Source organism: Mesoplodon bidens (assembly GCF_964165515.1).
Source record: "Mesoplodon bidens genome assembly, chromosome: 15".
NCBI lineage: Eukaryota > Metazoa > Chordata > Mammalia > Artiodactyla > Ziphiidae > Mesoplodon > Mesoplodon bidens.
This window is the reverse complement of record NC_138171.1, coordinates 12,433,560-12,721,917: the sequence shown is the minus strand read 5'-3', so window position 1 is coordinate 12,721,917 and position 288,358 is coordinate 12,433,560. Positions and strand designations below refer to the sequence as shown.

Genomic DNA, 288,358 nt, shown 5'->3' with positions numbered 1-288,358 from the left:
ACGCTGGATCCATTTAGATTGAATCCCTTTTTCATTGCCTTTCAGTTGCAGGAGGCCAGAGAATTGGAAAAACCAATCCATTCGAAACCCCAGTCCCCTGTGATCCAAGCTGCAGCAGTGTCCCCAAAGTTAAATCGTTTGAAGCAGAGCCAGGCACACAGCAAACCAACAACTCCTGAGAAGACCGATTTAACCAATGGTGAACATGGCAGGAGTGGTTCTGGAAAAGTGAGCACAGAGAATGGAGATGTGCCCAGAGAGAGAGACCCTTCGCTATCAGGTACGGCCCATGCGCTTCCCTGCCCATCCTGTATCCGAGGGGCAGGTGAAAAAGTTGTCTGGTGTCATCGCAGGAAACCTCTGATAGCAGCTCTTCTATTTCTGGGCCTCCCCCTTGACTTCCCTTTCGCTTTTCTCTTACGAAACACAGCCAGTGAGGCATGGTGTCTCAGATCACGTTGTCAGTTGTGCAGTTTTCTTTGGATAGTTCCTGGAATGTATTGATATCTAGCCACTGCTACTTGATGTCAACTTCAATGCCGTGGGTTCACTTTGGAGCATTTGTCTCCCAGGAGTTAATCGTTTGGGTAGTTGATCGTTCAGTGTCTGTTTTATCTCCCAGAGGAAGACAAGGACCTCCTCTGTCACGTATCCACAGGATCTCCGTGCTTTGCCCACTGCCGGACAGTTAGTTGCTATTTATGGACATCTGTGAAGGGAGCCAGAAGGTGGGTGGGTGGGTGGATTCATAGAGAAACAGATAAACAGATAGCTTTGTTTTCTTCTTCTGAGACCAAGTACACTATTTGGTTGTGTTTGCTTTTTTAATTGAAAGAGATATTCCACACCTGGTGATAGTCTTAAAGTAAGTAAAACATTAGGCATGAAATTTTGGACTGGGTTGTCATATATTTCTGAATGTTTGCATCTCTCTCTGGGCAATTTGTACAAACCAGATCCTAAGTTCATATATTTTTCAAGAATGTACCTTCTTCCCAAGTGATTCTGCCAAATAATTCTTCGCTCTAGCTGACGGCTCTACAGTGAAGTATCTGACCCGCCTTTTTTTTTTTTTTAATGTTTTTTTATTGTGGTAGAAGTCACATAATATAAAACATACTGTTTCAACCATATTTAACTGTACAATTCAGTGACACTAAGTACGTTTCACATCGTTTTGCCACTCTCACCATCATCCGTCTCCTGAAGTTTTCACCTTCCTGAACTAAAACTCTGTCCCCATTAAACACTGACTCCCCATTCCCCCTCCACACCCCCTGGCCCCTGGCATCCAGCAGTGTACTTTCTGACTATGAATTTGACTATTCTAGGTATTCCGTATAAGTGGAATCAAACAGTATTTTTCTGCACCTACTGTATATTGGAACGCATTTTTAAGGTTAACTTATTATATGTCTACAAACAGATTGTGTTTTTTTTCTCGCCTGTGCTATGCAGTAGGTTCTCATTAGTTATCTGTTTTATACATAGTAGCGTATATATGTCTGACCTGCCTTTATAATTGGTCTCATATCTTCTTCTGCCCCATTATTGGTAATGACGTCTGTTGGTGGTATGTTCACTACCAGAGAGACCATACTTGAGCAGTTTTTGTTCATCTGTAACTTACCAGTGCTTGGCACAGGTAGGAACAGACCAAGTGTTGTTGCTGGAATGTTGTTCTGTATCAGTTTACCCAAGGCAAGGATCAAAGAAAAAGTTGCCACAAAGAACTACATGTGTGTCTCGTGTGAACACTGTTGCAGGCTACTCAGTCCCACTGTCCTGTGTCTTGGAAGGTGTTCAGGAAGTCCTGGCCCAACCTCTGTATGTGTCATCGTCTTTGCCTTATTAACTCTCAAGGCAAGCACCAGGCAGGTTTTTACTGTAACCTTTATCAGACTGTGGTCAATCAATCAGTATTAATAATGAAACAGACTGTAGTAAGCATAGCTGTGCAGATGTAAAAGCAAGTCTCTCTGAGCTGTAAGAACGTCCTTCCACTACAGCCCGTTTTCCACAGGGCAGCCAAAGTGATCTCTTAAAAGCATGAATTAGATCACCACCCCCCCTCTGCTTAAACCCCTCTGATAATTTCCCATTCTGTCCCATTCAGAGTGAAGTCTAGGCCTGCCCCATCCCCACAGCTTCCAAGGCCCTGTGTGACCTGGCCCCGCCCACCTCCCTATACCCTTCTTTTACTTCCTTTCCCCTCGTTTGCGATAGTGGTTCTGGTTCTTGAAAGTGTGGTGCTTGCTCTTGGTGCCTATGCACTTACTGTCCCTTCCTTGTCCCCCCTCTTTGTCTTCAGGTCTCTCAGTTCTAACTGATCCCTCTCTCTGAAGCGTCCCATCATCCTCTTTTATTTTCCTCGTAGCATTTTTTTTTCATCCTTTGTAAGGTTGCTTTATTTTGCTTTTAGTCTAGCGGCAGATTTTTAAAATATATATAATTTTTTTTTTTTTTTTTTTTTTTTATCTCCACTGATGGCCATCATCATCTCTCACCTGGATTGTTGCAAAAGCCTTTAAACTGATCTTGGTGCTTCAGTTTATTTTTCAACACTAAGAGTTATTTCAACAATGAGACTTATTCTTTTAACATATATATCAGATCATGTCCCTTCTTGGCTCAAAACCGTCTCAATAAGAGTAAATGGCCAAGCCCTTACTTGGACCTCCAAGACCCTACATGACCTGTTGCCACCACTTCCATGTACACAATCACACTAACTCTCCAAGTTTATCTCCTACTTCTTTTCTCTGACTCTCAGTACTCCAACCAAGAAGGACCTCTTTTATGTCAAACACATAAAGCATACTCCTACCTCAGGGCCTTTGCATCTTTTTTTCCCTCTGACTAGTATGCTTTTCTTCCGGTTATTTGTGTGTCTCAAACCATTACTTCATTTTCAATCCTCTACTCAAATGTCATCTCACATTAGATGGCTTTCCTTACCATCCTAAATAAAAATATAAGCCCCTACCAAGACATAATACTCCCCTCACCTTTCTTCACTGTTCTCTATAGCATATATCATTATATAATGTTTTTATTGCTTTGTTGAATGAATTGTTTATTGTTGTGCCTCTGCTGGAATGTACGTTCCATGACGGCAGGGACTTTGTTTTATTTACTGCTGTATCCAGTGACTAGAATAGTGCCTGGCATGCACTGGTGCTTAAAAACAATGAATTATTAAATGAAAAAAATCAATGTATATCCCAGAATTCTTTCAAACTCCTTGAAAGGGCATTATCTGATTCTGTTTTTCAACATCTTTGGTAAAAAGGTATAAAACCTTCTAGGTTTTCTTCACCATCTATTTAGGAAGCATTAGCTGAGTGCTTCAAAAGAGAAGAAATAAAAATTTTCAGACTCATCAGGTTAATATCCATTAAATATGTACAGCATTTTGGTTTTTTTTTTTTTCTTGTTTTATTTTTTATTTTTTCTGAGATGACTTAGACATATGCCACTCTTTCCCTCTGCTTTGGGACTTTTGTGAGGCTGGACTAAGAATTCCATTGACTTTTTTTTTTTTTTTTTTTTTTTTTTCTTTTTGCGGTATGCGGGCCTCTCACTGTTGTGGCCTCTCCCGTTGCGGAGCACAGGCTCCGGACGCGCAGGCCCAGCGGCCATGGCTCACGGGCCCAGCCGCTCCGCGGCATATGGGATCCTCCCAGACCGGGGCACGAACCCGTATCCCCTGCATCGGCAGGCGGACTCTCAACCACTGCGCCACCAGGGAGGCCCTCCATTGACTTTTCTATCAGACAACTCTTGCTTCACTTCCTTTCACATCCTCTTGTCCTCACCTCTTTTTCTTTTTTTTTTTAAACATCTTTATGGGAGTATAATTGCTTTACAATGGTGTCTTAGTTTCTGCTTTATAACAAAGTGAATCAGTTATACATATACATATGTCTCCATATCTCTTCCCTCTTGCATCTCCCTCCCTCCCACCCTCTCTACCCCACCCCTCTAGGTGGTCACAAAGCACCGAGCTGATCTCCCTGTGCTCTGTGGCTGCTTCCCACTATCTATCTACCTTACGTTTGGTAGTGTATATATGTCCATGCCTCTCTTTCGCTTTGTCACAGCTTACCCTTCCCCCTCCCCATATCCTCAAGTCCATTCTCAAGTAGGTCTGTGTCTTTATTCCCGTTTTGCCCCTAGGTCCTTCATGACTTTTTTTTTTTTTAAATTCCGTATATATGTGTTAGCATACTGTATTTGTCTTTCTCTTTCTGACTTACTTCACTCTGTATGACAGACTCTAGGTCTATCCACCTCATTACAAATAGCTCAGTTTCGTTTCTTTTTATGGCTGAGTAATATTCCATTGTATATATGTGCCACATCTTCTTTATCCATTCATCCGATGATGGACACTTAGGTTGTTTCCAGCTCCGGGCTATTGTGAATAGAGCTGCAATGAACATTTTGGTACATGTCTCTTTTGGAATTATGGTTTTCTCAGGGTATATGCCTAGTAAAATATATATAATTTTATTTATTTATTGACTTCATTGGGTCTTTTTTTTTAACATCTTTATTGGAGAATAATTGCTTTACAATGGTGTGTCAGTTTCCGCTTTATAACAGTGAATCCGTTATACATGTACATATGTCCCCATATCTCTTCCCTCTTGCGTCTCCCTCCCTCCCACCCTCCCTATCCCACCCCTCTAGATGGTCACAAAGCACTTTATAACAAAGTGAATCCGTTATACATGTACATATGTCCCCATATCTCTTCCCTCTTGTGTCTCCCTCCCTCCCACCCTCCCTATCCCACCCCTCTAGATGGTCACAAAGCACCAAGCTGATCTTCCTGTGCTATGCGGCTGCTTCCCACTAGCTATCTGTTTTACATTTGGTAGTGTATATATGCCCATGCCACTCTCTTACTTTGTCCCAGCTTACCCTTCCCCCTCCCCATATCCTCAAGTCCATTCTCTAGTAGGTCTGTGTCTTTATTCCCGTCTTGCCCCTAGGTTCTTCATGACCTTTTTTTTTTTTTTTTTTAGATTCCATATATATGTGTTAGCATACGGTATTTGTTTTTCTCTTTCTGACTTAACTTCACTCTGCATGACAGACTAGGTCCATCCACCTCACTACAAATAACTCAGTTTTGTTTCTTTTTATGGCTGAGTAATATTCCATTGTATATATGTGCCACATCTTTATCCATTCATCTGTTGATGGACACTTCGGTTGCTTCCATGTCCTGGCTATTGTAAATAGAGCTGCAGTGAACATTTTGGTACATGACTCTTTTTGAATTAATATTTTTCTCAGGGTATATGCCCAGTAGTGGGATTGCTGGGTCGTATGGTAGTTCTATTTGTAGTTTTTTAAGGAACCTCCATACTGTTCTCCATAGTGGCTGTTATCAATTTACATTCCCACCAACAGTGCAAGAGGGTTCCCTTTTCTCCACACCCTCTCCAGCATTTATTTATTTATTTATTATTATTATTTTTTTTGTGATACGCGGGCCTCTCACTGTTGTGGCCTCCCCCGTTGCAGAGCACAGGCTCCGGACGCGCAGGCCCAGCAGCCATGGCTCACGGGCCCAGCCGCTCCGCGGCATGTGGGATCTTCCCGGACCGGGGCACGAATCCGTGTCCCCTGCATCAGCAGGCGGACTCTCAACCACTGCGCCACCAGGGAAGCCCTCCAGCATTTATTGTTTGTAGATTTTTTGATGATGGCCATTCTGACTGGTGTGAGATGATATCTCATTGTAGTTTTGATTTGCATTTCTGTAATGATTAATGATGTTGAGCATTCTTTCATGTGTGTGTTGGCAATCTGTATATCTTCTTTGGAGAAATGTCTATTTAGGTCTTCTGCCCATTTTTGGATTGGGTTGTTTGTTTTTTTGATATTGAGCTGCATGAGCTGCTTGTAAATTTTGGAGATTAATCCTTTGTCAGTTGCTTCATTTGCAAATATTTTCTCCCATTCTGAGGGTTGTCTTTTCATCTTGTTTATGGTTTCCTTTGCTGTACTGCATTGGGTCTTCGTTGCTGTACGCAGGGAGGGCTACTCTTCATTGTGGTGCATGGGCTTCTCATTGTCGTGGCTTCTCTTGTTGCAGAGCACAGGCTCTAGGTGCGCAGGCTTCAGTAGTTGTGGCTCGTGGGCTCTAGAGCACAGGCTCAGTAGTTGTGGCACACGGGCTTAGTTGCTCCACAGCATGTGGAATCTTCCTGGACCAGGGCTCGAACCCGTGTCCTCTGTATTGGCAGGCGGATTCTCAACCACTGCCCCACCAAGGAAGTCCCCCTCATAGCACTTATTACTACCCCAAATCACTGAAGAGTTTGTGTTCACTTGCACCCGGTCTAAGACCTTGGCCACCCTGTTCACACTATATTCCCAACACCTGGTCTGGTGCCCAGCACACATATTCAGTAAATACATTTTTTTAGCTTAAAATTCTGTTCTAACAAAGTATGCTTTACACTTAGTATATTGCTGTGGATTTTGTTGCCAGTATGATATACCCTGTGAGGCTTCTCCCAAGAGCATGGGCATCAGATTGCCTATAGAAATCAGACTGCAAACCTGCCAATGGTAGGTCAGAATGGAGGTGCACCGTCACCCTTACAAAGAGTGACTGGCTTCCAGTTCTCCAGATGTGGCTCTAAAGAAAGAACGAGTCCTTCAGGAGAACTGGTTGAGGAGCCTGGGAGGCCTGGGAGGAGGGGCAGCCTGCGAGGCAGATGGTGGAGGTGCCGGCCTGGGGGACACTGCGCCCCAGGGTAGAGTCCAGGCTGCCGAGGCCCCCAGGCTCCAGTGCCTCTGTGACAGAGGACACATCCAGCTCTCCTGCGGGTTCCATCCTGTGGAATGGCCGTCACGTAGCCACCCCTGGCTAGGCAGTCACTGTGCCAGGAGTGGTGCTTGCTACCTGGGTGCTCCACATACGTTGTCCTGCTTTATTGGGAACCGTTCCTGGGCCTTCTTGAGATAATGTGCCTCCCAGTAAAATTTGTGTGGGTAACAATTCACCGACAGACCAGAGCATCTTTTTCCCCTCAGCAGTTTTTCATCCCGAGTTGATAAATCGACAGTTTGTCAGTCTTATCGGCCTGACCAAGAAGTGGATCAGATGGCTCTCTGTAAATTCGCAAAATGAGATTTTTGAGCCTGTGACATGCTAGCTTATGTGAATTCTAGGGCATGGCCAACAGCCTTCCCTTGGGACCTCACCCCATTTGTCCATTGACACCCCTCCGATGGCCCAGCTATTCTTGTCAATTTTTTGAAAAACAGCTTGATTGAAGTACAGTTCACATTCCATAAGTTCACCCGTTTAAAATGTACAGTTCAGTTCTTTTTAGTATGGTCACAGAGTTTGCAACAATCACCACAATCAGTTTTAGAGCATTTTTATCACACCCAGCCCTGTACCCACGAGCAGTCACTTCCCCTTTTCTTTTAAGTTTATTTTTAAGATTCTGACTCTTTAACTCCCAGCATTAGACTTTAGCATTTTTACATGTGTACAGCTAATATGTAGCTGTTGTAGGTACAGAGTTACCAGTGTGTTCACAGATTTCTTAGCTCACTTTTTTCATCTTGCAACCCATTCTTTAAGGGAAAAACAACCCAACTCTTAGGTACTATAAAATAGAGAAAACGTATCCTCCCTCAGCCAGTGTGGAGGTTCTGATCAGACAGCCTGGGTTCAGATCATGACTGACCACTTAGTAGCTCTGTGACCTTGAGCAAAATCTTTAACCTCTCTGAGCCTCAGTTTCCTCATCTTTAAAATGAGAATACAACTGGTACTTAGAGGTTTCTGAGAATTAATGAGAACAGTGTCTGGCGCTTAGGGCTCTATAAGTGTTTGTTGTTATTATCTTTCATATACGTTTCAGCTTAAAAAATGAGTTAGTTTAGAGAAAAAAATTACAAATATTTCAAATGGTAATCAGACGTGAAGATAATGGGAACAGTGCAGTAGGATAACGTGAGTCTGTTTTCCACGTTAACGATACCAGATCCTCTGCTTTAGGAATTTTATTATTTTTGTCGACCAGAAAAAAAAAGGGTGTGGGGAATTCCCTGGCAGTCCAGTGGTTATGACTCCACGCTTCCACTACAGGGGGCGTGGGTTCAATCCCTGGTTGGGGAACTAAGATCCCGCATGCTACACGGTGCTGCCTGGCCAAAAAAAAAAACTAAAATAGCTTTAAACAAACAAACAAACAAAAGTTCTCAGGCTAACACTTGATCAAAACAACAAAATGTACCCACAGGTCCCCCTTCTTTCTGACTTGTTTTTGACACAGCCAGCTTTACAGGGAGGCTTGGCAGCTCATTGATTTATAGCATTTTTATTAGCTGTGTAATGGACATTTAGTTTGGGACAATAAGTTGTCCAATGTATTTCATACGTTTGAGGAACCGTATTGGTGTGTGGCCAGAATGTGACAGCAAACAACTTTATGCCTTGGTTTTTCCCTTTAGTTTTCTTACGCGTTACCAAATGCTTAGATGCTGGACATCACCAAAGCCTCGTTTCTAGGAAACAGGTGTATGTCATATTACATTGTCCCCACATGCACACACTTGCCCCTTCTAACTCCACGTCTCCCTTCTCCCACTCTACTTTTTCCCTAGCATGTAGCAGAAAGTATAATTTCCTTATTATCCTAGCTAGGATGTAAGTTCCATGAGAGTAAGGATCTTTTTTTTTTTTTTTTTTTTGCCATACGCGGGCCTCTCACTGTTGTGGCCTCTCCCGTTGCGGAGCACAGGCTCCGGACGCGAAGGCCCAGCGGCCATGGCTCATGGGCGCAGCCGCTCCACGGCATATGGGATGCTCCCGGACCAGGGCACAAACCCGTGTCCCCTGCATCGGCAGGCGGACTCTCAACCACTGCGCCACCAGGGAAGCCCGAGAGTAAGGATCTTTGACTGACTGATTCATTTTTATTTTTTTAATTGAAGTATAACTGACTTACTACCTGATATTAGTTTCAGGTGTACACCATAGTGATTTGATATTTTTAGAGGTGACAAACTGTACACAGTTATCACAATATTATTGACTGTGTATCCTGTGCTGTGCATTACATCCCTGTGACTTATTTATCTTATAAGTGGTAGTTTGTACCTCTTAATCTCCTTCACCTATTTTGCCCCATACCCCACCCCGCTCCTCTCTAGCAGCCACCAGTCTGTTCTCTGTATCTGTGAGTCTATTTCTGTTTTGTTATATTTGTCCATTTGTTTTTTATATTCCACATATAAGTGAAAACATAGAGGATTTGTCTTTTTCTGACTTATTTCACTTAGCATAATACGCTGTAGGTCCATCCATGTTGTCACGAATGGCAAGATTTCCTTCTTTTTTATGGACTAAAGGACTCCTAGCCGAGTCACGCCCCTTCTAAGGAGCCTTCCTGGAAGCCTGTGCCATCCCCGTTACTTAGGCTTGCCCCTCATTGGCTAAAACTGGGTCACATGGCCACCCTTTCTACTAGGAAGGCCAGGAAACGTAGGCACAGCCCCTTCCGAAACAGAAATAGAGCTCTCTGAGGAAGAAGGATCTGAGTTAAGTAACTGGCAGTGCCTGCCTCAGGGGTTGTTGTCTAGCTGGCTAGGGAGGGGGTGGCAGCAAGGGTTTCTCCAGTCTGAACCTAGTCAAGGTGTCCATCTTATTTTACCTGGGGACAGAGTCTGTGATGACAGGTAGGGTCTGTTACCTAATCAGTAACGGCCAGGTGGTGGCCTCTGGACTTCCCCGCAAACCAGTGTTTTTTAAGTGTACTCTGAACTTTGCAAGGATTTGACTTGATTTGGTTGTCCCACATTTTCACAGCAGGCTTGAAACTGAAACACAGCAGCCTTCTTGGTGGTCATTACACAGTCCAGGAAGGCCTCTTCTGAGTCCTGCAGGCGGTCATGTCAGCAGGGGAAGCGGCCCAGGGTTCCTGTGTGGAGTCCTGCTGCTTCTGGGCCTCTAGTGGGATTCCTCAGCAACAGCTCCCTCTGCAGGAACCTTCCATGGGAGTCTGGACTTCCTGACTCCCCACCCCTTCCTAGCCTGAGACTATTTTAATTTTGAATGGGTGCTGGTACAGATCCAGCCTGTCAAGGAAGATAGGTTAAACACTCTTATCCCTCAAAAAAAATGGTGATCCTGATGCTGTTTAAATGGAAAAACGGCAGTGAAGGAAAGGGGAGATCCACGTTGAAATGGAAATTTTACTTTTCTCTGTAGGAGTGAAAGATAGTGAAGGCTTTAGCTAACTGAAAGTGCTTTCAACATGGCTGGTTGGGAAATTTCAATATGGACTTAGTCTCCAGGGCCAGGCAGATGGCAGAAACGAGAAAGCTTCTATCACCAGGGCATCGTGAATGTCTTAACGCAGTTACGCTCTACATATAAAACACACAGGCCCAAGAAAAAGGAACGTTTGAGCGCTCTTCTTTTCAGGCACCATCTTAAACGCTTTACGTGTTTTATCTTATCCAGTTCTCACAAACCCTGTGAGGTATGTGCTGTTGTAATCATCCTTGTTCACTGCTGAGGAAACCAAGGCTCGGGGCAGTTACTTAACTTAAGTTCCCACATCGGGAAGTGGTAGAGCGGGATCTGAACCAGGCATACTGGCTCCAGAGCCCTCACTCTTTTTTTTTTTGCGGTACGCGGGCCTCTCACTGTTGTGGCCTCTCCAGTTGCGGAGCACAGGCTCCGGACGTGCAGGCTCAGCGGCCATGGCTCACGGGCCCAGCCGCTCCACGGCATGTGGGATCTTCCCAGACCGGGGCACGAACCCGTGTCCCCTGCATTGGCAGGCGGACTCTCAACCACTGCGCCACCAGGGAAGCCCCAGAGCCCTCACTCTTAATCACCGTGTTGAGGAACATTTTCTCTCTGAGGTTCTTAAAACACCCTACCCCGTCAGTCTCCCATTTTTACCACTTTTGTCAGAGACATGCTGCTAAGCATGTGTCCCTTTCCTACACTCTGTGCTTGACCTCAGTGGACGATAGACAGTTGGGAGTGGCATGGGATGAGACAGAAGGACATCTGCAGAGTTCATGCCCTGGCTGAAGGGGACAGCTACTCCTGGTTCTAGCCGGTTGGGGCCAGTGTTACCAGGTATTCTTCTTTTTTTTTTTTTTTTAAATAGAAGCGAGATCTGGATTTTTATGACATGTCTCCCAGTCTTTAAATGTTCACAGGTAATTCAGAAGTTTTAGAAAGCAGTGCATAGGCACAGCAAAGGAAACAATCAATAGAGTGAAAATGCAACCTATGGGTTGGGAGAAAATATTTGCAAACTATATATCTGATAAGGGGTTAACATCCAAAATATCTAAGAAACTCATACAAGAGTAAAAAACCACAAATAACCCCATTGAAAAATGGGTAAAGGACCTGAATAGACATTTCTCAGAAGAAGACGTACAAATGGTCAGGAGACATTTAAGAAGGTGCTCAACTTCACTAATAACCAGGAAAATAGAAATCAAAAGTACGATGAGATACCACCTCATGTCTGTTAGAATGACTTTCATCAGAAAGAGTTGGAGGGGATGTAGAGAAAAGGGAACGCTTGTACCCTGTTGGTGGGAATGTAAGTTGGTACAGCTGTTACAAAAAAGTGTGGAGGAAAAAAAGAACAGTATGGAGGTTCCTCAAAAAGTTAGAAATAGAAATACTTTATGATCCAGCAATTCTGTTTCTGAGTATGTAGAAAGGAAATGAAATCAGGATCTTGAAGACATAATCTACACTCCCATGTTCATTGCAGCATTATTCATGATAACCAAGATATGGAAACAGCGTAAGTGCCCATCAACAGATGAATGGAAAAAGAGATGTGGTTATATACATACAGTGAAATATTATTCAGCCTTAAAAAAGGATATCCTGCCAGTTGTAACAACATGGATGGACCTGGAGGGCATTATGCTAAGTGAAAGAAGCCAGTCACAAAAAAGACAAATACTGCATGATTCCATTTATATGAGGTGTACCTAGAGTAGTCAGATTCATAGAGATAGTGTAGAAAGGTGGCTGGAGAAATGGGGAGATGTTTGTCGGGGGTACGAAGTTTCAGTTATGCAAGATAGATAATTTCTGGAGATCTAATGTACACCTGTGTGACCAGAGTTAACAGTACTGTGCTATACACTTGAAATTTGCTGAGTGTAGATCTTAAGTGTTTTCATCAGAAAAAAAAAAAAAGGAAAAAAATAAGGTAACTATGTGAGGTGATGAATATGTTAATTGGCTTGTTTGTAGTGTTTATTTCTCAATGTATGCATATATCAAATCATCAAGTCATACACCTTAGATAGATATAATTCTTGTCACTTATAGCTCACTAAAGTTTGGGGGCGGGGGGAAGCAGGATGTAGGCTAAACAGTGCGTATCTGCAGACCAGATGTACCCGGCAGCCACCACTTCCCAGACTCTGATTTAACTCATCAAGCCTGCAGCTCCTCTGATGAAATGTGTGCATCAGGCTGATATTTCTTGGGTGTTGAATGTGTACAAGGGACTAACAGATTAGAAACTGTCATCATAATTCTATTAAATCATAGCATAAGAGAATGTTGGAACTAGAAAGGAACTTGGAAATATCTAGCCACTTGTTTACCAAATCATGGTGTAGATGAGATCTTAGACGGCTCATAGGTGAATGGTTTTTATTTTAATAGTTGTACATTTATTTTAACACGCATTCAGAAAGTATGATTAGCGTATGAAGCCTGTGTTTTTGTGAATATTAGTTACTATTTAAGGTGAGTTAAAGAGCACTGTTAAATATGTATGTAAATATGTATGTAATAAATATAATACTATAAGTGGTGCACGAAAATGGCAAAAATTGTGAGGGTTGTGTGAGAATGACTGAAGTGTGAGTAACACTGATCCAGACTAAATCATCTTGTTTAGATGAAAAAACAGGTTTAGAAGATTTTGCCTGTGGCTGCGGACTTTTCTAACTTCCATCCAAGTTCTTTTTTTGCCCTCTAAGAAGAGCATATAACATCAGTATTTTCCACATAAATTTACTTACCCATTTAAATAATTATGATGGCTTTATTTGTCAGTTAGCCCTCAGTAAAGCTGGGGGGTGGAGAATAAATAAATAGTTATGGTGATTACCAACTGAAAAAAAAAATGCACAGTTGAGAATAAAAGTTGAGAATTATGTTTTATTGGCGGACAAACCTGAGGACTTAAGCCAGGACACAGCCTCTCTGCGGGCCTGCTCCGAAGAGGTCAGGGAGGAGCCAGCCGGTAGAGGAGTTTTTGCAACAAAGACCAGGTAGTCGGAACTTCAAAATATTACTGTTAATTCAAGAGAACCAGATGTCTCAAGTTAATGAATTGAGCACTTTTCTGTGTATGGGAGGATGCAAGAGCCTGGGCGCATTGAAGTCATTCCTTTGATGTGCACCTTAACTATCTGGGGCCGGTGTCCTGTGCTTTCCCATCCTGAGTCCCCTCAGGTGCACCCTTTGGAGGTGGCTGCAGTGGCTGAGGGCGTGGTGTCATTTGTCTCCATCCTGAGTTCCCCCAGGGCTTACCGTAGGGGGCGGCTGTTGGCTGCAACATCCTTTGTTTACCGATATGATATGTGGGGCAGCATTTTTCTTTCACATGAGTTAAGTGCTCAATGGAAATGAAAATACTTGGTGCTGCTTCTGCAGGATCTAGTGGACCAAGCCCAGAACTCATAAAAATAGTGGCCTGATTGAAAATCCTCGTTAAGGAAGAATTTAAAGGGTGATTTTGGTTTTGTTTATTTAACATGATGGCCTTTTTGTCAGTGATGTTTTATAAATCAGTAATATTTACTTCCAAAGGTCTAGTCAAGTGCTGTTTACTAGTTCTCCCAGAACTAGTTTTCTACAAAAACAACTGGTACCAAACCTCTTCCACTTAAACAGTTAACATTTTATAGAATAATTCAATTTAAAATTTAGTAAATCCTCAACTGTCACATTAGAAATCTCATGCTAAGTTCTGGGTTTACGGTGTGGGAAAACGAAGCAGCAGAAGGCATGTCATTTACCAGGGCTCTGTGGTACACGAGGTGAAGGGACAAGATGAAGCTCCTTCTTGTGTTCTGCCAGGAACCATAGCTGGATACAGTCCAGCTCCTGCCTCCAAGCCGGGGTGGTAGAGAGGGCCCTGGGCCAGCAGCTGTGACTCAGGAAGGAAGAATGTATAAGACAACGAGGTCTTAGTGTTCCACAGAGGGAAAACCGAGTCATAGCAGATGCTGCCTATGAGTTTCCAGATTTCCTGGGACACAGTCAGATTTGGCTTTGGAGAGAGCTTATTTGTACCCTTGCCTTCCGACTGTGACTCTTCATCTCCTTCTCCACCTTCCTTAGTTTTCCCTGGAAATGCCCACACGTATGTGTTTGCGTTTGTGTATTTGGTGTATGTGTAGGGACGGAAGATGGAGCTCAGGAAGTGGTGAAGGAGATCTTAGAAGATGTGGTCACGTCTGCAGTTAAAGGTAAGAACCAAGACCCCAGCCTTTCCTCCTACTCGTTCCTTCATAGACGTCCCCAGCCAGGTATTTTAGTGCCCACCCCCAGTAAACTCATGGAAGCTGTCTGCCCCTGTCTGCCCAACATTTATATGGAATTCAGAAATTACTTGTTGTTAGTGATTGGTGTTCTCACTCGGGTTGGGTTCAAGAAGCACAGTCCAACAGTGTTAAGAGTTGGGTGCTCCACATGGAGATGCAGAGGGCCACTCCTATATACAGCCAGGTTTTTCCAGAAGTGGGCAGGGAGCCCTGAGGTGGTGAATTTTCCTGGCTAGCCATTGATGTATCCAGGGGACCGTCCCCACGTCAGCAGGTATCAGATGCACAGGGAGGCTTCGTTCATTTTGTTAGACTTCATTCTTAACTCCCTCAGTTTTTGGTGTAGTTTCAGTGGAATTAACCTTGTATAGCTCAGAATGACTATCAGATGATTTTTCCTTTGTTTTTACCCAAAATCTCAGGTCAGTGGTTATGTGCTGAATACTCAGCTCCAGTGCCAATAAACCATTAATGGATTGAGAACTCAATAAATTAGTGGGTTGCAATCAGCGTTTTCTAAATGGAAGAGAATAAAATGAAAATAGATGCAAGCTGAATGTGACTCATATAGTAATGTTAAGCATTGTTTCATGAAACATGCTTCAGTGATTTATTTTTGTGCACACGTGTATACTGGGTCATGACTGTTAAAATGTATTTCTTAGTGAGGATCATGGTCAAAGAAGTTTGACCCACTGCTCTAAGCCCTATCCTTTTATTAATTTAGGGTACCACCAAACTGTATTCATAGATTTCATTATTTGTTTAACTTTTTATAGAAATGTCTTTAAAATAAAATAATTTTATTTCATACCTTTAGATTTTTTTTTTCTGGGGCCAATGCAAGAAGTCCTCACGTAATGAACACTTATCTGTCTTGTTCACTGCTGTATCCCCCAGCCCCTAGCACAGAGCTTGGCACATAATAGACACCTGATAAATATTTGTTGAATGAATATATGCTTCAAAAACCATTATGGACGATTATGCTTATTAAGTTGTTCGGTGTCCCTTAAATATATGATCCACATGGTAAATTCCTCATAGAGTTCAGCTGTTCTGCTAATCATCAGATACGCTTTCTTTCATTAAATGATGGAATCTATTTAATTCTTTGTCTTTTCCTTTTCCACATGGCTGCCAGGAAGCTCAGGTCTACATTTTTTTTTTCCTGTGACTGAGGTTTTCTATCATAACTATCAAACTCTTTTCATTTATGTAACTCTTGTTCTCTAACCCCTGTATTAGTAGCCTTTTTAGAAAAGAAAATCTGTGCTTTTTATGTTTAGCTGGTTCTAATCTTCTTTGGAAGTAGGTAGGGGTGGGCAGGACTGCTGTATTGGACAATTCTGGAGGCACCACTGACCTGGGCCACAATGTGAAGGAAGCCACCTGGGAGTGGGGCTGTGGGTAATAGACACATATAGCCAGAGCAGGGCAGTGGCTCAGGGAAAGGGAGAAAGCAGTAGCTGGAAGGTTATGTGAATAACTTCTTCTTGGTGTGAGGCCACCTTTTAGGGTAAGTACTAACTTGGTAATGACTTTTGCATTGTATTTTTAAGAAGCAGCACAAAAGCATGGTCTGACAGAGCCTGAGAGGGTCCTGGGTGAACTGGAGCGCCAGGAACATGCCACGCCCCCAGCAGCTGACGAAAACTCACAGACCAATGGGATAGCAGACGACAGGCAGTCCTTGTCTTCGGCAGATAATCTGGTACGTTGGTGATCTTCCTATCAGGCTTGTTTTGGTTTTTACTTTTTTAGAAGATGCAGAATTAAATCTCTATCGGAAGAAGCGAGTGAAAACCAACAAGCCCTGTTCAATTCTTTAGTCACACCATCCTGGCCTGATAGTCTTTGTGTTAATAGGTTCCATTCTTGGAACATGCTAATGTTGGTGGTATATAATAGGGTTGTTAAACCGTATTTATTCAGACTTTTAAAAACTTATGTTTCCTGCCCTTTTTCTTTTATCTTAAAATGGTGTACATTCGTTATAGAAAAATAATACAGAGAAGGAAAATAAGGAAATAGAAGTCATCCATAATCTTCTAACCCAGAGATAACATTTGTTAACATTCTACTTATACTCTAGATTTTTCTCTCCCTCCCATGTTTTTTACCGCTTAAATGTAGTAACACAATGTACATGCTGTTTTGTAACCTGCTTTTTAAATTTGAGGTGTATTATGAACATCCTTTCAGGGCCCCCCTAAGTGTGTCTGCTACATTATTATTATTTTTTTAGGTAGCTTTGTTGTTCTCTTGAAAACAGTATATATAAACATTCAAAACAGGAAGAAATGATATTAACATCCCACCTGAACCCACTCTCTTGCTGTACCTTTTCACCAATGTTTCTCAACCTTTTAAATGATCTCTCTCTCTCTCTCACACACTCACACTCACACACACACACACACACACACACACACACGCGGGAGCCTTTTTATGTATTTTTCCCATTCATCACCCTGTTTCATGAAATTTTAAAGCTATTGGTAAACTAGATACCTGTTTATGTACTGTAGGTATATCTGTGCTTTATACATAAAAAGAATGATTATGATTTTTTTCCACACCCATTGCCCCCGCCTCCAACAAGTTTTTGCCCCTGTCTTAGTCTGTATAGGCTGCTCTAACAATACTATTTACTGGGTGACTTGTAAACAACAGAAATGTGTTTCTCACAGTTCTGGAAACTGGGAAGTCCAAGATCAAGGTACCAGCAGTTTCAGTGTCTGGTGAGAGTCTGTTTCCTGGCTCACAGATAACTGTCTTTTTACTCTGTCCTTCTGGCAGAAGGGGCAAGGGAGCTCTCTGGGGCCTCTTTAATAAGGACATTAATCCCATCCATGAGAGCTCCACCCTCATGACGTAATCACCTCTCGAAGGCCCCACCTCCAAACACCGTCACATTAGGATTAGGTTTCAACATGTGAATTTTGGGGTGGAGTGGAGGGCACAGACATCCAGTCTATAGCAGTCCCCTTGGGGTTATATCATCCCCAATAAGAATGCACTTATAAAAAAAAAAAAAAGAATGCACTTATATAGGGATGTACTTAAATCCACACTAGGTATTTGTGTGTTATGTACTAGGCTGCAACTTTGTTCACTCAACACTGTTCTATGGACATCTTTTTACATCAGTAGTACATATATGTCTAACTAATGTTTTTAATGACCATGTGAGATTTTATCATGGATTACCATAATGTAACAGTTCCCTATTAGGTTTTTGGGTTATTTTCAGTTTAATCACAGGAGACAGTTCTACAGTGAACATCCTTGTAGATAGATCTTATGCCCATCCTTAATTATTTATGATAAATTCATACAAGTGGTATTGTTGGGTCAAGAGTTGGGAGCTTTAAGGCTTTTGTTCCTCAACATCAAATTAGGCGGCCAGGAGGGCAGTGGTCGAATTTCGGCCCACTTGGAGGCTCTCAGCACTCATTTTCCCATTCCCTCATTAAAACTGAGCAGTAGCATTCATTCAAATCTTTGCTGGTCTGATGGAAGATCCTGCCTTAATAATTAGTAGTAAGGTTATTTTGGTTTATCTGTTATTTGCATTTCTTGGTGAATTGTTTACTCATGCTTTCTGCCTGTTTTTCATTTGGGAGTAGGGTTTCCATATTTCCTGAATGAATTATGAGAACTTTTTGTATGTTGAGGATTTAATCCTTGTCATATGTTGCAAACATTTATTTAAAAAAATTTTTAATGTAGCTTACTTTTTTAGTTAAAGAAGTTTATTTTAAAACAAACACCTGCCATTTTTCCCCCATTTATCCTGCAATAATATTCTTAGAAATACCTTTTTTACCCAAGCTAATATAAATAATTACCTATATTTGTTTTGGGTTCTTTTATGGTTTAACCTTTGCTCGTTTATCATTTTAAACCACCCACACCCACTTTTTGAAGGACAAAGAACAATTTTTAGAATTGCTGTAATGACTCCCCCATAAGCTCCTGTTTTGACATATTGTTTCCTCCTCCACATGCCTCACTTCCCCATTGAATAAATACTGGGTGGGCCAAAAGGTTCGTTCAGTTTTTTCCATAAGATGTGGCTCTAGTAGCACTTAGTCGTCTTTAACTTCATTCGAAACAGGTTTGTTAAAACTGTATGTGACAGCTGTCATATCAGCAGACATTAAAAAAAAAAGACGTCAACATTGGTGAATTTTTGTGTAGCCATTTTAATATTGAAGATGGAAGAAAAAAGCAACATTTTCATGCTTTATTATTTCAAGAAAGGTAAAAACGCAGCTGAAATGCATAAAAAGATTTGTGCAGTGTATGGAGAAGGTGCTGTGACTGATCAAACGTGTCAAAAATGGTTTGCAAAGTTTTGTGCTGGAGATTTCTTGCTGGACGATGCTCCAAGGTTGGGTAGACCAGTTGAAGTTGATAGTGATCAAATCGAAACAATAATTGACAACAATCAACGTTATACCACGCAAGAGATAGCCGACATACTCAAAATATCCAAATCAAGCGTTGAAAATCATTTGCACCAGCTTGATTATGTTCATCGGTTTGATGTTTGGGTTCCACATAAGTTAAGGGGAAAAAAATGTTTTGACCGTATTTCTGCGTGCGATTCTCTACTGAAACGTAATGAAACCATTCCTATTTTAAAACAAATTGTGATGGGCAATGAAAAGGGGATACTGTACAGTAATGTGGAACAGAAGAGACTGTGGGGCAAATGAAATGAACCACCACCAACCACACCAAAGGCCGATCTTCATCCAAAGAAGGTGATGTTGTGTATATGGTGGGATTGGAAGGGGGTCCTCTATTACGAGCTCCTTCCGGAAAACCAGATGATTAATTCCAACAAGTACTGCTCCTAATTAGACCAACTGAAAGCGGCTGTCAAGAAAAAACATCCAGAATTAGTCAACAGAAAACGTAATCTTCCATCAGGATAACCCAAGACTGCATGTTTCTTTGATGACCAGGCAAAAACTGTTATAGCTTGGCTGGGAAGTTCTGATTCATCCACCGTATTCACTAGACATTGCTCCTTTGGATTTCCATTTATTTCGGTCTTTACAAAATTCTCTTAATGGAAAAAATTTCAATTCCCTGGAAGACTGTAAAAGGCACCTGGAACAGTTCTTTGCTCCAAAAGATAAAAAGTTTTGGGAAGATGGAATTATGAAGTTGCCTGAAAAATGGCAGAAGGTAGTGGAACAAAAGGGTGAATACGTTGTTCAATAAAGTTCTTGGTGAAAATGAAAAATGTGTCTTTTATTTTTACTTAAAAAACCGAAGGCACTTTTTGGCCCACCCAATAATTTAAATGTTCATGAGATAATTACATTTCTTATCTTTGAAGAGTTACCCTTCGGTTTGGACCCTTTGATTTTTCTCATCTTTGTTCTAATCTTAGGAATCAGACGCACAAGGACATCCAGTGGCCGCCAGGTTCTCGCACATTCTGCAGAAGGACGCCTTCCTGGTGTTTCGCTCCCTGTGCAAGCTGTCCATGAAACCCCTGGGCGAAGGCCCCCCAGATCCAAGGTAAGCGGACAGCAGTTCTTGGCCATCTATAAAGGGTCTTGGGGGCCCCAAGAAACCCCAGGGCCTTGTCCCCTGGTTGGTGCAAAGTCAGGAATTTACAGGATGGTTTTACAACGTGTTCAGGCTCATGCAGGTCCCCTAGTCCTTTCATCATGAATTGTCTCTGTGTTCCCACCAACCACGATTATCGTGCCCAATTTTCCTTTCCTTGGTTTACGTGCTAAAAATAATCATTATATGGAACATTCATCTTCTTTCTACTGACTAATGAATTAATTCAGTCTCCTGATCTGGGGGTCCACCATCAGGATGCATACAAACCTCAATTTCTTACCCTGATTGGAAACTGCTTCTTTGTGCATACAGATTTAAGCCCCAGATTCAACTCAGAGAAGCCAAACCTTTAAAGTCAAGGATGTACCACAAGGGTGGTAGTGCTGTGGAGTGTCAAAGCAGAAGTTCTGGAGCCACAGGGAGCTGTGTTCAGCCCTGGCTTACTTGAGTCCAACTTCATGGCCGTATGAGCTACTAAACCTCATCTGAAAAACGGGAATATGGAAAATCACCTCACAGGATCAATGATATGAAATGACAGAATGACATCCCAAGCACAGGGCCTAGTACTTTATGAGAGTTTTTAGTTACTATTATTATCATTATTATTAGTCGCTAATAATAATCCTCACTCTTCTGTTAAGAATATGGTGACCGTTAGGGAAAAGACTCATGAAAGTGTCCCATTCTTACCATCCCTTGTGGGCCGGGGTGGGGAGCATGAGGCAGATGGATGAAGAGCACTGTTCTCCTTGTCCCTAAAGGTAGAGCGGGACAGACGTTTTCGTCTCACGTGATGGATGTGAAGTAATTGGTTCTATTAGAGTAGTTGCAGAACCAGCTTTCCAGAGTCTGTGTGCACTTATTTTGCTCCTGCTCGGCTCTGTGCTTTATGACGGGGAGTTGGCAGCTCTCGTTCTCCCAGGGCCTGCAGGTTCTGTGAGAACCCACCTCATGCCATCTGCCCTCATTCTCTTCACATTTAGGTGCTGTTGCCAGTTCTCAACTCCCTGGCTTCTCAGAAAATCCTGCCCCACTGGTAGAGGAGTGAGACCTTCTCAAGAAACATCCTTTCTAAAATTTCACCTTTCAGCTTCTGTCCTTGTTCTCCGTTTCCTTCGCCAGATCCCACGAGCTGCGCTCCAAGGTGGTTTCCCTGCAGCTCCTGCTCTCCGTGTTGCAGAACGCTGGCCCGGTCTTCAGGACTCACGAGATGTTCATCAATGCAATCAAGCAGTATCTCTGCGTGGCATTGTCCAAAAACGGCGTCTCCTCAGTGCCTGATGTCTTTGAGCTCTCTCTCGCCATTTTTCTTACTCTTCTTTCAAACTTTAAAATGCACTTGAAGATGCAGATAGAGGTAAGGACTCCAAATTGACTTTTTTTTTTTTTTTTTTAAGTTTGATGACACTTTTGCATGATGCGTTAACTGCTGGCCGCATAGTCACCAGGAACTAGAGTTACACAGTCTACTTGCTAGTGCCCCAAAGAAGAATATTTTGAGCAAGAGAACACCTTTTCATAAAAAGTTACTGCCCCCAAATCTTGTATATAAAGGTATATTTCATTTTAACCAAAGGTTTAAATCATATGGTCTGTGTGTTGGGCTCAGTCCCCAAACATGTGCCTATAAGTTGTTTGGGATAACTTGAATTCGTTTCCAAATTGAGAAATCAGATTCTCCGTGAACATCCAGATTTGTGATTTCTCTCAAAAAAACCACAACCCCGGTCCTGCCTTTCCACGTAGCAGCTCTTGGTGGTTTCTCAGGAGCAGCTACTCCCTCTGATGGGGCCGTGTTCTCCCTTCACTGTGGTCCTACCCTATTAGCTCTTCCCACCCAGGGTTCTGGTGCCGGTCAGCAGTGTGTGTGCCTCATCTCTTCTCCTGCCCGGACTGCTTCACCCATAGGCTCTGCCTGTTCTTCAAAGGCTTTGGGGGTTTTGAGCCCTAATTTAAACTATTAATTGGTGTCCTTCTTTATCTTCTTCTCGTCGTATAGGTCTTTTTCAAAGAGATTTTCCTGAACATTTTAGAAACATCAACAAGTTCTTTTGAGCACAGGTGGATGGTCATTCAGACCCTGACAAGGATCTGTGCAGGTATTTTCACCCTGAGGGTGCTCATCTATTTGACTTGCCCAGAAACGCTTCTGATGCTTTCATTCTCCAAAGTCCAGATTAAGACCTTTAACTCCTCCTTTTAGCGTTTTAATGAAGTGCTGAGGAAATCATTACCTTAAAGGCTATTGCTAGCCTAATGACCCACTCAGACTGGTTTGCCCAGGACTTTCTGATTCTAGCATGGAAAGTCCCACGTCCTGGGAAACCCCGTAATCCTGGAAAACCAGGACACTTGTCACCCTACCTACAAGCTGAACGTGGTTTGTAAGTCACAGGGTCCTGGGTCTTGGTGCTGCCAACCCTTGATTGGATGCTAAGGTAAATGTGTATTTCCCTTACACCATACAATTGTGTAGCTATAAACCGAGCATCTATTTGTTATCTGAGTAACTGCATAAAAGTTACACAACTTTAAGAATTGGATCAGGCAGTTGTTCTCCCTTTTTTTGATGAGGAAAGCGAGCTGTAGAGAGGTGGAAGCAGCTGCCTAAGATTTCATTTAGTACCAGGGCAGGCCTAGAAAGAGGGCCTTCCACGCTCCTGGTCCTTCCAACATGCATTTCCAGAGTGAGGTGTGTCCAGCCTGAGTTAGTAATTCACTGCGAAAAGTTTTTGACCAAGGAATCTCATTTAATAAGATAACGTAACTGCTGTCTGTGTTCAGTCAGAATTTCTAATATCCATGTGTTATTTTCCAAGATGCCCAGTGTGTTGTAGATATTTATGTCAACTACGACTGTGATTTAAATGCTGCTAACATTTTTGAGCGCCTCGTAAACGATTTATCCAAAATCGCTCAGGGAAGAAGTGGACACGAGCTGGGAATGACACCTCTGCAGGTACAAACACTGAGAACATTCGTTTATAATTTAAAGTTCATTCATTTCAGTAAACATTTGTTGAGAGTCACCGTGTGCCAGGCACTGTCCTTGGTGCTGGGGATACAGCAGTGAAAAAAACAAACACGCACATCCATGTGCACAATTGCTGTGGTCCCAACACTTAAAAGCAGACAATGAAGAAATAAGCCACAGAGAAAAATAAAGCAGGGACGATAGAGAAAGGATGTTGGAGGTAAGGGTGGTGCCATTTTTAGTGGGGCATCAGGGTAGTCTCCCTGAGAAGGTGACACTTGAGCTGAGACCTGTAGGAAGCAAGTTCACTCTGTCACCTTTCCATAGATCATGTGAAAACAGGATCCCAGACTCCAGTAAAGGCAAAGGAGGTTGCTTCTTATTAGATTCCCTCATTATTAGAGTGCCTACAAAGAGAATAGTATTCTTAACCTGAGGTCTCTGAAGAAACTGGTCAGAAGGTCTGTGAGCCACTTGGAATTATATATAGAATTTTGGTGTATGGGCATTTTTCCTAGATGAAGGTCCATAGTTGTCATTAAATTCACAGAGAGAGATCCATACTATTTTAGATGCTGTTTTGAGTCTAAAATATATGCTTTTTTTTTTTTTTTTTTTTTTGGGCTGCGTGTCTTGTGGGATGTTGCCCTGACCAGGGATTAAACCTGCGCCCTGGCAGTGAAAGCCCGAAGTCCTAACCACTAGGCCACCAGGGAACTGCAACATTCTTAAAGACATTTACAACTTGCATTCAACTTTTAAGAAATGCTACTTAAAAGAAAAAAAAACAGTTTTTTATTTACTTGCAGAATAAGCCTTAAAATCGAATGCTTTTGTGGGTGTTTAGGGGATAATGGTATGTCCACAATCATTCATCTGCTGCAAAAGATTCTTTTCTCTTTTTTCAAGGTCACTAGTTAAGACCCTCTTTATTTTTTTAAATGGTATTTTTAAGTGTTTTGTCTAATTTAAACAAGCAATGAATGAGGACTTTCTTTTAAAAAGTCCAGATAATACTCTGTTTCAGGAATGCACACGTCCCATATTTTTGCTGCTGGGGAGTTTGTAATGAACACCTTTAAAGATGTTCATGGTTTTTGCAATGAGCCGCCAATATTTATGTCACCCGTTAGCTTTTCCTTGGGTTAATAGCACTGAATGTCAGTGCTTATCTCGTGTCGTCTCAGGATTCCCGGAGCCCTCTAGATGTCGGCACTTAATTTATCTGCTGAGTCTCTGTGTTGTGTCACTTTCGTCCTTTAGGAGCTCAGTCTGAGGAAGAAAGGCCTGGAGTGCCTCGTGTCCATCCTCAAGTGCATGGTGGAGTGGAGCAAAGACCTGTATGTGAATCCCAACCACCAGGCCAGCCTCGGTGAGAGACCCCTGCTGCAAACAACCTCCCCATCCAGACCTCACCCCCACCACGCACAACAGGCTACTTACGTCGTTGGGAGAAGCTATCCTGATATAGGTGTCTTAGAGTTAGCAAAACACTTTCATTTGCAAACTATGTGAAGTATTTTGAATGTTCTGTTTTTTCATCCATCTGGAATTTGGGGGGGAATAGTGTGAGTTGTGCTCAAACTCCATTTTTCCAAAAGGGGAGCCAGTTATTCCAACATTTTTTTAGTAGTCTCTCCTTCCCTCACTGATTTGAAGCACCACTGATTGGGTTTATGATATACCAAATTCTCCTGTGTGCATTAAGTCTGTTTCTGAATATTCTGTTCTATTGATTTGTCTGTTCTTGCACCAATATCACGCCTTTCAAATGCCTAGAGTTCTTAGCAGTGAGTTTTGATACCTGCTAAGACAGGTCCTCCTGTTCATTGTTCCTTAAGTGTCTTGACTGGTTTTGTACTTTTGTTCTTTCATGTGAATTTTAGCATTAGCTTATCAAGTTCCACAAACAAGTAAGTTGTTAAGTAACTGAGTGAGATCAAGGTGCTCATGACCCTTACAGTACAAACTTTATTGTTACAGGTCTGGGAAAAGGAACTGCAGAGGCAAACCTCACCTCAGCCGTGTCTCTGTCCCATCTGTTTATTTGGTTTCCTTTGCTTTTATGTCATCGCAGGTCAGGAGAGGCCCACGGATCAGGAAATGGGGGACGGGAAAAGCCTTGACATGGTGAGACGGAGCAGCGTGACATCCATGGAGTCCACGGTGTCCTCGGGGACTCAGACGGCCGTCCAGGATGATCCAGAACAGTTTGAGGTCATCAAGCAACAAAAGGAGATGATTGAACACGGCATTGACCTGTGAGTGTGGCTGTCGCTCTAGCTGAATCTCTTGGGAACCTGGCACTGACTCCTCAAGACGAAATGCCTGTTTCCAGAGACTAGTGCTGGCACTTGTGCCCAGGCCTGATCAGGCTGGGCTGAGAGTGAGTGTGTGTGAGAGAGAAATTTAATAGCTTTGTGTGGTTGATGCCTGGTCTTTCCCCCCCACCAATTAAAAAAGTCAAACCAGTTTAGAAAATACAGAAAAGCATAAAGCAAGAATGTTAAAATCACTCATACAATTACTACCTAGAGGAAATCACCTTTAGTAACACTTTTTTCTAACTGTGTATTGTGAAAAATTTCAACATACAGAAAAATTAACTTTTGCCATATCAGTGTTATCTGTGTATTTTTTTCCTGAACCATTTGAAAGTAATTTGTAGCCATCATAATATTTCAGCTGTACATAGTTGAGAAATAAGGACAGTCTCCCATATAACCACATCATCATCATTACAATCACTGGTAAATCATGTTTCTTTTCAGTTTTTTTATACACAAAAGTACATACACACACAATCTCACATCCTGTCCAACTTTTGAATGATTAATTTTGTAAACTCAATTTATTTTAAAAGTTGATGTTATAATACTCATTTATTAATTAAAATGTTGATCTCCTCATTTCCACTCTCACCATCCCTGCATCCCTCCCAGTCTGTTCTCCCACAGCAGTTAAAGGAATCTTTTAAAAACTTAAATCAGGTCTTGTCACTCCCTGCCTACAGTCATTGCAGGTTTCCCATTTCCTCCCCACAGCCCGATCCAGCCTCCAGCCTCCCTCACTGACCTCATCCCCTTTCAGTACTCCTGGGTCACAAGGGGCGTTTCAGTCCCTTGAACACCTCAGGCTTTTTGCACTATTGCACCTTCTGCTTAGAATATTCTTGGATCTTTTTCATCCTTCGGGCTTGGCAAAGCATCTCTTCCTGAAAGAGGCCCCCTGTAACCACACTCTCTGAACAGTTCTGAGGTAGTCTCTGTCCCTGCACCATAGTCATAGCCTGTCCTCACAGTCCTTTCCACAGTTTGTACTTATACATGAAGATCATTCCCCAATGCATGGCCTGGTAAATAACAAGTTGAATTTATACGTCAATTAAGTTTGCCTGCCTTTAACAGAAAATCCAGAAATAACAGTGCTTAAGCACCATTAAAGGAAATCCCAAAGGGGACAGGCTAGGACAGTTGCAGTGACTCTTACGGATGTCAGAGACCCAGGCTCCTTTTATCTTTCTGCTTCATCATCTTGAATACAGTTTTCATCTTCAGTGTTGCTTCATGGTTTAAGAGGACTGCTGGAGCTCCAGACATCACACATATATTCTGGGGAAGAAGGGGAAAGAGCAAAAAATGTACACCTCCCTGCCAAGTCAGCTTTGTTTAAGGATCCTTCCTAGAAGTATCCACACCACTTCTGTTCATCTCTCACTGGCCAGAACTTTATCACATGGCCGTACTTTGTCTAAGGGGGGCAGGGGAATGTAGTTCTTATCCCAGATAGTTGTGTGCCCAGCTAAACATCTAGGCTTTATTAGTGTTGGAGAAGAGGAGAATGGATATTGGGTGACAACCAGCAGATTCTGTTAAAGCTAGGTCAAAAATTAAAAAGTGGAATTGAGAAAAACTACCAGGACACACAGTTCATGCTGTTACTGTAATTTGCCTCAAATGCTAGCTTTTTTCTATCCTCCAGAGTTTGAAATAAGCAACCTGTGTCCCATCTCTTGAAAAAGGTTCAACAAGAAACCCAAGAGAGGGATCCAGTATCTCCAGGAGCAGGGCATGCTGGGAACGTCAGTTGAAGACATTGCCCAATTCCTGCACCAGGAGGAGCGGCTCGATTCTGTAAGACTGGGGGCTGGGTACGTGCATGTGGGTTCTTTCAGGTGATTCTGAGACCTTACGGCTTTAACCTAGAGACTGGCTGACCCTGAGTGCAGTGCTAGAGTCCACACCCCTGCTTACAGCAGTCCTATTTATCCCTTTGGCCAGTGTTGCAAAAAGTTCTTTAAAGAGAATAAACCAGCCTCCTGACAGGTGGTTGTGTATTTGGTGGGACAGTGTCAGAGCTAAAAGTGTCACTTGGCTGCTAGAAATTGTTCTGGGTGCTCGTTGGCAGCTCACCTCCCTCCTGAGTGTGCCCCATCATTCCTCCACTTTTCAGTCTCCTGTGCCTCCCCTCTTCCTTCGTGGCGGGACAATCTGAACCTGGAATGGTTGGGTGGGTGGGCAGGCTCAGGGAGTCGCCTAACTTTTCTAGCAGTTCAGCCCATTCTGGGTGTTCAGAGCCGGGGCATTCGGGCCCCCCCCCCGCCTTTGACTGAAGTGTCTTTCACTGGGTGTTCATATTTGACAATTTGTAGGTATGAGTGAGTGTGTATGTTTCAGACCCAAGTAGGTGATTTTCTGGGAGAAAGCATGAAGTTCAACAAGGAGGTGATGTATGCCTATGTGGACCAACTTGACTTCTGTGAAAAGGAGTTTGTCTCAGCCCTGCGGACGTTTCTAGAAGGTTTCCGCCTACCTGGGGAAGCTCAGAAGATTGATCGGTTAATGGAGAAGTTTGCTGCAAGATACATAGAGTGCAACCAAGGGTGAGCACCGTGTTTAAGTCCCTTCTGCGCCCTCTTTTTGCCTTCCTCAGGGCACCAGTCTTAGCGTGGTTGGGGTTTAACCTGTGCCAAGCTATTAAAGTTTCTGTTCACCGTGTCTCATGTTAAGACCTCACCTTGACCGTTCATGTCCCCTCTACAGGAGGTTGAGGACCAGAGAGGCTAAGTAACTTGCCCAAGACTACACAGCTAGAGCCCACGCTCTTAATTATGACAAAAGAGCAGTTCTGTGGGTTGAGAAGAGGCACTCAGGCATCTCTTCCCTAATCAAGAACAGCTCCCTGACTTGATATATGGGGTAGATCTGAAGAATTTTAGTTTTTCTTTGATTACATACTGATGAGCTCCGTAACTAATAAAACCCCACCTAAGTACATGATTTCATCTTGGGGCCTTTTTTCTTAACTTTTTTTTTTAATTAAAAAATTTTTTTTTAAATAGTTTATTTTCCCTACAGTTCAATTTTTAAAATTATTATTTTACTTATATTTGGCTGCGTTGGGTCTTCGTTGCTGCACGCGGGCTTTCTCTAGTTGCAGCGAGCAGGGGCTACTCTTTGTTGCGGTGCGCGGGCTTCTCATTGCGGAGGCTTCTGTTGTGGAGCACGGACTCTCGGTGCGTGGGCTTCATTAGTTGTGGCACGTGGGCTCACTAGTTGTGGCTCACAGGCTCTAGAGCACAGGCTCAGTAGTTGTGGTGCACAGGCTTATTTGCTCCGTGGCATGTGGGATCTTTCGCAGACCAGGGCTTGAACCTGTGTCCCCTGCATTGGCAGGCAGATTCTTAACCACTGCACCACCAGGGATGTCCCTTGGGGCCTTTTTTGATAGGTAGTTCATTTTTGCATGGGAAATGGAAATTGAAAGGAGAGCTAACCTTTATTAAACATCTCCTGTGTGCCAGCCATGCCGTGAGTTTTACATGCATTTCATCTTAACGGTAAGCCTGGGAGGTAGTATCCCTGTTCTATAGGTGAGGAAACAGGCTCTGAGATAGTGAGCAACCTGTCCAAATATTAATCAGCTGGAAAGTAGCAGGGATTGAATATGAATTTGTCTGACTCAAAAAAGCTCATGCTCTTTCCTCTGAACATGAAGTTAAGAATGTCTGAATATACTGTGAACATGAAGTGGAAAATTTTCAGTGGAAACATTTTGAGAACAGTTTTGCCTCTTAAGTCAGCTTGGTTTTCATATTAATTGGTCCCAATCCTCCAGGCTGTCTCCATGAGATGACCTGGTCAGCAAAGGCAGCCTCTGGTCATTTTAACCAAATAGGTATTAGAATTTTCTGTGAAGACACAATTAGATGTTATTTACTTTAAACATATCTCTTATGTGGACCTAGAGACCTTGGTCTGTGTCCCCTAGTCGGTAAATATGTGACCCAATTAAATGTCACGTTAGAATGTAGACCTTTTACAGTGTTCTTCAGAACTTCTCCTTCTCCTGTTGGGGGTAGTTTGGATAGACAAGTTTTTCTTTAGCCTCACATATTACAAGGCTGTGCATCCCCAAGTATTTGTCTTTCTTCTCTTGCCTAAGGTGAAAAAAGTCAGACTTCACCAGCATATTGTTTATTAAAGCAACATAAATATTTTTCTTTGTATATCTGCTGTCAAATATTATAGTGCATAATGTAAACTTTTTTTTTTTTTTTGCGGTACATGGGCCTCTCACTGTTGTGGCCACTCCCGTGGCAGAGCACAGGCTCCGGACACGCAGGCTCAGCGGCCATGGCTCACGGGCCTAGCCGTTCCGCGGCATGTGGGATCTTCCCGGACCAGGGCACGAACCCGTGTCCCCTGCATTGGCAGGCGGACTCTCAACCACTGCGCCACCAGGGAAGCCCTTATAATGTAAACTTTAAATGGCTAATAACTGGACAAGAGTCTTAGTCATCTTTCCACCCGGTGCCTAGCACACAGTAGATACTCTCAGGAACAGGACCAAGGTGAGGCAAGCGAAGCACTAAAGGTGCAGACTGTAAAGAGCCTCGTTCAGAGTCATGTGCTGTAGGGTCGGCACCTGGGAGTAGGGGGGTGCCTCGCTTGCCTCACCCTCGTCCCTGGCCCTGGAGGCTCCTTAAGGATCTTTTTTAAAAATCGACTTGAGGGCTTCCCTGGTGGCGCAGTGGTTGAGAGTCCGCCTGCCGATGCAGGGGACAAGGGTTCGTGCCCCAGTCTGGGAAGATCCCACATGCTGCGGAGCAGCTGGGCCCGTGAGCCATGGCCGCTGAGTCTGCGCGTCCGGAGCCTGTGCTTCGCAACGGGAGAGGCCACAACAGTGAGAGGCCCACGTACCGCACCAAAAAAAAAAAAAAAAAAAAAAAAAATCGACTTGAAACTGCTTTATTCAAAGAAGTCTAAATCTGACACGTATTCTTAACTAGCTTTTTCTACACTCTGGATCATTAGTTATCATTCAGTGATGATGAAAGCATCCTGAAGAGCAGTTGGCCTGCTCTGAGAGAAGCACATCTCCTTGAGCACTGCACCCTTCCAGCCTCGGCTCCGTGTGTGTTCTCACATCTGGAATCTTTTTCTTTTTTTCAGGCAGACTCTATTTGCTAGTGCTGACACTGCATATGTCCTAGCATATTCAATTATTATGCTAACTACAGACTTGCACAGCCCTCAGGTAAAATATTTTAATGATACATATACTATAGTGGCTAAATAAGGAGCTTTATTTGGGCCATTGGCTATCTTCTAAATGGGTTCTTAATTTTTTTAAATTTCAGGTAAAAAATAAAATGACAAAAGAGCAGTATATTAAAATGAATCGGGGTATCAATGATAGTAAAGATCTGCCTGAAGAATATCTCTCAAGCATCTATGAAGAGATAGAAGGCAAGAAAATTGCGATGAAAGAAACAAAAGAACACACGATTGCAACCAAATCTACTAAGCAGAGTAAGGTCTAATGGCAAATTATTTCTATTAATTCCAATTTTCGAGGGTATCGGAATGCATGATTAAGTTCCCTGGTGATAGATTTAATTTGCATATCTAGCTATCTAAATAAGAAATGTGATTAAATTAGTTATTATGATTATGTTGGCGCTTTCGTAATATCACTTAATCTTCTTGCTAGATTTGTAATTAGTTGCAAGATGGAATTTAAAATAATCTGAGAGCTAAATTATTCCCCAAAAATGTTCCTTAAAACTCTGCTATAATACCAGCGGTGATTGTGCCAACCTTGATTAGAATTCTCTGAGTTAACACCCCTGTGAAGCTATCAGTTTCTTTATTTGAGAGGCAGCAGTGTGTATGGTTTAGAGCAGGGGTCCCCAACCCCCGGGCCACAGACTGGTAGCAGTCCGCAGCCTGTTAGGAACCGGGCCGCACAGCAGGAGGTGAGCGGCGGGTGAGCGAGCGAAGTTCCACCTGCATTCACAGCTGCTTCTCATCGCTCGCGTTACCGCCTGAGCTCCGCCTCCTGTCAGCATTATGGTGACTTGTATAATTATTTCATTATATATTACAATATAATAATAATAAAGGGCACAATAAATGTAATGCGCTTGAGTCATCCCGAAATCATCCCCTCCCCCCAGGTCCGTCGAAGAATTGTCTTCCACGAAACCCGTCCCTGGTGCCAAAAAGGTTTGGGGACCGCTGGTTTAGAGCATGGGCTCTAGAGCTATGCTGCCTGGATTCAGGTCCCAGCTCTACTGCTTAGTTGTGTGACCCTGGGCAAGTCACTTAATGTCTTTGTGCCTCATTTCCCATCCGTAAAATGGCGATAATACTTGCAACAGACTCATGTAGTGGTCCTCATGAGCGTTTGTGAGTTAATTGTTGTAAATCTTTTGAAACAGAGCCTGGCACATGGCAAGCACTTAGTGAATGTTAGCTGCTATTATTCTCTTATTTCTTTGTAGGTGTCGCTAGTGAAAAGCAGCGACGGCTACTCTACAATTTGGAGATGGAGCAAATGGCTAAAACAGCCAAAGCCCTGATGGAGGCTGTGAGCCACGCCAAAGCCCCATTTACGAGTGCCACTCACCTGGACCATGTCCGGCCAATGTTCAAAGTGAGTATCCTGAGAAGTTAGGACACAGCTAAGCCTGATTCTAGAGCTGACCAGCCAGAAGCTCACCAGCGAGTTTATAATGGTGAAGAGATTGAGGAGAGGAAAAGGCCAAGCCTGGGTGTGTCTTTCTGGACAGCAACTAAAGCAAGTCCTTCTTAGAAGCCCTGTGATGATGTGAAGCCCTGTGATGATGCTAGGGATATGTCAGCATGGGCTTTACCATCAGAACATCTGGTTTAAACCCTGCTTTTGCCACTTCGTCGCTCTGTGACCATGGTGAGGTTATTCAGCCTCTCTCTGTTCATCGTCTGTGAAATGGAGACAAATACAGAGTGCTACAGGGCTGCCGGGGGGATTGAATGAATTAATAATTATTCAGGCATAAGAGACAGTTTTATTGTGACATCTCATCTCAGTGGTCTCAGGGTTAGTTTATCAGATGAAATTATGTAGAAGTAAAAGACAATATCCTAAGATCTCTTTTTTAAATGTCTAGAAAAGGTACACTTTCTAAATACATAGCACTCATGTTTTTCTCTAAGATGTTTTTATAGTAACTGTTAATATCCTGTTGATCAACTCTAGATTTTTGTGAGCTTTTATTTTCAGGGAATTCACAAGAAACTTGGAGGAAGAGTAAAGTCTAAATAATTAGAATTAGGAACCTTTCAATAAACAAAGTTTATAGAACACAAGTTGCTTATAGATTTCACCTTGCATGCCGGCCTCTGATTAGTGATGGATGCCTGCTGCACTGTGTAAAGGATTCTCGAGCCCTGATTAGACTCAGCAGGGAGTGGGATCTCTGATTGATCAGTGATGTCTGCCATGAGCACAGATAGATATGCTGGTGGCACACTAGCCGCGTGTTTGCCATCCTTCCTTTAGAACTGTACGTTTAGTAAATGGCATATCTGTAGTGACAGCTTTGACCACAGTTTAGGAGGAATTATTTTACTTTGTGAATGAATCAAAGTAGCAGTGAACTTGGCATCCAGGCTGTGCTCATAACTAACAGTGTGGCCTCTAAGTGCTCTTCCACACTGAGATTCTAGACGTTATTGAAACCTTCCTTCCTTGGTAGCTGGTGTGGACGCCACTGTTGGCAGCCTACAGCATCGGACTGCAGAACTGTGACGACACTGAAGTGGCCTCCCTGTGTTTGGAAGGCATCCGATGTGCAATCCGGATTGCCTGCATCTTTGGAATGCAGGTGGGTATAAGCACAGCTCCAGAGATACTGGTGGGCCATTTTCTTTCAGATTTGGAAAAATTTAGAAATTATCAGACATTTCCAATTAGCCAAAGACATCTCAGCAAACTCCATACTCATGCCCACCGAGAGGAAGCCCACAGATTTGTGCTGGCAACAGCCTCATTAGGGGAAAAACTGGAGGTTTGGATTAAAACCTTCTTTGAAGATAGGTGGGGTCCAAGCTACTTAATTGGATTTGACAAAACAGCCTTCCTATCTATCTGGCTAACTGCCTGCCCTGGTGCTTAAAATATTGTTTTTCCTTTTAAAAGCAGTTTATTGTTTTAATTTCCCTTATCTCCAGGTCTTCTCTGGGGGAAATAAATAGTTCAATGCACAATGAATATGTCTGTAAATCTTTTGAATCTTGAAAAACTCAAATAAGCAAAATGCAGTTCTCAAAATGTTAGGAAATCAGGAAGTTGTCAGTCCCATGTATCATTTTCTAAATCACTAAGAATTGGCACCCATTTATGTTGAAAAACTCAGTCTTCTGTTCCCATTTATCTTACAGTTAGACATTTTCTTTTGTACCAAGACCCCGGGCTTTGACATCAGACAGTCTGGGTTTCAAACCTCAGCTCTGCTGCTTCTCTAGCATTGGTCTAGCTAACTTCTCCCTAAGACACCCTTTATTTCCTCATTTGTAAACTTAAGAAAATAGACCTACCTTGCAGGATTGTTGTAGACATTAGCATTTATGTGACAGTCTTAGCATTCATCAGATTCCTCCCCTACTCCCTCCGAAGGGAATGGAACGTGAACATCAGTTTGAGGTCGGCTGCAAAGGAGAGACTAGTTCTCAAACACGAGATGGGCTGTTCGGGTAGCGGGAGGATAGCAGCGTGGAGTAGCTGGTGTGTTAACGTACGTAAAGCCTGTCGACGTGCGTACAGAAGGCGGCAGAGGATCCAGTGCTCGGTCCCTTCAGTGTGAAAACGGTCTTGCTCAGGGCGGGATCTCAGCGTTCCCTCTCGGCTTCCCTTACAGCTGGAACGAGATGCCTACGTTCAGGCTCTCGCGCGCTTCTCCCTGCTGACGGCCAGCTCCAGCATCACAGAGATGAAGCAGAAGAACATCGACACCATAAAGACGCTCATCACGGTGGCTCACACGGACGGCAACTACCTCGGGAATTCCTGGCACGAGGTGTGTGTTTCTTTGAAAGCCTGGGGTTGCCGTTTCTTAGAGAGGATGAGTCCCAGCTTTCCTTTGATTCAGAACCAGTCTGTCTTTGGTCGATTCCATTTTTCTTGAAGTCAAGCCTAACTTTAACTGGGTTTTGTCTCATTCCTCAAATGCATCATGTATCAGAAAAGTCAGACTCCCTGGGGCGTGGTGGGTGAAATGCCTCAGATGCGCCACCTTACAAGGTGCTCCTGTCCCCGGTGGCCAGTGTCCACACGGAGAGCACTTCTGTTGTGGCAGCTTCCTTCCCACTTTTCCCAAGTCCTTATGTACCTCCTGAGAGCTCTTACCACCAGGGAGTAGATTTAAGACAAAGCCAAGGAGCCCGATTTCTCCTGAGTGTATCAGAAAAGAGATGGTCAGCATCTACAATGAGCCATTAGGGAAATTGCCAGTGGTTTCACGTTTTTATTTAACTAAACCATATTCTACGAGTTTTACGTAAGGATATAATTATCCATGTGCACAAACAGGTGTTTGAAAGGTTGTTCATGGAAATTTTAGTTGTTCAAGGGAAAAATTAAGTTAGAAACAGCCTAGATGTTCCAACAATGAGAGATTGCTCTTTTTTTAAAAAAGTGTGCTGCACCACTCCTTAGAATGCTGTGTGGCCATTTAAAATGATGTTGCTGAGGGACTTCCCCGGCAGCGCAGTGGTTAAGACTACGCCTTCCAATGCAGGGGGTGCAGGTTCGATCCCTGGTCAGGGAGCTAAGATCCCACATGCCTTGTGGCCAAAAACCCAGAACATAAATCAGAAGCAATATTGTAACAAATTCGATAAAGACTTTAAAAATGATCCACATCAAAAAAAAAAATCTTAAAAAAATATAAATAAAACCAAACGAAACAAAATAAAATAACGTTGCTGAAGGGAGAGACAGCTGGACATGACACACTCCCTGATGGAAGCACACAATACCTCCTAAGAAATGTTTTTGCCTAAAACTCCAACCTGAGTCAATTCAAGCCTCCACTGTCAGTTTAAAGGAAATGTAGGGGACGGAGGAGCACAATACATGGTATCATGAGAATGCAGCGTGCAAACTCTAGGATACAACAGAGCCTCAGAGCCGGTGACCAGGTTCTTCAACAAATACATTGCATGGAAAATAGTAGATGGTTGGGGGTGAGGCGGGGGCGGGCCTGTGGATTAAAAGACTTCAGAGAAAAAGGTAAAGATGCTATTAAACACTGTCTAATACTGTGGGAAGGTGATCACAGTATATTAAATTGAAAAATCGTTATAAACATTGTGAGGCTTCGTCCCTTGTGCCAGACGTGCACAGAAAATGGATTTGAAAAGATAAACAGGAATGTTAACATCCTATCTGTGTGATAGCATTATAGAGGCGATTTATTTTCTTTTTTTCCTAAAGTTTTCTAATTTCTCTACTGTCTGTACGTATTACTTTTTGTTTTAGAGAGAAAACTGTGAAAGGGTAGAGGTGAGGGCATGGAGAGTGGTGGGGACTGTGATGACCTAGAAAGAAAATTGTTATCAGCCGCCTCCTGCCATGGGGATCATGTGGTTCAGGGGGAAGGCCTAGCGCCAGACGGCTGGCATCCAGTCTGGGTATCATCCTTTTCCTGCCTGTATGACATGGCAAGTTGCTTAGTCTTCGAGCCTCATCTTCCTCCTCTCTACAGCCTTCATAGGGTTGTTCTGAGAAAAAAGGGGGTTAACATGTGGAAAAGGGCTTACAACTGCATTTGGCAAGTAGTAAGAACTCAGTAGGTATTAGCTGTCATGGTCATCATGATCATCATCATCATGGCACATACCTCAGTCCCTTTTCACCGAATGTTTCCTTTCTCGGTCACCACTCTGGAGTATTCCATATTAGAAAAGATGGGGGGGGCGGGGCAGTGGTGTAGTTTTGAGTTGTGTGCTTATTTAAGAAATAATTTCCTGTTTTCTGAGTCGTGATACCTAGTGAATCAATAAATAGCTGCTTTCTCTCCTAGAACTTTCTTTTTTCTTTAACCTGAGAGATATGGTGAAGGTGGGGTTCCTGCCAGTTGCCAAGTATATAGCAGCATCTGGAAATGTTAAAAATGAATCAGCCACCTATTTGATATACAGAAACCTTGAGAAATCAGGTTGGAATCAGTAAGTCCTCGGCCACAAGTGTTATTGACCTACTTGAGATTCCAGCTTCTGGAAAAGGGAGGACACTAGTAGTTTACTAGTAATAATTTAACAGTGTTATGCTGTGTGGAACAGTCAGGGGTTGGCTCTCTCTGGCCGAATTAAGTACCTTTCTCAGTCAAGGGGAAGGCAGTTTATAAGTGAAAATACTCAGCAGTGCTCAGTGGTATAGTGGAGTCCCATACTCTGGGATTAGACTGTAGGTCACCATGAAAAGCAAAACTCAGCTTTAGTCAGAAGTCCCCATGGAAATTCCTTAGGAAGGGTTTACCTAGAGGTCTACATGCCGTCGTCCCTCAGTAAGTTTTAAGCAGCCAGTTTTTGCTCCAGTAGAAGTTGAAACCAATCTCTGTTTCTTCGGGTAAGCTCCAGGTGAGAGACGGCCCGTGCGCAGGGACGCGTTGTCAAGCACCTGCACCACCCCGTAGGGCTGGGAGATAGTCTTTTCTCCTACTGCACGCCATTCCAGGGCACATTCTCATCTATTTGATTAACCAAATAATAATCACCAACTATTTTAAGTGCTGGGGATTCAGCAGTGAACAAGACAGAATTAATGCCCTGCTGACTCTTAAGGCAGAGAACAAACAAATATCTGGCATAATGCCAAAAAGTAGTAAGTGCTAAGGAAAAGAAATATGCGTGGCCAGGGGAGGGTGTGTGATCTCAGGGCGGTCGAGGGAGGTCTGTCTGAGGAACACATGTCTGAGCTGGGAATCTAAGGGGTGAGCCATGGGGAGGAGCATAAGGAACACATTCAGGCATAAGGAACAGAGAGTGCAAAGACTCTGGGGTAGGACTAGACGTGTCGAGGTAAAGGAGCAGCAGGGAGGCTGGGGAGGCTAGTGTGTTGTATATCTGAGGGGTCGAGTGGAAGGGAGATGGGGGGTGGCTGAGTCAGACTAGATGGTGCACTTACTGAGTGGCATGGAATCCCCTGCTCCAATCAAATGCTTTTTCTTTTTTTATTGAGCACTTATTAAATTTGCATAACTAAACATCTGTGTAGCATAACTCTACTGTACCAGTTTTTCTTTTGCTCGTTTTCTCTTTCCCTTTTTAATAGTTAAAAAAAGAAAAAAAATAATGAAGTCTGTCTTCCAGACCCACACTCAGAGGGTTGCCTAGCTGGAACTAGGGAAGCCAGTCTGAGACCCTCAGATTTTATTCTCACCTGAAAAGCTGCTTGTTTCAGAGAACTCTCTAGTGGCTAATTTAAGATGATAGTGCCCTTTTCAGCCAATGAAATGGGAACTCATCTCTTCACACCTTCTTTTCATCAGATCTTGAAATGCATCAGCCAGCTGGAGCTCGCTCAGCTGATAGGAACCGGTGTCAAGACACGCTACCTGTCTGGGTCCGGGCGTGAAAGAGAAGGGAGCCTGAAGGGCCACACGTTGTCGGGAGAAGAGTTCATGGGCCTTGGCCTCGGTAAGATACCAGGCCCCCCAGCCAGCCGTCATGGACTCACCAGTTAACCGGCACAAAACCCTTCTTGTCTCATCAGGACTGTCCCGTAGATCGTCTCTTCCTTACGTGCCAGCTGACAGTATGTTTGTTGATGGAAGCGGAAGTGCTGCCTCAGCTCTCTAAATTGTGATTAAACTGTCGAGTAAATGCCTATTTTATCAACGTCAGCAGGGTGCATTACTTTTCTTTCTATACATATAAATATGTTGGAGGGAAAGCCATCTGGTATTCGAGGAGTGGGTGTGTGTTATCTCTAGATTTTCAAAGGTAGATTCAACCTCTCTTCCATGTTCATCTTTTGTTAACTGATGTTCTTATCAAAGTAGAATTATTTCTGGCGATACAGTGAACTGAGAGACACTCTTGTCCGTGATATAACAATAATAATAGTAAAAAGGGTAAACAAACGTGCCAGGCCACATTCTAGGCACTCAGTTTATATATTTTAATTCATTTAAACCTTGTAACAACTCAGTGAAATTGGGGCTGTTATCATCCCCATTTTGTAAATGAGGAAAGTGGGGTACAGAGGGTGAAGTGACTTGAACAAGGTGACATTATGAGGAAGTGGCAGAGGTAGGTTTCAAACCCAGGCCATTTGATGCGGAGAGCAGGCTTCCTAGGTCCCACACACAGTAGTACAGTATAAAAGCACAGACTCTGAAATTGGGGGAGGGGTAATAGCATCTACTTCTTGGGGTGTATATGAGGGTGACTGGAGTGAAATCCTAGAGAGCTTTCCAGACCTTCTGCGTGTGGAAACCATTACATGTTCTAGGAGCGCTGAGTTAGTATTGATCAATTTGAATTTGTTTTCCTAAAAAGAGACATTTAATACTATAAAAATGTAAAAGACGCTTAAGAAAGGGAGATGAATGGTACAAGCCAGGGAGCCTCTAATAAGAATGTATTCTGAATGCCAAATGCCAAAACCTGAGTTTAATTTTATTCTGTCATCATTGGGGGGTTTTTTGTTTGTTTTGCCTGCAAACCATTCTCACTTATGTTTCTTGTCTGTGCATATCGGATATCACAGGGTACTTTGTTCTAAATACTTCACTGTTTTGGAAACACCGTTGATTTTGTGCATTGTGTTTCAGGTAATTTGGTGAGTGGTGGAGTGGACAAAAGACAGATGGCCAGCTTCCAGGAATCAGTCGGTGAGACCAGCTCACAGAGTGTGGTCGTAGCCGTAGACAGGTAATGATTTTCTTCTCCAGTGAAGCTGGACTACCCAGTGGCTTGGCATCTTCTGTATATTTACTGGGTATGAATGATCAGTAATTTGTTTGACTGCTGTAAGTATTGTCAGTTCTAGATTACTCAAACTAGGAAAGATTAAAAGTGGCACACATGATCTGCAGCTACTAATTACCTTCACATTCGTTTGGATTTTGATCTTGAATTGTATCATAACCTTTTTAAAAATTATAACTGTGACCAAATTATTTGAAAAACAAGAGTTTTTCCTTGTGCTAGTGTTTTAAATCACCTTGTTTCCTTAGTGTAGAAATTACTTTTTAAAAAATTTCAAGAAGAGTTTCGGATTTAAAGCCTACCCATGAGTGAGAGTTGGCTAAGTTGACATTTCCATTTCTTTTTCCTCAAAACCTTCCCACTGTTTCTGTTCACTTAAAACTTGACCTAAACATCCAGGAGAAATACAGGTATTCCCATTTGAAGATACTCATTATATATGAGGGCTTAAAATAGGAATTTTCTTAAAATCAACAAGCCTCTGAAAACTACCATTGATTAATCATGTACATTAAATATAGATGATTCTGAAATGATAGCAGTATAGAATTTATGACATAATTTGTATTTTCAGAACAATTTTCCTAGTATTCTAAACTCTTCATCAGTGTATTTTGATCACCTTGCTCTTGTTGCTTTTCTGCTTCTCTCCAACAGAGATATTGTCTGTAATGTACTTTTGATGAGTTTTCCCTACTTTCCCCCTTAGGTTTAGGCTAATACAACAAAATGTTTGTTGCACCATTAACCGCACATTTCTTTCCTGTTTTTCTGCCTTTTAGCCAGATAGTGCGCAATAGTAACTTGCCTTAGCACCTTTTTGTGTGCTGTTAAATTGTTTTAAGTTGAGATATAATTCATACACCATAAGATTTACTCTTTTTAAAATGTACAATCCAGTGGTTTTTAGTGTATTCAGAGTTGTGCAACCATTACCACTATCTAATTTCAGAGCATTTTCATCACCCCCATAACGAAGCCCTGCATTTATTGCAGTAGCTCCCCATTTCCTCTCCCGCCGTTCCTATAACCACTGATATACTTTCTGTTTGTGTAGGTTTGCCGATTCTGGACATTGTTGAATTGTCTATTTCTCCTGTTTAATTCTGTGGTTTTTGCCTCATGATTTTGGGGCTCTGTTGTTAGATGCGTATATGTTTATAATTGTTAGGTTTTCTTGACAGATTAAACTTTTTATCATTATAAAATGTTCTTTGTCTTTAGTAATGATTTTAGTCTTAAGTCTACATTGTCTGATATCAGTGCAGCTACTCTTGTTCTCTTTTGGTTACTGTTCGCATGCTGTGTCTTCTTTCATACTTTTACTTTCAACCTATTTGTGTCTTTGAATCTAAAATGAGATTGGCAGGATGAATTAAAATAAACATGATCCAACTCTATGCTGTCTAAAGATTCAGCCATTTTTCTTGAAGGAACATTTTTTTTACAAGCCTTTGGTAGTTTCCAGAGTTCAGTTCTGAAAAAGTTGATTTTGTTAAATTTTTGCCAGTTTTTTTGGTTGCTCTTATGGAGGAGCAGCTTTTTTTTTTTTTTTTTTTTTTTTTTTTTTTTTGCGGTATGCGGGCCTCTCACTGTTGTGGCCTCTCCCGTTGCGGAGCACAGGCTCCGGATGCGCAGGCCCAGCGGCCATGGCTCACGGGCCCAGCCGCTCCGCGGCATATGGGATCCTCCCAGACCGGGGCACGAACCCGTATCCCCTGCATCGGCAGGCGGACTCTCAACCACTGCGCCACCAGGGAGGCCCAAGAGCAGCTTTTTAAAGGTCCTCAGTCTGCCATTCCCACTGTCGTGACGTTCCATGCTATCCTATCTTGACTCTCCCCCATCCTTTTGATGTGTCACTTTCTCTTCCTATCAGTATAAGCATTTCAGCTCTCAACTCAGCTCACTGACCAGTTTCGTTCCTCTGATGCCTCATTGTTTATGTTAGTGGAAGTGCCACACCTGAAATGTTTCCTTTCTGTCTTTTGTGAGTGTTTGAAATTGAAGCTGCAGCTTCCAAGTCTAATTTTTATTTTTTTATGTCTGGAATTTTCTTCCTAGAATTTTTACTGGCTCTACCAGACTGGATGGAAATGCAATAGGTATGTATTTGACTCACCTGTGACAACTACAGAAGCCTCCTATCATAACTGTCTGACCATTACTAACGAGGCCTCGCGTGTGTTGTTGGGTCTGGCCTGTAGTTGACTTTGTCCGCTGGCTGTGTGCCGTGTCCATGGATGAGCTGGCTTCCCCCCACCACCCCCGCATGTTCAGCTTGCAGAAGATTGTGGAGATATCTTACTACAACATGAATCGGATCCGACTACAGTGGTCCCGAATATGGCATGTGATTGGAGATCACTTCAATAAGGTAACTCTTCAAATTCAAAAACCCCACTCCATCAATGTCCAAAAAAAAGGCAGGCAACTAACTTCAAAATAGAAATGATTGAGTGTGTAGGTGCGTGTAATTCACATTCCCTGTGGAGTGGAGAACAGCTCGTAGCATACCTACATATTGATAGAGCGCATGGAGAATGAATTAAAAATCCATTTGTATCTAAAATACTTTAATATCCCATATTTAGGAGGTAGGCCCACACCACAAAAATCATTACAGTCACTGGACAGACATTGGTGTTTGAAAGCATTGTGAAATCCTGAAGCACCTTCTGAATGACCAAAGATTAAGTTATGTTCTTTATATCAGTAGTATCACTCTAAATGTCACTACTTCTTGTGTTCTGGCTTCCTTTGCCACCACTCTTCTAAAACCTCTGTTGAGGAAACTAACATTTATTTAAATCAGAAACAAGCCAGAGACTTCTGTGTTCTAAAACTGAAAACCATGGAGGGAAAACCAGATTTTTCTCCACTCGAGGTTTCGTTATATACACATAGGCACATGCACATGTAAATTGAACAAATGAAATCAGAATATATTTTATGTATAGGAGTGTCTGTATCTGTAATGTCATTTGCTTTTTAGGGGAAAACTAACAGCTTAACACTGTTTGCTACCAAAACACATTTCATGATTTCAAAAAAATTTTCTCAGGCCTGGAGATAAAGAGTTGTAATAGAGATGCTTAAAAATAGTGTTAATAAAAGACGGTTTATCCAAAAGAGAATTGCCCTCTCTACATTGAATAGGAGAAAATCATAAGAAGAAGTAATCTGTCATTGGGATATAGAACAAGCAGTAGAGCGCTGGTAAATGATTTGTAGCGTCTGCTGATTTCTGTGGTGTGAACACCGCCCCATGCTCGATGGAAGGTTAGCAGTGTGATGTCACTAAATGTGAACTAGGAAGAGTTGGGTACTGTTGGCTTTTCTGGGCAGCTGGGGAACCCCAGTGAAATGAGGCATTGTCACATGTAGTCTTGCTTCTAACTTGGTCCATCAGCTAATCAGAGTTCTTTGTTTACTTTGCTTCCTTATCAGCTCTAAGTAAGGTACCTCTCAGCACACCATCTGTTTACCAAACTGTCCGAGTGCCTTGTACCAGGTGGTAGATAGATGAGGTCCCTGCCCTCCTGGAGCTCACTTGGATTTTATGATAAAATAACTGATGGTAAAGGGTCAGGCAGTGCAGTGTGTCAGGCCTCTCCGGAGGTGACCTTTCTGAACCCTCAGTGAGGAGGTGGCCATGAGAGCCTGCAGATGCCCCAGAGCAACTGTTTGTTGAGTGAGTGGTAACACTGTCGTCTGAAGTAATCAGTCAGCTCAGCAACCATCTTTCCCACTATTGTGGGTAAATAAATTCTTAGTGGACATCACTGATATGAACTTGTTTGAGAGAAAAAATGTGAACCATTATCATGACTGCACCTTGTATTCTTGTCCAAGCCTATGACAAGCTTCGGATCTAGGCTGGCGGGTAGTAATTAGACATGTCGTGGTTGTCAACCTCATTACAAATGTCCACTCCGTCTCATCAGTGCTGTTAAGCACAAAGTTGTGGAAAACTCAGTTGCTCACTCTGGGGCTCATCATTCTTTCCACCACCTCAGAAGGATGTTCTGCTTCCCCCTGGGAGCCGGAGCACATGAAAGTCCTGTGGGTTTGAAGAAGTAAATGGCCGAGTAGAACTCTCAGGATTCTAGGACAGTCATTGGGACAGTCACATGTTTCTCTTCTTCTAAACTAGGGCACAAATATGTCCTGCTATGTGCAAAGCTGCATAGTAAGCGTGGTGTGTATTCCTGAAGCAGCCAGGGGTTTTTAGCCGGGGAATAGTATTCTTATTAGTCTCTAATTACATCAACATTACACGAACACTTAAAAAAAAATTACAGGGCTTCCCTGGTGGCGCAGTGGTTGAGAGTCTGCCTGCTGATGCAGGGGACACGGGTTCATGCCCCAGTCCGGGAAGATCCCACATGCTGCGGAGCAGCTGGGCCTGCGAGCCATGGCCGCTGAGCCTGCGCGTCCAGAGCCTGTGCTCCGCAACGGGAGAGGCCACAACAGTGAGAGGCCCACATACCGCAAAAAAAAAAAAAAAAAATACAGCTAAAAACACCTTTGACCATCAGCACCCCTCAACCAGACCCTCCCCAAAGCTAATTATTTTTTATCCATTCAGTATACAGGCTGACCTCAGAGATATGGCGGGTTCAGTTCCAGACCAAAGCGATAAAGCAAATATCGCAGTAAAGCAAGTCACACGAATTTTTTTGGTTTCCCAGTGCATAAAAAAGTTATGTTTACACCATACTGTAGTCTATTAAGTGTGCAACAACCAAAAAAATGTACATGCCTTAGTTTATTGCTAAAAAACGTGAACCATCACCTGAGCCTTCAGTAGGTTTTAATCTTTTTGCAAATAGTAACATCAAAGAACACTGATCCCAGATCACCATAGCAGATATAATAATAATGAAAAAGTTTGAAATATCGCAAGAATTATCAAAATGTGACACAGAGACACAAAGTGAGCATATTTTGAAAGCATGTTTAATTAAATGTGTTTCGTCATTAACCTTAAAACTGTCCAGCTCATGCCAAGAAATACTTTTTTCTTCCTCCTGAGGTGTGTTTTCCCAGAGCAGTTGTTTTGAAGGCAGGCTGTCCATGTTTGAGGTTCAGAACCCCATATCCATAGTTGTTCCACTGTGCCTATTTCACCTCACCTCCTTTTCCTGCTCAGGTTGGCTGTAACCCCAATGAGGATGTGGCTATCTTTGCTGTTGACTCATTAAGGCAGCTCTCCATGAAGTTTCTTGAGAAGGGAGAATTAGCCAACTTCCGTTTCCAGAAAGATTTTCTGAGGCCCTTTGAGCATATCATGAAGAAAAACAGGTATGTGCATTATTCTGGAAGACGCTTAGTCAAATCCCTGCTGGGGGTCTAAAAAGGTCTCTTAACACTAACCACACGATTCGTTTTTTCTTCTCTTGTTTGGCGGAAGCAAAAAAAATGAGCGGCCTTTGATTCACACCTATTGTCTCTAAGTAAATCACACTAAGATCTATGTGTAACCTTTCCCAGAAGGGCAGATCATACAACTGCATCTAATAGAAGTATGTCATGCATCCTTACCGGGGGTCTGGGTGCTGAGGGAGTTCAGAGAAAGAGCCACTGCCAAAGCAGCCTCACACAGGGTCAAGAACTGTGTGACCCAGATTGGTTCAAGGTGGTGGAGTAAAAGGACGTGCTCTCACTCCCTCTTGCGAGAGCACCGGAATCACAACTAACTGCTGAACAGTCATCGACAGAAGACACTGGAACTCACCAAAAAAGATACCCCACATCCAAAGACAAAGGAGAAGGCGCACTGAGAGGGTAGGAGGGGCGCTATCACAATAAAATCAAATCCCGTAACTGCTGGATAGGTGACTCACAAACTGGAGAACGCTTATACCACAGAAGTCCACCCACTGGAGTGAAGGTTCAGAGCCCCACATCAGGCTTCCCAACCTGGGGGTCCGGCAGTGGGAGGAGGAATTCCTAGAGAATCAGACTTTGAAGGCTAGCGGGATTTGATTGCAGGACTTCAACAGGACTGGGGGAAACAGAGACTCCACTCTTGGAGGGCACACACAAAGTAGTGTGCGCATCGGGACCCAGGGGAAGGAACAGTGACCCCGTAAGAGACTGAACCAGACCTACCTGCTGGTGTTGGAGGGTTTCCTGCAGAGGCGGGGGGTGGCTGTGTCTCACCGTGAGGACAAGGACACTGGCAGCAGAAGTTCTGGAAAGTACTCCTTGGCATGAGCCCTCCGAGAGTCTGCCATTAGCCCCACCAAAGAGCCCAGGTAGGCTCCAGTGTTGGGTCACCTCAGGCCAAACAACCAACAGGGAGGGAACCCAGCCCCACCCATCAGCAGACAAGCGGATTAAAGTTTTATTGAGCTCTGCCCACCAGAGCAGCAGCCAGCTCTATGCACCACCAGTCCCTCCCATCAGGAAGCTTGCACAAGCCTCTTAGATAGCCTCATCCACCAGAGGGCAGACAGCAGAAACAAGAAGAACTACAATCCTGCAACCTGTGGAACAAAAACCGCATTCACAGAAAGATAGACAAGATGAAAAGGCAGAGGGCTATGTACCAGATGAAGGAACAAGATAAAACCCCAGAAAAACAACTAAATGAAGTGGAGATAGGCAGCCTTCCAGGAAAAGAATTCACAATAATGATAGTGAAGATGATCCAGGACCTCAGAAAAAGAATGGAGGCAAATCGAGAAAATGGCAAGAATGTTTAACAAAGACCTAGAAGAATTAAAGAACAAACAGAGATGAAGAATACAATAACTGAAATGAAAAATACACCAGAAGGAATCAGTAGCAGAATAACTGAGGCAGAAGAACAGATAAGTGACCTGGAAGACAGAATGGTGGAATTCACTGCTGCGGAACAGAATAAAGAAAAAATGAAAAGAAATGAAGACAGCCTAAGAGACCTCTGGGACAACATTAAATGCAGCAACATTCACATTATAGGGGTCCCAGAAGGAGAAGAGAGAGAGAAAGGACCCGAGAAAATATTTGAAGAGATTATAGTCGAAAACTTTCCTAACATGGGAAAGGAAATAGCCACCCAAGTCCAGGAAGTGCAGCGAGTCCCATACAGGATAAACCCAAGGAGAAACACACCGAGACACACAGTAATCAAAATGGCAAAAATTAAAGAAAAATTATTGAAAGCAGCAAGGGAAAAATGACAAATAACATACAAGGGAACTCCCATAAGGTTAACAGCTGATTTCTCAGCAGAAACTCTACAAGCCAGAAGGGAGTGGCATGACAAATCTAAAGTGATGAAAGGGAAGAACATACAACCAAGATTACTCTACCTGGCAAGGATCTCATTCAGATTCGACGGAGGAATCAAAAGCTTTACAGACAAGCAAAAGCTAAGAGAATTCAGCACCACCAAACCAGTTCTACAACAGATGCTAAAGGAACTTCTCTAAGTGGGAAACACAAGAGAAGAAAAGGACCTACAAAAACAAACCCAAAACAATTAAGAAGATGGTCATAGGAACATACATATCAATAATTACCTTAAACGTGAACAGATTAAGTGCTCCAACCAAAAGACACAGGCTTGCTGAATGGATACAAAAACAAGACCCATATATATGCTGTCTACAAGAGACCCACTTCAGACCTAGGGACACATACAGACTGAAAGTGAGGGGATGGAAAAACATATTCCATGCAAATGGAAATCAAAAGAAAGCTGGAGGAGCAATACTCATATAAAATAGACTTTAAAGAATGTTACAAGAGACAAGGAAGGACACTACGTAATGATTAAGGGATCAATCCAAGAAGAAGATATAACAATTATAAATATATATGCACCCAACCTAGGAGCACCTCAATACATAAGGCAATGGCTAACAGCTATAAAAGAGGAAATCGACAGTAACACAATAATAGTGGGGGACTTTTAACACCTCACTTACACCAATGGACAGATCATCCAAACAGAAAATTAATAAGGAAACACAAGCTTTAAATGACACAATAGACCAGATTTAATTGATATTTATAGGACATTCCATCCAAAAACAGCAGGTTACACATTCTTCTCAAGTGCTCATGGAACATTCTCCAGGATAGATCACACCTTGGGTCACAAATCAAGCCTCAGGAAATTTAAGAAAATTGAAATCACATCAAACATCTTTTCTGACCACAACGCTATGAGATTAGAAATGAATTACAGGGAAAAGAACGTAAAAAACACAAACACATGGCAGCTAAGCAATACGTTACTAAATAACCAAGAGATCACTGAAGAAATCAGAGGAAATAAAAAAATACCCAGAGACAGATTACAACGAAAACACGACAATGCAAAACCTATGGGATGCAGCAAAAGCAGTTGTAAGAGGGAAGTTTATAGCTATACAAGCCTACTTTAAGAAACAAGCAGAATCTCAAACAATCTAACCTTACACCTAAAGGAACTAGAGAAAGAAGAACAAACAAAACCCAAAGTTAGTAGAAGGAAAGAAATCATAAAGATCAGAGCAGAAATAAATGAAATAGAAACAAAGCAGTAGCAAAGATCAATAAAACTAAAAGCTGGTTCTTTGAGAAGATAAAATTGATAAACCATTAGCCAGACTCATCAAGAAAAAGAGGGAGAGGACTCAAATCAATAAAGTTATAAATGAAAAAGGAGGAGTTACAACAGATACCACAGAAATACAAAGCATCCTAAGAGACTACTACAGGCACCTCAATGCCAATAAAATGGACAACCTGGAAGAAATGGACAAATTCTTAGAAAGGTATAACCTTCCAAGACTGAACCAGGAAGAAATAGAAAATATGAACAGACCAATCACAAGTAATGAAATTGGAACTGAGATTAAAAGTCTTCCAACAAACAAAAGTCCAGGACCAGATGGCTTCACAGGTGAATTCTATCAAACATTTACAGAAGAGCTAACACCCATCCTTCTCAAACTCTTCCAAAAAACTGCAGAGGAAGGAACACTCCCAAACTCATTCTATGAGGCCACCATCACCCTGACACCAAAACCAGACAAAGATACTACAAAAAAAAGAAAATTACAGACCAATATCACTACTGAATATAAATGCAAAAATCCTCAACAAAATACTAGCAAACAGAATCCAACAACACATTAAAAGGATCATACACCATGATCCAGTGGGATTTATGCCAGGGATGCAAAGATTCTTCAGTATACGCAAATCAATCAGTGTGATACACCATGTTAACAAATTGAAGAAGAAAAACCATATGATCATCTCAATAGATAAAGAAAAAGCTTTTGACAAAATTCAACACCCATTTATGATAAAAACTCTCCAGAAAGTAGGCATAGAGGGAACCTACCTCAACATAATAAAGGCCATATACAACAAACCCACAGCAAACATCATTCTCAGTGGTGAAAAACTGAAAGTATTTCCTCTAACATCAGGAGCAAGACAAGGATGTCCACTCTTGCCACTATTATTCAACATGGTTTTGGAAGTCTTAGCCATGGCAATCAGAGAAGAAAAAGAAAGAAAAAGAATACAAATTGGAAAAGAAGTAAAACTGTCACTGTTTGCAGATGACATGATTCTATACATAGAGAATCCTAAAGATGCCACCAGAAAACTACTAGACCTAATCAATCAATTTGGTAAAGTTGCAGGATACAAAATTAATGCACAGATATCTCTTGCATTTCTATACACTAATGATGAAAAATCTGCAAGAGCAATTAGGGGAACGCTGCCATTTACCATTGCAACAAAAAGAATAAAACACCTAGGAATAAACCTACCTAGGGAGACAAAAGACCTGTATGCAGAAAACTATAAGACACTGATGAAAGAAATTAAAAATGATACTAACAGATGGAGAGATATACCATGCTCTTGGATTGGAAGAATCAATATTGTGAAGATGACTATACTACTCAAAACAATCTACAGATTCAATGCAATCCCTATCAAGTTACCAATGGCATTTTTTACAGAACTATTACAAAAGATCTTAAAATTTGTATGGAGACACAAAAGATCCAGAATAGCCAAAGCAGTCTTGAGGGAGAAAAAGGGATCTGGAGGAATCAGACTCCCTGACTTCAGACTGTACTACAAAGCTACAGCAACCAAGACAATATGGTACTGGCACAAAAACAGAAATACAGATCCATGGAACAGGATAGAAAGCCCAGAGATAAACCCACACACCTATGGTCAACTAATCTATGACACAGGAGGCAAGAATATACAATGGAGAAAAGACAGTCTCTTCAATAAGTGGTGCTGGGAAAACTGGACAGCTACATGTAGAAGAATGAAATTAGAACACTCCCTAACACCATACACAAAAATAAACTCATAGTGGATTAGAGACCTAAATGTAAGATCGGGCACTATAAAACTCTTAGAGGAAAACATAGGAAGAACACTCTGACATAAATCACAGCAAGGTCTTTTTTGATCCACCTCCTAGAGTAATGGAAATAAAAAGAAAGAAAAACAAGTGGGACCTAACAAAATTTAAAAGGTTTTTTTGCAAAGCAAAGGAAACTACAAGAAAGATGAAAAGACAGACCTCAGAATGGGAGAAAATATTTGCAAACTAATCAACAGACAAAGGATTAATCTCCAAAATATATAAATAGCTCATGCGGCTCAATATTAAAAAACAAACAACCCAATCCAAAAATGGGCAGAAGACCTAAATAGACATTTCTCCAAAGAAGACATACATATGGCCAAGAAGCACATGAAAAGCTGCTCAACATCGTTAATTATTAGAGAAATACAAATCAAAACTACAATGAGGTATCACCTCACACCAGTTAGAATGGGCATCATCAGAAAATCTGCAAATAACAAATGCTGGCGAGGACGTGGAGAAAAGGGAATGCTCTTGCACTGTTGGTGGGAATATAAATTGATACACTATGGAGAACAGTATGGAGGTTCCTTAAAAAACTAAAAACAGAATTACCATATGACCCACTACTGGGCATATACCCAGAGAAAACCATAATTCACAAAGACACATGCACCCCAGTGTTCATTGCAGCACTATTTACAATAGCCAGATCATGGAAGCAACCTCAATGCCCAGTAACAGACGAATGGATAAAGAAGACGTGGTACATATATACAATGGAATCAGCCATAAAAAGGAACGAAATTGCGTCATTTGTAGGGATGTGGATGGATCTAGAGACTGTCACACAGAGTGAAGTAAGTCAGAAAGGGAAAAATATCGTATATTAACACGTATATGTGGAACCTAGAAAAATGGTACAGATGAACTGGTTTTCAGGGCAGAAATAGAGACACAGATGTAGAGAACAAATGTATGGACACCAAGGGGGGAAAGTGGTGGTGGTGGTGGGATGAATTGGGAGATTGGGATTGACATATATACACTAATATGTATAAAATGGATAACTAATAAGAACCTGCTGTATAAAAAAATAAAATTATAAAATTCAATAAAAAAAGAAAGTTTATAACATGAGAAATGCTTAGTCCCTTAGTGAAAAGAGCAGGTTATAGAATTGGGCAGTCAGTGTAATAATAAAGGTTGTGATATAGTATATCTTTCCATATGAAATGCCATAGCATCATATAAAAGAATCTTTTTCTTTATGTTTTTCCCTACATTTTCTAAAACATTTATTGTCATCATTTATTACTTTTAACAGTGAGGCAAAAAACATTTTAATAAATATGTATGGTTCTTGCCAACAAGTTGCTTTTTTTTCCTGGGAGAGAAAACTATGAATTCATTGGTATTATGTGTTAAAGTCACCTAGGTATGTAGTCAGTCCTCCATTATCTGCAGGTAGCAAATTTTCTTTGTGGACTTTCAGCTTATTTTTAACTTTCTCCTTGCCTTCTGTAAGCAACCTTTCCTATTATCAGTTAGTATAGGTCCAGCAGACAAGCATGAATGTTATCCTAAGCCAGATGAAATTTGCAAGCCAAGTCTCTCCTCCTAAAACCACTCTAATGACTTTCAAAGCTAGTGCGATAGAAGCGTTAGGTTTGTGTTGCCTTGCTTCTCGCTATTTGTGAGATAATAGTGTTCACCCCATAATCATACATGTCTGAAAGACATATGTGCTAATCTGTTGTAAATATCCAGGTCACACCATGTTGAACCTTGCAGCTGCTTCAGAAAATGGACCATTTTTTCTGTCTTCATGTTTTGTTTTGTAATAATTAAATTTAAAATATTCATCTTAAGTTACATATGTATGCTCCCATCCAAGTGTATGTGTTTGCCATCCACAAATATCTCTGCCCAAAAACCTAAGAGGATATGCATTAAGAATTTAGGAATTGTTATCTCTGGGTGGCAAAATTATGAGTATATTAGTCTAAATGTTTGGGTCCAGAAAAATTGACCAACAGTGGCTTAAAGCACAAGTCTACGTATTGTTTACTTAACAAGTCAGAAGCAGGCAGTCCCAACTTTGGTTCCATAGCCCAAATTGTAAGCAAGGACCCAGGTTCTTTCTGTCCCTTTGTTTGGGCATAAACAGGGTGCTTTTCTTCCTTGAGCTTACTGCTTCATGATTGCTGGACAGAGACTTTAGCTCCAGGCATCATGCCGTGTTCACAGTGGGAGTGATTAAAAGAGGCAGAGCCCACCATCAGAATGGGAACAAGGGGATAAAGGGCAGAGCCTACCAAGTGTAATTCCTCTTTTTTTTTCTGCGGTACGCGGGCCTCTCGCTGTTGTGGCCTCTCCCGTTGCGGAGCACAGGCTCCGGACGCGCAGGCTCAGCGGCCATGGCTCACGGGCCCAGCCGCTCCGCGGCATGCGGGATCCTCCCGGACTGCGGCACGAACCCGTGTCCCCTGCATCGGCAGGCGGACCCTCAACCACTGTGCCACCAGGGAAGCCCCCAAGTGTATTCCTTTTAAGAGAAAAGCAGAACCTTCCTAGAAATCCCTCCCCTCCCATACCCGTAGATTTTCTCTCACATCTGATTAGTTAGAACAGGTCATGTAGCTCCCCTAGCTGCAAGGGAGGCTGGGAGATTGAGGTCCTGGCACATGAGACAAGATTGTCATGTTGTTTTATATTATTTATGATCGGTTCCCTGAGGTCGGGCATGTTGCTGCCCAGATGAGATCAGACTTATTAAGGATGTGGGAAGATGACTGCTAGGTAGGCAACTAACTGACATGTTGACTGTCTTACTGTTTTTTCTTTTTGTTGTCTCTAATTTTTTTTTAATGAATGTAGATTACAACATGCTTTAAAAAGTGGTTTTTTTAAGTGCTGCTTCTAAGCAATGAGCTGTATTCATTTATCTTCCCACTGTCCAAAGTACAGATGACATGGGCTGCCCCATTCTTTTCTCAGGTCTCCAACCATCCGGGACATGGTGATCCGCTGCATCACCCAGATGGTGAACTCCCAGGCGGCCAACATCCGCTCAGGCTGGAAGAACATCTTCGCCGTGTTCCACCAGGCCGCCTCGGATCACGACGGGAACATCGTGGAGCTGGCCTTCCAAACCACAGGCCACATCGTCAGTAAGTGTCTCTGTTCCCTCCTGACTAATGGTACCACATGCAAGTCCAGAAGGGCGATCATTTCTTTCCCATCTATTTTACTCCCAAAAGGGCCTTCCTTGTTTAGCTACACTGTGATGTGCTAATGTGCCAGGCGATGTGCTGGGCTCTTGACATGTGCTCAACAACCCTAGGAAGGAAACACAGTCGACCCTCATTATTTGCAGGTTCCACATTTGTGAGTTCACCTACTTGCTAAAATTTATATGTAACCCCAAAACCAACATTCCTGGCCCTTTTGTGGTCATTTGCTGACATGTGCATGCACAGAGCAGCAAAATGCTTGTCACCCAAGGCACACGTTCCCAGCTGAGGTTGAACAAGGCCTTCGTGTTTCAGCTCTCTTACTGTAAATAAACAGGTAGCCTTTCTGTGGTACAAGCTTACTGCCACGTTTTTGGCATCTTTGTCTTAGTTGGTGACTTTGCCATTTGAACCCGTCCATAGCCCAGTGCTGAAGTGCTGGCAGGTGTTCCTAAGGGAGACTGTGGTGTACTTTACGGCGAAAAATAACATGTTTTAGATTAGCTCCGTTCAGGCATGAGTTATAGAGCTGTTGGCCATGAGTGTAATGTCAATGAATCAACAAAATATATTAAATAAGTTAAACAGAAACACATGTAAAACAGGGTTGTGTGTTAATAGGTTGATGAAAGTATTGTAACCAGAGCCTCGCAGGAACCTAACCCCTTTTTCCCCTAGGAGATGGTTCAGTATTTGCTAATTCATTGTTCACAGCGACTTTGTAGAACACAAGTACCATGAGTAACAAGAACTGACTACAGTCATCCCTTCATATCTATGAGAGACCGGTTCCAGGACACACCTCGGGTACCAAAATCCACAGGTGCTCAAGTCCCTAAGCTGAAATGGATATAATCTACACACATCCTCCTGTATACTTTAAATCACGTCTAGATTACTCATAAACACAACGTAAGGCTATGCAAATAGTTGCCGGTGCACAGCAAATTCAAACTTTGCTTTTTGGAACTTGCTGCAGTTTTTTTTTCCCGAATATTTTCGATCTGGGGTTAGTTGAACCCACTGATGTGGATACCATTATTTCCCCCTATTTTACTGAAGAGGAAAACAGGCACAGAAAAGTAAAGTAGGACGACTTGTCTGAGGTCATGCGGCTGGGAGGTGGTGGAAGATTGACACCTGGCAGCCAGCCCGGAGCTGGCGCAGTGTCCCTCCACTCTGCACTGACCACAGGTCTCCGGTCCTGCCTGTCATCACGTCACAAGATGTTTACTTGTCTTGGTTTTTGTGGAAATTGTAAAGCAGTGGGTCAGCTTTGATTTTTTGAGGTCGTTCAACTTTTTGTAAACTTCTCTCCCCTCGTATTCTTCTCTTAGGTGGTATTTGTAGGGTTTTGAAAACCTTCAGTTTCTAAATTGCCTGTCACCTTTAGCTCACTGACTTTCTTTATCTCACTTGGTCTTCATAAGGCTCCAGTGAGGTAGCATGAGGTGTGGTCTTAGGGTAGAAACAGCTGGGGAATTAAGGGACATGCTCAGAATCACAGAACTGGGGCCAGAGCTTTGCGCAGTGCTCAGCTTATGTCAGGCAGACCCTCTGGGCCAACCCCCCCCCCCCACATCCACGTTTATATCTTACATGGTTATGTAAGCTCCATCCTAAAACGGACACCTTGGCATCCTGGTGAAACTTGGTTTTCTCTTGGCTCTCCTCTCTCACTTCCTTAGGGCCACTTCTCAGAAAGGACCTCTTCACAGAGTCCCCCTTCCCTCACCACCAGCCTTTTCTGTCTTCTGTCCCCTTACTCAGCACTTACCCCAGCTGAGATGATTTTACATATCTACAGATTTAGGTGATTATTGTCCATCTTGCCCATTGGAGCAAAGGCAGGAAATTTGGTTACCTCTGTGTACCCAGGGCCCACAACCACGCTTTGCATGTAGTCAGCACTCAACAAATGTTTGTTGAATCAGTGACTGTTTAGGCCTTTACATCGTTGCGTGAGCTCAGGAACCAGTGTAATTTAGCCCAAGCTGTACTCAATGCATTCATTCCTGAATAATTTAATAAGAAACCCTGTCTTCCAGAGACACTGACATGCTTTCCTTAGATTTTCACAAAAGTAATCATCTCTGGTATTTGTGTGTGTGTGTGTGTGTGTGTTTAATCCCCATTTCTAAATCCTGGGCTTATAAAAAATGTGCCTTTGTTTCCCCAGCAACCATTTTCCAGCATCATTTCCCTGCAGCCATCGATTCCTTTCAGGATGCTGTGAAGTGCTTATCAGAGTTTGCCTGCAATGCTGCTTTCCCTGACACTAGCATGGAAGCCATCCGGCTCATCCGCTTCTGTGGGAAATACGTCTCCGAGAGGCCTCGGGTACGGTTTTCCTCTCTTTACTCATTTGGGCTGTGAGGGGGGAAAGGAGTTGTAGGCAAAAACCCCTTGATCCTGGCAAAGACCTTTCCAGCTACTCTTTTAGAAACGCATGTTTCCCCTAAACTAGGTGTTTATTTCAGAATGCTGCCATTACAGGGTTTATACCTTTTATGTTATTTTGTATGTATGAAGTTATTTTATTCACGCTGAACTTTTATATGGTATTCTACAGGTTGTTTTTGTAGATGATAATAGTAGTTTAGCTATGAATTTTGACAAAGTTGAAGAAGCAAGACATTACTATTTGAAAGAAAACAAACCTCTCTTTTAGGAAGTGACATTATGCCACTGTGATGTGGTTGAGAAATCACATTTAAAGATGACCTTTTGTTTACTTCCGAAAATGTTTAGGGTTTTTCTGTTACATCTCACCTTTCTAGAGAGGCCTGCTTGGGACTTCCCTGGCGGTCCAGTGGTTGACACTTTACCTTCTAGTACAGGGTGTGCAGGTTCAGTCCCTGGTTGGGGAGCTAAGATCCCACATGCCTCGTGGCCAAAAATCCAAAACATAAAATAGAAGCAATATTGTAACAGATTCAATGAAGACTTTAAAAATGGTCCACATCAGGGCTTCCCTGATGGCGCAGTGGTTGAGAGTCCGCCTGCCGATGCAGGGGACATGGGTTTGTGCCCCGGTCCGGGAAGATCCCACATGCCGCGGAGCGGCTAGGCCCGTGAGCCATGGCCGCTGAGCCTGTGCGTCCGGAGCCTGTGCTCCACAACGGGAGAGGCCACAGCAGTGAGAGGCCCGCGTACGGCAAAAAAAAAAAAAAAAAAAAGGTCCACATCAAAAAAAAAAAAAAAACCTTTAAAAAGTAAAAAAATAAAGAGTCCTGTTTGGTTCAGCTGACTGTCTCAAAACACTGAAATTGGGTGGAAATGAACACAACTAAACTGATGGCCTGTATAGATCTCTTCTTAAGCATTCTTTACAGAAGTGTAAACCCCTAAGATGATATCTCTGGTCCCTACAGTGGTTCATTAAGATGTGATGATAATGAGAGCCGCTGTTGATTGAGTACTCACTACATGTCAGGCAACATTCTAGGCATTTTGTGTGTGTAGATTTGTTTAATCCCACATCAGACCTACGAGATGGGTAATTATATCCCCATGGTACAGGGGAGTTAACCAAAGCAGAGAGAGAAATTGCCTAATGTTAAATAACCAGGGTTGGTTAAATAAATTCCATTACCACAGACAATACTACTTCAAGAGTGGTCAAGGAACAGAGGGCTCAAGATCCCAGAGATAGGGCAGAAAGTAGGGCTACCCACTTAGACTGTGGAAAGATTGCCAGCTCCCAGCTGCATGACCTTGGGCAGCTTACTTAATCTCTTGGTGCCTCAGTTAACTCACCTGTATAATGGGGCCATTATTTCTACCTGCTTCATGGAATTGTTGTGAGAATTGTTAATCCATGTAATGCACCGTCACAGTTCCTGACCCATAACAAGCATTTAGTAAATAGTAGCTGCTGCCGCTATTATTTTAAGTAATACATGTTACACTAACATTCCAGAAAGACCTAAGATATTGAATCATCCTGGATATTTTGCTATCACCATTTGACCTTTATTGCTTTTCTTAATGTACCACCTCCTGCCCCCAGGACTCTTGTGGTCAGCCCCACTCAACTTATTCTAAAGCCCCCTAAGTTCCGAAGGTTCATAGGGGAAAACTGCTCATGTGCCCTTGGAACAGGCTTGTCTCTGTCTCCTCAGGATTTCCCATCAGACCCTTGTTGAATGGGTATTTTCAGGAGAGGAAGATGTGCAGGGCTTTAATCTTCGTGTAGTTCTGTTTCAGTTCCTTTCTTTCACTTGCTTAGTCTTTCTCTGAGAGGTGATTCTCACTGTAGGTGCTGCAAGAATACACTAGCGACGACATGAATGTGGCTACTGGCGACAGAGTCTGGGTCCGAGGCTGGTTCCCCATCCTCTTCGAGCTCTCCTGCATCATTAACAGATGCAAGCTAGATGTACGGACAAGGTAACCGTGACCTAGGGTGGTGCCCCTTCCTTCGGTCACTGAATGAGCCTCCTGTCCCTGCTCCCCCGGCCCCAGGCTCTCCCACTGTCTTCTCTGCTGTCCTCTTCCCCGACCCGTTCCCTCTTCCATGCTGGCTTTCTTTCCTCCAGAGGGCTCACGGTCATGTTCGAGATCATGAAGAGCTATGGCCATACCTTCGAAAAGCACTGGTGGCAGGACCTGTTCAGAATCGTGTTCAGGATTTTTGACAACATGAAACTCCCCGAGCAGCAGTCGGAGGTGGGTGATGACTAAAGCACTGCCCTGGGGAGATGGGAGAAGAGCCCCTCCAGCCTTTGTCTGCGTCTGGTGTTGCATCGTCATCCACAGCACACGGAAGTCTTAAATACTGAGCCATTTCGGGTCTGTTTTGAAAATGGAAACACCCTTCCTGGCCTTCTTCTACCAGTATCGAGTAGTGCTAAGAAACTCTCCCCATCCGGGGAAGAGTGAGGGGAAATAAGTCACCACCGTCTGCCTACTTGGCCCTCAGGCATTGGACTCGCAGGCACCCCACTGGTCCTCTTACTTATTTGCTTCAGATCGACTTCTGAACAGTTGGTAAAATGTGGAACATCTCTCGTCCCTTTAAAAATCCATTAAAAGGATTTTTAATGAGGTTCCAGCTGGAGATAATGTTGGCAAATATTAGACCTTTTTTTTAAAGAATGTTTGATACATCTAGGAGTCTTTGTTATTTCTCCCCTAGGGACAAGGGGGTCAGGGAAGGATGTACTATCCCAAGATTTTTAGGTGGGAATGCAACATTTTTACCTTCTTTTAGGAACAGTGTTTCTGCCCTCCCCCTGGTATAAAAGTACCATATGCTTAATAAAGAATATTAGGAATATACAGAAAATTCATAATTTTACCATTCCGAAATTAGACAATGCTGTGGCAGACTCCCCCAGTCTTCTACATGGTTCAGATGTGGTTGAGGTTATAGTATACATACAGTTTTCTAATCTTACTTTAAAGTTTTCTTCATTATAAAACAGGAAAACAAAGAAAAAAATTTAAACACCCACAGTTTCAGTCTTCCACTGGTAACCACTGTTACCCCGTCAGATAGTTCTTGTGTGTTTGTACATCTCATAGCTTTTTTCTTTTGACAAAAATGGAATCCCACCTCACATACTTTTTAACTTAATACATACGTATTTTTTCCACAGCTGTAACTTTTTTTCTACAATGTTTTTAAGGACTGCAAAACATTCCTAGTTGTGGATGTTCCATAGTCCATGGAAAATTCTTTGCCGTTTTTCTTTCTTTAAAGAGCACTATAATGAACATTTTTTCCAGCTACACTTGTACTTATTTCTTTATTTGTTTAGGGCAAGTGGCTGACTGTCAGGTTTGGGGCATACATGTTACTGAGGCTTTTGATATATACTTCTGAGTTGACCAAATACATATGTAGTCGTTTACACTGCTGTCAGCAATGCAGGGGAGTTCATGTTTCTCCACACCCACTCCGGCTCTTCATATTTTAGTTTATTTAATCATCAATTTGATAGACCAAGAGTAAAACATTTAAAAGCTTTTTAACTGCTAGCGAGGTTCTGTTATTTTCCTTCACGTCACTGATCATTACATTTCTTCTTTTACAAATTGCCTTTTCATATCCTTAGCCCATCTATTGACTTACTCATCTTTTTTTCCTATTGATTTATGAGTTTTTTAGTATAAAAATAATATAGAATATCCTTACATAAATTGCAGATGATTTTGCCCACTTGGTTTCTTTTTTGTTTTGGAAAATTTTAGCTTTTAAGTAACCCAATCTATTAGTTTTTTACTTTATAGTTTCCACTTCGGAAATCATGCTTAGCAACCTTTCCCTTTTCCTTAATTTATAAATATCTCTATATATTTCCGTTGGTAATTTCGTGACATTTTTATTTTTTTTATTTTCAGCTTTCTGAGATATAATTGGCATAAAGCACTGCATAAGTTTGAGGGGTACAGCAGAATGACTCAATTTACATGTATTGTGAAATGGTTACCACAGTCAGTTGAGTTAACATCCATTATCCCATGTAGATAGAAAGGAAAAGAGAAAAAAACTTCTCTTTTTCCTTGTGAGAAGAACGTTTAGGATCTACTCTCCTAGCAACTCTCAGGTATACCATCCGGCAGTGTTAACTATAGTCATCATGTTATACATTACATCCCCAGGACTTATTTATCTTATTACTGGAAGTTGGACCTTTTAACCCCCTTCATCCAGTTCCCCTATCCCCATCCTGAACCACAAATCTGATCTTTTTTTCTGAGTTTGGTTTTGGGTGTTTTTTATTTTTTGTTCTTTGGGTTTTGGGGTTTATTTTTAGATTCCACATACAAGTGAGATCATACAGTATTTGTCTTTGACTTATTTCACTTAGTGTAATGCCCTCAAGTTCCATCCATGTTATTGCAAATGACAGGACTTTCTTTTTTATGGCTGAATAGTATTCCATTATGTGTATATATATCACATTTTCTATATCTGTTCATCTGTTGATGGGCACTTAGGTTGTTGCCATGTCTCAGCTATTGTAAATAATGATGCTGCAAACAGGGGGTTGGATATATTTCTTCAACATAGTGTTTTTGTTTCCTTTAGGCATATACCCAGAAGTAGAATTTGCTGGATCATAGTTCTATTTTTAATTTTTTGAGGGACTTCCATATTGTTTTCCACAGTGGCTGCACCAATTTACATTCCCACCAACAGTGCACAAGGGTTCCCTTTTCTCCACATTCTCCCCAGCATTTGTTATCTCTTGTCTTTTTGATGATGACCATTCTAATAGGCATGAGGTGATATCTCATTGTGGTTTTGATTTGCATCTCTCTGATAATTGATTTTGAGCACCTTGTCTGTTGGCCATCTGTATATCTTCTTTGGAAAAATGTCTATCTAACATCATTTTTAGTATTTAAATTTTTGGTGTAAGGTGTGAATATTTAGCATAACAAAAATTTTTTGGAAGTATCACTGAATGACTTAATATTCTGTCATATGGATGTACTCAATTTCATTGCCACATTACTGAGCATTAGTTTATGTCTGTGTTTACAGTATATAAATACCAGTGTTGGTAAACATCTGTATTCATAAACCTTCAGCCACAGACCTTTGATTATTTCTTCAGGGTCCATTACTGGAAGTAATGTTACCACATCAGTGGGTGTGAACATTTTAAGACAGTTGCTGGGCTTCCCTGGTGGCGCAGTGGTTAAGAATCCACCTGCCAGTGCAGGGGACACGGGTTCGAGCCCTGGTCTGGGAGGATCCCACGTGCAGCAGAGCAACTAGGCCCATGAGCCACAACTACTGAGCCTGCGCGTCTGGAGCCTGTGCTCCGCAACAAGAGAGGCCGCGATAGTGAGAGGCCCGCGCACCGCGATGAAGAGTGGCCCCCACTCGCCGCAACTAGAGAAAGCCCTCGCACAGAAACGAAGACCCAACACACCCAGAAATAAATAAATAAATAAATAAATAAATAAAAAAGACAGTTGCTACCTAGTGCTGAATTGCTTTTCAGAACATTTTACCAATGATATGTGAGAATGCCCATCTCACCGCAGGGAGAGTGGCTTTTAAACATTATCTTTTAATTGTTTTTCCAGAAATCTGAGTGGATGACAACAACTTGCAATCATGCACTTTATGCTATTTGTGACGTATTTACCCAGTTCTATGAAGCTTTGAATGAAGTTCTTCTTTCTGATGTATTTGCACAGTTGCAGTGGTGTGTAAAACAAGGTACTCTTTATGTGGTTAGGCATCATTTTTCTTGACATAGTCCTTAACGAGAGATTAATTTTTTCAGTATATAAAAGCATGGATGTAATGCCAAGGAGTACAGTGTATAATTTAATAGGTGAAAATGTGTATTTTTAAAATTTAATTAGAAAATAAAAACAGTCTTTCCACCAAGTCACTTTATAAAGCATTTCTTTTAAGGTGGGATATAGTAAATTTTAAATCTCAAAAGATATACCTTTGTATATTACTATTCTTTCTACTTTTGTGTATGTTTGAAATTTTCTAAAATAAAATGTTTTTTAACTGTACTGTGAGAATCAAGATGAACAGCTTCATCAATGGACATTCTTGGTTTTGAGTACTTATGTGTTTATTTTAGTATGTATTACAAAAAATACCCACGTAGCACATTAGACCTGGATCCCATAGATAGATTTGGCTTAGGACAAGGCTTAATTTAGTTAAGTTTTTCAAAGAGTACTCAGTTTTCAAGTAACTGATAAAACAGTTGATACACAGCATAAATGGGAAATGTAATGTTTGAGTGACTAAGTTTTCAGAAACACTGGTCTAATATTTTCTGTGTTACTTTACCATTTCTCGAACAAGGAGCCAGTTAATTAAGTAGCAAAATGTTGACCTTCTTCCATCCCTAGCAATATAGCATGATAAATAATTCTGCCTCTTTATAGCCTACTTAAAACTGAAAATTTTACCATCCGTACCAATGCTTCATTAATTAGAAGCCAACAAGCCCAAACAGTTGCATTGTCTCTACCTCACGATAGGAAGCATCAGCAATCAGGTTGGGATCAAAACAGCATTTGAAGTTTAATGATAGATGTTTTATTTTGCAGATAATGAGCAATTGGCTCGATCAGGTACAAATTGCTTAGAAAACTTAGTAATATCCAATGGAGAGAAATTCAGTTCTGACGTCTGGGACAAAACATGCAATTGTATGTTGGATATTTTCAAAACAACCATCCCACATGTGTAAGTGTTAATGTGATTACTGCTGTTTATTTCTACTTTCAGTGGTTATTTTAAAGCTCCGGGTTGCCCTTCACACTGATTCATTTCCTTCTCTTGCATTCCCTTTAGTTTGCTGACATGGAGACCTGTAGGAATGGAGGAAGATCCATCAGAAAAACATTTGGTAGGATTTTTTTTTCAGTTGTCTTTTCTCTGATCACATATTATAGTAAAAAATTAAGCAGCCCGAAGGGTTTGTGCTTTTCTGTTGGGAAGTGAGTAGAAAAGGTTTTAAGAGCTAAGCACTATGTTCATTAAAATACTTTTTAGAAGGTACAGAAAAGTGTTAAGGAAATAAGTCACTTCACTCAATAAAAACCACAAAACACTTCTGGTTTCTTATTTATGTGACTGAGCACACACAACCCACATGTTTGCAATTTGGGCTCACTTTGTACATAATGTGTTACTTAACACCACTGTGGGCATTTTTCCATGTTCCTTCTTTTGGGGGGGCCCTCTGCATGGCATGCGGGAGCTTAGTTCCCTGACCAGGGTTTGAACCCACGCCCCCTGCATTGGAAGTGTGGCATCTTTACCACTGGACCCCCAGAGAAGTCCCTCCATATTCTTAAATATTCTCTGAGAACAGCCTCTTCAGTGGCTGCACATTATTGTAATTTATTTAACAAATTTTCCCTTGTTGGACACTCGTCAGTTCTGGTGTTTCACTGTTATAAATATCGCTTTGGTGTCATTATCCTTATTTATTGCCCTCCTATGTAAGGAGCACTTTCCTCTCCACCAATGAAATAGTAGTTTTTATTTTTTGTGTAAGGCCCCATAAAAAAGTTCTAATTCACGTGTCACTTTAAAATACTTCGGTTTACAAGGGGGTTTGTCTAATTAGCTTCTATTTCCAAGTACCTATAAAGCCATTAGATTTTAAAAGGCATTTGGGATATAGCAACTTAAAAATGAAGCACATTATATAAACATTCTCTGTTTTTTAACTTTCTGCTGTTAACTTAAAAAAAAAAAAAAAGCCTAGCTACCGTGCTCATTTATTTTTGAACTTGAGCTCATTAAAAATTTGTCACACTCATCATGAACTCATAGTATGTAGAGAAATGCCGTCTAAGTTGGAGTCAGAAAATGTGAAATTTTAATGGGAGGGAGAAGTAATTGAAATTTGTAATCTCTCCCATGCAGCCTCTGAGAAGTGCTACTTTTATACTTCAGGCTGAGCAAGACACAGATTCAAGTTGGGCCAGCAGTGTTAAAACAGGCTCATCTCTGTCCAGGTACTGAATTGTGGACCGAGAAATGAACATTGTGTTTCTCTCCGGTTTACTTCTAGGATGTGGATCTGGACCGCCAGTCTTTAAGCAGCATAGATAAAAATGCCTCTGAGAGAGGCCAGAGCCAACTCTCTAACCCGACCGATGACAGCTGGAAAGCTAGACCGTATGCAAGTAAGACCACTTTCTTTATTGTTTTTTGTATGTATGTAGGTAGGTAGGTATTTATTTATTTATTTAAAATAGGTAGCATGTTTACATGATTCAAATATTCAGAAGGGGCAGAAAGGTAAACAGGATATAAGCCTTTCTTTCACCCCTGGGCCTTAGTCTGCCTGTCCCTTCCCTCATGGCAGCCAATGTCACCAGTTTCTTATATACCTTTCTAGAGACATTTTGCTCATATGCAAGCAAATGCGTATTCACATACGCAAGCATACACTATGTATCTATGGTTTTTGTTTTGTTTTGTTTTGTTTTGCGGTACGCGGGCCTCTCACTGCCGTGGCCTCCCTCGCTGCGGAGCACAGGCTCCGGACGCGCAGGCTCAGCGGCCATGGCTCACGGGCCCAGCCACTCCGCGGGATGTGGGATCTTCCCAGACCGGGGCACGAACCCGTGTCCCCTGCATCAGCAGGCGGACTCTCAACCACTGCGCCACCAGGGAAGCCCCTGTATCTATGTTTATATATGAATTCTCCACTCCTTTTTATACAAATTACAGGATACTGTGCATTATTCTTTTTTCACTTAATATAGCTTATAGATCATTCAAAATCAGTACCTAAAGTGCTTTCACACTCTTTTGTACTATTGTGTACATTGCCCCAGGTTGTAGATGTGCTATTATTTGCTTAATTTGGTTCCTACCTGGACATTTATGTTATTCCCAGTCTTTTTCTGTTATAAACAATACTGCATTGAATCACCTAATACCTGTGTTATTTGTGAGTTTATCTGTACGGTAAATTCCCAGAAAAAATGATTGCTAGGTTAAAAGAGAAAGTGCATTTGCTATTTTGATAGATAATTCCACATTGCTGCCTATTAAGGTTGTACCTATTTACATGATCTCTGGGAATACGTAGGTGCTATTTGGTATCTCTTGAGTAGTTTTAATTTGCAGTTTTCTAATTATGAATGAAATTGAGCAGTTTTTCATGTGTTTAAGAACAATTTCGATGAGCTATCTATTCATAATCTTTGTTCATTTTGTATTGATTATTGTCTTTTTATTGGTTTGGGTGGGGGGCTCTTTACGTGTTAGATATCCCTTTTCTGGATATGAGTTTCAAATTACTTTTACTAATTTCTCTCTTAATGTTGCTTATGGTGTGTTTCCCTGTCATTTAAACAAATAGGTTTCGCAGTTGCTCTCAGCCAGGCACAGCACTGTGTGTCCCATGTGTGTACTCTCATGTGATCCTTATGCTTGCCCTTTGAGGCGGTACTGTTTTACATTTGAGTGAAGTGGGCCTTAGATGACATGACTTGCCAATATGTAGTAGAGTTGGGATTCAGACCCTTTTGGCTGACTGAGAAATTGGAACTTTTCTGGTATTAGTCTGGTCTTCTTAAAGTTGTGGTCCCCATTATTTTTCTTCATAGCAGTTTCAGCCTCTTCTCAACATGCCAGTTTGTAGGTGTTCACACTGACATTAAACTTCTGAAGCAGCACATTAGACAAAGCCCGGTGTGGTCACTGTTATCTTTTGAAGGCACAAAAAATATGGAATCCTTTCAGGAGGTGCCATGTTGGAGACTGACGGGCTGCTCCTCTGTGTCTGCAGCATAGCCAGTGTCTCTCCAATGTCCAAGGAGAGAAGCTGTTTCCTCATCAGCCCCAAATAAAGGGGTTGGCTTGTGTGGGAGGGGCAAGTGGACATTTCTTTAAATGGAACCACTGAGTGCAGCAAGATGTTTATGCTCTAAGAGATGTCTGGGGCTTGAGACCCCTGCCATTCCTCCAAGGAACAGTGCTTTGTTTCTCCCAGGCTCCCATCTCAGCCTCCCTTCTGGGCATGAGCTCAGTGAATAGAGCAGCAGGCAGAATCTCTTACACCACTTGTATTGGTTTTTTTCTTTTTCTTTTTGGTCCAAGATGGTGTCATTGAATTGGCATATGTTAAATGTAAATCTGTTGCAATTCCACTGTACACTTTTTCCATTAAAACTAATTCTGGGGACTTCCTGGTGGTCCAGTAGTTAAGACTCTGCCTTTCCATTGCAGGGGCCATGGGTTCAGCCCCTGGTCGGGGAACTAAGATCCCACATGCCCTGTGGTGTGGCCAAAAAAAAACTAATTCTGCATGGAGAATTTTTATATGCATATATATAATTTCACAGTCGCTTTCAAAAGCTTGAAGATGACCCAACTCCTTGTTTTTATTTAATGTTTATTTAATATTTTCAACATTCTGATTCTTTAACAAGTTGAAAAGGAAGCTCTACTTTTACTGTAGTCAAATCAGCCAACACAAAGTGCCAGACGTGGGCTATCCCTGAGCCCAGGGATTGAGAAGATGAGACATTAGTCTGAGTCTGATCAGTAGGCAGAAATCACACCAATAATGTGAACAGGGAAAATTCTACATAAAGAATTGTTAAAAAAAATAAGTGAAAAATTTAAAAAATAAAATAAAGTTTAAAAAATAAAAAAAAAAAGAATTGTTAACTAGTCAAAGAGGGCTAACCACTGAAAGAAGTAGGAGAAGACTCTGAGGGATATGGAAGCAGAAAATGTGGGAAGCAGCTACTGCCTCCAGGGCAGACAGAAAGTGATCCAGGAACTAAGAGCTTAAATAAGCCGCACCCTCCTCCCCCCCCCACCACCACCCCCCGCCCCTCAAGACTGAGATTCAGCCCTTTGGAGAGTCGGCTCCCAGCTACCGCAGGAACCTGTAGCCTCCTGTGGATAGAGCACAGTCCAGAGCTGGTCTGTAGGAGTGACCCTTCAGGCAGCAGAAGAACGTGCCAGAGGACATGGGACCTGCATCGCTGACTCCCTCCCCGTCTTCAGGTCTTTGCTCAGGGAGCTCATTTTCAGAGAGAACCTTTCCTGACCAGCTTGTTTAAACTTGCATCCCCACCTTGACACCGTCCCTACCATATCCCCATCCCTGCCTGATGTCCTCATCGTTTAACGTACTACATCTTAACTTAAGTAGCTTGTTTACTGTCTGTCTCTGTCACGGGAGCAGGGATTTTTGTCCAGCTTATTCACTGTTAATGCCACAGCATCAAGAACCATGCCTGGCACATAGTCAGAGCTCAGTGAATTCAGTACTGGCTGAATCATTATTAGGGTTAATCTTTATCATCTAATATAGATCAGAAACTGTTTGCCAGCCTCCTCATCAAGTGCGTGGTCCAGTTGGAATTGATACAGACCATTGACAACATCGTGTTCTACCCTGCGACGAGCAAAAAGGAAGATGCAGAGCACATGGTTGCTGCCCAGGTGAGAGTGGCCTGAAGAAGGGCATCTGAGGAGAGGTGGTTCAGGTGCAGTGGTGTGCTGGAGCCTGGTGAGACTGGCTTGCAAGAGCCCGGCATGCTCACTGCTCCCAGGCCCACATTCAGTGACAGGGTACTAGTAACTTAAAACTGGCCATGATGGGAGTCTTTACACCACCGAAATCACCGAACGCTAAAAATCAGGCATCTTCTCCCCCCACCCTCACCGAGAGCCAGTTTACCCGCATACTACTACTCAGACTCCACCCCCCACCTTGGTGCTTTGAAAAAAATGTGTTATTAATCACAGGGACTATTCCTTACAGTTGATATACAGTTTAACCATGAATCACTGAGAGGGAAAATATGTGGATAAAGGTACCAATTTTTCCTTCAGGAAGTGCACTTCTTTGTTTTCTATGTGCAACCTTTTATATATATGGTTTGCTTGGAAACAGAATTTGTTGTCCAAAAGTTGGACAGTAACCTTACACCATGGGTTGCAAACTTAAGTGCTTCAGGGGCTGGGAGATGCTGTGAGTGCGGGCGGCAGGCTTGGTGGGACAATGGGAACCACCAAGCTTGAGGCCCGCCAGAGCCCAGCCACCTCCAGCTCCAGGGGCAAGTTGCTGTCAGGTGGGTCAAGCTGGGATGGTCTTCCAGTTTTTCAAGAGGAGTCAGAAATCAAGATTTTTCTCATATAGGGCATCTCTTGTTTATTAAATACTATAATTATTGATCAACAAAATACATCTGTTGGCCAGATCCAGCACAAAGGCTGTCCTTTTTCGGTTTTTGGTTTTATTTTTTAAGTATACAATTCAGTGGCTTTAGTATATTCACAGAGTTGTGCAAATATCCCCACCATCTAATTCCAGAATATTTTTTTAACATCTTTATTAGAGTATAATTGCTTTACATTGTTGTGTTAGTTGCTGCTGTATAACAAAGTGAATCAGCTGTATGTATACATATATCCCCATATCCCCTCCCTCTTGCGTCTCCCTCCCACCCTCCCTATCCCCCGCCTCTAGGTGGTCAGAAAGCACTGAGCTGATCTCCTTGTGCTATGCGGCTGCTTCCCACTAGCTATCTATTTTACATTTGGTAGTGTATATATGTCCATGCCACTCTCTCACTTTGTCTCGGCTTACCCTTCCCCCTCCCCATGTCCTCAAGTCCATTCTCTTTGTCTGCACCAGAATATTTTTACCACTGCAAAAGGGAACGCCCTAACCATCAGTGTCACTCCCCACTCCCTCCTTGCCCCAGCCCTAGCAACCATTAATCTATTTTCTGTCTCTATGGATTTGTCTGATTCCGGATATTTCATATTACTGGAATCATATAATATGTGAGCTTTTGTGCCTGGCCTCTTCGCATAATGTTTTCCAGGTTCATCCATATTGTGGCATGTATCAGTACTTCATTTTTATATATGGCTGAATAATATTCCATTGTATGGCTGTACCACATTTTGTTTATCCATTCATCAGTTGATGGACATTTAGGTTGTGTCCATTGTCTGGCTATTATGAATAATGCTGCGGTGAACATTTTTATACAAATTTTAATGTGCACATATGTTTTTAATTCTCTTGAGTATATACCTAGGAGTGGAATTGCTGGGTCATATGGTAACTCAGTGTTTACCTTTTTTGAGGAATTGCCAGACTGTTTTCCAGAGCAGCTAGACTATTTTACGTTCCCATCAGCAATGTATGAAGGTTCCAATTTCTTCACATCCTCACCAGTGGTTGTTATTGTCTTTTTTTTTTAAATTATTATAACCATCCCAGTGTGTGTGAAGTAGTATCTCTTTGTGGTTTTGATTTCCATTTCCCTAATGACTAATGATGTAGAGCATCTTTTGTGCTTGTTGGCCATTTGTATATCTTTGGAGAAATGTCTATTCAAATCCTTTGCCCGGTTTTAAGTTGGGTTATTTATCTTTCTATCATTGAATTGTAAGAGTTTTTATATATTCTAGTTATTAGTCTCTTATCAGATAGATGTATGATTTGCACCTATTTTCTCCCACTTTGTACATTGTCTTTTCAGTTTCTTGATGGTGTCCTTTGAAGCACAAAACTTTTAAATTTTGATAAAGTCCAAGTTACTATTTTTTCTTTAGTTACTTGTACTTTTAAAGTTATTTCTAAGAAAGCATTGCCTAATTCAAGGTCACAAAGATTTAGGCCTACATTTTCTTTTAAGAGTTTCATAATTTTAGCTCTTACATTTAGGTCTTTGATCCATTTTTGAGTTTATTTATGTATATGATGGGGATAGGGGGTCTGCCTTCATTCTTTTGCATGTAGATGTTTAATTATCCCAGCACCATTTGATGTAAAGACTATTTTTTTCCCCATTGAATTGTTCTGATAGCCATGTTGGAAATCTCTTGACCATAAATATGAGGATTTATTTCTGGATTCTCAGTTCTGTTCCATTGATCTATATGTCTCTCTTTATGCCAGTACCACACTGTCTTGATTACTGTCGTTTTTTACTAAGTTTTGAAATAGGGAAGTATGAGTCTTCCAACTTTGTGCTTCTTTTTTCTAGACTATTTTGGCTATTCCATGTCATTTACATCTCCATATGAATTTTAGGATCAGCTTGTCAATTCCTACAAATATGTCAGTTGGAATTTTGATAAGGATTACATTGAATTTATAGATCAGTTTGGGGAGTATTGCAAACTTTGCCCTTTTGTAACCTCTGGCTTCTAGGGAGGGTTGTGGTCTATTCCTAGAGGGCTCAACAAATATAAAATCCTTAATTATGTCTAATAATCCCTAATTATTTTAGGCAACATGTTCAATAAAAGTTTCTAGTGTTCCATACCTATTTCTATGGTTTTTCCCTTCACATTTGAAACACAGTTGTCAATCTTATTAAAGTTCATTAATCACCTGATGAGGCTAAAGATGCCACTTGGGCTTTGCTTAACAATTTCTTTCAGTGAGTATGTTTTGAGACTCACACCTTCTATCACATGCACTACAGTTTGATTTTCTCATTTTCCAATTTCTTTATAAAATAAAAAGAGGACAGTGCAATCCTGTAGTGAAATAATTGGAGAAGTACACACTCCTGTTCATGCAATGAAGGCAGTACTGACAAAACTGAAACTCTGGCCAGCGAAGCCTGCCATCATGCAAGAGCTCAGCATATTCTTTCACCAGCCAGTGAGCAGAGTCTAAATGGAAAACATTTCAGGGTATTGAGGAATGAAGTGTACCTTATAGAGAGGAGGACTTCTGGAGAGTTATGATGATCTCTGTCTGATACCACAGTGTCCAAAACCATTCCATCTTCTTTACTTAGCTCTCTTATCCTCCCCTCTCTAGCAAGACACGCTGGATGCAGATATCCATATAGAGACAGAGGACCAGGGCATGTATAAGTGCATGTCTTCCCAGCACCTCTTCAAGCTCTTAGACTGCTTGCAGGAGTCCCATTCATTCTCAAAGGCCTTCAACTCCAATTACGAGCAACGGACTGTCCTGTGGCGAGCAGGTAAGGGAGGAAGCACAGCAGATGGGACAGGTGGTCACACTGGTCACCGTCCTAAAACATTAAAGCCTTTGGAAAATTCCTGGCGTGATACACACAGCTGGAATAACTTACCAGATATTTCATGCTTGAGGGAGAGAGAAGGGAAATTTCATCCTAGTACCAGGAATATTGTCTGGCACACGGGAGACTCTCAGTAAGTATTTGATGGAAAAATGAATTGGTAGAGTTTAATTGATCTAGCAAGGGCAAGAAATTTTACATTAGGTTAAGATGGTACAGTTAGGGACTTCCCTGGTGGTCCAGTGGCTAAGCCTCCGCACTCCCAATGCAGGGGGCCCGGGTTCAGTCCCTCGCTGGGGAACTAGATCCCACATGCATGCCGCAACTAAGAGTCTGCATGTCACAACTAAGAAGCCCACATGCCACAACTAAAAGATTCCACATGCCTCAACTAAGACCCGGCGCAGCCTAAATAAATAAATAAGTAAATAAATGTATGTATGTATGTAAAGTTAAGTATGATGATGTAAAAAGTGTGGTCATCTAGGAGCAACAAAAGCATTCATACATTTTTTTGAGGCTTTTAGGGGTTTTCTCTCCCACCTGTACAAATAAATATATAAGTCCTGGAAGTGAGTGATGTGTGTGTGCGTGTAGACACACATGTATGTGCAGGGGTGATGGTAGGAGTCTCATTTTGTGAACTGTGTACAAAAGTGATACTTTATATAATTCTTGTATTGTTACCATTACTTGAATTTTCCACCCAAATGCCTGTTTTAATCCATAATTTTAAAATGTCATTTTTCTCTATAGCTTTAAACTATCTAGGTGTTTTATGTCTTTATGTTTTTGCCTATAATAAGATTTTGCTTAGGGACTTCCCTGGTGGTCCAGTGGTTAGGACTCTGCACTTCTACTGCAGGGGGCACAGGCTCAGTCCCTGGTCGGGGAACTAAGATCCCACATGCTGCGTGGAGCGGCCAAAAAAAAAAAAGATTTTGCGTATAAGAGTGGTTTTACACATCTCTGTGGCAGATTGGTATTGCTTTGTTTAAGAAAACGTGTTCTTCAGGGATGAGATACAGAGAAAAGGATACTTATGGAAGATTGTTCTGGCTGGTGTGTGTGGGATGGATTGGCAGAGGGAGAAGAGATGACAGAGATGCACTGAGGAGCTATTTCAGGAATTGCTGTGCAGTTTTCATCTAGGGCAGTGGTCCTTATTTTCAAATGATAAAATGCTCTAATGGAGGGTCTAATTTGGAAGGCTAGAAAAATAAAATAATTATCATGTTGGTTCTCAAAAAAAGCCAAAAACAAAACGTGTTCTTATATGTGGTTTGTGAAAAAAATCTTAACAAGTCAGAGACATTCTAGAATTCTTAAGAGCTTTTATACTTGAGAAGATGAAATGAATGGCTTCACCAGCCAGTGAGCAGAGTCTGAATGGAGAACAGCTCAGGGTGTTGAGCAAAGTGTATCTTGTGGGGAGGATGAGATGTCAGGGCTGCCTCATCTGGTATCACAATTGAGCCATATTAAAAATGTGAGATCTTTCAGTATTTCCTAAAGTAACTCAATTAGTTTCCCATGTGATTTCTCAGCATTACCCTGGAAGTGTGCACTATTTATATGACTATATCTGATCTCCAGGTTTTAAGGGCAAGTCTAAACCCAACCTTCTAAAACAAGAAACCAGCAGCCTGGCCTGTTGTTTGAGGATCCTGTTTCGAATGTATGTCGATGAGAACCGCAGGGATTCCTGGGAAGAAATACAGCAGCGACTTTTAACGTAAGAAGAATGATTTCTGATTAAATTTCTTACCTGTAAAACACAGATGCTTCATAACAATACTGTGATTTGAAAAGAGCAGTAGAAAAATACCTATATGCTGACACCCTCACCAACTGTTTTCCTTTTTGTTTTTCATCCTATCTGGTTCTTCTATTTCACTTTTCTTAATGCCCTGAAGAGGGCAGAGCCTCATTTCTTCCATTCAACATTGTTTAAAGCACAGAAACATAGGCAGGGAAAAGTGCTCTGAGCTCAGAGTCATCCAGCCTGGATTGAAGTCCTGACTGGGTCCTCTTTAGAGCATTGTCAGCTCTAACATCCCACCATCCCTTCTTCCCAAGAGGAACATATTAGAATCGTGTGGGTACCAGGATGTACTTACTTTGTGTGGAAATGCAGCAGTGGGCCGGCAGTGGATGGCATTGAGAGAGCCCCCTGCAAAGAACTAGATCTTTGCCACCCAGTTTCTTGGGCAACTGTGAGCAAGATGCTGTGTCTAAGCCTCCTTTCGCTCCTTTAAGATTTGAAAACATTAACATGCAGTGCTGGCAAACACGAGATAAAGACACTCACTCTCCGATTTCTGGAAATCAGGGGGCATTATATATATATCAAGAGCCTTAAAGTGTTCAGTCTCTTTCTTTGACTCAGTAATCCACTGTTAGGGAATCAGGATTCCCACACAGAACATTCATTGCAGACTTACTTATAAAGAGAAAACACTTAAAGCAGCTCAACTGTGGAATGGATAACTACATTGTGGTATATCCTATGATAGAATATTATGCAGCCTTTAAAAATGAAGTTTTGGGGAGTTCCCTGGTGGCCTAGTGCTTAGGATTCCGGGCTTTCACTGCCGTGGCCCAGGTTCAATCCCTGGTCAGGGAACTGAGATCCCACAGACTGCACAGCGTGGCCCCCCAAAAATAAATTTTTTTTTAAAATGAAGTTTTTAAAAAATAATTTTCCTTGGTGTGGGAACATGCTCATAATACAAGTTTCACCACAAAAAAGCAGGCTGTAAAACCATATATACTTGTGATTTTTCAGTAATGTTTTTTAAAAATCACAGACAAACAGGAATATTTCCTATTCCAGAATATTGTTATGTGTCTCTTAGGATGACGGAATTATGGGAATTTTTTTCTCTTCTGTAATTTTTTGCACTTTTCAATCGTCTTGCAATGAGAATATATGACAAGTCATAAACTGAAAAATGAATTAATTAAAGAGGACATCAGCAGCTCATTTCAATTTACATCAAGCCCAAAAGAGAACTACCTACATAGTCTCATAAAGTTTCTCTAAAGGAGATACATAAATGTTTTTAGCACATGTTTTAAAAATGGCCGTTGTGTGCGATGTGGGAAAAGAAAGACGGTTCATGGTTAACTGTGGGTAACAGGCTCTTGTGCTGATTGTGCTGCAAACCCTGATTGAGCCCCAGCCACGTGCCAGGCCTGCGCTGGGCTAACGTTTAATGTACTTGCTTCATTTCATCTTCACAGCAGCCCCTTGAGTTTGGTACAGTTATTTATTCCTATTTTACAGCTGAGAAAACTGAGGCTCAGGGATTTGTTCAAGATGGCACAGCCAGAGCAGGTGTTCGCTAAATACTCATTACAAGAATAAAGAGTTCTTGGGACTTCCCTGACGGTCCAGTGGTTAAGACTCCATGCTTCCAGCAGGGGCCATGGGTTCAGTCCCTGGTTGGGGAACTAAGATCCCACACGCTGCACAGCGCAGCCAAAAGATTTTTAAAAAATAAATGAATAATAAAAGAATAAAGAGTTCTTCACTCCAGTGGAATGTGAGATGTTCCTCTTTTATTTGACATCGCCCCCCACACCCCCTCTCTGATTCTTCTAGTGTGTGCAGCGAGGCACTGGCCTATTTCATCACGGTGAACTCTGAAAGCCATCGGGAGGCCTGGACAAGTCTCCTGTTGTTACTTCTAACAAAAACCCTCAAAATAAACGATGAAAAGGTATAAACAAGTAATGTCTCCACTGGGATTTGGGTTGGCTTTTCATTGAGACTTTGAAGTAACTACTTTCCTCATTCTTCCAAGGATGCTGACATAACTAGCACCATTCTAGATGCATGGGAGAGAAGTTAATTAATTACAAACAATGGGTGCCTGGGGTTATTGGGGCTTTTTCTCTCAAAGAGCCCCAGCGGAGAAAGGCTGAAGTTGAAGCCAGGCAGGTTGCTGTTAAACAGCTACCGTGATTTTCAGTGTGGCTTTGTTGGAAGGGAGGGTTGAGATTGTGAAACACTGGTTTAGAACTGGAAACTTGATTTATTAAAATGAAAGTTGACTTTGGTAGCAAGGTTGTCCCCAAATAGTTTGTGTTAGGAGTTAAATATAATTAAAAGAAGTTTTAATTTACAAATTTTTTGCACCTACTTTCTAATAGCCAGAAAAAACACCAATATTATTTGCAAGAAGTTCCAGGGTGAGATGAATACTTTTGAAAAACTAGTGCCAAAAAATAGTTCCATGTCTAATTTTCTCTCTCTCTGTTTCTCCCACCTCAAGTTTAAAGCACATGCTTCAATGTACTACCCCTACTTGTGTGAAATTATGCAGTTTGACCTGATTCCTGAGCTCCGAGCAGTTCTGCGGAAGTTCTTCCTAAGGATAGGTGTTGTGTATAAGATATGGATTCCAGAAGAGCCATCCCAGGTACCAGGGACCCCGTCACCAGTATGGTAGCCCTGGCCCCTCCGGGCCACTGCTGCAGCTCTGCAGCACTGTCACCACGCCGCCTCTGCCTGGCACATCTCGGGAAGGGTCAGACCATAGAAAGTCGGCATCCTGGAGCTCAGAATGGCCTGGATAAAGATGGTTCTGTCAGAGTCCCCGACTGAGGCGTTGTGGTATTTCCCTAAACTGTTGCGCACCCAGTTAACACAGTAGGTGGGGAGTCTGTCTCATCTGTCATTCCACTTTACCGATTGAACTGCCTGTCATATCTGTCATTGCACTTGCCGTCATTCTCAAGCAAAGTCCCACGATTGGCTGTAGATGTTCTGTCAGAGGAAGTCGCTCTCCTTGAAGATACTGAGCATAGCTGTATAGGTTTGTGATTATTAGAAAGTACGTTAATAAAATTTCTTGTAACGGCTGAGTGCCACCTAAAATACGCTGGGATCTTTTGTTGTTTGAGTGTGCTAGAGAAGTTTGAGTGTTTTTGTCAGTTGTGAGTCAACTGTAGTTATATTAGTTTGGGGAAAGGTAGGGGGAAAAGGGTTGGGTTTTTTGGGTTTTTTTTTTTTTTTTTTCTGTTTCATTTGTTAACGTCTGGGTGATTTTTAAAGCATTTGACAAAAAAGATTACTGAGGATTTGATTGAAGGCAGAGTTTAGTAATTAAGTTAGAATTAAGAGCTTGCAAGGTTTAAAAAACAAATGTAGTGCCTCCTGGCTCTCCCTGTTTTAGTAACTGGGGGAGAAAAAGTCTATAGGAAAAAGTCAACAATTGAATGAAGATGATTAGTCTTCAATGAAGTAAGTATTTGTGGAGGGGTATTAAAATTTCCAGAATACATTGTCCCATCTAATATATGAAGCAGTAACAAAAGTGAAGTAGTAATTTAAGAGAATTAATTTATATCTGAGGAACCCTTTTCTTTGTACCTCGGGATAGTTGAGTGTACCAGTGGTTAGTGTCCCTGCTTGGGCACAGTCCCCACGCAAGGTCCCCCCAGAGAGAGGGGCTGGGGGCTCTGCGTGAGAAGGGTGGCTCCTGTGAGCCTCCCCCAGCCACGTGTCATGGGTTGAACCCGAGCAGACCTGTGCTGTTGTGGGCCAGCACAGCTGACCGTGACCTTGGCAGGAGGTGGCCTGTGTTCAGTGCTTCCGTTAATTTGAACCAAGGAGCTGAGTTCTTTGGAAGGGTTAGATTCTGGGGTCCCTATCACGTTAATGACGGTGCAATACTCTCAGCTGCAGTAGAACTGAATTCTGGTGCAGCTTGTGTAAAAGCTGGCGGTCTAGGAATACAGCCCGAGGTCTGCAAGCAGTAGATTTGGGAGCTGAATTTTATTCTGAGTCGGTGAGAAAGAACACAGGCTTCGTCTCTGCCCTCTCATCCCTGCTCACCGAGAGCAGCACTCAGCGTTAGAAGCGTTGCAGGGTTATTAACACATGGAGACTGCTCCCTACGCCCTGTAGTCCTGTAAATTGGGTTGTATTGATGTCGACTCTGGTGCCTTAGAAGTTAGTAAGTTGGGAACCTATCTAAACAATCGGATAGTTTTTCTTTATAGAGAAGGATTTCTGGTGCTTTTGTTTACTAAGAGACTGATTTCTTAACATTTTTTGTGTTCTAACAGCCTTGAGCAATGTTTGGTTTTGGCCAGCAGTAGTACTCTGTCTACTTTCTTCTTTCCTCAAAAGTGTTTTAATTTCTCTACCAAAGAAAAAAAAAGAGCAGGTTTAGGTTTTTACGTTATTTGCATACATGAGAGAAGAGGGGCTACGGAACTTAGCAGGAAAGGACCTGCTAAATATTTTACTGTGAATGGAAAATGTTAGCACGTTTGACGTCCTGGTCCTGGAATCCATTACATCTTTACCCTGAAGCATGGACCCCACATGCTGAGACGTCCTCGCTGGTACTGTGGTGGTCACAGCCTCCGCAAGTCAGCCGTCTCCATTGACATTTGCACTAAAGGTATAAATGAGGAGCGTGCGGGTTTGTTCATACTTACATTTTCTGTCCAGTTGCGTCCCTAGGTAGAGATTTTTCCTTTCCTTCTGAGGTTCTCATGGGACGTTTTCTTCACTGAATGTGACTGCAAGACTTCGCCCATGTGTTCCTGCCTTCTCTTTCATTTTTGCCCCCTCTCGCAGAGTAGGAAATGTGTAAGCGCGTTTTGTCACTTGCCGAAACATTCAGGTTTGAATTTCTTTTCAGCTGTGTTTTTTAAAAGATTCTATATTCTGAGTAAGGCATTTGAATTGGTCCAGCATGGACCTTTTAGAAACTGGATGTAAAACCATTTAGGGTGATTTTTCTTGTCGGTGGACAGTGACGTACAGAGGAAGTCCCTTAATTCAATAGGAAGCCATTCGGCCTAGGTCCTCTTTTGTGATGAAGCTATTCTAGCTCACGGTGAACGTGGCTTGTGCCACTCACACACCAGTGAAAGGGGTGTGTGTGACCCTGCAGCACTGGGCCAGGGGCCATTCATTCACAGGGTGATGGAGAAGAGCGACACATTTCCAAGGCCTTATTTCTTTCTCAGCATGCTTTAAGTGTTGATCTTTTGTGCTGAGTCTCTGGAGAAGTTTTTGTTTGTTACAGTACTGCTGCTTTGAGCAGCTTTGTTTTTCTTCACTGTCCTTTAGGGAGATCACCAGCTTTGGCATCTTAACAACAAACGGTGGATGGGAAATTTTATTTCTAATATGCATCTTTAGAGTCAAATACACCTTTTCCCTGTTACTCCTCACATACAAGCAAAGAACATACATAATGGAACTTGTATAATAATATCTGGCAACAACATTTTCCTCTGAGAGGTGACTTTTGTACAAAATGGAAAAAAAAAAAAACCCTAAACTTTCTCGTCATTCTTTTGTGATTATGGCTCTACATTTAGTAGTCTTCATAGTTATTAAAGGAACCTGCTGACATGCAAGTATGGCCATCTCATTCAGACGTTTGTTGTTATGATGCAAATGGGTATTGGTTTAAAATAGAAGCTGGATCCTTAATACTGCATTTTCTGAATTCTGTTTTAGTATTTGTGTTAAGTAGATATAGCCTGAACTCATGTGAAATCTTGGAGTTTTGCTGTCGGCAGCTTTGTAGTTTGGGAAACAAAGAAACCAAAGCTGAATATTTAAAAGAATGACTATATATGGAAATCCTTGCTCTCAAAAAAAGACACTCATCAAAAGTGTAGTTTTTCTCAGTGTTCTAATTTTTAAAAAATTTTATCTGCATATTTGCATCAAATATTTCTTTATGTGCAGATGTATGTTTTACCTCCTTAAAAATGCCTAAAAGTTAGTTAATAGCTACTTTTGTTTAATCTATACACAATGATTAAGTGCATTTAATATTGGTAATTTAATGAAAAGCATTCCTTGCCCAATGGATGTATACATTTTTGAAAGAATAAGCAGAATTATATAATATGAAATGCTATGTAAAGTTTTCTATGTAAAAATATTATGTATAATACTGTTAAAATAAATATCCCATGCTTTAATCAGGTGGTAAATCAATAAAGTTTTAAAAAGTAAAGCTGCTTTTAATGTAGTAATTAATGTATATCAAGCCATTATTTATATCAAACTTGATAATGTATATCAAGTTTTGGGTTAGTTTCTTCTTGTGGCAGGTATTGGTGGTAAAATTTGGTCTTTATGTTTAACTATTATAATTATTAATGGGAGAATATTAATTGTGGGTTTCAATTTTTTTAAGTAAAATTCCCTTCATTCACTTTCCTCCCCCCTGTGAAAGGGAAGAATATCCAGTTATGAGGTCATGAGAAGATTCTTATTTATCTCATTAATTAGTTTGACCAGTGGGTTAGTTCCCAAGAAAGACAGACATCTCCTCCTGCTGGCACTGAGGGCAAGATTGCAGAGGAAGACTCACATGTAAGCCAAGTGGGCACCGAGCCGGAGACGATTCTGAGATTCACACGGGGAGCTGGCCTAGGAAGACAGTGAGTTCTAACCTTGCCTTTCCTGCCTCCAAGCACAGAATCCACTCCTTCTGAAATATGTAATGTTGTAAATCATGATTATATTTAAAATAATCCACTGCTGGGAATTCCCTGGCGATCCAGTGTTTAGGACTCCACGCTTCCACTGCAGGGGGCACGCGTTCGATCCCTGGTAGGGGAACTAAGATCCCACGTGCCATACAGCATGGCCAGGAAAAAAAAAAATCCACTGGTGAAATTGACTAATGCATGGTTGTCTTTATTAATTCACAGGTATAAAACATCTCTCTCTGGTGCCACATTTCAGGTGCTTCCAGGGAAGAACAAAGGGACAGCGCTTTCTTTTGGAAAGGTTTTCTGAAGTGTCTTTATCTCTTCAGAGCAGATAGTGCCTGAGTTTTATCTAGAGCAGTGGTTTTCAACCTGCTGCCAACCAGTGGTTTTCAGTTCTGCCCCCAGGAAACACGGGGGACACTTGGCAAGGTCTGAAGACATCTTTGGTTGTCACAACGGGGTGGGAGTGGCTGTGCTACTGGCATCTAGTGAGTAGAGGCTAACAAACAGCCCGAACCCCTGCCCCACAAGGAATAACCCAGCCCCAATGTCAGTAGTGCCAAGGTTGAAACACCCTGAACTAAAGTGACTTCTTTCTTCTGAGTAACAGGGCTCCTTCAGCATGTGTTACAGGACCTAAAAGTCCCTTTGTGGCAGATACTTTCAGCTTTCTTTGGCCTTCCTGTAAAAAAAAAAGTCTCTTCTGCTCGCCCCTACAGAGGGCATGCTGAGGTCACTGGTTAGGGAATGGCCAGCTCTACCTTATTTCAAGTGCTACTTATTTAAGCTTTTTTTAAAATTAATTTTTATTGGAGTATAGTTGCTTTACAATGTTCTGTTAGTTTCTACTGTACAGCAAAGTGAATCGGTCATACATACACATATATCCACTATTTTTTAGATTTCCTTCCCATTTAGGTTACCACAGAGAATTGAGTGGAGTTCCCTGTGCTATACAGTAGGTTCTCATTAGTTATCTGTTTTATGCATAGTAGGGTATGTATGTCAGTCCCAATCTCCCAATTCATCCCACCCCCCCCAAGCATTTTGAAAGGTAATTTTAGCATTATTCTGCATTTGTACCCTGCCAACAGACTGGAACACATTTTAGGCAAAAGTACGTTTCCTTTTTCAGAGGACCAGAATGGTTCCCTGGAATTTTTGCAAACCTGTGTAACATGCCTGTTGTCCAGTTTAAGAAATCTAAGTTGTCCTTGAGTTAGTGATTTGTATCACATCTTAGGAGCGTCCAGCTCAGTAAATGCAGCTACATGCCCACAGCGAGAGGAGGAGGAGCAGGGATGGGGACTCCCCAAGGGTTCCGGCAAAAATGATTTCAGTATTTTTTTAAATGCCTATTTCTAGACACAAGCCAACCTTATCTGGTACTCAACTGATGATTGAGCCTCTGAGGATAATTTTATATAATAGTCAATTTTCATCTTTCCCAGAGACTCCTAGTCTTTACATGAAGCTTGTATAGCCTCCTTTAACCTAGTTTAACCTAGTTCAGATTTGCCTAAAGAATTTATCTTGATTTATGTCCAAGAAATACCCATATGTTCTAATAAACTCCTTAGCTTGAGTGAATTTGAGCTTAAATAATGGCATATTGATTTCCTTCTCCAGAGTGTATGGATTTCTGAGAAGAACCAAGCACCACGCTGTAGGAGAGGCCAGTGGTCAGATCATGGAAGCTGGAAGGAAGAATTCTTTTGTTCTGTTTTTTTTCATATCTTTTTTTTTATTGGAGTATAGTTGCTTCACAATATTGTGTTAGTTTATACTGTACAGCAAAGTGAATCAGCTATACCTACAATACCACTACTGGGCATATACCCAGAGAAAACCATAATTCAAAAAGACACATGCACCCCAGTGTTCATTGCAGCACTATTTACAGTAGCCAGGATGTGGAAGCAACCTAAATGTCCATCAACAGAGGAATGGATAAAGAAGATGTGGTACATATATACAATAGAATATTACTCGGCCATAAAAAGGAACGAAATTGGCTCATTTGTAGAGACATGGATGGACCTAGAGACTGTCATACAGAGTGAAGTAAGTCAGAAAGAGAAAAACAAATATCGTATATAACACATATATGTGGAATCTGAAAAAATTGGCATAGACAATCTTATTTACAAAGCAGAAATAGAGACACAGATATAGAGAACAAACGTATGGATACCGAGGGGGAAAGCGGGGTGGTGGGATGAACTGGGAGATTGGGATTGACATATATACACTATTGATACTATATATAAAATAGATAACTAATGAGGACCTATTGTATAGCACAGGAACTCTACTCAGTGCTCTGTGGTGACCTAAATGAGAAGGAAATCCAAAAAAGAGGAAGAACTCTTTGTATAGAAGGATTTGTGCTAACTTTCTGCCCTTTCGGGGTATTAGCACTGAGCAGGCTATCAATGTCATTCATTCATTAACATTAATGATGTTAATTAACATTTTTTTATTTATTATTTTCGGCTGCGTTGGGTCGTTGGGTCTCTGTTGCTGTGCACGGGCTTTCTCTAGTTGCGATGAGCGGGGGCCACTCTTCGTTGCGGTGCGCGGGCTTCTCATTGCAGTGGCTTCTTGTTGCGGAACACAGGCTCTAGGCACACAGGCTTCAGTAGCTGTGACATGCAGGTTCAGTAGTTGTGGCTCATGGGCTCTAGAGCACAGGCTCAGTAGCTGTGGCTCACTGGCTTAGTTGCTCCGCGGCATGTGGGATCTTCCTGGACCAAGGCTCGAACCCATGTCCCCTGCATTGGTGGGTGGATTCTTAACCACTGCGTCACCAGGGAAGTCCCAACATCATTAACATTTATTGATGTTTACGGCACTCCAGACACCTTACTAAGCGCTTTGCCTACAGGAAGTCCTTTAAACCTCACCACAACCATATGATGAAGGTCGCAGCATTAGATGAGGACACTGAGGCCCAAGAGGCCCACGGAGGCGGGGAATCACACGGTTGGGAAGTGGCAGAGCTGGGATTCTGACCCAGACTCTGTCTTCAGGGCACACGTACACCAACCACACTGCATATCACTGCGCCGGTTGATCTGGTGGATGAGGTGGGAAACCCAGCAGGGCGTCCAGCAGAACACAGTCCTGGTCTCTGAGGAGCTGATGTTCCAAGGCCTCTGTTTGTAAGTTGAACTGCTTGGATATTACAAACACCTGAGTTAGAAACAATCATTATCAGATCTCTTAACATTACCTTGGTAGAGCTATACTATACCCTCAGAGCCTTTCCAGACTAGCACAGACATTCAGAAGTCGAGGAAAGGAACGGTGACTGGCAGAGAAGATGTAAGAGGAAGCGAGCAGATGCTGAGGTTGGGCCAGTAAGCGCTTGTGGTTTATGCCTTTATTTTTCCACTTTAATACACACCTTAAAAGTCACCAATTTGTAAATGCTGAAGAGGGTGTGGAGAAAAGGGAACCCTCTTATGTTGTTGGTAGGAATGTAAATCGGTGCAGCCACTTTGGAGAACAGTATGGAGGTCCCTTAAAAAACTTAAGACAGAGTTACCATGTGATCCAGAAATCCCACTCCTGGGCATATATCCAGAAAAGACAAAACCTCTAATTCAAAAAGATACATGCACCCCCAATGTTCTCAGCAGCCCTATTTACAACAGCCAAGACAAGGAAGCAACCTAAGTGTCTATCAACAGATGAATGGATAAAGAAGACGTAGCGTGTGTGTGTGTGTATATATATATATATATAGTAATATTAGCCATAAAAAGGAATGAAATAATGCCATTTGCAGCAACATGGATGAACCTAGAGATTATCATACCAAGTGAAGTAAGTCACACAGATAAAGGCAAATATCATATGATATTGCTTATATGTGGAATCTAAAAAAAATTGTACAAATGAACTTATTTACAATAGAGAAATAGACTCACAGACATAGAAAACAAACACGGTTATCAAAGGGGAAAGGTGGGGAGGGAGGGATAATTTAGGAGTTTGGGATTAACAGATATACACTACTATATGTAAAACAGATAAACAATAAGGACCTACTGTAGGGGACTATATTCAAGATCTTGTAATAACCGATAATTGAAAAAAACGTGAAAAAGATATTTAGATAGATACAGGTATCTGAATCACTTTGCTGTACACCTGAAACTAACAACATCAACTATACTCCAATTTAAAAAAAAAGGCACGAATTTGTGACTTCTTTAGAGTCCCACACTTGCTCCTGCCTCAGGGCCTTTGCCCATGCTGTTCCTCTGCCTGGAAGGCGCTTTCTCTAGATTGCTTCATGGCTAGTTCCTCCTCCTGGGTTCAACCGAAACACTAACTCCTTGTGCCTTCTTGGTGTCCTCCTCAGAGCTCACCACCATCTGTAATGATCTGTTTGATATGTCTCCCCGCACTGAAATGGGGGAATGGAATGGGGACAGGAACCAGGGCTGTTTTGTTTATGACAATCTCACCAACCAGAACACAGTACCAGATATAAAATTCACTCAGTGAATTTTTGGTGAAAGAATGTAAGGATTTTTAAAAATGTTTTTTAAGTTCTTTTTTTTATTTTTAATTTATTTATTTTTGGCTGTGTTGGGTCTTCATTGCTGCGCGTGGGCTTTCTCTAGTTGCGGTGAGCGGGGGCTACTCTTCATTGTGGTGCCTGGGCTTCTCATTGCAGTGGTTTCTCTTGTTGTGGAGCACGGGCTCTAGGCGCACGGGCTTCAGTAGTTGTGGCACACGGGCTCAGTAGTTGTGGCTCACGGGCTCTAGAGTGCAGGCTCAGTAGATGTGGCGCACGGGCTTAGTTGCTCCATGGCATGTGGGATCTTCCCGGACCAGGGCTTGAACCCGTGTCCCCTGCATTGTTAGGCAGATTCTTAACCACTGTGCCACCAGGGAAGCCCAGGGATTTTTTTTTTTTAAGTGGAAATTCTAGGGTGATCATGGGACAGTTCACAAACTCGGGAATTTGGTAATTTCCTGTGCTTTCTTGAGTTGCTGGCAATTCCACTCTCCATTTGCCTTGCTCAGCTTGAAGAGGAAGCTGCCACCCAAAGACCCCACTTGCCCTGTGTACCTGCCATGGTGGAAATCAGCACTAGGTACCTGCTTCCCCTGAGAGCATTCAGGAAGATGCTCAGTCCTCAACTCCAAAGGTGCCCAAAGGGCTCCGGTTTGAAACTCCACATTCCCTGGATTCTTGCTGGCCTCACTTCCCCGTTCCCCTCCACCAAAGGAGGTGAGAAAGAGAACTTCATTTCTTGTGTTAGGCTTCCCTGTTGATCATTTGATATACTCTTTGCCATTTCAGCCATTGTTCAGCCTTTTTTTTTTTTTTCCATTTCTATGATAGCACCAGAGCAATGATCAAATAATGACCGTTTAATGGATTTTTAATGTGCAAGGCATTTGTTCTGCATATATTATCCCCTTTAATCCTCACAACCTCTCCGTAAGGACATAAGATAGCTACCATCGTCACACCCCATTTTTTTTTTTTTTTTTTGGCTGTGCAGCTTGTGGGATCTTAGTTCCCCAACCAGGGATCAAACCCATGCCGCCTGCAGTGGAAGCACAGAGTTCCAACCACTGGGCCGCCAGGGAATTCCCATCACACCCCTTTTTTTTTTTTTTTTTTTTTTTTTGCGGTACGCGGGCCTCTCACTGTTGTGGCCTCTCCCGTTGCGGAGCACAGGCTCCGGACGCACAGGCTCAGCGGCCATGGCTCACTGGCCCAGCTGCTCCGCGGCATGTGGGATCCTCCCAGACCGGGGCACGAACCCGTGTCCCCTGCATCAGCAGGCAGACTCCCAACCACTGCGCCACCAAGGAAGCCCCACACCCCATTTTTTAACATGGGGCTCAGAGAGTTCAAGGAACTTGCCCAAGCCACACAGCTAGATTTGACGCCCTGCAGTCTGGCTCTAGAGCCTGCCTCTTAACCACTGCCCCACACCACCTATCAGTGCTTGTGAGAGCCGTCACCTCCTGTCCCCATCCCTCCCCTCCACTACACCTTTTTTTGGGGAGGGGGCGGGGAGCCATGTGGCTTGCGGGATCCTAGTTTCCTGACCAGAGATCGAACCCCGAGCCCTTGGCAGTGAAAGCTCAGAGTCCTAACTACTGGACTCCCAGGGAATACCCTCCACTGCATCACTGATGCTCCCTTCAGTCCCTCCCTAAGGAGGGATCTCACACAAGGGAAGGGCTATTTAATGTGCTGGAGAGCAGACAGATGGATGTATTGATAGATCACTGTGACACTGGCTGCAGAGGGCAGAGCGCACAGCCCACTACTGACATCTGCTGGCTGTGGGGCAGAAATACAACCATGGGCTCACATGCAGTTAAGTCTACATATTTCAAAGTTATATGTCAAGCTATAAGCTTTCGAATAAAACAGACCCTAACCACCTTCCTTGATAAATACCTTTGTAATACCTGCAAGTCTAGGTTCAAAAGTTGAATTGTCAGGCTCCCCAGAGTTCCCCATGCCAGAACAGAGCAGCGGGGGGAGAATTGGCCTTTGTCCTGCACCCTTTCTCCTCCCCCCTCAAGCCTCAACTTGCACCACAGGGCTTTGAATGTGTGTGTGGATATCCAGCTCTGTCCAAACCCGCTGCAGGGGCTTCCCTGGTGGCACAGTGGTTAAGAATCCGCCTGCCAGTGCAGGGGACACAGGTTCGAGCCCTGGCCCGGGAAAATCCTACATGCCGCGGAGCAGCTAGGCCTGTGCGCCTAGAGCCCGTGCTCCGCAAGGAGGAGTAGCCCCCGCTCACCGCAACTAGAGAAAGCCCGCATGCAGCAACGAAGACCCAACGCAGCCAAAAGTAAATAAATAAATTTATTTTTTAAAAAAACCAGCTGCGAACACGTCTGCCCCCCCAGTCACACTTCCAGCTTAGAGGCGCTCAGGCCGGCTGTGCATTTGCTCTCAGAAGTAACCCAGGCAAGAGATTTCCAGAGACCCTGGAAGAGAGCTCAGGGCCTGAGGGTGGGGACTTCCAGGGTCCTGCACGACTGGAACGTGGTCTGAAAGGGGGTGGCCCAGGTTTGGGTGAGCACGGAAGGGCACCCACTTGGCCTGTGGACCCCTGGCCTGTGGGCAAGGAGTGGCTGGAGGAGGGCCAGCGTGGAGCCCTCTAAGGCACAGTGGCCAAGGTCAGAAGGCTTGCCCAGCTCTAAAATAGCACACCTGGGAAAACACAGGACTGGGGACGATGGGAGGGCGTCAAGAATGCACTCCCACCGGTCATAACAAATGGTCATAACAGCTAACACCGTTGGGCGCTGTTTCCCAGGTGCCCTTTTGTGGGCTTCATGTATATTGGCTCTTTGATCCTCACTACCACCGAGGCAAAATAATATTATTACCCGTGTTTTAGAGATTAGGCAACCAAGTTATAAGTAACTTGCCCAGTGTCACACAGATGGCATTGGGGTCTTAACCTCGGTAGTCTGGCTCAAACCCATGTACTTAAGTAGCATGATACAAAAGGATGAAAGAATTCTGGCAATAAAGGGATGCTGAAAGATATGTCAGTTATATCTCAAGGACTTCCCTGGTGGCGCAGTGGTTAAGAATCCACCTGCCGATGCAGGGGACACGGGTTTGAGCCCTGGTCCGGGAAGACCCACATGCCACGGAGCAACAGAGCCTGTGCGCCACAACTGCTGAGCCGGTGCTCTAGAGCCTGCAAGCCACAACTACTGAGCCTGCATGCCTAGAGCCTGTGCTCCGCAACAAGAGAAGCCACCGCAATGAGAAGCCTGCGCACCGCAACGAAGAGTAGCCCCTGCTCGCCGCAACTAGAGAAAGCCCACGTGCAGCAACGAAGACCCAATGCAGCCAAAAATAAATGAATGAATACATTTATTTGAAAAAATTATGTCAATAAAACGGGGAGGGGAAGAGCCAGGAAATTGTTAACAGAAAGAAAGTAGGTCCAGCCGTACTGATATCAGACAAGAATTGGAAGAGGAAAGCTTTGAAAGGGCCAAAGAGGAATATTTCACATTATCAAATGGTAGACTTCATCAGGAAGAAAGGGCAGGAACCCTTTATCCACCTAACAGCTTCAAACTATAAATCAAAAGCTGACTGAAGTACCCTTTAACAATGACAAAGCCAGAACCACGATGGGAGACTCACACGCCTCTCAGAGAACATCAGATAAAGAACATTTAAAAAATAAGAACATAAAGGGCTTAAATATTCAATATAGTATCTACAGCTAATGTCCTGATTAGTGAAAGACCAAAAGCTGTTTGTACCATGTGAATTTTCTACCATGTGCACAAGAAAGAAAGGTGCCTCCATTTAAAAAAGGTAAGAAACAGCAATCTGACACGTCTCAATTTTAGCTGTCAAAACTTTTCTGCATCTCAGCTGGGCCTTAAAAGTGAGATAGAACCAAAAGAAGACTTCTTCTTTCCAAGCACAGCCAGATGTGTCCATGTCCTTCTGAATCCAAATAAAATGTAAGAGTATCTTCCTTTTTTCAGAAAATCTTTCCATACAGTATATGCATTGTTTTATCAGGGTTTGGAAAGAAAGAAAACTACATGCATACTCAGTTCTAGCTCCTGAAAATGGCTGAATTATTTTCCTTGGTTTCCAGCACAACAGCAGTTGTGGCAAACCTAAGAGTGTGTGTACGTGGGGGCAGGGAGAATGGGGATCCCCAGGGAATCTTCATGGATCACCCACGCCCCACGGAGGATGGAGAGAGAGGACCCACGAGCCTTTCTGTGGCCCTCACCCCTGTAGTTCTTGAGGCTGCTACGGGTGAGGGGAGAGCGCCCCGCTGGAGCCACGTCCACAGACATGATAACCTTGGCACATCTTGAGGGCTTCCTACAGAAACGGGCAGTGATGCTAGACAGACACAAGATGCCAGCCAGCTTCCTTCCTGATTGGCTCTCGGGGATGAAAAACTGTTAAGTCATCAGGGTTGCTCTCCCCAGGACTAGAGGAAAATGTCCAGGAAAGCAGACTAGTATGATCAAGATGATTGCTTATACTATTGCTGCAATGGTAAAAATATATCTTTTCCACCAGTGTCCTAATAATGTACACCTTTCCCAATGGACTTCACCTATTTATATAGGGCATTTAATTCAACATTCAACAAATATTTATTGAACAGCTACGCTGTGCTAGGTGCTGGGGGTATAGCTGTAAATAAGAGAAAGTCCTTGTTTTAATAGCGTCCTTAGGCAGGTGCGGGGGGGGGACAATTGAAAAAGAGACAGTGGGGGCTTCCCCGCAGTCCAGTGGTTAAGACTCCGGCCTCTCAATGCAAGGGGCACAGGTTCGGTCCCTGGTTGGGGAACTAAGATCCTGCATGCTTCACGGCGCGGCCAAAAAAAAAAAAAAGGAGACAGTTGCAGGGAGTGATAAATGCTGTGAAGATGATGATGTAATGGAGGTAGGGCTGTCAGATAAAATACAGGACACTTGATTCAATGTGAATTTCAGATAAACACTGATTTTTTTAGTGTAGCTACGTCCCATGCGATATTTATACTAAAAAATCATGCATTGCTTTTCTGAAATTCACGTTGCACCGGGTGTCCTGTATTTCATTTGCTATATCTGGCAACCCTAAATGTCTTGTTATTGGGTGGTGAGGAGTGAGTAATTTCGTTTGGAAAAAAGTGGAAGGCCTCTTTGAGGAGGTGACATTTGAGCTGGAACCTGAAGGTGCAGAAAAGCCAGTCTTTCAAGGATCTAGAAGAGCCTTCCAGACAAAGAGGGAAGAGCACGTAGGAATGAGGTAGGAATAAGCTTGGAGCTTGGAAGCACAGGAAGGTGGGGTGGCTGAGCTGAGTGAGGGTGGAGGGAAGCAGAGAGGAAGGTGATGAGTCAAACGGGTTGGCAGGAGTCAGATCTTGTAGGGTTTGTGGACTATGATGAGAGGTTGAGTAATTTTACCAGAAACTTATAACTACAACCCTTCTACTCAAACAGAGCAACTTTTTACATTTTATACATAGGAGTTGCTTTTGCATGTCTGTAGCCAGGGTGCAGTCAAAGATAAACACAGCCGGACATTGTTAAAGTGGTGAAAACAGATTTTATTCTGTAATTACTGGTAATTAGTGGTGGGGAAAGAGCTGAGCTCATTCTGGACCTTTGCGGAGGTGATTGGATGTTCTAAAAGGAGAATGAGGGAGTAAGGAAAGAACAGGGGCTCAAGTGAAAAGTTAGAGAGTTGGTCAGTGTAAATGTGATGAGGCCAGCAGTGTCTGCTAGCTGGGAATTACCAAAGTTAGGCTTCTAGCCTCCCATAGAGACTGGGAGACAGAGACACCACCCTCCTGATGATTACATTTCAAAGGAAGGGCTTTCAGGTCCTTAAGAAAGACATTCCTGAAGCCTAGGAGATACATATACCTCTCAAAGGGACGGAGGAAGGAGTTCACAATTGTAAGCCCTTTTCAGTAAATGCTTTAAGAAAGGGAGGTTGGAGCCCATCCTCAGATATTGGTTAGAGAAAACAGTAAATTCTCCTGGTGGCACTGAGTTTTCTCAGGCAGTCGTGAGGGGGTGGGGACACTGGGGTCATCCTAGGGACACAGCCTTGTGTTGCTAAAAGCCATGTTCGAGATTGGTCAGCACTTAGTGTAGAGGTTTGGACGGAGTCACCACGGGCTGAGAGCTCTGCTGTCCTCAGTGTCTATATCCTTTTGTTCCTATATTTGTTTCCTCGAATGATGACCAAATAGCATGCCTTTCAGTCCCAGGAGTAGCAAGCTAGCAATTCCAAGGGATGGGCTCTGAGGGGAGACAGCTGAGCCTGTTGAGGGAGGCAGAGGAGGTGGCCAAAACTGAGGGTTGGGGTTTCCATAAGTCACCATTGGCTCCTCTTTCCCGCACTCAGTGTGTCATAAGATCCTATGCGCTCTCCCTCTAAAGCATATCCTGAAGCTGTCCACTTCTCTCCACATGCACTGCTACTCACCCTAGTCCAGGCCTAATGTCTCTTTCCTGGATGCCTCCAGCAGTTTCCTCACTGGTCTCCCTGCTTCAAGGTCTTCCCCCCCATACAGTCCAAGCACCAACTGGTGGATCTTTTAAAATATAAATTTGGTGGTCATCCTGTAATGGGTGCATTTAAGACATAACACTGGCTTAAGAGGCCTGCATCATCCGGCCCCTGCTGACCTAACTTCATCTCCTGCCATCTCCACTTTATTTTTCAAGCCCCAGCCTAGCCCAGTCCTGCCTCAGAGCCTTTGCTATTAGCATCCCCTCCTCCTGGAACGGCCTGCAGGCCGATCCACAGCTGTCTCCTTGTTGAAATTCAAGTCGATCGTCCCTTGTTTAGAGGTCTCCTCTGGCCACATCCCATTGACATGCTACGTCACTGCTGCCACATCATTCTGTTTCTAAATCCTATGACAAGACTCATAGCACTTACAAAATTTGAAATTATCCTGTTTATTCCGTTCCTCCCTCTAAAACATAAGCTCCATGAGGGGCAGACAGTTCTCTTCGACTGGAGACGCGTTGGACATGACTTTATAAGACCTACTAGGTGCCTGACATCAAAACAGGCCACAATGCAGCGGCCACTCGCCGAATCTGTGCCCGTCTCAGAATGGGTATTGCGATGCCCGATGCAGCGTTCAAAGCCGAAGGGCATTGTCGCTTGTGACGTCAGCACACACAGAGCGGGGCCGCGATTGGCGATTCCAGCCTGGGTGGAGCCGAGCGCCCTCGGCCCCGCCCCTTGCCTCCGTCCCGCTCACGCATGCGCCCCGACCACAGCCTCGCCGCCGCGCCATTTTGCCGGGGTTTGAATGTGCGGTGGAGCGGCAGCAGGGGCGGGTATTGCCGGCTACGGTTTGCGGCTGAGATTCCCTTCTCCGTACCCGTATCCCCACGAGGTAAGGCGCGGGCGTACACGGCCTGGCACAGTGGCCTCTTGGGACCCGGCTGCGGGAGGAATGAGGCGCTCCCGGCACTTCCGAACGCTGGGAAGCAAGGACCGCACCTCTGGGGGAGAGCGGAATATGGGCCCGTGTCCCGGGCAGCGCCCTTAGGCAGGGTCTTCGCCGACGGGTTTCGCGTCCTCTCTTGGCATCCCAGGTCTGAGGCCCAGGCCCGGCGGCCCCCGAGCCTGCGAGGGGCGAGGGCAGCCCAGGCGCGGCCTAACCGGAGCGGCCCTGGCGCCCGCCCCTTCCCCTCCAGCGCCGCGCTGATTGGCCGCGCCGCTCGGGAAGGCCGCCTCTCATTGGTGGCGCCCGCGCGTCCGTTCTCGGCGCTCCGGGCCACCCGCAACGCGAGCGGAGTGCGGCCTCCTGGCCTGTCCGGCGGCTGAGCGGGCTTGCGGGCAGCCTCCCCGACCGCCTCTTCCCCTGGCCTCACTTTGTCATTAAGGAGGCGGTGGAGCGGCACCTCCCAGTGCTTCAGTCTCCGCAACTGTAACACGGGCTTCGTGATCTCACTTTGGTGCGTTGCTCGTGAAGATTAGCTTGTAGTCCGTGCACCGGGGGGTGCACGCACCTGCGCGGTAACACGGGGTCCGCCTCTTGGGGGAGACGCTATGGCGTGGTATACTGTTCGGAGCGTGGAGTTCAGCTTTGGAATGAGAAGGCCTGCGTCCGTTCCAGATCTAGCCTCTCCCTAGGGGTGTAACGTAGGGCTGGTCTCTTCATCTCAGGCCTCCACTTTCTTATCTGCAAAGTGGGGTTGAAAACATCTGTTTCGTAAAGTGGCTGAGGATCCACTGAGTTACTACCGTGGATTACAAAGTCCCGTCGGTGGTGACCATTGTCCGCCTTTCCCATCTGTCTCTTCTCCTCCTTAGCCACTGTAGCCATACTGCTGACCTTTCTTTTTCTTAAATGTTACGAGCTCATGTCCTCCATAAAGCGTTTGGACGCGCCTTTCCTCTGCTTGGAAATTACCAACATCAGGTCTTTGCTGGTTCCTGTCCTTCGAGTTTCACTCCCCTTACGCCTTTTTTGACCAACCTCTCAAAGGATCTCTTTCCTTCAACTCTTCATCACATCACCCGAGTTTTAGTTACTTCACAGCTTTTATCATATTCTAGAATCACGTGTAGTTTACTTGTTTACTGTCTTCCTCAACTGCTAGGATGTAAAAAAGCAAGGACCTCGCCTGTCTCATTACTGCTGTACGCAGATGGCTGTTGCTTACCACGTGGTAGATGCACAAGTATTATTCCTTGGAATAATCACAGAAAGGGGCTTTTTACTCTTGGATCCTAACAGTGCTCTTTTTCTCCTCCACTTGGGCCCCCATAGTCAAATTTTTGGCCCTTTTTTGTGTGTCTCCATTTTTTGCATAATTCTTGGGACTTGATCTACGCAGCCTCTTCCCTCTTAAGACCCTTTATCTTTCATTTCTTTACATCAGTGCAAGAGAGTTCTCTCTCGCCTTCTGTTGACTTTGATTTTTGCTGGTTGGGGACTGGGATAGAGGGAAACCATTTCCTATATAGTATTAGATGGGTTTGGGGGCAGTGCTCCACCTTTGGTATTAATTTGTTCCTTTATTCATTTAATAACTTGACTGAGCATCCTCTTAATCTCTGTGAATACAGTGAAGAAACAAAAATGGACGAAGTCCCTTCCCTTGGGAAGCTTATATTCTAGTGGGGGAAAGAAACAAGAATACACATAAATGACCTAGATAATTTCAGATAGTGACAGACGAAGGCGACTTCTCTGAGGAGGTGGCATTTGAGCTGAGACCAGCTGTGGAAAGATGAGGGAACAGAACATTCCAGGCAGATTGAATAGAAAGTACAAAGGGCTCGGGACAGGAACAAGCCTGGACTATTTGAGGAAAATCCAGCTTGCACAGAGTAGTATATGAGGGGAGAGGTATCCAGGGGCCACATCTCATAGGGCTTTGCAGACAATGTAAAAAGTTTGGATTTGCATCTCATTGGTATGTTCTTGTGATTAGAAAGCAGAGGGTGGGGCTTCCTTGGTGGCGCAGTGGTTAGGAATCCGCCTGCCAATGCAGGGGACGTGGATTCGAGCCCTGGTCCGGGAAGATCCCACATGCCCACTAAGCCCGTGTGCCACAACTACCGAGCCTGTGCTCTAGAGCCGCGAGAGCCACAACTACTGAGCCCACGTGCCACAGCTACTGAAGCCCGCCCGCCTAGAGCCCGTGCTCCGCAACGGGAGAAGCCACCACAGTGAGAAGCCTGAGCACCGCAACGAAGAGTAGCCTCTGCTCTCTGCAACTAGAGAAAGTCCACGCGCAGCAACAAAGACCCAACGCGGCCGAAAATAAATAAAATAAATAAATGTATTTAAAAAAAAAAAGCAGAGGGTGGGTTGAGGTGTTGGGGTATGTTCTTGATTTGTGTGTGTGCCAGATAGTTTTCATTTATTGGATCTCTCTCCCTTTCCCCAGATGTAGGGCTTCAGGAATGGTTCTCTAATGTGGAGGAAATGTCTAAGGAAAAGGCACACATCTTGGATCAACTTATGTCACAGATGTCTGTGAGATGGCCTTGGAAAGCAAATCTTTTATTCCAGAAATCTTCATCTGTAATTGAGGGCCTGTGAGAAGAGGCTAGACTTAGGCCCAGCCATTCTTTCAATAAGAAGAACTTGGGATTTAAATAAGTCTGTCCTAATTGTGGTACATATTTTTTATTTTTTGTGTATTGGTAAGGATTTCCAAAAATAACTCAGTGGAGAAGTAAAGTATCACCCCTTATTTAAAGGCAAAAGAGTGATTTTTTTCACTTCTAGTTTGAGTCTTTAATGTCAATAACACTTTTTACATTTATATATTGCTAACATTTCCAAGTGTCAAAGCACCTTCACCTGTGGCAAATAAGATAATTTAATTAGACCTTGATCTTGCTGATGTATTGTGAAAACCTGTGGAGTATTCGCTGAAATTCCCTGATTTGTCATGCTTTCCCAAATCAAGGCTAAGCTTATAAGTTGGGTGTATAGACATTGTCACTGAGGAGATAGAAAAAGGATTTGTTGACATTTAGTCCCTTAACTAACATTCAAAATATAGGACTTATATAGTATTTTAACTTTCAGGGTTGTAGCATGCATATCTATATCCTCCCCCCGCCAACCGCCTCACACGGTTTTTCCCCCTACACACGTTTTTTTTTTAATTTAAAAATAGTCCCACCGTAGCACTTCAACTTTGTTGTTTTGTGGGGTCACTCTGTCATGCGCTCTTAGAATCAGTTGTCTCCAGCTCTTCCTGTTCGTCACAGTCAATCGACCAAAATAAATGTGAAGAATGATAGTGCTCTTTTAAATTTTATTTTTATTTTATTTATTTATTATTTATGGCTGTGTTGGGTCTTTGTTTCTGTGCGAGGGCTTTCTCCAGTTGCGGCAAGCGGGGGCCACTCTTCACCGTGGTGCGCGGGCCTCTCACTATCGCGGCCTCTTTTGTTGCGGAGCACAGGCTCCAGACGCTCAGGCTCAGTAGTTGTGGCTCACGGGCCCAGTTGCTCCGTGGCATGTGGGATCTTCCCAGACCAGGGCTCGAACCCGTGTCCCCTGCATTGGCAGGCAGGTTCTCAACCACTGCGCCACCAGGGAAGCCCTGATAGTGCTTTTTGATGGGGGGAAAAAAATCAATAAAGGGTTTGTAGCCTTTGAAAATCGTACAACAAATATGTAGTAGGTACCCATCACTGTTTTAAGGGTCTAGGGAGATTGCAGTGAACAAAACACAAAGTCCCTGCGCACATGGAGCTTACAGTCTAATGGAGGGAAAAGCATAGTAAACAAGAAAGCAATTCATATGTCTGATAAAATTGACTTGGAAAAACAGAGTAGGAGAATGGAGAGTGGCTGAGGTGGGTGATCTTTTAGATACGATGGTCCAGGACAGCGCCTGTAAAAAGAGATGACATTTGCAAAGAGACCTGAATGAAGTGGGCAGTGAGCCACAAAGCTCTCCAGGGGCAGAGATATCCAGGCAGACAGGACAGTAAGTGCAAGCCTCCGAAACAAAAGGGCTAGCACTGGCAGATGTGAACAATAATACAGGACAGATTTCAAATTCACATCTTTCTTCAAGCATTTTTGAATGAACAGAAACTAATGATGGCAGTAAGTTGGTCACTGTTTATCTGACAGGTGTAACTGAGTCACTACATTATGTCGGGCTTGCTAGTAACTGATCCTCAGAGAATAGTCTCCAATCCAAACTCGATCCATGTTTTAGCTGGTTCGCTGACATATTGTCTTATCCGTTAGTTCATGCAACAAATGCTTAATAAATTTCTGCTGTGTGCCAGGCAGTGTTGAAGGTCCTGGGTATACAGAGAGGAACAAGACCTACAAAGTCCCTGCCCTAAGGAGCTTACAAATAAGAGATAACAAGTCAAAGATCCCTCAGATGAGGATAAATGCTATTAACAGTACAACAGGGATGACGTAGATGATAGTCATGGAAGGCTCTTTTGAGGACTTGACAGTGGGCTGACAGCTGAATGATACCTGATATCAAATTAGAAGGAAGGGCGCTACTACAGGCAGAACTGTCTTTGTCTGGTTTGAGGAACATAAAGAAGGCTTTGGGGGCTGGAACATAGGGGCAAGAAGAAGGTAGGAGACGAGGTTGACAGGTGCCAGATTGCATGGGACTCTGTCATGAAGAAAGTTAGTAAAATGCAGATTTATTGAGGAGTGTCTTTAAAAACTCAACAAAATAGATTCAGTTGACATCTATAATCCCCTCAACACACACACACACGCAGTTTGTAACATGTTGCCTTGCATAAATCCCAAAAGGTAGAATAATTTGCATGTGGCAAAGTAAGGGTTTTTTTTAGCTCATATATACTGATGTAAATGGTTTTGCTTGGCACAGCGAAGTTTCATGATTTCATAACAGATTCAGCATGGCAACCCAAAAAAGAATGGGAAATGAACTGATTAAATCACTGCTTTCCAACATGTGTTCCATAATAAAGTGGTTCGGTGGGCAAGTGATGGGAGGAACTCGAGTAAAGAACGTTAAGTGGATAACTTACTCTTTGAGTTCCTGAAGCCTTTAAAGTGAATCTCCAAGAGAGGGGGAATATGATGCGTAGCATTTTCCAAACTTTTGGTATAAAAACCAGAAAGAGTAGCCTCTTGATAAATTATGTGTGTGGTTAAGCAGGACTTGATATTCATGCCCATGGAGTGGTTTGCCCTGGGTCAAAGGAGGTGAATATATAGGTGGGGGAATCTAGTAAATCAGTCAGCATATTGGCTTCCCTTATGATAAAAACGACTGTACAGAGGAGAATACAAATAGCTTCAAACAGATCAGTCTCCGTAGCAGGTTGTGGTTTCTGGCGGAGGAATACTCTGCACAGGCACAGCATTAGCTATAGCCCTTTATAAAATCTTTCTAGCTTTTTTTTTTTTTTTAAGTGACAAGGTGAAGTGTTAGGGCTTTTTTTGTTTGGATCAGTCTTGTTCAAAGTCTCAGTCATCTCTGACGTCTTCCTCTCCCGACTTCTCATCTGGCTGTCTTTGTCACATCATCCTTTCTATTGCTGTTGCTGGTGCTTCCGCTCTAGTTCAGCCCTCTGTCATTATTTCCACTTCAGAGGCAGCCTTGGGTAGTAGGCATAGGGTAGACCTATAGGGTCAGACTGATTTGAATCTAATCTTTATTAATTGTGTGCTTGGGGAAAGTTAGTTAATCTCTCAGAATTGCCTTCCTTGATTGTAAAATGGTTATTGTGTGAAATGATGTGAAGCGTCTCATCTAGCACTGTGCCTGGTTCATGTTTGTGACCCTTCCCCCATTTTACAAAAGTGTCCTAATAGATGTTCTGTTCTCTTCCTCGACTCCAATCTGTAAACCATTACCAGCCCAAAGTACATATATTCCACTTTCATTAAGTTTTTACCCATTTCAAAAAACCTTTAGTACCTTCCTCTTGTACATTAAATCATGAAATTCTTCAGCTAAGTATTGGGGAACCTACATGATCTGATCTCAGCCTCCAAGTTCACTGATCCCTAAAGGAGCTATGGATTCTTCCCATCTCTGTACTTTGCTCACACTGTTGCCTGTATGAGATGGGTCCTCATTCCACTTGGCCTATCCAAATCTATATATCCTTCAAGTTCACAGCCTCTGGGAAGTCTTGGACCACAAATACTCCAGTGACTCTCTTCTTAGCCTAGCAGTTAAGTTGCTGTCTGTGTGATTCATTTGGCACTTACACTCAAAAGTGTTTCAGAATTCAGATTTTTTTTTTTTTTGAAATGCACTTGCTGTAGATTATACAGCATCCCCAGTGGGACATGGGGTATCACCCTGCAATCAAATACATTATTTAGTGAAACAAATTTACATACTAAGTGACATATTCGTATTTACAGCCTCGGACAGTTCAGGCCAGGTTTTGTTGCCAAGTGAGTTTGCCACAAACTTGTTTAAAAAAAACTCAATTTATAGATGTTTGGATCTCAAAACTGCAGGAAAGGGATTATAGGTCTGTAGTTGGTATTTCAGTTTTATCTTGTCTTCCAACTAGGCTTTTTTTTTCTTTTTTTGGCTGTGTCCGGTCTTAGTTGGTCTTAGTTGCGGCACTCAGGATCTTTTGTTGCGGTGCACAGGCTTCTCTCTAGTTGTGGCACCATGGGCTTAGTTGCTCCATGGCATGTGGGATCTTCCTGGACCAGGACTCGAACCCATGTCCCCTGCATTGGCAGGTGGATTTTTAACCACTGCGCCACCAGGGAAGTCCTCCTTGTCTTTTTTTTTTTTTTTTTTCTCCTTGTCTTTTTGATGAGCACCGTTCTAACAGGTGTGAGGTGTTAATCTCATTGTAGTTTTGATTTGCATTCCCTCATGTTTAATGATGTTGAGCTCCTTTTCATGTACCTTTTGGCCAACTGTATGTTTTCTTTGGAAAAATGTCTGTTCAGCTCTTCTGCCCATTTTTCAATTGGATTTTTTTCCAAGTTGTATGAGTTTTTTTAATATATGTTTTGGAAATTAACCTTTTTATCAGATATGATTTGCAAATATTTTCTCCCATTTGGTATGTTGTCTTTTCATTTTGTTGATGTTTTCTTTTGCCATGCAGACACTTTTTAGTTTGATGTAGTCTGACTTGTTTATTTTTGCTTTTGTTGACTTTGCTTTTGGTGTGGAAAATTACTTTTTAATTATCATCACAGCTGTCATCTTATGAACCCCAAAATTATCTTCCCAGATGCCAATTCTCAGTATGTAGTTTGTTGTCAATACCTATGGTTGCATGTTTTACACAAAGGAATTTATTCTAGTTTTTTATCTCAGAACTCTGTGGGATCCTTAGAGTTAAGGATGCTTAAAATTTTAATTTTTTATTGTGGAGCTTTAAAAAAATAAACCTAGTGATTTGTATTTTTAACCCTAAGTTTATGGTATGTGTTTTCTTCTTTGTCTCAAAATTATCCCACTACTGTTTCAAAAAAAGCCCACCTTACCTTCTGGAACCTTGTCTCAGCTAAGAGTAAGCAAGGCGTATAGCCCACACATAAAATGTAACAAGTAGATGACTTTCACAGAGGGGGACACCCATAATATAAAATGATTCTTTTATGTAAATCACTGTGTCCCCATGTGACCAATTACCCAAACCTCATTTTTTGTTTTAGGTTCTGTGGCAATGGAGCTCAGTGATGCAAATTTGCAGACGCTAACAGAATATTTAAAGAAAACTCTTGATCCTGATCCTGCCATCAGACGTCCAGGTAAAGAAAATAAATACTGTTTTGTGGTTGATCTATTCTTAAAGGACAGGTGAGGGAAACGTTTGTGCAATATGCCTGTTTGTAAATAAAATTTAAAAAAAAGATTTACACTTGAATTCTTAGGCATAGTTTATTTTTCATTTTCTAGCCATAAAGTCTTTAGTTGGCTGCTTATAGCTGCCATAACATATGGTGGTGTGGGTTTTTTTTGGTTTGGGTTTATATTTTGAGTAAAATAACTTTTATCCCTTCTGGGGTAAAAAGGACTAGTAAATTTAGGATGCCTTGTCCCTTGACCTTTCTGAAAATTGCTATACACCTGCCTGTTTTAGAGATATAATAATTAGGGCAGAGAGGTAAGAGTTAATTGCCTAAAAAGTGATTAAGTGACTGAAACTAGGTAATCAGACACTGTCTCTTAAATCACCATGTTGGGTTTGATTTAATTAATATATTTTAAGATCTAGGGCTCCTCCTACTCTCTCCCCCCTCCCAGATTTGACCGGTTTTCATTAGAGACTTAGTATAAGCTTAGAATTATAAACTCAGATGCCCACAGGAGTCACACATAAAGGTAAATGAAGGAGGCAGGCCAAGGGGGTTAAGTGCCTTGGTTAAGGGGCAAATATTATTTGGAACAAGCTAACTCTGGGGGATTCACACCAGTCTTGCAAGATCAGATTTCCAGCTTTGCTTGAAAAATAAGTATATTTATATGAAGTGTTCTCATCTTTTTTTTTTTTTAAATTTTATTTATTTATTTATTTTTGGCTGAGTTGGGTCTTTGTTGCTGCACGCGGGCTTTCTCTAGTTGTGGCGAGTGGGGGATACTCTTCGTTGCGGTGTGCGGGCTTCTCATTGCGGTGGCTTCTCGTTGCAGAGCACGGGCTCTAGGCGTGCGGGCTTCAGTAGCTGTGGCACACGGGCTCAGTAGTTGTGGGTCGTGGGCTCTAGAGTGCAGGCTCAGTAGTTGTGGCACACGAGCTTAGTTGCTCCGCGGCATGTGGGATCTTCCCGGACCAGGGCTCGAACCCGTGTCCCCTGCATTGGCAGGCGGATTCTTAACCACTGTGCCACCAGGGAAGTCCCTCTCATTTTTTAAAAAATTAATTAATTAATTAATTAATTAATTCGTTTTGGGCTGCATTGGGTCTTCCTTGCTGTGTGGGCTTTCTCCAGTCATGGCGAGTGGGCTTCTCATTACGGTGGCTTCTCGTTGCAGAGCATGGGCTCTAGGCTTGCGGGCTTCAGTAGTTGTGGCTCGCAGGCTCTAGCACACAGGCTCAGTAGTTGTGGCACATGGGCTTAGCCGCTCCACGGCAGGTGGGATATTCTTAGACCAGGGCTTGAACCTGTGTCCCCTGCCTTGGCAGGCGGATTCTCAACCACTGAGCCACCAGGGAAGCTTTTCCCTCTCATTTTTAAATGATAGCAATTAACTTGAAAAATTTTTGAAACACTGTGCAAACCAAACAGATTTCCGGGGGCCACATGTGTCTTGTGGGTAGTAAGTTGATGATCCTTCTTGTAAGCCATATTAACCAGAAATGATCTTAATCTGCTGCTTCGGAATTTACTGATGTGTATTCTCATAAAGGGGATTTTGGAAGCACCCCATGAAGACCCAGAAGAATGCATGCACATATATGTTATATTTATATGTTATATATAATACATAGAATCGTACACGTGTTAATGCATCCATCCTAGTCTAGGAAGGCCTTTGTGATTTCTGTGAGGGAAAATTGTGATTTCCCTGTTAGTGCTTAAAGAAGTAATTTGTTCTTGGATAAAAGGAAATTAATGGCTCTAGTCTTAGACTTTCCCAGAAAGCCTCTGCCAACACTGTCTAATAAAAATTATTTTTAATAATTGTGGCTTTGTAAGGTTGAGGTGCTGTTGTCTTATGAATCAGGGACAAAATGTGGGAATAAATTGATGTTTCTGAGAAGAGTTAAGAACAGAGCATTTCCCAGGGGTTGCTGGATGTGAAATACTGACCAGCCAAACATCGACGCAGCCAAAGTGTGTGTAAACCGCACAAACCATACAGAACCAGAGTGTGTCCCATCCTGAAAAATATTTTCCAGTTCAGCATTCTTCATCTTCCAAGGAACACATGGTAGACACAAAGCAGGGTGGCTTTGAGGGTGGAAGTTAAACTCTTGGGACTCAATTCAGAAAGAAGACAGGTGTTAAATCATATTAAATTGTAGAAGATAATACATGCTAACAGCAGACCTTTTCAGTAAATATCAGAACCTTGGAATGGATGTTGCCTTATGAAGCTTAAGACAGGGAAAATTAGAAGTGCTATAAACCTTCATGGTGTGATCTGTAAACCTAGGAGATTTATTATCCCTAAATGTAGTATGAGTTTAAAACGTATGGGTAAAATCTTTGTATAAATTTATTGCTGATATTAGAAATGTTTAATTCAAGAAGAAAACTGAGGGCTAGTACGGTAGAATAAGGACTGGACTAAAACGTTTTCAGTGATGAAATCTTCTAGCTGTGTGATCTTACTTAACCTCAGTGGCCTCGTCTTTATTTTCTTTTTAACATCTTTATTGGAGTATAATTGCTTTACATTGTTGTGTTAGTTTCTGCTGTATAACAAAGTGAATCAGCTATACATATACATACATATCCATATCCCCTCCCTCTTGCATCTCCCTCCCACCCTCCCTATCCCACCCCTCTAGGTGGTCGCAAAACACCGAGCTGATCTCCCTGTGCAATGCGGCTGCTCCCCACTAGCTATCTATTTTACATTTGGTAGTGTATATATGTCCATGCCTCTCTCTCACTTCATCCCAGCTTACCCTTCCCCCTCCCCGTGTCCTCAAGTCCATTCTCTACGTCTATGTCTTTATTCCTGTCCTGCCCCTAGGTTCATTAGAACTCTGTTTTTTTTTTAGATTCCATATATATGTGTTATCACACAGTATTTGTTTTTCTCTTTCTGACTTACTTCACTCTGTATGACAGACTCTAGGTTCATCTACCTCACTTCAGATAACTCAATTTCGTTTCTTTTTATGGCTGAGTAATATTCCATTGTATATATGTGAGTGGCCTTGTCTTTAAAATGAGGATAATACTACCTACCTCTCTGGGTGGTAGTGACAACTTAACATATGTGAGTAAAGCACCAGACGCATATGGTTAATAATAATATGTATTAGCATAAATTAACTCACTTAATCTTAATCACAGTACTATAAAAGAAATATTACTACCATTACTAATAGTACTAATAATAATCCTTCTGGAACAAGAAGGGGTGTATGAATTTTGCCCTAAGGTCACTTAATCTCTCTGAGAAGCAGATTGTCCTTCACATGGGGTGATCGATCATCTGATCACGCCACCTTATAGGTTTGTGAGAATCGGGTGAGTTAACAGATGGTAAAGTGATCTGAAAACCGAGGTATTATATAAATTTAATGTAACATCATATATAGTTCATTCAATAGATAAGAGAAGTGAGGCACTAAAAGTGATAGGTTCCCTAAGGGAAAAAATATCCTAATCTTTCCATGATGCTTCAGTGAGAGATATACATAGTTCACATATTCATGAAGTCTTAAGATTTGTTTGTAATAACAAATCTTCTAATGTGGAAATTATTTTACAGCTGAGAAGTTTCTTGAATCTGTAGAAGGAAATCAGAATTACCCACTGTTGCTGTTAACATTACTGGAGAAGTCTCAGGATAATGTTATCAAAGTGTGTGCCTCAGTAACATTCAAGAACTATATTAAAAGAAACTGGAGAATTGTAAGTATTTTGTGAGTACATAGTTTAAGACCCTGCATGTTTATAAGATTGATACATGCAGTGTTCCTGAACAATTCATGCACAGATTAAAGATAAAAGCAGGACCCTCCTCAACAAAATATTAAAAAGTCAAATCTAAAAATGTACCAAAAGTATAAAAATACCATGACCAAGTGGGATTTATCCCAGATATGCAAGGCTGGTTCAGCATTCAAAAACCTATCGACTAAGAGAAGATAAATCACATTATTATATCATTAGGTGCAGAAAAAGCTTTTGTCAAAGTCCAACACCCATTCATGGTAAAAACTCAGTAAATTTGGAATAGAGAGGAATTTTCTCGGCAGTGTAAAGACGGTGAAAAACCTATAACTAACATCATACTTAATGGTGAGAAACTTGAAGCTTTCCCACCAAGATCAGTTACAAAGCAAGGGTGTCCCCTCCTACCACTCCTTTTCAACATTGTGTTGGAAGTCTTTTTTATTTTTTATTTTATATATATTCTTTTGCCATGGCGTGTGGACCTTAGTTCCCAGACCAGGGATCGAACCTGTGCCCTCTGCATTGGAAGCACAGAGTCTTAACCACTGGACCACCAGGGATGTCCTTGATAATGCAGTAAGAAAAGGAAATATACCATTTGGAAAGACATAAAACTGTCTTTGTTCTCAGATGACATGATTGTCCATGTAGAGAATGCAAAAGAATTGACAAAAGTTAAACAGGACGTTTTTCCAACTTGCTGTTTTATTTAAATTCATATCAGTTAAGTCAGCTTCATAATCCAGGTTGCTAGAGAGTGTGAGACTTTGTTTTAACATCCAGTTTGGTTGAAATTTAACTTTAGCTTACTGTCTACTGAAGAGACATTACATGGGAAGATACAGTCTAAATGAGTGATTGAAACAATTTCTATTGTAAACAAGGAAAAATTATATAAAGCTGGAAAAAGCCACATTTATATATATATATATATATATATGCATTCTACACATATATATGTGTAGAATGCAAAATAATTTAGATTTGAAGTTTTTGATAAGGGATTTGTCCTGTGTCTTGTGGAATATGGAAATATTTTTTAATCATAAGGTGAATCTTATTATGTTGCAAGTTTAATGATGATTATAGCTATACATTGAGAAACGGGTATCTTCCCTACCTTAGCTCATGACAGTGGTTCTAAATTGGGGTTAGTTTTGCCAACCTGGGGATATTTAGAGACGTTCTGGTTGTCCACGCTGGGGGTGGGGTGGGGAGGGTGTCTGGAATCTAGTGGGTAGGAGCTGAGGGTGCTGGGAACCATCCTACAGTGCACAAGAAAGATCCCCATAACAAAGATTTATCTGACCCAAAATCTCAGTAACACCGGGGTTGAGGTAACTGGGTTAGGATAAAGAAAAAGGTGAGAAATGTTTTTAGTAATAGCAGTAATGATACTTAGAAAGTATTAAAGTTGACAGAAATGGTCAGTTTTTCTAAAAAATCAGCTTTAAATCTGGTTAAGTATATATTTAGAATCTTTTTTCCTCATTCCATAGAAGAATTCAAAAACAGTAAATATTGTTTTTAAGCTTGTATAGTCAAGCGTTCTCACATGTGGTGAAGAAATGACTTAGTGAATTTTAGAGTGTTTAAAAATCCGTTCATCTTCTTGTAGACATGCAAGCCCTATCCCTCTGTCTTGATTTGTAAAACTAGTGAGACTTCCAGAATCTCTTTGGGCGATGTAGTCCTGGATGCATTCAAACTGGTAATGGTCAAGAAGTTTTCATTGATAAGACCTTTCTTTGACTTAAGGTAACGGTCAAATTGAAGCTTTTGAAGATGAATATCGGCTGAGTAGCATATATGTATAAAGATTTTTAACCACATGTTCTGATTAGTTTACTTATAGAACTGAGATTCTTAATTGGCATCAGGGAGTCAGAGAAGCTGCTTAATTTGTATGTAAAATATTTGCATTTGCGGAGGAAGGTACATTTTTCTGCAGAAAAATGCTTCCATCAGATTATTAAAGGAATCTGTGACCCACTAATGTAGAAGGAAGGCCCTACCTTCCTCTGTTTTTCTTAGGAAATCAGGAAATGAGAAATGGTTCTATTTTATCTACAAACCCATACAGTCATAGATATGGATTTATGTTACTTGCTCATTAATGTTTTGCTTTTAGGTTGAAGATGAACCAAATAAAATTTGCGAAGCCGACCGAGCAGCCATTAAAGCTAACATAGTGCACTTGATGCTTAGCAGCCCAGAGCAAATTCAGAAGCAGGTATGTGAGGCCCTGCTTGTTAGGTGGGCTTGTTTGTAGAGCTTTCATCTAATTAGTCTCTTTCCTCCCCACAGTTAAGTGATGCCATTAGCATTATTGGCAGAGAAGATTTCCCTCAGAAATGGCCTGACTTGTTGACAGAAATGGTGAATCGCTTTCAGAGTGGAGATTTCCATGTTATTAATGGAGTCCTTCGTACAGCACATTCTTTATTTAAAAGGTATTGATATATAAATTCATATTTTTTTAAATACTTTTTTCAAATATTTTTGCTTGTGTATATTTTTGTGATTATGTCTTTTTATGATAATTCTAGAATAAGAGCATAAGCCTCTCATTATCGTGTTTGTTTCTTCTTAAGTGTAGGATGTTTATTTCATATTGCCCTATTACTTGTGAAATACCTGGTCTTGATAAACTGTGCTTGAATTCCCTTTTTATTTCAGAAAGCTATCTAGCCATAGATTTTTCTCTAATCTAGCCTTGAAGACCTAAAGTCAGTTAACAAAAATTTGTAAATTTGCCTCTTTTACCTTAATTTTCTAGATATCGCCATGAATTTAAGTCAAATGAGTTATGGACTGAAATTAAACTTGTTCTGGATGCCTTTGCTTTGCCTTTGACTAATCTATTTAAGGTATGTGATAACATCTTGGTGGTATTTTTTAATTAATATTTTAAAGTGCTTGAATATTTGTATAAATTTTGTTTAAGAGATTGCTTTGAAAGCGTATTTGATAGGTAATGGTTTAGAGCAGCATTTCTTCTGAAAAATTTCAAATCTACACCAAAATAGAGAAGCTGGTAGAATGAAATCCTATGTATTGACTACACAAGTTTAACGGTTACTAGAATTTTATTTCTTTTTAATTTGTTCTCTCCCTTTGATTTCATATGAATAGTTAAAAGCAAATCCCAGGCGTCATATTATTTCATTCAGGTATTTGAGTATGTGTCTCTAAAGGAATAGATCCGTATTTTGATTTGACTGTTTATGGAGTTTAATTTATATATCCGTGCATCATCTTATAGTACATAAGCAACTTTCCTAAATATCTTTCTGAAACTCGTTTAAGATCGAAAGAGAGGCATTGTTAACCTTTTTTTCCAGATAAGGAAAGTGGAGGGTTCGGTATCACACAGCTAATAAAAAAGAGAGCCAGGCCTCAAACCTAGTTTTGCTAACTTGAGAAAAGCTGCTCATTTCCTGTTTTCAGAAAGGAAAGTTGTGTGATAATCACAAGTTTCTAAATTACAGAGTATGCACAGGATTTTTCATGGTTAGGATATCTTACTGATAGTACATTTTTATTTTTTAAAAATAAAATTGGGGGCTTCCCTGGTGGCGCAGTTGTTGAGAGTCCGCCTGCCGATGCAGGGGACATGGGTTCGTGCCCCAGTCCCGGAAGATCCCACATGCCACGGAGCGGCTGGGCCCGTGAGCCATGGCCACTGAGCCTGCGCGTCCGGAGTCTGTGCTCCGCAACGGGAGAGGCCACAACAGTGAGAGGCCCACGTACCGCAAAAAAATAAAAAAAATAAAATAAAATAAAATTGGACAAAATGACTAGCAAAGATTTTTATTTCTTTTTAATGACATTAAAAATTTTAGCCAGGAGCAGGGAGGGACGGGTGGGGGAAAAATGTTTTAACCAGAGTCCAGTGAAATGAACACTAGTGTCCTGTCCATTGGATTACAAATGGTACTGGCTTTTTGGAATTTGACATTTCATTGAGAAAACCATAATATTCATATTTTCTAACTCCAGGATATAGTTAGCAACATTTGTTGAGTGTCTTTTACATTGTAGCTGTGCACAAATTACGAGGACCTTTTATGTGTATTTTCTCATTTTATTCTCATATTTTATGAGGTAGACATTATTCTTAATTACAGACAGATAAGGAGATGGGGGCTCAGTAAAATAACTTACTCAGAGTCATGCTTATTATGAGTAACAGAGTCTGGGTTGTATCCAGATCTGTCTGGCTTCCAAAACTCTTACTCATAGCATACTGTTCTGCACTGGTAATACAATTCTAGAATCTCAAACTCAGAAAACTAGAAGTGTGCCCAAAGTTTTATACATAAGCTTGTTTATTGCAGTTAGAATAACAAACAATTGCAAACAACCTACAGGCCAGGTGGCAGGGAATTATTTAATGAGTGCATATAAAGACAGTTTTGTGTAATATAGTTATATACATGCACAGGGGAGAGTAGAAGGATCTAGTCCAAAATATTAATATTGGACTTTACAGTAGTGCTGTGATGGACAACTTAAAAATATATACTTTAACGTGTTTTTTCAAAAATCCTAAATGACTGCATACTATTTAAAAGCCAAATTTTGGAGAAGATGTATGAATAGTTTCAGCCTAGTACAAGGCTTTTTCACTAAGGTTTACAATACACTAAAACCGTCTTTCTAAATTCCTTTCCAAGGCCACTATTGAACTCTGCAGCACCCACGCAAATGATGCCTCTGCCCTGAGGATTCTTTTTTCTTCCCTGATCCTAATCTCAAAACTGTTCTACAGTTTAAACTTTCAGGTAAGTTTTGTTTTATTTCTTGCTTTTGATTCTTATTCTTTGATGTCATATATAAAGTTTTTCACTTGATTAAGACTTCTTTGCTAGCATTGATTTCCACCACCACCCCCGAAAAAATAGACATTAGTTGCTTGTTTTCTGATTCCCCCCATTCTTTTTTTGTTTTACAAGCGATAAATAAACTGACACCAAGCATTGTAAGTGGATGACCACAACAAAAGCAACAGTGATTGCAATTACCAAACACGAAACACACTCATACTATGTCATAATATTGACATTCAGTCCAGGAATCCTCCACTGTAACAGCTCCTTTACTTTGCAGTGAAAATTGATTTATATATTTTTTGCCTCTGAGTCCTTGTGGGATTTTTTTTTTTTCAAACAGAAAGTCACAAAAATTATAATCATCCTCACCAGTTCACTCAGTCCCATGTAATTAATTTTTTTTCCATCTTGATCTTTTGTTAGCACTTTTATGAATTCATCAGTTTTCCATTAGAGTTCTGAAAATGCTTATTCATTCAGTTCAGCAGTATAGTCAGTTACCAGAAACCTGTACTTGTCAGAGTCTTTTCCATGAATTCCTTGAAGATGAAACCCTTTTATAGGAACATTTTTGCAAAAGCATCAGAGTACACCCAGAACTGTCTGTAAATGACAAAAGACTTAAAAATGACCACGGTTAAAGATTTGATGGAAGTTCATAATAATGCAGTTGACAAGGAAATTTAGTTATTTCTGAGATACACTTTTTAAAGTAATAACTAGAATTATGACTTATAACATTATACCAGAACATATAAGCTTCTTAGAAATTTCATGTAATGTCTGAAACATTTATATTAACATATTTCCATGCAAATAACCCAAAGACCCAAAGAAAGTTTAGTATTAGTTGTTTTTTTGTTTGTGTATTTTTTTATACTGCAGGTTCTTATTAGTCATCAGTTTTATACACATCAGTGTATACATGTCAATCCCAATCGCCCAATTCAGCACACCACCATCCCCACCCCACCGTGTTTTTCCCCCCTTGGTGTCCATACGTTTGTTCTCTACATCTGTGTCTCAACTTCTGCCTTGCAAACCAGTTCATCTGTACTGTTTTTCTAGGTTCCACATACATGCGTTAATATACGATATTTTATAGGTCCGTATTTTGGTATGTGATATGTGAAATAATATAAGATATTTTCTCTTTCTGACTTACTTCACTCTGTATGACAGTCTCTAGATCCATCCACATCTCAACAAATGACTCAGTTTCGTTCCTTTTTATGGCTGAGTAATATTCCATTGTATATATGTACCACAACTTCTTTATCCATTCGTCTGTCGATTGGCAGTCAGACTCCCTGGCTTCAGACTATACTACAAAGCTACAGTAATCAAGACAATATGGTACTGGCACGAAAACAGAAAGATAGATCAATGGAACGAGATAGAAAGCCCAGAGATAAACCCACGCACCTATGGTCAACTAATCTATGACAAAGGTGGCAAAGATATACAATGGAGAAAAGACAGTCTCTTCAATAAGTGGTGCTGGGAAAACTGGACAGCTACATGTAAAAGAATGAAATTAGAACACTCCCTAATACCATACACAAAAATAAACTCAAAATGGATTCGAGACCTAAATGTAAGACCGGACACTATAAAACTCTTAGAGGAAAACATAGGAAGAACACTCTTTGACATAAATCACAGCAAGGTCTTTTTTGACCCACCTCCTAGAGTAATGGAAATAAAAACAAAAATAAACAAATGGGACCTAATGAAACTTCAAAGCTTTTGCACAGCAAAGGAAACCATAAACAAGACGAAAAGACAACCCTCAGAATGGGAGAAAATATTCGCAAATGAATCATCGGACAAAGGATTAATCTGCAAAATATATAACAGCTCATGCAGCTCAATATTAAAGAAAACCACCCAATCCAAAAATGGGAAGAAGACCTAAATAGATATCTCTCCAAAGAAGACATACAGATGGCCAAGGAGCACATGAAAAGCTGCTCAGCATCATAATTATTAGAGAAATGAAAATCAAAACTACAATGAGATATCACCTCACACCAGTTAGAATGGGCATCATCAGAAAATCTACAAACAACAAATGCTGGAGAGGGTGTGGAGAAAAGGGAACCCTCTTGAGATATCACCTCACACTAGTTAGAATGGGCATCATCAGAAAATCTACAAACAACAAATGCTGGAGAGGGTGTGGAGAAAAGGGAACCCTCGTGCACTGTTGGTGGGAATGTAAATTGATACAGCCACTATGGATGACAGTATGGAGGTTCCTTAAAAAACTAAAAACAGAATTTCCGTATGACCTAGCAATCTCACTGCTGGGCATATACCCAGAGAAGACCATAATTCAAAAAGACACATGCACCCCAGTGTTCACTGCAGCACTGTTTACAATAGCCAGGTCATGGAAGCAAAGCTTATAGCTTTTAATGGAAGCATATCTGGGAGACAAAAGGCTGAAGAAACAGACTTGGGAAGGTGTAAGAACCAGTGGCATTTGAGAGGAAACACAGCCACAATCTTATAGCAGAAAATGCCTGATCACCCGGTTGCTACTGAGGTGGTGGCCTCCAGTCATTCTTTCTGTTCTTGAGTCATTACTTTAAGATTCAGGGCTCCAGGAATGAGAACGGAGTCTTACTGGTACAGACTCCTATACTGAGATGCAAGAGAAAGGATGTAGCCTTTTTGTTGCCTCTAGCCAGAGCCAAGTACTCGGACTTAATCTTCCCAACGTGACTGTGCTCACAGTGGTAGGGAGAGCATTCCTCAGAAGGAATAGGTAGAATGAATATGAGATGAACAGCCCCAAATGGCATACCTTCAGTGTTCAGCTAGACAGCAATTGGAGAAATTCTTAAAGGGTACCACTGGGTTTTTGTATACCTTCTTTTGAATTCTACTTCCTAGAAGTCAGGTAGAATGAGGTGATTAATAACTTGTTAGTCACGGAAGCCTGACTAGGAATAGGAAGGAGGCATAATCTTTACCCTTGGGGGATTTATCCCTCATTAAGAGGGCAGTATTGTGCCACAGGAAATCAGTAGCTATATAAGACAATAAGCCTGACTTGGTGGTCATCTTACAGTAAATACAGTAGTTCAGAAAGGAAAAGGAATGTATTGGTAAGCACTGAGTTTTGTAAGGAAAGTTTTCAGTCTTAGCTGAACCTTAAAGGAATAAGTAGATTGACATTGGGACAGGAACAGGTGGCATCATTTGTGGTTGAAAGCTTACCGAGACACAGTCAGAATGGTTTACTCGTCTGCCAGACCTCGCTGGAGCAGGGAAGTCTTGTCAAAATAGGTATCCGTTGACTTAGCTGAGAAATGTGGGCTTGAGTCTGTAGGCGTGTGGAAAACATTTGGCGTGGTGAGGAAAACCTATTAAAATATAATAATTACTTCAACCAAAAGTCTCAAGTCACTATTTATTCTTTAGGATCTCCCTGAATTTTTTGAAGATAATATGGAAACTTGGATGAACAATTTTCATACCCTCTTGACATTAGATAATAAGCTTCTACAAACTGATGTAAGTATTATTGAAAATATTTCCCAAGTAGGCTTTTTTTAAAGAATTATTTGAAATATAATGTTAAATGTCAATTATATCTCAATTTTTTTTAATGTTAAAAAAATTATTTGAGTGCCCTCTGAGAACACTGGAGGGAGGATAATTGTAATGTGCAGAATTACCCTTCTTGTAGTCCTGACTTAAGTCACAATTTATAGATAAGGCTATTTATTACGTTATTGAAAGTAAGACCTCAAGAGCATTCACATTGTGAACATTTTATGAAATAGAAAGTCATTTGTCATTGAAGATACTAAGAAAACTTAAACCTCTGTAATAATAGCCTCTTTTGAAAAAGTCATCTACAGTGTGGGAAAGAGGGGACATGAAAGTTTGTAATGTGTAAAAGTTTCTGATCTGAGTTTTGTAATGTGTACTTTCAACATGTAGCACTCTGTGTTATTCATTTGCTTGTTCATTAATATGTTTATGATTTACCTCTTTCTCAACAAACAAAAAACGTAAAAAGTAAAATATTAAGAATACTTCAACACCAGGTAAAAATTACAGTTGGTGATGCAGATCTGTTTGGGTGGCGTGCAGAGGGAGAATCATTACTGTGGGTGTACAGCAAATTTTGTCTCTGAGACTTACACGCAACAAGAAGCAACCAAAAAAAAATAGAGTTCCAATAAAATAATTCCTTCAGTCCACTAGGAAGAAACCACCCCCTCAGAAAACAAAGCTTGTCTTTACACTTAAGTCTAAAGGAAGTTTTTCACATAGGATTCTTTTTTTTTTTTTTTTTTTTTTTAAAGCGAATTCTCAGATCCTACCCCAGCTCCACTGACTTAGGAATTCTGGGGCGGGACATGGCACTATGTGTTTTAAATTTATTTATTTATCTATTTATTTAGGGCTGTGTTGGGTCTTCGTTTCTGTGCGAGGGCTTTCTCTAGTTGTGGCAAGCGGGGGCCACTCTTCATCGCGGTGTGCGGGCCTCTCACCATCGCGGCCTCTCTTGTTGCGGAGCACAGGCTCCAGACGCGCAGGCTCAGTAGTTGTGGCTCACGGGCCTACTTGCTCCGCGGCATGTGGGATCTTCCCAGACCAGGGCTCGAACCTGTGTCCCCTGCATTGGCAGGCAGATTCTCAACCACTGCGCCACCAGGGAAGCCCCCACATAGGATTCTTAAGGGAATTGTTTGCCCATTTAAATGTGTCATCTCACTGTGTGACATCCCTTATATTCATTCCTTGAGGAGCTGTTCTTTTATCTCTTCTCAATTTGAGTTCTTTGGCACATAATATAGCTCAAAAAGTATTTGTGGATTGCTGCTATATGTAGTAAGCATTATTATATCAGTCACTGTCATGGTTTCAGGTGGGGTTGGCAAACTTTTCCTATAAAGGTCCGGGTAGTAAATATTTTTGGCTTTGTGGGCTATATACACAACTCTGCAGTTGTAGTTGAAAGCAGGCATAGGCAATACTATAAATTGTATAAATGAAAACAAAGAATGTGTGTGGCTGGGTTTTAATAAAACTTTACTTCAGTAATTAGGCAGCAGGTTAACCCCTGCTTTAGGTTGTTCAACATTTTATAACCAGAATATTATTTGTGAGAATGTTATAACATTAGCTTATTGGGAAGAGAACATATTTTAATATATTTGAAATGAGAACCTTTTGGGAGATAGCAAGACTGTCTTACAAAGGAAAATGTGATATGATTTTTATTACTCAGGTTTTTGTAGGAATATATTATTTTCGATTTAATATGTAAATATTTTATAATTCAGTAACCAGAAGAAAAAGCTTTATTTATTTATTTATTTAAAATATTTATTCACACATGCATGCAGTGCCGGGTCTTAGTTGAGGCCCATGGACTTCTTGGTTGAGGCATGCACGCGGGATCTAGTTCCCCAACCGAGGATCAAACCCAGGCCCCCTGCATTGGGAGTCTTACCCACTGGACCACCAGGGAAGTCCTGAAAAGGCTTTATTTAACTTGAAAACTTTTGAGAACTGCTCTCATTGATTAATAAATACGAAGCATTTCATCTTGTATTTATTTGATAGACCAGGTGAATAAATTTACAGTGGCGTAGATGTAGTGCACAGCGCTTGGCTTTGATGTAGAATTTTTAAAGAGTTCAGGAATTACAGCTACTCTCCATGTTTATGATAGCGTTGAAGTTGTATGTTTGAGTTTTCCGTTTTCTCTTATGTGAGGATGAAGAGGAAGCAGGCTTATTGGAGCTCTTAAAATCCCAGATTTGTGATAATGCTGCACTCTATGCACAAAAATATGATGAAGAATTTCAGCAGTACCTGCCTCGTTTTGTCACAGCCATCTGGAATTTACTAGTTACAACAGGTCAAGAGGTTAAATATGACTTGGTAAGGTGATGGTGGAGACAAATAATTAAGACATCCCCTCCCCCCCCGAAATAAATGGTTCCGTTTGCTCTTAAAAATATGCTTATTTTTGTGTTTTATTCCAGTTGGTAAGTAATGCAATTCAGTTTCTGGCTTCAGTTTGTGAGAGACCTCACTATAAGAATCTATTTGAGGACCAGAACACGCTGACAAGTATCTGTGAAAAGGTTATTGTGCCTAACATGGAATTTAGAGGTAATTGTGGCAAAGTGCAAAGCTTTTTCAGGAGATTAATTAAAAGCTTGTTTTTTAAAAAGAGTATGTTAGTATAAATTGAAGAATTTAAGAAGTCTTCTCTGTGTTGCTTTTTGTAACATATTCAGTCTAAGTTTTGTTGGATTTAGTATTTGACCAAAGCAGAAGCTATTTTTGAACAGTTGACTTGAGACAAGAAGTGATTGATGACTTTTAAATACAGAGTTGAAGCCCACCTAGTTTGTGCTTAAGGTTAAAATAGTCCTAAGAGTCTGTATTTGTACAAAATGTCTTTCTGACAGTTGGGAAGAGCAGTCATTAGATCATTCAGGAACAAAATGAGGAAATAAAAGACAGTGTAACGTGGGGTTTTATTTCCTTTTCTTTTTTCATAAAACTATATGTAAAGGACAGATCTTTAATCTGATACTGTCTGTCCTACTTGTTTTGGTGTTGAAATGACTGTTTATGAAACAGGGGTGATGGTAGTTACTAGGTTGGTTGTTTAATGTCCTTGTCTGGCAGAATAACGAGGTGGCATCCCTAGGTTGGTCTCCCAACACTTCTGAAGGTTGGTGATGAAGTCCAGTTCTGTGGACGTTCACATTAGAACAAGTGAGCCACTCGCAGCTGTATGAATTACCTGTTACCTGATCTCTCAGGGTAGCGTTTGCTGCTCTTGAGTAATGATTAAGAGGATATGAAGTAGTCATTTGTTGTAAAACATGGCAATTCCACATACTCTTCTGCATACTCAATTGTAAAGGTAGAATGACTTGCCACGTCTTTCAAGAGGTGATCTGAAATGTCCTCTTGCTTTGTAGCTGCTGATGAAGAAGCCTTTGAAGATAATTCTGAGGAGTATATAAGAAGAGATTTGGAAGGATCTGGTGTGTATTTTGGTTTTTAGCTGTTGGTCTCTTAGCAGGCCAGTTTTAAAGTTGCTCTCTTTCTAATGAATATGGGGAGGTGAGGGAGTCCTGATAAGTATGTCATTTCAGCTGGCTTTCATTGGAGAACTTTTCCTTCTTTAACTTGTACATGGTAAAAAGCAGCTCTTTATATGAGCTATATCAGAGTGTCAGATGTTGAATTACTTCTCTTTTTTATATACTTCTTAGTGTTTATCATACTACTATGATCTTTCAGTTTCGTTCTCATTTTACATTTGTGGGGGGAATTTTTTTTTTTCATTGTTTTTATTGCTGTTAACTCCCAGATGGCAATTCGTTTTCTTATAAACTTGGTCAGTTGGTTGTTGGTGGTTTCTTTCTCCCATAATGTATTTCCCTTTGATTTTCTAGATATTGATACTAGACGCAGGGCTGCTTGTGATCTAGTACGAGGATTATGCAAGTTTTTTGAGGGACCCGTGACAGGAATCTTCTCTGGTTATGTTAATTCCATGCTGCAGGAGTATGCAAAAAATCCATCTGTCAACTGGAAACACAAAGATGCAGCCATTTACCTGGTGACGTCTTTGGCATCGAAAGCCCAAACCCAGAAGGTGAATCCTTTCAGTATATTTTTATTTCTAAAACATAGTTGTTGGTACCACAGAAGTCAAAAAGAAGTGATATATTTCTGGTTATATAGCCTACTCTGTTAGATAATGTGTTAGTTCTGATTAGAATTCATATGGTCTCCAAAGATGGCTTTATACTGATGTATTAAGCACTTAAGTTTCTTATGGACCAGAAAATCAACAGGTGCCGCACTTGCTTCCTTAGCTGAGACTCAGTATATAAAACGTGCTAAACTTAAATTTAGCTGTTTTTAATTTAGGGAAGTTTCTTTATTATCTATTAAAATAGTCTTATTTTATATGTAAGTAGTTTGTGTTTTGAAGTATTCATTTCCATCTTTAACCTGGTTTTCTAAAGCTGCCTAAATTTCTAGTGTGGTAAATAATCACAGATTTTTCATGTTATTTTACTGTTATGAATTTGTTTTTTAGCATGGAATTACACAAGCGAATGAACTTGTAAACCTGACTGAGTTCTTTGTGAATCACATTCTCCCTGATTTAAAAGCAGCTAATGGTGAGTTTTGTGAAATGTTTTTAGTACAGCTTACACTATACCTGCAATTAAAAAAAAAATACATTTATTTATTTATTAGTCTGCACCGGGTCTTAGTTGCAGCGTGCGGGATCTTTTAGTTGTGCCATGTGGGATCTAGTTCCCTCACTAGGTATCGAACTCATGTCCCCTGCATTGGGAGTGCAGAGTCTTAGCCACTGGACCACCAGAGAAGTCCCTATACCTGCAATTTTTATTTGTATTTTTATTTTAAACTACAAAATGAGTACCGTTACAGCTCTGTATCACCATGATACAGAAAATGGTGGCTCCTGTCCTTATTGCAGTTACTTTATTGGATAAAATCTCAAATGGTTGCCCCAGATTTTGCCCAGGTGAAATTAACTTTCCATGAAGAAAATGTCTCTTATGTAGAAGGAGAACAGGAACAAGTGAGACTAAATTGTCACTGTATATTTCTAGTGTACATATAATAATGCACTAGAAATTATACTTTGGTTTTTGTTTTCCTTCTCATTTAAAGAATGAACTCTTGGGGGACTTCCCTGGTGGTTCAGTGGTTAAGAATCCGCCTGCCAATGCAGGGGACACGGGTTTGAGCCCTCACCTGGGAAGATCCCACATGCCCCGGAGCAGCTAAGCCCATGTGCCACAACTACTGAGCCTGGCCTCTAGAGCCCACGAGCCACAACTACTGAAGCCTGCGTGCCGAGAGCCCATGCTCCGCAACAAGAGAAGCCACTACAATGAGAAACCCATGCAGCACAACGAAGAGTAGCCCCCGCTCACTGCAACTAGAGGAAGCCCGCGTGCAGCAACAAAGACCCAATGCAGCCGAAAATAATTAATTAATTAATTTTTTTAAAAAAATGAACTCTTGGGAATTCCCTGGCAGTCCTGTGGTTGGGACTCTGTGCTTCACTGCCGGGGTTCAATCCCTGGTCAGGGAACTAAGATCCCACAAGCTACATGGCGAAAAAGAAAATAAAAATAAAACACTGGGCTGGCCAAAAAATTCGTTCGGGTTTGTCCAAAATATGTTAAGGGACGAATGAACTTATTGGCTAATCCAATAAAACTAAAAAAAAAAAAAAAAAAAAAAAAAAAAAAAAAAAGAACTCTTAAAAATTGGAGTAGGGCTTCCCTGGTGGTGCAGTGGTTGAGAGTCCGCCTGTGGATGCAGGGGACTCAGGTTCGTGCCCCAGTCCGGGAGGATCCCACATGCTGTGGAGCGGCTGGGCCCATGAGCCATGGCCGCTGAGCCTGCGCGTCTGGAGCCTGTGCTCAGCAACGGGAGAGGCCACAACAGTGAGAGGCCCGCGTACTGCAAAAAAAAAAAAAAAAATGGAGTAAATTTAAAGTACTTGAAACTAATAAATACTAAGGATACTTCCATATGTTTACACAAATATGTTGATCAGGGCTTCCCTGGTGGCGCAGTGGTTGAGAGTCAGCCTGCCGATGCAGGGGACACGGGTTCGTGCCCTGGTCCGGGAAGATCCCACATGCCGCAGAGCGGCTGGGCCTGTGAGCCATGGTCACTGAGCCTGCGCATCCGGAGCCTGTGCTCCACAGAGGGAGAGGCCACAACAGTGAGAGGCCCGCGTACCACAAAAAAAAATTGTTGATCAAGAGATGTTCTTCTAAAACTTTGTGGAAAATTTAAATACACTAATAGGTAGGGATAATATTATAAAGAACTTCCATGTTACTATCATTCAGTTTCAGGAGCTTTTAACAATTGGCCGATATTTTAGGCCTTTCACTAACTTACTTCCCACCACTAGTGCAAGCCCATCTAGAGAGACTTGCTCTTGATTCAGAATAGCTTCAATTTTGGAAGAAGATACTATCGTTATTTCATGGTCCAAATCATTTTTGTTCAGTTACATAAGTAACACACGTTCATTTGTAGTGAAACTTAAAGGTAAGGGGGAAAAATAAAATTATTTATAAACTTACCAGTATTAATAGCTGCATAGTAGATCATTATATAATTAACTAAGCTTTAATTACTTGACATTTTGTTTACCAGAACCATGTTTTTAAAATCTGATAATGTTGTCACTAATTTGGAAGTTAACAGTCCTTAGCACTAAAATAACTGTGACTTCTTAAAAATTTTTTATAGTGAATGAATTTCCTGTTCTTAAAGCTGATGGTATCAAATACATTATGATTTTTAGGAATCAGGTAAGTAGCTTTTCATTTATATGTTATATGCCACTTAATCTCTTAAGAGTTTTATTGTATACTGGCTTCTCTTCCCTTCTGTGCAGTCATATTCGATATCCACATCTAACAAAATTAACAATAACTCCTTGAACTTAGGATGCCAGTAGAGACTGTCATACAGAGTGAAGTAAGACAGAAAAAGAAAAACAAATATTGTATATTAATGCGTAAATGTGGAATCCAGAAAAATAGTACAGATGAACCGGTTTGCAAGGCAGAAATAGAGACACAGATGTAGAAAACAAATGTATGGACACCAAGGGGGAAAGCAGGGGTTGGGTGGGTGGGATGAACTGGGAGATTGGGATTGACATACATACACTAATATGTATAAAATAGATAACTAATAAGAACCTGCTGTATAAAAAAAATAAAATTCAAAAAAGTAAAAAAAAATAAGGCTTCCCTGGTGGCGCAGTGGTTGAGAGTCTGCCTGCCAATGCAGGGGACATGGGTTCATGCCCCGGTCCGGGAGGATCCCACATGCCGCAGAGCGGCTAGGCCCGTGAGCCATGGCCGCTGAGCCCGTGCCTCCAGAGCCTGTGCTCCGCAACGGGAGAGGCCACAACAGTGAGAGAGGCCCGCTACTGCAAAAAAAAAAAAAAATTAAAATTAAAAAAATTAAAAATTAGGATGCCAGACCATGATTAATTTTCCTCAGTTTCTCTAGAATACTGTTTTACAGTGATTTCATTAAAATTTGGGATCCAAACAAGGTCTACACGTTGCGTATGGTTGATTATGTCTCGTGTCTTCTAATTGACAACAGAGGGGTCCTCCTTCCCCTTTCTTATTCATGTCATGTTTTGGAGAAACCAGTCATTTCCCTTGCAGAGCTTCTCATCCTAGTTCTGGCTGATCGCATCCTCAGTGCTGTGATTTACCTCTTGTTCCTCTGTTCCCTGTATTTCTAAATTGGTAAATCTGGAGGCTTGATTAGATATTATTCCTCTGGTGGGTGGGGGGTGGCGAGAGTTTGTCACTGGCATACTTTGCTTCATTTCACTAGGACACGTACAGTGTCTCATCCACTTTCAGTGATGTTAAGAGTGATCATGGACACATTTTTTAATTGAGATATAGGTAACCTAATATATTCACCATTTTTAAGTGTATAGTTGTGTGGTTTTTAGTATGTTTATTCTTTTGTACAACCAACACCACTGCCTCATAGATTATTTAATTACCAATTTGAATGGGAAAAACAGGATAGATGTCTGTGTTTTTCCCCTGTGTCAGTTCAGAGTAATGAGTTTAAGTGCCTCACCAGCCTCCAGAGGACAGATGAGGGATTTTTTGACTCTCTAGTTGTTCCTTCTCTGGCCAGTAGGAGCCCCGTTATGTAGGTTCCTGTGTCCTCTTGACATACAACTTAGTAGCCTTTAACAGCGTCCCTTCTTTCATATATGACAGACTATTCCATGTTCATCTTGTACATTTCCTGCCCCAGACCTGAACTAGCCACACTTGAAGGTGGGAAATTTTATTTAGAGACCATAATCTAGGTGCTAGGGAAATTGGTTTTAGGCTTTTTCATAGGAGAGAGCCAGAAAATAAATAATACCAATATTATTACTAAAGTAATAGTGCTGAATGCTGTTTGATTTCCTTGTGTTTTTTATATCCTTCGTATATTATCCTATTAGGCATGTATAGTCAAGAAATACTATGTTTAGAGCAACTTGAAGTTATTCTTTGTGCATTTTTGCCATTAACTTGATAAATAATTAGATTCATCTGTTTGTGGGTTTTGTTTTATTTGGGGGGGCATGAGAAAGGTTTCTTCACATGCCTCCAGAGTCAGGCATGGTACCTTCAGAAAGGGCTAGCTTTCCTCCCTGTTCCTAAAAGTAACCATTTTTTACCAGGTTTTGGTTTATGTTTCCATTAGTTAATTTTGAAAATATAACCTAATATTGTCCTAGATATATTTATGTATTTCCCCCTCCTCCTACACAGAAGAGAGTATGCTAAACACGCTGTTTTTCACTTTGGTTTTTTCTCTTTTTTTGGCCGTACCACGTGGTTTACAGGATCTTAGTTCCCCGACCAGGGATTGAACCCGGGCAGTGAAAACTTGGAGTCCTAACCACTGGACCACCAGGGAATTCTGACACCTTGCTTTTTTTCACTTAGTAAATCCTAGATGTCATTCCATGGTAGTATTTACACAGTTCCCTCTTTTTTTTTTTTTTTTTTTTAATTTAAATAGCATAGTACTCTGGGTGGCTCTCCTGTGGTTTACTCAACCAGTCCCCCAAGAGGTAGATGTTCTGGGTGTTTTCTAACTTTCACTATTTTAAATAATGCTAATTATTTGAAACAATAGCTTTGTATGTGTCACATAGTGTTTTTGCCATTGTAACTTTGAGATAGATTCCTAGAAGTGACATTACTAGATTAGAGGGTAAACTTAACATGTAATTTTGCCAGATCTTGCCAAATCTCCACAGGGGTTGTATCATGTTGCATTTTTTTAAAAAAAGATAGCGCCTATTTCCCCAAAGATGTTGGAATTTTGCCATTTGCCAAACTCACAGATGTGAAATGGTATCTTGTTGTAGTTTTACGTTGTATTTTTCTTAGATTTTGCAGGCTTACCTTGCCGCCTATTTATTTATTCTTAGTCTTTATTGGTATATAGTTGATTTACGATTGTGTGTTAAGTTTCAGGTGTACAGCAGAGTGAATCAGTTATACATATATCCATCCTTCAGATTCTTTTCCCATATAAGCCATTACAGAGTATTGAGTAGAGTTCCCTGTGCTATACAGGAGTTCCTTATTAGTTATCTGTGTTATATATAGTAGTGTGTATATGTCAGTGCCAGTATTCCAATTTATCCCCCCCACATCTTTCCATTTAAAGGGCCATTTTCATTTCTGTGAACTATCTATTCATATTTTTTGTCCATATTTCCATCTGATTGTTGGTCTTTAGAAAACATGTAATTTCCTTCTGATTATTATTATTTTTTAATGGTAGAAGACATTATTTCATCTAACTATATATGTTCTCAGGCACGATCAATTTTATTGATTCCACTGGACCAATAAAAGCTAAAAGTCAGTCCATCAAGTACACAGAGACTCTGGATCCACCCCCTCCAGTCACTGATGGAGTCTTTTGGTCACAACCCTTTCCTTGTTAAAGCTCTTTACAACGGCTCCCCAAACATGTTCAGAATCAAAATACCCATCACATTTTTCATTTCTTGATTCATATATTTTCCAAATAGTTTGAACCCTGAATAAGAATTTGTGGATCCTGAAGTATTTAGTTTTACAACATAAATCTCCTTTATAAAACTTTATCTTCATATCATTCCCCATTTTGATCAATCACATTCAGGCTCCAGCCAACTGTAGCACTCTCGACCAGAGAAAGGAGAACAGACCCACACCTGGGGCTGCCCCTTGTGCAGGAGTACTCTGTTTCCTATGTTGGAAATACAGTGGGCATTTTTAAACCACCGATTATTCCACCATTAAGTTATCTTCTATTGTCTGTTTGAAGAGCACAACATAGAAATTTATTAACAGCCACCCCCCAGGGAAGACAGATAAATTCTATTAGTTCTATCTACTTCAGAGCTGAATACCATTTTGACAGTTAGCTGTGATGGAGAAAGAGTGTAGCTTACATTTACTAAGTTTTTACTGTTTGTCAAGTACAGTGCTAATGCTTATGATGGAATCCCACCTCATTTGACTTATACACATTCAGTTATTGGGCCTCAGCAAAGAGAATGAAAGAGAAAAATTCCACCACCTAGTGCCTGTCAATGAGCAGACACCCCCCAGAGTGGGGAGACTCCAATCTACTCTTCCCTCAGTGAGCCTCGTCTTTTTGTTTTAATTGAGAAATAATTGACATTAATTTCAGGTATACAACATAATGATTCATATTTGTATGTATTGTGAAATGATAACAGCAAATCTAGTTAACATGTCACTATACACATTGACAGAATTTTTTTTCTGTTGATGAGAACTTCTGAGATCTGTTCTCCATATGCAGTGTAGTATTAACTGTAGTCACTGTACGTTGCATCCTCGTGACTTGTTTTGTAACTGGAAGTTTTTACCTTTTGACCCCTGTCACCCATTTCACCCACTCCCTGCCTCTGGCAGCCACCAGTCTGTTCTCCGTAGGAGTTCGTTTTTCTGGTGTTGGTTTTTTTTTTCCTGTTTTGTTTTTTAAGGTTCCACATGTGAGATATACGGTGTTTGTCTTTCTCTATTTCATTGAGTATAATGCCCTCAAGGTCCATACATATTGTCACAAATGGCAAGATTTTCTTTTTTTGTGGCTGAGTAACATTCCATCTGTGCGTGTGTGTGTGTGTGTGTGTGTGTGTGCGCGCGCGCGCGCATATGCATGCACGTGCGCACTCCACACTTTCTTTATCCGTTCATCCACTGATGGACACCTAAGTTGCTTCCAAATCTTGGCCATTGTTAATGCTGCCTATGAACTTGGGGGTGTGGATATCTTTTTGAGTTAGTGTTTTTATTTCCTTTGGATAAATAACCAGAAGTGGAAGTGCTGGGCCATATGGTAACTCTATTTTTAATTTTTTGAGGGACCTCCATACTTCTTTCCATACTGGCTGCATCAATATATGTTCCCACCATCAGAGCACTGGAGTTTTCTTGTCTTTCTGAGACTAGCCATTGTAACAGGTGTGAAGTGATAACCACATTTTACTTTTTATTTGTATTTCCCTGATGATTAGTGTTGTTGAGCACCTTTTCATGTGCCTGTAGCCATCTCTGTGTCTTCTTTGGGAAAATATTCAGGGGAATTCCCTGGTGGTCCAGTGGTTAGGATTCAGCGCTTTCACTGCTGGGGCCCTGGGTTCAGTCCCTGGTCAGGGAACTAAGATCCTGCAAGCCATGCGGTGTGGCCAAAAAAAGTAAGAAAGAAAAATATTATTCAGCTCCTCTGCTGAGTTAATTGGATTGTTTTTTGCTGTTTAGTTATATAATCCTTCTGATTCTTAACACTGTAAGTCACTTTAATTTTAGTGACACAGAAAACGAAACAGCACAGTTCGTCTTACTCCCTCCAATACCTCCACCAAATTACCCTGCAGCCATCTTGTAAATTATTTTAAACACACAAGCAGGAATAGAGAATCATTTAATGATACATAACCACCACAAATCTTAACTCCAGGCCATAATTACTTAAACCTACACACACAGTGGAGGCATCCAGGGCATGCCCTCCCCATTCCCATTCTATTCTCTTTCTCCCCAGAGATAATGAATGAATTCAGTGTAAGTGATTATTTATGGCTTTGCACGTTTGTTTCCACAAAAATTCTATAGTATTACATAGGTTTAAGTTTTTTATTTATTTAAATGATACCGTACTATAGGTATTGGTCTATATATCTAGTTTTCTTTTGTGCTTAACATTTTTAGTAGATGTGTTAGAGTTCATTTTTAATAGCTGTGTAGTATTCTATCATAAGAGTATGCCACAGTTTATTTCCTGTGGATGATTCTTCAGTTTCTTGGTTTATACTTTTTGTGTGTCTTTGACAGGTATCTACCAGGGTTACATGCAACCTTGTAAAGCTGTTCTGTTCTAAAGACTAAAGGATATGCTAAAGTTTTAGAGGTTTTTAGTGAAGATTAGTATGCTTATGTTTATGCCATCTCCCCCCCCCCTGCTTTTTAAGAGGAGAAAATGAGGCACAAAGAGCTTGAATGACTTTTCTAAGAAATACCTGCTAGTGAAAAGTATGGTTCTAAGATTAATGAAATCTCTGCTTCTCCATGGTACTATTATTTTACCCTAACTATAGTTTTATGCTCAGAGAAAGAGAATTGGAAAAGTGAGTGTGAGTTTGAACCATTATGTGAAGGTAGAAGTTTTGATTTTTTCACCTGTATCATCTCCATTGTAATAGTGGCTGAAAAAAAACACACTTTTTAGAATCAGCAAGTCACTCTCTTACAGCTGTCTTTTACTCAAGATAGTATCAGTGAGTTACAGCATGTATATTGTTGTTTTTTTCAGGTACCAAAAGAGCATCTTTTAGTCTCTATTCCTCTCTTAATTAATCATCTTCAAGCTGAAAGTATTGTTGTTCATACTTACGCAGCACATGCTCTCGAGAGACTGTTTACTATGAGGGGGCCTAACAATGCCGCTCTGTAAGTATTTGATGCAGTATATGTTTTCATCTCGGGGTGAAGATCATTCTGTACTGGTCAGAGATACCTCAGTATATTCATAATTTCATTAGTAGTTAGAAAAATAAATGTGTATATTTTACTCATTTATACTATGCCTCATTCCAAAAGAATTTGAGACTGCATGCCAGAGTAGACACATTATGACAATAAAGTTAAATGGAGGAAATCGGAGCAAAGGAAACTGGGGTGTGAGGTTAATAAACAAGTGTGTCAGAGGATCCTGTACAGTAGTTAAAGAAACTTGTGGATTTTATGTGGAGCCCTCTAGCGGCCAAGGCAGAGAGAAACTTGGTGAGCTAAAATGTCCATGATGTCCATGAGATTAAAATTAAAAGTTATTCAGAAGGCACCTCAGAAGTGGGCCTTTGTTAAGGGAATACTGTGTAGTAGCCCTGTTCATAGCAACATCATGCAACAGAGTTATTTTCACCTGGCTGTTTCTGTGACCTTATTTAGTGCTGAGACATGACACAGCTGAGTGGAAGTAATTCTCTAGGGTCCAAGGCAGTAGCTGTTGTGGCCTGATCCAAGGATAAAATGCAGAGGATTGGGTGGTCTGCATGTCTGTCAGGCCTTTTCTTCAACAGTGTTATTTCTTGAAACTGAGCTTTGGGTAAGAGATGGAAAACATTCTAGGTTCTTTTCTTCATCAAGAACTTGAAGTACAGATATGCTCAGTGGCCAATTAAGGGTTGAAAGGTTACCCTTTAGGCGAGTTAAGCCAGTACCTGTCTTCAGGCCCAGAATTTATGCAGAAAACAGTTCCGAACTTGCTCCACCTCCAGGAAAGCTAGCTGACTGAGAGTCCGGGCTCTGTTCTCGATGGTGACAGATGTGAACCAGGGATGACCTCAACAGCCGTAGACAATGTTGGGTTTGCCTGGTTTGGGGTTTAATTGTGTTTGGTCCCAGATATGTCTTCTTAGGAACTTAACATGAGCACTTATAAAAGCAATATTTTCCTAAGCTGTCTGCCGACTGTCAGTGGTGGGAGATGGCTCACTTTTATGCCAAGAAGTGTGATTTAGTAGTTGCAAAGGGTGTTCCAAAGCGACAAGCTCAAGAGTTGGTAGTGACTGAAAGCTGTTTTTTCATCTATAGCTTTACAGCTGCAGAAATCGCACCGTTTGTTGAGATTCTGCTAACAAACCTTTTCAAAGCTCTCACACTTCCTGGCTCTTCAGAAAATGAATATATTATGAAAGGTAGGCCGTTTCCCTGGTGTACAGACTATAAGTATCTAATCTCAGACTACAGGGGTGGTAAACACTCTGAGTTGTACTTCAGGTTATGTAGACTATGAACCAGATACTGTTTGTCAAGCATTAGGTAGGTTTAGATATTCTTAAATGAAAAATAGTTCAGTTTGTTGGTGTTTTCAGAAAAAAATTTTACCCTAACTTGCTATAGAACTCCTCTTACTAAAGAAAAGGTAGCAAACTCCTTTTTTCTTCTCTTAGGTTGAAATTCTTGAGAGCAAAGATGAGCTTAGACATTTATTGACGGCATGTTCTGCTAGGTCTTGGTGTGAAACCTGGGTGTATTTGATAGACCCCCCACAGATCCTGCCTTCATAGAAATACTGCCAAGGACACAGGCAGCTGTTAACAATCTGCCAGGTGCTCCATTAGGAGAGTGTCTTGGGAACAGCTCTGGGATAATCTTAGTCTTACTTGCGGTTGCATTCCAAGCGTCTAGCATGGTGGATGACTCATAGGAAATGGCTTTTTAAAGAAACTGTTCCCAATGCCTCTGGCTTGGTCAGGACCCGTGTGTGTGTGTGTGTGTGTGTGTGTGTGTGTGTGTGTGTGTGTGTGTGTGTGTGTGTGTGTGTGTGTGTGTGTGTGTGTGTGTGTGTGTGTGTGTGTGTGTGTGTGTGTGTGTGTGTGTGTGTGTGTGTGTGTGTGTGTGTGTGTGTGTGTGTGTGTGTGTGTGTGTGTGTGTGTGTGTGTGTGTGTGTGTTCAGCACTGTATTTCTCCCAAGAGATGTGTAACTACTCCTGTTGAATGTCCATTTCTGTGAGGTTGCTGACTGGTCCGTGGTCATCACTGCTGTGCTCCTAGGGTTTGCAGGAGCGCCCAGTATGTAACAGCTTCCCCATGAATACTGTTGTGTGAATGAATGTGAGGATTCTGTGCCAGCCCAGAGGAGGGGCGCTAATCCATCCTGTAACCCTCAGCTTTCTCTAGCAAGTGATATCTAAGCTGAGGTGCAGGATAGGTAGCAGTTAGCTACTTGGAGGGTGAGTCTTTGGCATCACTGCAAAGTTTAGGAGGCAGGAAAGGATACCTTTCTATCCTGTGTGCCTAGCATATAGTAGGCGCTCTACTTAGTAAACATCTATTCTGTTTGTGCAAAAGTAGCCATCTTTTTTTTTTAGCTTAATAATGTATTTCCTCTGCCCAATGTTTTTAGGTGTCTGTTAAAGAGCAGTTAATTCTGTACTATGGGCCTTCCATAGCTTTATGTGTATTTTTGGATTTTTCTCAGGCTCCTAGTCTCTCTTTTGGGGGGAGATGGGCAAGTGGCCTTTTCTTTCAGCTTCTGGTAGGCTGTGATCATACTTCCAATAGGCTAGAGGTAAAATTTCATGCCAATGATTTCTAAGTAAAGGAGACTCAAAACAGACTCCCTTCCACCTGCTGCTCCCCCGTGTCCATCCACTACTTCACCTGCCTCTTTGTCTGCTTCTTTAGCCACTTCATATTTTTTATTTTCCCTTAAGCCTTCTGGAAATAACACTTCTCAGCTAAATTTTGTTGCCAATTGTTGGCCTAATTTTAAAAGGGAGGGAAATTTAGATTATTTTTAAATGTAGAGAGCTATCTGGGGGTTTTAGTTTTTAAGATTTTAGTTTATGAATCAGTGGACTTTTTTCTCCCACTAATCACTGTTTTATTCTGAAGTTTAACTAAACTGTTTTTGCTCTTTTCATATTTTACAGCTATCATGAGAAGTTTTTCCCTCCTACAAGAAGCCATAATCCCCTACATCCCTACTCTCATCACCCAGCTTACACAGAAGCTATTAGCTGTTAGTAAGGTAACAGAACCAGTTTTGAAAGTGCAGTTGCTTTTTAACCTAAATGCTTCAAACTCTTTGAGCCTCAGAACTCCCTGGCAGTCGGTCGGACAGGGAGAGCTCTGTGACTTCTTCCCGACCAGCAGTTAATGTGTGATTCTGAAAGTATGGGGTGACAGAGATGGGAGCCTTGGCAGCACTCTCCTTTAAGTGTAAGCTCAGAGACTTTAAAACATTTTATTCTCGCTTTAAAAAGTAACGGGTTCATTGAAGAGAATTGAGAAAGTACAAACAATCTGAAATGATCTTAGATGGAAGAAGAAGTAGGCTTTGCCCCAAATGGACACAAAAGAAGCGATTCAGACTAATATAAAATGATGACTGAAGTCCTTGTGTCTGTTCTTCCTGACTCATTTCCCCCAAAATAAAATTCACTCACTCTTTGGTCAAAGATTTTAGATATTTTGATCCATATTTAAATCTTAATACCAAGTTTTAGAAAATAAAAAAAAATCAGTTTAAGGCCAGTAAAATTCCCTTGTAGACACTTATTCTTAATTACTCTAATGATAAGGAGATGAAGTCACAGGAAGTATTAGAGAGACTTTGAGAATGGTGATCCTGTTTCCACCGAATTCTGGGTAAGGGCCTTGGGCCTGCTTGGGTTTTGGGGAATTGAGAGAAAAGAGACGTAGGGCCTCTCCACTTTCACCTGCCCGTGTACATACACACTCATCTTCTGAGTTCATCAGCTTCATATGGTAGCCTTCCAAGAAGGATTTTGTGTGAAAAAGAAAACTGAAAATGATATGAAGGATTGTCACTGTGCAGATACAGACATGCTGAGGCCCACAGAGGTTAAGGTTTTCCTGAGGTCCCACACACGGCTAGTGGCAGAGTCAGGCCTTTTATGTCCCTGCTCCTTTCTCCCACCGCTGTTTACAGTGACGGCTCTAGGAGAGCACACAGGTTTAAGAAAGCTCCTTGCGAGTTCCGGGAGCTTGGGCTTACATAGTCACCTCCCCATGATTCGGAAGTGTTTTTTCATAAGTAGACTTCTGCTCGTTAAAAAAAAAAAAAAAAAAAAATCCGAACAGGTATTAGTATAACTTCATTTTCTGAATTTTAAAGTCACTGTAAAATTTTAACATATATGCAGGCTTTTTAGTGTAATTTGTGAGGGTTTTTTTAATCTTGATTTTTTTTTAAAAAATGGCATCTCTTTTAATGTGCTTTTAGTAAGGTTAAATGTGTTTTAGGTTATTTTTAATATAGTCAATTGGATTATTAGAGTCATAAGCTTTTTTTTTTTTTAATTTCAGAACCCAAGCAAACCTCACTTTAATCACTATATGTTTGAAGCAATATGTTTATCCATAAGAATAACTTGCAAGGCTAACCCTGCTGCTGTTGTAAATTTTGAGGAGGCTTTGTTTCTGGTGTTCACTGAAATTTTACAAAATGATGTACAAGGTAAGTAAAAGAAAGTTATTTTCTTTCTAGTTGAATAAAATTATTCAAGTGATTATAAAATGCAGTCTGCCTAAGAGATATGTGCCTTTTGTGTCAGAGCCATTAATTCTGAAGCTGACAGCTCTGTTTTTACTTTTATCAACAGAATTTATTCCATATGTCTTTCAAGTGATGTCTTTGCTTCTGGAAACACACAAGAATGACATCCCATCTTCCTATATGGCCTTATTTCCTCATCTCCTTCAGCCAGTGCTTTGGGAAAGAACAGGAAATATTCCTGCTCTAGTGAGGCTTCTCCAAGCATTCTTAGAACGAGGTTCAAATACAATAGCAAATGCTGCTGCTGACAAAATTGTGAGTCAGATTTTGATGTAACTGTAATTTTCTAAGGTAACTGAGAGAAACTAGGGATGGCAGATTCTTTAATTTAAACTTCTTTTAAATTTCTTAAACTTAATAAAAAGGGAATTAGAAAATGTAACAGAACTAACTAGTAGAAAACATTAATGTATTTTATTAGAACTAGGTATCCTTTAGTTATATTTATCTCTGGTGGAAACTAAAAGAATAAGAGCCAAATAGGTTAATTTCAGGAACTTTAAAGCCTTATTGTGGTGGGGTGTTTTTTTTTCCTCTACACTTCAGAAGTAAGAAAAAGAGAAAAAGGGTTAGATTACGATAGCATGCACCCTTTTCCAAAATATACCACCTGTTTAACTTTTGGCACAATTAATCCTTGCTTCTTTAACTAATTATTTAATTTGTTGTAGCCTGGCTTATTAGGTGTCTTCCAGAAGCTGATTGCATCCAAAGCCAATGACCACCAAGGTTTTTATCTTCTAAATAGTATAATAGAGCACATGCCTCCGTGAGTATGAATATAACCTCATTGTACATTTAATTGAGGATTCTGTTAAGTACTCAGAAAAATGCTAAATTTATATTGTTGCTTTTTTATTCACTTCTTTAGTGAGTCAGTTGACCAATACAGGAAGCAAATCTTCATTCTACTATTCCAAAGACTTCAGAATTCCAAAACAACAAAGTTTATCAAGAGTAAGTAAAATCATTTTGGTGTTCCTACAGAAATAATGAAGGAAAGAGGCTAAAAACCCTTAGACTTTATTTGTACATATAAACCTTTTAACAGTTACAAATTTTATATATAAAATATTTTAAGATGCTCGTATTCTTCAAGCACTACATCAGTTTCAGTATATTGTGTTCCAGAGGTTAGTTTGTAAGTTTAAATATCAAAACATTTTTAATAGAACTATGATAAAGAAATATAAATCAGAGACTGTATGTAAAGCCTTTTTATGACTGTACTATAAAGGCAGCGATTCTATATGTTAAACTGTATTAAAAGGCCAGGATTGATGCCAGAGTTAGTCATTGGGTTTTAATGATTTGTGAGTATTTCATTTGGCAGACTTTCACTGAGTCACTTACGTAATGCAGTGAGTCCTCTGTATTGATACTCCGCACCTCCTTTCAACAGGTTTCTTAGTCTTTGTGAATTTGTACTGCATAAGATACGGGGCGCTGGCACTACAGGAGATGTTTGACGGTATACAACCCAAGTAAGTCTGTTGTCACCGTTTATTGTCCTGCTTTGAAAAGCAAAACATTTGACCTCTTAGTCTCTGTTTTATAGATGACTTTCTAGTTCTTGATGCACAGTGATAGTTACCCTTGTGGTTTCCAAAATATTCTTGGGGGGTTGGGTTGTAAAGAAGGAAACACCTGCAAACGTTTTCCTAATTCCCAAAGGTCTCCCCCCGTCCCCGCCCCCTGCCCCATCCCCCGGCATTCCCTACAGCCAGTGTTCTATGTTGTGTTAGACAGCTGGCATTGTCTCCAGGAGCCTGCCTCTGTTAGGGCCAACTGTGATTTTTCAAATGAGAATAGTTTGGGTCAGTGAAATTTTGCTTTGGACTTAGTATATATGCATAAGAATGTGGTTAGGCAGCATTTCCCATGTAGTAGGGAAAGGAAGGATGGAAGGGAATGATAGAGGACAACTCCCTGGAGAAAAACTTTCCGCATCTGTATTGTACCAAAAATAATTCCAGATTGACTGCGATGTAAAAAAAAATGAATTGACCTGAAAAAGACCAGAAAATACGCTTTTCGAGCTATAGGAAATTGTGAGGAAATCAGCAGTTTCATTCAGTGCTGGTGGTGCCTAAGTTGGTATGGTCTTTCTGTAGAGCAAAAAATATGCACTTGTTACCTAGAGCATCAGAATGTCCATGCTCTTGGATACCTACTATTTCCACTTGAAAGAATTTAATAAAACAAATTCTTAATAAAATAATGAGAGTATAAATTGAGCATTTTACACCATTTAGAATTATAAAAAAGTTTACTTCTAGGATGTTTGCAACAACATTCATAGGCCAAATCATTTTTTTAAATACAGCCATTACCATTTACATACTTCAGGGTACGTAAGCATAGAAAGTTGGGAAGCTTATAATCCAAAAATGTTAAAACCAGTTAATGCTGGATGGTGGGGTGATGGTAATTCTTTTTTTCTTCTTATCTGTTTTCTGATTTCTAATTTTTCAAAGATTTCATGAGTAATTTGTAAAAACATGCAAGACCAAAAAAATGGCTATAAAGATTTTCCTTGAGCCTAGGCTTAAGGTAGTATTCACAAAAGATGATGGCAGCTGGTCACAGAGCAGAGGTTTGATGTTTTTGTTTTGTCATTTTTAGGTCTCTCCCATTCAGTTGACCAAAATTCACAGCCTTATTTTGTATTTTATTATATTCATAAGGAGTCACTGAGCATAAATAATGTAAGCATCTCACTGTTAAATTAGACTATAGTGGTATAATGAAATATTGAATGAATTTATTTTGCATTGATTCATAGAATGTTTGGAATGGTTTTGGAAAAAGTCATTATTCCTGAAATTCAGAAAGTATCTGGAAATGTAGAGAAAAAGATTTGTGCGGTTGGCATAACCAAATTACTAACAGAATGTCCCCCAATGATGGATACAGAGTATACCAAGCTATGGTAAGTACTCCATTCTAAAGTTTTTTGGAAATTAGTTTCTTTTCCCTATGACTACAAAGTTAACCAAGCTTATTACCTTGGGAGCCAAGAGAATTTGGTTCTGACCTCATCCTCCCCGCTAGCAACCATGAGATCCAAGACATGACTTGTGGGTTCTTCTGAGCCTACCTAGAAAGATCTTGTTTCCTGATTAACTTTTTTTTTTCTTTTGGCCACTGTACAGCATGTGAGATCCTAGTTTCCCCAACCAGGGATCAAACCCGTGCCCCTAGCACTGGAAGTGCAGAGTCTTAACCACTGGACCTCCAGGGAAGTCCCGTGATTAACTTTTCTTTGTAGGGGAATTCATGGACCCCTTTGAAAAGCCTGGTGAAAGTCCATGGTTTAGGTGATCATTAAGACTTTTATGACAGTCACTCGACTAAACCGGCCCTAAGTCCTTAAGAGGAGAAACTGAATAGGCCAAGAGAAGATTTTTGTGCTTGTGCTTGATGTCTAGGTCGATGTGCAGACCTAGCTTTTCTTGACCTTTTGCCTCTCCCTTATTATGGTTTCACTCAGGTAGTCTTCCATCAAGTGACGTGACATACTTGAAGCTTCATTTCTTCTGACTAACTTAGAAGCACTGGATCACCTTGGTTTGGCTTGATGCCATGTGGCCTTCTAATTAGCCAGGCCCGGGTCACACAAGCCAGCTTTGGCAGCTATGGGGAAAGAGACATTGGGGTGCTATGGCCTAAAGAATTGAATGGTTTCTGGTTAGGCATAAGCACCGTGTCATTCGTAATTTCAAAGGTCCCTTGTTACCCTGGAGACTGAGAGTCCACGGTTCTGTGTCTCTGAGGAGGTTGCTCCTTACTGTTGAAATCTTCAAAGCAGTTACTTCAGTCTTTTTGTCATCTTCCAATCCAGGACTCCTTTATTACAGTCTCTGATTGGCCTATTTGAGTTACCTGAAGACAATACTATTCCTGATGAAGAACATTTTATTGACATAGAAGATACACCAGGATACCAGACTGCCTTCTCACAGTTGGCATTCGCTGGGAAAAAAGAGCACGATCCTGTAGGTCAAATGGTGAACAACCCCAGAATCCACCTGGCACAGTCACTTCACAAGTTGTCTACTGCCTGTCCAGGAAGGGTAAGTGTCTTTCTTGTCAAAGAACTCTGTCATTCGTCTTCCCATTTTTGAAGGCATGAAAGCAGTTGAGTTACTTGGGGATCCCTTAAACAATTTTTGGTGATGGACTGCCCTATCAGAGCTGTGGCAGCTCCCCCGTAGAGGGGCGGGAGGTGCGGGGGCGTTGTGTTTGTACGTTGGGATCTCTAGCAGCTGTATGTGTGCTTCCCATCTTCTGTAGGTTCCCTCAATGGTGAGCACCAGCCTCAACGCAGAAGCGCTCCAGTATCTCCAAGGATACCTTCAGGCGGCTAGTGTGACACTGCTTTGAACTGTATTTTTTTGAATTGGCTTAGTCCAGGATGGTTTCTGAGGACATCGTGGAGACGTCTGAGCACAGCTGTGTTAAAACAAAGCAAGTGTTCCTTTTGAACTTGTCTGTTAAATGTTGCTTTAAGCTGAACCTTGAGAAAATTAGGTGGTTTGTGTGATCACAAATATTAAGTGGGTGACTTTTTCAGTTTGCAGCTACAAAGACAAGTTTTACTAGCTTAGTGTGTGACATTGATTTGAGCATTTGCACAGTTTTGATAATTCTAAAATTTGACAGACACTTAACTGTGGAGATTTTTTTCTGTTACTAAATCCTTTTGTTTTGAGGCTGTTCGTATTTCTCTTGTCCTTTGTGTTTTTGTCTGTTTCCTTAAGCTTTTATTGGAAATGTCAGTAAGCAAAGAAATCACTTATGTAACTTGCCAAGAAATGCACATTTCATAGTTTTAAATCTGTAATCAGCAATAAAAAAAAAAGAGCCCTAAAATATGTATCTAAGAACATCTTAAGGACAGGCTTTTGGTGCTGATATTTTTATAATGAAGAATTTAATTTTTCCTCTCCTGGACTCCATAAAATCCTAATTTCTAAATAACTCAAACTCAGGTTACTTAGTCTTTTTTACAAGGGAAAGGGAACAATTACTGCAGACTTGGGGCTCATCTGTTAGAACTTTCTAGCTAGACCAGTTCCTGGGCGGCAGCGTGAACTTCAGGTAGATGGTTTCCTCTGTGAATTGGAAAAGAAATGCTCTGCCTGGCTTCACGAGGCTGTTGGGACTGCTTTAGACAGTGCAGGTGTTTGCTCTTTTTTGCAGTGTCTTTCTTCTCTGAAGATCAGAGGTTACAAGGAACTTTTCCAACGGTGACATCTTAGAACCTGCGGTCTAGGAGGAACCTACAGGTGTCAGTCCATCTTGGCAAAGGCTGCCAGTCTGGCTCCTCCCTGGACTGGGCCCAGGGGTTCCATGGCCTTTATCTTTAGGGGATAAAGAATCAGACTGTTGACGCTTGGAGAGGCACAGTTTCTATGTATGCTGGAACTGTCCACTTAGTGCAGTTAGACTGGAATCTCATTCTGTGCAGATTACGTGGATTTGTTTTTTTTCAAATCTCAGGCACCTGACTTGAATGCTTTATTTTCTTCACATGTTGGTTTTGTTGCATTGCTTGAGAGATTTCCAGCTTAATCTAGTGTACTGCACCAACCTAATAATAATTTTTGTTTTGACCCAGTAATGGAAATATTAAATAATTACTACATGGCTTAAAAGTGGTCATTGGCAGGCAGATATTGAGATAGCACTGAGATCCATTTTTCAACTATGAACATAATTTAATACAGGTGAAAAGTCTGAAATGGCAAATAGAATTGGTGATGGTTTACGTTTGGTGCTCAGATAAGCTCTTAAACTGTCTACATATTTGGCTCTGTGCTTGCTAAAGCTCTTGGTTAACAGTTAAGTAAATGCAGGGATAGTTTCTGTTCTGGAGGACCCTTGTTTCAGCATCTTGATCAGTCTTGTGAGTTTAAGTTCTGAATTTTTTCCTTCCTCAGTTAAAACAGTTTAACGGAAAATGGTTTCTCTTTGTAGGTGCACCTTTTTGAATAGTTTCTGAACAGGAAGGCTGGCACTTCTACACTTTTACTCTAGCATAATTCATGAATATTTTTGTTAATGGTTTTTTAAAATGTTCTAAAGTGAGGTTTCTTATTCCATCTAAGACAGTTTTTATATCTAGCTTGTAAAGATTTTAAGAGATGGCAGGCTGAAGCTGCTGCAGTGTGTTTTCCTAAGTCTTAGTGACTTTTCCTCAGTGGTGGTGCCGATTCTTCTTGTGCAGGAGGAGCTGGGCTCATACTTTGGGACCAGGCCAACCTGGGTTTCAATTCCACCTCTGCCACTGAGGCCTTGAACAAATGCCTTGACCGCTATGCTTTTATTTACTCTTATGAAAAATGAGGGTACTACTACTTAACTTCACGATAGTTTTAAGAATAAAACAACATAAAGTACTTGGTTTAATTGTTTAAGCTGGGGGGTGGGGACCTGGTGGGGAGGAAGTGTTTGTTACAGAGCAGTGTAGCACACTGCCCTGTGTTACCAGCCTACGTAGCAGCCCTGGTAGGTGGGAAGATTCTGGAGGAGTCCTGGCCTAGGCATGGCCTTCACTCTCAGGACATTTCTAGACGTGGGGCAAATGTCATTGCAAAGTTCCTCGTGAGAGTCTTGTGTCGGATCCACTGATTCTCCGTGCTATTTGATCGTTATCTCCTCTTTTGTGTGTATTTTCCTTGTGGAAAATACAGGAAATGATTTGAAAATAGAAAATAATCCATACTCCTACCTTCTTTAAGCAAGCACTTTAATTTTCTTCTTTCCTGCCTAAACAAGGTTTAGATTATTCGAATAATGTATTTTTTTTTTAATTTTTTGTTTTTTTTTTTTGGCTGCGTCAGGTCTTAGTTGTGGCATGCAGGATCTTCGTCGTGTGGCGTGCAGGTTTTCTCTTCTCTAGTTGTGGTGCGCGGGCTCTGCAGTTTGCGGCAGGCTGGCTCTCTAGTTGAGGTGCGCAAGCTCGGTAGTTGTGGCGTGTGGGCTTAGTTGCCCCAGGGCATGTCGGACCTTAGTTCCCCCACCAGGGATTGAACCCGAGTCCCCAGCATTGGAGTCCCCAGCATTGGAAGGCGGCTTCTTTACCACTGGACCACCAGGGAAGTCCCTGTAAATACAGTTTTATATGCTTTTTAAAAAACCTTTTAACATTTAAAACACTTGCTTGGCAAATATATTTTTCAGTGGTTATGTATCATTTATCATTTGGATATATCACTACCAAATTATACAGCCATTGTTGGACATGTAGAGATTTTTCATTTTATAAATAATTCTTGAGGTGGACATCCTATATATGCCTATCTTTGTCTACGTCTGTTTCCTGAAGGTGGAATTATTGGGCCAAGTTGTGCCAATTTCTGTAGCACATCCCCACCCACACTGGGCCTTACTTTGTACAATTTCATTTATTTGTGGGGCATAATGAATGTGGCATTCAGTCAGACTATTAGCTGCGTGTGGTAAAAGTCTAATTAATTAGTAAATAGGGCTTGTATCTGAGCAACAAGTCTCTGCCTTCCCAGAGGCAACACCTTTCAACTATAGTACTGCCTATAATCTTAATTCTTTACCACTTAAGTCTTCATCTTCTTGATACATCAACCATTAAGACTTCATAACTCCTCGCTATGACAAATCAGAACTTGGCTCACACCACTACTTCCAGCCTACCTTTTACAGTTCTCTTCATTAATAATCACCCTAACTGTAGTCCCATCAACTGTGGCCCCTCGTGTCGGGTCCTCTGTACTGACAACAGGACGTCTCCCACCCTCCACCTCTGCCTTCATTTTCACACTGTCAACAGCAGATGGCTTTTCATCCTGTGCAGTAGTCCTTTTGTGTGCTTCGTCTGTAGGTATCTTTTAAAAGGTGAAAACGGATAAACAGTATGTGAACTGTTACAATGGCGTGGATAGTATTCAGAGCTGGAGCTGGCAGTGTGTGGAGATTATATTTCTACCTCTCAAGGTTTGACTTTTGCATCCATCAAAAGAGAATGTTCTTAGAATCAAGGTCAAATGGATTGGTTTTTTCCCCTCATATTCTGGTCAGTTGCTCAGAGCAAACCATGCCCCATTTTATCTTGTAATACATTTGGATCCTGACTGGTTTTTATTAGCTTTCTTCATTCTGAGTGTTACATGGGATCCCTTCCACTCTTCTCTGAGATATTTTTACAGCTCACTGGCTCTCGTGGGCCATGCAGCTTCTTCAGGTTAATTGCTAGGACTCCCAGCTGAGCCTCCCTCTTCCAGTGTTTTCATGGAAACTTGAGAACCAGATGTGAGTCTTTGGTCTGAGAATGTGACAGGTCCAAATCCTTCTTCCTGAGAGGTGGAGTAAATTACCAGCTCTCACAGCTGGGTGGAACTGAGATTCAAACCCAGGCAGCATAGTGTCCGGAGCACAGGACTTGGCCACTATGCCACGGCTTTGCGAGAAAGTTAGGAACAGGTAAACAGTTAATAAGGGTGTGACTGTGAGGTTAAACACTGTGAAGAACCGCGATCATCCACCAACCTTTCTCTGGGGTTCCTGCATGACAGGTAATAAAGACTTTTTTGTTTTGTTTTGTGGTACGCGGGCCTCTCACTGTTGTGGCCTCTCCCGTTGCGGAGCACAGGCGCCGGACGCGCAGGCTCAGCGGCCATGGCTCACGGGCCCAGCCGCTCTGCAGGCATGTGGGATCTTCCTGGACCGGGGCACGAACCCGTGTCCCCTGCATTGGCAGGCGGATTCCCAACCACTGCGCCAGCAGGGAAGCCCAAGACTTTTTTAAAAGCTCACACGTGGTTGGAGAAGTCAACTTCCTCCCTTATAATGTGGATGATGTGAGAGAAAAACTTGACACCGTGGAAGAAAGAGCCACCGCAGACAGGTCAGGAGGAAGTTTCTCAGACCTGATGCAGAAGGAGGATGACCAGAGGAGAAGTGGAAAGCAAAATGAGAGGTTTGTTTACCTTGCGTCGGAAAGATGGTCCGTCTCCTTGGCAAGCAGTTAAGGGTCAATCCTCCTGAGTCTAGAGAGGGAAATGCTACTCTCAGGAAACTGGATTTCTCAGCAGACGTCAGCTGAAAAGACACATCCTAAACTGTCTCCTCGTGGGTCCGTAGGGCAGTGGGGAGGAACCTAGCACCCACCAGGTCCTGCCACCCTCAGATAGAGCAGGGCGTAGTGTCCGAGGCAGGCCGTACAGTCCCACTCCTGAGAGCCAAAGTTGAGCTGGAGCCAGCCCCACACAGAGGGCTGCCTCTGTCGTGACTGTAGATCTCAGGCTGGAAGAAGTCTCTGTGATGGTGCCTGCAGAGAAACCTTCCCAAGGAGAAGCAGGGTGGCGGCAACGAACTAAGCCAACGGCTGCAGGTTAAGCATTCCAAACCCCCATCCTCCTAACAGGCTGTTGAGGACACTGCCTTCAGTCTCCAGGACAGACTGACTGGGCTGGGACAGCACAGTGCAGAGCCTAGAACAGTGAGGCCAGAGCTGCCTGCCCTCTGTTTAGCCAAGGGCAGCATTTCTCAACATGATTCGAAGGGTTTGGGAGGTGCCATCCAAAGGAACGTGTATCATTTACAGTTGTATGTTTTGTATTAGGAAAAAAATCACTAGCAACTTCATGGGTGTTACTGCTTGAGGACAGTTGTTCTCAAAGTACATCTACATCACCTGGGACTTTATTAGAAATGCACGTTCTTGACCCCAGACCTACGGCGTCAGCACATCTGGGAAAGGGACCCAGCAGCCTTTTAACAGCCCTCTCAGCGAGCTGATGCTCATGCTCAAGCTGGTGAACAAGCCAAGAAAAACCGAATCAGTCAGAAAGAGACGCACGCACGCCACAAGCTGTGAACACGGTTAGAGTCCAAAGTTTCATGGCCTCAGAAGTCAGAAGGGATCGTATTGTAAAGATAGGAAATTAACAAAGGGTGGCAGGCGGAAGACGGCTGCGGCAGCTTAGGGCCCAGAGGAGCCACAGCCTTCGTGGGCCTCTTCCAGAACTCAACCACTCCCTCCAGCCGTAGCTGAGACGGACATGAACTCCTGTTCTCATGGCATCTGTCTCCACATGTTTTCTTGGGAGAGACTTGGAAGTGGACTAGGGTCTGCAGCCCAGGGAGAACAGCCCTGCCAGCTGGACAGGAGGACAGGATGGGGAAGAGGAGGGCTCCAGACGCCTCCAGCAGGGAATCGGGCCAATGCCTCTCCATCAGCCACCCCAAGCAGGGGGACTCTAGAAACCACCTGGGAGCAAGCGGCTTCAGAGTCTGTCTCTGGGCCCCAAGAACAGCAGAAGGTACTGACATCCACAGTGACCGCACTGTAGTCTCTGAGCCGCTACTTACATGTCGGTATTCACCCACCTGCATCACAGCATCTTGGCCCTTCGTGAGGTGATCTATTTACAGGCGCTCTTCACAGCACGGAAGCCTTATCCACACCCAATCCACCCTCTATCAGGCTGCTCCTCGGGACAATGTTACCTGGCCAAGGGGAGCAACAATGACAAAGGTGGTCAAACCACCTCAGAAAGAGTTGGGCCAGGTCTGGGGCCGCTCAGGCTTTGGGGATTCAGAGGACACACTGGTTGCCAACAAACGCTCTAGGCCGTAACTCCCCAAACACAGCCATATGACATGTCCAAAGATCATGGTCCCTGGCCTAGGGCAGGTCTGAGCATTTCCAGTTTTCTTAGCTGGATTCAACCTGGTTTACATTGTTCTTGTCCATGAACCAAAGGAGCCAATCAGAGAGGAAAGTAAGCTATTAGGAGCATTCTCAGATATGCGTTCTGAATCTACCCAGTGAGCATATGCTCAGCATACAGGAAGGAGACACCAGGCAGACAGACCTGTGGAGAGGCAGTGATGTTCACACAGTAAAACAGAGGCCCAAGGGAATCTCAGGCCATTTCCTGGGGAAGGCTTTTGGCAGCTGGAGCCAATACACGATTAAAAAGGCAGGCAAGAACAGTCTGAGGAAGTGACAGGATTCTGTTAGATCTCACTCCAAAGTGGCACCAACTGCCCACTACTGAATCCAGGCTCAGCAATGTCAAAGGTCAGAGAGAGACCCCGTCACTGCTTCTACTGCAGCCTAAAGAAGTGAGGACAGCCACAGTGAGCTGAAGGCTGAATCCAACTGGCGCTGTAGGAGGGCAGCAGGGGACGGGCATACCTGATCCTCTCTGGCATCACCGAACTCCAGGTTGTTCAGCTTTACAATGGGTGGCACCACTGCATGTGCACTGCAGACACCATCATGAAGGAAGTGCGTGTGAAAGGGCATGGAAATAAACGATAGGGTTTGTGTTTGGATAGAGTAGAGGGCTTTTAGGGATAACTTACCAATTTTTCACAGTTTACTTTTAAAAGTCCTTTTTAAAATCACCACTACACAAAGACTGCTCTACAATTTGTCATCGCAGGCCTACTTCCAACAAAGTAGGTTTTGATGAAAATATTTGTAAAAGAATGTACAAAGGAAATCACTTAAAATATCAAGCAAGTTATTAAGCACATATTAAAGCAAAGCAGTACCAATTTCCCAAATTACGTATAATTCTTCCTAATAAAAATTGGTATGCCAAGAAGTCTGATTAGAATATGGAGCTGTAAAAATTAGTTTCATATGTATATTCTATATATACATTGTGTATATACATTAATACATTAAACACACCACTGCAAGCACACAGTGCCAAACACCAAGAAAACAGCTCTGCTGCCTTGATGACTAGAAACCACACACCCCCCAGTCTGAGTTAGCCTTGCATCTTAACACACACATCTCTTTAAAAGCCTATTTCAGGGCTTCCCTGGTGGCGCAGTGGTTGAGAGTCCGCCTGCCGATGCAGGGGACACGGGTTCGTGCCCTGGTCCGGGAGGATCCCACATGCCGCGGAGCGGCTGGGCCCATAAGCCATGGCCGCTGAGCCTGCGCGTCCAGAGCCTGTGCTCCGCAACGGGAGAGGCCACAACAGAGAGGCCCGCGTACCGCAAGAAAAAAAAAGAAAAAAAAAAGCCTATTTCAGAATATTGGCTAACTCCTCCCTGCCAATCCAGCAGTGCTTAAGTGCTCAACAATCCACTATTTATGGATTTAGAAATTTTAACTAAGTTTTTCTTGTCTGTTTTTAAGGGCACACAGATGTTTAAGCACTTAAACCAGAGATGGTAATGTCGGAAGTTTCTGAAGTGAAGTTTCATACAAACAGCTACACATCTCCATCCTCGGGTTTATTTCCTGGTGGTTGTATTCTACTGAGCTCCTATTAGCTCCTAGAGAGCAAGCAGCAACATACTGCTTCTTGGGAATGGCCGGGTGTCTTTTCCCATGGGCCGCAAGAACCCCAGACTCTAACAGACCTTGGGACCCAGGCCAAGGTCTCCGTCACTGGGCATTCACCCTGCAGAGCCGTGCACATTAGCTCAGTGAGCTATGGAACAAAACCCAGATTCAGAAATGACACTTTTTTAAGAGCTACGGTTCACGTTCCTCGGCTCAAGAAGGCCTTTAAAAACAATACAAACCAGAACAAAACCCTGCTATGGGGAAATCATCCTTACTCATTAATATCTCCCTGTGATAAGAGGAACTTAACGAAATTGACCTAGCATCAGGGCACCTGTTGTGGGGTGACTGAATCTCAAGTCTGTCTTCCCCAAGGACAACAGGAGCTGCTCCACCTTTGCGGATCGATGCTCCTCAAATACTAAGACCCACTTGTCTTACTGTGGCTGACTGCAGGTCTGATTTTTTCAGACCTGCCTCTCAGGTGCCTTCCTGTCTGCTTTTCTGCCTGTAGTCTGGAAACCAGGACTGCATATTGTCCCAAGGGCTAGTTTTCAGTCAAAGTTCTTGCAACTCTTAGAGATCATGCTGGGATAAAACTTAGTGCAAACTCGATTCCCAGGCAGCTCTCTCAAAGCCTGTTGAGACAGAGATACTGCAGGTGAGTGAGTCCTCAGCAGGCGATGACAGCTTCAGGGCCTTCACAGAGGCAAGACTAGTTTGAGTCTACAATGTAAGAAGAGTCAAGGACATCCCATCTGGACAGCTTTCCAAAGCAACCAGAAATACATCACCTTCCAAAAAACCTCCTGACAAACCTGCAGATCCTTCCTAACAATACCCCAGATATTAAGAGGAAATTTCCCCTTCTTGGAGTGCCGTCAATGAGGGCCAACTGGACTGCCAATGAGAAGCCATGAATTACTTCTAAGACTGTACTGTCCAGCCCTGTCCATCTTCCCTTCACAGTGTGGAGGGTCGCCGGTTGGACACACTGTGAGGCAAGGAGGCGAAAGCTGGGCAGAGGCAGCAAGATCTCAGGGCAGGAGTGGAGGGGCGTGGCTGGCAAGGCTGGGAGATTGGCTACAATCTCGATGCTGGGAAAGGTGCTAAAAACACAGCAGGGAAGGCTGTGAAGAACCCTGAGGTGCCAGAGGTCTCAGGACCAACGCATGGCTTTTAAATAGATACACAAATCGGCAGATGTGTGTGTATAATACATACACACAGATACACTTCCTAGCTGTCCACTCACAGGGTCCAGACACAACACACCCCTAGCAGTGAGGTCTCAGAGCACCCAGACCTTGGTTTCTAAATGTCATCTATCACTAAGGAGGATCAAGGCTTCTTGCAGAAATGCTGAATCCAGGATTGGAAAGGGAAAAATGCCTTTCCTTTCACTGCTTTTATCCCTGCCCTGCTGAGTCCCCTTCTACCCTGTAGCATTTTTCCATAACCTGCTCACTTTTGGTGCTTCTTGCAGTCCAGTCCACAGGCTGGTTTTATAGTGAACCACCTTTATGAGCATATTCTAAAATTAAAAAATAGAAAACCACCAGCCCACTCCTCAGCCAGACTAGAATGCAACGCCTCACCTTTACTCCTCCAAGTGTGAGCCCGCCTGAGGGAAGTGACCAGGAAGCCTCTCTCCTCCTCTCGGTCATTTCTTTGGGTGACAGTGTCTTGTTCAGATGAAAGGCGCCTCCCTTTACCCGGGCACCCACTCGCCCCTCACTGGCAGCAGTGCCCCCCACGCCACGCTTCCATGCCCTCACATCTTCCCTTACTGCTTCAGTTACTGCTCAACAGGACCAAAAATTCATTAGTAGCTGTTTATTGATCAATTGTTTGATATAAAGTTATTTCAGAGCTTCAGAATTTTGCCCAAATGGAATCACAAGCATTACAAAGTTTCTTTCTTAAAAATAAAAAAAGGATAGGGGGCAGGTTGGGAGGGACCAACCTAGCAGTAGTGGCATTTAAGAATAAATTAACAAAAAAAATTTAGTATTACTATTTATTGGTGACAAACACTAAGTTTTACTTACATTCCATGGAGAGAAAAAATTCGAGCGTAAACAATGAATCGAAGCAGTACTTAACTCGCAAGGCTACCGTGCTTTTCATCTGGACCATATGCAGGACCTCGCTGCACACATTTCTGTACACAGCAACACGACACCAAAAGCAACACAGTTATAGAGATAAACATGGGTCATTCTTTTCAGCCCTACATGGAGATGTAATCAACAGTATAAAGCACTCAAGGAAAATCAATCTGCGTTGTAGATGTGCTACATGGAGATCATATCCTGTAGTGTAGTGAAAGCTATGTGTCTTCAAGAGTTATATATATGTATGTGTATATATAGATATACATATACACACACACAATTTTTTTAATAATCTTTAAAACAAAGATCAAAGTTCATTTGTTTAAGTCCTGTTGCATTAACAAAAATAAAATAGAAAAGGAACCAAATGATCGTTTTAAAGTTTAAAATTCCTAAATTGTCCAATTTACACAACTATGGGAGACTTCATCAAGGTTTCTGAGAAGTGCAGGACTGTTTCAGCTAAACCAGAGGGCACACAATTTGCATCAATGAAATGGTCGTGGGTTAGTCCAGTGAAATAAAAATGTATAACCACATACACACGGATATGATCTTTGCCGGTTAGATTACTGATAAGGTCAGTCTCAGACAAGTTTCTAAACTGTGCTATGCAACTAAATACAACTGAGAAACTCTCAAATGAAAATTTTATATAGTGTCATTTCAATCAAAAGAAAATAATGAAACTAAGAATACGTATCTCTTGGAAGAGAGCAGTGGTGACGGTGTGGGTACCGCGGTAGGTGTGGGCCAGAGCACGCCAAGGTGGTCAGCTCAGGCTGAGTAGGAAGCATGTGATTTTCTCTGGTGCTTTCATTTCAGCTCTGGGGCCAGACTAAGGCCTCTCTCCAGCGTGGTGTCCAGGGTTTGTCCCAAAGTGTCTGAGTGAGCCAGTTTGAGAAGGGGTCGTGCTTTCTGTTTCTTCTTTCACACAGCAAGAAAAAAAAAAAAAAAAAAACCACCCCAAAAAAACAAAACCAAAAAACAACCCCCCCACCCTAACCAAGCGCTAGGGTGCCTGGGGCGTGGACCCGCTGGTTTCCCAGTGGCACCGGGGTGCCCGGCAGGCCTGCCTGGCCCCCAGCAGCTGCTGCCGCGTGAGGAGAAGCCACCGCACAGGCGAGTGGCCAAGCCGCTGCCTCCTCGGGCCCCGCCTTCTTCACCACTGCTGTCTCCAGTCCTTGACCCGTCGTGTCTCTCGGCCCACTGGAGGTATCAGAAGTTCCAAATTTTCAAAGCTGTTTCAGTATTTTCAGTATGTATGTTGGGATTTTTCAATGGTTCATGGCCAGATAAGGTTCAGCACCTCCCACACCTTTAAGGAAGAAAAAAAACAAAAATGACCCAGGTTTTGAAATTTAAGACAATTAAGCCATGTTAAAAATGACACTAGCAGACATTGAGAAGTCCAATAGTTCAGGCCCCAGTTTATGATAACTGGATTAAGGTTTTCCCAGAATACACCATCAAGTGAAAACAGCAAAGAAGAGAATGGGTATGTAGTATGTTATCTCTAGGAGGAAAAGGAAGAAAATAAGGAAAGAAATGTATCTGCATAAAGAAACATACAGGAAAGGTACACAAGAAACTAATACAAATGTGATCTCTGGGTGGGGTGAAGAGAATGGTATGGATGAGGACTGCATGAGGGGCAAGATGTATCACTGTGGACACCTTTTAAAATAATTTTGACTTTTGCACCATGTGAATGTACCTATTGAAAGCTTAAAGAAAAAAAAGGGGCTTCCCTGGTGGCGCAGTGGTTGAGAATCTGCCTGCCAATGCAGGGGACACGGGTTCGAGCCCTGGTCTGGGAAGATCCCACATGACGTGGAGCAACTGGGCCCGTGCGCCACAACTACTGAGCCTGCGCGTCTGGAGCCTGTGCTCCGCAACAAGAGAGGCCGCGACAGTGAGAGGCCTGCGCACCGCGATGAAGAGTGGCCCCCACTCGCCACGACTAGAGAAAGCCCTCGCACAGAAACGAAGACCCAACACAGCCAAAATAAATAAATAAATAACTTAATTAAAAAAACAAAACAAATTTAAAAAAAGTAGAGCTCTCTGCCCAAAACTTGGAAACCTTTCAGGGCAAAGGGACAGAAAGTGACTAAGGCAAGTATTTCACTACTAAGTTGAGCAGACAATTTGAATTTAATGCAAATGAGGGACAGAACTGCCTTTCCATGTAGATCAGCTCACTCACACAGACATTGGTCCATTTCCTGTTCTTGGCATCTCTGTGTTTTGTTGGTCCAACTCAGACAGCAACTTTAAAATGTTCAGTGCAGCCTAGCAGGAATGAAAAGGGAAGTCAAACCACGGCCACCGCTCAGGACCACAGTACACGACACTGAACAGCGAGTGGAGGGCTTCTCCTGCTGCCCAACAAAACAAGTGGTCCCACTAAATAACCCGTTCATGTTTGAACTTGTAATTAAAAATATAAATTAAAAAATGTTACCCATGGTTACCTCACTGAATCACAACCTCTGTTAATTTTATTACATTGCCTTCTGATATTTTTAACCTGTGGTCACCAGACTGTACAAATTTTATATCCCGCTTTAAAATAAAACCTTATCATGTTTCCGTGTTAGAATTAGAATACATTACCCTCGGTGACAATAATATGATGGGTACATTATATTACATCAGGTGAATATACCACAGTTAATGTCAATTAATTTAATCAATTCCTTTTCTTCATTTTAGTATTTCTTACAATAATAATTTCATCTGAACAGAACACCAAAACAAGGGGCTTTCTAAGTTGCCAGAACTTGGGCCTGAAATTCCTTGTTCTGGTCAGAGATGAACTGAATACAGTATCTGGACGCGTTCCAGGATCCAAGTCCACCTCTCAGGTCAGCAAGGGAAGAGAGGAGAGAGTTTGGCCAAAGCCCATGAATTCTGATCAACAGAATGAGAAATCAAGCCAGTAACCTAAGAAAAGTCTTCAGAAATATGAAACCTATAAAACAATCAACTGTTCTCGAAGTCTACGGGAGAACCCTCTTCCTGTCTTTCTGAGGCCAGCAGCAAGCCAGGCCCGCCGTGGTGGGTAACGTACCATATCGTGGCAGGACTCCACATCCTTTCCGATACCATGGCTGATCAGGGGCGGCTGAGAGGAGCAATTGATAAGAGATACAAATTCGTTCTTGTTGTTTTTGGGGAAGTCTTTGTATTCAACCTAAAGGGGAAAAGAAAACTGAGGCAAGGATAGGAAGGCAGGGAGTATGAGCGGGGCACAGGGCTGCGGCTCTGGGCCCAGTGAACAGAAATGACACCTCTCCCTGGTCTCAGCCTGACTTGTCTACACCAACTCCTGCTCAACAGGCACAAGAGACTCACAGTGGGGTCTGCTGCTAAGGGGCACTGAGGGCTGCAGGCAGGATGCCAGCGCCCCAGCTTCCAGAATCTTCCAGGAACCTAAATGTCTACTCAGAAACCCTGGTGTGGAAGAAGCCATGTCCTTTCCTAGCAGGTAGCAGAAGGGCCAGCACAATGAATCTGTTCTCACTGAAGTCTAAATTTGTAACTAGCACTGGATTCGAGGCTTTGTTATTATGGTTGGCCTGGATTTTTTAAAATTACCAAAGGTTGAGGATATTCTCTTACCATCCAGGGTTCTAATACTTCCCGTGCCTCCTCCCTTCCTCAGGACCACTCTTTACCATGCTTCCCCCAACCATCCCCCTAGACAAAGAACTTGATTTAAAAAACAAGGTACTTAGTACTGAGAGAAACCAGAGATGACCGCACTGAGGTACAGACCACACAGCTCAGACCCAACAGTTACCTGGAATCCCTGGACTCTGGAAAGATAGTCCAACTGCTCTGAGGGTCTCGTGAGAGGTCCATGGGGTACGTGGCCTGAAGAGATGTTATTCTTTAAAATGGTCTCGGCTGTAGGCGAGGTGCCCCCATACAACAATTCACGGGCTATCATGGCAGTTACCGTGGCCTTGGCAGGGTTCGGAGCTACCCTGGTGAACTCTCTGGTGTGATGCCCTTGACTGACTCCTACAGCCTGGGCAACTTCGGGCACCATGGGAAGAATTCCAGCAGGCAGCTGCTGATGACTAAGATAAGGCATCCTGAACTCATCCTCTTTATTGCCTGGGGAGGGACATGCAGACAAATCAACTCAAGTCCACGTGTGCCGCGTGGAGAGATGTTGTAAAACCCCACGCTGGCCCTCCCCCAGCACACACAATAGCACAGGGGTAATGCAGAACCAAGCACTGAACGCTAACTCATTACCTAGGTTCCTGCTATTACCAGGAACCACGCAAAGCCCAGGATCACAGTCAGATCAAGACAGTATTAACATCACACTTACTAGTCCCATTTTCATCCCCAGAGCCAGGTTCAAAAAACGTTACTTTTCTTCCATCCCCTGGTTTCTTTACGGGTGTCTTAAAAAAAAAAAAAAAAGCCATGAGCATCAATCAAACTGTTGAAAAATTAGTTCCTTCTGTCCAAAACTAAACAAACTCCAACCAGCACTAATCTTAGTTTATAAACTTTTAAACGATGAGGGCACTGGCAGAAAGGCCCTCTCCCAAGGCCCCACCACTGGTCTGCTTGTGCCGCCAATGTGCCCACAGCAGAGCCCCCTGCTTTCTCCCAAAGCACACTCTCAGCCACGTCAGCCTGTCCACGAACAGCATCTAAGGGATGGGGCCTCTGTTCTGTGCTCACAAGAAGAGAGGGGAATGTTTAACCAGAAGGACCCTGAAGATGTTAGATTGATAGAGCTGACCAAGAAAGAAACTTTTAGGCTGATGCTAAATAATTAAATAAACAAAGAATATTTCCTGGAGCACATGTCCCACTAAAAGATAAAATGACATAACCAAAGATAACAAATGTAGGGGGAAAATGTTACTAGATAAAAATTTTGCCAAACACAAAGGTCTCCCTTCTGAGAAGGCAAAGGTGCCTATGATGCTCTGTAAGATTTTGGAATGAAAACCCCCAAAGCCAAGTCCAGGATCTCTACAGATTCTCTGGTGAGTGTTTGGAATCCCAGTTATTAACTATGTGGCCACAGCTGCTGCCATTTCTCTCTGCTGACAGGACCGACAGACACGACTGAAACAGTCCTGGTGTTTTCAAGTTTATCCTGAAAGGACCATCCAGTGACTGGAAACAAGGTCGGCCAAGGCTTTCACTGAGGGTGCTGCTCACCAACCTCGGCAGAAGTGCAATTTTCAATATGGGATCATTTTTGTCTAATGTTCAAATCATAAAGAGAAAGAAATCCCAAATCGAAACTATGGATTTGGCCCTGACTCTATTATCACACTGTCTCAGTGTCCCAAGCATGTTCCACAACTAACAAAAGCCTAAGGCTGATTAGTCTTTCATGCAGGACTCAAAGAGCACAAATGATAGAATCACACACACATCAATTTCAAGTCCAGTTAATTACCCGTCATCCCACAAAAGGAGAGAAGCTGCCTGCCCTCCACCAAGCATCCCAGACCACAAAGATACTGGAACAGTAACGACTTAACCCAGCACCACCATGCTTGGAGCCATGGACATGCAACTCCCCTTCTGACCACATTATAATGAAGCAAATGCTAGGACCCTGCTCGGCCAGGCTGCTTTACTGCCAGGAGGATGAAGCCTTGCCCTGAAGCTTAGCCCTGGAGGAGTCAGAGTCCTGAGGTGAGAAGGTCATCTTGCAATTAGAGAGCAAGGACACAGAGCCCTGAGCAGTCACCTTCTCCTCTGATTTGAGGGCTGGTTTGGTGGGCTGAGCCTGTGGGACTTTGAAACCAAGGATTTCCAGCATGTTCTCGGCTGCATTGCGTTTGGCCACCTTCTTATTGGTGCCTGATCCTTCTGCAGTGTGGTTTCCCACCTTCACCTGCATAAAGAAGGCAGAACTCAGATCAGGGCTTAACTCTTTAGAATAAAGATGGGTCAGGAACTGAAAAGAACCCAGAATGGTCAGAAGATGGATGGCTTAACAGTGGTGCCCTGGAGCTGGCTTGCACCAGCCTGTGAGAGCCCATTATGAAATCCTGAGGAATTTGGAGAGGTGGCTGTTAAAGGTAGCTATTATTAAACACCAAAGTATATAAGCTTATAATTAAACAAATTATTTTAACAAACAGAGGTAATGAATACTTCAAGTTCATCACTTCCTAACTGGACTCCATTTTACAACTGTCTATGCTTTTGAGGTTTTTTACACTTGTATGTGTATGGTGTCAATATGCAGCTACACATCTCTTTCCAACTCAGATGGAAAATGGCCACAGTGAGAGTACTTACACCACAGAAATCTGCAACTACTACTTATCAAGGATTAAGTTATACTGTTGATTGTCTATTCTTAGGCTTAAGTGATGGAGAAAAGGTTAATAATGCAGATTAAGCTTTAAATCGTTGTCAAGTCTGCAGCCATGACGTAACTAATACAAAAAAGTGAAACTTCCAGTCTTGGGAAATTATTATCTGATTCAGCAAAGAAGCCACTAATATTGTTTAAATGAGTGAAGTTCTGACATGTCTTTGTTGTCAATGTAAATAAAAATATCAACCAGTACTCATGCTAGTATCACAGTCATTCAACATGACAGGAGCAAACCTCCTTGCTGAACCAGAGAGGAATAAAGAATTCACATGAGTCTCATTCTGTAACGCTGCTATTGGTGACTGTCACACTGAAGTTACAGATGTATGAAATTTACAAGAGTATTACATATTTTTTTGTAAATTGTATGCTACACTTCCTTCCTATCAGTAAAATTTATAATATACGCACATGTACATATAATACGTGTGCACATACGTGTATAGTCTGCACACACACTGCCTTTCCCTAAGAGTTGGCTGTTAAACATACTCCAGCACACATCACTGCTTACCATCCCCTTCCAAGCTGGTCTTGACTGCAGACCAAAACCAAAAGCCCTGTCACAAAAGAGTCAAGGACACCCTCCCTGGCCTGTGAAGAGGGGCCTGAGGTTGAATCCCAACCGGGCATCTACCAGCCGTTTGATCCTAGGCAAATTACTGAGCCTCTCAACAAGCTGCAATTTTCTCTTGTACATGGAAGGGTCATTACTCTTTGTGCCCTCTGACTGCAGAGGTGAAACACACCAGGCTAACTGATGGTGCTTTAAAAGCTGTAAACTGCTATGCAGAGTGAAGTATTCTGTTTTTCACCAGAAAACACTATTAAATTCAAATCACACATTCAGCTGCCCGTGTGAATAACTGTTTAATAAGCTGAGTGCGTGGAGAAACACTCTGTACAAATCTGAAGCGTGAACCCAATCCCCGGACTCCAGGCTCTACAGAAGGATCAGGAGAAGCAGAAGCAGACCCTTTCTATAATTCATAAAGCCTCTGAGAAGAACAATATTAACCTTCAAGAAGTAACACAGAAAAAAAGTTACCCACGATTCCCCTCCTCTAAACAGGCGCAGTGAGTCCAGGCCCCTACCTGTTGATACAGCAGCATGTGTGCTGTGCAGACAAGCACGTTTTAAGGCATCAGATTAGTGCAGGCAACACGGTCTAATAACAGTGACATTTGGCGGCAGGGAGTGCCCACTGGACCCGGCCTCCTGGGGAGAGGTGTCCGGCCCCTGGACCACCTCAGGCCCTGAGACAGGAGGCAGTCAGAGAAGGGCCGCCCACAAGCCGGCTGACCCACCTGCATCACAAACTCCCTGCGGCGCGGGAGGCCTCGCTCAGTGAGGAGGAGGTACTCTGGCTCCTTCTCCTTTTTTGCCTGCTGGATCTGGGCCAGTCTGCTAATCGGGTTCATCCCCTGGCCGTACTCCGGGCTGCTTTGTAGCTGAGGAACAATGAATGTAGAAACCATGTGCCATGTTAGTCACAGAAAGGACCTTGCCAATTCAGAGACCAGGACATGACAGCTGATTACTTCTATGTTGTTCTAACGGCTCAGAATTAATCATATCTTTTTTAAACCTTTTTTAAAATTGAAAGATGCCTAATGATTTTCTATGATCGCTCTGAGGTGATTTTAAGGTCTTCTTAGCAAACCAACATCACTATTCACTACGAATAGGCAAGCATCATTGTAACGTCTGCTTTTGAACAATAAATGTCAACATATGATAGTAAATGAAGAGGTAGAAAAATATAACAAACTCTTTCTAAAACTTCCCAAAAGGCTACATTATAGGGACGGGTTCCCAGCTTTCTTAACAATGACTCAAAATCCAGAAACCATATGCTAACATGTGTGTGAGAAAAACTTGGATTTTGATACAACATGGAACTCTACTGACAATCAGAATGGATCCTGGTGTTCATAAATGTCCCCGAATGGACCCCTGTCCCTTCTTTGGGAGGGTGAGAGACAGTATAATTTTTGATAGGTCCTTTAGCGTGACTCAAAAATAAGAACAAGGTGTATACGTCTGACTCCTACGCCTGCCCCAGACATCTCCCCGCCCAGGGTCTCCTGCGCGTTCAGAACCGCGCAGTGGGCGACGAGACGGAGGCAGCACGATTTAACTACCCTCCCCGCAGATGGGCAGCATGGCTGCCAACACACAGCTCCTCACTGTGATCGCACCCAGACGGGCGTGGCCGCCTGCAGAGCCTCCAGTGAAGCCGGCACAGTGTCCCTGTCGTTGCCTAACCTGGGACTCCTGTGCGAGCAACACCAGGTGGCCCCTGTAAAGGCTCTCCGAGGCCGGGCCTGTGCCTGCCAGCTCCCGACCTCTTTCACCAGCCTTCTAACCCCCCAGCTGCCTCTGGGCAATGAAAACGCCCTCTTCATTCAGAAAAGTCCTTACCCTGACTATGGATTTTGTTTTCTTTTTGATTCTGGGCTTCACTCGCTCAACTGTAGGCAGGGGCGGTAACTTCTTCAGCTCCTCAAGAACAGCTATAGCAGCATTTTTCTTTGAAATCTTCTTGCTCTTCCCTTCACCTTCCCCGACAAACTCCCCAACCGACACCCTGGTCACAAAGCTCTTCATGTGGGGTGGGCCACTCTCCCGGGCAACCTGTTTTAGAGGGAAAGACTGAGTGAAAGCGTGACAGACACTCATTACCAGCTGCACGGCACACTGGTTAGCACACGACTTCACACGAAACACAGGAAAAGGGGAATTGAGAACAAGACCCATTAAATGAAGGGAGTGTAAACACTGATAATCCTGAATGCTTTCTCTTCCCATTTCTTTTTTTTCCCCCCAAACTTGTTAATGTTCTCAGGTCTGATGAGTCCAAAACAGACATGGAATAGGGAAACATTTTCTACTCCCGCCCACCCAGTCAGGACACAGACTGTCCTGAGTTTAGTGAGCTCCCCTGTAAACGGCAGAAAGGGAACTGGCCCAGCAAAGCCCAGAAATAAATGCAGCACACAGAGTTCAAGTTTAATATTTGCTCTGAGCTGCCAGCCAAGATTGAGCTTATTAAATACTGGCTGCTCTACAGCTGTAAAAAGGAATAAGAAAATCTCCAACCACATAAAGTGATTTCCAGTACATAGTAACTGAAAAAAGCAAACTGCAAAAGAGTGCACAAAGGGTGGGGGGGTGTTAAACCTATGTATACATATACACACACATATAAATAGACACACAAGTGTGTGTGTTTATATGCTTATTTTTTGCAAAAAGAAACTCAGGAAGGATAAAGCAGAAACCAATGGAATCAGTTTCCTATAGCAGGTGGGAGGCATTGGGGTAGAAAGGGGACGAGATGACACTTCTGAATATATCTTGTGTAGCTTTGACTCTTGGAAGCATTTAGTATTACACATATTAAATATATAAGAATAAGTCAACAGAGATGGGGGCAAATACTAAAATGGAATATGAACAGAAACCTAACTGTAATTAAAGTGATTACATAATCACACAGAAGGAAAATAAAAATCAAATCCAACCTACATGAGCCAAGATACCCTTGAAAAGAACAACTGAGTTAGCAGACTTACACTGCCAGATTTCAAGACTTTCTGTAAAGTTACAGCATCTACATCATGGTATTGTTTAAGGATAAACCAAAAGATCAATAATAAAACAGAACAGAATGTAGAAATAGACCTGCACATAGACAGTCTTTTGATTTTTGGCAAACACACCAAAGCAAATCCAAAGTCTTTTTTTTTTTAATGACATTGGAGCAACTAGATATCCACGTGGGGTAAAAACTGAACCAAGATCCTAAACTCAACCAGAAACAAAAATTAACTGAAGCTAGAACACAGACCCAAACATGAAAGCTAAAACTATAAAGCTTTCAGAAGAAAACACAGGAGGAAACTTCGTGACCATGAGGTTGGCAAAGAATTCTTCAACACAAAAAACACAAATTAGAAGTCCTCAAAATTAAAAACTGCTCATCAAAAGACAACATTTAAAAATTAAAAAAGGGAACTCATAGAATGGGAGAGAATATTTGCAATATATGTACCAAACAAAGGAATTATATCCAGAACATTTAAAGAATTCCTACAAGTCAATAATAAAAAGACAAATATTCAATTAAAAAAATACTTCAACAGGAACTTTTGGCAAGGATGTGGAACAAGTGGTGGGAGTGTAAATTGGTACAATCACTTTGGGAAATAGTTTTGAGAATTTTTATAAACACCTACCCTTTGACTTAGCAATTCTGAGTGCACATGCACCCAAGAAGACTTACCAACCTTATTTATAATGGTTCCCAACTATCCAATATCTATCAATAGGGCAATGGATAAATTAGAGTTTTATATTCATATACTGGAATACCAATACAGTAGCATTAAACTACTGATACACATGGATAAGACTTAAAAGCATTCTGTTAAGGATAAGAAACTCAACACCCAACAATCCATATTATATCTTTTTTTTTTAACATCTTTATTGGAGTATAATTGCTTTATAATGTTGTGTTAGTTTCTGCTGTATAACAAAGTGAATCGGCTATATGCATACATATATCCCCATATCCCCTCCCTCTTGCATCTCCCTCCCACCCTCCCTATCCCACCCCTCTAGGTGGTCACAAAGCACCGAGCTGATCTCCCCGTGCTATGCAGCTGCTTCCCACTAGCTATCTGTTTTACATTTGGTGGTGTAGATATGTCCATGCCACTCTCTCACTTCATCCCAGCTTACCCTTCCCCCTCCCAGTGTCCTCAAGTCCATTCTCTACGTCTGCATCTTTATTCCTGTCCTGCCCCTAGGTTAATAAGAACCAGTTTTGTTTTGTTTTTTTTTAAGATTCCATACATATGTGTTAACATACTGTATTTGTTTTCTCTTTCTGACTTCCATATGACCCAGCAATCCCACTACTGGGCATATACCCTGACAAAACCATAATTCAAAAAGAGTCATGTACCACAATGTTCACTGCAGCACTATTTACAATAGCCAGGACATGGAAGCAACCTAAGTGTCCATCAACAGATGAATGGATAACAAAGATGTGGCACATATATACAACGGAATATTACTCAGCCATAAAAAGAAATGAAATTGAACTATTTGTAGTGAGGTGGATGGACTAGAGTCTGTCATACAGAGTGAAGTAAGTCAGAAAGAGAAAAACAAATACCGTATGCTAACACATATATACGGAATCTAAAAAAAAAAAGTCATGAAGAACTTAGGGGCAAGACGGGAATAAAGACACAGACCTACTAGAGAATGGACTTGAGGATATGGGGAGGGGGAAGGGTAAGCTGGGACAAAGTGAGAAAGTGGCATGGACATATATACACTACCACACTAGATAGCTAGTGGGAAGCAGCCATAGCACAGGGAGATCAGCTTTGTGACCACCTAGAGGGGTGGGATAGGGAGGGTGGGAGAGAGGGAGATGCAAGAGGGAAGAGATATGGGAACATACGTATATGTATAACTGATTCACTTTGTTATAAAGCAGGAACTAACACACCATTGTAAAGCAATTATACTCCATAAAGATGTTGAAAAAAAAACCCAACATCATAAAAGACAAAAACAAACAAACGCTGAGGAACTGTTACAGATTAAAGGAGACTAAAGAGATGCATCAGCTAAACGCAATGTGTGATCCTGTACCAGACTCAAGACCAGGAAAATACCTTCTCTAAAGGACATCATGGGGACAACTGGCAATATGTGAATCTAGGATGTATATTAGGTAACAGTATTACAGCAATGCTAAATTTCCTGTATTGACAATCAGATTATAGTTATTTTAAGATAATGTCCTTGTTCTTAAGAGACACATACTGAAATATTAGGAGTCAAAGGGCATGATGTCTGCCACTTGCTCTCAAATGATTCAGCAGAATGAAAAATAGAAAAATATGTACATTTATAGAGAGAAAAAAAAATGTGCTAAAATGTTAACCACTGGTGAATCGATGTGAAGGATACATTCACTGCCCTACGCTTGCAACTTTTCCATTGGTTTGAAATGTTTCAAAATAAAAAGTTGAAAAGATGTCTAGGAAATCTGTGTGAGCCCAAGAACTGGCTGTGCTGTGCTCAAAGGTGAGAAAGGGAGGCATCTCAGAGAGCAGCCTCACTGCCCTACAAAGGAAGAGGTTTGTTGGGAAGAGCCCCGCCCGCACAGGCGCTTGCAGACTGATCTTAGAGGGCCCCCGGGATGCCCTCCCACACTGACAGCCTATATTCCAAATGCTCCCTCCCTGAACAGTGCTCTCCGCATCCTCAGATGAGACTCGAAAAGTAAGGGTAGCCACCCTGATGGCTCACTTCAGATTCACAGTCCACCCTGGTCCCTCAGCAACCATGTTCATTGTCTGCTCACATCATAATCCCACCAATCTACATCTGCAATTTACCCTAGAATGTATTTAGTGGGATCAAGTCACAACTGCCTCCCAGTGACTATATCAATCAGCACCATAACATTTTCTAACTACAACTATGTATTTTATCAAAAATCTAGCTGTATACATTTTTCTGAAAAGCTATATGAATGGCTCCTGTCTTCTCTATTGCACACTTAACTCAGCTTCCAACATGACATATCTTACTATCTGTCAAAAAACAAAAAACAAAAAACTACTCTATTCATTTATTCAATAAATATTCCCCAAGCATCCAATATAGGCCAGGGAATCTTCCAGGTGCCAGAGATAGAATTGTGGGGAAAAAATAAAAGCTTTGCTCAACCTACTAATGGAAGCTAATATGAACTTTGGATATGTGAGAGCTATTTAATATAAGCACTCATATTAACAAACTCAATGACACTACCTACACACAAACTGTCACGTTTTAAATAATTACTTTAGGGCTTCCCTGGTGGCGCAGTGGTTGAGGGTCTGCCTGCCGATGCAGGAGACACGGGTTCGCGCCCCAGTCCGGGAGGATCCCGCATGCTGCGGAGCGGCTGGGCCCGTGAGCCATGGCCGCTGGGCCTGTGCGTCCGGAGCCTGTGCTCCGTGGCGGGAGAGGCCACAGCAGTGAGAGGCCCGCGTGCCACAAAAAAAAAAAAAAAAAAAAAAAAAAATTTACTTTAAAGAGATATTCACCACCACAGGGCACTCCCAAAATTTCTTTTGTGACTACCTGACAATACCCTGCTAAGTGTTACATATTCCTGAACAGAAGTATGAAAGCCAAATCTAAAACCTAAACAAAAGTACAGGTGGGACAGAGGCAATCTGGTCCCCAAATCCCAAAGAGCAAAAATATACAATGGCAATCCCTCACGAAGGTCCAGAAAGCTCTGTGACTCTCAGGCAAGCAGCAACTGGTGTGGGCAGGTGACAAGCTTCACAAGGATCTAGGGCCCTGGCCCCAGCAGTCACCTCTGTAACCCCTAGGTGACACGAGAAGCCAGGCATCTCCCATTCCCACAATCTCTGAACCCTTCCCTCCAATCTTTAAACATCCATTCTTGTGCCACACTAATCCCTCAGCAGGAGGGAAAGAAGCATTTCTTCCCTTTCCTGCAACAGGTTCCCAGGGAGACCATGAGGCTTCTCTGGATGAAGATCCCACCTAGTTCCCACTCAACAACTAGCCCTGTTATTCTGTGTGTCCCCTGTCTCATCGCCTCCCCAGCCACCACCTTCCACCCAGAACAGAGGCAAAAAGGCTGGAAGGGATGTAGGGCCAGGTAAGATGCCAGCCCGAGAGCCATCTGGTGCGCTGCACTCTGGAAAGGGGACAATATAAACTGGTCCTGCCTGCCAGGAAGGGGCAGGGATGGGTGTGGGGGGGGTGTGGGATGGCCCTGTGAGCCAAGTGCCGCTCCCTACGCCCACCTGTGCCTCACGGCAACAGATGAGTTTGGAGGTCAGAAATCACCATCACTCAGCTGATGGGATAAGGACTGAACTCAGGAGCCAGTTTAGGGCACCAGCACATAATAGAAGAAGGTATATATTTCATGAGAGTCAGACATGAAATTTGAGGATCACCTAACTACATAATTAAAGTACTTTACAGGACAATAAACTTCAGGTGGACTTTCTTTCTTTTTTTTTTTTTTGCAGTACGCGGGCCTCTCACTGTTGTGGCCTCTCCCATTGCGGAGCACAGGCTCCGGACGCGCAGGCTCAGCGGCCATGGATCACGGGCCCAGCCGCTCCGCGGCATGTGGGATCTTCCCGGACTGGGGCACGAACCCGTGTCCCCTGCATCGGCAGGCAGACTCTCAACCAATGCGCCACCAGGGAAGCCCCAGGTAGACTTTTTAAAAAAGAAATAGGCCAAAAGAAGTTTATGAACCACTTAAAATTGTTTTAAGCAGATGTCCCACCTCAAATTACATTTGGCTGAAGTAACAAATACATCGAGTTTTAAAGCTCTTTGGAAGACTAAACCTATACTCTTTATAACTTTGAAAGACCAAATAGTTGATAAGGAAAACAACCTTGCATAACCAAGCACAGAAATCGAAAGAAAGAATTTGCAAAGAATTTTTGAAAATTAGGGAAACTTTAAAAAAAATTCCCCCTTACCTGCCTAATCTATTTGGACTCACTGTGTCTTTGAAGGAAACACATACTAAATGTACTTTATTTTCCATTTTGAACTAACAATCATTAATTGTTGTTTTTAGACCACGAAGTCTCCAACAACAAATGAGGTTATTAAATGGATGAACTGGGAGGCACACACTGGACAATGACAAAACTTATGTCTTTTTAACAATTACTCTGACATTTTTAGGGACCACTTAAGAAGATTCTTAATATTTGGAGGGTAGCAGATGCTTTTGAGAATCTTATGAAGGCAACGGACCCTCCCGCCAGAAGAAAACACATGTGAACATCAACAGGATCCCCTTCAGACCATTTTAGGAGGTTAATGGACCTACAGAGGCCAGCTGTGGACCGCCTAGAGATCCATGGCTGCCCTAGGAATAAATACTGCTTTGCTAAATAAATATAAAGTTTGAATCCTCAATGGAAAAATCAAAAGCTTTACAGACAAGCAAAAGCTAAGAGAATTCAGCACCACCAAACCAGCTCTACAACAAATGCTAAAGGAACTTCTCTAAGTGGGAAACACAAGAGAAGAGAAGGACCTACAAAAACAAACCCAAAACAATGAAGAAAATGGTCAAAGGAACATACATATCGATAATTACCTTAAACGTAAATGGATTAAATGCTCCAACCAAAACACACAGGCTTGCTGAATGGATACAAAAACAAGACCCATATATATGCTGTCTACAAGAGACCCACTTCAGACCTAGGGACACATACAGACTGAAAGCGAGGGGATGGAAAAACATATTCCATGCAAATGGAAATCAAAAGAAAGCTGGAGGAGCAATACTCATATCAGATAAAATAGACTTTAAAATAAAGAATGTTACAAGAGACAAGGAAGGACACTACATAATGATCAAGGGATCAATCCAAGAAGAAGATATAACAATTATAAATATATATGCACCCAACCTAGGAGTACCTCAATACATAAGGCAATGGCTAACAGCTATGAAAGAGGAAATCGACAGTAACACAATAATAGTGGGGGACTTTTAACACCTCACTTACAGCAATGGACAGATCATCCAAACAGAATATTGATAAGGAAACAGAAGCTTTAAATGACAAAACAGACCAGATAGATTTGATTGATATTTATAGGACATTCTATCCAAAAACAGATTACACTTTCTTCTCAAGTGCGCACGGAACATTCTCCAGGACAGATCACATCTTGGGTCACAAATCAAGCCACAGTAAATTTAAGAAAACTGAAATTGTATCAAGTATCTCTTCCGACCACAACGCTGAGACTAGATATCAATTACAGGAAAAGATCTGTAAAAAAATACAAACACATGGACGCTAAACAATACACTACTTAATAACAAAGTGATCACTGAAGAAATCAAAGAGGAAATTAAAAAATACCTAGAAACAAATGACAGACACAACAACCCAAAACCTATGGGATGCAGCAAAAGCAGTTCTAAGAGGGAAGTTTATAGCAATACAATCCCACATTAAGAAACAGGAAACATCTCGAATAAACAACCTAACCTTGCACCTAAAGCAATTAGAGAAAGAACAAAAACACCCCAAAGTTAGCAGAAGGAATGAAATCATAAAAATCAGATCAGAAATAAATGAAAAAGAAATGAAGGAAACGATAGCAAAGATCAATAAAACTAAAAGCTGGTTCTTTGAGAAGATAAACAAAATTGATAAACCATTAGCCAGACTCATCAAGAAAAAAAGGGAGAAGACTCAAATCAACAGAATTAGAAATGAAAAAGGAGAAGTAACAACTGACACTGCAGAAATACAAAAGATCATGAGAGATTACTACAAGCAACTCTATGCCAATAAAATGGACAACCTGGAAGAAATGGACAAATTCTTAGAAATGCACAACCTGCCAAGACTGAATCAGGAAGAAATAGAAAATATGAACAGACCAATCACAAGCACTGAAATTGAAACTGTGATAAAAAATCTTCCAACAAACAAAAGCTCAGGACCAGATGGCTTCACAGGCGAATTCTATCAAACATTTAGAGAAGAGCTAACACCTATCCTTCTCAAACTCTTCCAAAATATAGCAGAGGGAGGAACACTCCCAAACCCATTCTACAAGGCCACCATCACCTTGATACCAAAACCAGACAAGGATGTCACAAAGAAAGAAAACTACAGGCCAATATCACTGATGAACATAGATGCAAAAATCCTCAACAAAATACTAGCAAACAGAATCCAACAGCACATTAAAAGGATCATACACCATGATCAAGTGGGGTTTATTCCAGGAACGCAAGGATTCTTCAATATACGCAAATCAATCAATGAGATATACCATATTAACAAATTGAGGGAGAAAAACCATATGATCATCTCAACAGATGCAGAGAAAGCTTTTGACAAAATTCAACACCCATTTATGATAAAAACCCTGCAGAAAGTAGGCATAGAGGGAACTTTCCTCAACATAATAAAGGCCATATATGACACACCCACAGCCAAAATCGTCCTCAATGGTGAAAAACTGAAAACATTTCCACTAAGATCAGGAACAAGACAAGGTTGTCCACTCTCACCACTCTTATTCAACATAGTTTTGGAAGTTTTAGCCACAACAATCAGAGAAGAAAAGGAAATAAAAGGAATCCAAATTGGAAAAGAAGAAGTAAAGCTGTCACTGTTTGCAGATGACATGATACTATACATAGAGAATCCTAAAGATGCTACCAGAAAACTACTAGAGCTAATCAATGAATCTGGTAAAGTTGCAGGATACAAAATTAATGCACAGAAATCTCTGGCATTCCTATATACTAATGATGAAAAATCTGAAAGTGAAATCAAGAAAACACTCCCATTTACCACTGCAACAAAAAGAATAAAATATCTAGGAATAAACCTACCTAAGGAGACAAAAGACCTGTATGCAGAAAATTATAAGACACTGATGAAAGAAATTAAAGATGATACAAATAGATGGAGAGATATACCATGTTCTTGGATTGGAAGAATCAACATTGTGAAAATGACTCTACTACCTAAAGCAATCTACAGATTCAATGCAATCCCTATCAAACTACCACTGGCATTTTTCACAGAACTAGAACAAAAAATTTTACAATTTGTATGCAAACACAAAAGACCCCGAAAAGCCAAAGGAATCTTGAGAACGAAAAATGGAGCTGGAGGAATCAGGCTCCCTGACTTCAGACTATACTACAAAGCTACAGTAATCAAGACACTATGGTACTGGCACAAAAACAGAAAGATAGATCAATGGAACAGGACAGAAAGCCCAGATATAAACCCACGCACATATGGTCACCTTATCTTTGATAAAGGAGGCAGGAATATACAGTGGAGAAAGGACAGCCTCTTCAATAAGTGGTGCTGGGAAAACTGGACAGGGACATGTAAAAGTATGAGATTAGATCACTCCCTAACACCATACACAAAAATAAGCTCAAAATGGATTAAAGACCTAAATGTAAGGCCAGAAACTATCAAACTCTTAGAGGAAAACATAGGCAGAAAACTCTATGACATAAATCACAGCAAGATCCTTTTTGACCCACCTCCTAGAGAAATGGAAATAAAGACAAAAATAAACACATGGGACCTAATGAAACTTAAAAACTTTTGCACAGCAAAGGAAACCATAAACAAGATGAAAAGACAACCCTCAGAATCGGAGAAAATATTTGCAAATGAAGCAACTGACAAAGGATTAATCTCCAAAATTTATATGCAGCTCATGCAGCTCAGTAACAAAAAAACAAACCCAATCCAAAACTGGGCAGAAGACCTAAATAGACATTTCTTCACAGAAGATATACAGACTGCCAACAAACACATGAAAGAATACTCAACATCTTTAATCATTAGAGAAATACAAATCAAAACTAAATTGAGATATCATCTCACACCAGTCAGAATGGCCATCATCAAAAACTCTAGCAACAATAAATGATGGAGAGGGTGTGGAAAAAAGGGAACACTCTTGCACTGCTGGTGGGAATGTGAACTGGTGCAGCCACTATGGAGAACAGTATGGAGGTTCCTTAAAAAACTACAAATAGAACTACCACATGACCCAGCAATCCCACTACTGGGCATATACCCTGAGAAAACCATAATTCAAAAAGAGTCATGTACCAAAATGTTCATAGCAGCCCTATTCACAATAGCCCGGAGATGGAAACAACCTAAGTGTCCATCATCGGATGAATGGATAAAGAAGATGTGGCACATATATACAATGGAATATTACTCAGCCATAAAAAGAAATGAAATTGAGCTATGTGTAATGAGGTGGATAGACCTAGAGTCTGTCATACAGAGTGAAGTAAGTCAGAAAGAGAAAGATAAATACCGTATGCTAACACATGTATATGGAATTTAAGAAGAAAAAAATGTCATGAAGAACCTAGGGGTAAGACAGGAATAAAGACACAGACCTACTAGAGAATGGACTTGAGGATATGGGAAGGGGGAAGGGTAAGCTGTGACAAAGCGAAAGAGAGGCACGGACATATATACACTACCAAACGTAAGGTAGATAGCTAGTGGGAAGCAGCTGCATAGCACAGGGAGATCAGCTTGGTGCTTTGTGACCGCCTGGAGGGGTGGGATAGGGAGGGTGGGAGGGAGACGCAAGAAGGAGGGGATACGGGAACATATGTATATGTATAACTGATTCATTTTGTTATAAAGCAGAAAGTAACACACCATTGTTAAGCAATTATACTCCAATAAAGATGTAAAAAAATAAAATAAAATAAATAAGAAAAAAAATTTAAGGAAATTGAAATCATATCAAGCATCTGTTCTGACCACAACGCTCTGAGATTAGAAATGAATTACAGGGAAAAAAACGTAAAAAACACAAACACATGGAGGGTAAACAATACGTTACTACATAACCAAGAGATCACTGAAGAAATCAAAGAGGAAATCAAAAAATACCTAGAGACAAATGACAATGAAAACACGACAATCCAAAACCTATGGGATGCAGCAAAAGCAGTTCTAAGAGGGAAGTTTATAGCTATACAAGCCTACCTCAAGAAACAAGAAAAATCTTAAATAAACAATCTAACCTTACACCTAAAGGAATTAGAGAAAGAAGAACAAACAAAACCCAAAGTTAGCAAAAGGAAAGAAATCATAAAGATCAGAGCAGAAATAAATGAAATAGAAACAAAGAAAACAATAGCAAAGATCAATAAAACTAAAAGCTGGTTCTTTGAGAAGATAAACAAAATTGATAAACCATTAGCGAGACTCATCAAGAAAAAGAGCGAGAGGACTCAAATCAATAAAATTAGAAATGAAAATGGAGAAGTTACAACAGACACTGCAGAAATACAAAGCATCCTAAGAGACTAATACAAGCAACTCTATGCCAATAAAATGGACAACCTGGAAGAAACTGACAAATTCTTAGAAAGGTATAACCTTCCAAGACTGAACCAGGAAGAAATAGAAAATATGAACAGACCAATCACAAGTAATGAAATTGAAACTGTGATTAAAAATCTTCCAACAAACAAAAGTCCAGGACCAGATGGCTTCACAGGTGAATTCTATCAAACACTTAGAGAAGAGCTAACACCTATCCTTCTCAAACTCTTCCAAAAAACTGCAGAGGAAGGAACACTCCCAAACTCATTCTATGAGGCCACCATCACCCTGATACCAAAACCAGACAAAGATACTACAAAAAAAAGAAAATTACAGACCAATATCACTGATGAATATAGATGCAAAAATCCTCAACAAAATACTAGCAAACAGAATCCAACAACACATTAAAAGGATCAAACACCAGTGGGATTTATCCCAGGGATGCAAGGATTCTTCAATATATGCAGATCAATCCATATGATACACCATATTAACAAACTGAAGAAGAAAAACCACATGATCATCTCAATAGATGCAGAAAAAGCTTTGGACAAAGTTCAACATCCATTTATGATAAAAACTCTCCAGAAAGTGGGCATAGAGGGAACCTACCTCAACATAATAAAGGCCATATATGACAAACCCACAGCAAGCATCATTCTGAATGGTGAAAAACTGAAAGCATTTCCTCTAAGATCAGGAACAAGACAAGGACGTCCACTCTCACCACTGTTATTCAACATAGTTTTGGAAGTCCTAGCCGCGGCAATCAGAGAAGAAAAAGAAATAAAAGGAATACAAATTGGAAAAGAAGAAGTAAAACTGTCACTGTTTGCAGATGACATGATACTATACATAGAGAATCCTAAACATGCCACCAGAAAACTACTAGAGCTAATCAATGAATTTGGTAAAGTTGCAGGATACAAAATTCATGCACAGAAATCTCTTGCATTCCTATACACTAAAGAAAAATCTGAAAGAGAAATTAAGGAAACACTCCCACTTACCACTGCAACAAAAAGAATAAAATACCTAGGAATAAACCTATCTAAGGAGACAGAAGACCTGTATGCAGAAAACTATAAGACACTGATGAAAGAAATTAAAGACGACACCAACAGACAGAGAGATATACCATGTTCTTGGATTGGAAGAATCAATATTGTGAAAATGACTATACTACCCAAAGCAACCTACAAATTACCAATGGCATTTTTTTTTACAGACTTAGAACAAAAAATCTTAAAATTTGTATGGAGACACAAAAGACCCCGAATAGCCAAAGCAGTCTTCAGGGAGAAAAACAGAGCTGGAGGAATCAGACTCCCTGACTTCAGACTATACTACAAAGCTACAGTAATCCAGACAATATGGTACTGGCACAAAAACAGAAACATAGATCAATAGATAGAAAGCCCAGGCATAAACCCACGCACCTATGGTCAACTAATCTATGACAAAGGAGGCAAGGATATACAGTGGAGAAAAGACAGTCTCTTCAATAAGTGGTGCTGGGAAAACTGGACAACTACATGTAAAACAATGAAATTAGAACACTCCCTAACACCATACACAAAAATGAACTCAAAATGGATTCGAGACCTAAATGTAAGACCGGACACTACGAAACTCTTAGAGGAAAACACAGGAAGAACACTGTTTGACATAAATCACAGCAAGATCCTTTTTGATCCACCTCCTAGAGTAATGGAAATAAAAACAAAAATAAACAAATGGGACCTAATGAAACTTCAAAGCTTTTACCAGCAAAGGAAATCATAAACAGGACGAAAAGACAACCCTCAGAATGGGAGAAAATATTTGCAAATGAATCAACGGACAAAGGATTAATATCCAAAATATATAAACAGCCCATGCAGCTCAATATTAAAAAAACAAACCCAGTCCAAAAATGGGCAGAAGACCTAAATACACATTTCTCCAAAGAAGATATACGGATGGCCAAGAAGCACATGAAAAGCTGCTCAACATCACTCATTATTAGAGAAATACAAATCAAAACTACAATGAGGTATCACCTCACACCAGTTAGAATGGGCATCATCAGAAAATCTACAAACAACGAATTCTGTTGTTTTTGTTGGGGTGTGGAGAAAGGGAACCCTCTTGCACTGTTGGTGGGAATGTAAACTGATACAGTCACTATGGAGAACAGTACGGAGGTTCCTTAAAAAACTAAAAATAGAATTACCATATGATCCAGCAATCCGACTACTGGGCATATACCCAGAGAAAACCATAATTCAAAAAGACACATGCACCCCAATGCTCATTGCAGCACTATTTACAATAGCCAGGTCATGGAAGCAACCTAAATGCCCATCGACAGATGAATAGATAAAGAAGATGTGGTACATATATATACAATGGAATATTACTCTGCCATAAAAAGGAACGAAATTGGGTCATTTGTAGAGACGTGGATGGATCTAGAGACTGTCATACGAGTGAAGTAAATCAGAAAGAGAAGAACAAATATCGTACATTAATGCATATATGTGGAACCTAGAAAAATGGTACAGAAGAACCGGTTTGCAGGGCAGAAATTGAGACACAGATGTAGAGAACAAACGTATGGACACCAAGGGGGAAAAGCGGTGGGGGCGGGGGGGACGGGGGGTGGTGGTGGTGGGATGAATTGGGAGATTGAGATTGACATCTATACACTGATGTGTATAAAATGGATAATAAGAACCTGCTGTATAAAAAAAAATAAAATTCAAAAAAAACTTGTATATTCTTCTGTTAATAAAACATGATTACTTAAAAATAAATAAATAAATAAATAAATAAATAAGTATAAAGTTTGAATCTTAAATTTGAAGATTCACATATATATGATTATCATTCCAATGTTATTTAAGAAAAATACAATTCCGATGATGAACACCAACAGTATAAAGATGTGTAAAATAAGCTTACCTCAAAATTCACAGGCAAGTTCCGTTTAAGTGCAATCTCAAACACTTGACTTATTTCAGATTTATTGAGATTTTCTTCTTCTGATTCTCTTCCATTCACCTAAAGGAAGAATAACTGGTTAGTAGTGAACTCTTGTTAAAGCGGTCAAGATCCCAGCTGTGATGATAAACCTTAAAAGCACTGAAACTAGGCTTTATGGATGCAGCAGTAACCCCGTGAACAGAGCCACATGTGTTCCATGTGTCACTGAAATTAAAAGGTTAAAAAAAAGTGTCCTATCAAACTTTGGCTAGTTTCTACCTCATAAATCCAACATAAACAGTCCACACATAACAGGCCTTTGGGTATGGATCAGTCTAATCGCGTTGTAGTGAGCCACGGCCGCTCAGGAAGAGGGACTCCTGAAGCCCCCTCAAGGACTGGCAAGCCACATTCTGGAAAAATTCCAAGTACAGTCTACGTGGGGCATGGCAAGGACCAATGTAAGTCTCTCCACCTAGGTATGTGGGTTTCTTATTTGGACAAAAAAAATCCCTGGAAACCACTTTTTAAAAAAAGATGCAGTGGAACAATTACAAAACCGCCACGTGTCTCATACTTAACTGCTGCTGGCAAAAATGCAAGGTGCAAACTAATAAAGAACCTTGAACAAAAGCTGACCCCAGCTTTGTAACAAGGTTCATTTACAGTCCTCCACAGGCTGGGACTACAGAGGGGCAGAGATCTTCTCTGTGCACACGGACCACATGGAGTCTATACTGTGTGGCAGTGATAATACAAGAAATGAGATAAGCTCAGTAATAGCAAAGTGACCCCAAAACATGGCAAGACAGCTGTATTTTTCTTATTACTGGGATTCTTTTGTCAAAGAATTTGTAAAATCCTATTTCCAAGATAAGAACTATATGACAGGAACCCAAGGCTGAAATCACTGAATAGGCAAGATGTAGCACCATCCAGGATTTGATTTGTTGTGCATTTCCTTAGGTTTATCAGGTAGATCCTAACCCTAACACAGGATCCATATTTCAAGCTATAATTAAAAGAAAGAAAATTCTAAATAAAAAAAATTAATATAATTAAGAATATAATCCTGTATAAGTAAATTTAACCAGACACTGTAATTCTTTCTCTCCTTCCATGATGATAATGTTTTCTTTCCAATCTGGTTTCACTTCACTCACTACCTGGTCAAAACTGCTTGCATAGCAACTTCTGGTAATTAATTAAGCCAAACACACTTTTATGCTTGTTATTTAAATCATAAGGAGAAAGAGGGCCTGCCTTTTTATGAGTGAATCCTTAAAGCCAGAAATCTTCAAGCAAGGTGTCTTAGAAGGCTAGAGTTCCAAAGAGGTTTGGTTTGAAATTTATTTTTTAAATAGGTTTAAACAAGAACAACAACAAAAAATACTGTATTTTAAAAAGTAAGCATGTTCAACAATAGTGCTGGGAAAACCAGATACCACACACACAAAAATGAAGTTGGACTCTTACCTCATACCACATACACAAATTAACTCAAAATGGATCAAAGACCTAAGCATAAGGGCTAAGAGTATAAAGCTTTTAGAAGAAAATACAAGGGAAAAGCTTCATGACACTGGATTTGGGAATGATTTCTTGGATATGACACCAAAAGCATAGGCAACAAAAGAAAACCAATAGGACTTCCCTGGTGGCACAGTGGTTAAGATCTGACTGCCAATGCAGGGGACATGGGTTCGAGCCCTGGTCCGGGAAGATCCCACATGCCGCGGAGCAACTAAGCCCGTGCGCCACAACTACTGAGCCTGCGCTCTAGAGCCCACGTGCCTAGAGCCCATGCTCCGCAACAAGAGAAGCCACCGCAATGAGAAGCCCGTGCACCGCAATGAAGAGCAGCCCCCGCTCGCCACAAGCAACTAGAGAAAGCTCGCATGCAGCAACGAAGACCAAACACAGCCAACAAATTAATTAATTAATTAATTAATTTTAAAAAAAGAAAACCAATAGATAAATTGGACTCAAAATTTAAAACTTTTGTACAAAAAGAAACCAAAAAAACCTTCAGTACATTGAAGGACACGATTAAGAGAGCAAAGACAACCCACAGAATGGAGGAAAATATTTGCAAATCATATATCTGATAAAGAATTAATGTCCAGAATATATAAAGAACTACAACAACAAACAATGCAATTCAAAAATGGAGAAAGAATTTGAATAGACCTTTCTCCAGAGAAGATATACAAATGCTCAACATCACTAGTCATAGAGAAATGCAAATCAAAACTACAATGGGATACCACTTCACACCCATAAGGACAGCCATAGACAATAGCAGGTGTTGTCAAGAATGTGCAGAAATTGGAATCTTTGTACACTGCTGGTGGGAATGTAAAATGGTATAACCTCTGTAGAGAACGGTATGGTGGTTCCTCAAAAAGTTAAACATAGAATTACAATACGATCCAGCAATTTCACTGCTAAATATATACTCAGCAGGGACAGATACTTGTACATCAGTGTTCATAACAGCATTATTCACAATAGCCAAAAGATGATAACCACCCAAGCATCCATCAACAGATGAATGGAAAAACAAAATGTGGAATACTGATCCAATGGAATATTACTCAGTCTTAAAAAGGAATGGGGGAAAAAAAAGGAATGGAATTGTGAAACAAGCTACAACATGGATGAACCTTGAAAACATTACGATAAATGAAATAAGCCAGACACAAAAGACAAATATTCACTTATACAAGGTATCCAGAACAGGCAAGTGCAGAGACGGAAGCAGGACAGAGTTTACAGGGGATGAGGACGGGGGGAAGGTGGAGTTTTGTTTAATGTGTACAAGAGTTTTTGTGTGAGATGATGAAAATGTTTTAAAAATGGACAGTGGTGATAGTTACGTAACATTGAGAATATATTTGATGTCATATGACTATACACTTAAAAAATGGTTAAAATGGCATCCTTCATATTATCTATATATTTTACCTTAATTTTTTGAAAAGCAACAAAGAAAAGTATGTGTTTCATACCAAACAGTAACACACTAGAGACCATCAACACATTAACTTGTGCTAACAGGCTAATTCATTTTTGTACACAAACAAGTTTTCCGACAGCTGTTTATCTGAAGAGTATCCACAGATTTTTTTTTTTTTTTTTTTTTTTTTGCGGTATGCGGGCCTCCCACTGTTGTGGCCTCTCCCATTGCGGAGCACAGGCTCCGGACGCGCAGGCTCAGCGGCCATGGCCCACGGGCCCAGCCGCTCCGCGGCATACGGGATCCTCCCGGACCGGGGCACGAACCCGAATCCCCCGCATCGGCAGGCGGACTCTCAACCACTGCGCCACCAGGGAGGCCCCACAGATTTTTTAAATAAATGAGTTATTTTAAAAACTGGTCCACTCTCATGATAAATAACTATGTCAATGAGAATGTTTTCCTTAGGTGCAAGAAGAACCAAATTTGGAAAGAAACCAGGTGATGAGGATGATAATACTTCAACTGCCATGCATGTACCCCAATTTTCATTTTTTTGTTCACTATATCAGCTCAATTCCTTTTAACTTTTATTCTTAGTTATGACCTATTTCAAACATACAGAAAAGTACAGATAATAATGTAACGGGCAATGGCGCTGGATTTAACAAATGCCAACACTAGACACTATTGACACCAATTTTTTTTTTGCTTTTATAAGGAAAACAATGAATGAAGCCCTTCTCACTCTTCTTCCCATAGAAGAGTTAACTGCTATTCCAAAATGGGACTGGATCTTTCCCAGCCATGTGGCTTTTCTTTTTCAAATGGACCAAAACAATATATAGTATAATTTTGTGTTGTGAAAATTCACATAAATCATTCTCATTGATTGCCTTTTATAAATATTCTAAAGTTCAAACTTATACGTTTTACTAATGAAACGTTATTTTTCTATTTTGCATATTGAGGTTCCACATAAGTCTGATAAAAAACAATGGTCTACTACTAAATTTTAAACTCTCAGCCGTAGTTCTCAACCATAGCAGCATTAGAATCACTTGGGAGCTTTACAAATACAGATGCCAGGGGCTTCCCTGGTGGTGCAGTGGTTGGGAGTCCGCCTGCCGATGCAGGGGACACGGGTTCGTGCCCCAATCCGGGAGGATCCCACATGCCACGGAGCGGCTGGGCCTGTGAGCCATGGCCGCTGAGCCTGCGCATCCGGAGCCTGTGCTCCGCGGCGGGAGAGGCCACAACAGCGAGAGGCCCGCGTACCGCAAAAAACAAAAACAAAAACAAATACAGATGCCAGAGCCCTGCTCCAGATAAGAGAACTCAAATTTTTGCAGATAGGGCCTGGATATATTTTTTTTTTTGGCTGCATTGGGTCTTCGTTGCTGCACACAGGCTTTCTCTAGTTGTGGCGAGAGGGGGCTACTCTTCGTTGCGGTGCGTGGGCTTCTCATTGCGGTGGCTTCTCTTGTTGCAGAGCACAGGCTCTAGGCACGCAAGCTTCAGTATTGTGGCTCGCAGGCTCTAGAACGCAGGCTCAACAGTTGTGGCACATGGGCTTATTTGCTCTACAGCATGTGGGATCTTCCTGGACCAGGGTTCAAACCCGTGTCCCCTGCATTGGATTCTTAACCACTGTGCCACCAGTGAAGTCCCAGGATATCTGTTTTATATATAGTATTTGATTTTTTTTTTAAGTCCCCAGGTGATTTTACTAACAGAGTTGAGATTCACTGCTCGAAGGTATCGCTTCTAAAGGAATTGCAAAAGGGACAAAGCAGCCAGTAAAATAAAAATGCAAAACAGGAAACAAAGATATACATTTATCTGGAAGTGAGATTATGCTGCTCTTTTACATAAATAATTTTAATATTATCTGGACTGGACAAAATGTTGCAATGGGGGAAGCAGCAAATGACTCAAAACAAATCCACAAATACCATTCCCAGTGAGATAAGGAAAGTGTAGCGGGCCCTCAGTCTTACCTTCATGAAGTGGGAATTACTGTTAACATCAATCCCATAGTGTATGGTTCAGCAATAAAATCTAGGCAACATTAAGAAAAGAAAAAAACACTCTGAACCATGCTTAACCCTCAATATGCCAGGGAAAAATAGTAATCACCATTTACCATCTGGCTCCAATGGGCCCTCTTTATTTTTCTATATTTAAAGACATTTTACAAATAACATACAGAATAAAAGGACAACAAAAATCATTTCATTAGAGACTTCAATAAAAAATTAAAATAACAAACCTAAGTTTTTATTCCAGGTTTGTAGTCAGGAAGGAAGGTACATATACCCAAAATGGGCAAGGTCATTAAATGCAACTAACTGCTCACCACCTGTCACGCCTGAATTTTGAGCACTGCCCACAGTGATGATGCCAGATTTCAAATCCACCTCCAATGGGTTCTAGCTTATCATGATTCTGATTCTTCTTGTACTGGTATTGTCAAAACACATTACTTTTGAAACTGACTCATAACTTTGTTGAAGGGAGAAAAGCCATCTTCTTTGCTCCGTAACTACTGGGTTGGCCAAACAGTTCGTTCGGTTTTAAGTAAAAATAAAAGACACATTTTTCATTTTCACAAAGAACATTATTGAACGGATTCACTAACTGAACGAACTTTTTGGCCAACCCAATACAAAATGCTTTCATTTCTAGATTTATAAACACCAAAAGAAGGATCTAATGATTTTTTTTCATTGTTGTATCATCAATTTCCTTCTAATACATACACCTCTTTCTATATGTATCCAGTTATTTTGTGGACATTAAGTGGTGAGAAAACTCTGGTGGCCAAACATCATATAAGATGAGAGAATGTTGCCACACAAAGTTTTTAGAAAAAAAAACAGGATGGTCCAGTTCTTGTTGCAAAATATTGTGCAGCGAAGTCCTTCCTGTTGAATGACTGACCAGAAGAGAATGCACATTTCTTTTTCATACACCATAGAAATATATAGTTCACCTGCCGACTCTTCAAGTCTGGGAAAACTTATCTAACGTAACATCTGAAGACTCCCAGTCTGAGTCACGTCAACACTCAATCTCACCATCACCATTAGAGTCTAGAATGCTGCTGTTTGTCTCTCTGCATTCATCTTTTGACTTGTCTAAAAATGAAGATGTCTTCCTCCAACAATTTTCTTCTCTTTGCCAGTACAGATGGAAAAAGAAAAATTCTGAAGTCTCTCCTGGGTTCAACAAAAGCTAAAAGTAGAGTAAAAAGATGGTGTCTCCAGTCTTCTTTTGTATCTTCTTGAAAGATAATGTGATACATTAGGCAATGCAATAAGAGCATTAAAGGATGATGCAATAATGACAATTATTTCACTACTGTATCATCCACCCAGGGATTTCATCATTCTTCCACTTTCTTATTATTTTAGTCTTGTTTATTGCATATTTGGGAAAATATGATGAAGAGTGCTGAAATGATATGTAGGAGGACAGCAGCAAAATGTTTCAAAGCATAGGAAAATTAAGAGTCCATAATGTAAAGATTTATAAAAGGATCCAAAGGACTCACATGATCATTTTAAGACAGAAATCATTATTCTACTTTCAAAAATAAGTATGTTTTCTCTTTGTTCTTTTTAAAACCTCTAGAAAAAAAATAAAAGTCATGCAATATCAATTCATACAGAGCTAGAGAAAGCTCAAAAATGAAAATTGGGTCCAATGGACCCTGATAGTATAATGAAGATTAAGGTCTCCAATTTTAGTTTTAGTCCTACTTAAATATGTCCCCAGCTCAAGTGAAGATAAGAACTCAAGACCAGGAAGAACTGCATTTATTTAGTTTTTCAGAAGTAGTATTTAAAAAAAGAAAACTTCAAACAGTACAGTTTAAAAAAAGTCTGTCCTCTACCACTACCACCAGGAGAAAACTACTTTTAAAGTTTGCCATAAGCTTCAAGATAGAAACTATGCACACGCAAATATATACAGATACATACACACACAGCTGGCGCTTTTGATTACTTAACACAATCACACTATACACGTAGTGACAGCTCTGGATCATGATTCCCCCCCATTCAATACATTATGGGCCTTCTTTCACATCCACATAAATAGATCTACCACACTCTGATACTCCTGGGATAAATGTATTCATTTATTTAACCATTTCCCTACTAATGGACATAGTAGGCTAGCTCCTCTTTTTCTCTATTACAGATACTGTAGTTATGACCATCTTACTCCTAACACCTCAACACTTATTAGTCATCCTTTCTTAGCACAAGCCATGGACAGGACAGGAACAGAACGGAATAGAATAGAGGTGCTTTTCCAACTCAGGACCTCTGCTCAAGCTGCTCCCTCTGCTGGGAATGTACTTCCCCTGCTCTTCTGCTCATCTTCAGTCTGAGCTTAAATGACTCTTCCTCAATGCACCATCAGTACTCCTACCTAAACAAGACATTTTATGCTCTCATGATACTTGCTACTTCCATCCTAGCACTGCACTTTTTGATGATACTCCATTCAACCAAGCTCCACATGGGGAGGGGCAGTGCTGCTGTTTACCTTTAGGGTAAGCCGAGCACAGTGCCTGTCATCAAGGGACCAGACCACACCTGTCTTAGACAGAAGCCGCCAGCTTTATTGGCTATGTTTTAGAGAAGGTGAATTGATCCACCACATGACCACATGACCTAAAAATTTTCAATAGCAAAATGGACAATTTGTTTAAAATGATAATTTCCAGTGCTGGCAGGCTGTGGGCAAACAGGCTACTCAGGCCCTGTTGGCAGAGGCCTAAAACGGTACCATCTTCCTGGTGGGGAACTTGGCCATATACGTTACCATGCAATTCCACTTCTAGGACTGTGGCTCATAGAAATAATCACGGACATACACAAAGATTTAACTACAACAATGTTCTTCACTACCTATTTTTATAACAGGAAAAACTGCAAACAACCTAAAAACCAAGGCTCTGTTGCTGAAATAATAAACTGGCATGCTCATACAATGGAACACTGTGCAGCCATTAATAAGTGCTTAAGGGACATCCCTGGCGGTCCAGTGGTTGAGACTCTGCACTTTCAGTGCAAGGGGTGTGGGTTCGAACCCTGGTCAGGAAACTAAGATCTCACATGCTGTGCAGTGTGGCCAAAAAAAAAAAAAAAAAAGTACTTAGAACCATGTTGAATTTGAGTCCTCCGTGGAATTACAAGTAAATGGCATGACAACATATTCATAATGAGCACTTCAGTGAAAAAAAGGTGGTTACTGTACAATATCGTCCCATTTTTGTGAAACAGGTGCACGTACTTACTTATATGTGCACTGACATCCACAAAAATGTTTACAGTGACTATCTACAAGTGGTAAATTTATACAGCATTTGTTTTTCTTTTTTCTTTTTTTTTGAGTTTTGAAATTTTTATAGTTCACAGGCATTACTTATAAGAAAAAAAATTAAAGCTGTCTTTTAAAAATGTCTTTCTCCCCTGCTGCCCACCCTCCAGGGGGCCTGGTAGACCAGGGGCAGCTCATTTAGGTGGGAAGCCAAGTGTTTCACTTATTATCTCAAAGAAAAGGTCATATCCTAGTTAATGATCCTCATTTCTGAAGTCTCTACTTCAAACCATACAGAATTAGAAAAGGGACAAAGAGGAGGAAACAAGGGGCACAAGTGATGATCATGACTCCCAACCAAGCTGCTTACAGAACGTCAGATGAGCCGAGGTGAGGGTGTCCACTACAGCCCCTGACCTCAAGACCTGAGCCAACCAACTGCTCCGTGAGTTATCCTGAGACACTGACGGGCACTTTCCCTTTGCAGCAATATGGTGAGTACATACTTCCAAGGAGGATTCCAAGGGGGAAAACTGCCTGGGAAGCACTGAAAATACTTAGGACCTGGGATTCCCAAACCCTGACTGTGCTTTAGAGGTACCTCTAAGAGCATGTTAAAAAAGAAAAAAAAAGCGGGACTTCCCTGGTGGTCCAGTGGTTAAGACTCCACGCTCCCACTGCAGGCAGCGTGGGTTCGATCCCTGGTCAAGGTGCTAAGATCCCACATGCCGCGCAGCACAGCCAGAAAAAAAAAAAAAAGGAAAAAAAGAAAAAGCCAGACTCCTGGCTAGACCCACTGCATTAGAATCTAGATTCACGCGGGTTAGGCCAAGGAATTTTTTTTTTTTTAACTTCTCGAGTGATTCTGAAGCAGACAACACACATACCACTGTTCAGCGATGGTTTAACAACTGCTGGCTAGAAGGAACCAAGAAATACCTACTCCATCTGACTCCAATTATATTAGCACCAAAGTCAACTCAAAAAATGAAGCCTCCAAAACTAACTCAGATTTCACTACCTTTGGTGTTTTTAACAAATCTCACCACGGAAGACTTCATCCTTTCACTTCACTAAATTCTCCTCTTCTAAGTTAGAGTCCATTCTCCTTTATTTGGTCCTCAGTGGACCCAGGAAACAGACCATCTCTGTTAAAATGCGTGATGACACTCAAGATGGAAATGCACCGTAACAGAAGAAACACAAAACCTTCCTGCACAGCAGCCGTGAAGCCACGGAGCACCACCCTGAGCTGGGTCGCCCTGGGGGACAGCGGGACACAATGGACCTCAGCAAGCACCCTGCCAAGGGGCCCTTCAACTGCATACCTATCATCGCCCATTTAGCCCAATGTTCTGTGCAAGATCTTCTTATTCTTTGAGGACTTGTTTCTTGAGGAAGAAAAGTCAAATGCTTCCCAGGGATGTTTTCAGGAGGCATTTCATACTATGATTAAACAGAATCATGAAATCTCAATGTTTTCTAACTCAGTGGGTTTCTCTTGCAACTCTGGACCCTCAATGGCATGCAATCACTGATTTTCTAAGACCCATATTCCTGTTTAGTCACAGAGTTCAAATCCTTTACCTATTGTGATAATTTTAAAACTCAGTCCCCAAGGGAGTTCCCTGGCAGCCCAGTGATTAGGGCTCCGCACTCTCACTGCCGAGGGCCCGGGTTCAATCCCTGGTTAGGGAACTAAGATCTCACAAGCTGCATGGTGTGGCCAAAAAATAAAACAGCCCCCAAGTTCTTTGATACTCCTCTCATCCAGAAGTGAGGTTCTCAGCATTGTGAACATACTAAGAGTCACGGAATTATACACTTAAAATTGTGAAATTATGTTATGTGAATTTTACCTCAGTACAAAAAGTGAGATTCTGTACCTCCTCTTTTTGAATCTGGGCTCTGTGCCTGCTTGACCTATAGAATATGGCAGAAGTGACGGTGTGCTGACTTCTGGGCCTAGGTCCTAAGAAACTGGCAGCTCCTTCCATTTCCTGTCTTCTAGAATGCTCACCTTTGGAACCTAGCCATCACACTGTGAGCATGTGTAAACAATCTCTGCAAAGGTTAACTAGGAGAGGAACTGAGGTCCCCAGACCAAAGCCCCCTCTCAGCTCCCAGGCAACAGCCAGCAACAACTCACCAGCCATGTGAAGGAGCCATCTTGCAAGAGATCCTCCAGCCCCTGCAGAGCTGCCTCAGCCCAAGCTACGTGTAGCAGACAAGCTCCCCATGCCAAGCCCTGCCTAAACTGCAGGCTTGTGAGCAAAATAAAGGTCTGTAGGTGTTTAAGCCACTAATTCTTGTGATAGTGTGTTAAGCAGCAATGGATAACTGGCACTTCAAGATAATAAAGAAAGAAAGACTGGTCAAAATGGCTTTAGAAAACCCTCTAACCTGGTACCATAAATCACAGATTCTGAAAGCATAATCTTCAGCACCATTCAGCCAGGCATGTTTGTCACAAGTCAAGTGAGTCCACAATCTTTCTAACATGTTCACTCAAAACTATGCCACTGAGCACAAAAGAAGGCACCTGACCTTTCTTGCTAAGACATTTTTTTTAAGGGGGAAGAAAGGCAAGAAAGCTACAGGGTATAAAAACTTGTAAGCTATCAAATAACAAACATTAGGGACAACTCTCAATACATTCCCTTAGAGAAAGCAACGGAGATGGTGTCTTCCGTACCACCTTCCTGCTACACCCAAGCGTCAAGGAGCCCCAGCTCTGCTCTCTCCTCACCTCCAGCCTCTCAGGTGGGGGCTCGTTCTGCAGGGTCCTCAAAGCTTTTGCAGCAGCGTCATGTTTCGCAGCCTGTCTCGTCTTTCCTTTCCCGTTAAATTGCTGTCCTCCCACAGAAAGTTCAACTTGATAAAGTAAAGGTGGCACTGGAAATGGGTAAAAGTACCTAAAAATAGAGGGGGGTAAGGAAAATTAGTCTCAGGTAAGTCACCATACATTCTCTGACAAATTCCAGGTATTTCCTTCATCACAGGTCCTGATCACATCAGCGTTTGCTCGCCAATAATGACTCCTCATCTACATCCAGAGATTTCCCATGTTTATGCTGCATTAGAATTGCCACATGGTATGAGCAAATACTGTTTATGTTCCACAAAATACACTGCCTTACAAATTATATGAGTTCAAAAGCTAACCCATATTTACAAAATCTAAAATAGATTAGACTTTGGCTGAGACAGAAAACTTAACTTGCTCTACTTTCTCGTACCTGAGATTCACACTTCCGTGTCTCCAGAAAAGGATGGAAATTTTTTAACAGACGTCTTTTAGAAAGGACCCTCATTTCTGTAAATCCCAATATCCTATAGCCTGGTGGAGGCTGGTTTCTTTTTTTTTTTTTTTTTTTTTGCGGTACGCGGGCCTCTCACTGCTGTGGCCTCTCCCATTGCGGAGCACACGCTCCGGACGTGCAGGCTCAGCGGCCATGGCTCATGAGCCCAGCCACTCCGCGGCATGTGGGATCTTCCTGGACCGGGGCATGAACCCGTGTCCCCTGCATCAGCAGGCGGACTCTCAACCACTGCACCACCAGGGAAGCCCTGGTTTCTATTTTTAAAATGGCTTTGGCCTCCACCTCCCTCCTACCCCAAAGTAGGGCAGGGAAATGAAGACCTCCAGTTTGATCATCAGTCTATCCACTAGTGTCTTATGACCACAAGCAGAAGGTTTTTAACGCATGGCATTTTCAGGTTTCAATTAATATTTTACTGCATCTGTATACCAAGGCTATTTACAAACACACATGTAAGTTCACCAGTCAAAAAGTACCCAATAAACAATAATCAGGAAATCTGTGAATGCTGAGAATTGTGGTGTTGCAGGAATCATGTTCAAATACGACTCAGTTTGGGACTTTCCTGGCGGCACAGTGGTTAAGAATCCGCCCGCCAATGCAGGGGACACGGGTTCGAGCCCTTGTCCGAGAAGATCCCACATGCCACGGAGCAACTAAGTCCATGCGCCACAACTACTGAGCCTGCGCTCTAGAGCCCATGAGCCACAACTACAGAGCCCACACGCCACAACTACTGAAGCCCGCATGTCCTAGAGCCCGTGCTCCATGACAAGAGAAGCCACCGCAATGAGAACGCCACACACCGCAACGAAGAGTAGCCCCCGCTCACTGCAACTAGAGAAAGCCCGCGCGTAGCAACGAAGACCCAACACAGCCAAAAAAAAATTAATAAATTTTAAAAAATAAAATAAAATCATTAGGCCATCTTTGTTTAAAAAGTAAAAATATGACTCAGTTGCACAAAGCAGTTAGAAGGGTGAAAGCTTTAACCAGATAGCTTGGGGCACGAGCCGTACCGCTCGTGAGGAATGTGCTCAGGCCCTTTCCAATGACAGGAGTTAAAAGAGCATCAAGACACAGTTCCAATGACACCAAGACAATTAAGACTGACTTTAGCATGTGGCAGGCCAAAGAGGACCAAATCATTATGCGCTCTACAATCTAAAGATCTTATTATTCTGTGTAAAAGATCAAATATATCTCCACCTGTATTGAAAACAAAACAAACACATACCTTGGGGGATAAGCACCTCCTCTCATGTTGTAGTTATAGGTGGACTGCATCCGAGAGTAAGGGTCGACAGGCTTATACATTGGTTTTTTCCCAAGTTTCATGCACAGTGCATTTAGCTCTACAGTAGGGGTTATGCTTTCTGCAACACAGAATCAACACAAAGAATTGTTTTTTTCTGATATGAGAATGACACTCACTAAAATCAAAAAGAATAGCATGCTTTCTACTAATTGGATTCATGATGTATTTCAGGAAAAGATCTAAGTACTTCACTGCTAGGCATCAGGTCAGGAAATCCAAGAATCTGCTGTGATTTCTAAGTACTAATACACAGTCAGCAGCACAAAATATACTGTAACGGCTCTTAGGGGAGCATCAGTGTAACACAAGATGTTAGCAGTGAAAGCCAGTTGTCAGAAGTAAGTTCTAATACACATCAAATTCCATGATTAAAAAATCCCATAGGACTGTCCAAATCATTTCCTTGTTTGGGAATACTCAACCAACGTAACTTTGGTTGTACTGACTGACTGGCTTACACTTAGAAGGATGTTTGTACACGCTATTTCATAGAACAATGCATTTATTCAGTACTAACTGGAGGCAGAGTACTGTGCTAAGCTTGAACACAATTCTTGTCCCAGAGGAGTTCAAAGAACACAAAACACACCCAAAGAACTACAATACAACATTATGTGTGCTATAAGGAAAGGTGCAGGATCACTGAGGAGGAGACAAGTCAATTCTATCTGGAGAAGTCAGATGAGACCCACAAAATATTTAGAGGTTTCCATTCTTAATTTTTTTTGAGGGGGGGCGGGGCCCACACCTCACAGTATGTGGAACTTCCCCGATCAGGGATTGAACCTGCACCCTCAGCAGTGGAAGCACGTAGTCTTAACCACTGGACCACCAGGGAAGCACTGGATGTTTCATTCTTGATACTTATAATGGGATCTGACTTGTGGTAATACTTGTTAGAAAAATGAGTTCTGTTGCCTTATACAACAGGAGCAAGTATATCTTGGGTTATCTCAGAAATAGCAACTTTAGAAAATACTCATTATTCATCTTCTTTTTTCCCCCCTCTCATTTCATCCAATTCATAAACCTTTAAAAATCATTTAAAAAGAAAAACAGCCTGGAAAGATTAGTGTAGGTGCACAATCACATTTAAAAACAACACTTTAATATCAAACACAGAACAACACTAGCAATGGCAAAGTTCGATTTAAATGCACACAAAAATCCACTTTAAAATGCCTCTTTAGGATGTATGTAGAAGAAAATAAAAATGACTCGATTCTGTACCATAACTGGTTTGACTAAATTTAGTGCATCAATCAAATTTATAAGAATATCTTTGAGTTTGCAAAGTCAGAGGGTCACATGAATAACCAACCTCTCTCTAGCTAACATCAGAATTATATTTTTTACACAATTCAAACAGTGCATTTTAAGAGCAGCTCTGACCATAAAATTTATCTGAAGTAGAGAATAAATTTAAAGAAAGAATACCACAAAGCAATCAAAAGCAACAAGAAAGGTGTGACCAAGATCTTTTGAGATCTTCCCAGATCATTCCCAAGTGCAAAGGGCTTGGGATGATTTCATGTACTGGAGCGGTTAACTCTCGTAAAACAGCCACTTCTACATACAGCCTCCAGGTCAGTGGTTCCCAAGCTCTCGCCAGACACTCCTCTTTATCAGTATTCTCCCCAGTTGGGCCCTTGCTTGAAGAGATACTACCTACTGGTTTGTATTTAAGAAACAAGTATTTAAAATATTTTCTCATTCTTGTTAATGATCAGGAAACATAAAACTGATAATCAGGGGTTATGATCAACATGTTATAATCAATATGACCACACAGAGTTGAAGTGATTTTAGCTAAAACCCACATTCTTGGCATCTATACAACCTTATCAAAAGAAAACATGTATTTTCATTAGGCTTTTCTAAAAGTCTCGGAAATGATCTGGCGACATCCCTCACCTCCCACGACCACCTCTCCAGACCAGCAGGAGTGGAGGGACTGGAGCCTGGGAACCACTGCTTTAGAGTAAAGCTAAGACCTGAAAAGTATAAGCATTTGCCACTGGTAGTGCAAACTCTGTGCTTTCAAAACCAACAAGTTAGTTAAGAAAGAATTCATATACATACTAAACGGATACCTCTAGACACACTTTTGAAAGGAACCTGTCTTGGCCCACGCATAATACCTGGATTCCTTCCTTCGCTACGAAAAGGGCGGACTATAGGTTTAGGAAATTTTGTTCCTTCCAAAGCTTTGGCAGCAGCTGTGTGTTGGGCTTTTTTAATACTAGTTCCTTCAGCTTCCCAGTGCTGATCTCCAAGTGTTAGCTGTACTGTAAACACCTACAAATGAAAATTGTGAGCTCTCAATTCATGAAACCTGATGTTGACTATAATATGCCACTTGGTCCTTGAACATAATTTATGGTCATGGTTTAAAAGGCCTGGTCATTAACTTGATAATTTATCCCTTCATCCCCTTTTTCGTTGTTTTTATAAACACAAAAAGATACACATATCATTGATTTGTACTGCCCAGCACTCCATGAAAAACCTATGCTTTGAAAGATGGGGGTAAGTACAGAGATTTAAAAATGTTCTCTTATATATTAAAATATTAAATGCTGATGATTTGGAAGCCATCCAAATAGAAAATTGTCTTCCCATTATTTCTCACGGAAGAAACTTAGCAAACTTGATTTAGACACACAGTAGTACCTCATACAAATGAAGACAGTATTTGTTTTGATGTTGTAATTTGTTTGTGTACGCTGGTCTGAAAACACAACCCCATTAGGACGAAAACTCGAATCAATCTGGGAATGTCAGCCAGGTTCGAAAATGTTGCCTTTTACTTTCCTAAGACTGCACTAGTCAGACGCTGCTTCCACTTGCAGAAGCAAATCAGATTCACAGCAAGCAAAGATCTAAAAACGTTTCTGAACTCAACTCTGAGGAGGCATCCAAAACAGCTAATTTTGTCCTCAACAAATACTGACAATGGCAAGCCTCTTTCTTCCTTTTTAAGTATAAAGGTAACTCACGTGCACACTCCATTCGTAAAATTAAGTTACGTTAATCCGATCAGAACTGGACTCATACTCTATCAAAAAAAAAACAAAACCATGACCCATCACAGCTCAGTGATTCTTTAACTTTGGTGTGCATCTGAAGAATAACCTGGGAAGCTTGGTAAGATACATGTGCCCAGGGATTTCGACTGAACAGCACAAGGGGAGACCCGAGCATGTGTATTTTTAACAAGCTCCCAAAGTGATTCTGATGCACTTCAACGTTTGAAACTCACTACTTTGGAGCTTTTATTCTTCTCATTCTTCTTTATCACAGAATATCACCTTATTTCATTAACAAATAATTCACATGAGAAATGGTAATCTGAGTATGCCTAGGTCATTTAAATTTGGTGCCTAAAGGGATGGGGCCCACTTGCCTTACAGCTGATTTTTCTTATAGGTCTTAACTTCAGGATTCCCTCAGTGCACAGCTTCCACTAAAGGGGAAACATGAAAAGAATCCTTCATCCCCCTTGAAATATTAGGGGTCTCCTATATTTCTGCTGCAGTTCATAAAGCTTCTCATTTAAGCACCCATAGCCTGAACTCAAAACCGTGGCTGGCATGAAAGGTCAAATGGCAGAAGAAGCCTGCAATCCTGTGCAATCCCTGAGTCAGTTTTGTGATCCTTTCATGGAAAGACATTGAAGGGGAAAATGCTAAAAGAGAGAGAACAGTTAACTTCACGATCAGTCTTGCCGTTCTCTCCAGGACTGTCCCCGTCGGCGCTGCTGCTGCCCTGCTGCCTTCTGTGTGGAGGGTGGGTAGTGAGGTTAGATCTTGGTTCAGACAGAATTAAAAGTACACCAGACCTCTGACATTTTAAATAGGCTAACAATCATCTAGGAGGGAATAACTTTTCCTCTTTGAACAACTTGTAGGTAAAAAAAAAAAAAAAAATGCAGTTACAGATTGAACACACAGCCAAATTACCTGAAGTACTAAAGTTCAAGTGAGAAAGTACATATTTCCAAAAATATCAAAAACAGTTAATAAAGGGAATCCCAAAGTTAAGATCTGCAAAAAAAATCCTGTAGAAGAAACAGAACAGTTATAAATAATGGCTAATTGCCTTCTAAAAGTAAAGAAACATTTCAAATATAATTATGCTTTAGAATAATATGAAAACTAGCTTCATGTGAGTGGGAAATTTGTTTTTCTTAAATGCATAATTGCCTAATAATAATAGGTACCATTTCTCAAGCATTTACTATGTGCCAGACATTGTGCTCCACACTTTAATATATCTCACAATAGAATTATTTGGTAGATATTATTATCCCCATTTTACAGATGAGAAAACTGAGGTTCAAAAAAGTAGCAACTTGCCCAAGGTCACACAGCTAGTAAGAAGCTAAGATTCAAACCCAGATCTGTTTGACTCCAAAGGCAACTCACCTAACTGTGCTATCCTATGGTGCCTATTTATGATTGTGGTTGATGTTACTTTTAGTCAAATGAAAAGAGAAACCTGGTATCATTCAAGGTTTGAGGTTTGCATGTCAAGAAAAATGAGGCATAAAGAGACAAATAACTCATCCTTATAAAAGTATATCATCTTACTGCAAGGCTAGGATCAGAAACAGGAGGCCCAATTCCTTATGTCTCATACTACAGCTGCAGAAGATAAAGCCAGATATGCAAACATTTAAGTTCCAAGATGTATTGATACATTAGCACAGATATCAAACAAGCTTCAGAGACTGAACTCCTGAATAACAAAGAGGAAAAATTCAAATTACAGTCAGTCTTTCATCCTCTAAGATGAGGGGGATGAGAAGGGTACCTGAAATCAGAGATAATCCAAAATACTCACTGGGAGACTAATTTTACCTCTCATATTCAAACCTTCTTATCTGATTGCTAACAAGTGGCAAAACTGACTTCCCATTCACCTCCTCTCCCTGCCCAGTCTAAGGTACACATGCACTTTCAAACAAGCAGGAAAGGAGCCAGAGGTAGGCAGAAGCCAGGAGGCCCAGAGCCTGGAAAACTCACAGGAAATCATTCACAAGTGCTTGGGAATTGTCTCTATTCAGAATGCTAAACAACCACACACTAATTGGAGTTTTAAAAGCCAAATATCCCCCAAAGAAGCACATCTTTTCTTTGACCCATTCTGCAAGGATGAAAAAAGAAGCGACTCGCCAACAATCTGTACTTTTGCGTCTCTTTAAGACAACCTCAGCAGTTTGAAAATATGTATTTTGCATCACAGAACCACTTGCAACTGTATAAAAAGAAAGAAAACATTCCTAGTGGGTTATAAATGCACAAGCAGTATGGACAATATTTACCTTACAGTGAGCTGGACCTTGCTCACGCAAAAGCTTATACTCAGGTTGAATCTTGTTGAAACGGGCTAACTCATTCACAAGACACATTGGGGTTTTCTCTTTGGGGTGTGCCATGTTAGAAGGAACTGAAAAATAACGTAAGAGCATTGAAGTCAACTAGCAGTATTTAAGACTGCAGCTCTCCCAGGGATATGAAAAAAGAGGGAAAACAAGCTGAAGGTCTAAGGATTTAAAGCAGCAGTGATGCAATACTGCAAACCACACTGGGGGCACGTATCTGAAGACACAGCTGGGATCTTTTCTGAACCAGTTGAAGCCAGGTAACCTAGGAGGGGGTGTGTCTTCAAAAGAGAGAGAATAGAAGTCAGAGGAATAACTAAACCATGGCAAGCACACAAGATTTGAAATCAGATGAAGCACTGCTATTATAACCAAGGGAATAACAAGGAGGTCTTTTGAGCAGAGATACACACACACTGGTTACCGCAACAGCTGTCAGCTGTAACCCTGTTCGTTATTTCATAAAAACTCAATATGCCAATACCATTTCTCAAACAACGACTGTCCGTTTCACACAGCTAACTTCTCATTCCTAGGGCATCCTCTAGTCTTATCTCCAGAGGCTGCTATCCTCAGACCATATCTATTTCTAATAATTGTAAGTAAAATAAAATGGCCTTGGTGGGTGGGAGTTTTATAAAGTCAATAAAATGTGGATATAAGAACACATTAGAAGAAAAAGCAATAAATCCCAGAGGACTGAAATAGTCTGTGCCATTTCCTATTAAGATGGTATTCAAATGGCAAATATGGGGAACACTGAATCTCTAGGGGACCATGACAAGTCAAGAATGCTATTTGGTGAGCCGGTCCAAGGAAGTCTAGAGGTAGCTGCATGATAGATGCCATGCTGCTGAGAGTGGGACAAGCTAACACTCTAAGAACAGATTTACAAAGTAAAGGAAATGAGACGATGAAGGAAGAGGAGGAAATGCAAGGGAAACTGTCAGGCTTAAGGTCGAAAAGAATTTGTTATTAGGTGACTCTAGTATAGAGACACCTATGCTGACACCCCATTTAATTGGTTTTGCAACTTGGGGGAAGGGGAGGTTTGGGGAGCAGAATATTGTTTTTAGGGTTTTTTTCCCAGAGGTTTCAAGTCTTTCCTGATCAATGAGCACATTTATTTCATTTTTCCTAATATTTAAATTTGAATGCTTCTAAACTTATTTCTTTTTTAAAAATCTCTGCTTCTGGGCTTCCCTGGTGGCGCAGTGGTTGAGAGTCTGCCTGCCGATGCAGGAGACACGGGCTTGTGCCCCAGTCCGGGAAGATCCCACATGCCGCGGAGAGGCTGGGCCCGTGAGCCATGGCCGCTGAGCCTGCGTGTCTGGAGCCTGTGCTCCACATCGGGAGAGGCCACAACAGTGAGAGGCCCGCCTACCGCAAAAAAAAAAATTAAAAAATCTCTGCTTCTTTGTTCAATTTCTAATTGGTCCTCACTATGATTTCTTAGCCACCTCTGGAATCTCAATTTAAACTTACTTATTCAAAATAAAAATTATCAAATGCCAACACACTCTTTTGCTTTCCAATAAATCTGCCTGCCCCCTTGCTTGGGAAAAATCTTATAGACATCCAAAAAGGAGGCTTACACCTACAAATCAATTCTGGGAAATAATTATAAAAGCAGAATTTTCCCATATAACAATGAATATCCAAAGTGGTATTTACTGTTCAATTCTTTCTGCCAGCTACCACTTTATAATAGACAAGCCTTTATAGTTTAGTTTCTAATTTTCTTTCTTACACTTTGAAATCGTCTGTCAAAGGCCTCCATCAACCCAATATACAACCAAGTGTGTTCTATATCTGGGATAAAGAAGCGTGGGTGGTATACTTTCTTCTGCTTCTTGAAGGTAAATGTCTGTGAGAGCTCCCTACATCTGCAATCTACTTATCAGATCAGAAAACAGGCTAAGAAAACATTTGAAACAGAAGACACTTGGAGTCATACGCTTACCTGCAGCTGCACTGGTGGATGTAATAGATGCAGAGGGTAAAGCAGAGTTTTGAATAGGTCTACCTGCATTTTCAGAGGGCAGAGAGCTAGTAGTAGAAGGAATACTCATCAAAGGCTGTGAGAGAAGAGACTGGTTCTTGTTCAGTATTTGGCTCCCTGAGAGAGCGGCAGATGGGTTCTGAACTTGCACTTGAACTTGAGACATGGTCACTTTCAACAAAAGTGAACAACTGCAGGTAAACAGCTTTCAGTGCAGGTTAATTCAGTGCTATGAAGTCTAAAGTTCTACCTGAAAGTTGTAAGGGAAAGAAAATAAAAAGATAAATTATAGAGGAGATATGTAATTGCCAATATTCAGTCAAAATTGGTGTCACCTACTGAAGTATGATAATAGCCCCGTTTAGTACGTAGCTATGTTGATGTATTAGAAATGTGTCTCTCCTTGGTATACAGTAAGGTTCACTAGCCTTGTGAATTTCTCATAGTGTTTTTAAATGACTTACAACACCCACATGCCCTGCGCATGTTCATTTTACAAAGAGAATCGGCATGGTATGATAATATTTATTGTTCAATATTAAGAATTATAAACTATAGCTTATATTCAAAAATGCAAATTAAAAAATATGAAGAGGTTTCCCATTGTATATGGGATATGGTAAAGGTTTCTGGTTTCAAAATGATAAGAAACTGAAAGCAAACTGGGTTTCTAACACCATTAACAGGTGAATGTAAACACTGATTCCATTTTAGGGCCATATGCTCAGATTGGCAACCTCAGAGCTTTCCTTTACATTGACTGAAGAAAGAGAAGAATTCCTCACTTTTCCTTTTTCTTTTTCCTTATGATGGTAAAAGATCTCTTTGTTTTCCTACAAGGTTTGTTTGAGATAGTCTCATTTATTTACAGATCCCAAACAAGAATTGCTGCACCCACATCAATGCTCATGATCCTGAGAAATAATTTGAATAGCAAAGAACATTCTATAGTATTTCTATCATTAAAAGCAAAAGCGGAGAAGATGAAGAAGAGAGGAACAGATTTCAGACAGACGATTTTACTAGTGTGGCTTGCGGGGGTAGAGCCTGCAGAGCAGAGATTGTTTACTGCATCTTGTAAGTTCCAAAGGCATTAATCCTAAATATATTTAAATTTCTTCACAAGTCAAAAATAAGGACAGTTCTGCTCATTTTCATAGTCATAGTTCAAAAAGCTGAAAATGTTTAAGCAAATCAAAAGTACTCAAAAATAATCAGTAAGCAACAAGGAATAGAAAAAGCCAACCAAAGCAGAAACCAGCAAGCTAACAAATTAGAAGTTCTATTATAGAGTAATTTTTGTTACTTTATTTTTTTTTAAGTCTCAAAATGATTTTTAATTAAGGCTGGACCTCTAGAAAGAGACGAATGACCAGAGCAATTAAGTTACTTGAGGAGTCCTGGCACACCCTCTCTTGCTGAGAGCAAAAAGGACTACAAAGTTCAAAACAAGACAAAAAACAAAAACAAACCTCAGCTGAACTATGACTTTGGTTAATAGAGGCATAAACATTACCTTATACAACAAAATTCTCCAATATTGCAGTTGTTCCTTGCTTACTTTTGAAATCAGAACAAAATAACAGAGGAGATGCACTGAAGATCTAGGTAATGGTCTTAGCAGATAAGTTGCCAGTGTCAAGAAACAAGTCCAGAACCTTTCAGAAGTCAGCTATGACCTTGTTTCATTGTTCTTATTTCATTCAGCTGCCAAAATATAAACATTTCTCTCTCAATCTTCCTCCTCCTTCTTTTATTCACTCTCTCCCTCTCTTTCTGAACTCTGTCTTGAGGGCATTTTTCTAAAGAGTATACTCACAACTTCACAACACCAACCATAGGTCACAGGTCAACACATAAGCCAAAAGCAAAGTGTTTGCTCCAGAGTCTACCTGCATCTAGAAGGAACAACCCAACTCTGCCCTGGGTGGCTCTTGAGAGTCTGAGACTGAATGAACTAAATTTAGAAAGGGCGGGGCCCAAGGGGATCTCTTTTGGCTAATGTTCTCTACAGCAGGCCCACTGCCAGCATTTCCAGTCACAGACATAAATTCATAGGTTTTCTAGAAGTTGAGAAAGGGAACAAACAAGTTATTAATTAAAACTGCCCCAAAAATGTTAACCCCAGGTACACCTGGAGGAGTTATGTCTTTAAAACAACTGATTGAAAGCAGTAGCTCAGAACTGCAAATAAAAAAATTTTTAAACCCTCCTAAATAAGGCTCTGTATTTTACAAATTTTTAATTTCCAATATGACCAATAAAAATTCAACAACCAGTACTCATTTTTAGTCATTTACTAATTTAACATTTCTATGTGTCTTTAAGCCTGAAAAGAGAATCTGAAGCAGTAGTTCTAAAGAGGGGGCAATTTTGCTCCCCAAAGACATTTGACAATATCTGGAGCCATTATTTGGTTGTCACATTTGGGGGATGGCAGAACCTATTAGTATCTAGTGGGTAGAGGGGCAAGCATGCTATTTCTAGTACATATATAATACGAATCCACAAAATAAAACCTTACTAATGTATTAAGCAGTTTATATTCTCAGACAGGAAAAGAAAACCCCCTTTTCATCTCAAAAGGCTCTAAAACATTGATGCTAATATTCTACCCAAACAGATGCTCCTCCCCTAAGAGAAGCCAGGCAGCTATCATAGGTATAAATGGGGGGAAATACATGGTTTACTCACATAATTCAAAGAACAAATAAAGTTTTTCATTACTGCTATCTATATAGTTCACAGAAGCATTCAGGGGAATCACAGAATTTCAGCGTTATTACTTCTGTATAAATTTAGAACCTGTTGCTCAACAGTGCTCCATACTGAGATTAAATCCTTAAATGAAAACTTATCTTTTCCTTTACACCTGTCTTTAAGGATTGTTTTCCATCAGATAAATTAGGGACTTAAAAGAGATTAAAATGCTTTATTAGAATCTTCTTACAGAAGAACAATATTTCACACACAGTAAAATTAGGTTGAAAAGTTTGAAACACAGAGACTCCAGTTTTCCCCAGCGTTGGAAACACCTTGACTGTTAAGCCCGTGTTGTGCTATTTCCCTGCCTCCAGCACAGACGAGAACCTTTCATCTCCTGGGTTTTTTCCTATTTGAAGAGCTTGAGAAACCAACTCAAGAAAGCATTTTCATCCTGTTCTCAAATCCTAAATTTGTGGAGTACATATAAGAACTACGACATTATAAGGGGTGAGATGATAATTATGGGTACCTCTATAAAAGCATTTTTTTAAATTGTACATGATGTGCTAAAAAGTGATCAGGCACAAAATGCATATTCCTAACTCAGCAATGAATCTACCAAGACTGGGTCATACTGAGCGCACAGTCTGAAAGATTTAATACCCAAAAAGGCAGATCCTTCTAGAAACAGTTTAAAGAAACACCTACAATACTACTTAGTCCTAATCACTTTCAACTAACAGATTGTTAAATTGTTGCAGTATGAAATACCTACTTCAGCAATTAGGGAAGATCATTTTTAATATCTAATTTTTATCTGGATTTACACATGACATAATGAAGTATCTATACTTTTGTGCAATCAACACATCATTCCCCTTTGTAATAAGTGATGTTTCCAAACAAGATGTGTTTTTAAAAAACAGGAAGGAAGGAAAGGAGGGAGGGAGGGAATAAGAAAGTCATCCCAATTCTGAACAAGCTTTTAAGATAGCCAAAACATTGCACGAAATATCTCCCCTTCTCTTCTTTATTATATCTTATATAGTATGGGTACACAGATACAAAGGAATATTCCAGTTCCTCACCATGACAGAACATTAACAGTACCAACAGCAATTTTAGGATATATTTATTCACTATTCAGCAAAAATTTATTAAGCATCTACTACATGTGAACCCTTTAATGGCAGATTGTACATTCTCAAGTGCTAGAAACTACTTGTTAAACTTTTCCTCAAAGACACAAGAGCTCTTTAAGCAACCAACTGTACGTCTATTAATCTGTTCTCTATAGCTTCTGAGAGGCTTCACTCTCAGAGAAACTTTGTCAACAACAACAAAAAGTTAAAGAATAAACCACTTTTCCTAAAAAAGCCTTGAAATACACCTAAAATACCCATATCATTCCCTTACATCCAACGCTTACTTCCAAGATCCCTGTCCAATACATCTTTCTAGCTGCAATGTGGTTATGTTTTCTGCAAGTGAACTCACTCCCCCACCACTATACCACCCTACCTTCACCTCCCCCTACCAGCATCCACCATCTCCTGCCCCCTGGAAACAGCAATTCACTGACTCCAAACACCTGCAGGCAGGGCAACCACAAGTACAGAAACATGGCAATCACTATCATCCTACATAATCATTTCCAAAAAGACAATGTCAACGTCAAGCAAATAATGTCCAACAGCAGGCCCATATATCAAATCACACAATAATAAAAGGTTCTTGAAAAGAAATACGACCAAACTACTTAAAAGAAAAAAAAAAGACCACAATGTACTTGGTGCTCAAGAGAAAGACAGAGGACAAAAAGCCATGATGAGGCACAATCACTCGCAAGACAATAAAATGAGCCAAAAATAATGCCTGGAAACAACCCAGACTGTTCAAGACCTTTGCATCCAATACAAGTGACTGACTGCAGCCCCCCTCACACTTGGCCCAATGCCAAGTGGGCAATGGAGGATTTTCTTTCCACACAGATGTAACCATTAGGTGGTCCATTTAAAGAAATACTTCCTAAAAGAGAATTCATTATTGTTCATCATAGAAAAACCATCACACCATACCGTGCACTAAAGGGGAAAAAAAAAAAATTTACCTCTGCAGCCTAACAAGCTGCAAACCTTATTTTCTTTTCTAGGTTTGAAACGTTATCAAGTTCCCCTCCTCCATTCCCCAGGAGAACTTCTTAAAAGTAACTCAACACAAACACTTATTATTTTTGTAAACATGGAAGTTTGGGTTTTTTTTTTTTTTTTTGGCCATGCCGTGCAGCTTGCAGGATCTTAGGTACCCAAGCAGGGACTGAACCCAGACCCTCGGTAGTGAAAGCGCAGAGTTCTAACCACTGGACCGCCAGAGAATTCCCAAAATGGAAGTGTTTTTAAATCAAAATGAGTATCTGTTTGTGATTTGCTGGTGATTGTTAAAAGTAAGACTGTGTAACATATTCTTGAATAAGAAGGAGCTTGGTTCAATACACTTAACTGTCTTTTCTTTCAAAGAAAAAAAATTGTGGTCTGTAGCCATGTGCCATCTAAGTAGAAACCAGCCTTGCTGCTAAGTAGCAACAAACAGTGTTAAATCAGGTCAAACTTCTGAGTTGTGGCTTTCAGTTCTACCCCCAACTCAGATAGCAATTATATGCCCAACTCTTGCCAACCCACTGCTTGCTGCCTCAGTTTCCCCAAAGCACTCTGTAATAGACTCTTTGACAAAGCCTCAGTTGTAGCAATCTGAGAGCTAAAACACTGATGGAATCCTGAGGCACTGGTAACAGTTACTCAGTCCTTTGAAAAGAAAAGCATTACACGAATTCAGTGTGATGAGTGCAAATCCATTCCTTGAGTTTTGTATAACTTCTCTAAATTCCTTATGCATCAATTTCCTTATTCCCAAAGAAAGCAAGGGTTAACTTGTCTATTAATTACCACCTCAGAGATAGGGTATGATCATGTGCTTTCAGCCCTTAGAGGGAAAGTGCTAAAAAACACAAAGCAGTGTCAATGCTTGCAGTGTCCTGACAAAGGACTGTAAAATCCTCAACACTCTTACAGTAAAACTTTTTTGGTCGAGATGATCACAAGCAGTCAGTGGTAAATGGAACTTGTTTTCATTCACAACAAAAAACAATGTGGAATTAGTTCCACAAGTTTGAAAACCAAGTTTAACATAAGCAATCTGTGAAATCAAAGGCAAACTACAAAAGCTTCTATGACCAGGATGCTACTGACCGAGTTATGTTTCACAACACTTCAGTGGTAAATGTTCACATCTCTACATTTAAAGTGTATGGCAGTGCTGGCTAGAAGGTTTTACATTCTTGCCAACAATTTTCCCTGTATTGACTTTCTAATTAAATCCCAAGAGTAAAAAGAAACCAAACTGCATAAAATTTCTTGTTTCTCTAATACTATAGCCAGAAGTAAAAGTCATTTTCCACACAAATCATTGAAGAATTCAAAAACATTACAGATTTTGAACAGGCCTGAAATTACAGAGCCAAGTTATGCGTACCTTAAAAACAAGTGCTCCAGCAACAATGTTGTTTTGGTTCAGAGAGGTTAAGTGGTTGGGAAACTCCTGGAAGATAAGAAACAATAGTAGTTGACTAGAGTAGATCTTTTTCTGAAAATGAAGATATATATTGCTAAAGTTTTGGGGAAACCTAAAATTTACAAGTAGGGAAGGAAGTTTCTGAAAGCATGATGTCATGGCTTGAAGCAGCACACTGTAGAGTCTACAAAAGAAACGAGTGCCTGGGAACTAACTGGGTAAAAAGTGCTTTGCAGAGACACAAACATATGAGACAGTAAAAATTTCCTTTTTAAATCTTAATTACTTCCTGCTAAGAGAACTATGAATACCTCGGAGTTAATTTTTTAGAAAGGAACTGGAGGGAACTCCCTGGCGTTCCAATGGTTAGGACTCCGAGCTTTCACTGCTGAGGGCGTGGGTTCAATCCCTGGTCGGGGAACTAAGATCCTGCAAGCTGCATGGCATGGCCAAAAAAAAGAAAGGAACTGGACATCATATACTGTCCAATCACACAAGCCTGATTTTTAAATTTGCAGCCTTTAACTCCTGATTAAATATTTTATTCATAAATGTCCTTACCATATGCTTGGTGATGCAAATACAATTACATGGGAAAGTTTACAAAAAGGAACTTGTACATAAATATTCTTATATTAAACTGCAAAATATGAAAAAGCACATTACCTCTAGCAAATCCAAATCATAATCATTCTTTAGAACTGGATTTCAGATGACATAAGAGTTTAACTCTCAAACTCTCAGGTCTCATTTATCTAGAGGCACCCCTTCTGTAAACTGGCAGTAGTCAGTAACAAATAGAATTCTTTACCTTGAGATGCTTTTTGCGTTTTTACAACATAAAGTAATTTTGCTCATTTCAATTTCACACTGCTACTGTGACTTAGTAAACAATAAAAAGTAGCTGTTCACTGTCCAAATAATTTCAGAAATAAAATCATGAGCTTTAATTGGTTCTACAGTATTTTAACAACCCAACTTCTTTCTGTAAATAGTACACTATACTAACAATTCTCCAATCTAGAACCCTATTGTTCCACAATCTCACCCATTCAAAAGACTAGCATGAATGGAAAATGAAAAGGCCTCTGCACAGCCCAAACAAATGTCTAAGACCACCTAATAGAGGCCATGCTTTTTGCCAGTGTGGGCTTCCCTCAATTCAAGCTCATCTAAATCTATGCTGAACGCTTGTGGTAGGTTTGGTTATCTAGTTTTCTAGCCCAAACCTGAAGTTAAAAAAATAAAATGTTAAAAAGGAGGTGCTAGAATCAGACAAAAGTGAGAAACAACTGCTAACAACTTAACAGCAAAGAAAAAAAGGGGGAGGGAGGAGAAAAACAGTAGTCTACAACCCCATGGATTTCAAACATCTCAACACAACACAGGTGATAGCTGAGACTCATATACACATTCACACTTCCATGAGCAAACTTTTTTTTTTAATCCCCAACCATTTCCAAAGCCATCATGATTACTACCAGTGTATCTTTATACCACTTACTTACTCCAAGCAGCAGCAGAGAAGAAAGACTATGGGATAAGCCCAACTCCCTTTCTTTCCCACTCAAGAAGCACACTAGAACACAAGAGAGTGAATTAAATTCATTGCTTTATTCACTCAACAAATAATTACTGAACACCTACTAAACAGTAGGCACTATTCTGGGCACTGGGGAGAGAGGAGTACACAAATAAGATGTAGTCCCTGTCCTCATGGAATTCACATTTGTATAGGAATAACCTTGACTCCAACACAAACTTAAATAAGTACTTCACAGTGGCATTTTAATTAGTAGTAACATCATTTATAATACACATTACCTCATAACTAAAGATGACACAAAAGAACATAAAAGGCCCCCTGGCTGCAAGACACTGATTAGGATAAGGGCAAACAAGCTATGACATGGCTGTGTGGGTGAGGTAGAGAAAACTCTCGACTGGGGATCTGAGTTTGGGTGCCAACTCAGGGGCTCAGCTGAACTACCCTGAGCAACTTACTCTGTAGACTTCAACCTTTTAATATATCAAATAGGGTTACCACCACCAATTTCATATGATTAACAAACAATAATCATATTATTCTTGGGTGCATGAACTGGTAATGCAGGTGAAATGCTTATAAACTACGACAAAGTTAGCTAATAAACACTTTCTTAGGGTACACAGTAACCAATATTAATAAATTATGTTCAAAACACACTATTTAAGAAAGAAAAAAAACATGTAGCAAACTTAAGAAGAACCTCGTCCCCTCCAAAAAATTTTTTTTACTTTATTCTTTTTTATGTTTGGTGCTTAATAAATTCTGAGTTAACAGGGAAAATAGTTCCTTGGCAGTCGTCCTCTAAATGTTCCAGACTGTAAAGGTTCACTCTATCACAAAGCAAAAGGAAACTTATTTACCTGACTACATTTGACTGTCATCTAGGTAAAGGGTCATGGAGCCTCAATGAGCAGGTTAAACTGTGCAACAAAGAATGTAAGCCTCCAGGAATAATCAGACTTATCATTACATATAAATTATCTACTAACAGAGGAAAGGACTGCCTTGCATTTTGTATCAAATCACAATGGCACTGGCAGACAATGGTCCTATTCATATCAGGATGGAATCTAAAAGGGTAGAAAATTCATGTCTTAGTTAATTTTAATCTATAGAAAGCATGGACCTCAAAAGAGCAAAAATGTGCGAGAATCAGACAAGATCTAGGTAGATCATAAAGCTCATGCCTGAGAGGAGCTAATATAGTAACACCTTAAGAAGGATTATCTACTTATTTCATTCCCAGAAAAGACACATTTCCAACACCTTTTCATGATTAATGAGACACACTTATGCCTTGGTTGGGGTTAAACACAGAATGGAAACTCATATACCAAATCCAAACTCATAACCCCAAATCCAAAGGCACATTTAATTTCAGTGATCTAGCCTTTTAAGACTAGCCATAAGGGTTGCCCTGGTGGCGCAGTGGTTAAGAATCTGCCTGCCAACGCAGGGGACACGGGTTTGATCCCTGGTCGGGGAAGATCCCACACGCGGCAGAGCAACTAAGCCCACGCACCCCAGAGCCCACGTGCCGCAACTACTGAAGCCTGCGTGCCTAGAGACACCACAATGAGAAGCCCATGCACCGCAATGAAGAGTAGCCCCCTCCTGACACAACTAGAGAAAGCCGGCACACAGCAACAAAGACCCAACGCGGCCAAAAATAAATAAATAAATAAATTTAAAAATGGCTGGGAAGCAAACAGGGCAACAACCCTATAAAGTTAATTAGAGGCTTAGTTAACTCATTTCCAGTAAAGCAGAATAATATGATTCTAAAGAAACTAATTTTCAGACTTCCCTGGTGGCTCAATGGCTAAGAATCCACCTGCCAATGAAGGGGACACGGGTTCAAGCTCTGGTCCAGGAAGATCCCACATGCCGCGGAGCAACTAAGCCGGTGCGCCACAACTACTGAGCCTGCGCTCTAGAGCCCGTGCTCCACAAGAAGAGAAACCACCGCAATAAGCCCACGCACCGCAACGAAGAGTAGCCCCCACTCGCCGCAACTAGAGAAAGCTCACGCGCAGCAACAAAAACCCAATGCAGCCAAATAAATTAAACAAATAAATAAATAAATTTATATATTAAAAATAAAAAACTGATTTTCTTGGCAACAACCTTGTCTACAGTTAATAAATCATTTTCAATAAACTTCATGAAGGATTATAGCAATAATTTAGGGGACAGCATCCTTCAACACAAAGGCTAATGAAACATCCTCATCCCCATTTACCTCTAAGCCCCACCCCCAACCTTTGAAACAGCTTAAAAGTTTTAGTTTAATTTGACTATAGTAATCTGTCACAACAAACAAGGAAACTGAAAATCTTCAAACTATTTCAAGGAAATGATGAACAGCATTCATTTAAAAGACTGAGAACTACTGAGCCAGACTTTTTTCCAAATTGGTCTGAAATCCTAGCGAACAAAATTCATCCTAACTGTGGTGGGTGGGAGAACTGGGGAGAAAGCACTGGTGACACGCAGAACAAATTACTCTAAACAAAAAGCACCTGAGAATAATTAGAGACACGTTGTGCTTCAGTGGAAAGAGCTCAGGACCCAACTCCAGTTACTTGGCCTCCCAGATGGGCCTCAGCACCTCAGCTATTACGGCCCTTCCTTTGCAAAGACATTGGGGAGTAACAGAAATACAACACAAAGCATCCACTTCAACCTCTGGCACAAAGGAAGAGCTCGGTGAACAGCAGCTTTTATATTATTAGATAAATTCAATCAGACCTTTCAGATTCCTTTGCTCCATCAAATAACTCTCACCCTGTAATCCTAACCTGGCACATGTTAAGAGTTTAATCAATACTAGCAAATATTATTATCCAGCAGATTCACTGATCCTGTCCTCAGTCACATAAACATCTACAAATATAAACTTATAGTTACACACCACTTGTAAAACAAAAACCATTTAAAATGGAAATAGAGGACATTCTGACTAAAATCAACCCACACTCACTGGGCAACCAATTCTAACACTACTTCAAATACAGAGACAATCTGAAGAGCAAACATTTTCATTTTGGGAAAAGACCCCAGGGCACTTAAATAGATTTCCTTAGACTTTGTAGTCCAGCAGACATTTCTAAAAGCCTCTAGGACAATTATTACCTCTCTATTATAATACAATTATCTGTTTTGCTTCCATTACTGTTATAAACTCACAAAGTCATCACATTTTTCCAAATTAGATTCCAGATTAAACAGAAGCAGATGGGTTACAGATTTAATATTTAGAAGACTAATTTTTAATTGAAAGCAAACACATTCTTGGATAGATTTTTCTACTTTTGCTTTCAGTAAATTACTTTGAGGCAGCCCCCGAATATATTCCTTTAACAAATAATTGAACATGTGTTATTCCAGAAAATATAATTAAGTCTGAAGAGAATTTGTTTCTACCTCCATTAATCTGGTGACATAAATCACTTTACATCAACCTTATTCACTACTATAGGAATGTAAATATTTTATTTATTTATTTATTTTGTGGTATGCAGGCCTCTCACTGCTGTGGCCTCTCCCATTGCGGAGCACAGGCTCCGGACGTGCAGGCTCCGCGGCACATGGGATCTTCCCGGACTGGGGTATGAACTCGTGTCCCCTGCATCGGCAGGCGGACTCTCAACCACTGCGCCACCAGGGAAGCCTGGAATGTAAATATTTTTAAAAATAAATAAGCTATCTGCAGTAATTTCCTCATTTTACCATTTTATTAAAATAAATGATTCTCTTTGGTAAAGTTTTTTAGTTCAGAGCATTAAGCTGTCAGCAAAACATATCCAAGCCATCCATCTAGTGGCATTTGTTAAGATCAACATAGCTGCATATTTATAATCTTATTATCTCCTTATGTGAGAAGAAAGGATTTGATCAACATTATTCAAACTTCATAATACGTGATTCGTAGGTAAGCACAGCTTGGTGCAAAAAGTTCTTTAAACAATTTCCTTTAAAAAGCAAAGAGTTCTGGGACTTCCCTGGTGGTCCAGTGGTTAAGACTGGTGCTTCCACTGCAGGGGACACAGGTTTGATCCCTAGCCAGGGAAGTTCCACATGCCTCAGGACGCAGCATGAATGAATGAATGAATGGATAAATAGATAAATAAATAGGTAAATAAACAGATACATAAATAGATAAAAAGACAGATAAATAGATATATAAATAGATAAGTAAACAAAGATAGATAAATAAATAGGTACATAAATAAACGAATAAATAAAATTTAAAAAATAAAATAAACAGCAAAGAGTTCTGTAATCAAAGTAAAATTGGAAACAAAAGTCAACAAAGCTCTTGGCTTTTAAAGATTTAGGAATATCCTGTAGAACTGTCTCACTTTAAAATTAACTGTGGTGCCGGCTTCCCTGGTGACGCAGTGGTTAAGAATCCGCCTGCCAATGCAGGCGACACGGGTTCGAGTCCTGGTCCGGGAAGATCCCACATGTGGCAGAGCAACTAAGCCCATGAGCCCTGGTAAGCCCGTGCGCCATGGCTGCTGGGCCTGCGCTTTAGGGCCCGCGAGCCACAACTACCGAAGTACACGTGCCTGGAGCCTGTGCTCCGCAACAAGAGAAGCCACTGCAATGAGAAGCCCGCACGCAGCAACGAAGACCCAATGCAGTCCAAAATTAATTAATTAATTAATTAATTAATTATGTTTAAAAAGGATGTTAAAAAAAGTTATAAAAAAATAAATAAAATTAACTGTGGTAGATATGCATGCTGTGTGCTAATGTTATAATTTACTTGGAAATGTATTGAAAAATAAAATGGATTAATGAATTAAAAGAGATGGACAGATGGAATAGACATGTAATAAAGCAAATACAGTAAAATAATGGCAGAAAGTAGGTGGTAAACATAGAAGTGTACACTGAAATTCTTTAAACTTTCTTATGTGTGTGAAATTTTTCTTAACAAAATGTTGGGGGAAAACAACCATAGCAAATAACATGTCTTCTCATGGTTCAACCTCTAACCTACAAATTATATTTTTGGAATGGCATAAATAAAACTTGGTCAAAATCAAGCATTTAAGGAAAAGCTCATGCAGAAAATTACACCAGAAGCATTTTAACCACAAAGGTTTCTGTCACAAGAAGTTAATTTAAAACAATCTGTTAGGGCTTCCCTGGTGGCACAGCGGTTAAGAATCTGCCTGCCAATGCAGGGGACACAAGTTCGAGCCCTGGTCCGGGAAGATCCCATATGCTGCGGAGCAGCTAAGCCCGTGCGCCACAACTACTGAGCCTGAGCTCTAGAGCCCGTGAGCCTCAACTACTGAAGCCAGTGCGCCTAGAGCCTGGCTCCGCAACAAGAGAAGCCATCGCAATGAGAAGCCCGCGCACCGCAATGAAGAGTAGCCCCCGCTCGCCGCAACTAGAGAAAACCTGCACGCAGCAATGAAGACCCAACACAGCCAAAAATAAATAAATAAATAATTAAAAATAAATAAATAAATAAAACAATCTGTTACAGGTCTAGTGTGAAACAAAAATCCGTCATAAAATTCTCTAAACATTTTTTTGAGGTTAATTTGTACTTTTATTTGCCAGTATAACTTAACTACAGTGGCCTGCAAACTTTTTTGATCTCAAAAATACATTTTACATGACAATCCAACAAACACACACATATATAATATATATACATATATATAAGTGAAACAAAAGTTCTCTAAACATTTTTGAAGGCCACAAAATCCTATTCTGAGAGAAATAAAGCAACTCCAAAAGCTCTCATCTGAGGGGGAAGAATTTATATTTCCCCAAATTGAGCAAATGTTTGTCACTAAGTATGACATCAAATATGATCCAGTGTTGAGGTTCATAAACAAGGCTCCTAGAATTTTGATTTATGACATTCTACAGAAAGATACGTTTTTCATGAAAGTTCCGTCTTTTTTTTTTTTTTTTTTTTTTTTTTTTTTTTTTTTTTTTTTTTTTTTTTATAAATTTATTTATTTATTTTTTGGCTGTGTTGAGTCTTCGTTTCTGTGCGAGGGCTTTCTCCAGTTGCGGCGAGCGGGGGCCACTCTTCATCACGGTGCGCGGGCCTCTCACTGTCACGGCCTCTCCTGTTGCGGAGCACAGGCTCCAGACGCACAGGCTCAGTAGTTGCGGCACACGGGCTTAGTCGCTCCGCGGCATGTGGGATCTTCCCAGACCAGGGCTCGAACCCGTGTCCCCTGCATTGGCAGGCAGACTCCGAACCACTGCGCCACCAGGGAAGCCCGAAAGTTCCGTCTTTATGCTGGTGAATTTCACTCTTTCTTACTCCATCTAGTAAAAGGGCATCAGAGAAAACTGTCCCACAAGCTGAGACCCACTCTGTGCCGCCTTACATTGTCACTGTCCTACTGGGGAGAAGCTGTGGATGAAGCAGCACAGTGCAGCCCCAAGCTTAATGATTACACCCAGAACGTTAATGGGTTAGACTTCCAGAACTGGGGGCGGGGGGGAGTTCCATGCCTCATGCTCATTTCTAAACTTAAGATAATCTGTATATAAGTAGGCTTTCTGGATGAATCTTAAAAGAGAGCACTTTAGTCTGAACAAACTATATTAACGGTAACAATTCCAAATACTTAAAAGTTTTACTGAAAGCCTACTGGGAAGCACTGGGCATTTTTTAAAATAAACTACATATTGTGTCCTTTCTTAGATGCCAAATTGGTTGGGGGGTTTTTTCCCCCCTAATGTTAAGAGGTATGCATATCCCTCTTCATCTCCCAAGTTGTAATAACTAAAACATAAGTTAACTGTAACTGATCAAGCTCAAAAGTAAACCTACACAAATGAAATAATGACATTACAGGTCTACAAGTTGAAAACTGTTCATGACCAGAAATTTCAAAAGTAACAATGACAAACATAATATTCCTGTCAACTTCCATTCTAGGAGAGATCTCTTTTTGGATGAGAAAGAAAAATATGAACATTTATGCTGTGAATTCATTCATATTTACAAAATTGGTTTGTAAATACAGCAGATTGGGGGGGCGGTCTTTAGAAAATAATTCTACAACAGTTTTGAAATCAAGTATCTTTTGCTTAATTCTTAACCTAAGGTGCCAGCAGTATATTTACACAACTACTGTAAAGAAACTTAGCAAGTTTCATTATGAATTATTAACTGTATTTTAACACAAACTTATTCTCCATCAAAAGTGGTTTCATAGGTAGGCCTCCCCAAAAACAGGATTAGGTATATCTGTATTTCTGATTGCTCCTCAATTATAGTCATTAATAGCTCAAAAACTGTTGCTCTTGTACACAAAGAAGCAAGGCAGCATCCTGGATATGACTTTGAGGGGGATACGGATTTTTTTTTTCTGCTGTAATCATGCATAAACAGAGATAAGAAGCCCAACAAACCAAACAAAATGAGAACTATGATTCCACTAAAAGTAAATTTTGTGACAGATTAAGAGTCTGGGGCAATCTGGTAAAATTATATGATATTCAGGATTTATGTCAAAATAACCCAGTTTGGGGGAGGGAGTACTACATGAAACAAGATTGACCTTGGCTATAAGTTAATAATTATCAAATCTGAGTGACCAGTTCAGGGGGGTTCTCTATACTATTCGACTTTTGTATGTTTTCCATAAGAGAAAGTTGTTCAAAATTAGATCATTGACTGAAATGTTAAAACATCATTTCCCTAACACTACTGTTTTTGATATGGCAGAAGACATGCTTTGTACTGCTTCTACAGCTGTTTGTTTAGGTGTTTTTAGAGTCATCCAAACAAAGACTTTAAACTATTTCTTGATGGTAAGACTGTGTCAGAAAATTCCAGGAAAATGTCAAAAACAGGGAGGCCACTTTGCATCCTGTGTGTTACTGAGAGATGGGTGTAAATCAAAAGAGTTTAAGTTCAGTAAGGAAATTTACTACCGAAAACAATGCTATGACACAGGAGGATCAGTCAGTAGAGCAAACACACACTCCTTCCTCTTTTGTAAATTTGAACCTCCATACATTGAATTTCCTTAACAAAGAGTACACCTATACAACTAAGAACAGAATTAAAACAAACTCAGTATCTTTAAATAAAGTTGCTGTTTTAAAAATCCCACCTGTCACCAGGATGACTGAAACTACCCCCTCTACAATCCCACTGTATTTTTAGTTTTTACTTCAAGCTGCAATGTAATCTACTGAATAAATTTGGTAAGCACACTGATTCCTGAAAGTCCAAAATCAACCAAAAATCTGGTCTAACTCTTTTTCCACCACCCTCTAAACAATTAAAGCTACAAGCAGAAGAGTGACCTTAAAAACGTCCCCACAGCAAGAGAACAGAGGCAGAACAGACTGAAGCACACATCTTCGCCCGAACAGAAGAAAACTTCCACATAAGCAATACTGCGACACGGAGGTGGGGCAAGGGCTTAAAAGGAAAGTCGGCCAACGGGGACGGAGGGAATAAAAGCAAAGCTGCCGTGAGAAAAAGTCAAAAGTTAGAAAGAAATGCAGCGGCAAAAAAAAAGAGACAACTTTTCCAGCTTCGTACACCCTCCCTCCAGAGCCTGACACACAGCAAGCGCTCCAGAAAGGTTTGCTAAACTCAAGGAAACTTTCCCAGAAATGAAGAGACAACAAGAAGCGGATGATGGCAGGAAAATGGACAGGTTGCTCATACGGAGGGAGCTGGTGAAAATCCTGCAGTTGACTCAGCGGAGGACGTGGAAATAGCAACACTATCTTTTACAGACTGCCTACTTACAGAGTGTCCCAATTAAACGTACGCCCCTTTCAGCTGTTAACAACCCAAAACAATGCCCCGGCGCTGGCGGTGGGCACAACGCTGAACGTTTCTGCCTCTAAAGAAACCCAAACGGCTAGGTAGGTCAACTTTGGTCCACTCTACCCATTAAGTTATACCTTAATATCATGCTAATAAATTATGCAGACGGTTTGTTGGGACACGCTGTGCGTCTGGCACTCTGATAAGCGCTTTATACGCCCCATTTCACTGAACCTTAACAGCCTTCAGAGGCAGGGACGGCATTAGCCCCTTTTTCTAACCAAAACACAAAGACTTCAAGTGACTTGCCGAAGGGGACTAAGCTGGGATTTGCACCCGCGCTGGACACCTGGGCCGTGTGCGTAACTGTAACGCTACAGGCCCGGCTGGGGAGATTTAGGTGCTCCGGCCCGCAGGCAGTTGAAGCGGGGATCCCCCCGCCCCCGCCCCGGGAATAACTTCGGCATCGCAGCGCAATTAGAGGAATGAGGAAAGGCGGCGTGGCACCTGTTTCTGGGCCCAGCAAGGGGTGGAGGAGCTAGGGACGCCCAAGGTCCAGGCCGCGGGGCGCCCCGAGGCGGGGGGCGCGGGAGAACCCGCCTCCTCCGGGAAGGCCCCGCGGGCGGGAGAGAAGCCCGGGGAAAAAGGCCGAGCGCGCGGGCCCACCGAGGCCTAAACCCCACCCGCCACCCACCTCCCAGCGGCCGCGGCGCCCGCGCGGGCCCCGCCAGGCCTGGCCTTGCCGCCTCACCTGGCTGCTGCCCCGAACTCGTCTCCCGGCCGGCAGTCCTGGGCGGCGGCGGAGGCGACGGCGAGGAGGGGAAGGAGGAAGGAAGAGGAGGAAGGGACGGCGGGAGGGAAGAGGCGGAGTGGCCGCAGAGGAAGCGGGCGCCGCCGGGCCGGGGGTTAGAGGAAGGGGGAGCCGAGCCAGACGCGGCCGTTACCGGCACAAACACTGAAGAGCCGCTCCGGCGCCCTCAGCCCGGCAGGAAGTGACGGGGGAGGGGCCTGCGCCCGCCCCCGGCCCCCGCCCGCCTCCAGGCCCAGCCCCACCCGCGGCCCGGACCACAATTCCCGGCGGGCCCTGCGGCAGCGCCTGCGCTCGCAAAGGCACGCCGGGAGCCGGGCTGACCCTCGTTGGTCCCGCCTGAGCCTACTAGCCCTGCCCTGGGCCCCGAGGCCTGCTGGGAGTTGTAGTTCTACTGGGAGTTGCAGGCTGCCCGCTAGACGCGGACGCTGGGGCTTCCTTCTTTTCTCCTTCCGCTTCGTTCTTCCCTTTTCCCTTTCCCTATTCCTCTTCTCCGGCCTTTGTTACTCCTTTCTCTCCTTCCCTCAATTCCTCCTTTCGTAAGTGTTTATTAAACGCCCGCTACTTGCAAAGCACTGCTCGAAGAGCTGAGAATATAGTGGTGATCAGACAGACAAAAATCCCTGCCCTCATGGATCTTAGGTTCTAGTGAGGGTGAAACACAATAAAATCAGTAACTTTTATAGTGAGTTAAAAGGCAAGAAGTGCCAGATTGCTATTTCTTTCACCCAGTTCTAGATAAACTAAGTAGTTCTTTGTAGCCCTCTTACATGAGAGATTGAGGTTTGAGCGTGGGGAATGTTGACCCTCTAGAATCACACTCAGCAAAGAATTATACACGCGTTGTGGTAGGTTCAGGGAACAGTGAGTGAAGGAACTGCAGATGTGCAGGCAAGCTCTCTCTTGCTCATTCTAGGACTGCTTCCCCACTATTTAAAAATAGTTTCTCTATCTCTCTCTCAATATCTCTCAATTTAACTCCTGCTCAATCTTCCTTGCCAAGGCTATATAGTTTAATTTGCATAAGTGATATGAAATGTTGTGGCTGACGGGGCCACTCCAAACAGTGCTTTGGGACCTTGCCCCAGCCTTGGAGGACTCCCTTCTCTGGACCAGGCAGGCCTCCTTACTTCGCTCCTTATAAAATACATTGAGACTGAATTTCAGGACACCAAAAACAGTCAAAGGAATTTCACTGTCCATTGAGTGCCCGTCTAAGACAGTACTAAGCAACATTCAGATATCGTCCAACCCTCTGCTAAAGGTGAATTTTTTTCTTTCTATCTTCCAAGCAATCTGGATCCCATAGGTCGCTTGGGTAAAGGAGCAGACACACAGGGGTTTCCCTAAACCCAAAGCTGAGGTCCCTGCACAATCAGACAATCTCTTCAAAGGTTTAAAGGTAGAAGGGGGTGTTCTGACCCATTTTACTATCACCCTTGGGCACCCAAGTGATGGGCCTATGACTTCTAGTCTCAACTTTCTTCCCTCCTTCCATATATTGAGGGGAGATCTCTCTTTCCCTTCTCTAAGCCAGTCTTTGGATTTTATCCTTTGACTTGGGCCTCAACACAGCTGGGCCTTAGTTTTCCTCTTAGTTAAATGGGAACAACAATTTCCTGTTTTATCCAGGGGTCATGAGAATTAGTAGAGTTCGATGACACCCTGTCTCAACTTCCCCATCTAAAGAGTGATAGGATGCTTCTTAGTGGAGTCCTAAGTGAGCTGCTCTGAGCAACCAAGGCTACCACATGCTCTTGGTTTGTTTTTTGTTTTTGGCTGCTCCTCGCAGCACGCAGGATCATAGTTCACCGACCAGGGATTGAACCTGTGTCCCCTGCAGTGGAAGTATGCAGTTTTACCATTGGACCTCCAGGGAATTCCCTACCTGCTCTTGTTAGTGACTGATCACCCGTCATCCTAGGGAATCACTTGTTCTCAGAGCACTGCCTTCCCCTCCTTCTCCCATTCCCTGGTAACCGCTGATCTTTTAACTGTGTCCTGCAGTTTTGCCTTTCCCAGAATGTCATATAGTTGGAATCATGCAGATTGGCTTGTTTCACTTAGTAATATGCATTGCATGTATGTGGCCTTCATGTCCTTTCTTTTCTCTTTTACTTTTTTTTTTGGCCGCAGCGCAGTTTGTGGGATCTCAGTTCATCGACCAGGGATTGAACCCAGGCCATGGCAGTGAGATCGCCGAGTCCTAACCACTGGACTGCCAGGGAACTCCTGCCTCCATGCCTTCTCATGGCTTCATAGATCATTTCTTTTTCTGTTTTTTAATAGACACATTAACTAACAAGAAGCATAATCTTTAGATAAAAATCAACTTCTCACAGGGTTTTTATGAGCTTTGCATGTTCCATTCCTTATTACAAACACATATATAATTTATCTTCTGGCAAGGAACACACAGGATTTAGTGTAACTTAATGGTCACAATATCTTACTTCCATCTGCTTCCTAAAGAAAAATAAATAATTCCTAAAAAATAATTATTATTATTTTATTATTAAGCAAGAGCCAAGAAGCATTCTGGCCCTTGGAATAGATTTTGAGTGACAGTCTCTAGGTACAAATAGAGAAAAACAAATCCAAGTGACCCACTCCTGAACCCCAGCCAGCCCACGGCTAACCTATGCCTCAGTTAAATACAATTTCTTGGTTACACAAAGTGAGAGTTCAGAGTTGTTCTCAGAAAACCAGGAGTATTAAATCTTCAGGTGGTTGTTGTTTTTCTTTTCTCTCCTTTTCTTTCTTCTGGGTTTTTAGTTTTAATTAGTTGCTATCACTTTAACACGCACATAATAATCTGGGTTTGTGTCATCTCCTTAAAAATGAGACAGGGACTTCCCTGGTGGCGCAGTGGTTAAGAATCCGCCTGCTAATGCAGGAGACACAGGTTCCAGCCCTGGTCCGGGAAGATCCCACATGCCGTGGAGCAACTAAGCACGTGAGCCACAACTACTGAGCCCGCGTGCCACAACTACTGAAGCCCACGTGCCTAGAGCCTGTGCTCCGCAACAAGAGAAGCCACTGCAAGAAGAAGCCCTTGCGCCGCAACTAGAGAAAGCCCGCACACAGCAACGAAGACCCAACGCAGCCAAAAAAAAATAAAATAAATTTTTTTAAAAATGAGGCAGATTAGGCTGCACAGAGCCTGCTGACTGGCAGCTGTGCCCTAGAGATGGGTACTTATATTTCACCACAGTCCCCAACCTGCCCGCATCTCTCATTTATGTTACTTTCCTGTACCTGTTGATATTTGAGTTTGCAATGCCTGGCTTACTGTGTAACTGCATGGACTGAATGCTGGTCTATGGAGCTGAAGACCTGTCAGAAAGACAGTGAAAGAATCTCCAAATACAACTGTGATAAGTATAGGAAGTAAAGGTACCTGGTGTTACGAGGGCGTTATGAAACCCTGGTTTCAGGGTTTAAGGATGGAGCATCCAGAAGCATTGTAGCTTTAGCAAAGGTCTGAAGAGACACAGTGGTGGTAACTAGGCAAAAGCACTGCAAGTGTTCCAAGTAGGAGGGAAAGCATGTGCAAAACCCTGTGGCAGGACACGTGGCCCAGGTCCCAGTTACTATACTACAAAACAAGCTGCTCCAAAATTTAGTAGTTTGGAAGAACAGCAATCATTGTATTATCTCTAGTAGATCTGTGGGTCTGGAATTTGGAAAGAGCTTGGCTAGGTTCTTGTAACTTGGGGGTCTCTACTGTGGAGTGGACCACTGGGGGATAGAGTGCCTGGGTGCTAGCTGGGCCTGTCTCTCTTCCGGAAGCCTTAGGGCCTATCCATGTGGTTTCTCAATGGGCTACTGTGAGCTTCCTCACAGCATGGCAGCCTCAGGGCTGTCAAATTGTTTACATGGCAGCTGAAGGCTTCAAGAGTGTGTATCCCATAGAGCAAGGCAGAACTGCACTACCTTATGTGACCTAGCCTTGGACGTAACATAGAGCCACATCATAACAGACATACAGAACAATGGAAAGAAATAAACCTACATATTTACAGTCAATTGATCTTTGACAAAAGTTCCGGGCATATGCAATGAGAAAAGGATCCTCTCTTCAGTAAATTAGTGGGAAACTGAATATTCACAAGCATAAGGAAGAAATCAGACTCGTATCTCACACTACCACTGTAGTTAACTGGCTACAAGCAAAACACAAGCCAGTGCAGATCAGGGTAGGAGAATTAGACTCTGCCTCCTGATGGGGAAGTGGAAATGGAGTTTAGAGGAAAGTCAGGACTGGAGACACAACGTCTGAGTGAGTAGCATTTGGGAGGTAATCGAAGCCTTGTGTGTGGATGTTAATGGATGTTAACACCTGACAATTATCTCTGCTGCAATCTCATAGCCCCTTAGCAGAACTTTGCACCCTTATAATTATTCAATTATTTGCTGGGTTTGCTCTGTTTGGCTAGAACTATGTGATCAGCTTTCATGAGGGCAGGGACTCAGGCTGTCTTGGTCACCATGGTGTCCCTGACCCTCAATGCGTGTCTGGTACACATAAATTTCCATCAGCTGCTGAAGAACCACAGCCTCTCTTTCTCTGTTAGAGTCTCTAAAAAAGAAGGAACACCTGTAGGATTGATTGGCATATGTCAAGGTCACCTATAGTATGTGTTGCAAGGGGAAACAGGTTGAGAACTACTTGCTAGTCTAGGTAATTCTCAGGATTATTTAAGATAGTGTTATCTCCTAGGGCTATTTCAGAAATCTTAGGGTTACAACAGAAGATATAATGGAAGACTCCATTTCCAAAGAAATCTTTTAAAATTCCTAGGAATAAACTTCACAATAAAGATTCACAATCTATGTGAAGAAAAAATTCGATTCCACAGAAGGACACAGAAAAAACTCGAACAAACAGAAATATAAGCTATGTTCTTGGCTAGCAAGACTCCATATCACTAAGATATCAGACAGTTGATGAGATTTAATCTAGACATTTAATGACAGCCCAAGAAAACACAAACAGGATTTTGTTTTAGAACTAGATGAGCCATGTCTAAAATTCTTCTGGAAAAATTAACAAGAAAACATTTCTGAAAACGCCTGACCACGTAGTGAACATACTATAAAGCCTTATTAATTACGACTATTAGGTACTAGTACCTAATTAGTTCCACAAATCAGTGGAAGAGAAGAAAAATTCCCAGATAGACTCAAATACATGTAGACATTTAATATTCAACAAAGGTGGTATTTCAAATTGGTTAAGATAACATGGATTTCATTCAGTAAGAGGTTTGAGACAACTATGCAGCCTCTGCAAGTGAAAAACAGAGTTACATCCATATTTCACATCTTATACCTGGAAAAATGCCGAAAGGATCAAATTTCCATTTAAATGGAAAGAAGGAAACCATAAAAGTACCAGGAAAATCCCTGGGAGAATTCTTTTACAGCCCTGAAGTGGAGAATACCCTTTTAACTATAACACAAAATTCAGGAGCCTTAGGGGAAAAGATCAATGAAAATACAAAAAATAATCATGTGAAGTAAAAAGACAAATGACAAACTGGAAAAAGAATTGCATCTCAATTATGGAAAAGGCAAATTTCATAACACATTAAAAGGACCTAAGAAATGGGGGGAGGGGAATTAGATGAAGATGGTCAATATGTATAAACTTTCAGTTAATTATAAGGAAGTACTAGAGATGTAATATACAACATGATAAAGATGATTAATGCTGCTGCACTTTATAAATAAAAGTTGTTAAGGGCTTCCCTGGTGGCACAGTGGTTAAGAACCTGCCTGCCAACGCAGGGTACATGGGTTCAAGCCCTGGTCCGGGAAGATCCCACATGCCTTGGAGCAACAATGCCCGTGTGCCACAACTACTGAGCTGAGCTCTAGAGCTCGTGTGGCACAACTACTGAAGCCCGCGCGCTTAGAGCCCGTGCTCCACAACACGAGAAGACACTGCAATGAGAAGCCCTCGCGCCGCAACTAGAGAAAGCCCGCGCACAGCAACAAAGATCCAACACAGCCAAAAATAAATAAATAAATTTTTTTTTAAAAAAAGATCAAATTAAACCCAAAGCAAGAAGAAAAGAAATGATAAAGGTAAAAGCAGATATCAATAAAACATAAATCTTCAGCCATACTGATCAAGAAAAAACAGCCAGAAGTTTTGTGGTAGGTGCAGAACACATATATGTTTATTAATGAAGAGACCACCTCTGGATTCCAGAGGTCTGGAATGAGACATTAAAAAGTGATAACAGGGGACTTCCCTGGTGGTCCAGTGGTTAAGACTCCATGCTTCCAATGCAAGGGGGCATGGGTTCGATCCCTGGTTGGGGAGCTAAGATCCCACATGCCGCGTGGTGTGACCAAAAAAAAAACGTGATAACAGTATTTACCTCTGGAGAGAAGGACTGAGTAGCTAGGGATGAGGTGGAAAAAATACTGAAAATACCTTTTAGTATTCTTTTGAATATGCATATATAATCACCTATTAAAAGTAAATAAAATGCTTTTTTTTTTAAAGAAAACATCTTCATTTGGGGGCTGGTAATTCTAAAAAGCATATTCATTCATTCATTTAACATTTAGTATTTCTTATTTCCATGCATTTTATACTTATACTGCAAATGAAGCCTTCCTAAAACAATATCGTTTTGTATATTTTAAAACTTCATATAAATGGCATACTAATATTTGAATTCTTCTATGACTTGCTTTTTTCCCTCAACGTTACATTTTTGGGTGGTTCATCTATATGTGTATGTGTAGCTCTAGCTTGTTCATTTTCATTGCTATAGAGTATGCCATAAATGAGTATACCATCTTGTACTTACCCAGGCTTCTATTGATGGACATTTAGGTTAGTGCCATTTCTTGTTATTATAAATAATACTGCTGTCAACATTTTTGCATATCTCCTCATGCACTTGGTAGATTTTACATTTCCAGTATTTGTAATTGGCTGTTTCACAAAACATCCAATGGGGTATCCTTATCTAAGGGTTATCTTACCTGTTGATTTTTACAGATCTATGAACTGTACATATAACATAACTTTATTCCAATGCACATAGACTTTGAGAAAAGTGGGGAATTAGGGTCACTCATTGATTTATTTATTCAATAGATTCTTAGATATTTACTGAGCATTAACTATGTGCCACACACTGAGAATACTAAAATGAACAAGAAGGGGATTTTCCTGGCAGTCCAGTGGTTAAGACTCCGCGCTTCCACTGCAAGGGGCACTGGTTCGATCTCTGGTCGGGGAACTAAGATCCCACATGCTGCGTGGCGCAGTCAAAAAGTTTTTAAAAAATAAATAAATAAATAAAACGAACAAGACAGGCCCCTGCCCTCGTGGAGGTTACATGAAGAACATATCTCTGTTTTTCTCTCCTGGTCTTTTTCTCTCACCCATTGTCCTAAAAAATTTTGATAGCGTTTCATCATCGGGATGTTAAGGGCTCCAGGATAAGTGAGGTGAGAAGTAGTGATCATGGGTTAGTTCTAGATCGACAAGGTAGCCCCTCTTGGCTTAGCTGACCTGGTTATTTCTCACATTTAATACTGAGTAACCCAGTGGGAAAAACAAATCCCTCACGATATAATTTTTAAATATTGATCTTGTAGGAGAATCCACTGCTTATCTCAAGGTTATCTGGAAATAGGAGGGTGTATTTTCATATTATACTGGAAGCAGAAAGCTAAAGGGAGTCATTTTCTCTGTAACATTAGAAAGATTTTGGTCACGCAAAATAACTTTTGGCTTCATGCAAATCATTTGTCATTAAGAGCGTAAGTGCTAGGGAGATCAGCTCGGTGCTTTGTGTCCACCTAGAGGGGTGGGATAGGGAGGGTGGGAAGCAGACACAAGAGGGAGGAGATATGGGGATATATGTATATGTATAGCTGATTCACTTTGTTATACAGCAGAAACTAACACACCATTGTAAAGCAATTACACTCCAATAAAGATGTTTAAAAAAAAGAGCACACGTGCTCTTGTTATATTGAAATATTACCTAGCCTCTAGATAATTTCTATGTTTTATTACAGTTTTTTAAATTAAATTGCTTAATCAAAGTAATGTGTTCATAGTTTAAAGAGTCAAATAGCTTTAAGAAGCTTATCATGAAACAACATCCCCACCCACTCACTTTGAACACTTTCAGCTCTGCCGGTATCTCCCTTCATGTTTCTAAACGACATGCCTGAACAAGATAATCCTTGATTCTTCCATTTAGACTTCTTCTGTTGCTTGCTTACTATGGTATATGAGAATTCTGTTCTCTTAGTCCTGTTCCCACTCACTCCAACACACAAATTTCCCCTTCTCCTATCCTTCCAATACGTTTGTACCACAATTCTTGATTCAATCAATATTTACATTATTAAGATTGTACAAGTAGCATTCACCACTGAGTATGTAGAGTAGTATGGTTAAATTTCATTTCTTACATAAATTTCCTTGCCTGAAGTTATTAATTGCCTTGGTTTTTCATTTTCTTGTGTAACAGGATGTAGTAGAGAACTATTTCCATCTCAGTTTCAAGTGATGCTTCCCCAAAGTAAGTTCACCCAGGTGGGACTTGTAAAAGTGGTGATTAAAAACTGGTTAAAGCACCTTTATTTATAATTGCCAAAGCATGGAAGCAATCAAGATGTCCTCCAGCAGGTGAATGGATAAATTGTGGTACATTCAGACAATGGACTATTATTCCACACTAATAAGAAATGAGCTATCAGTCCATGAAAAGACATGAAGGAAACTTAAATGCATATTACTAAGTGAAAAAAAGCCAATCTTAAAAGGCTACATACTGTGTGATTCCAACTCTATGACATTCTGGAAAAGGCAAAACTATGGAGATGGTTAGAAGAGGATCAATGGTTGCCAGGGGTTTGCGGGGGAGGGAGGGATGAACAGGCAGAGCACAGAGGATTTTTAAGGCAGTGAAACTCTTCTACATGACACTGTAATGGTGGATACATGCCATTATATATTTTTCCAAACCTATAGAATATAAAACACCAAGAGTGAACCCTAGTAAACTATGGACTTTGGGTGTTAATAATGTGTCTGTGTAGGTTCATGATTGTAACAAATGTACCACTCTGGCGGGGGATGCTGACGCCGGAGGAGGCTGTGCATCTGTGGGGTCAGAGGATGTACAGAAAATCTCTGTACCTTCTGCTCAATTCTGCTGTGAACCTAAAACTGCTCTAAAAACTGAAGTAAATTAAATCTACTAAAATAAAAACACAAAAACTGATTTTGTTATCTTTGGTCACTTACCCATTCAAGAGCATAAAAGGGCTAAGTTTGAAATTTCCAGAGACTATAAAGAAAATGTTTGGAGAGAGAGCTGCTGACGAGATGTGCCAGTAAGTTTGCCCAATTTATGGGAAGAAGAAGAGAACAATGCTTTTTCTTCGAGCCTAAAGAAAGACACTTCCATCAGACCTCTTGAAGAGCTTGAAGTGTCTCTGGAAGCTCAGGTGATACAGTAAGTGGTGTCTGACTCACACCTGAGAGGTATAAATGAAAGGCACTGTGGCTGGTTAGCTGCTTTGATAGTGGCAGAGGGAAGGGGTGGTGGTGTTCAAGGGTGCAGGACCAGATTGGGCTGTGCTGGGGAAACACCAGCTTGCATCTTGTCTAAGAGGTTTCCCCCATGGTGTGTGGTGACCCCGTCAAAAGACGCTGGACGCCTGGGGGCTAAAGGTGGAATTGTAGGCAGTCATCAAATCAAGGGATCTTCAGGTTGACAGAGGCCTGACCCATCGAGAGGAGTGCAGAGTGGGGGGCTGAGAGGTGGAGGAGTATCTCTGAGCATCACAGATGCCAAAAGTACCCTGAGAGAGGTAGAGTCCATTGGAAACACCTGCCAAGGTCAGAGAGTGCCCACCCCACCTCCACAGAGGCTGACTCCTGAGTGGAGGAGGGTAGTGGAAGGCCTGGGTGGGGAAACAGAGAAGCCCCCCAGGCCTCTTCTTCTCACCTCAGGTGACCAGTCCAAAGTGGCAGAAGGGGAGACGGTTTTAAGTAAATTTGGAATTTTCGACTCATTAGCGCGAATCAGATGAAATTGTTAATATTCAACCATCTATGCTCACAAAAATGGCAATTTCATGTGATTCAGCTTAATGCCTAAGAGTGGACTTTTTAATTACTGAACTGAGACTGTTTGGGGGTTTTAAGTGATGGAGAGAGTTTTATTACCTGAGAGTGAGATTTGTGCTAGACTTCATCCAAGGGTATGAGGGAAGAACTGGCTTCCCAGAGACAATTTGACATGCAAAGAATAAACTTTACATCCAAGAATAAACTTCTTTTCTGCCTACACCCCATAGGCCCCATCTGTTCAACAAATTGGCCACACTTCATTTTCTATGTGTTTATCACCAGTCGACCCACAAAGTCTCTGACAGGAATAGAAATTTCTCAATAAATTCAAACACATCAGAAATAGGTAACCTATTTCTCTCCTTCCTTCCTTTCGTCCTTCCTTCCTTCTTTCTTCTCTTTCTCTCTTTCTTCCTTCTTTTTTTGTCTTGGAGACATTACCCCATACCTCTCTGTCCTCCTGCTCTGATTGGGACTGATTCCGCTCTAGACCTGCTGGAAGCTGCAGCACTAGCCCTTCCTTTTGTCTTTTTCCTGGGCTGGAACTCCTATTTCCTGGATTCCACAAGTTCCTTTTTCATGGCTTTTTCCCTCATGCTCCATTCTCTTTCTGAGAAAGAGAAAATTTTGAGAGATTACATGTTTGGAAATATCTTCATTCTATCCTCTCATTTCATGGGTAATTTGGCTGGGTATAGAATTCTAGGTTAGAGATCATTGTCCTTCAGAACACAGAGGTTTTCTATCTCATACTGGCAGAGGGAATGGGGGGGTGGAAATCTGTTCCTCAGAACTTTACACTTAGATGGGAAACCAACTTTTCTCTTATTTCTTCCCTGTATTTCTCTCTCTGTCTTTCTTTTCCTCCCCCTCCTCTTCCCCTCCTTCTCTTTCTTCTTCTTGATGGTGGTGGGGAAAAATTCTACATCATTGGGTTTTCAAATTCTAGAGCTGTCAAAAAGCACACAACTGTTTTCCTAACATACACTTGCATTTATTTTATTTATTTATTTTTATTTATTTATTTATTTATTTATTTGGCTGTGCTGGCTCTTAGTTGCAGCACACAGGATCTTCGTTGTGGCATGTGGGATCTTTGTTGCAGCATGCATGATGTTTAGCTGCAGCATGTGGGATCTAGTTCTCTGACCAGGGATCGAACCCAGGCCTCCTGCATTGGGACTGCTGAGTCTTAGCCACTGGACCACAAGGGAAGTCCACAGACTTGTATTTATATAGCAGAAAAGAAATCTGGTACTTACACTTTGCGCTGTGTTTGAATTACTGCTGTAGTGAGAACATACATACAATCATGTACTGCTTTTTTCAGTTAAAAAATTTGCTTGGACTTCCCTGGTGGTGCAGTGGTTGAGAGTCCACCTGCCAATGCAGGGGACACGGGTTCGTGCCCCGGTCTGGGAAGATCCCACATGCCGCGGAGCGGCTGGGCCCGTGAGCCATGGCCGCTGAGCCGGCGCGTCCGGAGCCTGTGCTCTGCAATGGGAGAGGCCACAACAGTGGGAGGCCCGCATACCGCAAAAAAAAAAAAAAAAAAAAAAAAAAAAAAAAATTTGCTTATACCTTGATAAGTGACTTTTCTATCATTCCTAATACTACAACTCTTCCCCTTAATTTTTTTTAATTGAGGTGAAATTCATATAACATACAATTAACCATCTTATAGTGAACAATTCAGTGTCATTTAGTACATTCACAATGTTGAGCAACCACCATCTCTATCTAGTTCCAAAGCATTTTCATCACTCCTAAAGGAAACCTTGTACCCATTAAGCAGCTACTCCCCATTCTTCCCTCACCCAAATCTCTGGCAACCACCAATCTGCATTCTGCTTCTATGGATTTACCTATTCTGGATATTTCACATAATTGGAATCATAAAATTTGTGACCTTTAATGTCTGACATCTTCCACTTAGCATAAAGTTTTAAAGGTTCATCTACCTTATAGTATGTATAGGTAGACCTTCATTCCTTTTTACAGCCAAATTTCCGTTGTATGGATATAACACAATTTGTTTATTCATTCATCTGTTTGTGGATGTTTGGAGTGTTTTCACCTTTGGCTACTGTGAATAATTCTGTTATGAATATTTGTGTACAAGGATTTTTTTTAAGTACCTGTTTTCAGTTCTTTTGGGTATATACATGGGAGTGGAATTGCTAAGTCACATGGTAATTCTATGTTTACTTTTCAAGGAACTGCCAAGCTGTTTTCCACAGCAGCTGAACCACTTTTACATTCCCACCTGCAATGTACAAGCGTTGTAATTTCTCTACATCTTCGCCAATGATTGTTATTTTCCTTTTTTAAAATTATAGCCATCCTAGTGGGTGTGAAGTGGCATCTCCTTATGGTTTTGATTTGCATTTTCCTAATGTCTAATGATGTTGAGCATCTTTTCATGGGCTTCTTGGCCGTTTGTACATCGTCTTTGAAGAAATGTCTATTCAAGTTCTTTCCCCGTTTTTTAAGTGGGTCATTTGTCTTTTTGTTTTGAAGAGTTCTTTATATGTTCTAGATATTTCTCTTAATTTTTGAGGCTACCTGAATTTCCACTGTTGTAATATCTGTTAATATTTGAGTGTTCCACACAATGTGGAAGACACCATTCGTTGCCTAATGATATCCATCTTCTCATTTTTTTGCAATAGAACCCTACCTTTATTTTTGAAAGAACTATGTGCCCGGGAAAAAAAAATGCTATATTTTCTGGCCCCTCTGCTTTGAGGCTTAGCCACACTGTTAAGTTGAATATATCTGTTAGACATCCAAGTGGAGATATTGGGTAGATAGCTGAAAATTCAAGAATGGAGTTCAGGAGAGACATAATTCAGCTATAGCCCAGTTGTCCCTTCCCCACTGCCTTCATCCATGACATTTTGGTACTTGGCTCACATAATTCCCCTCCACTCACCATCCTAGTGACCTCGACATTCACACACACATACGATCAAAGACCCTGGTCACTGAGTTATAGGACCTTCTCATTTCCAGCGATCTCCTCCCTCCCACCTTAGTCACTCATCCTATGGCCATACACTGGGTCTTGACATAAAAAATAAACATATCCAAAACATCATTCTACATTCTGGCCACAACCCTTCCGGCTTCCATATTCAGGGACCACTAAGACTGTTCTTCTAGGTCATCAGGACTCTAGTCTATTTACCTATCTAGCTTCTCCCCTTCCAACGGTTTTCTTCAGTCTTCGCGCCCTTCCTTATTCAGCAAGATTTTATGGTCCATCATTTCAAGAACACTCTTTCCAACACCTTCAACTCCCGTGACCATTTGTATGTTGCTGTACTTGCCTGTCAAAACCCATCTATCTGCTTTGCCAATGTCTATACTGAAAAACTCATTCATCTTCCCCAAACAAAACAAAAACCTACCTACAAACGAACCAATCTTTTTCCAGTTGCCATAGGAGTGGTTGGTGTCTCTCCTATCCAAACCAATCTTTATCTCCTCCTCTCCTTCATATAAACCTCACACTTTCAATGATTCATTTTCTCTTCTGGATATCTAAGCATTAGCTCTCAACTAGATTCTTCCAATCTTTATTTAAGCATTCTCAAGTCTCTCTTATTTAAAGGACAAAAACATAACAAACAAACAAACAAAAAATGCCTTAGTCCCATTTGCTCTCCAGCTCTATCCCATTTTCTTCTTTCCCTTCACAGCCAAACTTCTTGTAAGGTTTGCCAATACTTTATTAAAAGAGGTCACTAAGTCCAATGGACATTTTCAGATCTCTTGTTGCTCAGTCTTTCACTGGCGTTTGATGTGGTCCATCACTCCCTTCTAGAAATAATCTTCTCCCTGGGCTTCTGGACCCTACTCTCTTCTAGTTTTCATCCTATTTCTCTAACCACTCCTATTCTTTTCTCTTTTTTTAAAATATTTATTTATTTGGCTGCGTCGGGTCTTAGTGACGGCACGCGCAGGATCTTTGTTGCAGCATGCAGGATACTCGTTGCTGCGTGAGGGACCCTTTGTCGTGGCACGCGGGCTTAGTTGCCCCGCGGCATGTGGGATCTTAGTTCCCTGACCAGGGATCGAACCTGCATCCCCTGCATTGGAAATGCAGTCTTAACCACTGGACTGCTAGGGAAGTCCCCTTTTCTGTCTTTTTAAGGTCTCAAAATGAGATAGATGAAAGTGTTTTGCAAACCTGAACACTGTAATTAGCAGAAATCGTTAATAGATTTTTGTTACTCATATAAAGAGAGGAATGCATATGAGGCAAAGTTGGAAGGTGGACTGGAAAATGAAAGTGATGGTTTTGTTGAAATGGTAGATTACAGCTGTTATCTTCTTTCTCTAATTTCCTTTGTACCGTAACAGTGTTTTTTACGATATATATTTTATTGGGGTATAATTAACATGCATTAATAGTGTTTTAACAACATATATAAATCAAGCATATCTTTTAGAAAATAATCAATTCATAGTACGTTCTAAGAATGTAAATGTTAGCAATAGCATGGTAAAGTTGGTGGAAATGAGAACGAGGCTATTCTTCAAGGAAAAAGTTTATTTACTCGCAGGTCCCCCAGAGAAGAGATCACTCTATACCATGCAGGACCACAGGGGAAGCACCCGGGGCTGGTGAGGTGACAGAAGACAGGCGAGAGGGGAAAGCCTGGGCCAGGGCCTTTACTGGAATAGGGGTAAACCGTTTAGGTTTGGTTAGCTTGACTAATCCCAGTGGGCTCTGGGCTATAGGGGTGGTCTCTAGTTGCCTGGTACCTAGCCTTGGGATGATGTAGGGCAAGGGAAATATTGGCTTGATGAGTGAGTTAGATAAGGAGGTGATTAGAGCTATAGACTTGAGATTGGTCGGTTTGTATATGAAAGCCCGGAACAGACACCAACCACCAGCCCTACACCTTTCCCTACGCCGTACCCTACTCCTGGCCCGTACGCTGGCACTGACCCGTGCGTCAGCACGTAGCCTGACCCTCACACGTTTCCGTACCCTCACCTGTGCCCTGAGCTGAGCCTTCTGCTATCTCTAAGGATTGAGTAGCCCTGGGAGGAGCAGCCTCTTCCCCACCAGCAAGCTTTTTAAGATGTCAAAACATCAGAAAATACAGAAAATTTAAAACATGATTAATACTACACCTTGCAGGGAACGGCATTACTCTTTCAGATGCTGACCTGATACTTCCCATCAGATATGAGAAGGAAGGATAATGCTTAGATAGATAGACAATGCATGAAGCAAGCATGTTACTCACAGCTGCAGCTGTTGCAGGCCTAGGTCAAAGACCATGGACATGTATTATTTACATTAAATGTCCTCCATACTTAAAAGAATAACATTACCCAAGGCAAACAAAGTGTACCAGTGAAGCAAAAGCTTTTGGAGGGTGTGGGCAGGAACTGAGCTTCTGAAAGGGTGGAGCTGGCTTGACAGGTTTTTGTGTATAAGCCCTAGGAGAAGGCAAGAGGAAGTAACTGCTTGTGGGGTGGGAGAAGGAACATCCTTCACTTTTCATCAACGTTTAGGAGAAAAGAGGGAGAATCACGGCTCAGTTAATGTTGTGATAAGGGATTGCTGGCAAGTTCCGGTTTGGGTTTCCGGTGGACTTGGGTTCAAATCCTGCACTGGCCACTCAATGGCTTCTTTGGACAAGTCAGTTAATGATCACAAAGAACACTTATGGAGCACTGACTATGTGTCAGGCACTCTTTTAAGTGCTTTACATGTATTAATTAATTTAACCCCCACAACAATCTCATGAGGTAGGTACTATAATTTCCTCCATTTTACAGATGCAGAAACTGAGGCACAGAGTAAAGTCATTTGCCCAAGATCAACACACTTTCATTAAGTGGAAGAAATAGTTCCAACAGAGCCTGCCATATACCCCATATTCTTCCAGTAAATTCTTTTTCCTGCTTGAGTTACTCAAGCAGGATAAAGAATTCAGAAACCTGAACTCTAAGTGACACAATAAATTACAGGGTTTTTCATGCATGTTGTCACACGTGTATAAAGAATTTCATGCCACATAAATGGTAGATATTATTTCTATTCAGTGAGATATAAGAGATCGTAAGGTGCAGAAAAGATTAACGTTAAAGTAAGTTAACTGAGGGGACTTCCCTGGCGGTCCAGTGGTTAAGACTCCGCACTTCCAATGCAGGGGGTGCGGGTTTGATCCCTGGTCCGGGAACTAAGATAACACATGCCGCAGGGTGCAGCCAAAAACAAAACAAAACAAAAAACAAACAAAAAACCAAAAGCAATTAAAGTAAGTTAATTGAGAAAGTATGAAACCTCACTGGAAATTGGTGTATTGGTTGTATTTTTTTTTAATTTATTTTTATTTGGCTGCGTTGGGTCTTCGTTGCGGCGCATGGGCTTCTCATTGCAGTGGCTTCTCCTGTGGCAGAGCGCGAGCTCTAGGTGCGCGGGCTTCAGTAGTTTTGGCACGAGGGCTCAGTAGTTGTGGCTCGCTGACTCTAGAGCACAGGTTCAGTAGTTACAGTGCACGGGCTTAGTTGCTCCACGGCATGTGGGATCTTCCGGGACCAGGGCTCGAACCTGTGTCCCCTGCATTGGCAGGTGGATTTTTTTTTAAATTTATTTTCTTTCTTTATTTATTTATTTTTGGCTGCTTTGGGTCTTCGTTGCTGCGTGTGGGCTCTTCTCTGGTTGCAGCGAGCGGGGGCTACTCTTCATTGATGCGCAGGGTTCTCATTGCGGTGGCTTCTCTTGTGGCAGAGCACGGGCTCTAGGCACGTGGGCTTCAGTAGTTGTGGCACACAGGCTCAGTAGTTGTGGCTCATGGGCTCTAGAGTGCAGGCTCAGTAGTTGTGGCGCACGGGCTTAGTTGCTCCTTGGCATGTGGGATCTTCCCGGACCAGTGTTTGAACCTGCATCCCCTGCATTGGCAGGCGGATTCTTAACCACTGCACCACCAGGGGAGTCCCGGTGTATTCGTTTTTAAAAACAATCTCGGATTTACAGGAAAAAAAAGTTGTGAATATGGTTCGGATCTTTTTTTTTTTGTCCTGAACCATTTGAGAGTAAATGCTGACTTGATACCTCGTCATCCCCACACACTTCAGTGTGTATTTCCTACAAGGACTTTCTTCTATGTGATACACACATCCAAATAAAATAATTATGATACAGGACTATCATCTAACCCTTAGACCCCTTTCAGGTTTGCCAATTCACCCAACAATGTAACTTCCAGCAAAAAGATCTTTGCATTCAGATTGTTCTGTTTCTTTCAGTCTGGAACAGCTCTTCAGTCTTTCCTCAACTTTCTCGTCCTTGACACTTTTGAAGATTTCAGGACAACTATTTGGGGTACGTTCCTCCGTCTGGGTTTAACTGACGTTTCCTCATGATTCGATTTAGGTTTTTGGCAGGAAAATCAAACACTGGTAATGGTGTTTTCTCATTGCATCTGACCAGGTGACATGTGACTGCGATTTGTCCCCTTGCTGATGGTGTTCACTCTGATCACTTGATTAAGGTGGCATCTGCTGGGCTTCACATCCGTATAGTTACTCTTTTTTCCTTCTTATTAAGTATTTTGTGGAGAGGCACTTTGAAATTAGGTAAATATGTTATTCCTCATCAGACTTTCAATTTCTTAAAAAAATTTTTTTTCCATTGAGGTATAGTTGATGTACAATATTATAGGTTTCAGGTGTGAAACACAGTGATTCACAATTTTTAAAGATTATACTCCATTTATAGTTATCATAAGATATTTGGTACAGTCCCTGTGCTGTACAATATATCCTTATAACTTATTTATTTTATGAACAGTAGTTTGTACAGACTTCAATTTCTTTATTTTTCTCTTTTATTCAATGGATTTAATCTGTTACTTTTTTTTTTTTTTGGCCGTGCCATGCAGTATGCGGGGTCTTAGCTCCCCAGCCAGGGATTGAACTTGTGCCCCCAGCAGTGGAAGTGCTGAGTCCTAACCACTGGACTGCCAGGGAAGTCCCTGTTACTTTTTTTTAATTGAGATGTAATTCATATACCATAAAACTCACCTTTTTTAAAAAAGTTCACACTTTTAAAGTGTACAATTCAGGAGTTTTTAGTATACTCATACCTTTCTAATTCCAGACATTTTCATCACCCCAAAACAAACACTGTACTCATTAGCAGTCACTCTCTGTTCATCCCTCTTCCCAGCCACCGGCAAACACTAATCTACCTTCTGTCTCTATGCATTTGCCTATTCTGGACCTTTCATACAGACAGAATCATAAAATATTTGGTGGCTTCTTTCACTTAGCATAATGTTTTCCAGGTTCATCCATGTTGCAGCATGTATCAGTACTTCACTCCTTCTTGTTGATGACTAATATTCCATTGTATGGATATATTTACCATATTTTGCTTATTTATTCATCAGGTGATGGACATTTGGGTTGTGTCCATTTTGGGTTATTATGGATTAAGGCTTCTATGAACATTCATATACAGGTTTTTGTGTGGATAGATGTTTTTCATTCTCTTGGGTATGTAACTCGAAGTGGAATTGTTGGACCATGTGATAACTCTGTGTTGAACTTTGTGAGGAATTGCCAAACTGTTTTCCAAAGGGGCTGTACCATTTTACATTCCCACCAAATATGTATGAAGCTTTCAGTTTCTCCACACTCTTGCCAACAGTTCCTACTGTCAGTTTCTCTTTTCATTATAGCCATCTTAGTGGATGCGAAGAGACAGTGCCTGTGGTTTTTATTTACATTTCCCTAATGATTAGTGACGGTGAGCATCTCTTTGCCCTCATCATCTCCAACAGGCTCTTTCTGACCTCTCAAGTCTCAGAGTAACGGTCCTCTTCTCACAGAGGCCTTCCCTATGTCTTTTACGTAACATTCACTGCAGCTGCCGTTATTTTTTTTTTTAAGATTTTTTTTTTTGACGTGGACCATTTTTAAAGTCTTTATTGAATTTGTTACAGTATTGCTTCTGTTTTATGTTTTGGTATTTTGGCTGCAAGGCATTTGGGATCTCAGCTCCCCAAACAGGGATCAAACCCGCACCCTCTGCACTGGAAGGAGAAGTCTTAACCACTGGACCGCCAGGCAAGTCCCGCAGCTGCCATTATTAACATAATTCTGTGAATGTCTCTAGTTCTCCTTGTCAGCACTTCAGGTAAGACTGTACTTTCCTGTCCCCTTGATGTTGAGTGTGGCTCTATGTCTTGAACTGACCAGTAAAAGGTGAACAGAAGTGATTTATATTGTTTCTGGACAAAAGTCTAAGAGGCAGTTCAATCGTCATATAGCCTTCTCACTGCTGCAGTAAACATCAAATCCCATGTTGAGGTAAAGCCTTTGTGAGCCTGGGCCCACTGGTGATTACAGTAAGCAGAGTTCCCAACCTGATGATCCCAATGTTGTTTTGATGAGTTTGGCAGCTATTTAAGAATTTAAACATAGAGTTAACATATACCCAACAATTCCACTCCTAGTGCCCAAGAGAACTGAACACATATGTCCACATAAAAACTCGTACATGTATGTTCACAGCAGCATTATTCATGACAGCCAAAAAAAAACAGAAAAAACTCAAATGCCCATCAACTGATAAGTGAAATCTGGCATATCCATACAATGGAATATCATTCAGCCACGTGTAAAAGAATGAAGTACCGATAGATGCTACAACATGGATGAACCTGGAAAACATGCTAAGTGAAGGAAGCCAGGCAATATATTACACAATTACATGATTGTCCAGAAGAGGCAAATCCATGGGGACAAAAAGTAGATTAGTGATTGCCTAGGGCTGGGGTGTGGGGGGGAGGATTTCTGAGAAATCAACATTTAGTGCCTCTTTCTCCACTTTCAGTTCTCAGCTTTGGAACAGTGCCTCTTATCAACCTGCCTTTTCTTCATCTCACTTATTTTGTTTGTCCTGGTTCTACAACCTACCAAGGGTGTGACCGTGGGCAAGTTCCTTTATCTCCCTGTGCCTCAGTTTCTTCACCTGTAAAATGGGGATATGATAGTACCATTAGGGAGGTTACACTTCGAACTCACGAGAACGGCTGGCTCTGGCGAGAGGAGAGAGAAGGAGTGAGAAGGCAATGTCCCCAGTGTGTAAAACAGAGGCTGACACAAAGCAGGAGCTCGATAAAGAGTTGTGGAATTAACGAAAACGTTTGGTACCACTGTTCAGTAGTAGAATATTGCTCAACACTAATTATTGAGAATACCCACCTTGACTCTCTGAGAAAATCAGTTGGAAACTCTGCGTTGAATTGGAGGGGGAAAACTTGATTTTCCTAAATACAGCTCAAGTTCTGGGGCTGGGGACCTTCCCTGGTGGCGCAGTGGTTAAGAATCCACCTGCCAATGCAGGGGACATGGGTTCCAGCCCTGGTCTGGGAAGATTCCACATGCCGCAGAGCAACTAAGCCCGGGCGCCACAACTACTGAAGCCCGCGTGCCTAGAGCCTGTGCTCTGTAACAAGAGAAGCCACTGCAATGAGAAGCATGTGCACCGCAACAAAGAGGAGCTCCGGCTCGCCGCAACTAGAGAAAGCCCGCGCGCAGCAACAGAGACCCAACACAGCCAAAAATAAATAAATAAAAATAAAGTTCTGGGGCTGATGTTAGACCCCCAAGGAGAAAAATAAGCAATCTCTTTTCCTTTTTTCCAGTCTGTTCTTCTTAGACTTTAGTTTGGAGAGGAGATAAGAAATTAAGTGGGAATGGTGAGGAGGAGGGGTGGAAGTGAGCGTCAAGATGGATTTTACAAGGAAGTGCAGCAAATCTCCAAAGCTCCCAACATCTTTGACCTCCAAAGATTTCCGAGGACTTGCTCATTCTTGGGCAAGGTTGTTAAGATTTCCACATCTACCCAGATCTTATCAATCGCAAATCATTTCAGGGAATTAAGATGTGAAGGCAGCCTGGATCTGGCTAATAAATAGTTAATGAACCTTAAGCTGGTGGGGCACCATGTGCAGGGAAATGCATAGCACTCCTGGAACACAGCCTGGCGGCCCGAGAACCAAGGCAAGTAGACACACGTCAATACAAAACATTCCTCGTGCCATGACAAGTCCTAACAGATCATCCTGGCATTCTAGGGAGGAAGAGGTCTTATCTGTAGGTGGAGAGAGCCAAGTAGGGCTGCTAAAAGAAGCAGCATTTCCAGGGAAGTTTTATTTCCTTGGGAACACTGCACAAGAGAGCAGACGTGTTTCTTTAAAAATTGCCTTAGCTCTTGGTATCATTTTGAAACCATGCAACTCAAGGCTGGGACTTGAACCCATGTGCCGGGATTTGAACCCGGCCAAAACCCTGATTGGGACTTGAACCCACGATCTCTTTTTTTAAAAATTAATTAATTAATTAATTTTTTTGGCATTGGGTCTTTGTTGCTGCGCGCGGGCTTTCTCTAGTTGCAGAGAGCGGGAGCTACTCTTTGTTGCGGTGCGCAGGCTTCTCGTTGCGGTTGCTTCTCTTGTTGTGAAGCACAGGCTCTAGGTGCACGGGCCTTAGTAGCTGTAGCATGTGGGCTTAGCAGTTGTGGCTTGCAGGCTCTAGAGTGCAGGCTCAGTAGCTGTGGTGCACGGGCTTAGTTGCTCCACAGCATGTGGGATCTTCCCGGACCAGGGCTTGAACCCGTGTCCCCTGCATTGGCAGGCGGATTCCCAACCACTGCGCCACCAGGGAAGCCCGAACCCATGGTCTTTTAACTGAAGTCACACAACTGGTCTCAGGACTTAATGAAGCTCAGGGTCTTGATGTCTCCACGCAGAGAAAATTCAGTGAGAGACAAAGTGACAGGTAAGAAGTGTATTTATTTAGAGAGAAACATACTCCATAGGGTGTGGGCCATCTCAGAAGGTGAGAGGCCCGGAAATACGGCGTGTTTAGTTTTTATGGGCTGGGTAATTTCAAAGACTAATGAGTGGGAGGATTAGTCCAACTATTTTTGGGTGGCGGGGGAGTGGGGATTTCCAGGAATTCAGCCACAACCCACTTTTTGGCCTTTTATGGTTAGCTCTGAACTGTCATGGCACTGGTGGGTGTGTCATTTAGCGAATGTATTACAATGAGCATATAATGAGGCTCAAGGTCTACTGGAAGTCAAATCTTCCACCATCTTGGATCTAGTTCATTCTAACCAGTTTTTGTCATGTCCTATGGCTATGTCATTCTTTTAAAGGTTGTGTCCTGGCCTCTTCCCTCCTGTTTCATTTTTACCATTTCTTTTACTCATATTGTATTTCCCCCTCAAACTGAAAAGAGTGACAATGCTTCCCCCTCCCCTCTGATTACAAATATATGGTCAATTTTTTAAAAATCAAGTATTATGGAAAACTATAAAGTAACTAAAAATCACCCATAATTTTACCCCCTTTCCAGAGATAAATTTTGGTGTATGTACCTCTTGACTGTAACAGATTTCCTGTTGTCTCCAGTAGCTGTTATCCATTTCTTCCATTGAATTTTAGTTGGGCATATGGCTGCTCAGGATAAAACCTGTATTTCCCAGCTTCTTTGCAGGTAGGTATGCCCACAGACTAAGTTCTGGTCAGTGGAATGGAAGCAGAAGTCTTAGAAGTATGATTAAGGGTAGGATATGTGTTTTTCTTTCCCTGCCCCTTCCTTCCTGCTTGCTGGAATGAGGCCTGATGACTGGAGGCTTAGCAGCTATTTTGGACAGTGTGGTGGAAGCCACGTGATGATGATATGGAACAAAAGGATGGAAGGAGCCTGGGTTCCTGATGACTTTGTGAAACCACCCAACGTGCCCTTTTATTCAAAAGAGAACTCAGGATTGAATTTATTTGATTCAGTCTCCATTCACCAAGTTTGTCAGTAAATCCAATGTCAGCTCTTTTGGGGGGCTCTTTCCCATCACTTGGAATCATGCAAAACCAACCAACCAACCAACCAACCAACCAACCACCCAACCCACCAGCCCAGGTTCCCATAATACAAGAAAAGTGGGGAAGGCCCAATTTAGTTTTCTGCTCATGATCACTGCTGATTTGCTCAGAGACCAAGTCCAGACCAAGTCCCCAAAAAGTTAGATGGCTCTGCTCTCAACATCCACTTCCTCTGTGCAAAGCCTGGCCATGCAGAGACCCCAATCAAGGAACTTGCTGCTTTGCAGGGCACTGGGAGCATGAGAGATGTAGGTCTTGAATACTCAGAAATTCACCACTCTCTGTCCCTCCAGCCTTCCTGTAGTGAATGTTATTCTTTATGGCTGCTCAACATCCTTGGATTCCTTCCCCTCCCAATGTTCGGGAGTATCCCACCTCATCAATTCATGCCTATCTAAGACTGAGATCATCAGTTTTTCAGGATCCCTGCATCTGGAGTACAGACTTGTGACCTAAGCTCCGCCAATCAGAGGATCAGTGCCCGTCTTCCATGGGAAGCAGACAGCCAGTCAGAATCCACTGTAGCCGGCATGGCAGAAGAGACTCTCAATGTCGGAGACAGCAGGGACCTCTGGTTCTTTAGTCAGAGGACAAATCATGATGCCTGGAAACAGCAGTGGCTTCAGTGGTATCTCAGTCAAAGGAGATTTATGAAGTAATTTGGCCATTGCTTCTGGATGTAGCCTTCAGGTCTGAAGATTTTCTTTTCTTTTCTTTTTCTTCCCTCCCTCCCTTCCTTCTTTTTCTTTCTTTCATTCTTTTCTTTTCTGCCTTCCTTCCTTTCCTTCCTTCTTTCTCTCCTTCCTTTCTTCCCTTCCTTCCTTCCTATCTATCAATCCACCCATCCACCTAGAGATACCTATATGGCTATAGAGATACAGAAAGAGACAGAGGAAGAATGGGAGAGGGAGAGACAGAGATTGTAAGGAATTGGCTCATGCAATTATGTGTCTGGCAAGTCCAAAATCTGTGGAGCCAATGTCCCAGTTTGAGTCCGAAGGCTGCAAATTGTTTTGTAATCATGAGAATTCCAGTTCCAGTTTGACAAATGCCCTGAGGCAGGAAGAATTCTCTCTCACACAGGGGTCAGTCTTTTGTTCTATTCACACCTTCAACTGATTGGATTAGGCTCCTTATGGAGGATAATCTCCTTTACTCAATCTAGTCATTTACCTTAATCTCACCCCAAAACACTCTCACAGAACCACCTAGAATGTTTGATCAGCTATCTGGACATCTTGTGGCCCAGTCAAGTTGACACATACAGTTAACCATCACAATGACCAATAAACAACTTTCTGGGATTGGATTAGCTGTCCGTCTTCAACTCAAAGCAGGAGCTTCCACCTCTTTCCCATTTTAGAAAACCTATAACCCAACATAAACATTAGGCCACACTCTTCTCACAACCCTGAAGCCACACACCTCTATTGCTTTCTCCTCTGTTTCTCTTCAGTTCAGCCTTTCTTGGTGGGCCTAAAATCCCATTGCCCCTTCTTGGTGAGTCCACAGCAGCAAAAAGCACAAAATACCAACCGTTTTCTTAGTAACTTCCCCATATTTCAGACACAAAAATGGAATCTTACCATACACGTTGTTTTATAATCTGCTTTCTTACTGTATCTTAGATATTATTCTATGTTAGCATATATGGAGCTACGGTATTCCCTTGTAAAAATGTACCACAACTGAGTGAACTATTTCCTTATTGTTACACAGTAGGGTCATTTACAACTTTTTACCATTGTAAACAGTGTTTTGATATACATATTATTGTGTACACTTGTCTGAATATATATATTATATATATATACATATATGCGTTGGGACTTCGCTGCTGCACGCGGGCTTTCTCTAGTTGCGGCGAGCGGGGACTACTCTTCGTTGTGGTGCACGGACTTCTCATTGTGGTGGCTTCTCTTGTTGCGGAGCATGGGCTCTAGGCTCGTGGGCTTCAATAGTTGTGGCACGAGGGCTCAGTAGTTGTGGCACGTGGGCTCTAGAGTGCAGGCTCAGCAGTTGTGGCACACGAGCTTAGTTGCTCCGCGGCACGTGCAATCTTCCTGGACCAGGGCTCAAACCTGTGTCCCCTGCATTGGCAGGCGGATTCTTAACCACTGCACCACCAGGGAAGTCCTATACTAGTTATTTTAACAGAGAAAATTTAATGTAAAGAATTGTTTAAGGGCTTCCCTGGTGGCGCAGTGGTTGAGAGTCCGCCTGCCGATGCAGGGGACACGGGTTTGTGCCCCGGTCTGGGAGGATCCCACATGCCGCGGAGCGGCTGGGCCCGTGAGCCATGGCCGCTGAGCGGGCGCATCCGGAGCCTGTGCTCCGCAGCGGGAGAGGCCACAACAGTGAGAGGCCCGCGTACCGCAAAAAAAAAAAAAAAAAAGAATTGTTTAAGACCCCCCAAATAGCCAATGCAATCTTGAGAAAGAAGAACAAAGTTGGATGCATCATGCTTCCTGGTTTTAAACTATATTACAAAGCTATAGTAATCAAACCAGTATGGTGTTCATATTTTAAAAAGACACATAGATCAATGGAACAGAATAGAGGGCCCAGAAATAAACCAACATATATATGGTCAATTAATTTACGACAATGGAGCCAAGAATATACAGTGGGGATGGGACAGTCTCTTCAATAAACGGTGTTGGGAAAACTGAACAGCAACATGCAGAAGAATGAAACTGGACCACTACCTCACACCATACACAAATATTAACTCAAAATGTATTAAAGGTTTGAATGTAAGACCTGAAACCATAAAACCTCTACAAGAAAACACAGGCAATAAGCTCTTTGACATCAGTCTTGGTGATGATTTTTTGATTTGACACTAAAAGCAAAGGCAATAAAAGCAAAAATAAACATGTGGGACTACATCAAACTAAAAAGCCTCTGCACAGCAAAGAAAAACATCAACAAAATGAAAAAGCAACCTACCAAATGTGAGAAAATATTTGCAAATCACATATCCGATAAGGGACTAATTAATATCCAAAATATATAGAGAACTCATACAATTCAATAGCAAAAACCCCAGAAAATCTGATTTAAAAAATGGGCAGCGGATCCGAATAGACATTTTTCCAGAGAAGACATACAGATGGCCAATGGTTACATGAAAAGGTGTTCAACATCATTAATCATCAGGGAAATGCAAATCAAAACCAAAAGGTGAGATCACCTAACACCTGTTAGAATGGCTATCATCAAGAAGGCAAGAAATAAGTGTTGCTGAAGATGTGGAGAAAAAGGAACGCTTATGCACTGTTGGTGGGAATGTAAATTAGTGCAGCCACTATGGAAAACAGTATGAAGATTCCTCAAAATATTAAAAATACAACTACCATATGATCCAGCAATTCCACTTCTGGGTATCTATCCAAAGGAAATGAAAACACTAACTCAAAACCGTATCTGAACCCCCCATATTCATAGCAGCATTATTAACAATAGCCAACACATGGAAGCAACCTAAGTGTCCATCAATGGGTGAATGGATAAAGAAAATGTGGTATTTACACATAATGAAATATTATTCCGCCATAAAAAAGAAGGAAATCTTGCCATATGCAACAACATGGATGGACCTTGAGGGCATAAAGCTAAGTGAAATAAGTAGGACAGAGAAAGATAAATACCGTATTATCTTACTTATATGTGGAATCTAAAAAGAAAAAAGCAACCCCCACTGAAACTCATAGGTCAGAGAACAGTGGGTGGTTGCCAGAGGCGGGTGAAATGGGTGAAGGCAGTCAAAAGGTACAAACGTCCAGCTATAAAATAAGTCATGGAGATGTAACGTATAGCATGGTGACAACAGATAATAATACTGTATTGTGTATTTGAAAGTTGCTAAGAGAATAAATCTTTTTATTTTTATTTATTTATTCAGCCGCACTGTGAAGGCACCGAGTCCTAACCACTGGACCACCAGGGAATTCCCCATATATTTTATATACAGAAGTGTGTATATGTTAATCCAAAACTCCTAATTATTCCCCCCGCCGTCACGTGGCTATTTTAATTAAAATAAAAACAGAAAATTCAATTCCTCAACTTGCTACATTACAAGTGCTCAATAGCCACTTGTGGCTAGTGGCCATCATATTGGATACCACAGATATAAAACATTTTCATGCTGCAAAAAGTTCCAATGGACAGTATTAATCTAACAATTGGCATTTATCTGATGTTTTGTAGTAAACAAAGTCTGTTCACCTCCATCTTTGTCTTTAATCCCATGTGATGCTGTCTTGGTTTTCTAAGAGCTCAAGGCAGTGTGACTCAAAATATGGACAGTGTGACTTAAACTGTAAACTGTTCATTACCTGCTCAGGACACTATAAATATAGAAATTGAGAATAAGCTTTCAGAAAGTTTTCTAGCAAGCTGATCTTGCCACACATTTTTACTGTATTTTACAGAAGTACCAGTTTGCAATGGATTGGTAACTTAAAATGCTGGTCCTTCAATATAGATTGTGCACTTGCAGGTACAAGTGCTCCAAGGTACAAGGATGACTTGGACATGGTTCCGGCCCTCCAGAGCTCAGGGAAGAAGAGTGGAGGGAGCCAGAGTTGACATAAGGCCTATATGAATTGAGCAAACACTGACATATAGACTTGACAGACATCTGAAAATGATTCAAAAACACATAAGGACATTCATTCACTCATTTATTCATCTACTAATTACTGAATGCCTAGTATATACTAAGCACTAGGGATACAGCCGTGAACAGGATAGAAAGTGGAGTAATTGGAACACTCATATATTACTGATGTAAAAAAAGTATAGCCGCTGTGGAAAATATTTTGGTGGTTCCTCAAAAAGCTAAACACAGAATTACCATATGACACAGCAATTTCACTCCTAGGTATACACCTGAAAGAATTGAAAATAGGGACTCAAATAGATCCTCATATGCCAATGTTCATTGCAGCATTATTCACAATAGGCAAAAGGTGGAAACAACCCAAGTGTCTATTGACAGATGAATGGATAAACAAAACGTGGTATATCCATACAACAGAAGATTATTCAGCCATAATGAACTTGACACATGCTACAACATGGATGAACCTTGAAAACACTGTGCTAAGTATAATAAGCCAGACACAAAAGGACAAATATTGTATAATTCAACTTACATGAAATATTTAGAACATGCAAATTCATAGAGACATAAAGTAGGTTAGAGGTTTACCAGGACTGGGGAGAAACAAGAATTGGGAGTTAGCTATTCCTTAATGGTTACAAGGCTTTGCCTTAAGCTCATGAAAAAGTTTTGGAAACACATAGCAGTGATGGTTGCACAACACTGTAAATATAATTAATGCCAATGAATTGTACACTTAAAAATAGTTTAAAAAAAAGTTAAAATAGCACACAAAAAAAGACAACTGAACCTACTTTTATGACACAACTGCAACTCTGCTGCAAGTACAAAGTGTTAACACGGAAGGAGCAAACAGCTATGAAGGAGGATGGGTAGTCCACGAAGACTTCATGTAGCAGGTGGTGTTTAGGAAGTTAAGATTCAGTGAGATTGCCACAAGCAGAGAAGAGATGAAAACTTCCTGGTAAGCTGTGAGATCTACTTTCCTTAAGGACCCTGGAGCCACTGCCTCAGTTATAATCTTGGCTCTGTAATTAACTGGCTCTGTGACCCTGGGAACCTCTCTGCGCCTTAGTTTCTTTCTTTCTTTTTTTTGCGGTACGCGGGCCTCTCAACTGTTGTGGCCTCTCCCGTTGCGGAACACAGGCTCCAGACGCGCAGGCTCAGCGGCCATGGCTCACGGGCCCAGCCGCTCCGCGGCATGTGGGATCCTCCCGGACCGGGGCACGAACCCGTGTCCCCTGCATTGGCAGGCGGACTCTCAACCACTGCACCACCAGGGAAGCCCCATCGCCTTAGTTTCTTTATCTGTAAAATGGCGACAGAGTAATGATACCTTCTGCTAGGGTTGCCGTAAGGATTAAATTAGTTAATACATGTATAAGTGCTTAGATCAGTACCTGGCACAGAGTAAATGTTATATAAGTGTTAGCTATTCTTAATTTTTGGCCTCACAGCGGTGGCTTGAGGAATCTTAGTTCCCCGACCAGGGATCGAACCGGCGCCCTGGGCAGTGAAAGTGCAGAGTCCTAACCACTGGACCGCCAGGGAAGTCCCAGCTATTCCTATTTTTAACTTTTTCTTTTTTTATGAAAATAAATGTTTACTGTGGAAAAAAACCTAAGACGAAACTAAAAATCGCTTAAAATTCTACCACCCAGAGACAATCACTTCTAAGTGTTTGTTGTATTTTCTTCCACAATTTTTTTGTACATAAATATACGGAGCTCATCCACGCACCTCTTTAGACTTTCTCCTCCGCAACTCGCACGCGCCTCCAACCGTCGCACCGTTTTCTGAGCACCAAGAGAACGGATTTTAACACAAACGCCGCACCTTGCCTTCGTCACACAAACCACGCCCCAGGTTGCCGCTCGCGCGCCGCGAGACTTTGAGAGAGGGGGCGGGCCAGGGCGGCCTCCAAGAGGAAGTGACGTAAGCACAAGCGCAGTGACGACGGGGAGGTCGCGAGAACAGGAGAGCCGCCTAGCGTGCCGTGCTGGTTTCCGGAAGTGGCTGCTGCGACGACATGCTTGCGGAGCTGGGTTTAATCGGGACCATAGGCGAAGATGATGAGGTGCCGGTGGAGCCAGAGACTGACTCCGAAGACCAGGAGGAGGAGGTATGAGCCGATCGGGGTGGGAGCGCGGCGGCGGGCAGCCGATGTCCTTGACTGCTTCCCTTCCCCGTGGTGCCTCAGGTCCCTGCCCCCAAGGGCTCAGCATCCTCTGCCAGGCCGGCAAGTGTCCCTGGGTCTCACCCGAACCCCCAGATCTTCCTCAGTTTGCTGGCCACTAGCTTTTCCTCATCTCCGCGCCTGTGCTTGTGCTATTCTGTGTCGCCTTGGTGAACTCAGTACCCATTCACTGAACTGATATTTAATCCAGGCGCTGTGTCATAGAGATCCAGAGACAGAGTCAGTCCTGGTTCCTAGTCAAGGAGCCATGGTTATCCATGCGTTCATTAAGGCAGTATTTATTGACTATTTATATGTGCTACACCTAGTGTTAAGCATTCAGGACACAGCAGTGAACAAGAAGGGCAAGGAACACCGCTCTCCTGAAGCTTATGTTGTGGTGGGGAGTTAGAGACATTAAACAGCACGGCAGTTAAAAAGGGACCGGTATCATGAAAAGGTGCTCATCCTTTAAAGCTCCAGCTCAAGTGTTTTCCCCTCTGTGGCCTCATCTGCTTACTGACACCTCTGGTTTGGGCGTCCCTCGGCCTCTACAAATTCAGCTTTTCCAAAGCTGAACTCTGGTCTCCCTCACCCTCCCAACCTGCTTTATCTCAAGCCAGAAACCTTGGAGTTATCCAGCCTCTTTCCCCTCCAGTGTTCTGCAGGCTACCTCAGAAATCTCTCTTAAGCTTCTTCCCCCCTCAGTCCACACTGCTTCCACCCTAGTCCAGGACACACTGCCATCTTGTACCTGGATACCTACAATCCTAACATACCTGGTCTGTAACTGTTTCTCTTGTCGCCCCCACCAAGTGTATTTTCCACTTAGTAGCCAGAATCTTTTTGTTTCTTGAATGGAAAACTATCACAGAAAAATTATCACTTATATGTGGAATCTAAAATACGACACAAATAAACATATCTATGGAACAAAAACAGATTCACAAATATAGGGAACAGACTTGTGGTTGCCGGGGGGGGCGGTGGGGGGAGGGAAAGACTGGGAGTGTGGGGTTAGCAGATGCAAACTACTATGTATAGGACGGATAAACAACAAGGTCCTACTGTATAGCACAGGGAACTATATTCAATACCCTGTGATAAACCATAATGGGAAAGAATATGAAGAAGAATATATATGTATAACTGAGTCACTTTGCTGTACAGCAGAAATTAAACACAACATTGTAAATCAACCATACTTCAATAAAAATTTTTTTTTAAATTGTCATAGAAAAGGACTGAAGGAAATATGGCAAATGATGCTAAACTTCAAGTTTAGCTTGAAGTGCTATACAATTACCAATTTAAACTAGGTACTGGAGAAATGAGATATAATCATTACTAATAACAAAGTTTAGGGTCAGAGTTCTTATGAAATTGTTTACCTCAAGTAAGAAAAAAAAATCAGTATAGCACTTTTTAGTTCTCAGGGTTTTTTCTTCTGTTTATCCTCCTGCAGCCATAGTTCAGCCAGTTCTCCTTCCTTTCCCATTTCCAAATGTATGAGTTAAAAAAATTTTTGTTGTTGTTGTTATTTATTTCTAACTTAATTGAATTGTGGTCAGAGAACAGAGTCTGTATAATATTGATTTTTTTGAACTTATTGAAGATTTGCTTAAAAGGAATACTATGTGATCAGTTTTTGCAACTATTCCACGTATGCTTAGAAAGAATGTACATGCTCTAGTGCAGTGTTCTCTATTTGTTCATTGGAATAAAGGTTGTTAATTGTGCTGTCCAAGTTTTCTACGGACTTACTCATTTTTTGTGTGTGCTTGATCTGTCAATTATTGAGATGTGTTAAACTCTCCCAGGACAATTGTGGATTATTCTACTTCTTGTCATCTGTCAGCTTTTGCCCTGTATATTTCTGTTCTCTTATTGGGTACCTTCATTTCCTCCTTCTTTTTCCAGTGTTCTTTCATCTCAGTCCCATAGTCATCCTGCTTCTCCCTCTTCCCAGGGGCCCATTGTGCTGGGCAGAAAGCAGAAAGCCTTGCAGAAGAACCGCAGTGCCGACTTCAACCCTGACTTTGTTTTCACTGAGAAGGAGGGGATGTACGATGGCAGCTGGGCCATGGCTGACGTCATGAGCCAGCTCAAGAAGAAGGTGAGACTGACACAGATAGGCAGTTCCAGGCCGTGGGCTGTTAGGGTTGGACAGTGGGCTTCAGGGTCCAATGGTTTAGGAATGCCAAATGTTACATATAAATTGCTTTAAAAATGGACATAGCTATGTTACCATCGTCTCTTTTCTAGGTATTCGATCCTTGTTTTGAGTATTAGAAAGAAACCATTTTTATGTTGTTTTGTAACAGAGAACAATCTAGCAGGCATCCTTGGTAGTGGTGTTCTTGAAGGCTTGACTCTGCCCCACAGATACTATCACTTTCTGTCACTTGCCAGGTGATCTCATGTGGCCTTTCTGTTTAGGGTCCCTGGTTCCCACACATCACAGCCAAAACTGCCGTGAATGTCACTGTCATCTGCTTGTTTGCCAAGACCCTGTGCTTTTCTTTGAATCTGGTTAACAAGCTAGAAGGTGCTTAAAAGTTGTCTTCCATTTCACGTGCTTCCGAGGGAAATACTGCCTGCTCAGGGCAGTGTAATCCAGACCCTGCTGGTCCTTGTTCTGTTTCAAATAAAACAGCATTGCCTTTTCAAAGTCATCTTGAGAGGGTTTTTTTTTTTTCCTTTTCATGTGTACTTCATGTAGTTACCGACTTGGTCTTATAGCGCTTACATTCTAGCAGGGTAGAAAATGACTAGACAGACAATTAAGCCGTTCCTTATGGCTGTGGTAAGCGCTGTAGCGGTTCAGGGTGCTTTGAGCGGGCATCAAGGGGGCCTGCCATTACCTCACCTTTGGAAAGTTTTAGCAAGATCCAGCGTTACCTGAATTTGCTCGCCTTTCAACAGTTTGATAGGCTAAATTATGTCTGATGGGCAAGGGGAAGAGTTTTTCCAAGTAGCATTCAGATACAGTGTGACATCTCTTGGTAACTGTATCATTCTCAATAGTAAACTCCTTCTACAATGTGGGTGTTCTTACTGGTTCCAGGTAATTTGAAGATTTTTCACAAAAAGACCATTTATTTAATGGTTTTTTGTTTGCTTGTTTGTTTTGTTGTGAATAATCTATGGATTGATTAACCTGTCCAAGTACAGAGGAGCTTTTTCTATATTTGACATCTGAGACCCTACCTTAAGAAGCCCTTTGCTTTATCTCTTTCCCACACGTATGTTTCTTTTTCATCTCTTTATTTTTATCTGTAGAGGGCAGCCACGACATTAGATGAGAAGATTGAGAAAGTTCGAAAGAAAAGGAAAACAGAGGTGAGTAAGCAAAGCAGTTACTTCTCTTTGTAGGTGAGCCCTGAGCTTTACTTTCAGTGTGACCACACCGTTTCTCTTGGAGCCTAGGTTGCAGTATGGCTGGTGCAGGCAGGCTTTCTCTGTGTGTCTGTGGTTAATAGTCACTAAGAATCCGCATAGTTTTCTCCCAGGCCTGGGAGCATAATATTTTTCCCTTCCTTCCCTTCCCTTTCCCTTCACAGGTTCTGGATTTCCTGAAGTTTGTAGTCGCCTTGCTTGATTACAGTTTCTTTTCCTAGGATAAAGAAGCCAAGTCTGGGAAGTTGGAGAAGGAGAAAGAAGCAAAGGAGGGCTCTGAACCAGAGGAGCAGGAAGACTTTGAAGGGAAAGATGAGGAAGCCCCAGAAGATGAAGAATCAGAGACTGACTACTCGTCAGCTGATGAGAACATCCTCACCAAAGCAGGTAGGCGATACTGTCAGAAATGGGGACAGGAAATTGGAGTGTTCACTTTTACTTTGTAGGTTATCCTATGCTCTTCTACACAGTTAAATTTAAGATCCCCGGGTCGACCTCCTTTCTTTTTTTTTTTTTAATTTTTTTTAATTAATTAGTTTATTTATTGGCTGCGTTGGGTCTTCATTGCTGTGCAGGGGCTTTCTCTAGTTCTGGTGAGCGGGGGCTGCTCTTCGTTGTGGTGCGTGGACTTCTCATTGCGGTGGTTTCTCTTGTTGCGGAACACAGGCCCTAGAGTGTGTGGGCTTCAGTAGTTGCGGCGCGCAGGCTCGGTAGTTGTGGCATACAGGCTTAGCTGTTCAGTGACACGTGGGATCTTCCCGGACCAGGGTTCGAACCCGTGTCCCCTACATTGGCAGGCAGATTCTTAACCACTGGGCCACCAGGGAAGTCTCGACTTCTTTTCTTTTAGCTTCTCTTTTTCCTTGGGATTTTGGTAGGGTTGTTGTACTCTGCAGTCAGAGTTCACTCTTTTTCTTTTTCCCTTTTTTTTTTTTTGGTCATGCCGCGAGGCTTGCGGGATCTTAGCTCCCCGAGCAAGGATCAAACCCAGACACCAGCAGTGAAAGCGCCAAGTCCTAGCCACTGGACTGCCAGGGAATTCCCACGTTCACTCTTTTCCTCATCTCCAGCCCCACACAGCTGTTGGCACTTCTATGACTCAAACTTATTTGGGGTGATAGGTCCCCCACCTCAGATGAGTCCAGCCACGTAGTAGGTGCTCCATTAATATTTCTTGCAGAAATGAGTGCTAAAGCATCCTTATATAGCACAGTGGTTGGGAGCCTTGTCTCTGGAACCTGCCAGGTTTGCTTCCTGTCTGACCTCAGGTGAGTGACTTACCTGCACGGCTGCACAGCCTCCTCTTCTGTGAGGTGACGCTGGTGACAGGAGCTCCCTCAGGTTGTTGCATGGATTCAGTGAGGTGTCCATCCACGTAATGCACTTAGGACAGTGTCTAGCAGACTGAGTGCTCAGGAAGCATGAGCCCTGGTTATCAGCTCTCTTTTTCTCCATAGATACACTCAAAGTAAAGGAGCAGAAGAAGAAGAAGAAAGGACAGGTGAGCGTGGGCTTGGACAACAGTGTGCAGCTCGTTTTTACAACCTGAAAGAATTTTAAGGTCATTTAATTCCCTTTTTGCTGAATTCTCATTCTGTCTTTTGATTTTCTGATGTAGGAAGCAGGAGGATTTTTTGAAGATGCATCTCAGTACGATGAAAACCTCTCATTCCAGGACATGAACCTTTCCCGCCCTCTTCTGAAGGTAGTGGCTTCTGTTGTCAACCATGGGATTCTTGCAGTCGCCCCGTAACTGGGCTCGTGGCCTCCCTGAACTCTGTTGTCCACACAGCTGCCAGGGAACCCTCTTACACAAAGGTTTCCATCTTGGCCTGTACGGCCCTGCCCCTTCTGGGCCCCTCTGATGATGCCTCTCAGCAGCCATTCTGCTCTGGCCACACTGGCCTCACTGGCCCCCACACAGGCCAGGCATCTTCTCCCTCGGGGCCTTTGTGCTTGCTATTCCCACTGCCTGGAAGATCGTTCCAGAAATCTGGCTGGGGTGCTCTTCGCCTCTTCCAGGATTCTCCTCAGTAGCCCCTGCTGCATGAGACCTTCCCCGACAGCCCTTCCGTAAATTGCGCTCATCCCCTGCCCCTGCCCTTGCCAGCCCCCTTGACTGCTGTAGCTTTCTCCATAACATTTATCTTCATATGACACGTGTTTGTTTTCGGCCTGTTTTTTCTACCAGATTCTAAGGGCAGGGTCGTTCCTTTTGTTTATTACTATATCCTCAGGGCCTAGAAAAGTGACACATAGTAGGTGGATTGAATGACTGGGAGGGATTGAAACCTGTTTGGAAACCTATCTTGTTTGTTTTGTGCTGAGACTCCCCCTCCTCTCCTCTCTGACCCTATCTTTTCTTTCTCTTCAGGCCATCACAGCCATGGGCTTCAAGGAGCCCACACCGATCCAGAAGGCATGCATACCTGTGGGTCTGCTGGGGAAGGACATCTGTGCCTGTGCAGCCACTGGGACAGGTAAAAAGGATAGGGACTTGGCGAGGGGAGGGAGAGGAGGAGGAAGAAGAAGGATGTGCCACATAGAATAGGCTCTGGGTTGACTTACCAAAAGCCCACTTTGCTAAATATGCAAATATAAATTTTAATGCAATAACATTGTATATTCTGTGTAGTAACTTCCCTTTTAAAAAATATGAATATAGGGCTTCCCTGGTGGCTCAGTGGTTGAGAGTCCACCTGCCGATGCAGGGGACATGGGTTCATGCCCCGGTCCGGGAAGATCCCACATGCTGTGGAGCGGCTGGGCCCGTGAGCCATGGCCACTGAGCCTGTGCGTCCGGAGCCTGTGCTCCGCCATGGGAGAGGCCACAACAGTGAGAGGCCCGCGTATCCCCAACCCAAAAAAAAAAAAAAAAAAGAAACCACTTTAAAAAATATGAATATATATTTTTCTGTTTTTTTTTAAATACTCTACTTTTTTAAAATAGGGTAGTCACAGGTTGCAGGTTTCAAGTGGTCTGGTGAAGGTCATTTTTATTTAATCCTATCAGGGTGTCTCTGTGACCATGACCTCCTGTCACTCCCATGATAAGCCCCTGTCATAGGAGTAAAGATTTTATAAAAGGGATGTTTATCACAACATTGTGTATTAGTGCAGTTAATTATATAGTCATGTAATAGAATAGAATAGAAATAGTCATGTAATAAAATACGATGCAACCATTTAAAAAAAGTAGAGTACTTAAAGAAATAGGAAAATTATTTTTTTTAAAGGGAAGTTACTAAACAATATATAGTGTTCTTGCATTAAAATTAATATTTTTGTATTTTTGTCCATTAAAAAAAGATTGGTAATATAGATACTGTTTTAGTAATGCTTACCTCTGGTTGGCTGAACTGTGGGTGGTTTTTATTGCTTGCTTTTTTTTTTTTTGTATTTCCCAGATTTTTTACATTGACCATGTGATTGATTGATTGATTTTTTTTTTTTTTTTGCGGTATGCGAGCCTCTTACTGTTGCGGCCTCTCCCACTGTGGAGCACAGCCTCTGGACACGCAGGCTGAGCAGCCATGGCTCACAGGCCCAGCCGCTCTGTGGCATGTGGGATCTTCCCGGAGTGGGGCACGAACCTGTGTCCCCTGCATCAGCAGGCAGACTCTCAACCACTGCGCCACCAGGGAGGCCCGATTGATTGATTTTTTAAATTTATTTTATTTATTTATTTTTGGCTATGTTGGTTCTTCATTGCTGTGTGCGGGCTTTCTCTAGTTGCGGCGAGCGGGGGCTACTCTTTGTTGCGGCGCACAGGCTTCTCACTGCGGTGGCTTCTCTTGTTGCAGAGCACGGGCTCTAGCCATGAGGGCTTCAGTAGTTGTGGCACATGGGCTCAGTAGTTGTGGCTCGCGGGCTGTAGAGTGCAGGCTCAGTAGTTGTGGCACACGGGCTTAGTTGCTCCACAGCATGTGGGATCTTCCCAGACCAGGGCTCGAACCTGTGTCCCCTGCATTGGCAGGTGGATTCTTAACCACTGTGCCACCAGGGAAGCCCTGACCATGTGATTTAAAACCAGAAAAAAAGTTTTATGAAAAATAAGTTGCTTCACTTCCCTCTGAGTAGATATGTAGGTTTTCTGTGTGCAAGTGACAACCTGGACCCGGGAAGGACAGAAGCTCCTCTCATTCTGCTTTCCTGCTGCCCTTGCCTCCAGGTAAAACTGCAGCTTTTGCCCTGCCCGTCTTGGAGCGTCTGATCTACAAACCCCGCCAGGCTCCAGTGACCCGTGTGCTGGTGCTGGTTCCCACCCGGGAACTGGGCATCCAGGTGCACTCCGTCACCAAGCAGCTGGCCCAGTTCTGCACCATCACCACCTGCCTGGCTGTGGGTGAGTGTCTGGCTGAGGGCTGGCTGCCTCTGAGAGAGTGTGGCGCGGTGGAGGGGGGACGTGCGCCACTGTCTGAGGGTGACGGGTGCAGGAAAGCCTTCATGTGAGTGAAACCACTTAAAAACCAGATGACGTTTTCACAGTAGATAGTGAGGGCGATGGGGAGGGGTTTCACTGAGGCTTCACCAGCCTTGCAAAATGAAACTTCAAAATTATGAAACAAAGTTTTTCTTGATACTGAACAAATTTAGGATATGATTTTGTCTTGCATGAATAATGAATCAAATATTTATTGGGGCAGAATCTTTCTGATGATGTTATATGATGGTGTTATCTAACCTTCATTTTACCCTCCTTAGGCGGTAGGAAATTGTAGGTGATTTAGAAAGATTATCCGTTTCTCAGCTGCATCTCTCAGTTGGTGGATGGTTGAATTGTTGTATTCTGAAGTGGCTTTGTGTCATCATCGTTTTTGATTTTTGCACTTAGCACAATCGTAATTAAATGATCTGTCTCTCCCACCATATTGTAAAATCTGCGCAAGTGGGGCCTCTGTCAGTCTCGTGTCCTGCCGTTTGCTCGGCATCTGCCGTGGGAGCTGGCAGGTAGCAGGGCTCAGTCCGTACTGGTGAGTGACTCAGCTGGCTGCCTGGCGGGCTTTTCTTTTCGCAGGCGGCCTGGACGTGAAGTCTCAGGAAGCAGCCCTCCGGGCAGCGCCCGACATCCTCATCGCCACCCCGGGCCGGCTCATCGATCACCTCCACAACTGCCCCTGCTTCCACCTGAGCAGCATCGAGGTGCTCATCCTGGACGAGGCTGACAGGTGCACCTGAAATGGTGGGGTCCCCAGGGCCACACCCCGCGGAGGGAACCTGCACTCTGCCTGGTCCTGCATGGCTCTGACCAGTTCAGCTGTCCATGTTTGAGCCTTTGTCCATCTTATCCCAGATTATCCTGCTCTTTTTCTGTAATGTGATGGTTAACAGGGAAGGCAAGGTAAATGCTGGCTCCACCGCTTCCTGAGATTGGGAAACGTCTCAAAGCAAATCTTGTCTTGTTTGTAAGTGGGGGATAAGTACCCACCTCATGGTGTTGAGGATTCAAGGAGTAATGCCAGTAAAGTGCCAGTGCACAGGGAGGATTCAACCAACAGCCTCGCTTACTGTGATGCAGGCTCCCCCTCCTTCCCCCCTTCCTCCTCTTCCTTCCCTCCCTCTCTTCCTTCCTTTCTCTCATTCGTGTCCCATCTGCTCACCTCTTTCCTTCGTGACTCAACAGAATGAACTCTTAATGAACTGGACTGCTGTGGAGGTGGCAGGGTAAGGAGGCTGTTCAAGTTTACTCTCAAACTGAAGCATCTCCAAACTAACCAGGTCCTTAACCAAGTTTCTCATCCTCTGTGCCCCTCTCCCACTTCCCATCCCACTGAGCAACTCCATCCTTCTAGTTGTTCAGGCCATATTCTCAGTGCCATTCTTGTCTCCTCATTTTCTCACCCCCCCAGGATATCCATTGGTAAATCCCATCCACACACTTCCACCTTGGGGCTTCTCTTCTGCATCGTCGTTCCCTCAGCTTGGAATGACCTCCTTTACCTCCTCAGGTTTCTGCTCCAGCTGTCACTTTGCTGGCCACTCTATAACAGTTCCTGGGACTTCCCTGGTGGTCCAGTGGTTAAGAATCCACCTGCCGGGCTTCCCTGGTGGCGCAGTGGTTGAGAGTCCGCCTGCCGATGCAGGGGACACGGGTTCGTGCCCCTATCCCGGAAGATCCCACATGCCGCGCAGCGGCTGGGCCCACGAGCCATGGCCGTGGAGCCTGTGTGTCCGGAGCCTGTGCTCCGCAACGGGAGAGGCCACAGCAGTGAGAGGCCCGCGTACAGCAAAAAAAAAAAAAAAAAAAAAAAGAATCCACCTGCCAATGCAGGGGACACGGGTTCGATCCCTGGTCCGGGAAGATCCCACGTGCCGCGGAGCAACTAAGCCCGTGCGCCACAACTACTGAGTCTGCACGCCACAACTACTGAAGCCCGTGTGCCTAGAGCCTGTGCTCTGCAACAAGAGAAGCCACCACGATGAGAAGCCCACGCCCCGCAATGAAGAGTAGCCACCGTTCACTGCAACTAGAGAGAAAAGCCTGTGTGCAGCAACGAAGACCCAATGCAGCCCCCCAAAATAAATAAATTACATTTTTTTTAATGAAATATTTTTTAAAAAACAAAAAAAAACAGTTCCTGCCTTCCCCCAACACCCCCGCCTCGTCCTTCCCTTCCTGCCTTATGTTCTCTGAGGTGCTACACCTCCTTGACCTCCTGCATTGTTACCTGAATGCTCGTGTGGTGGCTGTGTCCCTCTTCTCCCCAGAACTTCCTGTTCGAGAAGGGCCGGCTTTGTGTTTGTGTTGCCTGCTGCCATATCCCAGTGCCAGGGCCGTGTCTAGAATCTAGCAGGTGCACAGTAGGTGTTGAATAACTGGTCGACTCCGTCCCCCAAGCATTCTTGAGGCCTGAAGGAGGTAGAGGAGATCGTTCTAAGCCAAGGGAACATGATCTGATTTAGGTTTTAAATATCAAAAATATCAATGTCTCAAAAGACCAAGAAAGGCTGTGGAAGTTTCAGACTGAGACCAAAGAGACACGACAACTAAAGGTGATACCTGTCCCTCGACTGCAGCCTGAGCTGGGCGAGCAATACTGTGAAGGATTGGGTGGGTTGAAAAAATTGGAGTCACAGTAATCTCACAGATGACTATTACCTGCAAAGAGAAAGAGGTTCCTTTCCTAGTGGAGAGAGCTGGTAGACACCACTTCAACCAAGTGACCAAACTGCAATGCTGGAACAAACTGACCGTCTGTCTCCGGATGGAGTGAGAGTGAGGTGCACGGCTGCCCCCCACCCCGCTCCCAGCAATGATTGTTGAATCCAGTCACTGGGGAATAATTAGACATATTCAGAGTGTGAAAAAGGATGAGAGGACTTTCTAGACTAAGGGAGACTAAAGAGATGTGACAACCAAGTACAACGTAGGAACTGTCATTCCTGGACTAAAAGCTATAGAATGACATTTTGGGGACAGTTAGGGAAAACTGAATATACATTGTACTTTACTTTAGATATCATTCGGACACTTGAATTTCTCAGGTGTGAAATGACATTGTGTTTATGTAGGAGAAAGTCACCGTTCTTAGGGAATGTGTGCTGAAATATTTAGGGGTCTGGTGTCATGATGTCTGCAACTTAATAGCATATGATTCAGCAAAAGAAAAAAGGCTAAGCAAATATGGGCAAATGATAATTCTTGGTGAATCTTGGAAAAAGGGTAAAATAACACTAATAAAATAAGTAAATAAATGAGCCTGAAACATAACCAATGACAGTATCGAAACATCACCTGTGCAGTGTTTTCTGTCCTTCATCGATACAGATGCAAGCTCAGCCCATTTCTCTTGGCTCCTCCCCTCCCCCGCTTGCCAGGATGCTGGACGAATACTTCGAGGAGCAGATGAAGGAGATCATCCGAATGTGTTCCCACCACCGCCAGACCATGCTTTTCTCAGCCACGATGACGGATGAGGTGGGCTGTAGGGAACAGAGGGGCAGCGCAGAGGACCCCGGGCTGAGCTGGAGCACCGGCTTGCCTCCCTCCCTGCCTCCTGACAGGCTGGTCAGCACCCCTGCCTTTGTGCCTGGCAGGTGAAAGATCTGGCTTCTGTCTCCCTGAAGAATCCCATCCGGATATTTGTGAACAGCAACACGGACGTGGCCCCCTTCTTGCGGCAGGAGTTCATCCGGATCCGGCCAAACCGGGAAGGGGACCGGGAAGCCATCGTGGCAGGTGAAAGCCCGGGGTGGGACTGAGCAGGGAGGGCTGCTCAACCTCGCTGAGCTTCACACCGAAGTGTTGGTTTTTCCCCGGCGACTCCTCCATGCGGTCTCCCCTGCCCCGGTGTGTGGTACTGCTCTTCCTCTGCTCCGTGCTTTCACCACGAGTTCTTCCTCCCTTTCTTTCGTCGCTTCACCTCCCTTCCACCGTCCAGTCCTCTTCATGTCCTGCTGAACTCCTAGCCACTTCCCTCCAGCTGCCCCGCTCTGGCCCTTTCGTCCAGGCCACTACTGTGTCACCTGGATTGCTGCAGCGGCCTCTGACCTGGCTGTCTGCTTCCACCCTGTCCTGTGGAAGTGCCTTCTCCATACTGCAGACCATTTAAAAGGATCATTTACAAACAAGCATTCGCTCCTGTTCCTTCGCTGTTTAAACCCTCTGGTGTCTTCCATTGCTCTTAGACTGAAATCAGTGCTCCCTAGCGAGTCCTGTAAGACCCCTGGACCTGCCCCGGCCTGCCCGGAGCCCCCTGCCTGCCCGGAGCCCCCGGCCTTGGTGCCTTAGCTCATGGTGCTCCAGCCACACCCGCCTGCTTTCGCTTTCTCAAACCCCCCAAGCTTTTGCTCTTTCCTCTGCCTGGAATCTTCCCCCAAATCTTCTCGTGGATGAGACTGTTGTCATCAGCCTAATGTCACCTCCTCAGGCCAGCCCTGAAGCTGCTGCATCTTCTCTTCATTCTCTCATGGCATTTACCGCCCTTGAGAATTGGGACTCGGCCTCTCCGTCTCTGCCCTGGAGTGGGAGCTCTGCGAGGCAGGGGCCTCACCTGCCACCCCTGAACCAGGCACAGCAGCCGCTTTGCAGGGGAGGAGGGAGGACATGCTGGAGGCGGCCACCCGCTCACTCTTCTCTCCCTGGCAGCTCTGTTGATGAGAACTTTCACCGACCATGTGATGCTGTTCACCCAGACCAAGAAGCAGGCCCACCGCATGCACATCCTCCTGGGGCTGATGGGGCTGCAGGTGGGCGAGCTCCACGGCAACCTGTCACAGACGCAGCGGTTGGAGGCCCTCCGGTAAAGTTTCGGGGGCTGAGACTCCCACCCATCCTTCAGAGAGGGCTCTCTTCATTCCAGAGTCACAAAGTACCATCCAGAGGTCATGTTTGAGTGATACCAGGGGATACAGTACAGTTCCCCACTTCAGAAATTTTAGCTTAACCATTCTAAGGTCATGTCTTAGATATATTCAGAACTTTGACTTTGTAGAAAATGATACTCTTGCCCCAGGATTTGAGCGTGGGAGCTGCTGAGCGGGATCACAGCAGGAAATTGACTTGGGATGATGCAGCACACATTCGGATCTCTGCAGCCTTTCCAGAGCAGGGGACATACCCAGGTCTGCTAGAATGAGATCCTGAAGCAAATTCATTCGTATTTCTTGAGCACTTACTTTGCCAGGCCCTGTGCTTTTCCACGTGATTTCTTGTTTAACTCTCGCAGAATCGAGTCAGCTTGGTAGGCAAGGAGGAACCCTTTAGGACTCTCCACTGATCCTTATTCACACAGGCAGCTGAGAGTTTTCTTTTTTTTTTTTTTGTGGTCGGACCCGCAGGCCCAGCAGCCATGGCTCACGGGCCCAGCCGCTCCGCGGCATGTGGGATTTTCCCGGACCAGAGCACGAACCCATGTCCCCTGCATCAGCAGGCGGACTCTCAACCACTGCGCCACCGGGGAAGCCCCTGAGAGTTGTTTCTTAAAGGCTGTTTTGAATGCTGAGGCACTTGCCTCTGCTCCGTGTTATAGTCTAGCTCTGTGGTTCCCCAAGCTTCTCTATTTATGGGAGTTGCTGTTTAAAGTGGTATACAGAAAACCACATTTCCTCTATGTTGTGGGATGTTTGGGGGTCATGTAAGTGTCATTAGGCTGACATTTAGGATCTATCTCCACTGTGACGGTCTGTACTCCGCTGCTTGACCCCAGAAGGGTTTGTGTTCTCTTCGCTGGCTCAGGCTTCTGCAGAGTATTGACTGGGGTCAGGTATTCAGAGGAACATGTTTGTGGCTGTTTCCAGGCGCTTTAAGGATGAACAGATTGACATCCTCGTGGCCACAGATGTAGCAGCCCGTGGACTTGACATCGATGGGGTCAAAACGGTGAGCGGGCCCCATCTTCCTTGAGTTTTTGCTGGGAGTCCTTTGGCCTCCTCACGTCACCCTCTCCCCGCCGACTCCCAGGTCTGACTGATGCTTCACTTTGGCCTTCCAGGTCATCAACTTCACGATGCCCAACACCATCAAGCATTATGTCCACCGGGTGGGGCGAACAGCTCGTGCCGGCCGGGCCGGGCGCTCAGTCTCTCTGGTGGGAGAGGAGGAGCGGAAGATGCTGAAGGAGATCGTGAAGGCCGCCAAGGCCCCCGTGAAGGCCCGGACGCCGCCCCAGGGTGAGCAGGCGTCAGTGCCGCGGCTCAGGGCAGTTCGGGTGGGTGGGGGAGCATCCTAGCTCAGACCCCGAAGGACGGGGCAGCGGGCAGAGGGTAATGGGTGAGAGCAGGCGCTTTGCAGTTAGGAGCCAGATTTGAATCCCAGCTCTGCCACTTCCTTGCTGAGGGCCCCTGGGCAGGTCTCCCCTTGCCTCTCTGGGCTTCATTCTCTCTGTGTGTGAAAGGGACTGAGGAGAGACTTGTGCCCCAAGTGCTTAGTCATAGGTATTTGCCAGCCTTTGGGAAGAGCAGGCCTCTTCTTAAGGCACCACCCCCACCACCCCCTTCCCCACTTCCTCTTGGTGGGGGCCCAGGATGGGAAGGAGGTCAGTACTTATTCTTTTTGTATATCTTTCATTCCTTTTTTACTCATCTGTAACGGTCATATAAAGCACATCATTAAAAAAAAATTTTTTTTAAGTTACAAAAGTAATATGTATTCAGTGTTGGAAAGAAGTAAATCAAATAAGAGTAAAAATGTAATTGTACGTGAAAGAGCTCACCACTCATAGCATTTAGATACACATCTCTTCAAGACCTTTTTTTCCATTCATAGGTCTTTTTTTTTTCCTTTCATTTAAAAAATTTTCATTTAATTCATTCAATCTATTGCTATTTATTATATTCTAAGTATTGGGGATACAGCAGGAAACAAAACAGCTGACACTGTTGGGAAAAAAACACAATAAATAACCTAATTGTAGGTGTGATTGAGAATGACAGGAGAAGTGCCTACTTTAGAAAAGCTGCTGAGAAAAGGCCTCTGACAGATGGCATTTGAGCGGAGTCCCGGATGACAAGAATGAGATGGCTGTGGGTGGTCTGGGGACAGAGTGTGCCAAGCAGGGAAAACCAGGGCAAAGCCTCAGAGACAGGAACACACTTGATGTGGGAGTAGAAGACAGGGAGGGCCAGAGGCCCGAGGCCTGTGAGCAAGGGGTAGGCAGAGGTCAGAGAGGTAGGCAGGGGCCACGCTGAGGAGTTTGGAATTTATTCCACGAGCATCAGGAAGCCTTTGGGGAGGTGTTAAGCAGAGCAGCCACACATAAAAAAAAAAAAAACAGTTTTCTGTGTCACTAAATACCCATCTGAGGGCTTCCCTGGTAGCGCAGTGGTTAAGAATCTGCCTGCCAATGCAGGGGACACGGGTTCGAGCCCTGGTCAGGGAAGACCCCACATGCCGCAGAGCAACTAAGCTCATGCGCCACAACTACTGAGCCTGTGCTCTAGAGCCCGCGAGCCACAACTACTGAGGCCACATGCCAGGACTACTGAAGCCTGTGCGCCTAGAACCCGTGCTCCTCAGCAAGAGAAGCCACCACAATGAGAAGCCCACGCGCAGCAACGAAGACCCAACACAGCCAAAAATAAATGAATTAATTTAAAAAAAAATAGCCATCTGTGTTGTTTGCATCAGCTACACCATATTCATCCTTATTTTTTAAATCTTTTTCATTCTTTTCCCCTGAGATGTCATCCTCAAATTCCGGGACAAGATTGAGAAAATGGAGAAGGATGTGTATGCAGTTCTGCAGTTAGAGGCTGAAGAAAAAGAGATGCAAAAGTCAGAAGCCCAGGTGAGGCTGTGAGGAACGCTCTGGTCCATATGCTGCTTAGTAAGCAGACTGCATGGGCCCCGGCTGGTCTGCCTTCTGATATGCTGTGTCTGCCAAACGTATCATCAGAGCCCCAAGTATTTACAGGCAGTGGCTTCCTGCAGCCGCCATCTTCTGTATTATCAGATGTAGGTTTCATGGCAGGCATCCTTTTGCTGTCCCCACAGATCAACACAGCACAGCGGCTCCTGGAGAAAGGGAAGGGGGCACCAAACCCTGAACCTGAAAGGAGCTGGTTCCAGACCAAAGAAGAGAGGAAGAAGGAAAAAAGTATGTTGGGGAGGTTCCTCAAAAAGCTAAACATAGAATTACCATCAGGCCCAGCAATTCCACTCCTAGGTCTATACCCCAAAGAACAGAAAGCAGGGACTCAAACAAATACTTGTATGCCAGTGTTCATTGAAGCATTATTCACAATAGCCAAAGGGTGGAAACAACCATGTCCATCAGCAGATGAATGGATACACAGAATGTGGTAGGTACATACAATGGGATATTAATTCAGCCATAATGAAGTTCTGGTACATGCCATAAGGATGAGCCTTGGAAACATGCTAAGTGAAATAATCCAGACAAAGGGACAAATCTTTATGATTCCATTTATATGAGGTACCTAGATAGGCAAATACATAGACACAGAAAGTAGACTAGAGATTACCAGGAGCCGTGGGGAAGGAGTTGTTACCTAATGGTAATAGAGCTTCTGTTTGGGATGATGAAAAAGTTTTAGAAACAGATAATGGTGATGATTGTACAATATTGTGAATGTCATTAACGCTATTGAATTGTACACTAATGAATGGGTAAAATGGCAAACTTTATGTTATACATATTTTGCCACAATTTAAAAAAAGTAAGTCAGAAAGATATTTAGATATATATCCCTTTTCTCTCCCTTTAAAAAATAAACAAACAAATTCACATTGTCTACACCTTGCTTTTTTCAATGAATTTTGTAGTTTGGAGATCATTTTATACAGGCACATATATAGCTGCCTTTTCTCTTTTTCAGTGGCTATGTGGTCTTCCATCACATAGGTGGATTATAGTTTATTTTAATTAGTTCCCCACTGAGGGACATTGAGGTTGTTTCCAATCTTTTGCTATTATAAACAAGTGATGTAGTGGATAGCTATACAGATGCCCTTTCACAATTAAGCAAGCATATTTGATTTACAAGGTAAGTTCCAAAAAGTGAAACTGTAGGTCAGAGGCTATGTGTATTTATTATTTTGTTAGGGATTGCAAAATTACCCTCCAAAGAGGTAGTACCAGCATTTAAGAAATACTATCTGTATTTGATGGGACAAAAAATTAAGGTGTATGTAAAGTTTCTGTGTTATAAATAGAGTTATAACTATATTGTGGGAAGGGGTGGGAAGTGTATCTTTCATAATACGAGGCAGATATATAATGAATGTCTCAAGTGGATTAATTAAGAAATAGTGGAACCAGCAGGTTATTTAGTGAGATGGAGGTAACCGCCAGGAGAGGAAGTGACTGCTGCTTTTCATTTTAAGCCCTTAAATGTATCACTTTTAAATATGTACACTTTTGGGTTTTTTGGGGTTTTTTTTGTTTTTTGCGGTACGCGGGCCTCTCACTGTTGTGGCCTCTCCCGTTGCGGAGCACAGGCTCCGGACATGCAGGCTCAGTGGCCATGGCTCACGGGCCTAGCCGCTCTGCAGCATGTGGGATCTTCCCGGACCGGGGCACGAACCCGCATCCCCTGCATCGGCAGGCGGACTCCCAACCACTGCGCCACCAGGGAAGCCCAAATATATACACTTATTGTAAGTTTAAAAAAAGATTTTATAAAATGGTACCTGAACTCTCACGCTCTCTTCTCATCTCAGTTGCCAAGGCTCTGCAGGAGTTTGACTTAGCCATAAGAGGAAAGAAGAAAAGGAAGAAGTTTATGAAGGATGTCAAGAAAAAGGGGGAGATGACAGTGAGTAGCCTCCCCTTTGGAGTTGGGTCCCTGCCTGGGGATGTGGGTCAAGGCTGCCAGGTCTGTTCCACACTTACATGTCATCCTCTCCCCAGGCAGATGAAAGGTCCCAGTTTGAAATCCTCAAGGCACAGATGTTTGCTGAGCGGCTGGCCAAGAGGAACCGCAGAGCCAAGCGGGCCCGAGCAATACCCGAGGAGGAGCCAGCGAGGGGCCCTGGTAGGCAGATGGGGAGCCTGAAGGAGCTGGTAGGAAGGTTCTGCCTGAAACCTGGGCTTGTGGTCAGGGACAAAAGGGGAGGGATGATGATAAGAGCCCATGCTTTTTGAGTAATGAGTATGTAGGTGTGTACAGCTGTCCTTTATTGGCTCCAAGGCGTGAAGCGACCCTGTGTTTAGTAGGATTTGAACTCAAGCCTTTCTGATTCTGGAGCCTAAATCCTTACCAGCTGCTGCTTGGAGGAGTGGGTCAGGGTAGAATGAGGGGAAGATGTTTTCAGCCCATTTTATGTTTAGGTAGTCCATTCCACCTTTGGACTCTGCAGGCATCCTTTGGAGTGGTTCTTCACACCTGGTACTTATGATTCCTTATCTCTTTTCTGCTGGCATCTGATGTCTTACTTCCATGTCAATAAAACATCAAGCCAGAGCATCCACTGAACTTGGAACCATTACCTTGAGCTTAAGGGGATTTAGGAGCTTGGGACAAAAAGGCCATATCTAACCCATTCTCTCTGTGCACAGCAAAGAAGCAAAAGCAGGTGAAGAAATCTGTATTTGATGAAGAACTCACCAACACAAGCAAGAAGGCCCTGAAACAGTATCGAGCTGGGTAGGGTTTTAAGTCATCATGGAGCTCTTGGTATTCTGATGAAAGCTATGAATCATCTCCCTCCTTCCTTCCCCACTCCCAGTTCTCATATACCTACAGCTTTATAATGCAGGCATGCCTTGTTTTATTGTATTTTGCTTTATTGCACTTCGCTTTATTGCACTTCGCAGATATTGCAGTTTTTACAAATTGAAGGTTTGTGGCAACCCTGCATTGTCAGATGATGGTTAGCCTTTTTTTAGCAATAGAGTATTTTTATTTTTTTAATTTTTATTTATTTATTTTCTGGCCACGCCACGCACTTGCAGGATCTTAGTTCCCTGACCAGGGATCGAACCCGGATCCCAGCAGTGAAAGTGCAGACTCCTAGCCACTGGACCGCCAGGGAGTTCCCAGCAATAGAGTATTTTTAAATTAAGATATGTGCATTGTTTTTCTTTTTAGATATAATGCTATTGCACACTTTATAAAGACACTAGAGTATAGTGTAAACGTAACCGTTACATGCATTGGGAAACCAAAAAATCCGTGTGACTTGCTTTATTGTGATACTAACTTTATTGCAGTGGTCTGGAGCCAAACCCTCAATATCTTTGAGGTCTGCCTGTATATAATTTCAAGGGCTCCTGTCTGCCCCCTCCCCCGCCAGCGCATCTGTGGATTCCCAGGGTGAGAGCAAGAGAAGTGTTAAGGCCCTCCTGCCTTGGAGGTGAAATAGCACATTTTTGGTTCAGAAATAGAGCTTTCTCTCAGGGGAGTGATAGAACCCCAAAGAAAGGATTCTGGTGTGCTCTTGGGAATGTGCTGTTCCTCCGCACATCCTCCGGGCTGGGGTAAACTAAGTTACGCAAGCAGTTTTATTATATACACAAGAAGGAAGAGCCTCTTCCAGTCTTATTTTAGTGCTGGGCCCTGACTTCCATAAACCCATATTATCAGGTGGAAGAACACAGACTTAGAACCTCAGGCCCTGAAAATGACCCATTTGTGGTGCTGCTGCTTTGTATGGGAGCTGGTAGGATGGGGGGTGAAACATTGCCTGCTTGTCCAACATTTTGCCATCTTCTCTCATTCACAGCCCCTCCTTTGAAGAAAGAAAACAATTGGGCTTGCCCCACCAGAGACGAGGAGGAAACTTTAAATCTAAATCCAGGTAGTGTTTACAGTTCTGGAGGACCAGAGGCTATGAGTGGGGTTGGAGAGGAAAGCTTTCCTGGGAGAGGAGCTTCTCCTTCCTCTTTCTGGTCTTGGCGTTGGTCTTTACCCTGCTCATTTTCTTCATAGGTACAAGAGGAGGAAGTAGCCGTGGTGGCCTGAAGAAGTTCATGGGGCGGCTCTTAGATCCCTTCTTTGTGGGAAGTCATCCTGGTTTGGTCTCTCTTTTCTCTGTTTGTAAAAAAATTCTTTAAAACTTTAATACATCTTTGTCATTTGTACATTAAAGAAATGGAAAAGTTGGGGGGGGGGTGGTATATAGCTGTTTCCTAAGCATCCTTGTCAGCCAAGGCTCCTTTCTTGATTAGCTTTCACGTAAAGAAAATACTAGGGGGCTTCCCTGGTGGCGCAGTGGTTGAGAGTCCGCCTGCCAATGCATGGGACACGGGTTCGTGCCCTGGTCCGGGAAGATCCCATATGCCGCGGAGCGGCTAGGCCCGTGAGCCATGGCCGCTGAGCCTGCGCGTCCGGAGCCTGTGCTCCACAACGGGAGAGGCCACAACAGTGAGAGGCCCGTGTACCGCAAAAAAATAAAGATAAAAAATAAAATACTAGGGACTTCCCTGGTGGCGCAGTGGCTAAGAATCTGCCTGCCAGTGCAGGGGACACAGGTTCAGGCCCTGGTCCAGGAAGATCCCACATGCCGTGGAGCAACTAAGCCTGTGCGCCACAACTACTGAGCCTACGCTTTAGAACCCGCAAGCCACAACTACTGAGCCCGCATGCCACAACTACTGAAGCCCGCACGCCTAGAGCCCGTGCGCCACAAGAGAAGCCACCACAATGAGAAGCCACATGCAACAACAAAGAGTAGCCCCCGCTCGCCGCAACTAGAGAAAGCCCGCGCGCAGCAATGAAGACCCAACGCAGCCAAAAATAAATAAATTTAAAAAAGAAAATACCAGATGGAAGAGGTATTTCTGGGAGGCTGAAGAGACCGGTCTCATTGTGTACCTTACCCTTCTGTCTCTTCCCTCCATAGCACAGTCTGCGTCATCTGCTAGCTTGGCACTGCCACATATACTTGGTATGCATCTCTGTGCTTGTAGAGGAGCTGGATGTGGAGTAAGGATATTCATGCTAGAAGTTCTGTCAATGTCCCAGAACAAAAAGCTGTCATTTATTGAGCACCAGCGTGCGCCAGACATTTCTGTGTACTGAGCACTGTTTCATTCAGTTCACTACAGCCCTATGAGGCAGATAAAGAAACAGAGGCTTAGAAAGATGGAGTAACTTTCCAAAATGGCACAGTTGGGAATTCAAGTTTTTGAAATCACGGTATATCTCAACCTATACCCTGACTCTTTACTGTGGTGTGGAAGTGCTACTGGAGAGATGGAAGTTCAAAGGGGACAGAAAGGGTACCACATAGGGGCTTACCTGGTGGTCCAGTGGCTAAGACTCTGCGCTTCCACTGCAGGGGGCACAGGTTTGATCCCCAGCAGGGGAACTAAGATCCCGTATGCCATGCGGCGCGGCCAAAAAAACAAAAAACCCAGAAAGGGTACCAGATAAATTAGCTCTTTGTTGCACAAAAACAGGTTGTACCCTGTAGAATGGTGGTTCTCATCCTTTTCTGTATCACAGGTCCCTTTGACAATTAGATTGAAAGCCAGAGGACACTCCTTGGGAAAACTGTGATTGTAGTTTATGTCATATATAATTTCAAGCAGTACACAGACCTTTTTCCTTCAGCTCAAAAATTATTATCCAATAGCACATACCCTCAAGATTAGAGTATGTTTAACGCTATTCATTTAGGCTGTACCTAAATGTTGCCAACAGAGGGTTCCCGTTCAGTAAATAATGGCACACACACAAGATGGAGACCAGGGATTGACCCCGTGCCCCATGGGGTGGAAGCACGGAGTCTTAACCACTGGACCGCCAGGGCAGTCCCAGACTCACCGTTTGTTTTTTGCGGTACGCGGGCCTCTCACTGTTGTGGCCTTTCCCGTTGCGGAGCACAGGCTCCAGACGCGCAGGCTCAGCGGCCATGGATCACGGGCCCAGCCACTCCGCGGCATGTGGGATCTTCCCGGACCGGGGCACGACCCCGTGTCCCCTGCATCGACAAGCGGACTCTCAACCACTGCGCCACCAGGGAAGCCCAGACTCACCGTTTTTACGTGCTTACAGAAAGATCCCCAAGCTAGATCGTTAGGCCAAGTGCAGAACTATGTACTTTTTTAAGGGTTAGATATTGCATATGCACAGATTGATCGATTTTCTCTGGAGAGGACTCATGAAACTGTTAGTAGGAGTGCCTCTGGGGAAGGAAACTTCAAGTATACCTTTTGGTACAGGTTGAAGAGTTTTCTTTTCACCAAGAGTAAAAATGAATTATCAGCCAAAAGAAAAAAACCCATACCACAGACACAGAAGTATGGCCTCCTCGTAGGCACTGCCTCCATTCCCATCCTGTCTCAAGCTGCTTGAGCTGCTTTTAACAGTTGAGGACAAACACAGACCACTGATTTTCTCAAATCATTGTTTTTATTAATAGGCTTTATAGGCTAAAGTGCATAGTAAAGACAAAAAAGGAAATGTGTACATAGCAAAGGAATGTTTTCTCGCCAACATTAGAAAGACCTGAGATGCCTAAGTGTCAGTTCTAGGGAACACTGGACTGAGGGAATATGTATGCAGGCAGCAGGCCTGGGGGCTGGCTTCTGGTATGGACCTGGGACCTACAGAAGCTGCTGGCATGCTAACCCTGCCCAGGCAAAAGCTGCAATAGAGGGTGTTGGGACAAAAGGGTCACACTTTGGATAGGCGCTGCTGGTACTAAATGAGAGTTTAGTCGTTTCAAGGCCCTGGGGAACCAGCACAGCTACTGAGCCTCTCCTATTGCAGGGAAAAAAAACCTCAACCATCCCAAAGTGCAAGTCACAGGAAGGGTACAGGGATCACGCCTTAGTTGGCCTGGGCCTGCTGCACAAGCCCCCAGCTGTGGTCTATCACACTTTCCCCCACTCTCAAGCTGGTCTATCACACTTTCCCCCACTCTCAGTGAATATGTAACGTCAGGATTAGTCAGTGAAGTCTTTGTCTTATCACGTGCCTCCATCTCCTGGAATGAAGGTGCCCAAGGAGGAGGGTAGGAGGGATTCTTGTGCTCCTTGAAAGGATAAGCAGTTCATAAACAACTCCTCTGGGCCTCTGTTTACTAGAGTGGAAGTGAGTCTTCAAGTTAGGTCCTGGCAATTTAGAATGAGTCTGCTTCACTGAGCTCCTATCTGGCTCTGGAGCACTGCGGAATAAAACATGTGACTGAGTCAGGATCCAGAGACACTACTAGGTAGCCTAGGTGGAAGCCCCAAACGTGCTTCAGGCAGTCCGTCCACTAACTTGCAGAAAAGACAAGAGGAGAGACCTGTTAACTTTGCTCTCAGTTCTGGAGGTAAAGTGCTTACTCTAGAGCAGGGGTAAATCTAGAAACAAATGTGGACAAGCCCTAAAAGTGGATCCTTAAATAGGTGCTAAGACTAAGAGGACAGTAATAAAAAACAAACTTCGATTCTTTCATGGGGGAGCCGGCCCCAGCCATATGGTGGCCGGGGCAAAAGGCAGCGAGCGGTATGTCATCTTCCTACATCATCCTCTGGATCTCCTCAAAGTTCATCAGGTTGTTGGCCGTGTCAGACCAGGCAGGGTGCTGGGCCCCATCCATCTCCGAAGCAAGCTGATTGCTTCTTTCCAGAGTATGGTTCAAGCCCCCAATCACCTCCTTACAGTCAGGACACGTGCCCCTCTGCATGGCTCCCCCACAATCACTAATCAGATAGATGTGGCCATTGGGGCACTTGAACCAGTGGCCACGAGGGTAACCTATGGCTTTGACGATCTGCACTCGTTCTTCCTCTGAGATGCCCAGGCCAGAGCAGGGAAGGGTGGCTTTCAGAGCCTCCATCTTTCTCTGCACAAGCTGTTCATCCTTCCGGGTGAACTTACATGTCCCCTCGAGGATCTTCCGGACTCTGGAGACCTCTTCTGCTACGCTGCCTCTCACCTTCCCCTCTGCTATCTTGCAGCGGGTCAGCAGGTTCACCAGGTATGTGAGCCTCTGGATTTCACTTTGGATGTCATCCAATTCCTGGCTGGTGAAGCTCAAACGCTTCTTGGCCAGCCACTCATGGACCTGGTCTAATCGAGTCCTCACTTGCTTCTGTTCTAAGACGTGCACTTTTTTCAGGGAATCATATAGGCCAGCCAGGTGGTCATAGAAGCTGATATAATTCTCAACAAGGCCCAGGTCCTTCACTGACAGGTTTTTCTGGGCCAGCTTCTCTTTCAACATCAGGAAGTCTTCAGGGAGCAGCTGGTAGAAGAGATTCTTCCTCTCCAGTAGGGCCTTAAGTTGTTCCTGGCTGACTGCGATTTCCCCTGCTGAGCCCAAGATCTTTTCCTTGACAACTTCAATCTCTTCCAGCCGCTGTTTGATGCTGGTTCCATACCTCAGATTTTTGCGGATGGGCACCTGGCAGATAGGGCAGACCTTCAACTTGATGGCAACTTCACCATCCTTCTCGTTCATGTAGCGGTCCAGGGCTTGCACCTCAAAGATGTGGCTGCAGTCTTCCAGCTGTACAAAGCGGGCATCTGGCTCATCCTCAAAGCCAAAGAAGATTTGGGTGACTTCTTCCTGGTGGCAGACACGGCACTTCTTGGGGCATGGTTCCCCACACAAACCAATGCAGGGGTGGCCACAAGCCAGCAGCTTAGTACAAGGCACGTAGCATGGGGGTCGGTCACAGGGCTCAGAGCAGAGTCTGGTGCACTGGTAGTGCTGGCAGCGCCAGTTACAGGGTTCCACACAGGGACTGCACAGTTCCCCACACTTCTTCTTGCACTGGCTGTGGACGCAGCGGTTCTGACAGGTCCGCTGGCAGGGCGGGCACTCGCCAATGCACGGCTCCTGGCACTTGTGTGAACAGATGAGCAGGCGATTGCAGGGCTGTTGACAGCGCTCATGGAAGCGCCCTCTGAAGCAGCTGTAGCAGGAGCCGGGACATGGATGCCCACAGTCCAAGATGGTGCCACACTTGGTGGTGCATTTGACTGGCAGGTCATACCTGAGGTCCTCCACATGGCCACACTTCACCTTTTGGCTGTGCCCACACTTGAGTTTCACGGTGACCTTTTCTGAACACAACTGCACACAGTCTTCACCACATAGGTGGCTGCACCTGTGCCCACATTTCAGGACTTTGGGGCAAGGCTCTTGACAGCAGAAATCTGACTCAGGCATGGAACAAGGGACCATTTGTTCATGGCCGCACCGGAGAATGACTTTGGACACCTTCACCTGACAAGGCTGACACTCCTGAAAGCAAACAAGGGGGCACCGATGCCCGTCTTGGCAGATGACCTTCTGGCATGGCTTCATGCACTGGAACTCCTTGTGCAAAGAGTCATAGGGGTGGCAGGCACGGGTGCAGACGTGCCCACAGCCCAGCCGGAACTCACAGGGTAGGCTGCAGCCTCCTTCGGGCACTTTTTGGAAGTCAGAAGCTCTGGATACTAAAGTGTGGGTAACAGGGTGGTTCTGGCAGCACAGCCGGAGGGCACAGCCTATTTGATTGTTCTCTCGAAGGGTATGGATGATCTTGCTCCACAAGGGCACCTTGGCCAGCATCTGCATGTTTCCAATGCAATACATTCCCTTCTTGGCGCGGGACAAGGCCACGCAGATGCGGTTGGATATCTGGAGAAAACCCACCTTGCCTTCCTGGTTGCTGCGCACTAGTGAGAGGAGGACGATGTCATTCTCCTCCCCTTGGTATTTGTCCACCACATGGACCCTGACACCAGCAAATGTCTTGGCAGGCATCAGTTTGCGCAGGCAGAAGAGCTGCCCGGTATAGGTGGTGAGGATGGTGATCTGGGAGGGCAGGTATTCCTGGCACAGGAAGTACTTGCACAGCTCCACCACAAAGCGAGCCTCGTGCTGGTTCTGGTGGCTTTTGCCTTCTTGGATTTCCTGTTCAGGAAAGTTGTGTTCTACAAAGAAAAGGTTGGAAGAGACCCCCTGGAAAGAAAAAGAAGAGAAGGTACATTCATGGTAGTTTTTTCTATCTTCATGTGCGTTGGCCACTGACCCTGTTCCAGGGAGGGACCTTAGAAGGCTTCTGTATACTCTGTACCATAATCTTTAACTTATGAGCATTCTACTGTGCTGAATGCTTTATATACCTTATCTCCTTCAATACAATAATATTACGAGGCAGCAACCATTACTCTCATGTACAAAAGAAGACCCTGACCCTCAGAACTGATATACAGTTTGCTAAAGGTTACACAGCTACTGAATGGCAGAGCTGGGATTCAAAAACCCAGGCCTGTATTCTCAACTTATATACTATTCCTCTTCCTAATAACTAGCTTTTTACTGTTTTGTGTTTTGTTTTTGTTTTTGGCCACATTGCATGGCTTGGGGAATCTTAGTTCCCAACCAGAGATCAAATTCTGGCCCCGGCAGTGAAAGCACCACGTCCTAACCACTGGACCACCAGAGAATTCCCAATAGGTAGCTTTTTCTTTTTTTTTTAATTTTTAAAAAATTTTTTTATTTTTATTTTTTTTGCGGTACACGGGCCTCTCACTGCTGTGGCCTCTCCCGTTGTGGAGCACAGGCTCCGGATGCGCAGGCTCAGCGGCCATGGCTCACCGGCCCAGCCGCTCCGTGGCATGTGGGATCTTCCCGGACTGGGGCACAAACCCATGTCCCCTGCATCGGCAGGTGGACTCTCAACCACTGCACCACCAGGGAAGCCCTAGGTAGCCTTTTAAAAAGCTGGCTGTATTCCCTTCTGAAAGCCCTTTTTTGTCCTGAGGAAAATATAACCTCCTAGGTTGCTGACAGCATCAGAGAAAGATCAGGTAGGGCAGATTCACCTTAATCTTCTCGTATTTGAGAACAGAGGGATGGTTTTCCAGATCCTGGTAAACGTGGGGTGTCAAAAGCCGGGCAATTTCAGGGCACATGCGGTGCTGAAACAAGACATGTATGTCATTAAAAACATGGGCAGAGAGTAAAATGGACAGTTTTCTAAAGACTAAGTTGCTAGTGGAAAATATGGGGAGGTAACATTTGAAAATAATAATAGGGAGAAAAGAGCAGAATATAAACAGCTCCTTCATCTGACACAAACTCAACACAGGCTGAACTTGTGGTATTTTAAAACAAAAAAACAAAATAAATCTGACCGAGTCATTTCAGTACTAAACTAGCATTATTTTAATGAAATAAAAATGCCAAGCTTTCTTGTTGGCATTGGGCAGGCTCCCAGGAGCCTTTTCTTGGACATTTGGTTAGTAACAAAGGTCTAGCTTCTCACCTGGTAGTTCAGACGGACAAAGGGAATGTTTGCTTTCACCAACCGTTCAAAGAGAGACACCTCAAGGTTGAAATTCTTGGCCAGATCATACACATTGGCACTGGGGCGCAGCTGAGAAGAGAAACACGTCTGAGGATTCTCCACTGAAAATGTATTTTCACCATCCATCCATCTACCCACCTATCAAATGTTTTTCAAGTGGCTTCTGTGTTCCAGGCACTGCTTTAGTTGTTAACAGGCTAAGGACAAAGAGTGACAAAGGCCATGAAGCCAAGAAATAAGGGTGATGGGACAGAATGCCCAGGGGTGGAGGTTCTTTACATAGGCCTCTCTGAACAGTGACATCTGAGCTGACACCAGCATGGAGGAAGTCACCAGTCATTCAAAGAGCAAGCCATAACAGGGAGCAGAAAGAAGAGGGTGGGAACACAGTGAGCAAATGAGATAGATGGTGGTATGAGGTGAGGTCAGAGAAGCAGGCTGAACCCTGAGAATACTGGCCTTTGTAGGCCACTTTAAGAAGCTTGATTTTTTAAAAAAATTTATTTTTTATTTATTTATTTTTGGCTGCATCGGGTCTTCGTTGCTGTGCACGGGCTTTCTCTAGTTACGGCAAGCGGGGCTACTCTTCATTGTGGTGCACGGGCTTCTCATTGTGGTGGCTTCTCTTGTTGCGGAGCATGGGCTCTAGGCACGTGGGCTTCAGTAGTTACAGGACGCAGGCTCAGTAGTTGTGGCTCACGGGTTCTAGAGCACAGGCTCAGTAGTTGTGGCTCACGGGCTCTAGAGCACAGGCTCAGTAGTTCTGGCACATGGGCTTAGTTGCTCCGCGGCATGTGAGATCTTCCCGGACCTAGGGCTCGAACCTGTGTCCCCTGCATTGGCAGGCGGATTCTTAACCACTGTGCCACCAGGGAAGCCCAAGAGCTTGATTTTTATTTTAAGTGCAATGGGAAACCACTGGAGGGTTTTAATCTGGGGAGTAACATGACCTGATTTACTTTTTTGAAAAGATTCACTTTGGCTCCTTTATGAATGGATTAGAGGGTGGCAAAAATGGAAGCAGTGGGATGGGGAACATGCTGTTGTAACAGTGCACTTAAAAGGCCACGGTAGGGCTTCCCTGGTGGCGCAGTGGTTCAGAGTTCACCTGCCAATGCAGGGGACACGGGTTCGTGCCCCGGTCCGGGAAGATCCCACATGCCGCAGAGCGGTTGGGCCTGTGAGCCATGGCCGCTGAGCCTGCGCGTCCGGAGCTTGTGCTCCACAACGGGAGAGGCCACAACAGTGAGAGGCCTGAGTAGCGCAAAAAAAAAAAAAAAAAAAAAGCTACGGTAGATTAAACAGTAGCAGAGGAAACAGATGAAATGGATAATGCTACCTCTAAAACACGCCCCAAATCTAAGAGCACCTGCTCTTAGATTGAACATGGGAGGTGAGGAAAAGAGGTATCACAGACAGCCACTAATAAGCTTGAGGACTGGTAAAGCAGAGACCAGGGTCTTCCTGTCTGATTCCTGACTCCACTCCTGCAGAGAGCCAGCCCATCTTCCAGGGGCCCCTGGCCTACCTGCTGGTGGTCCCCAATCAAAATGAGGTGCTGGCAAGCTTTGCTCAGGGTGGCAATGGTGTGGGCCTCAAGTACTTCAGCAGCCTCTTCCACGATGACGATCCGAGGCTCCACCTTCTGCAGGATCTGGCGGTATTTGGCAGCACCTCGAGTCAAGAGAACAAAGAGACTTCTCTGAGCAGATGTCCTGGACTCGCTGGGCCACTGGGCTTCTGGATTGGTGACCCCTGAGCCTGGGTCTGTTACAACCGAGTCCTCACATTCACCCAGGGCCACAGTGACCACTGGATGAGAATGAGTGCTGCTGGGTGGTCTCCAGAGCATCATCCCCATGTTGTCACTGCTGAGGTTCTAAATGCAGTAGAAGCAAGTGGGTAAATTTCACGAAGAGAACCCTAAACACAGCTTGCTTTCAATAGCTTTTCATGGTATTTTCCTCTAACCTACTAAAGAAGTTTCTCTTTACCTGTCCTAGATAATCTGATAGGCATTTGGCATCAGTAGTGAACTCTATGCTTTCTTACCTGTTGTTGTCATTCCTACAACTTGGGCATCTTTCAAGATGTGCAGGTCTTCCTGGAGTCTCAGCTCAGCCATTCTCTCTGCTGACGTGCGGTACTGACGCTCATAGTTGAGGATCTTTCGGCGGGTGTCAGCCTGGTACATCTGTAGCCACAGCCTGGAGAATGTGAAGAACCAAGGAGAGGAAGCCATGTGCTTTTTGAGAAGGTGGAGGAAGCCCCTTCAGTGTGCCCTGTGCATGAAGTGGAACCTACACCCTAGAGGAAGTTACAAGCCACAGAGAAAGGAGAGACCCAGACGTGCAGGGACCCGAGAGTCCAAAATGGCCAACAAAATGATGTGCAGGGAGATGTATGTAAGTGGTCAGGAGCTAAGGAAGGAGGCGGATAAAGAACAGAGGTTAACTACTGGACAAGAGCAAGGGACTTTAAAAGCTTCAAGAAGAATTTCTCACAAACTGTCCCTACTCTATTCCTGCCCGAGTCCCCACTCCTCCCCTCACAACTGTAATTGTGGAGAATTACTTGTAACTCTCCACAAGTAAAACAGATCATGTCACCACTCTGCTGTAAAACCTTCCAGTGGTACTCTTCAGCCCTAAGAGGCCCTGCACAGTCTGGCCCCTGCCCACCTCTCTGCCCTCACTTTCCATTTGTCTGAGACACAGCCATGCTGGCTGCCTTCTTTCAATTTCTCAAACACGCTCCCTCCCCCCTCGAGGTCTTTACCCATGTGGCCCCTGCAAGCTCACCTGTTCCCCCTTCCCAGCTGGTCTTACTAATGCCTACTCATCTCCCAGAGCTTGCCTCCAATGTCACTTTCCTGGATAGCTCAGATTAGATCAGCTCCCATGTTAATATTCTTAGCACTCCTTGCTCTTTTCTTCCTTGGTGTTGATGCCTATTTGTACTTTTTATTTGTGGAACTAACGGATTTGCCTTCCCGGATAGCCTCTAAACCCCGTGAGGGTAGAACAAAGCCTGTCTATTCTATCCCATGGCTGCATCTAGCACTCAGCTCAGTGGGGTGCTCAATCAATCGTCGGTTAACACTAATGTTGAAGATCTGAAGGGCTTATATTCTAGGAACAGGAAAGGAACCCCCTGGGGAAATTACATGGGCGGGCTGGGGGTAAGTGGGGGGGAGGGGGACAGGCACAGTACCAGTACCTGTAAAGCTGCCAGCGAGAATTCAGGTCCAGCTGCCAAACGTCCTGGATTTCATTGGCCTCGGCCTCAGTCATGGTGTTCAGCTTGCGAAGTTCAACCTTCACTTTCTTCTTCATTTTCTTTTTCTGGCTGCGCTGGGTCTGTAGGTATCAGTACCAGTCAGAGTCACTGAGTAGCGGTGGGCCTGGTTCTAAGCCCGAGGCGGGGCCAGAGCACATTTAAAAAGAGAGCCGTCATCTCTGATGAACTTCTCTAAGTGTCTCACACTCTCCCGACAGATACTTCATTGCTAAATGAGGGCTCTGGAGCCAGTCTGTCTGGGTTCAAAGTCCCATCTACCTCTTATTTGTTGTGGGACCTAGAATAAGCTACTGAACCTGAACCTCTATGTGCCTCAGCGTCCCCTTCTATAAAATGGGAATAATAATAGTACCTCTTCACAGAGTTGCTAGATTGACTGAAGGAGTAAATACATGGAAAGCACTTTAGCAGAGTGCTGGCACTAGTTATTACTGAACATCTTTGACCACAGTCTGCTTCTCATTCCTAAAACATGTCATGACAGTAGTGGAGGTGCGTCTCTCTCGTTAAATGCCATACAGATCCTGCTAAGATGGTCTTAATGCCGTTCTATCAAGATAGTACCTTTAACAAGTGGGTAAAAGGCACCGTTTCGGAGAAAGTGCTCCCCCCTGGCTCTGCATGAGCCTTAGGAGGACTGGCATGCCAGATAGATGTCACAATACTATGGACCCCCCTCTGCTTCAAAACCAAACAATTCAACTCCTCCGGAGGCCACATGGCAGAGATGCCCAATCCATGCTTCCAAGTACTGGGCTCATGATTCTGTCCCTCGCATAGTGATGTTGAACTGAACTAGGAGATCAGATTCAAAGCCAGCAGACTGGAGAAAGCTGCATTCAAAGCTGCCCTTGAAGTCCCTTAAATCATCAATGGGGTTCAGTGCTCTATTGTCAGAGTAAGGCATGGTAAATTCTGAGGACCACTGGGTTCTACCAAAGGAAGGAGCAGACAGAAAGTCTGGGCATTTATACTATTCTGGCTCTAAGAGAAATATCAAATTTCAGAGTGATTGAAGGATGAATATTCCATCCAGTCTACATAGCTTACTTCATTCTGTTTTACTTGAATCCTCTAAAATCTTAATGCACAGACTTGTTTGTAGTTGAAAAGAGAATATCCATGAAAGCACCAAGCACTGAGACCGTAAGTGTTTGATCTGACTCATATGTGCTGCGCTTCTCTAAAAGTTCAAGAGAAGCACTTGGCTACCTGCTTCCTGTCTTTCTAAGTTAGCATTTCTTGCCAGGGCCCCTCTAAGAGGCCATAATTTTTATACTCTTGGAAACTGTACCTATCTTATACTAGGATTAGGTTGTAAAAGGGTAAATTAAGCTAATTATGAGGATGAAGTGAATACATACAGTGCAACAGAAATGAGTGGAAATCAGGGGCTGTGGTTCTGGTCAGAACAGATGCTCTCAGGCCTGTTTCAGGAGAGTTACCCACACCCACCTGGCAATAATAACTGAACTCCCATTTCCCGCTCTGTTAGGACTTGCAGGGGCCACAAGGAAGTGAGCTTACCTCCCACTCTCCTGCAGCCTGCTCCTGCCCGGCTGCTGTCCCGGGGCCATAGTTGTCTAGCCTCATGGCCAGAAGCACTTTAGCCAACTCCTGTACTGCCCCATTCTCTTCCTTCTTCCGCCGCCGGGGCCTCACCACCTCTTCCTCCTCAATCATCCGGTCTGCTTGAATCAGTTCAGCCTCCTCTGCGATCTCAATCAGCGAACCCTCCTCTTCCCCTTCTTCCTCCTCCTCCTCCCCTTCTGCCTTGGCTAAGAGAGGAAAGCAGGAAGGACAGGGATGGAGACGCTTGAAGCCAAAGGACGAAAAAGAGTACCTATAAGAGCTTAGATGCATGAAGACATTCTTAAGGGGTTTAAGTGGTTACCTCTGGGTAGGGAAATGGGAGGAACGAGAGGGGAGAGAGACTTAGGTTTCCTTGCATACCTTTTTGTTACATTTAAAAAATCACATGAATGTATGCCTTTTTAAGGAAGGTTTTACTTATGTCAAATACATATACAAAGGAAAGTATACAACGTAAATGTGCAACTTAAAGGATTATAAAAGTATATAAAATGAACATCCAAGTACCTTCCACCCAACTTAAGAAGCAGAAAGTTACCAATTTCTTTGAAGACCCTTGTGGGCTCTACTAACCTGAATTCTAGATTAGTCATTCCTCCCTTTTAACTTTATCACATATATAATGTATATATATCTTCAAACAACAACCATCATCTAGTTTTGACTTTTCTGAGCTCTATATAAATGAAATCATACTGTATAGATCAATATTTTCCTATAACTTGCTTTTTTCATTCAGCATGTTTTTGAGAGTCATACATATTGCTGTATATGCTGTAATTCAATCCTTTTCACAGTTGTATCCATTATCTGAATAGATTGTAATTTATCCATCTGGTGTACAAATATGGATGGATATTTGAGTTCCTTCTGCTTTTCTATTATCATAAAGTGGTTTTGTCAATTAATATCGCCATCAGCCTCATATCAGAGTTCCCACTGCTCCACATTCTTTCAATGTGGGATTATATCAAACATTTTAATTTTTGCCAGTCTAGTAGGTGTGTAATAGTATATCATTGTAGTTTTAATTCCTCTCGTTTCTAATGAGCACTTTTCATGTTTATTGACCATGAGGATTTATTTTGTGACGTGCTTATTAAAAGTCTTTTATCTGTTTTCCTATTAAGCTATTATTTGTCTTTTTCTGATTGATTATAGCTCTTTATAAATTCTGGGCATTACTTTTAAGTCCTGCTCTTCTAGTCTTTACCATATTCCACCTTAAGATGTGATTCTAGGTAGACATGCACCTCTTACCTGTATTTTCAGGTCCTGCTGGAGCAACACTTTGGATGAAAGAACCAATACCCAGACCCAGCCACTCCAGCATCATGGAATGCTTCCTGCCCTGGAAGCAAATCCATTCGCTATTCTGAGGAAAGAATTATTAGTCATGAGAATTTTGTGACAACTAGCATGAGGAAAGGTCTTCCCAAAGGATCAAGGGGTAATTCCCTTAAAAACGCAACATTTGGGCAACTGGGTCATTTAATATGACTTGCATAGATTTAAAAACAAACCTTTCCTGCTCTTTTGAAAAACTCAGGAGCTATGGGAGCAATGAGCCTGCATCCTAAATAGCAACAAATGGCTGAAGTGGGTTGCTGCCACCCCTTCTCCAGTTTGCCTTAGTCCTTGCTACTTCCCAACGCCTCACATCTAGCCTGCTTCAGTCCTTTATAGGACTCTGACTGACCCTTTTAGGCTTTGGGGCTTCAAACCCTGGAAATCACCAACCCACTGATGGTAGAGCTACCATCTCACTAGATTTCTGGCCAACCACTTAACAGAGATTGTGTCAGGGACTTCCCTGGTGGTCCAGTGGTTTAGACTCTGTGCTTCCCCTTCAGGGGGCATGGGTTCGATCCCTGGTTGGGGAACTAAGATCCCCGCATGCCGCGCAGTAGAGCCGACAAAGAAAAAAAAAATACACAGATAGCAGATACTTCTTATAATATCCTTTGAAGGCAGGCATTATTATTATTCCTGCTTGACTGCTGAGGGACCTGAGGATCACACTGGCTCAAGTCACAAGTCTGTGTGACCAGACTGTCAAGTCCCAGGCCCTCTATATGTGCTAGGTTGCCTCGTTATGATTTTGTTTAACAAGCACTTAGAGCACACTTATTAAATCAAGAGGTTTACAAATACTGACTTGTTTATTCAATAACAATACTATAAGAATTAAGTTGATCTGTAAGAAACTGCCATTTTTGCAAGTTAAATTTAAAAATATTGGCAATTTCATGTGGTTTAACTTAATGTTATTATGTGCACTTTTTTTTTTTTTTTGTCACGCCTCACGGCTTCCGGGATCTTAGTTCCCAGACCAGGGATCGAACCCGTGGCCCCTGCAGTGGAAGCTTGGAGTCTTAACCACTGGACCTCCAGGGAAGTCCCTATCCCCACTTTACAAAAGACAAAACAGGAACAAGAAAATTAAGTAACTTGCCTAGAGCAAAATCAGTATTCACATCCAGCAGACTGGTGCCAGAGTCTTGTTTCTGACTAGTATATTCAGCTGCCTTTTCTCACAAAAAGGAACTTTTCACATCACAGCAGCATCTTAGCAGATTATAGCTAATGCTTTGGACTGCTACTTCTGCTGCCAAATATGGGGACAAGAGAGATGCTTGTGCCCCACAAGATGACCCCTACCTGTATTGGTCCATTCATGAGGCTTTTCCAGTGTTGGAGGGAGATGTACTTCTCCAGATGCTGTTCCCGTAGTACGCCACGCATGGTGCACTCCAGAGTCTGGGCCCCTTCATGCAGCTCTTGCTCTGACTCTTTCATTTGTGTCATGATCTATCAAGAACAGAGGGAAAGAAATGATGAAGAAGTATTATCATGCCCCAAACTCAGTCTCTGCCTTGAGGGAAAACAAAGCTAACACAGGAACAGCCAGTCTTTAAACCAAAGGATTAATATCTAAAATGTCTAAAAACCTCCTACCAACTAGTAAGAAAAGGAAACAAATAATACAACAGAAAAACAGGCCAAATATACTGTGGTAGAGACCTCTCTCTTTTTTCCTTAGTAATAAGAACTCAAAGTTTTGGTTGGGCACAATGCTGCCCAGCTAGAAGATGATACTTACCTGGTCAACAGGCTGTAAGAAAAAGTGCTATGGGTGGTTTTGGGAAAGTAGCTTTAAGGCCCTGGCAGGGGCTGGGAGGGGTGGTGTGCCCTTTTCTGTCCTTTCCCCATCTTGGATTATGAGGGCAAAGATCACACCGCAGGATTACCCGAATGGAATGCTGGAAGGAACCAGGGTCCTTCACAGCATTGTGGAGCCTCCCTAACTCCCCTGGACTGCCTACCCAGAAAGCCACTGCCATCTTGGTTATCTCTCCCTTGAGCTACCCCAGATCTCCAAAGCTGGCACTTACACTCATGTAGGCCCTTCGGAGGTGCATGGGGAGGTTACGGCGGAATTCCCGCTTGTTCCTCAGCTCCCTCAGGGTGAACTGCTTCAGGATTTCACTGTTGCTCCTTCCACCTACCCGCACAATGCTGGTCTCTTGACATTTATAGATGCCTGTGGAGCAAAGTAGAGCATGGCAGAGTTAAGAGGAGCTATGCTAGATTCTCTCAGGTGAGAGCTGTGTATGTTTGGGATGTTGTTGCAGCTGGTCCCTTAGGGTACAAACTGGTACTTACAGGGAACCTACCCCACCAGTGAACAAGAAGGCCCCAGAGATGATGTGACCTGCAGAGCAGTAAAGTGTAAAGGCTTTAGAATCAGACACTTGGGGACCCAAGTCTCGTCTGCACCACTTACTGCTATGTAACCTGGGGCAGGTTACTTAAGTTGAGCCTCAGTTTCTTTGTCTGTGATTTGAAGACAGTAATATTTTCCTTATAGGGCTATAGTCTGGATAAACGAGAGAGTATCCTTATAGCTCCTAGGGAGGGCCTGGCCCAAAGTAAGCATTAGTAAATGTTCTCTATTATTCACTCTACAGGTATTTACTGATTGCTTATTATGTGCCAGGCATGTGTTAGTTTCTGAAGATACAGTGGTCAAAACACAGGCTCAGTTCCTCATTTGTTCTTATGTCTCACAGTCTACCAGAGAAGATACATATTAAACATTTTATCATAATAAAACTTAATACTATAAATACATGCTAAAAGTGTATAACAGGGGACCTTAACTAGTTTGGGTGGGGTAGAGATCTGATTTTTGAGGATCTAATTTAAACTGATACTCTAGGAATAAGGAAGATTTAATCTAGGTGAAAGGAGGATATGAAAGATTAGAAAATAATAGTCTAAGCATTATTTTCCAAAGGAAAAACAAACACTTATTCATTCATTTATGCAATTAATATTGTTTGAGTGTCTAGTATGTGCCAGGATCTCTGAATACAGCAAGAAACAGGACCAATCTACTTAGTGTTTATAGTCTAGGGTAGAGACACATACAAATAAATTGGTACATATATGCTAATTAAGTATTTGAAGAAAAAAATACAAAAGGAGTCTTAACCTTGTCTGGGGCCAAGAGGGCAGGTCCACATGAAGTGAGACCTGAGGAATCAGCTGGAGCCATCCAGGCTGGATGCATCAAGATGCAGACAGCGGGAGAAAGAAAAAGTACATGCTAGGCAGAGGGAACAGCATGGGCCAAGGGAGAAGCTGGAGAACTCAAGAAACTGAAGACAGTCAGAGTTGCTGGAGTTAGAGAGAACAAGGGAAGAGGTAGGAGATGAGGTTCAGAATTAGGCTGGAGCAAACCACACACAGCCTTTCAGGTTGTGGACTTTATCCAAAGAGCAATAGAAAGTTACTGAACTTGCTGACGGTTCAACTACAAATGTCTTAATAGAGAACCTTTTTTTTGGGCCACACCACACAGCCTGCAGGATCTCAGTTCCCTGACCAGGGGGCTGAACCCAGGCCACAGCAGTGAAAGCCCAGAATCCTAACCACTAGGCCACCAGGGAACTCCCAACAGAGAACAATTTTGCCGACAGATATTACCTTCCAGAAACTGGTCCAAAGCATGATTAGTATAACACACAACCAAGATGGGGAACTTCTGGAGGTTAACTTGCCAAACAGCCTCGTTGGTTAGAAGGGCCTGAACAATTTTTAGACCCACATAGGTTTTGCCTAAAAAACAAGGAAAAAGGAGAGTTAAAAAACTTAAGAGACTTTCTAAAAGGAGTAATTACGTACAGCAAATTATTATTATTATTTAAAAATTTAAGGTAATATATTGAGATGGTTTAAAATCCTAGAAGCGCAAATGGGTGTATTATGTCCTCCTCACTCTTCTGTCCCCAGCCACCTAGTTCCTCTTGGAAGCAACCAGCGTTACTAGTTTCTTGCGTAACTTTCCAGAGGTAGTCATTCTATGCACAAACAAAAACGAATATACAGTCTTTTTCTAGCCTTCCCCCTTCTTTTTTTTGTTTTTTTTTTCCGGTACGCGGGCCTCTCACTGTTGTGGCCTCTCCCGTTGCGGAGCACAGGCTCAGCGGACATGGCTCACAGGCCCAGCCACTCCGCGGCATGTGGGATCTTCCCAGACCGGGGCACGAACCAGTGTCCCCTGCATCGGCAGGCAGACTCTCAACCACTGTGCCACCAGGGAAGCCCTAATCTCACTCTTGATTAAAGAAATACAAATTAACCACTGTGATACACATTTCCAGAGGGCAATTTGGCACTATCTATTAAAATTACTAATTCACATATTCTTTGATTCAGTTAGGGATTTCTCTCCTGGATATATTCTGCTTCTGTGTGAAATGACTCACAAACAAGGTTGTTCACTGACCTATTGTTTTTATCAGTAAATCTTTCATAGGGAACTGGTTAAAGAGATTATGAGCTATCTATACAATGGAATATTATGCAGCCACAAACAGGAGTGAGATAATACTTATGCACCAGTATGAAAGGATCACCAAGAATATTTTATAAGTGAGCAAAGCAAAACATATGCAAAGTGTTTTCTAGCATAGTGAGTCAAAAAAAGTGGGAGGAAATAAATATAAGTATGCATTTGCTTGAATATTCATAGAATATCTCGGGAAGGATAAACAGGAAGACAATAACATTGTTTGCTTTAGATAAAGGAACTGAGTGGGATGGTGGGAGGAGAGAGACGTGGAATTTTTAAAATATTTGAACCATTTTTTATTAAAACATAAAGTTAAAATTAATAATGAGCCAAAAACTCTAACCTCTCAGATCAGCAAAAACTGCTGATGAGCAAAGATTAATAACATACAACAATGCTGGAAAGTATATAAGGAAATGGGAACACTAATTCATTCTCGGTGGCAGTACAAACTGGTACATCCTTTTTCTTCTTCTAAAGCCCTGAAAGCATCACTTTAATTATGCAGATTTTCCCGTCATATGGGTGTTTCTTATCAGGAAGAACTTTCCATTTTGTTACATTAATTTTTTATCACGAGTTGCCATTATTTTATCATTATTTTTAAAGAACCTCTTCCTGTTTTGTTTTTTATTTTTTAAATATTCTTTTGGGAGGGTAATTTAGCAGTACCTACCCTAACTATTAACGTGAATTCCCACATTCGGAAAAAAACTACAGAAATAATAAGCAGAGTACTCAGAGATAAACACACACAGATATAGATTATGAATACTTATTAAGCACTGTCTATGAAACCAAAAAAAAAAAAAAATCTTGGTGCATTCATGCCATGAATGCAGGGATGGTAAAAAAGAGTGAGGTATATTTCTAAATGTGACTGCAGTGTAAAGAATGTAAAAATACCCCTAACATGTTATATACATATATATAAATTGTAGGCCAATATATAGAGCATAATCTTGTTTTTGTTATTTAAAAAATAGGAAAAGTGTGCTATGTAAACTTATAAATACACGTAAAGACACAAAGATATATCAGTTTTAACTTTGAAAAACATCTCAAAAGACACATGTCAAACTGCTAATAGTAGCTATCATCTCAGAGGAGGATTAGAGAGTGGCACACGGGGAGGAGGATGTAGGGAGGTATATTTCTAAGAGAAGCAAGTTCAGTGTGGTAGATAGAGAAGCCAGGAGCCGGCTTCTAGACTGCCTGAGTTCTAGTCTTATGTCTGTTACTTGTCACCTGTGTGAGCTTCAACATATTATTCAACCTCTCTTTGCCTTAGTTTTTTTCATCTATAAAATGGAATGGTTTCTACCTCACAGAGTTGCAATGAGTTAACAGATGCAAATCATATACAGCAGTATTTGGTGTCCAGTGCTATTATATACTTGATATCATTTAACTTAAATTTATGTAAGATCAAGCAAATTAATATAGCCTGCGACGGAGCAGAAGTAATGCATCTCCCTAAGTCTGACCCCTCAGCAGTCTTACTACGCATACCAATGGGTCCTCACTGGAAAATCACTACGAGGAGCTGCTTTTTAAACAAGTTCAATGCCCATTCCAGGGGAATGTTTTAAACTGAGACATTCCAGAAACCTAGAGTCAAGTCTCCCTTGCCTATCTCATAGGGCAAATGTCATGTGCTCTGAAAAATTTTCTCTTACCTGTTCCAGGAGGTCCTTGAATAATAGCCAGTTCTCTTGTGAGAGCAAACTGCAAGGCTTCCATCTGGGAGTCATCCAGCTTCAGGGTTTCTTTTGAGGGCCACTGGCTGGGGTCTAAGACATTAACTCTGGTATGTCTCAAGCCCTCAGTATTCCTCAGAGATTCCCCAGTGGCAGAGGGATTCTTTATTAAGGGAGTGAAATCGTATCTGCCCCCCATTAGTAAGTACCTTGGCTCCTTCACATAAGAGTCACACTCCACGATGTTCCTCTGGAAGGGGATGTCTTCCTCTTGGACTTCCTGGAGTCCTTCCAGGACGTGCCTATAGGCCTCAAAGTATGCGGTTGTCTCCACCATGAGGAAAGAGTCAGAGGGCTGGACATCTGCTAGCAGCTGTTGGCTCTGCTCATTGAAACAGAGCTGGACAATTCCTCGGCAGAGATCTTCCTGCTCCCGATTAGACACAGTGGCAAAAAGAAATGTCTCAAAGTTGTCCTTGGACATGCACACCAAGGACCCATAGAGCAATCGCTTGGAGTTCTGCCAGCGAACGAACTTCAGTGGTTTTGTGTCAAATTGCACCTTGTAGACAATGCCTGTTGACGAACACACGGGGGTGATAATCCTGGTATCAAAGTAGATTCGGATGTCATCGAACTTTCTCTTCCTCAGGCCTTGGTCTTCAAAGCTTTGGAGAAGTTCCAAAATGCCCTCTCGCAGGGGTCTGACAAAATCCTCTCGCAGGAGTCGGAAGTGGGTATCCAGGTAGATAGCAGTGCTGTCGTATTTCCCAGAAATGATGTTGGGGCGAAGGAATGGCCTCTCATCCAAGTGCACTTCATTGTAAGTGGGGTAAATGGGCATGGTCCGGTAGCTCTCAACATGGTCTTCTGCCTCAGGCTGCACAAGAGTGTAGGTGTCCACTCTTAAAGTGCCCTCTCGTCTCTTTTCCTGCAGATGTTCGATGATGGTCTGGACCTTTTCCAGGTTCTTCTCTGTCTCTTCTCCTATGTCAACACCAGAGGCTCTCAAAGCATTAAGAGAAGCTGGCAGGAGAGAAATGAGCATGGAAGTTTCCTGCACAGAGCTGGCAGGGAAGACACTTACAAGGTCCTGGAGGAGGGAGATGATGTTGCTAATGTGTTCTGGATACTGGTTTCGAACATGGGGGCTGGATTCAGTGATCATCCCTACCACATAAACCGGCAAGCAGGCTTTGAGGAATCTGGAATTCTTCAATATGCCCAGAACATGGAGAATGCTGTGGCGGTCCATTTTGGAACTGCAAGCCTTCCGAAGAACTTGGCAGATGAGCTCAAGGAAGTTGGACTTCATAGAAGAATGAGACAAGAGCTCCTTCAGTCCTAAACTTGTGGCAAGTGTGATGACCACCTCAGAGGGATCTTTCTGCAGAAGACTTTCTAGGAACTTGTAGCCCAGTTTCTTCACCTGCTGTGGCTGTTCTGCAGGCTTTTGGTGGGGGCTCCGCCACTGCTGAAAGTTTTCATCAGATCGTGGTGGTCTGCGGTTCCTTCCCTCCTGGTTGCCACCTCTCCACCTGGTGTCATTTTCCTGACCATGTCTTTGGCCTCTAGGTTCATCACTGGCACGCCCCTCCTGGCTTCTCCTGCCCTGATGTGGGTTCCTGCCCACAGCCCCAAACCTCTCTTCTCTTTGCCAATGAGGAACAGGATGGTTGTTGGCCCTAGGATGCCTTCCGGGCTGGTTGGCTCCTCCTCTGAGAGCACTGGCTGGTGGATTATCGGCCTGATTTCTAGCTCTTGGTGGTAATTCTCCATCCATAGGCTCTAAACACAATGGGAATTTTGGGTAAGTACAATGATATGAACATACTTTCATTTTCCAAAACAACTAAGGAGCTTAGGTTTTATTTGGAGAGAAAAAAGGTTTCCGACCAAGTCGTGATAAATATAAACTAGTTTATCATGTTTGTTGTATATATTACGAAAATATTGTTTTTTCAAAGGGCGCAAAAGAAAAAATAAACATTTGTTGAGTGCCTAATACATGATGGAGGATAACTACTCGTTTAATCCTCACAAGCTGGGATTATTTCAGAGGCTCAAAAAGGTCATCTCATTGCTTTCAGTCTCTTGCCAGTACCGAAAAACAGTGAGAGCATGAGTTTCACAGCTAAACAGATCTGGTTCAAACCTTGGTCTAGGTACTTCCTTACTGTATAACCTTGGCTAAGTTGCATAATTTCTCTAAGCTTCACCATCTGGGTTGCTGTAAAGATTAAATGTTTATAAAATGCTTAGTATACTACCTGACATATAAAAAGCTCTCATTAATGTTAATTACTAGCAGAAATACTAATAATTTTTTATTGGGAATACCCTATTGATTTCTAGGGCCATTGGTTCTGCCTCTAAACAATTAGGTCATAGGCAACAGAGACGTCAAATGAGATAAAACCATAAAGGGAAATGCTTTTGGAACATTCCTCAGCATCAGATGGCAAAGGGGGAAGGTAGGGCTTCCTTTACCAAGATGTTTTTGAGCCAAATAATAGATTGTGAAGGAAACTGAAAAATAAAACTCAAGTTCTATTTCAGAAAACTGAGAAATGAAACTCAAACTTTGATTCAGGAGGCTGAAAAATGAAAATTAACTTTTCCTCCTTTCTGCAGCACGAGTTCATCGACCTAGTACTTATCTATTCCCAAGCCTCACACAGGGAGGTGTGGGGAGAGGGAGGAGACATACCCAGCACACAAAGGAAAGCTAACATCATCCTGTGGCTGAAGCTGAATTTGTCTTCCTTGATCTGCCACACATTTCATAAGTGACCTTGGCCAACATACCCAAGCTCTTTTTCTTTCAATTTCCTTTTCTCTAAAACTGATTCTAGAGCTGACCCCACTTAGCAGAATGACTTGGAGATTTTAAAAACAAATAAACAAAATAAGACTGTACGCCATGATTGGATGATAACAAATGTTATGAAAGTTTCAAATGCACACCATATTCAAGATGATTGTACCATTTCATGTCGTCAGATCCTAAATCCACTAATGTATGTTTCCTTGTTTTGTACATTGTAGAGAAAATTTTAATGTGACAAGATAAAGGAAAATTTGGTAAAATATAAATACTGTAATACTGAACTTTAAATTTTTCTAATTGTTACTTTTATATTTACTTTTCAAACTCCCAAGACATCATAAGAAAGTCCTACTTTTGATAATCTGATCTGATTAGAAGACTCAGTGTTTTGAAAGAATGGAAAATTGTATCATTTCTCATCCTTTCAACATTCACGTAGCTCATAAAATAAAGTTCGACAGTTCTTCCTCATTCGTTCCATGACTGAAACTCAGAAGACATGTTGCAAACTTAGGGAAAGGCAAGAATCCATTCAGTTTAGTTTCGTTTTAGAAAGTTCTGAGCAAACAGAATAATCACTACAGTAGAGTGATACTTTCAGAACTAACTTTGCTTTGGTGCCAAGGACTCTAGACATGTGCTATCAAATATATGGCAACTAGCTATGTGTAGTTATTAAGCATCTTAAATATGACTAGTCTGAATTAAGATGTGTAAAATGACACATGGAATTTTAAAGACTTAACAGCAAAAAATGTTAAACACCTCATTAAATTTTTTTATATTGATAACATCTTAAAATGATAATATTTGAATATTTGGTGGGAGTCAATACAAATATTAAAATTATTAAAGTACTATGAACACTAATTAGAAAAGGTATGTGCACCCCTATGTTCACTGCGGCATTATTTACAATAGCCAAGATACAGAAGCAGCCTAAGTGCCCATCAACAGAGGAATGAATAAAGAAGATGTGGGGTGTACACAAACACACACACACACGTATATACACATACATATATACATACATATATATATAAAACGGAATACTACTCATCCATAAAAGAATGAAATCTTACCATCTGCAACAACATGGATGGACCTAGAGGGCATTATGCTAAGTAAGACAGAGAAAGACAAATACTGTATGATTTTACTTATATGTGGAATCTAAAAAACCAAAGAAATGAACAAACACAAAAAAACAGAAACAGAGTTATAGATACAGAAAATAAATAGGTGGTTACCAGAGGGGAGGGAGGTAGGGGGAGAAGATAAATAGATGAGGCAAATTAAGAGGTACAAACTTACAGTTGCAAAATAAATGCATCATGGGTACGAATTGTACAGTGTGGGGCATATAGTCAATAATTATGTTATATCTTTGTAATGGTAACAGACTGTGTAACAATAATCACTTATTGTGATTATTTTGAAATATACAGAAATACTGAATCATTATGTTGTGTAACAGGAACTAACATAATGTTGTAGGTCAATTATACTTCAAAAACAAAGTCATAGAAAAGGAGATCAGATTTGTGGTTTCCCGAGGCAAGGAGTTGGGGGAGGGGGAAATGGATGAAGGAGTCAAAAGGTACAAATTTCCAGTTATAAGATAGATAAGTACTAGGGATATAAGGTACAACCTGATGAATGTAATTAACACCATTATATATTATACAGGAAAGTTGTTAAGAGAGTAAATCCTAAGAATTCTCATCACAAGGAAAACATTTTTTCTAGCTCTTTCATTTTGTATCTGTGAGTTGACAGATGTTCGCTAAACTTATCTCAGTAATCATTTCATGATACATGTAAGTCAAATCATTTATGCTGTACACCTTAAACTTACACAGTGCTGTATGTCAATTATGTTTCAATAAAACTGGAAAGAAAAAAAACTCCAAGAAAAGTACTATAATAGTAAAATATATTCAATTATAATAAAATGATATTATTTGGATATATTGGCTTAAATAAGACAAATACCAAATTTTATTAAATTAAGTTTTTAAAATGTATGTCACCTGTTTCTTTTTGTTTTTAATGATGCTACTAGAAAATTAAAAATTAAGTTTTTGGCTTACATTATGTTTCTACTGGATAATGCTGCTCTAAACCAGTTACTTCCAGGGACTTCCCTGGTGGTCCAGTGGCTAAGACTCTGTGCTCCCAATGCAGGGGGCCCAGGTTCGATCCTGGTCAGGGAACGAGATCCAACATGCTGCAACTAAGATCTGGCGCAGCCAAATAAATAAATATTTTAAAAACCCAAAAAACGGTTATTTCCATTTCTGACACCTCAACACTACCTTTGCTAAAGTGAACTGCACCCATTTAGAAGCTCTCTTAAGGAAAGGGGACGGTCGTCTAGTCTCTGAGTAATTCATGTTGTAGCTAGGGAATAAACCATTCTTTTTTTTTTTTGGCAATGCTGTGCGGCTTGCAGGACCTTAGTTCCCCAACCAGGGATTAAACCTGGGCCATGGCAGCGAAAGCATCAAGTCCTAACCACAGGGCCATCTGGGAATTCCCAGGAATAAACCATTCTTTACTTGAGAGGTGCAATCTATTTTGGTGGGCCTGCTCATTCATAAGTAACTCAATTTCCTTCCCATTACAGATTTTCTTCAACTTACAACTGGGTTACTTCCCGATAAACCCACTGTAGGTTGAAAACATTAAGTTGAAAAAGCATTTAAGGGCTTCCCTGGTGGCGCAGTGGTTGAGAGTCCGCCTGCCGATGCAGGGGACACGGGTTTGTGCCCCGGTCCAGGAGGATCCCACATGCCACGGAGCGGCTGGGCCCATGAGCCATGGCCGCTGAGCCTGCGCGTCCGGAGCCTGTGCTCCGCAACGGGAGAGGCCACAACAGTGAGAGGCCCGCGTACCGCAAAAAAAAAAAAAAGAAAAAAAGAAAAAGCATTTAATAAACCTAATCTATCAAACATCATAGCCAAGCCTACCTTAACATGTGCTCAGAACACTTACATTAGCCTACCGTTGGGCAAACTCATCTAACACAAAGCTTATTTTGTAACAAAGTGTTGAATATCTCATGTAATTTACTGAATAATGTACTAAAAGAACAGGATGGTTGTCTGGGTACAGAATGGTTGTAAGTGTATTAGTTGTTTATCCCTGGGACAGAGTGGCTGACCGGGAGCTGCGGCTCACTGCCGCTGCCCAACATCACAAGACAGTATCTTACCCAGGAAAAGTTCAAAATTCAAAATTTGAAGTATGGTTTCTACTGAATGCATATTGCTTTTGGACCATCTTGTAAAGTCAAAAAATCGTAAGTGGAACCATCATCAGTCTGGGATCATCTGAAGGTAGAAACCCTCGCTCACCTCTGTGGTTAATATGAGGATTCCTGGGCCGGGCCTCCGGACAAGGTCTTCGGTCCTCCATGCCTGAGTCACCTGATTTCTTCCACGTTCACGTTACTTTCAGTTGTCTGGAAGTCTGCACAGGTTGACAGTTATCAGTGCCTTTTGAAATACAGCATCCAGCAGGAAAAAAACCCAAATCGTATCAAGCTAATCCTTTCTACCTCTACATCTTAATGATTCGTTAATTAAGAGTCAAACATAGATTTTAATCATGTGCACAAGTGTTCAACTCTGCGAATGCTCAATACCAAACACTAAATTCACAATTTAGGATCAAATTTCAAAGGATCAAATTCCCCCTTCCCTTTATCCTTGTACTTTCTTGGGGTTAAGGGAGTGTCATCAATTCCCACTCAAAACTCCTGTTTGGTTTATGCCTTTAGCCAAGATACTTAATCGGTTGCTAGGTTTCATTTTCCTCTCCTATAAAGCAAACAAATATTGTTGCCAGGACAGAAAGAAGTACATTTTTATTAACCCCCAAACCATGTATTTACCATTCCATCCAGCATTTCCACTATATAATACTCTACAGCTTACAGTACTCTATAGTACATAAATAATTAGTGAGCAGTTATCCCTATACTACTCCTTGGAACACAGCCAAACTGATTAAGCCCTCCGCTCTACTGAATCAAGAGAAAGAAATTACATGTTTCAATAACCAGGCGGCTTAGCATCTACGGGATGTAAGGGGCTAGGGAAAGAGTGGCTGAGAGTCCTCAGCAAAGGGACTTTTTCGACTGTCCCTTTCACTGAGTTTTAAAACATTCATAGTTGGAAACTGTGAATAGATCTGGCATTACATGAGGAGTAGCTTTTACCCTCATCAGAGAAAGGAGTCAGCAGGAAGGAAAGGAGTCCCTTTCCTTCCTGCTGGGAATATTTTTGGTGAATCTCATCCCTCATCTTATCAAACCCAGCTCTCATGGCACAGGTTCAACATTTAGAGGGTTTTTTGTTTGTTTAATTAGAAAAAAATGCTCAGAGGAAAATTCCTTCTTCCTCTTGTTGAATAGAAACTCACAAATTTTCTGGGATAAAAGAAACAGAAGAAAAGAAAAAAGAAAGGCAAGGAAAGGGAGGAGCAGAGAGGAACAGGAAATGCTACCACAAAAGCAGGATAGAGCGGGTTTCTTTGGGAATCAAGGCCTAAAAGGGCAGGATGCAGAACATCAGTGACGGTCAAGCTGCTGTAGTGGTTCAATTAGAGAGGAATATTAATTACCAGGATGGGATGAAAGAGGTTAGAGCTGGGTTTCAGGGGCAAGTCTCCAGGGTCCTGAGAGAGTATAAGAAAGGATGGAGGAGTCCCTGGCACCCAGGCGCCCAGCAGGTCCTGATGGAGATACTGTAGGGTCAAGGGAGAGCCAGGGCTGTGTGCGGCCGTGAAGAAGGTGCCAGGGCAAAGCTGAAGCGGGGAGCCGCTGGGGAGGTGGGGGACGGTGGAAGAGGTTTGGGGGCCTCAAGGAGAGGGTGGGGCGGAGCTCAGCTGGGGGCTGTTTGCTAAAGTGATGAGGGCCTGGAAGTAGGAGTGGGGAGTCTAGGTGCGGAGGGTGGCTGTAGAGGATGGGGATGAATGAGGTGATGATGGGAGGTGAGGACGCTGGAAGATGAAGGGGGAGCTGTGGCAGAAAATGAGGGTGGAGATGGGGGGACAGAGGAGAGCTAGGTGATGAGGCTGGAGGCGGAGGTGGTGATGGAGGCGCTGAGGGGGCTAAGAGGGGCGCTGAGGCGAGGGGCCAGGGGCTCAGGTGAGTGATGGGGGCGCTGAGAAGGTGACGGGTACTGAGGCGGTGACGGGTGCTGAAGCGGGTGATGGGGGCGCGGGGGCTGAGGAGGTGGCGGGGGCGCTGAGGCGGGCGTCGGGGCAAAAGCGGCAGTGGAGGGGCGGCCGCCGGGGGTCGCGGCGGGCGGGAGCAGATGCGTGACCGGGGCGCGGGGCGGGGGTCGCTCACCGGACTCCGGCGCGTCCTCTCTCTGCCGCCGCCGCCGCCGCCGACTGGCGCTCGGACTCGGGCCCAAGCAGATCAGCAGCCCCGCCCGGCGCACGGTACTTTCGGTTTCCTTTCCCCGCAGACACTGGGCGGGGCGAGGGGCCGGCCCGGAGGAGGAGGGAGGGGAGCAGGAGGGGGCCTGGGGCGGCGAGCGAGGGGGCCGGGCCCTGGCGCAGCCGGCGCCCCCGCCCTTAGGCCCGGCAGAGGCGGGTGGACCCGCGGGCGTCGCCTCAGCTCCCCGCGGCGGCGGCGGCAGGGCAGGCGGGCTTGGGCCGGCGCCGCTGAGGGGAGGGGAATGAGGGGGGCGGCTTAACGGCACCCGAGGCCGTTGCAGGCCTCAGCCGTCCCCAAAGGAGCGGGGACCAGGCGGACAGCTTGGTGCGTGTAAAGCGCGACATGGCGGCGAGGCCGACGAGCCCGGGTGGCCTCGTGTGTACCGGGAAGGGGCGGGGCTACTGTGGCCTTGACAACCATTAGGCCTCCTCCGCCTAGGCGGCGCGGCGACTACATTTCCCAGAGGGCCTCGCGCGGCGCGGGTCGGGGAGGGGGGAAGGAAGCGCCTCGGGTCCAGTGCGCAGGCGTGAGTCCCCTCTGGTTATATAAGGGTGGCTTTGGGGCTGCTTGTTCTTTTGCGTCTTCGACGCTGTCTCTTCTTCAGCTTAGCTCCTCTGTTTCTCCTCCCGTGTCGTCCCATCCCGGCAACCAGGGTTTACTACTGTATGTGGTGAGTGGAAAGCTCATTTCGAGATCTCTGTGCCTCTTTTTCCTTTTTTTGTGCGGTCGCCCCTACCGGTGGCCCCCTCTCCTCGTGGCTGTCTCTGCTCTGATTCTAAATAGGCCTCAGCGCCTTTGGGGAGATCAGTTAGAGCTGGAAAAGCCCGCGCCTTGTGCTCGGGCCTGAGGAGTCCTCGGCTGGTGTAAATGATGACTTCACTTTTTTCCCCATCAGATCGACAATGCTGATGTCTTTGAATACTTGCCAGTTAGTTCTGAGACACCGGCCTCAAAAGGCGCTGCCATGTTCTCTTCCGACTGTGGGAAGATGGCGCTTGATGACCTTTCTTTGTTGGTTCGCAGGTTTGCGCGATCACAGCGTACAGAATGGACCTTGGAGAAAGGGGTCCCTGCTGGGCCTTCAAGGAAACCACGTGTAGACATGAACAACCTTCAATCTCCTGACCTCTGGAGTAAGCATTTGTCTTTTGGCCTATTGTAGGAAACGCGTGCTCTGAGCAACCTCTTAGTTTGCTAGGCGAGCTTGGAGGGAAAGAAAAGATGATTAAGGGCAGCCAATTAGCATATTTTAGTTACTAGGTTTTCTTTGAGGTGTTCTGAGTGCTTGGTTTTATTATAATTCACAGAAACATACCTATTAGACTTATTACAAAGTGGAATAAGTGAATTATCTCTTGAAAGTGAATAGGTGTTAATTTTTAAATGTCTTTGTAATGCTCCTTAAGGCACATTTTCAGATGCCATTCCTTCACTTGTTTCTTAATAAACAGCTTTCTTTTATACTTAAGCTTCCAAGTGGATGGATAATGTGATGACATTTTTAAAAAAATTTTATTGGTGTAGAGTTGCTTTACAATGTTGTGTTAGTTTCTGCTGTACAGCAAAGTGAATCAGTTACATGAATACATATATCCCCTCTTTTTAGATTTCCTTCCTATTTAGGTGTGATGATATTTTTAAGGAAAGCCAAATGTGTTTCTGTTGGCCTATTTGCTTTAATTCCCAACTCCCTAACTTAACGGAGTCCAGAAATGCCACTTTAAGGGTGGGACTTCTTGGACGAAGTGTTCCTTAAACCTTGCTGTCCCAGAGTATTAAGTCGCGTTTTAAGTGATGACATCTTGCATTAAAGTGTAACATCCTAATACATAGTCAAAACCCTGCAGTCACCTAAGTAAAAGCCAGCCATTTCCCCACAATTCTTGCCAGCCACGCTGGCCTCTATCAGATGTAAGCACAGAAGACAGAAGTGTTTGTCTTAGCTACTATCTTACTGCCGAGAACAGGACACAGAAGTGCTGAAATAACTGCATGAAGACGAAGGTAGAGAAACAGACGAATCAAATCTTATTCCTAGTTCAGGGTTCTTTTTTTCTCCCTCCCTCCCTCCTTCCCTCCCTCCCTCCTTCCTTCCCTCCCTCCCTCCTTCCCTCCTTTCATTGGGTGTTCATTGCTGCGCAAGGGCTTTGTCTAGTTGGGGCTAGCGGGGGCTGCTCTTCGTTGCGGTGCTCAGGCTCTAGGCGTGTGGGCTTCAGTAGTTGTGGCTCGTGGGCTCTAGAGCACAGGCTCGGTAGTTGTGGCACATGGGCTTAGTTGCTCCGCGGCATGTGGGATCTTCCTGAACCAGGGCTCGAACCCATGTCCCCTGCGTTGGCAGGCGGATTCTTAACTACTGCACCACCAGGGAAGGCCCCAGGGTTCTTTCCGTAGAGGCCAAAAGCTTCCTGTTGGCATAAGTGATGACTGAACTTTTTTCCCCGACAGATCGACCATGTTGATCTAACTTCTCTAAGCCAGTTTCTGTCTGATATGCCAGCTTGAGCATCTCCTCTGTCCCCCACTCCTTTGGGTATCTAGCTGACTGGCGGTCATGTTTCTGTTTTCATCTCAGGTTCACTGTTGGCAGAAAGCAGACTTTGAATGGACCATGATGGATCCAGGATTGGGAGAGAATTGGTAAGTCACGTCCATTAACTGCTTTTCTTTTAAAGAGGTTATCCCCATTGCTTTCTACTTCCTGTGACTCATGGCCATTGCAGCTGATGACTTAACTTTTTTCCCCGTCAGATCGACCCTGTTGATCTAACTGAACTATTAGCCAGTTTTGTCTGATGCATTGGCCACAAAGATAACTTCTGTTTATCTGTTTTCTGGTTAATCACCAACAGACTACTTTCTGTGGGGGTTTTTTTTAGTGGGAATTGGGCTTGTCCTATGGGTTTTTTCCCTCTTCCATCACTCAAGCCATTTATCTTGGCTTCATCTGTTAACTTCCTACAGGTGCGTCGGGGCGTAAGTAGGTTGATTGCAGCCTGATCTCAGCTTGGTTCAGTCTGTCCTGTAACAGGTGAGGTTTCTGCAAATTGTTACCTAGGGGTTAACCCCTCCTTAGTAAAATGATTACTAAATGTGCTCAGGATAGAGAGGTGTTGGGTTTGCCCACTTGGGAGTAACCTGAGTACCCAGTTCCAAGTTGGGTAAAACAGGAGGGGAAAATTGTGTCCTTAGCAGGACTGTTGACCTATTGGTACTACCAGGTCTTTCTTTCCCTAAGAAAGGGGGAAGAATTAAATGAAAAGTTAATTCTGCCTTGGCAGATAATACAGGATGAGGAGCTCCAAGCCATCTTTTGAGTTGAGATTGAAATTGGTTGTAATTTTTTTTTGAAAGGTTGAATTCTTCACACTGTTAGCTGGAGGCCAACCTCAGTTCCTTACCCCGTGGGTAAGGAACACAGTGGCTTGCTGCATCACAGTGAACAAGCCAAGGAGACAGGCGATCTCTATCTCCTGCCTCCTTTCTTTTTAAACAAATAACACTTTGTATCCCGAATGTCTGCTTGTCCACTTTATATTTCAGATGCCCCCATTTGTCCCTAAAGTAACTTTTGCATGAGCTTCATTTGTGTTAAGTCCCTCTAGAATCAGCGTAACTTTTGGTGTGGTCCTGGGTTTGTCTCCCTTACCTCTATTTACTGTACCTAGAAAGGCTATAGATCGATGATGAACATTTTGACACAGACTTCAGTGAGGTGCCTGACTGGAGAGGTTGGAAGTCTCTCCTTGGTCTGGTACTTGACTCTACATCCACCTAGTTCCTGAAGACTAGATACTCCCACATCCCAAACACCTAGCTGTTTATATCAGTTTACATCAGAATGAAGTCCTGATGGTGATATATCTTTTTTCTTTTAAGGAGTTTCTCAACTGTGGAGTTGGAATGCAAGGTCTCTTGGGAAAAGATGACCCTGTTCTTTACGGAGAAAGCATGAAGGTTCCAGTTGAATCAGTCTCATAAGGTTGCTGTGTAACCTGAGTGTCCAGAGCTGAAAAGCCTCTGGCTGTTTTGAAGAATCAAGTATTATATTAAACTTAGGTAAAAATTTCTAACTTTGTACCCTTCCTATCTGGAGAAAGAAAATAAAATCCTTTGAATCAAAATACTGTTGTATTTGGTCATTGGAGATAAGAGACCTTGAACCAAATGATGCTTGAGGTAAAAAGCTCTAGGGGCAGAGAGAGCTTTTAATATTAAACTTAAAATTTTAATGTTTAAACATGGAAAGTTCCAAACAGACTAGTGACATAGGGCTAATCTGGTTTCACTTTAACTTCCCTACTCTGTCCCCAGATACTTGATCTGGCTAATCTTAGGAAGATAGGATTCCATTGTGGGTTTTTTTGATTTTGTGCTTTCTAATCTGATTCCTGATGTTGACTCCAGGTCCCTTGAGTATGTGGACCTAGTGCATCCAGTGAACAGAAAACTAGCTAGAGGGGTATTTTTTTTTTTTCTTTTTGCCGCACACCACGGCCTGATACCCCTGCAGTGGAAGCTCGGAGTCTTAACCACTGCTGCACCAGGGAAGTCCAAGAGGGGTATTACTTCTGATATTGGGTTATAAAAGACTTGTTGACATCCTCTTGCCTAGTTCCCTTCCTGTCTTATTCCTTGGCTTGCTCACTTTAGTGAAACAAGCTAGTGAGGAATTGAGATTGTCTTCCAGCCAATATGGTGCAGGGAACTGAGTCCTGCCAACCACTGAGTTTGGGGGCAGATCCTTCCCTGGTATTTGGTGACTAGAAACCTTGCTGACACCATGATACCTGTGAGAGGCCCTGAAATGGGACCCACCTAAACTGCCTGGGCTCCTGAACTACAGAAAATGAGGTTGTGTTTCTAGTCACTAAGTTTTTTTGTTTTTGGCCCTGCTGCACGCCGTGTGGGACCTTACTTCCCTGACCAGGAATTGAACCTGGGGCCCCGGACCGCCAGGGAATTCCCTCAAGTTTCGGTGGTAATTTACCCAGCAATAAATAATGCAGAACACCATAATCGAAAGCACTCTATAATGACCTTGACACCTTGAGCATCACTAACAGCGATTTCTTGACAGGACCTTCAAAGTTCTATGTGTGGATGCAACATTTCCATTCTTTCCTTCCCTTCATGCATTCAACTTAACATGTCTAAACCTGAACTGACCCCCTCCCACCAAGGCTGCAGCTCCCACAACCATTTCTATTCCAGGTGTCGACAACACTGTCAGTCTAGGTGCTCAGGCCAGAAATAGTTATCCTCGACATTTTGCTCCATTCCCCATGTTGGTTTATCTTTTTTTTTTTTTTTTGGCTGTGCCATGCAGCATGCGGGATCTTAGTTCTCCACCCAAAGATTGAACCCAGACCCCAGAAGCCACTGGACCCCCAGGGAATTCCCGGTTTACCTTTAAAATACACCTGACATTCAGCCCTTTTCCCACCTCCATTGCTACCATCTTCCGGATCCAAGCCACCATCATCCAAGCTTTGATTACTGGTCTGTACTTCCACCTTTGCTCCCTGAGATCTAATTCTCTATATGCAGCCAGAGTGCCCTTGAAAACCAGAGATCACAGCACTGTCCTGCTCAACCCTCCTGTGTCTCCCCACCTCACACAGTAAAAGCTGGACTCAATGGCCTGGACCATCTTCCTCTCCATTAACCTCTGACCTCATCTCCCCCCTTCTCTTTCAGTCACACAGTTCTAACTGTCCTCCATCACTTTAGGTGCACTCCAACCTGGAATGAATGACCAGGCCTAGCCCCGCCAGATCTTTCATGGTTCCCTTGGTTTACTTAAATGTCACCTTCTCTGGGAACCTATCTAAAACAATCTTCCCCATCACTTTCTATTTCCTTATATTTTTTGTATTATTTTTCACTGCCTAATAAATAGTGCCTATGCATATACAGTATACATACATTATATGTGTATGTTTATGTAGCATATATATTTGTCATCTGTCTCCCTACATTAGACCATGACTCCATGGTAGATAGCACAAGAGATAGATAGATAGTGTAGATAGCAGCTGTCCCTCCTTTGTGGCCCCTCCATGGCATGCGGCACAGATCCTGGCACGTGGTAGGCCATTCAATAAATATTAAATGAAAGAATGAATCTGGGACTTCCCTGGTGGTCTAGTGGGTAAGACTCCCGTGCTCCCAATGCAGGGTCAGGGAACTAGACCTGGTCAGGCAACTAGACCCCACATGTATGCCGCAGCTAAGAGTCCGCACGCCACAACGAAGAAGCCTGCATGCTGCGATCCCGCAACTAAAGATCCTGCATGCTGCAACAAAGATCCAGTGTGCCGCAACTAAGATCCGGCAAAATAAATAAATACTTTAAAAAAAAAAAGTGAATCAGAGACTTGCCTTGTGGCAGGACTGCTAAGGTACTTGACTGGCATACCTTTTTTGAAAATTTATTTTATTCTTTTTTTTCTCTTTTTGGCTACGTTGCGTTTTCGTTGCTGCGTGTGGGCTTTCTCTACTTGCAGTGCGCGGGCTTCTCACTGCAGTGGCTTCTCTTGTGGAGCACAGGCTCTAGGCACACGGGCTTCAGCAGTTGTGGCACGCGGGCTCAGTAGTTGTGGTGCGTGGG

The 288,358-nt window shown here is 42.4% G+C and overlaps 5 protein-coding genes and 1 long non-coding RNA gene across 19 annotated transcripts in view; 4 read left to right on the top strand and 2 right to left on the bottom strand.

The window, feature by feature from the left end:
* Positions 1 to 78,512, top strand: part of ARFGEF2 (ARF guanine nucleotide exchange factor 2) — a 103,160-nt gene extending 24,648 nt beyond the window's left edge. The window contains exons 6-39 of the mRNA XM_081255330.1: positions 46 to 280; positions 14,455 to 14,523; positions 16,161 to 16,312; positions 20,012 to 20,142; positions 21,322 to 21,556; positions 22,199 to 22,298; positions 23,019 to 23,158; positions 24,437 to 24,545; positions 25,251 to 25,434; positions 27,195 to 27,306; positions 27,850 to 28,055; positions 30,628 to 30,712; positions 30,816 to 30,987; positions 31,962 to 32,113; positions 33,198 to 33,326; positions 34,359 to 34,517; positions 37,992 to 38,139; positions 39,279 to 39,378; positions 41,500 to 41,540; positions 41,643 to 41,812; positions 44,591 to 44,742; positions 52,772 to 52,944; positions 55,187 to 55,347; positions 57,269 to 57,399; positions 57,549 to 57,678; positions 61,057 to 61,192; positions 62,053 to 62,191; positions 62,300 to 62,354; positions 63,531 to 63,645; positions 66,801 to 66,931; positions 70,284 to 70,452; positions 72,109 to 72,247; positions 74,120 to 74,237; positions 74,793 to 78,512. Coding sequence (XP_081111456.1) covers positions 46 to 280; positions 14,455 to 14,523; positions 16,161 to 16,312; positions 20,012 to 20,142; positions 21,322 to 21,556; positions 22,199 to 22,298; positions 23,019 to 23,158; positions 24,437 to 24,545; positions 25,251 to 25,434; positions 27,195 to 27,306; positions 27,850 to 28,055; positions 30,628 to 30,712; positions 30,816 to 30,987; positions 31,962 to 32,113; positions 33,198 to 33,326; positions 34,359 to 34,517; positions 37,992 to 38,139; positions 39,279 to 39,378; positions 41,500 to 41,540; positions 41,643 to 41,812; positions 44,591 to 44,742; positions 52,772 to 52,944; positions 55,187 to 55,347; positions 57,269 to 57,399; positions 57,549 to 57,678; positions 61,057 to 61,192; positions 62,053 to 62,191; positions 62,300 to 62,354; positions 63,531 to 63,645; positions 66,801 to 66,931; positions 70,284 to 70,452; positions 72,109 to 72,247; positions 74,120 to 74,237; positions 74,793 to 74,969 — 4,755 coding nt within the window. The 3' untranslated portion in view covers positions 74,970 to 78,512. The remainder of the gene's footprint in view (positions 1 to 45; positions 281 to 14,454; positions 14,524 to 16,160; positions 16,313 to 20,011; positions 20,143 to 21,321; positions 21,557 to 22,198; positions 22,299 to 23,018; positions 23,159 to 24,436; positions 24,546 to 25,250; positions 25,435 to 27,194; positions 27,307 to 27,849; positions 28,056 to 30,627; positions 30,713 to 30,815; positions 30,988 to 31,961; positions 32,114 to 33,197; positions 33,327 to 34,358; positions 34,518 to 37,991; positions 38,140 to 39,278; positions 39,379 to 41,499; positions 41,541 to 41,642; positions 41,813 to 44,590; positions 44,743 to 52,771; positions 52,945 to 55,186; positions 55,348 to 57,268; positions 57,400 to 57,548; positions 57,679 to 61,056; positions 61,193 to 62,052; positions 62,192 to 62,299; positions 62,355 to 63,530; positions 63,646 to 66,800; positions 66,932 to 70,283; positions 70,453 to 72,108; positions 72,248 to 74,119; positions 74,238 to 74,792) is intronic.
* Positions 78,513 to 90,760: 12,248 nt separating this feature from the next.
* Positions 90,761 to 137,218, top strand: CSE1L (chromosome segregation 1 like). Its single transcript, XM_081257498.1, has 25 exons — positions 90,761 to 90,903; positions 98,641 to 98,736; positions 102,377 to 102,519; positions 104,696 to 104,797; positions 104,872 to 105,017; positions 105,344 to 105,434; positions 107,244 to 107,351; positions 110,832 to 110,924; positions 113,145 to 113,312; positions 113,417 to 113,546; positions 114,371 to 114,436; positions 114,851 to 115,053; positions 115,504 to 115,588; positions 117,720 to 117,781; positions 123,858 to 123,994; positions 125,138 to 125,241; positions 126,982 to 127,079; positions 128,381 to 128,531; positions 128,677 to 128,885; positions 129,302 to 129,399; positions 129,502 to 129,587; positions 130,033 to 130,114; positions 131,416 to 131,562; positions 132,475 to 132,706; positions 132,927 to 137,218. Exons 1-25 carry the CDS (start codon positions 90,768 to 90,770, stop codon positions 133,014 to 133,016), a joined length of 3,063 nt encoding a protein of 1,020 aa, XP_081113624.1. The 5' UTR covers positions 90,761 to 90,767; the 3' UTR covers positions 133,017 to 137,218.
* A 5,534-nt stretch (positions 137,219 to 142,752) lies between these two features.
* STAU1 (staufen double-stranded RNA binding protein 1) lies at positions 142,753 to 233,637 on the bottom strand. 14 transcript variants are annotated; one of them, XM_081255331.1, is made up of 16 exons: positions 233,534 to 233,637; positions 192,931 to 192,996; positions 186,658 to 186,946; positions 184,635 to 184,759; positions 181,402 to 181,606; positions 179,228 to 179,366; positions 177,417 to 177,582; positions 166,351 to 166,449; positions 151,856 to 152,086; positions 150,739 to 150,882; positions 148,792 to 148,938; positions 147,400 to 147,475; positions 146,857 to 147,176; positions 146,125 to 146,247; positions 145,258 to 145,343; positions 142,753 to 144,366 (listed from the first exon to the last, which is right to left on the bottom strand). In XM_081255331.1, the coding sequence occupies exons 3-16, from the start codon at positions 186,860 to 186,862 to the stop codon at positions 144,351 to 144,353; spliced, it is 2,082 nt and encodes a 693-aa protein (XP_081111457.1). In that variant the 5' UTR covers positions 186,863 to 186,946; positions 192,931 to 192,996; positions 233,534 to 233,637; the 3' UTR covers positions 142,753 to 144,350. The 14 variants fall into 14 exon arrangements, with proteins under 14 accessions (XP_081111457.1, XP_081111463.1, XP_081111464.1 ...); XM_081255337.1 differs by having other exon boundaries at positions 151,856 to 152,068; XM_081255338.1 differs by having other exon boundaries at positions 181,450 to 181,606.
* Positions 233,638 to 233,751: 114 nt separating this feature from the next.
* Positions 233,752 to 253,833, top strand: DDX27 (DEAD-box helicase 27). Its single transcript, XM_081256908.1, has 21 exons — positions 233,752 to 233,915; positions 235,939 to 236,085; positions 237,252 to 237,311; positions 237,590 to 237,755; positions 238,826 to 238,869; positions 238,987 to 239,073; positions 239,743 to 239,848; positions 241,540 to 241,713; positions 242,386 to 242,536; positions 245,187 to 245,286; positions 245,406 to 245,547; positions 246,457 to 246,610; positions 247,608 to 247,689; positions 247,802 to 247,979; positions 249,489 to 249,595; positions 249,802 to 249,904; positions 251,491 to 251,585; positions 251,681 to 251,804; positions 252,329 to 252,416; positions 253,495 to 253,569; positions 253,701 to 253,833. The coding sequence occupies exons 1-21, from the start codon at positions 233,823 to 233,825 to the stop codon at positions 253,717 to 253,719; spliced, it is 2,295 nt and encodes a 764-aa protein (XP_081113034.1). The 5' UTR covers positions 233,752 to 233,822; the 3' UTR covers positions 253,720 to 253,833.
* A 3,390-nt stretch (positions 253,834 to 257,223) lies between these two features.
* On the bottom strand, positions 257,224 to 282,192 carry ZNFX1 (zinc finger NFX1-type containing 1; the record flags this gene model as incomplete). The annotated part of the gene is made up of 14 exons (XM_081257878.1): positions 281,656 to 282,192; positions 279,656 to 279,770; positions 273,446 to 275,254; positions 270,899 to 271,030; positions 269,302 to 269,450; positions 268,568 to 268,717; positions 267,167 to 267,281; positions 265,841 to 266,091; positions 264,233 to 264,372; positions 263,066 to 263,220; positions 262,542 to 262,687; positions 260,972 to 261,082; positions 260,529 to 260,624; positions 257,224 to 259,662 (listed from the first exon to the last, which is right to left on the bottom strand). Exons 2-14 carry the CDS (start codon positions 279,714 to 279,716, stop codon positions 257,224 to 257,226), a joined length of 5,754 nt encoding a protein of 1,917 aa, XP_081114004.1. The 5' UTR covers positions 279,717 to 279,770; positions 281,656 to 282,192.
* An 82-nt stretch (positions 282,193 to 282,274) lies between these two features.
* On the top strand, positions 282,275 to 285,869 carry LOC308629712. Its single transcript, XR_014017702.1, has 5 exons — positions 282,275 to 282,418; positions 282,772 to 282,881; positions 284,321 to 284,385; positions 284,710 to 284,776; positions 285,625 to 285,869. It is a non-coding gene; the product is annotated as an uncharacterized lncRNA (long non-coding RNA).
* Positions 285,870 to 288,358: the final 2,489 nt, after the last annotated feature.

Coding starts and splice junctions, on each gene's coding strand:
- CSE1L (XM_081257498.1), top strand. CDS start 90,768: ATGCGCCCCGACCACAGCCTCGCCGCCGCGCCATTTTGCCGGGGTTTG. Junction 90,904..98,640: donor CGTACCCGTATCCCCACGAG/GTAAGGCGCGGG, acceptor TTTTTGTTTTAG/GTTCTGTGGCAATGGAGCTC. Junction 128,886..129,301: donor ATGCTGCTGCTGACAAAATT/GTGAGTCAGATT, acceptor AATTTGTTGTAG/CCTGGCTTATTAGGTGTCTT.
- STAU1 (XM_081255331.1), bottom strand. CDS start 186,862: ATGTCTCAAGTTCAAGTGCAAGTTCAGAACCCATCTGCCGCTCTCTCA. Junction 148,939..150,738: donor GCAGGGAGTTTGTGATGCAG/GTGGGTCAGCCG, acceptor TTCTTTATGCAG/GTGAAGGTGGGAAACCACAC. Junction 146,248..146,856: donor CCAGAGTCCAGGGATTCCAG/GTAACTGTTGGG, acceptor TTTCCCCTTTAG/GTTGAATACAAAGACTTCCC.
- DDX27 (XM_081256908.1), top strand. CDS start 233,823: ATGCTTGCGGAGCTGGGTTTAATCGGGACCATAGGCGAAGATGATGAG. Junction 233,916..235,938: donor CCGAAGACCAGGAGGAGGAG/GTATGAGCCGAT, acceptor CCCTCTTCCCAG/GGGCCCATTGTGCTGGGCAG. Junction 241,714..242,385: donor CACCACCTGCCTGGCTGTGG/GTGAGTGTCTGG, acceptor TTCTTTTCGCAG/GCGGCCTGGACGTGAAGTCT.